General features: G+C 38.3%; 1 protein-coding gene and 1 long non-coding RNA gene across 3 annotated transcripts; both read right to left on the bottom strand.

Moving 5' to 3' along the window:
• Nucleotides 1-45,216: 45,216 nt before the first annotated feature.
• On the bottom strand, nt 45,217-201,201 carry LOC145982051 (anosmin-1-like). Its single transcript, XM_083115633.1, has 8 exons — nt 200,883-201,201; nt 90,217-90,406; nt 85,794-86,108; nt 80,692-80,897; nt 77,703-77,844; nt 63,158-63,378; nt 56,613-56,811; nt 45,217-50,959 (listed from the first exon to the last, which is right to left on the bottom strand). Exons 1-8 carry the CDS (start codon nt 201,042-201,044, stop codon nt 50,811-50,813), a joined length of 1,584 nt encoding a protein of 527 aa, XP_082971759.1. The 5' UTR covers nt 201,045-201,201; the 3' UTR covers nt 45,217-50,810.
• A 37,932-nt stretch (nt 201,202-239,133) lies between these two features.
• On the bottom strand, nt 239,134-258,902 carry LOC145982077 (uncharacterized). Of its 2 annotated transcripts, none has more exons than XR_014441020.1 (5): nt 258,831-258,902; nt 249,018-249,073; nt 247,148-247,219; nt 244,451-244,633; nt 239,134-239,233 (listed from the first exon to the last, which is right to left on the bottom strand). It is a non-coding gene; the product is annotated as an uncharacterized LOC145982077 (long non-coding RNA). The 2 variants fall into 2 exon arrangements; XR_014441019.1 differs by lacking the exon at nt 258,831-258,902 and adding an exon at nt 258,283-258,368.
• Between the last annotated feature and the right edge of the window lie 1,844 nt (nt 258,903-260,746).

The following is a 260,746-nucleotide window of genomic DNA, read 5'->3' as shown; positions in this document are numbered from 1 at the left end:
TGCCAAAATCTAATAACAGCACGTATCTTCGCAGTCGCCGGTAGACTGTATTAGAGCTGCCATCTTTCTCCTAGCACTGTCCTGAACCGACAGTCATCACAAATCAACTCTTCCCGTTTACATACGCGCGCATTGCTCAGGACACCATCGGAACTTACTTTCTGGACGCCCTCCTTATTCCTCTTAACATAATTTATAAATATGTCCTGGAAATGATCTATAAAATTACCTTCAATTATACGAAAATGACCTAAATATTTTACTCTGATATTAAAATGTAAGCTTGATATATATATATATATATATATATATATATATATATATATATGTGTGTGTGTGTGTGTGTGTGTGTGTGTGTGTGTGTGTGTGTGTGTGGTGTATGAGAGAAGAAGGAGTTACTTACTTGTTAAAATACTTGAATAATTCGACACAACTACTGGAACTAAGAAGAAAAGAATTAAGTGTTTTTGCACTTGTTTTTACAGCTGCCTGCCATGTTAAGTCTTCGATTCTTTTCTATCAATATGGTTATTTGTGATGGGCGCTGGCTTTGAATTTGACAACGTAAAAGATGAATTTTCCGGTGTACAGTTTTGGAGGTAACATGTTAAAGAGGTAACATGTAAAATATGAAAAATGAAATAAAGAATTTAAAAATACTGAAATCCGACTAAAAATTCAAATAAAAGCGTCTTATAGTCATAGAAATAAACGGAGATAGGCTAGTATTAAGTTATGTATCATCTTCCAGGTCCCGAAACTTCCGAGATCTTGTGATAAAATATTCCTCTCAGAACTTGGTAGGAAAGGGCACCCAAGTGTTGTTGATGAATTCCGATTTTCATGTAGTGTGCTGGATAGATGATACCGAAATATTCATATCACAAAATGTATAGCCGCTATGGACAAAAAGCATGGAAGAGGTGTAAGGAGTTACTCTTTCTCCAGACACCCGATGTTAACCTCTATTCCCGTTAGTACACCCTGAGCTGCATTGCGCAGGTAAAGTGTCGTCTGGATTCAAAGACAGTGCAATCCTCTGTGAGGCTTATGTTGTGACCTATCCATGTGCGTTTCATATTAATTAATTTCATCTTATCATGATTTATTAAAGAAAAGTGGCACAAAAGTGAAGTAAAATAAAGCAAATCAATCAATGAATAAGCATAGGAGATATGAACCTATAAATACAGATTCATTGTATAGGTTGGTTTCATGTGACGCCACCATTTTTGCGGCCAATTTTATTTGTCGTTTACAAGGAAATATCCAACAGGTAGCGTTCGTTACATCTGCATGAACTACACGTGGTTTTAAATCACGAATGTTTGTGTTAGTATCTCCCACTGCCTCGCTTGAATTTCGTATGCTTACAAGAACTGGTCTCAATCATGGTTGTGATTAAATCTGGAGTGGAGTCTATGTTGACTCAGCCCTCCGCACTAACACCGCAAATAATTGCGATGTGTGCCGGCCTCTGTACCGGAATGGTTATCACATCGCGTTACGACGCCAGGGTCCCCGGGTTCGAATCTCGACCTGGATATGGATGTTTGTGAATATCCATTCGTCAATTTCATTGTATCATCTTTCATCCTCATCTTCGATATTAGCCAAAAGTGGCACAAAAGCAAAGTAAAAATAAATCAATCAATCAATCTATCTATGTTTGTAAACAGCGTACATATGCCTGTAATTTCCATTCACATGTTATGTATTTCACCATATCGAAAATTTCCAAAATTTAGTTAAAATAGTAGTAGATAAAGCATTTTGGTAATTACATTCTACCTAGTGTGGCCAAAAATATTGTTACACACTATTTTGTGAATTAATTGAATATGGTTTCAGATTTTTAAATGTTCTTTTAATATGTTATACTTACATATATTGCACACAAATAGCACCAATCAGTTTTCAAAATGTACACTTTTCGCACTCACACAGGCTCGAAGTCTCCCTGGCCAGGCATCTATTGCAGCACGGATGGTCTTGATGGGAAACTCCGCCCCTGCTGCTATCAAGGAGCACTTTGAACTTTCAATTAGAGGGTGCCTCTTCTTGCAGACAATCCCCTCTAGCTCTTGGAACAGTCTGTAGTCCAATGTACTGAGATCATGGCTATCAGATGGCCAAAGTGGAGATGAAATCGAGTACACTGGGCTCCAGTCACCGTCGCATCATCCTTGCCTTATGAGTTGGGAAGAATATTTCTTAAACATCCAGGATTCATTGTGAAACATTGTTTGTTTCAACAGTCTCACGAGAGAGTCCAGGACACTTTCCACATGCAGTTTTGCACGGCTTTTAAGCCCTTTTCTAAAAAAATGAGGCCTGGTGGAACTCTCATAGCTCACCCCCCACCAAACCATGACTGAGGAGGGCTGGTGGCATCTCTGATTTTTGGGAACTTGCTCACAAACTTCTCGAGAGTTTGAAGCATACACCCTTTCATTTTGGGGATTAAAATTTTATTCAGTGGTGAAAAATTTCTTATCAGTGAAGATAATCCTGCAATGCCCATTGGCAACGTACCGCTGCAGGGGCCGTCTCGATTTCAGTTCCCTCTGCTTCTTCACTTGTGTCGTCAGGAAATTTGCAGTACTCCACCGGTAAGCTCCAATTCCAAGGTCTTCATTAAATACCCTGAACATTGATTGTTGTGAAATGTTCAGCTCCTGTGCCATTACCACTGCCATCCGGATGGAAATTCGGCGGATGCCAGCCATCACTGCTTTAATAGCCGCAGCTGTTCATACGATGTGAGGTCGATCAACTCTTGGGCGACCTTTCATGCTACCAATATCGGTGAATCTCTGGATTGTCTGATACACAAACCTTTTGCTGATCTTCGTAATTTTTTGGGGCTGGAAAATCTCAGTGAGTGACTTCCCAATCATATGCAGAGCAATTACGGCTACTCTGTTGTCATATTCGCCACACTCCATGCTAAGCACAAGAAGATACACGCTTGCTTTTTCACAGCTGAACACACAATGGTCAAAAGTGAACTTCAGCACAAGCATGGTTCATGACCCTGACTACTGGATGTACAGTCCAAACCAAAAGTTTGTAATAGTATGTATGGCCAGACTAGGTAAAATATTAAATGGATTACCTCTGAATGCTTTTATTTCATACTTCTTAAAATTTCAAATTCAAATAAATTAGAAATGGCATTTTTTATTAAAGTCAATTACATTAAAGTCATGCAAATTGTTTGTTTACTGGGCTGTTCCTTCGTTCTTTCAACAATTTATTTTTCTCTTTAATTATAACATGCTCTAAAAGCACATTCGTGAAAATCTCATTATTGATTACATCAATGCCAATACAATTTCTATTTCAAGTGAATTCGACGTATTTCCTACCGTGCTTACATAGTAGAAAGCATACGATTTATTTTCTGCTCAACAATGGAATTTCATATATATTGGTCATTATATCCCACGATCTTGATATCAAATGTTTTCGGATTATTACCAATTTCTTCAACAGAGGAAAACCAACGAGTGCGATTTAAAAGATCCATATGGAAGCAGGGAATAGCTGTTCTTCTCTTGTCATTGACTTTACTGACAGTTATATATATTGTACTCTATGCAAGCACGTCAATAGTTCTTAAAAAGAAATTGAGTGGCGCTTTCAATTTGTCACTCATTGCTGAAATAGGATGTAACATTGCTTTAGGGATACTTGTCTATGTAATATCCCTGAAGAAAACTTTATCAATTATCAGGCTTCTTAATGGAATTAGAAATATAGACATTTTCACAAAGTGCAAAGTAGAGCATCAGCTTATTAGAAGAAAGTGTTGTGCTATTAGCATTGCATTTCTTCTTTTGCTAACAACACGGAACGCATTTGACTGTAAACTGGCTCTTCATTGGGCCAAATCTGTTCAAGATGTCGGATTCATATGCATGCTCCTAAATTTCTTTCTCTCTTATGTAAATTTAATCGTAATGATTCAATTTTGCTGGTTCTGTTTCGTTGTTCATGATAGATTGAAGTCTCTCAACTGGGCAATGTACAGTACTTTCAAAGTAGTACTTCAAGGAACCTTTCTAAATGATGATGTGCATGCCATAACTGAACACGATGGTGATAACGTGATTTCAAAGAGAACTGAAAAGATAATCCTTGTGAAATCTGTAAATGATGCAAGGAAAGAACTTAGTACGCGTATTAAAAGCGGAAGAAACACACATTCTTATAACGTGAGAGAAAAACTTGACTATTCACTCCAGGAGTTTCGTGTTATGTACGATTTGTGGTGTGATGTTGTAGATGAAATGAACAACTCGTATGGATTGTGTTTGCTTCTAGACGTGGTTTACAATTTTCTCCAGCTTGTGCTCTATTCGTTCTACATCGCATACATTCTCATGTCAGACAGAATCATTGTTTTGAGTCTATACCTAGTGTCTGTGCCTACCGTATTATTTTACACCTCAAAACTTCTGCTAGTGGCAATAGTCTGTGCCCTTGTGAAGAAAGAGGTAAGTAATATCTCAATTGCAAATTTATATTGTGACTTCACATATGTTTTCTTTAACTTCCTGTCTTTATATATGATTTGAAATATATTCTCCTATCTACTCAATCGAAGAAACCCATAATAAAATAGTTCCTGATTACTCCGTTAGTTGCGGAAAATTAGTTTTCGGAAAACGCATTCAAATATAAATTAATATTGTCAAAAATTCGTAATGCTAGTTAGTACATTTTCCATCAACCCTTTCGCTTAATTACTGCCCTGTTGAACTCTATTTACAGATTTTAAATACTTGTAAAGCATATTTGTGACTTTTTTTCACACTCCTCCCTTTACGGCATTTTGTATTCCTCGTTCATAATCATTAAGTTTATCCCGTTTCCATGTCATTTCAATTCTTATACCTACTCACGATGGCCCGGATTTTGATGACATGTCATGTTTTTTTCCTTATGTAGTATGCATTGCTCTTAAGTATTAAAATCGTGAATATGAACCTTTGAATATAAAAATGTGAATTTTATTGAGCGTTTTTTCGTCCTACTTTTTTAAGTTGTATGTCACTTTTTCAGGTTTTACGTTACTTTTTCGCGTTTTACTTCTATTTCTGGTCTTTTTTGGTGTAATTGCAAAAAAAAAGTAATGTAATGGCATTACGTTTCACTCACTCATTTTTAGCCAGGAACTGACATTTATTACCTTGATGTCTGTAACAATGAAAACAAAAAATTCTACCGCCACGTGATTGTAGGAACAAAGCAACATGCCGCTCAACATTACCTACTGCAATAATTTTGAATGAGTTAAGATTTTTAGATTTTTATACTAGAAATTCACATACACCTTGAAATTTCAGTTCAAACGTTACCTTAATAAGAACTATGACGTACTGTCATACTCTGAAATATAGACATTTTAAATTAATTTTTAGGTCATTTTATTGATATGTGATTGGTTTAATTGTAGTTTAGACAATGTAGTATATGATATAAAATGCGATACTTCACATAATGTAAATTAGATTACAAGTTTAATGGAGATAGATACTTTTTATAGCACGACTGGAAATAGTTTGAACGAATACTAATATACAAAAATTACTGCTGAGTTCCACACACGAAAAATTTACTGGAACTTGAACTCTTGTACTCATCAACTATGAACAGGGGTTATGAATGCATGGTTAGGCTGCAAAAATGTTGAGAATTTGTTAGACTACTGTAGTGAATGTTGGGAAGGTTAGACAGCTGTCAGCTGTAGTAATTCATGGTATTCTTCAAGGCGCCTGAATTCCTTTGATATATTTACGGAATAAATAGTGAGTGGATGAATAGTTTTTATAGCGACTTTGATGATGCCATCATATTCTATCGGAACGACTTGTTGCGTGATTGGCTCAAAGAAAGTATTATTTATTCAATTGAACGAAACGTGTCTCCGATACATGCATAGGTGTATGGTGACAAACTCATGCTCGAGAAGGAAGCTTGAAACCAAAGTTAAGGTTTTTCTTCACATGGGAATGTCTCAGAACGGAATTTTGTTTTCGTACGATAGTAGGACGATAAATAATACGATTGATTGATTGATTGCTTTAGTGTTTTAAGTCCACTTTATGCACAAAAAGGCTAATCGGGACCGGACCTACAGTTTAAAGTGGAATCCGAACCACTATGTGCCTCAACCGGGTATCGAACCCGGGACCCTTTGATTTCAAGGCGACGACGGATAAATAGTACGAAACAGGATACATGATAAATTGTGAAAATGCATAGTATCAACTCGGGGTCTTCCAGGAATGCATTATAAGTTGCTTTTAACTCTTTTTCGCAAAAAATGTTGGGAATTCGCTGTCGGTTTATTGATTTATTTGCATGTGGTACAAAAGTGACACCCAAATGGTGTACAGTCTCAGGATATTCTGAATCTTTCTATATATATCATAGTTTTAAGATAATCACTACATTTCAAATGCTGTTGACGCTCTGGGGAAGAATTTTCCATTTATCCAGTAGTTGATCTATTGTGTACGATACAAGTTTTCTTTTCAATTTTTTTCGATTTCAAGGAGGATCTGTACAGTCTGAGGCTCCTCGTTCAAGATCATGGGTTCAAATATATTTTTTTGAGGAAGAAAGTTTGTACATCAGGGATTTCCACGATCTAGTTACACTGAGAATCTGATTTCCAGTGAAATTAATTGGTAAAATCTTAATCCATTGCCATGACAATTCAGGTCATTTTGGGGCTGCTAAAACTTTAGCTTTAATATACAAAATATTTTCTTGAAAAAACATGAAGGGCGATGTTAAGGATTATGTGAAGAATTCCGACGTATGTGAACGAACTGAACCCAATGAACATCCGTCTAAATTCAATGCTAGGTTGCATCATATAAGTCGACCGGGTGTCATGTTATTCTTAGACTTACTAGGGCCTTTCGCCTCTGGACTCAAAAACGAAAGGTTCATATTTACTGTGTTGGATGCAGCATCGCGGTATTTAGTGGCGTATCCGATCATTAATAGCAACGCTAAAACAATAGTTAATAAGGTAGTCAAAACATATTTTGTTCATCTTGGTGTTCCCAAACAAGTTGTAACTGACAATGGACCTCAGAGTTCAAGTCAAACAATTTTCAGGACGCGATGAAGTGGTGGGGAGTGCATGTGACATATACTCCATACTTCGTCTAACTTGGTGGACCGTTACCATAGTGAGTTCAATCGACTCATGAGAGATATGTGTTCATCAAGTAGCGCAAAATGGCCAGAGAGAATTGAATATGCTCTCCTTTTTTACAACAATTCTGTGTCCTCTCAGACTGGGTTTGCTCCTTCCGAATTGAGATGGAATGTTTCTAGAAAGCTAATAGACTTCCAATCGTTGATGTATAATTCGGAGGATTGCTCTTGGTACTCGAAATTGTTGATGGTCGATCTGTTGAGTTCTTCTCAAAGGCGTAGTAAGCTAAACCGAGTGAATGAAAACAAGCTCAATAGGGCTGTTATTGACCAAGGAAGTTTGGATTTCGTCAAGAACTATGCAGCTGGTAATTTAGGCGATAAAGTTATCAAGAAGTATTGCGATCTTTAATTGGGTCCGTATGTTTAGAAAACAAGAATAACTCAACGGTGATATTGCTTGATTACATGACTGGAGAAAAGCATGAGAACCACTCCATTTAGAATTGCATGGTATGAACGTGCACAAAAGAGAAATTGAAATTGTGGATACAAAAGGTCTTTGAAATGGGTATAAACGATGTAGAGGATATTAAGCCAGAAGTCTGGATCTCTTGCGGATGTTATTGGAAGTGTGGAGTCTTAGCACAGTGTTACGATGGAGCAACAAACACTGTCTAAATCTCGTATTAGTAGATAGCATGAAATGCGTGCGAGGGGCCTTTTCACTGTTTGGTATCCTGGAGCTTTGTATGTCTTCATTGAATGCTCAGTTCAAAGACATGCAGTATTTGAAGACATTTAGAATTCAGGCGACTTGAAGTTAAGGACTCTAAAAGAACTCAGCGATACAAGATGGTCCTGTTGGTCAGAAGCGGTGAACATCATAACAGAAAAATTTCCTCTGGTGATTCAAGCCCTTAAGGATCTTCAAGACAACTCAGTAGATGCCAAGGTTTTTGTTCAGGCTAAAGAACTGCTCTTCACCATCCAGTCATTTGACTTCATTCTGTGGATTCGTCTCATGAGACCCGTCCTGAATGTCATCAATACACTTAATGTCTCGTTCCAACGACTTGACACGGATATGGACAGTGCTCTAGGAGGTGTTGAAGCTCTGGAAAACACCATCCAAAACCTTGGATCAGTTGACCACTTCAAGACAATATATGAAGGTGCCATGGCTGAATGCGAGAAACATGGAATTCTTCTTTCTTCAAAACTCAAACTCCAGATCAATGTACGCTACGATGACGAAAATACCAGTACGAGGGAAGACAAATCACGAGCAACATATTTTGCTGTGCTGGATCGAGTCCTCATTGGTATGAAGGAGCGCTTCTCCAAAAGATGCCGTTCTCGCCTATAGGCCTTTTTTAGAAGTGTTGACACAGGGATCGCCGTCTGATGAGAAGATCGGAGATGTGGCCGAGTTTTGCGACGTAGACTATTCTCTTCTGGAAGGTAAAATTGCCTTCTTGAGAAACGATGCGCAGTTTTCTGAAGCTAGGACCATTCCCTTATTGGTAGAGTGTTTCAGATCTGCAGCGACAGCTGTTAGTCAACCATTAGATCATTTTTGTGCATACCAATTTCGACAGCCAGCGCAGAGACAAGTTTCTCGAAGTTGACTTCGGTGAAATCGAAAGTAAGAACCACCATGACACAAGATCGACTCGAGAAATTATTGATGATATTTGTTGAACAAAACTTGTGCAGAAATTTTAATATTTCGCATTGCGTTGATAGATTCAGATCGTACGGACCTCGTAGGTCTCCTTTGTAAACTCAACTGTTAACCTTGGTATTTTTAATATGCACAAACATTTCAGTACAAATAGAGGAAAATTAAATAAACCTTACGGCACATGGCGCCACAAGAGTAAGGTAGATTTAATATTTTTGAGTGTAAGGTGGATGGTATTATATTGGAAAGGAGGACAGAAATCAATGATCGATCATAAGTGAACTTTCGTCTTTCGGAACACATATTCAAAAAATATTGTATGTAATACCTCGTATCATGTACTAGGTTTTATTATAACAAATTCAAAAGACATTAACAATATAGAGGAATTAATTATATTATTTAATTATTAAATATTTATAATTAAATGTTAATCGTTTGGTGAGAAGCATTTAGAAATATGCCTGTATAATAGTGCTGTATATCCCATCAAGTTCTTACGTTAATTATACTGTATTACTAAACTTATGAAACTGTGTAATCGATTTTCATTCTGTAAAAGTACAAGGGGGACGCTGTTTTTCTTATCGTACTCCTTGTTCACGAATCCTGAAACCGCTAGTTCTCATACTCTTTAAAATTTCAAATTCAATTAACTTGGAAATGGCATGGCATTTTTTATTAAAGTCAATTACATTAAAGTCATGCAAATTGTTTGCTTACTGGGCTGTTCCTACATTTTTCTTTATATTTGAAAGCTCTAAAAGCACATTCGTGAATACTATTGATTATACTATATTGATTACATACGTACATGCCAATACAATTTCTACTTCAAGTGGATTCGTCGCATTTCCTACCGTGCTTACATAGTAGAAAGCATACGATTTGTTTTCTGCTAAACAATGGGATTTGATATATATTGGTCATTATATCCCACGATCTTGATATCAAATGTTTTCGGATTATTACCAATTTCCTCAACAAAGAAAAACCAACGAGTGCAATTTAAAAGATCCATATGGAAGCAGGGAATAGCTGTTCTTCTCTTGTCATTGATTTCACTGACAATTACATATATTGTACTCTATGCAAGCACGTCAAAAGTCCTTAAAAATAAATTGAGCGACACTTACAATTTGTCACTCATTGCTGAAATAGGATGTAACATTGCTTTAGGGATGCTTGTCTATGTAATATCCCTGAAGAAAACTTTTTCAATTATCAGGCTTCTTAATGGAATAAGAAACATAGACATTTTCACAAAGTGCAAAGTAGAGCATCAGCTTATTAGAAGAAAGTGTTGTGCTATTAGCATTGCATTTCTTCTTTTGCTAACAACACGGAACGCATTTGACTGTAAAGTGGTTCTTCATTGGGCAAAATCTGTTCAAGATGTCGGATTCATATGCATGCTCCTAAATTCATTTCTCGCTTATATCAATTTAATCGTGATGATTCAATTTTGCTGGTTCTGTTTTGTTGTTCATGAGAGATTGAAATCTCTCAACTGGACAATGTACAGTACTTTCAAAGTAGTACTTCAAGGAACCTTTCTAAATGATCATGTGCATGCCATAACTGAACAAGATGGTGATAAGAAGATTTCAAAGAGAACTGGAAAGATAATCCTTGTGAAATCTGTAAATGATGCAAGGAAAGAACATAGTATTAAAAGAGGAGGAAACACACATTCTTATAACGTGAGAGAAAAACTTGACTATTCAGTCCAGGAGTTTCGTGTTATGTACGATTTGTGGTGTGATGTTGTAGATGAAATGAACAACTCCTATGGATTGTGTTTGCTACTACATGTGGTTTACAATTTTGTCCAGCTTGTGCTCTATTCGTTTTACATCGCATTCATTCTCATGTCAAACAGAATCTATGTTTTGCATATATACCTAGTGGCTGTGCCTACCGTATTATTTTACGCGTCAAAACTTCTGCTGTTGGCAATAGTCTGTGCCCTTGTGAAGAAAGAGGTAAGTAATTTCTCAATTGTAAATTTATATTGTGACTTCACATGTTTTATTATTTTTTTTTTAACTTGCTGTGTTTTGAGATGATTTTGAAATATATTCTCCTTATCTTCTCAATCGAAGAAGCCCATAATAAAATAGTTCCTGATAACTCCGTTAGTTGCGGAAAATTCGTTTTGGAAAATCTGATTGAAATGTGAATTAATATTGTAAAAAAATGGTAATGCTAGTCAGTACATTTCCCGTGTGTTCTCATAAGAATCGCATCATTAAATATTTTGCGCGAAGTACGAGAAGCTGACAGGATGAAATCTCTGAGATAAACCCTTTCGCTGAATTACTGCCCTGTTGATTTCTATTTGCAGGTTTTAAAAATTTGTGGAACACTTTCGTTACTTTATTTTTCCAAACTCCTCTCTTTACGGCATTTTGGAAGTCTCGTTCAAATTTATTAAGTTCATCCCGTTTCCATGTCATTTAAATTTAAATTTATACCTAATCACCATGGCCCGGATTTCGATGACATTTCATCTTTTTTTCTTAAGTAGTATGCATTGGTCTTAAGTATTAAAATCTTGAATATGAACCTTTAAATATAAAAATGTGATTTTTATTGAGCATCTTTTCGTCGTATTTTCTATATTCTTAAGTTGTATGTCTTTTTTTCAAGTTTTACGTCACTTTTCGCGTTTTACTTCTTTTTCTGATCTTTTTTGGTGTAATTGCAAAAAAAGTAATGTAATTGCATTACGTTCCACTCACTCATTTTTAGCCAGGAACTGACATTTATCGCCATGATGTCTATAACAATGAAAACAAAAATTCTATCGCCACGTGATTGTAGGAACAAAGCAACACGCCGCTCGACATTACCTATACTCCGTCCCAACTAACTGTGAAGCAGGCAAACGAAAGCATTCTCTGCGCAAGTAGTGACGCGAGACAGCTCCATCAATGAACACGTGAGAGGAACAGAATTGCGTGGAGTGGGCGAAAACGACTGCAGTTAAAGTGGTCGTCCTCTTTGTATGACCACTTTCCATCAAAGAAAATTCCGAAAGATCAGTTTTCCCTTAACAACCATCTGTAAGGTCCACGTGGAGTCCAATAAATCGTCCCCTGAATATTTTCCCACCAATAGCATCCGTCCAAGAAATGACAACCCTTGTCAACTCCACGTGGAGTAAATTAGATGTTGTTGATTCGGTTTCTTTAGAGATTACTGAGCGCGAGGTTGAGGTTCTTTATCTTTGCTAGGTTGTGTTATTGTGTTGCGCTATTTTTTTATACATACTTATTATTACACGACTGGAAATAATTTGAACGAATACTAATATACAGAAATTACTGATGAGTTCCACACACGAACAATTTACTGGAACTTGAACTGTTGTACTCATCAAATATGAATAAGGGTTATATTTAGTCTGCAAAAATGTTGAGGATTTGTTAGACTACTCTGGTGAATGTTGGGAAGGTTAGACAGCTGTCAGCTGTAGTAATTCTTGGTGTAATATGCTCCGAGGCGCCTGAATTCCTTTGATATGTTTGCGGAATGAATAGTTCTTATAGCGACTTAGATGATGTGATCATATTCTATCGGAACGAGTTGAGGGGTCTAGTGAGAGAGAGAGAGAGAGCTATGCCACTTTGACAAGAAATGGAAATAATTGAGTTTTCTAAAGCATTGCGATGAGTCATAATTTGTATAACAAAGGGTATTTTTTTTTGCTGAACATATTGTTAGGTAAATTATTCAAAAGGAGGAAAAATATGAATTTCAATATAAAAAGCATTTATTATGAACATGCATGGTATATTGTTGTAGTATACCCATGTGGAAAAATCAATCTAGCACATCAAATACTTTGAACAAGGCTTAAATACTTTTGCCTCAGTGTAAATCATGTTCACAGGGCTACATATGATCTACATAAAGACAACTTCATATGTCTTCTGGAGGATCTTCACTGTCCATTGTTTCTGTGGATTTTAGTTTTTGGTAAACACCATGAAGAACTGGAGGAATATAAGGCATTATTGCCATGAGATCTTTTAACTTCAGGGCTGATATTAAATCTAGCACCGGTTACTGCAACACAACCTCTGCCACTCCTATTGCAGACACCATCAGTAAGTGGCATAGCTCCTTCTCTCACTCAATGCTGATGAGGACGTATTCAAGAACTCAGAAAATCTGCTGCAGAACAAGCGGGAGCTATGCCACATGGTTGTAGTTCACATGATAGATGACAGATGGTAGGAGAAGACTGAAAATGGCAAAAAATAAAATTTTCAAGATTTGTGGCATAGCTCCCTCTCTCACTAGACCCCTCAGTTGTTTGCGGGATTGGCTCAAAGAAAGTGTTATTTATTCAATTGAACGAAACTTGTCTCCCATACATGCTGCATGGTGACACATTCATGGCCGAGAAGGAAGCATGAAACCAAAGTTAAGGTTTTTCCTTACATGGGAATGTCTCGGAACGGAATTTTGTTTTTGTACGACAGTATGACAATAAACAATACGATTAATTGATTGATTGATTTGGTGTTTTAAGTCCACTTTATGCACAGAAAGGTTAATCGGGACAGGGCTTAAAGTTTAAAGTGGAATACGAACCACTATATGCCTCCTCCGGGTATTGAACCCGGGACCTCTTGATTACAAGGCGACGACGGATAAATAGTACGAAACAGGATACATGATAAATTGAGAAAATGCATAGTATCAACTCGGGGTCTTTCTAGAATGCATTATAGGTTGCTTTTAACTCTTTTTCGCAAATAATGTTTGGGAATTAGCTTTAATATACAAAATATTTTACCACGTATTCAAAAAACATGAAGGGCGATGTTAAGATTTATGTGAAGAATTGCGACGTATGTGAACGAACTAAACACAATAAACATCCGTCTAAATTCATTGCTAGGTTGCATCATATAAGTCGACCGTGTGGCACGTTATTCTTAGACTTATTAGGGCCTTTCGCCTCGGACTCAAAAGGGATAATTCGGAGGATTGCTCTTGGGACTCGAAATTGTTGATGGCCGCTGTTGAGTTCTTCTAAGAGGCGTAGTAAGCTAAATCGAGTTAATGAAAACAAACTCAATAGGGCTGTTATTGATCAAGGAAGTCTGGTTTTCGTCAAGAACTATGCACCTGGTAATTTAGGCGATAAAGTTATCAAGAAGTATTGCGATCTTTATTTGGCTCCATATCCATGTTAGGAAACAAGAATAACTCAACGGTGTTATTGCTTGATTGCATGACTGGGGAAAAGCATGAGAACCACTCTATTGACAATTGTAAGGTATGGAAGTGCACAAAAGAGAAATTAAAATTGTGGATACAAGAAGTCTTTGAAATGGGTTTAAACGAAGTAGATGATATTAAGCCAGAACTTTTAGAACTATGTAAGCAAGTGAATCCCAAAAATGACAGTGCTTAGATATATGAGTTATTATGAGTAATAGACATTAACTGGATTGCAATCCTAGAAAAGTTGCGCCAGCGGCGGACCGATGTGTCAAGTGGGTGCAAATTTGCGGTGGGCTAGCACGGCACTAGTGGTCTGTTAGGGGGTTGGAAAGCTCATGAATGAAACCATTGGGATGACCATTGCGAGCATAAAGCTCCGCCTTTCTGGTTGGAAGGTATGCACGTGTAAACTAAGTTAAGAAATATTTGGTTGTATATAGTATCATATATTAGCGTATCTTGTTTGTAAATATATGCAACTCGATACGTGGTATCTACCTACTTGTTATCTGTATGCTTGAAAGGTTGCTATACATAATAATAATAATATGTTCTGTTATAAATGTTGAACGAGTGTATAGGTTCAGTCCTTGTTGGGCGCCATTTATGACATGAGTTGTCATAAGGAAAATTATGACTAACATTTGTAATGATTGAATAATAAATAAGCAAACTTCAGTTCGTTCTTTTAAGGAACGTAACACAAAGGGAAGAGAATTCACGGAACGTGACGCTAGTTCACGAATGCAGCTAGTAATTCATGTCCATCTAGTTCAACAATTTCTCGCGAGATGTCCTTCACATGCTCTTAGGAGGTAAGAACCTTGTATTTTCTTTCAAAACAGTATTGTTTGAAATTTAACAATTTCTTTAATCTTGTTGTTTTGATTATTACATTAACGTTATGCGCGACAATAATTGATTGACTTGGTGATTGCTGAAACGCATCAAGATCCAAATTCGTAATTATGTGAAGTTGGGGATATTCTTGCCTAACTCACAGTCGTGGACGTGTTCAAAGAACACATCTTGAGAAACTTGTAAACAGGCATCTACGCTTTACTTATAAATAATGGTTGCTTGAAATCAGCTTTACAAAAGCGAAACTGAAGCGTAAATAATAGTATCTTAACACGCTACATATTGTTAAAAGATTTCGGTTTTATTTCTTGTGTGTTTGCAAGTGTACAATTTGCAGAAGTTCCGAGCAGGTTGAACAAGAGGAACGGAAACGTAAGAAACGGGATGGAGGAATGAGCTAGACAAAGGGTCTGTACGAAAAACTGGACGGCATTTGCACGAATGATGATTCGAGTTGGACAAGAAGGTAATAATGCAGTTAGCATGCAAGGACGCTACTATTACATGACGAATTGATCACTATGCTACACGGATCAGTTTGTGGTAAAATTACCTGGAATTAACGACAGGTAAAGGACGATATTAGTAAGTTGATGGACAGGCATGGTGTCTTTCTTTCTTCTCGCCATGAGTTTGTAAGTAGAAACAACTTTTTATAATAAGTGACTCCCTTTTACCGGAAACTTAGCGAGTGCAAAGTAAATCTGCCGTAGTGACGCATATAAATAATGCTAGCATTATAGTGCTTAGTTATAAAGGCGATAAACGTCAAGTATATCCGTACGACAACGTGGTCGAAAGATAATGGCCAACGACGACGCTATTTGCAAATTAAATTGCAAACTTATAAAAATCGGTTGCTGAAACGACTGAACCGGTGTGAATATTAATTCATAGATTTCTAAAGTTTGTCCAGGTATTCTGGCAAAGTTTGAAACAAGAAAGAGTTGATTTTATAGTGTTATGTGACGTCACAAATGTTCAAAATATAGACCATGATATAGTGTGTGGAATTTTTCAATCTGGATAATGCGTGCTATCCTAAGGAGTTATATTCATGAGGGACTAACACTCTTAGTATATGACTAGGTTGAATTTCGTCAGATGTCTTTTTTAATTTCATGAGAGCTTGTTATTCAATATATGGAGTATCTATGCACATAGACGTTTAACAAACTGGTATAACGTTCACACTTGTTTCTTAAAAACTTGCATTTGAAGAAATAAAGTTTCGAGCAGGAAACACTAGATTCCTGTGACTCTTACGTATTATATGCTAACGATATATATAAAAATATTTTTAAATTCAGATCTAAATGTTGCTCTTACAAGATTTTTTTGTTTACTTTTCAAGTAAACAGACAAGTAATTGTTCACTGAAGTATTAGAATTTTACCTGTATTTTCAATCCTCCAGTTAAGCTTACATTTTAGTATCTACCGTATCTTTATATCTCTATAGGCCATTAAAAATATCAGTTTTATTTTAAACTTTTAGGTAATTAATTTCATAACCCTGTTTAATAATGTACAATTTGAAATGGAGGGAAGGCTAATTGCCTCTGTATACCTTCCTGCAGACGCTCTTGAGTAGAATCTTTTCGTTATTATCCCTGTTCCATTTTACAGATTTCATGTCACAATCCGCAACTCTGCAGTGGCTATTAATCTGAAATGAAGTTTACATATAGATTTTGTTATCACCAATAATTGATTCCGTAAAGTACAAGCAAATTGTTTCCCTAAGGAGCGATCCATTAGTTCTTTTCTCCATAATTGATGTTCAACAATAACTTTTCGTTGTCGTTTTAATCATCTATGGATAGAAAGTTTTGGACGTATACGTTGTACAATTTCTACTACCAGCGATTTAACGCTTTCCTTACAACGCCTATGATCTCTTTAAACATGGAGTTTGATGTGTATTGGTCAATATATCCTACGATCATGATATCAAATGTGTTCGGTTTAATGCCAATTTCTTCCAGCGAACAAAACAAGCCAACTCGATTTAGAAAGTCCAAATGGAAGCAGGGAATATCTGCTCTTATATTGACATTTTCTTTACTGGCAGTCATATACATGACGCTCTATACCTACATAAATAACACGCTTGGAAATAATTCGGTTGGAACATATGATGTGTCACTTTTTAGTGAAATAGGAGGTGGAATTATTTTAGGAATATTTGTATACGTACTTTGCCTGCAGAAAACAAGTTCACTCATCAAACTGCTGAATGCAATTAGAAATGTAGACCTCCTCATGAGGTGCAATGCACAACATTATCTAATAAGACGCAAGTGTTTTGCACTTAACACTGCCTTTCTTCTATTAACGGTTAGAAACTTTTTCGATTTCAACATGGCTACTGAATTTGGAGAGTTTCTTCAAAGTTTTGGAATTCTATCCTTGATTCTGAGTTACTTGCTATCCTTTGTCGACTTAATGGTGATGATTCAATTTTGTTCGTTCTGTTTCGTCCTGCATGAAAGATTCAAGTCTCTCAACTGGACAATGCAGAATGCTTACAAGGTAGTCTCTCTAGAAACCTTTCTAGATGATGACGTGCCTCATACAATGGAACAAGATTGTAGTAATAGGATTTCAACAGGAAAGAACCCGGGAAAGATAATTCCTATGAAATCAGGGAATGGAACAAGTAATGAACCAAGTGTTATGAACAGAAGAAACGCACAGCTGTTAAATCTGAGACAAGAAGCTACTCCTAGACATAACTGTACAATCCAAGAGTTGCGTATTGCATACGATTTGTGGTGTGATCTTGTAGATGAACTGACAGACATTTTTGGATTGTGCATGCTATTGGTTGTGGCATACAGTTTCCTCCAGCTTGTCATACATACGTTTTACGTCGCATATATGATAATCTTGAGCAAATTCACCATGCAATCTTTGTTGATCGTGGGATTATCTGTTGTGGTGTACACATCGAAACTCTTCCTTTTGGCAACAGTCTGCGTCCTTGTTACGAAAGAGGTAAGTCATTTTCTCAACTGTAAGATTAGGACTGTATGAGTTATAAATACAATGCGCGCCCAGAAAGTATATTCCGATCAGCTGTAAAATAAAAAAAACATCAATAGTAATTTACATTTATTGCATTAGTTACAATGACTAGTTTTAGACATATTCATGATCGTTGTTCAGGCATTTGTGGTAGGGTGGAACTAAACTTTGTACGTGTCCCATATAATATGTGTCTTCCGCCAAAGGCTGGAACAGTTTTTACCGCAGTGTTGCTGTCAAAACGATGTACAGCCAAAAATCGCTTCACCTAAAGGAAAATGTAAGATCTCCCCACTTAAAAGTGGTGCAAAAGAATTCACGTGTACTCATCGGCCTTCCGTGAATTGTCTGCACCGCCGTCTGACACTCATGACGTCCTGTTGATTCACCTCACACATTTGCCGGTAGATCTTTGCCGGCGTCTGCATCTGAGCATGCCAAAATCTAATAACAGCACGTATCTTCGCAGTCGCCGGTAGACTGTACTAGAGCTGCCATCTTTCTCCTAGCACTGTCCTGAACTGACAGTCATCACAAATCAACTCTTCCCGTTTACATACGCGCGCATTGCTCAGGACACCATCGGAACTTACTTTCTGGACGCCCTCCTTATTCCTCTTAACATAATTTATAAATATGTCCTGGAAATTATCTATAAAATTACCTTCAATTATACGAAAATGACCTAAATATTTTACTCCGATATTAAAACGTAAGCTTGATATATATATATATATATATATATATATATATATATATATATATGAGAGAGAAGAAGGAGTTACTTAGTTGTTAAAATACTTGAATAATTCGACACAACTACTGGAACTAAGAAGAAAAGAATTAAGTGTTTTTGCACTTGTTTTTACAGCTGCCTGCCATGTTAAGTCTTCGATTCTTTTCTATCAATATGGTTATTTGTGATGGGCGCTGGCTTTGAATTTGACAACGTAAAAGATGAATTTTCCGGTGTACAGTTTTGGAGGTAACATGTTAAAGAGGTAACATGACAAATATGAAAAATGAAATAAAGAACTTAAAAGTACTGAAATCCGACTAAAAATTCAAATAAAAGTGTCTTATAGTCATAGAAATAAACGGAGATAGGCTAGTATTAAGTTATGTATCATCTTCCAGGTCCCGAAACTTCCGAGATCTTGTGATAAAATATTCCTCTCAGAACTTGGTAGGAAAGGGCACCCAAGTGTTGTTGATGAATTCCGATTTTCATGTAGTGGGCTGGATAGATGATACCGAAATATTCATATCACAAAATGTATAGCCGCTATGGACAAAAAGCATGGAAGAGGTGTAAGGAGTTACTCTTTCTCCAGACACCCGATGTTAACATCTATTCCCGTTAGTACACCCTGAACTGCATTGCGCAGGTAAAGTGTCGTCTGGATTCAAAGACAGTGCAATCCTCTGTGAGGCTTATGTTGTGACCTATCCATGTGCGTTTCATATCAATTACTTTCATCTAATCATGATTTATTAAAGAAAAGTGGCACAAAAGTGAAGTAAAATAAAGCAAATCAATCAATGAATAAGCATAGGAGATATGAACCTATAAATACAGATTCATTGTATAGGTTGGTTTCATGTGACGCCACCATTTTTGCGGCCAATTTTATTTGTCGTTTACAAGGAAATATCCAACACGTAGCGTTCGTTACATCTGCATGAACTACACGTGGTTTTAAATCACGAATGTTTGTGTTAGTATCTCCCACTGCCTCGCTTGAATTTTGTATGCTTACAAGAACTGGTCTCAATCATGGTTGTGATTAAATCTGGCGTGGAGTCAATGTTGACTCAACCCTCCGCACTAACACCGCAAATAATTGCGATGTGCCGACCCCTGTGGCGGAGTGGTTATCACATCGCGTTACGACGCCAGGGGTCCCGGCTTCGAATCCCGACCTGTGCATGGATGTTTGTGAATGTCCATTCGTCAATTCCATCGTATCATCATTCATCCTCATCTTCGATATTAGCCAAAAGTGGCACAAAAGCGAAGTAAAAATCAATCAATCAATCTATCGATGTTTGTAAACAGCGTACATATAGCTGTAATTTCCATTCAAATGTTATCTATTTCACCATATCGAAAATTTCCAAAATTTAGGCTATTCAAGTTAAAATAGTAGTAGATAAAGCATTTTGGTAATTACATTCTACCTAGTGTGGCCAAAAATACTGTTACACACTATTTTGTGAATATGGTTTCAGATTTTTAAATGTTCTTTTAGTATGTTACACTTACATATAATGCACACAAATAGCACAAATCAGTTTTCAAAATGTACACTTTTCGCACTCACACAGGCTCGAAGTCTCCCTGGCCAGGCATCTATTGCAGCACGGATGGTCTTGATGGGAAACTCCGCCCCTGCTGCTATCAAGGAGCACTTTGAACTTTCAATTAAAGGGTGCCTCTTCTTGCAGACGGTCCCCTCTAGCTCTTGGCACAGTTTGCAGTCCAAGTTACTGATATCATGGCTATCAGATGGCCAAAGTGGAGATGAAATCGAGTACACTGGTCTCCAGTCACCGTCGCGTCATCCTTGCCTTATGAGCTGGGGCAGAACATATCTTGAACATCCAGGATTCATTGTGAAACATTGTTTGGTTCAACAGTGTCACGAGAGAGTCCAGGACACTTCCCACATACACTTTTGCACAGCTTTTAAGCCCTTTTCTAAAAAATGAGGCCTGGTGGAACTATCATAGCTCACCCCCCACCAAACCATGACTGAGGAGGGCTGGTGCCATCTCTGATTTTTGGAAACTTGCTTACAAACTTCTCGAGAGTTTGAAGCATACACCCTTTCATTTTGGGGATTAAAATTTTATTCAGTGGTGAACAATTTCTTATCAGTGAAGATAATCCTGCAATGCCCATTGGCAACGTACCGCTGCAGGGGCCGTCTCGATTTCAGTTCCCTCTGCTTCTTCACTTGTGTCGTCAGGAAATTTCCAGTACTCCACCGGTAAGCTCCAATTCCAAGGTCTTCATTAAATACCCTGAACATTGATTGTTGTGAAATGTTCAGCTCCTGTGCCATTACCACTGCCATCCGGATGGAAATTCGGCGGATGCGAGCCATCACTGCTTTAATAGCCGCAGCTGTTCATATGATGTGAGGTCGATCAACTCTTGGGCGATCTTTCATGCTACCAATATCGGTGAATCTCTGGATTGTCTGATACACAAACCTTTTGCTGAACTTCGTAATTTTTTGGGGCTGGAAAATCTCAGTGAGTGACTTACCAATCATATGCAGAGCAATTACGGCTACTCTGTTGTCATATTCGCCACACTCCATGCTAAGCACAAGAAGATACACGCTTGCTTTTTCACAGCTGAACACACAATGGTCAAAAGTGAACTTCAGCACAAGCATGGTTTATGACCCTGACTACTGGATGTACAGTCCAAACCAAAAGTTTGTAATAGTATGTATGGCCAGACTAGGTAAAATATTAAATGGATTACCTATGAATGCTTTTATTTCATACTCCTTAAAATTTCAAATTCAAATTAATTTAATAATGGCATTTTTTATTAAATTCAATTACATTAAAGTCATGCAAATTGTTTGTTTACTGGGCTGTTCTTTCATTCTTTCAACAATTTATTTTTCTCTTTAATTATAACATGCTCTAAAAGCACATTCGTGAAAATCTCGTTATTGATTACATCAATGCCAATACAATTTCTATTTCAAGTGAATTCGACGTATTTCCTACCGTGCTTATATAGTAGAAAGCATACGATTTGTTTTCTGCTCAACAATGGAATTTGACATATATTGGTCATTATATCCCACGATCTTGATATCAAATGTTTTCGGATTATTACCAATTTCTTCAACAGAGAAAAACCAACGAGTGCAATTTAAAAGATTCATATGGAAGCAGGGAATATCTGTTATTCTCTTGTCATTGACTTTACTGACAATTATATATATTGTACTCTATGCAAGCACGTCAATAGTTCTTAAAAATAAATTGAGCGGCGCTTTCAATTTGTCACTCATTGCTCAAATAGGATGTAACATTGCTTTAGGGATACTTGTCTATGTAATATCCCTGAAGAAAACATCTTCAATTATCAGGCATCTTAATGGAATAAGAAACATAGACATTTTCACAAAGTGCAAAGTAGAGCATCAGCTTATTAGAAGAAAGTGTTGTGCTATTAGCATTGCATTTCTTCTTTTGCTAACAACACGGAACGCATTTGACTGTAAACTGGCTCTTCATTGGGCCAAATCTGTTCAAGATGTCGGATTCATATGCATGCTCCTAAATTTCTTTCTCTCTTATGTAAATTTAATCGTAATGATTCAATTTTGCTGGTTCTGTTTCGTTGTTCATGAGAGATTGAAGTCTCTCAACTGGGCAATGTACAGTACTTTCAAAGTAGTACTTCAAGGAACCTTTCTATATGATGATGTGCATGCCATAACTGAACAAGATGGTGATAATATGATTTCAAAGAGAACTGGAAAGATAATCCTTGTGAAATCTGTAAATGATGCAAGGATGGAACTTAGTACGCGTATTAAAAGAGGAAGAAACACACATTCTTATAACGTGAGAAAAAAACTTGACCATTCAGTCCAGGAGTTTCGTGTTATGTACGATTTGTGGTGTGATGTTGTAGATGAAATGAACAACTCCTATGGATTGTGTTTGCTTCTAGACGTGGTTTACAATTTCCTCCAGCTTGTGTTCTATTCGTTCTACATCGCATACATTCTCATGTCAGACGGAATCATTGTTTTCAGTCTATACCTAGTGGCTGTGCCTACCGTATTATTTTACATCTCAAAACTTCTGCTATTGGCAATAGTGTGTGCCCTTGTGAAGAAAGAGGTAAGATATTTCTGAATTGTAAATTTATATTATGACTTAAGATATGTTTTTTCTTAACACCCTGTCTTTTAGATGATTTGAAATATATTATCCTTGTCTTATCAATCAAAGAAGTCCAAAATAAAACAGCTCCTGATAACTCCATTAGTTACTCGAAAAATTTGTTTTTACAAATCTAATTGAAATGTTAATTAATATTGTCAAAAATTGGTAATGCTAGTCAGTACATTTCCCGTGTGTTCTCATAAGAATCGCATCATGGAATATTTTGCGACAGAAGTACGAGAAGCTAACAGGATGAAATCTCTGAGATCAACCCTTTCGCTCAATTACTGCCCTGTTGAATTCTATTTACAGGTCTTAAACATTTGTAAACCTTCTTTTTTTCAAACGCCTCCCTTTACGGCATTTTGGAAGCCTCGATCAAATTTATTAACTTTATCCCGTTTCCATGTCATTTTAATTCTTATACCAATTCACCATGGCTTGGATTTTTATGAAACTTCTCTTAAGTATTAAAATCGTGAATATGAACATTTGAATATAAAAATGTGAATTTTATTGAGCATCTTTTTCGTCGTATTTTCTATGTATTCTTAAGTTGTATTTCATTTTTTCAAGTTTTATGTCAGTTTTCGCGTTTTACTTCTTTTTCTGGTCTTTTGTTTTGGCGTAATTGCAAAAAAAGGAATGTAATGGCATTATGTTTCACTCACTCATTTTTAGCCAGGAACTGACATTTATCGCCTTGATGTCTGTAACAATGAAACCAAAAATTCTATCGGCACGTGATTGTAGGAACAAAGCAACATTCCGCTCGACATTACCTACTGCAATAATTTTGAATGAGTTAAGATTTTTACAGATTTTTATATTAAAAGTTCACATACACCTTGAAATTTCAGTTCTAACGTTACAGAAATAAGAGCTATGCCGTACTGTCATACCCTGAAATAAAGACAAAATTTTAAAGTAATTTTATAGATATTTTTAGGTCATCAAAATCCGGGCCCTGAGAAGGGGTTTTCAGAAAATATAATGTTTATATATGTTTCAGCATTGGATATGTTTCAAACATAAAGGAAAATGCAGATCAGTTACAAGGTTTCCCTACCACTTTCTATCTTCTTATTTTGATGTTTTCTCAGCTTGGCTATATCGGAAAATAAAAAGGGCATGGGGGAGGGGGATACTCTCAAATTTGGTAAATTACAAAGAATTACAAATGGAGTTGTTTGGCTCATGTATGTTACCTTTTCCTTTCTTAGGGTCTCGCCTTGTAATCAAGGGGTCCCGGGTTTGATACCCGGTGGAGGCACATAGTGGTTCGGATCTCACTTCAAACTGTAGATCCAGTCCCGATTACCCTTACTGTGCACAAAGTGGAGTTAAAACACCAACTTACCGTTACAAATAACAACTCTACCATTGCATAACTAAAACCTTAAAATATTCTGACTTCCGTTAAAAGCTGAGGCTGTAAATGGGCACTCAGCACACATAAGGACAAAAACAGGACAACACAGAATTATTCCGACCATAGGGCCAGTCGCCAGAGCCTCGTTTGTCTGCAAAATGCAGTCCAGGGTGTATACTTGGAAGTGAGGTTGACAATTGGGTGTACTACGTGGAAGGTCACCCCTTACACAGCACCCCCTATAAACATTGTTACCATACGTCCTCTTATCCCCAGGCATGTCCTCTTTTGAGATAATAAAACGGGCGTCCGGGTGGATTTTATTTCCAAAAACTAAAACAATAGCGCTATAAATAAACATAGCAATCCACAAAAAGCACGTTACATTTAACTTCAGCTCGAGTGCGAATACTATCATCGCTAAAATCGATACTTAAAACGCCGTCGAATATGACCGATAGATCGATATCACAAGTCGACACAAACTCTCTCGCCCGTTATGTCATATCGGACTAGAACTCGCATCTTTGAACGTGGTATCGCGTAGCGCTCAGTTTGCTTTAGGGGTGTGCAGGACAGAATTTGTTGGGTCGGGACGGGAATTTTTTTAAATCCCGACATTCGGAACGGGAAATGTTCGAAATATCCCGAAGCTCTAGAAATCTCGAATTCTACACGTCATTTTCACCTTAAGTGATTGTTTTTGCATTTCTGGAGTAAAAACTGAAAACTTCTGATAAGTTCCAGACACTTTGCAATTCAAAAACGTGGAGAATTAACGACTTTTTTAAAATGACCATTCGGTATTTCCCAACTGATAGGGATCCCGAAAAGTCTGGAAGTCATTTCCCGAAGTCGGGATCGGGACGGGAATTTTTTTTGTGTAGAGGACATATCACATCATACTATTTTGTCCACGAATTCATTACATATTATCATCCGATGATGTTGCCTATCTTGTGGCATAAAACAGAATCCATCACTGCGAAGATGAGGGACTCACATTAGAAAGATCGAGCATTTTAATCTTCTGATCGAATTTCTTGCTATGTTTTCCAATGCTCAAGAAAGGGGAAATGGTGGATCGCGTCATTGGTTTTGGGGAGATATCTGGCATGTGTATCTGACAGGACTGTCTTCCTTTTAAATTCAGTTCCCTTTGTGTCCATCTACAAATTAGAGATTCTAAAATGGTTGCAAGACTAGGCTTGGTACAGTGGGATCCATAAGTTTTACCGTGCAAATTGTCCTTCACCATGTTCATGCAGCACTTTATTTGACCCAATAGAAGCTTCAAGAATTAAAATAAAGCTCAAAACAAGCTGTTGACAACTTCTGCACAAGCATACATAAAAATCTATCGCTTAAAAACACATAGGATATAAGAGAAAAATTAATGAAAATAGTCATGGACAATTTGCAAGGTAATACTCATGGATCCCACTGTACGTAATCAGACTGCAACTCCATTGGTATGTCTCAAGAAGGATCGAGGTAAAGCATTTGATTTAAAGCACATAGATTACCAAAGTACCACACAAGACTCTTGCAGAGTTAGTCTCATCAAGTCTCGGTTATTACGGTACTCTGTCTTATACAAAATTATAGGGCGAAACAAAGACATTCAGTCATCGTGAAATGAACTAACCAATCCACGGAAACATCTAGTCAATGTTAAATTACTATGTAGCGCCTTTCGTCGGAAGTAACGATCGTACAGTTCGTGACATTCTGGCGTAATCATCAACAGCGAGTAAACACAATACTCCACAATGCATACAAACCATGAATAATACAGTCGACTGTCCTCATTTGTCATGATTCTTCCAAATATATTGATCTCTTTACTCCTGCGATGTTGAGTCGAACGTAACAGTACAGAGCTCAGTTCAACCAGCACGCTAAAAAAATGACAATCGGCAGAGCAGACCTGTTTTCATCTATATCCCCGGTGGTTTACACCACAGGACTATTTGGATTATTCCCTTGTTTCGTTGTTCGTGACAGATATCCTAGAACAGTTCAGAAATCCACAAAATTGGTTGTGTATTCGTACGTTTTGTTATTTGTGACCATAGTTTCCTGCTTGGCACGTATTATATACCTGTGCAATCATTCGTTCACCAGTGAGCATAAGATGGTTGATATGCTCGATTCTGTTGAGGAGTTATCAACCTTGGCATATGGTGCATTTATTGCTTTTCTGTCTTCAGTGCAGTCTGAAGCACAGACTATAATCCAGCAGATCAACAACTTCGACGTACAAGTGAAGATAGACAAAGATTCCAATTCGCTTGTGTTTAGAAGAAGTTTATTACTTATGACTGGTTTATTGTCGCTGCTTACTGTGTTGAACGTGTTGGATCTTGGAGTAAAATACAACTTCAATTTCAAATACTTCCTGCTTCCGTATTTTATGTCAATATACCTTGGACTGTGTGTTCTGATACAGTTCATGTCTTTCTGCTGTGCAATGAAGGAGAGATTTTTGCAGCTGAATAAAAGAATCATGCTGGCGGAAGAAAGATTGCAAGATTCCTCACAGAAAGCTTTTGTGACGGACTGTAAGATGGGTGAATATCGGAATGCTACAGGGGTATTATCGGATGCAGACACTTTTCAAGCTTTGAGATATGGCTATGATGCCTTGTGTGACACAACCGACACACTAGATTCAACTTACGGCCTTCGTATGCTAGGAATCGTTGCCCATTCTTTCTGCGAGACTGTTTTATACATATTCTTTGCTATACACAATGTAGAAAGACTCATCAGTGACGCACTGAGCACTGCAGCTTTGTGTGCTTGTTTCCTCGGACCAATTCTATTCAATGTTCTACTGACAAGTTGCAGCTCTTCTGTTCTGTCTGAGGTAAGTGATTATTAAACATGGAACTTGGGCTAGTTCGATTAAGTATAGGGTGAGGCAGTCAAGATGTAAAATGTTCCCAAGAAATAGATAGACCAAATATTAGTTATTTTTTGAGCATGAATGTACTATACATGAGTTGAAATTACTAGTGTACCTGAAAAATGTTATTTTTTTAAATATGGTATCAGTAAGTTGGCGTCCTTGGTGTTGCACACATTGCTGTAAAGGCGTATTGCAAGAACTCTGATAGTTTTGTTGGAGATCAACGCGCTTTCCGTCGAGAGTTTCCGTTACCCCGCGTGCTCCTTGCTTCCAGCAAGATTGTGCAACTAGCCACTCGCATTTCCTGGTCGTCTCATTAGCAGATTCGGCGATATTCCGTGGCCTGCCCGTTCACCCGACTTGTCGGCTCCTGACTTGAAGGGGAGTTACCTCAAATCCAAAGTATTCAAGGACAACCCTCCAAGAACCAGGGATGATTTGAAGGAGCGAATTCGGCAAGAGATCCACAACATTCCGTTGGATATGCTATGCAACGTCATGGGCGGATTTACTCTGAGACTCCGAGTCTAAACCAAGGACGCCATCTTATTGACACCATATTAAAAAAATGAACATTTTTCAGGTACACTAGTAATTTCAATTCATGTACAGTACATTCATGTTCAAAAAATAAATAATATTTGCTCTCCATTTTTTGTGAATTTTTTAAATCTTCCCGTTTGACTGCATCACCCTATATTCTGTTTTGTTTACCCAAATTTGCCACATTATATGAATGTGGGTAATTATTATTATTTGTATTAGAGGATTTATGTTTTGATTGACCCAATTTTTCGAATGTAAAAGCCCCTCTTATGCAATGTAAGAATAGTACACAAATTATGCCTACTGTAAGTTTCGGTGATGCAGAAACGATTTTCATTTGAGAGGATACAAAGTTCGAGTTTGACACGCACACAATACCGGAAATATTTACCAGTGAGTAGATGATTGAGGCGGTGTTTTAAGTCCACTTTATGCACAGAAAGGCTAATTGGGACTGGACGTACAGTTTAAAATGGGATCCGAACCACTATGTACAGTCACCAGCAATAAAATGGGACACCTATCCTGAAATGCTTGCCTCCCAGTACCAGTGACCTTGAGTGTAGAGTGGCTGCAGGTGCCACAAACACTTACTCAGGCTCTGTCCGGAAGGTACAAAGTACAGATTTGAAGTATGGCCTTGACGGAAGTGCAGTCAGCTAGTACAGTTCGAAAGAGCCAAGAACAGAAGTACGCAAGTGCACCGCTCGCAGTAAAGATGAAAGCTGACTAGGTCATTTGATTTCCGCAATCGTTGTTCATTTTTTTGAAATCACTGTGGTAGAAAGCCAGCAACACAGGTTAAGTATACGTTATGAGCCAGCAAGTTGTTGTTTCAAGTTGTTCGAATGTGTGGAAATGTATGTGTACGAACATTTGAAAATGCTGTGATTTCTATGGTGAAAAAAAAGTGCTTAAAACGCGGGGAAAGCAACTTGTCCTCAGTTTTATCTACTGATCGTATTTGGCGCTGCAGTCGAAGTGCAATTCGAAAGACTTTCACTTCCAGTCCACGACTTGAAGACCGCACTCGAAGACCATTCTCGGAGGATGCTCGCTTCAAGTACGGTCTTGCACCTTTCGGACACGGCCTCAGTTGAACTGTTACGGACTTAGGGACGTTTACCTCAACTGAACGGATTTCACTCTCTGTCCAGGGTAGGCGGCGAGTCAAGAGGTAGAGCAAATTACAATAACAAGGATTCCGAATGCGTAGACGTGTATTACTGTTATTGATACAACAGTACCCACTAATTATGCAACTTACGAGAAAAGGTAAGTAAAGATAAGAAGGTGAGCACACTAACGGAAGCAGGGAAGCAGGCTACTTATGGTTCCCGGGTCGAGCTTCGGTGATCTACTTGTGATCTCCCGTCTCCCCGTATTCTCCCCTGAGCATGGTCGTCGCCAGAAATGTTTGTTAGTAGAAATAATAACAATAATTACCATGGATATACATTTTTACAATTAAAGAAACAAATTTTTAAACATTACTATTATTGTTATTATTATTATCGTTATATCCTTGGGGAGACTTTTGAACGAATATCCAGCACAACTGCTTTTCCATTATCTTATTACATTTCATCAGGTCAGTGTACTGAAATTCATATTTATTCTATTTCGTTATTAACTTTTACATTCTAATTCAAGAAAAAGGTGTAAAAGTTAATGGAATATTTAAGTTACAAAGTTTATGTTACAGTGGTAGAATATGAATAACGTAACCTGGTTCTTGTATTTTGGGTACAATCGATTTTTTCTATCTAACGTATTTTGACTTCGGTTATTTGAACATAATATTTATCAGTTCAAAAGAACCGGCTTATCTCTCGAGCAGATTCTCAATGCTTTCAGAATCACACAGCCTTGACACCAAATTGCGCGGGAGAACTCAACTACTCATCCCGTTTCCACTTCTTGCCTTTGGAACTTACTGCCCTTCGAAATCCGGAACTTAACTTTAGCGCATGTCTTTAAGGCACAATTCAAACATTTTTTTTATTGGGCACAAATAGTTAGCACACTAGTGCAAGCTTATACGTTAGTGACAAATTGAATGCAGTCAAGTGCAAAAGCACACTGAAAACCCTTATTCACCTTAATATTTGAAATCCCTGACTACTGTCATGAATATGTGAGTGTGTGTTTTGCTGTATGCTCGTGAGTATAGGTTAAGCTTTTATTCCCGTATGTATTTTTCTCTTTTTTTGTAATTTTTCTTTGCAATTTTATATTTTTCTTTCTTTGTTTTCAATATTTACGTTTTAAATGTTCTTTTCTAATTTTCATATGCTAAAATTTCGATGTAAACATGGTTAAGTGGTAGAAAAGGCAACAAAGCCTTAACTTTGCCATTATAAACAACACGTATTAAATAAATAATTAAATAAATTGATAACTATAAAAACAACAAGCGTTCTTCTTTTTTGAAACTTGAAATGATCGATACATTTGCAGGGGAGGTTGTTGGATCTGTTCGACCCCCCCCCCCTTCCCCGACGCCCATGCCCCTGAGGCAGGTTGTTCACCCGTTAATATGTTAATAAAAATCCATATTAGAATCTTCAGAAGTCTGCCATTATTTTTATCATTATATAAAACCTTCTTATATATTTTTAACGAATTTTGCCTATTACTTCTTGAAAGGGTTAGCCAGCTTGGTTTGGGGCTGGAGGAGGGGGCATGGCCCACTCTGACCTATGCTTGATGCTGCCCCTGCTGGAAATATATCAGTTGATCGTTTTACTATGCAATTGCTCATATCTGTAAATAATCACACTTCGCTATATCTGAATATTTTAATTTAGCTGAAATTTTCACGCACTTCACGTTCTCGAATATTAAGTCTCGGTCTCGGTTTCGCCTCGATTTCAGAATCTGTCTCGTTCTCAGTGCCATCCTGATCAGTGGCGTATTTTGGAGGGTATAAAGGGCATACCTATAGTTCACATATTGGCCATGATATCGAAAAGCTATGAAATTCTTATTTCGCGTTATAGCTACTTGTAATTTTAATGTTATGTATCCACGGTTGAAATGTAATAATGAAAATATATAAATAACACATTGAGGTTTACCACTATTTGTTTTCTTCTCTTGTTTCAGGCTGAAAAGACCGGAATTTTGGTTCATAAACTGCAGAACAGAAGGCTGGAACCTGGTGTTAAAGAAGAGGTAATTATTCCTTGCTTGGCTAGTTATATTTTTCCGTAAACTGTAATCTTTAGGGTTAAAATACAGCGTTAGCCATTTACATTCGATGTATAACAGTAAAGAAAGAAGGACAAAAAATGACAACATAAACAAAAAATACTCTTGTTACTTGCGAAAGATTTGACCAACTATTTAATAATTTGAATGATACAGTTGGTCACGACATTGAAGCCAGTGCGCATGCGCTAATTTGACTGGTTACTTTGCTGTATTTTAACACCGAATATACAATCAATATTAATTGTATTCATTGAGGATTAGGGATTATAAGTGGAGAAAAGGTATTGATAACATGAAAAGTCAAGTGGCTAACGCAAATAATTACTACAGGCCCTTACCATTATGAGAGCAGAAGAAATTGTTGATATACTACTTAAGGGCACAAGGAACAGTTCCCATGTCCAGGCAGACGCGAGGAACCGAAACTTACTCCTCGTCGACGTTTGTTTCCCCGCGGCGAGCTGGCGAAAGAGAGGTCTGTGCGCTGGATGGTTGAAGGAGGGGTAGAAAGCTCAACATTTTGCTTATGGAAGCATTATTTTACTTGTTCTCTTGGGAATATCGAACTTCCCATGATGTAGAAAAACTGAAGAACAGAAAGAGAACACGTTAAAGATTTTCCTGATCGTCGGAAAAGTCGACACTTCCATTTGATGAGCCGTAACTTGAATATATTTGTCTACATGGGGTTCTGTAAATACATATTCATCATTTTATTTTACAGATCGTATCTAGCTTAATAGTCAACTTTAAAAAAACCGCTTCCACTTGCAACATGGAAGAGATTCATACTCTCTTGTACTACTGTGCAGTATAGAGTACGATTATTACGTAATTTGATAATTTGACGTCGCTTTTCTCCACTTTTAGCTAACCGCGGCGATGAAGATGATTAATGATATGATGAAATTGATGAAAGCACACTCACAAAGAACAGCTTTGCCAAAGCTTTGATTCGAACCGGGACCCCTTGCTTCGTAGCGCGCTGCGCTAACAACTCCGTCGCAGAGGTCGGCAATACGGCATTGTGAAAATAATGTAACGAAACTTTATGAAGGAATAATTTTAAGCCATGGTCGTAAATAGAAAATTCTTTGGTGAAGGTTTCATACAGTTTCTATTCACTATGCAAGCAGGTTTTATGGAACCGAATACAGGTTAAATATACCTGGGTACATACTACATGCAACACTGTGTATTTTGGGGATGGGTGGAGGTAACGTATTCCAAGCCAGAGGCTATAGATTCAAACTCTTATTAAGGGAGGATTGTAACACAGGGAATTGAGCCCTCCCCCCCACAAACTGTTGATAACGTTACTTCTTTGTAAAAAAAAGTAACTCTGTTACAGTTACAACTACGTTACAGTTCCTTAAAAAAAATGTTACTTGTAACTAGTTACTTCCAAACACTGTTTCATAACAACTTCGTGAAAACCCCATTATCTTGGCCAATTTGAACCATTTCCGAATTTCAAAATGTATCGGCTCATATTATCACTTTAGTTATTATTTCCCGATAGCTTATTGACAACCCTGTTGCCTTGTAAAGGGATCTCAGGTTCGTGTCCCCTTGGAGGATCGTTGCAAAATTGTTCGGATCCTACTTTAATCGGTAGGTCCGGGAGAGGGGGGGTGGTTATAAAACAAGGAACGAAGGAAGAATATAGAAAATATCTCAAATTTCGTTAATTTTTGGTATACTAACTAAATTTTGGCCTTCTAATCACAAATCTGTGTTTGGAAGTATCGCATTGTTTAAGGAACAACATTTTAACTAAGCTTGCCTAACCTAACCTTACCGGAAATGGTTCGTGCTGCTATCCGTGAATGGTTTGTGGGACTACCCGTGCATAATGTACTGATTAGAAGGCCAAAAGTAGTTAATATACCAAATACTAACGAAATTTGACAGATCAACTACAGATCAAATTTTTCACATTAGACAGACACTTGAAAAAAGTGGGAATATAATCAAAACGTCCATCAGCTATTCATTGATTTCATAAAAGCATATGATTCGGTCAAAAGAGATAAATTATATAATATATTAGTCGAGCTTGGAATACCTAAGAAGCTTGTTAGTATGATAAAAGTATGCACCAGTGAAACAGAAAGTAAAATTCGTGTGGGTATTAATGTGTCTGTAAGAGTTAGTCTACAGTACACCAGTGGGTTCCCAAGAAGAGTTGAGAGAGAAGTGAGACATAAGACACAAAGTGTCAACGCGAGTGACTGTATCTGAAGTACGCCGCAGGCTGCGTGTTTGCATACGTAACCGGGGGAGGCAATTTTAACAGGATTTGTAGTTTTTGTAACAGTTAATTCTGACAACCTAGAATCATGAGAATGGTAAATAACATTATTATTTCACTAATTTTCGTTCATTTATTTCTCACAACCGACAACTTCTTTTCACTTTACAAAGAGGTCTACAACGCGCCTTATCAGCTTTTTATTCAGAATTTTCCCCCAACCCGTGTGCCAGTTGACAACATTTGTATATTTTTGGAGAGCTTATGAAACGAGGAAGTTTTTTCCGTAATTTTTACGCTAAGTGTGTTACAAATTTTTTGAGTAATCCTCTTCGATTTAAACGATAATTTCCAAATTTCTTCATGACATGTGCTCCAATGACTGTTTCTTTCTGTGGGTATGGGAATTTTGGGCATGGATTTTTCTCCAGTAGTCACTCATTCGTCAGCTTTTAGCAACGTGTCGATTAAGTGTCCAGGGTGTAGTAGTTTTTTTTCACAATTAGTAGTTTTTTGGTCACAAGTCGGAATATTTCACGAAAATCTACAAACTGCAATAACTCGAAACCCATTGATTTCCGACCCCCGGTGCATAGGGTCAAATTTGTTGCAAATGTGCTCTAGTATTACCACTTTCCAGGAATAGGTCGAATTACCAATCACCCTGTATATACAAATAATATACAGTATGCTGTTTTCATTCGTCACTGCAAACTAATTTCACCAAACTAAGGGGCTGGCGGCAATGGAAAGCAGGGGCGGCGCCAGAAATTTTCGACCGGGTGGGCAGAAGCTCCATATTGATAGATTAGGGTGGGCAGTATGAATTTAAGACCATATATATGTGCATGTAAGACGTAGAGTATATGTATCCCCCTCTCTCTTGCACGCCCGATTTTCTTCTTGCTTATTTTCCCTTTCATTTCCTTGTTTTCCTCTTTATTCTTTTCTAATGTATTCTCGCAACTTGTTCCATTTTTTTTTCGCATTGTCTCTGATGGACACAATTATTTCAACGAAGTGTTTATCCATACGCAGCCATACATTCACAGTCACATTCTTTCATGCATGTTAATGTAACGAAATAAATGTGAATTAGCTTTAAGCTTGTGTTGCATCACATTTTGCCCTTCGAAAAGAAAAAGTACAGCACATACTTGATTTTATGTATTCGGCGACAATGATAGAAAGTGCGATGGTAGACAATCGTGAAGCTTCTCGTAATTTAAATGCATGTTCCTGAGCATAATATTTTCATCGTATGAGTTTTTGACTGAAAGAGTTTTCTTACTCTTTGGGGGTCACTTTTCTTAGCTTACAAGGTTTGTACAACTGACAATCTATCTGAATGTTTGCAGTAGAGGCGATTGGGTTCCAACATTTGAGGGGCAAGGGCAATATACTTTATATTTTTAGAAAAGGCTTAGCATAAAGAGGTCATAGTGCGGGGACAAAAAGTGGCAAAATGTGGAAGGGGTGCACTTTCCCTCCCGCTCTCCCTAATCGCCGCCACTGTATGTTTCGATTAAAATGAACGTCTTATTAGGAATGATTTAAAACACAGACGGAAAGCCAATTCTTTGTTCATTTTCAATGAAGTATTCCTAGGATAGTGAAAGGCTATTTTGACAAAATATCACTCATAAGTAATAAACAAGTAAGATTGAAAAATCTGTTCAGAATTGAAGAGATTATTAGCTAAGTTGATATTAGTTTTCTGAACTAAGCCAGAATAAAACTTTAATTTAAATTAAAAAGAGAGGTGCATATTATTATATAAGATGAATTATATTAAATTAAATTATAATTAGGAACAATATGACCAAATTTCCACCCCCCAATAATCTTTCCTTATATATATATGGGTTAAAAAGAATTGTTTATTATATTTTTGTTTTTATGTTTAACTAAAAATACTGGAAATAATACATAGGAAAGTTTGTGGATTTTATAAATGTTGATATTGTTAGGCAGGCAATAATAGTTTGTATAATTAGTATATTTCCTATAGATAGAGGATGTTTCATTTCTAACAATGTTACTCATGCGGGGGAAGCAATACATGTATGGTTATATGAATATATTTTTTGAGGTAACACAATTATTTAGTACACAAGGAATTCATCAAAGTTGATCACCGTATCAGGATAATTCATCTATATTTCATAGATGACTTGGGTTGTACGGCATGACCATTTTGAACACACTAGAATGTCAACCTCTGTCCTGTATATAACATACCCTGCAAACTTTATTCTTGCATCTCAATGAGTCCCTGGCGCCTGGAACCACAGTCGAAGAAATAATTTATGGGGATTTGTATTTTGAGTGTCGGCGTGTGTTTGTTTTCGCCCCTTCGTTACTTTCATCTAATCACCATTGAACCTTTTCGTCGCCATTATCCAAATTAGCAGAAAAATGACTTAAAATAACACAAATCATCCACAACTTACTCTTCCAAAAATGTAGTTTCATTAGTACATACCACTTCGAAAGTTGAGGTGGTAGTTTCTACGAATGAGACATATTGCACAATGTTCATTAGTAGATCAAGGCAGCTATTTCCGTGAACAATGACGTTGTTTTCCAAAGTCTCAAATATTTGTCTCAGGCAATACACTTTCTTAAAATGGACGTATCTTCTGTGGAGGTAAAATGACATGTTGACATAATGACATAAAATGTTGCGAGTTCTTTCTGTATATTTTTTCTCCAATGGCATAACGCTGTCGCATTATAATGAAGAGACTCCCCCCTCCTCTGGTGGAAGCACATTGCACGCTGGTTCGGACTACACGTTAAACTATAGGTTTAGTCCCGATTAGCCAATCTGAGCACAAAAGTGGGCTTAAAAACAAACTCACAAAAACGTCTTCTGAATACTTCGTGACATAACTTTTTCTTTACTTCAGCTGCATATACAGATTCTGTCGACATTTTCGGCTGATTCATGTGGCAAAATTTGTGTGTGGAACAAAGCTTTTTAAATATGATAAGTCACTCGTTAGCAATTGAATAATTCCGTAGTTTTTTCCATACATAACTGGTTTATCAAAATTTATTCAGTTCGGTATTGTTGTGATTATTGTGATTGTTTCTTATTAGTAGAACGAATATAAAGTTGACATTTCACATACCATATTGGTATTTGAAGATGACAGGTATATAAAAATTGTAATGAAATAAAGAAAGGGACACTTCTGAAATTTCAATGCGGAGCTAATTAAAACTATACTACACTGCGTAGAATACTTAAACCCGAAGGTTTATGACTGCAGCAACACAAGCCTTCCATCTGTCCCTATCCGGAGCAAGATCAATCAAATTTTTCCCATCCTTACCGACTTCCTTTAGGCGCATCTCAACGTTCCCTCCATATTCGTCTTGGGCCTTCCTACTGGTCTCTTACCATCAGGTTTCCCAACAAGAATCCTGTAAACTATTCTTTCCTCTGCCATTCGTGTCGCATGGCCTTCCAATCTAAGTCTTCTTGATTAAATTATTCTATTAATAATTAAAATGTCGAAATAATTTATTGTGCTGCTGGAGGAAGTAACGCTAAGATGTTTTTATTTGCTTATTTGGAGATTATTTCAACCATACCCAGGCCAGGATTTATATACGTATGTGGAGGCCTGGAGCTTACAGCACCAAGACCTCGCTCCAATCTCCTCTACACAGATTCTGCTAACTTCTCGCCAAGTTACATGCTGTGGTTTGTTATTATATTTTTTACCACATCCGAAGTACCTAATATTTTAATTATGTGGTACTTTTCAAAGCAGTCTCTCTCAGTGAAGGCCTGGAGCTGCAATCCTCAAGTTCACTCTAAAGTGTGATCTAATCTTGATCATACCCTGCATAATTTTGAGCCTCCTAAGCGTACAACTGCTTTTAATCATAGAAGTATTAATTTGATCACAGTTTTTTTTGTTTCAATACATCTATTAATTACTTTCACTTTCTAATGAAAAATTAGCTTTCTATGGGTTGATAATATGTGAACATTTCTAGCATAGATAATATTCACAAGTAAAATATACATGTTATGAACACCAGAATACACTTATTTATTGAGTGATTTACATATCCCCAAGCATATGTACTTATTGAATTTGATTGGGTGGGCACAGAAATTTTTGGGTGGGTGCTTGCCCACCCGTGCCCACCCCTGTCGCCGTCCCTGATGGAAAGGGTCTGAGCCTCGCCTGGCTCAGCTCTGACTTAACATTTGTCATTACTCACTACCTTGCATACAATATCATTGGGGTCAGTGGCGTCATAAGCTCCCTTTGGCCCAGTATTCCTTAAATGAAAAAAATAACATCAAGGTAGGAAAAGATGGCAAAATGAGGGCTGATTACCAAAAAGTATACGTTGTAACCCCTTCCTTTCGAAAATCCCGGGCACGGAACTGATTATGGCGTAAATAACACATCTGGCAATCCCATCCGTAATGCAACTAACAGCAAAGATAGGATTACGAGAAAAGAGAGCAAGATAATTTTCATATCCGTTTCTTGCAGAACTAACAAAATGCCTTAATATTTATTTAATGTACACTGTATTGGTGAGGCTTCCCCTCCCCTTCTCCGAGACCTTGCACTTGCTCACAAAACTGAAAAAACTGTGTGGTAAACCACAAAATTACAAATACATAACGGTTAACATTGATTGAATGAAAAACTTACATCTACAGAGGTTCTTACAGCAGGCACGGGATTTCACCTGGACACGGCCACATAGTCTCAATTCCACTTTGGTCTTGTCACCTTGGTTTCTTGTTTAAAATTAAGCACCAGACACTACACTTCCTAGATAGCACGAGAGCATGTGTCAAGCTTACTAACTTGTCGAAGTCAGCTTGATGGGGCACGATCTGTGAGCTTGTTCTTGTGTCATATTCTTCGCGAAGCGAGATTTTAGCTTGCATGGGCAAAGTGCGTTTCAACTTTAAAAGTAAACTCAATGTGATATTGATTTGCCAATGTTAACCACGAACATTCATTCTCAATATTGGTACTACCGTATCACAATACTACTTGAACACAAACGTAAACAAACCAGGCACAATTCAGAGAACGAAGGCAACCTACAGACTGCAAGGACCAAGGAGAAAGTGTTGCCAGGTTCATTTTATCAAAATATCACCACTATTATTTTTTGCATAAAGGGACATCAGGAAGGTTATCTGCATGGTGGCATTTTGAAGAGGGAACAGACCCATACCCAAGGAGTGGAGAGAGGTAGGCTCCAGAAGTCGGGCGAGGTGAATTTTTTGGCACCCCCTATTTCCACCTTCCTCCAATAAAAAACATGACCACATTTACAGTTTTAACGAAAAATAATAGTCTTTTTTACTGTTACAAAGAACACGTTTATTGCAGATTAATCTCTTAGCTTAAACTACTACAACATTTTGCAATATGCTTATTTTGTTATGCAGCAGTAACTTCACTGCAACTATTTTTAATACAAATAGTCACGCATCCGGTGAAGGTACTATAACAGACCGCCACTGGAACTTCAGAAGCCAAAATACACTAGGGAGGAAAACTTTCATTGATTTTTCATCCTCGACGTTAATAAATAAATGCTGTAAAAAGCAGCATTGCATGCTACAACGTTCAAAGAAGAATTTTTTTTGATTAATCGAAGCGACAGGAACAAATGTCACACGAAGACACAAAGAAAATAACAGGAACTAATGAAAAAGTTTGATCGACAACATCCTAAAATGACTGACGAGAAAGAATACAGGAAAATAAGGACAGGAGGAATCCTAGCGGTTTTGCATTTTTGTTTGAAGTTTCGGCAACATTTGTTTCCCTGCCTTCTAGTTTTGTTGTTTTTGGCACGATTTCCGTCTTGGTTTTTCTTGTTTTCATACTTTTCCCTTTTGCACTACTGTCGTGCTATTAGGGCATTTAACATTGTATTATATTATACGAGTTACAGTGGCGGCGATTAGGGAGGGCGAGGGGGGAAGTTGCCCCGCACTATGCTAAACCTTATCTACCAAGGGAAAGTAAACTGTCCTTGCCTCCCCCAGTTTTGGCACTTTGACCCCCTAGTTTTGGAACCCAATCGCCTCCGCTGACGAGTTATATTATACTAGAATTAGTGTAAGTAGATAGACTTCATCATTTCTATTCTATGCTTTTCTATTTATTTTGCCCTTGTCCTAAGATATTGAACAATAGAACCTGAACTCAGCAACTTTGGCTAAAATCTGCAAACGCGGTGTGAGCCATTAAAATAAAGAAGAAGAAGAAGCCCTTGTCCTAAGTGGTTTACTCAATTTATTTGTTGTACAGAGTGCTCACAAAGTGGGTCTACAGTCCTATATTTTCTACACTGCGATGGTAAGGGTTGAATACTTGATATGCAGACATACCTGATGGTTTAAGATTTCGGAACATCGGTATGGAGACCGTCATTTTCGTAGCACAGCCGAATTATGCGCAATATTCTGACGGATGTTTTACGGAGATAATGCAGGCTGAAGGCATCTTCAACAGCTGCTCGTAACTCATGCATTGTGTGATATCGGTTATTTATGACTCTTGTCATTTATGAATCCCCAGAGATGAGGTCGAGACTTCTGGTGGCCAGGCTAAGGGAGCTGGGTAATCTTCATATCCGCTTCGAATCCACTGACCAGGAAAGGGTCGTATTCAGGTAAATGACACACTTGCAACGCGAAGTGTGTTGGAACATGGTGCAGAATTAGGCTGTGCTACAAAAATGACTGTCTCCATACCAATGTTCCGGACTCTTGAAACTATCAAGTAGGTGTTCATATCAATCATTCAACCATAACCATCGTAGTGTGAAAAATAAAGAAGGGTATGCCCACTTTGTTACCACTCTGTATATTGAACCCGGTATTGCCACGGCCATCGATCTGAATACTGTTCAGAAGATGCTGCTTGGCTTGTGTTCCATTAAGCCGGTTGCAGCATGTATTGTCTTGTGTGATTTCCTGGGCAAACCAGAATCTTTATTTGTTATCCAACAATTAGAATACAACATTGGAACAAGAACATGCAATTCAGAGGCATTTTCTACAAACAATGTCTTGGGTTTCCTAGGAACGCACTCCAATTCTTCGGAACTTAAAATTTAGGTAAGATGTACAATTTTGCTTTGAAGCCAATACGCAAGCAACCATGAGTGATGTAGAAGATAATGTGTTGATAACAGATAGCAATGGACGACAGATTGTCTCCAGGATGACATGGGACATTCTGAAGGCAGCGGCAGAGCATGGAGAGCCAAGGATCTTCATCGACGATGGTGAGTGATGTCCAAAAGGACGTGATGTGGCTCATCTCAGGGACCAGGTGCACTCACAGAGTAAGTTTTTGTTGTGGTCTCTCTGCCATCTATGTGGTGGGGTTCTCCAGGTCCAGTAGCACCCAAACATGCTGTCATCTGGAGGTGGTCTCCGTAGCGTTCTTCAAGGCTCTCCGAGGGCTCCCCCTGTCACCACTACGACTACCAGAGGAGGATTACGTTCTGGAGACGCAACAAGGACAATGAGTTCAAGGAGGAGTCGTGAGTGAGCCTCGTGAGGAAGAACACACGTTGCAGTCCATACATAGGGGTGTCGCTCTGGTGGCCCTTGGGATGTGCTGCTGGTGACTCTACAAGAGCTGCACTTGAAAACTGTTGCCATCAACCTGAGTTCTCCACTGATGAGATCATCTACATTGGCGCCTTCCATCCGAATGTGTTCCTCGCGTCAGGCTAGAAGACATGAAAGCCACAAACCACTCCTGAGCATCTGTGATGGCCTGTCTCACTGCAGTGTGTCCAGCATACATTCTGAGAAATTCTGTTTTAACAGATGAATCACACAAACAAAAGCTTTATCTTAAATTATTGTGTATTCAGTAAACCATAATTTCACAGCATGAAGAGAATTCTTCAAATTTGTTAGTGCTTCCTCCTGACATTCATTTCCTTACACTCTTTTACCTTTCTTCACATACAAAGGTATTTTCCCCTCTTCAACTCCTATTCTCCTTCTCTTCTCTTGTTTTCCTCTCCCCACTTTTCTTCTCTTCCTTTGTTCTTGTACTTGTGTTTGTTATGAATAAAAACAACTGTAAATGCATATTTCTTATTATTATTGTAAGAAATTTATTATAAGCTATTCACTGCCAGTGACGTTCATAGACTGTAAATCTATGTATACACGTGTTGTCACCTGTCGACCACATTTGGTTATAGTTCCACTTATTTCCCACTACTTTGCCTTTCAGATGAGCTCAAAGTGAGCCTTCTAAATTTACTCGTTATGAAGTTGATTTCATGAAATATGTTGTACACAAGTTGTAAATTTAAAAATTTACAAATTGAATTTTGCATCGAAGTCTCCAGCTTCGAACTCTGGCCTGGGGATGGATGTTGTTTCTGTGTTTCCCTTAATCTATTTTATCTAATCGTCACTCATCATTGCAAATAGCCAAAAATGGAAGAAAAGCGACGCTAAATAACACCAATACAAATAAGTGTACAGTATGTCCATAGTAGTTCGTATCCCACTTTAACCCTAAAGAGCTAAGGTCGCTAAAGCTAAGGCGTAGCCATTTTGATGACCTTACTCTCTTGCTTTGTAGGAAGAGTTTTATTGGCAATTAAAATTGGCTAATAACAAAATTTGTTTCCGATAGTATTAGTAACAAACAAAAAAAGCTTTGACATGATTTAACGTTCATAGTTACATTTAAAACAGCAATTTGTTTGGTACTCTGCACATATTGCTTCTGCAATACATTTTTGTCGCTCTCTTTTCCTTTCATGGCTATCACAGTTTATTCAGAAGTTTGATAGACGGATGCTGTGCCATGAGTTGTCTAAAGCAGCAAAACACAATCGTTTTTTCCTTGTCAAAACAAAAAATAGATTTGGCAACTTTTGGTTAACCCCTTAAGTGGGTGTTTCGATTTTATAAATTGAGTTACAAGCAGGTTACCCGAGCTAGGTTCGGGCAGGAAAGTTTATTCCAACTTCAGATCGGGTAACGCGAATTGTTCTCGGGTATTGTTGTGTACACTATGCGGAATCCTATGCGCAGTTGTTTTTGAGATAGATAGAGAGTGCGAGAGAGAGTTTTAGAGTGTGTGTGTAGATGTACTTTCTCAGTACATCCTGAGAGAGAGAGAGAGAGAGAGAGAGAGAGAGAGAGAGAGAGAGAGAGAGAGAGAGAGAGAGAGAGAGTGTGAGTGAGAGTGTGAGTGAGAGTGTGAGTGTGAGTGTGTGTCACTTAAACCTAAAATTGAATTGAAACTACTGCCGCCCCTGTCCCAGAGGGCACATTGCTCTGGACAACGTTATAACATTATAAAATTACGTCTTGTAAATGAGAGAAAGGTGAATGAACACACAAACATTCGAGCAAACTGTACAAAACAAAATGTATTTATGTATGTACTACTGTATATCCATTTAAAGAAAATAATTCCCCGCTACGGGAACATTGACTGGATCTGAAATGCACAAAAAGCTGCCAAATTCAAATGCCCGATCACAACTCGGGCTCCCCGCTTAAGGGGTTAAAGCTAATGCTTCGTCACAACAACTTAGCTGATAAAATCAAATCAAATAATTTGTCAATTGGACAGCAATTCAACCCAAATGGTATCACTCCTTCCACAGCTCAAGGCCAATTGAACGTACCAAGGGTGCCAAGCACATCATGTGGTAAGAAAGGGTGGGGGATACCTTCTTGCATTTACATGTCGTCAATTTGATGAAGCCTTAGCTTTCTACGGTTACTACTTGTATAATAAGAAATAAGGTTTTGGCAATAATCAAGGAGAGCTTGAGCCTTCTTCCGAATGCTCATGGTGACAGTAGCCAATGAAATTATTCAAATAATTAAATCACTGCATCTAAATTTCCTGTAATATGAACAAACACATTCACATAAGGTGAAAATTTCCGTATCTGTCTACTGTGTAACTTCTTAACTTACTTTTATGGACCAATGAAATTGAAGTTTGTAAGAATATTGAAACACATGATGTAATAATGTGCACGTGACTTCATATTCTAAAATAACATTTCAATGGCAAGTGTACCACTGCTATGCATTACTGAAAAATCATGCAAAGTATTAATCATTGCTTCTCTTGTTTCAGGTTCAGATGTTCTCAGCTCAGCTACTTTACAGAAAAGTCCAGTTCACAGCCTGTGGTTTCTTCCCATTGGACTTTACATTGCTATATTCAGTAGGTATCCTGTGTTGTGTGTTGGTTAATCATAATTTCAGTTAAAACATTCAGCACTCCTGTCCCCTTTAAATAGATAGCTGATCATAAAAATAGCCAACCTCTGTTTAGGTTAGCACAGTGTGCTTTGATGATGCCAGAAGTCCCAGGTTCGAATCCCAGCTTGGGTATGGATGTTCTTTGTGAATGCCCCTTCATCATTTTATTCCATCATCACTCATCGTCGTATTCGTGATTAGCCAAAAATGGCAGAATAGCAAAATAAATTAAACTAAATCAATCAATCAGTCATCAAAATTCAAACAAGTGCTCCTGGATTACCAGTCAGGTTTATTTGATGTTAGCGTTGAATTAACCTTGCTGATAACCCAAGAATATTTGTTCGAATCACATCGCCACAAAAGCTTCAATTCCAAGAAATGTGTTTCCTGTTGTCGTAGATTAGAATTCCATTTTTCTTATCTACAAACATAGGCGACAGGAAGGAGGGGTCAGATGACCCCAAGGAAATTGGGCCCAATAATTTCAATTTTTTTTAATAGATGCATATTCATAATCTGAAATTATTTCAAATCTCTCTCAATTTCAGATTGCAGGTGCAGTGACAACATATTTGGTTATTTTGATTCAATTCCAAGTTGCAAGCAAAGATCAACAGAATTCCACTCTTCGAACAGACAGCACAACAGAGAGTTGGCTGACATCAACTAATTTAACAAAGTAATATTTTAATAATTGTATTGAGATATTTAGGACCCTGTGTATACAATTTTAAATAAGCATAAAGTATAAGGTTTGTGCTAATTTGTGTCTTATCCATACATACATGTCTACAACACTGAGTTTTCAAATTGTTGTGTGTTTTATTTATTACATAAAGTGTTGTATCAAAAGTCCATAATGAATTTAGTGTATTCACTGATGTATGTGCTGTGTAGATGTAATTTATGCATTGGGTACATTAGCTTAGAGAGATGACCAGGGTAAAATGATCACTCTAAGGTATAGTAAACCATATTGCATGTGTTTTTGTGCACATCTTAGCTATTAGATCAAAATTCAAACTATTTAGAATTAAAAAAATAATTCATACATTTGATATGATAAAACACCAACTAATTAACTCAAAAAATTCACTTTGACATAAGGGCTCTGTGATGAATCTCTTCCCTCAGAAGTGTTTCGCAACGCTAATTATACTTATTTCAAAAGTATTTAAATGTTATTAAATATTTAATATTATTTAAAATTTGAATGCTGGAGAAGCTCTGCTATAAATAACTATTTGCTTGTCTAGCCAGATGCCTACTTCGGTTGATAGTAAGAATTCATTTTAAGAAATTCCCTTTAACAAACAAGATAAAGGCATAAGAAAATCTGACAAAGAAGTGACTTCTCAATATCCACTTACATCAATAAAATAAATTAATATCTATGATTATTATTGAAAAGTCTAAAATATCTGTCTATAAGGCTTGTTTAGTGGTCAACTTTCAATCTCACCACTAAAGTTCCCAGGTCCAAATCCCAGTTTGGACACGAGTCTCCCTTCACCTTCATCCAATCCCATCACTTCATTTTCGCAATTAGCCACAAGTGGCAAAAAAACAAAACAACAAAAAATCTAAAATAAATACTAACAATCTTAATAACTAAAGTTTCTGTAATCCCTAAAAGGTTTCATTTCTGTCTTATTTCCTTATAATCTAAAAAGATAAGAGAAGATTTACTAAAAAGCACTCTTATTTATTATTAAAATATTATAGTAGACTGTTAGTACATATTCCTTCTATAACAGCCATTGAGTAAAGAACACTTAAATAGCCTCTTTTCAGGGATACAAATCACACACTTCAATAATAACTTCTAAATGCTCATCAAATGCAGTTAAGGAGACATCTGAATACATTTTGAGTGCATACACCTTATAACTTACCCACCACAAACAATTAAGATTAATTGTACAAGCACAATATTTTTGTTAAAATATCACCAAGTCGTCCAGAATCTGATAATTCCCTCCATTTATCAATTTCAACTTGACTTGTATTTCTGCTGAAAATATGTATTTTGTAACAAGACATTAGCAACTTCAATTCAATACTAATTTATAATAAACTTCAATTTTTCATTCAGATACTAGATTATCGCATTTAATTTTCACAATTGTAAACCATAAAATACACTTATCTTACTGATGTAGTTGATAAATATTGATTATTCAGCCTGTCAGAATTCTTAACGTAACGATCATAAATATTTGCTAATTTCAAAATTATATTACATTGAGAGCATAAATATTGCAATACAGGTATTACATACAATAATAATACTGCAAAATGTCCTCTAATCAAGATGGTGTGCTCAGATTCACTTCACTTGTGACTAATTTTTTATTTCCCTTTTCAATTCTGTGATTTATAATAATAAACACACTGACACACAGGTCCAATGTGTTAATGAAAAAAAATAAGAATAGCAATTGTTATGCATTATTGCTTGTTTGTACTTGCAAACCTGTCTTTTCTTCACCAATACTCAATACTCTTTTTCAACTTGGCACTGATATAAAATATTAAAGCTTAATCACTCTACCAAAAAAACTTTGTTTTATGTTAATCATGGGTGTAACTTACGGCTTAACTTTGGAGGGGCAGATTCGAAAAGTTGTCCACCCCATGACAACAGATCCCAGGACTATTTTGATAACAACATTTAACAAATGATAAAATTTACTCTTCATTTCTTTGTTCATTAGGTTCCAGGAGGTTAAGTTGTAAATTTTCATAAACCTGAAAATTTGGGGGCAGGCATGCCCCTTGCCCCTGCCAAGTTACACCTATGATGTTAATGACCTGTTCATCAAAATACAAACAAAAGAGAATATTCCTTAAAGAGACTATGAAGAATATTGATAAATTGATACAATACTACATATGTTTTACAATATAAAAGAAACATTACTTGAAATTAATTATTTAATCCACACTTTGTGCTTATCACAGCTTTCTTCAAAAATGCTTTTGAAGAAGTTTGAAGTAACTGCGAAGAAAAGAAGAAAAATAAAGCCCAAGATGGAAGCAAATGACATTGGTAGATTTCAAAACTGGACATATACTACATATGACAAAAGAAAGTAATTGAGCCAAATTTGTTTCCAAACACATACATGTTCTCTCTAAATGTACTGGTATATATTTGAACCATGTTACACACACAAATACTTCCAGTTTTTATTTTATAAATGCAAATACCTGAAATTTAACCCTTTCCAGAAGGGACTTAAGCCAGACAACTTCAAGTCGACTTGAAGATCTTGCACGTTAAGCATTCGGTGGGAGAAAGTTGATGTCATGTCTTATAGAATAAAGTGCACGGCCATTCAGATGGCTTACAGTCAGCCATCTTGCAGCCGGAGCGAGTCAAGGAAAAGTTGACTTATTTCGTCTGCACAAGATCTTGCAAGATGGCGGCATCCGTGGAGATCATTGCAGGGATGGCTATAGTTATACTTGGCGATGTCTGACAACATTCATTATATTCAAGATAAATAAATGATACTTTGAAAATGTTTAAATATTGCTTTGAAGTGTAAGAAGAGAGAAGTTCATTGTTTTATATCAAGACCACGTTCACTGAATAACTCGTCTGCTTCAGAGAATGAAGACAGTGACTTCGACGCAAGATTTGAACAATATAATCTACTTTAATGAATGCTAAGTATATATCCACAATGAGACCTAATGTGGTATTTTTTTCTATTCAGAATGAATATTTTGATTGAACTCTGAAATCGAAATTGATATGAAAATGAACTCAAAATTAATTTCAATTAATTAAATTCAATTAAGTGCATCGCCAAAGAAGATTTACCATATTTACCCTCTTTCTGAGAAAAGTAGCTACATTTTTGATTCTTTCTTAAATATATTTATTCCCCGTAATTTTCCCCTTTATAGCTTGTACACTAGTGGTTGCATTGACTAGTTTCATTCACCACAGACTGCGTGCAACTTGTTTTATCATCTGGTGATTCAGCTAATATGATCTTTAGCCAGAAGTTGGTAGTCACGTGTTTCCTCTCAGATGTATCTTGCAGTTGTCTGGCTTGCAGAATGGGGCTTTATATAAATTTTCTCACATTTATGATTTTTTTCTGTAACAATTTTTTGAAAGTAAAAAAAAAGAAGTTACATTGCATAAAAGTTACTGAAAACACATTTTGAATAGGTTATACAAAATTAATCCATGAAAATAACATAAAAACTTTCTATTACGATCAAAATCATTACAAACTGCAAAATCCAAGGTGGCATCATTGTAACAAATTTCCACAACTTGGATGTAAATTATTAAATGCTATTCTCACAAGTATAAACAAAAGCTCAACTTAATTCGACAAGAGTATAAGTAAAATTCAGCAACAAAGAAAATGTGCTGTCTAGTGTGTGGTTTCAAAGACGATGTTACAATTCATGTGCACAAAAGATGGAGTGCGATTATATCCCATCATTCATTCACAATAGAATTTTATAGCAAACAACAGGCTAGGCCTGTCACCCGTCTTATTGGACAGTAATTGTATGATGGGCTATGCCTGTCGGTCATCCGGAAAGGGTCAGTATAACAGTAATTCTTTTACAAGCCCATTAAACTTTATTTTTCTACAACTGTTGCAAGCACAAAATGATATTCCTCTGAAAGTTTCATGTAATTCAAGTATACTTATGTAAAAATGTTTGTACAAAATGTAAAAGCCTTATCTTAAAGTTATGATAATGCAAAAATTATATCTTATCACACATATAAATTAGTTATAGACTCCAATATTCTTATAGAGGAAACTACAACCTTCTGATTTTTATACTGCATCTGATCTTAGAGGTTAGATAAAAAAAAACAAAAAAACAACCTACTTGTTAATTATTTTGACACAGCCTACACCTTTACATACACTAAGTACTTATGCCTATACAAGTAAGGTGAAATGTGATTTTAATTACTATTAACCATTATTACTAAAATGATGACTAAGTTATAAAAAGGTGGGATGATTCATTGAATAAAAATTAGTTTTCTTCAAAAGGAATATGGAATATAAGGAGTAATTGTTCATACAGTCTATAGTGTAAAGTCTCTACACACACACATGCACATTCACACACATGAAAAATGAATAAATTTATGAATATGGGTAATGCCAGGCAAATTTAGTGATAAAAATAAATGATAATGAAGAAGATGATGGAAACTTCCCTTGTTTTGATGACGTAAAAACGAGAATATCAAATACATTCATTTGAAAATGTAGCTCACCCAAATATTTCATATGTCAACCACTCACACCAGGAAGTCTGGTGCCATTGTTTCTGAACGGAGCACATCACAAAAAATATACTAAAAAACAGGGTGTCCCAAATAAAAATATACACAGATCGAAGGCATACATTTGGGTTGGGTATACTTTCAAGGAATGGTGTCAGTATCAGTGAGAATCGGTACGATTATAGGTTCAAAGTGGAATCAGTTCAGCCCTAGATTAAATATTTGTTGAATTAATTAAGAATACTCTCTTGTACAGTGGTTGCTGATTACTTGAATGCACATACTTCAACTATAAAGTTAATAATTGTAAGCATAGGTCACAAACTGGCACCAAAAAAAGCATAAAAGTTACAGTGGCATGGAGACTGCCTTTATGTGTTGCTGTGTTTACCTACAAAGGCACTCACGGTCAAACAACCTATTAGGGCTACTGCTTGGGCAAGATGCAGCAACATTAAAATCCCCCTCCCCAAAGCAGCCAGCACGGAAACAGGATTTTGTCAAAATAACTGTTCTGTGCTGTGATTGGACATGGGAGATACAACGGCAGAGGAATAAACTTACACCAGACAACCCCCCCCCCTCCCCCAGCACCTTGTCTTCGAAAAAAAGAAGACCAAATGCACAACCTTCAACCACCAACCCAAGGACTGCACTGCCCTGCATGGAGCAGAACAGCAGACAACCCAACCTAGCAACCAACAATGCCAGATGGCAGAAATCGCAAATACCGCCAACTGGGAGTAAACAAAGTAGTGATGTGATACCATCTCCATCCAAGTTGTCACAACATGTGCTCATGAAGGCAGTCAAATTAAATGAACAATCAACAAATAGAGCATACAGAAATATGAAACTTTACCTACACAATATTAGTACAGTTTTGGTATTCATACTTTTACAAGTCTTACTTAAGTGTGATGACAAGAGATGCTGCATTCTCTTTACATGGAATATTTTAACTTTGAATTTTGCTTAATATTTAACAATATTGTTTTGTAATAATGGTGATTCAATGCACAATTGCATAATGTAAATGAAATGTTTTGCTAATAAATTGGTTTTAACATTCTAATTATAAATATAATTAAAATATTATTGTGCTGTCTAGAGTTAATAAGCTTAATATAAACAATGTAAACTATGAAATTACTGTAAATGAACAAAAAAATTTGTGATGCACATAGTTTGAGATATGCTTCAAAGTGCATTATTTGTGAATTTATGTAAAACTTCTTATTTATTATTTAGAGTCACAATATGTTTACAGAAGAAGGCAAGAAAGGTGAACATAAACAGGCTAACAAGAGAAAAGAACAAAGATATAAATCATAGTTATGTGTGCACACTGTGCAACTGTAAATTGTATGAAAACATTTCCTGTGTATTAAAAAAACAAAAAAAAAAAACAGAACAGACTGAGACTAACAACTTATACAGACTTACCTCATCATACTACAGGGTGGCTCCAAAAAAGCTAACCGAACACATATACAACGGTTCTACATTTTGGTTACTTTTTTTGGACCACCCCGTATTTCATTGTGATGTGCTCCATTTTATGAATTCCAAATGTAAAACAAAAGTAACACAAATAACTCACACATAATAGTACAAAATAATAAGAAAAAACTGATTCTATAAAGATGAATCACACACACATACATTATTTGTTCCATTTTGTGCCTAATTGAAAACCTACTCGCAGAAACACTACTTGCACGCACAAAAGTAAACCTTTTAATTAAAGCTTTTCCTAGTGTCATCTGCATACTTATACTCCTAAAGTACATTTAATATGTACTATACCTTTGCCTTGCTATGACACATTAGTAGAAATCTTTCTCACTCATCACCTATCTTATATCAACAACTAATTACTTTGAAACAATTTCTCACAATATAAAAGAACGATCCTCATGGTTTCACTCCACCTTGCTTAAAACATGTGCTTCATTCGACAACAGAAGATGAAATGAACAGACTTCGTAGACGTTATTGCAAGGAGTCTTATCGTTGGAAAATTTGAATAATTTCAACAAAAACGAACATTAATGAAGAAAGAGAAAGTGACGTAATGGCACTTGCATATGATGAAGCAATAGATGCAGCATGTTCCCCAAATTTAGTTTCATCATACTGATGGAATTCTTCTACATCTGTAAATATATGACAGACACAACATGCATGAAAATGGATAAAAATATGACATCGTCACATCAATGCCAAAAACCATGAATGTGCTAATCTTACTTTTGACATAATAGCATTTTAATATTCAAGGCCCTGGCAAAAATAGGTTTTAAATTTCAATAAATGTTGTCATCAGTAAAATATGTCCCTAGTTATGGCTGTTTATGAGGTCAAATAAGTTAGTGTAGGAATCTATCAACAAAAATTAGTCAAAAACTGTACTAGGTGAAAAGTCAAAATTTGCACATTTGTAGTTTTGGAATTGGTGTGAAGATATTAGTAGAATTAGAATGATATTTTTCAATGCTAAATTCAAATATGCTTTTACAAATTATGAATTATGAAATTTCTCTTTGACTATTATTCATATTGTGCACTTAGTAATATTAGAGCAACTATAATTTAGTATTCTGTAATCTAACAAGATATACAATTTCAAAAGATATTTTTAAACATATGAACATTTTCAATATGTATTTATCCATCTATAAAATGAGATTCTATCCTTCTTCAGAATATGATTGTCCAAAATATAAATATATATATATGTCCTTTATAAAAATATCCTTTAATAATTTTGTAAGATATAATCTCTAAGAAAAAACATTTATTTTGCCATTCCCCAAATGGTTAGCACTAGAGTGCTGCATGGATTTCACCAGGGTTGTTAAAGGTCCAAGAATTTGAAATAAAATCAATTCCGGTCAATTTTTTATCTGTAAAGTATTTCAATTTGGTTTAGGAACCTCTTTTTCTGGATGAATTTAAATACAGTTCAGGAACCTTTTTTCAGGCTCAATATAAATATGGTCCAGGAACCTTTTCTCTGGATGAATTTAAATACAGTCCAGGAACCTTTTTTCAGGCTCAATATAAATATGGTCCAGGAACCTTTTCTCTGGATGAATTTAAATACGGTCCAGGAACCTTTTTTCAGGCTCAATATAAATATGGTCCAGGAACCATTTCTCTGGATGAATTTAAATACAGTCCAGGAACCTTTTTTCAGGCTCAATATAAATATGGTCCAGGAACCTTTTCTCTGGATGAATTTAAATATGGTCCAGGAACCTTTTTTCAGGCTCAATATAAATATGGTCCAGGAACCATTTCTCTGGATGAATTTAAATACAGTCCTGGAACCTTTTTTCAGGCTCAATATAAATATGGTCCAGGAACCTTTTCTCTGGATGAATTTAAATACGGTCCAGGAACCTTTTTTCAGGCTCAATATAAATATGGTCCAGGAACCTTTTCTCTGGATGAATTTAAATACAGTCCAGGAACCTTTTTTCAGGCTCAATATAAATATGGTCCAGGAACCTTTTCTCTGGATGAATTTAAATACGGTCCAGGAACCTTTTTTCAGGCTCAATATAAATATGGTCCAGGAACCATTTCTCTGGATGAATTTAAATACAGTCCAGGAACCTTTTTTCAGGCTCAATATAAATATGGTCCAGGAACCTTTTCTCTGGATGAATTTAAATACGGTCCAGGAACCTTTTTTCAGGCTCAATATAAATATGGTCCAGGAACCATTTCTCTGGATGAATTTAAATACGGTCCAGGAACCTTTTTTCAGGCTCAATATAAATATGGTCCAGGAACCTTTTCTCTGGATGAATTTAAATACGGTCCAGGAACCTTTTTTCAGGCTCAATATAAATATGGTCCAGGAACCATTTCTCTGGATGAATTTAAATACAGTCCAGGAACCTTTTTTCAGGCTCAATATAAATATGGTCCAGGAACCTTTTCTCTGGATGAATTTAAATACGGTCCAGGAACCTTTTTTCAGGCTCAATATAAATATGGTCCAGGAACCATTTCTCTGGATGAATTTAAATACAGTCCAGGAACCTTTTTTCAGGCTCAATATAAATATGGTCCAGGAACCATTTCTCTGGATGAATTTAAATACGGTCCAGGAACCTTTTTTCAGGCTCAATATAAATATGGTCCAGGAACCATTTCTCTGGATGAATTTAAATACGGTCCAGGAATCTTTTTTCAGGCTCAATATAAATATGGTCCAGGAACCATTTCTCTGGATGAATTTAAATACAGTCCAGGAACCTTTTTTCAGGCTCAATATAAATATGGTCCAGGAACCTTTTCTCTGGATGAATTTAAATATGGTCCAGGAACCTTTTTTCAGGCTCAATATAAATATGGTCCAGGAACCATTTCTCTGGATGAATTTAAATACAGTCCAGGAATCTTTTTTCATGCTCAATATAAATATGGTCCAGGAACCTTTTCTCTGGATGAATTTAAATATGGTCCAGGAACCTTTTTTCAGGCTCAATATAAATATGGTCCAGGAACCATTTCTCTGGATGAATTTAAATACAGTCCAGGAACCTTTTTTCAGGCTCAATATAAATATGGTCCAGGAACCTTTTCTCTGGATGAATTTAAATACGGTCCAGGAACCTTTTTTCAGGCTCAATATAAATATGGTCCAGGAACCATTTCTCTGGATGAATTTAAATACAGTCCAGGAACCTTTTTTCAGGCTCAATATAAATATGGTCCAGGAACCTTTTCTCTGGATGAATTTAAATACGGTCCAGGAACCTTTTTTCAGGCTCAATATAAATATGGTCCAGGAACCATTTCTCTGGATGAATTTAAATACGGTCCAGGAACCTTTTTTCAGGCTCAATATAAATATGGTCCAGGAACCTTTTCTCTGGATGAATTTAAATACGGTCCAGGAACCTTTTTTCAGGCTCAATATAAATATGGTCCAGGAACCATTTCTCTGGATGAATTTAAATACAGTCCAGGAACCTTTTTTCAGGCTCAATATAAATATGGTCCAGGAACCTTTTCTCTGGATGAATTTAAATACGGTCCAGGAAACTTTTTTCAGGCTCAATATAAATATGGTCCAGGAACCATTTCTCTGGATGAATTTAAACACAGTCCAGGAACCTTTTTTCAGGCTCAATATAAATATGGTCCAGGAACCTTTTCTCTGGATGAATTTAAATACGGTCCAGGAACCTTTTTTCAGGCTCAATATAAATATGGTCCAGGAACCATTTCTCTGGATGAATTTAAATACAGTCCAGGAACCTTTTTTCAGGCTCAATATAAATATGGTCCAGGAACCTTTTCTCTGGATGAATTTAAATACAGTCCAGGAACCTTTTTTCAGGCTCAATATAAATATGGTCCAGGAACCATTTCTCTGGATGAATTTAAATACGGTCCAGGAACCTTTTTTCAGGCTCAATATAAATATGGTCCAGGAACCATTTCTCTGGATGAATTTAAATACAGTCCAGGAACCTTTTTTCAGGCTCAATATAAATATGGTCCAGGAACCTTTTCTCTGGATGAATTTAAATACGGTCCAGGAACCTTTTTTCAGGCTCAATATAAATATGGTCCAGGAACCATTTCTCTGGATGAATTTAAATACAGTCCAGGAACCTTTTTTCAGGCTCAATATAAATATGGTCCAGGAACCTTTTCTCTGAATGAATTTAAATATGGTCCAGGAATTATTTTTTCCCCCAGATCAACAATACGCAACTTGGACCAAATTTAAATTGTGCAAGGAAAATCAGGTTCTGGTCTTGTTACACAACCAGAACCCATTAGAATGCATGTGTTCATGGATCTTTAACAATTCCAGGGTTGTTAAAGGCCCAGGAATTGTAAACAAATTCCATTCCCGACCGGGATAGAAAATCAGCCTGTTTATGTTTAAAATATTTCAATTCGGTCGAGGAACCTATTTTCCGGATGAATTTAAATACGGTCTATGAAACTTTTTTCCGGATGAATTTAAATACAGTCCAGGAAACTTTTTTCCGGATCAATTTAAATACGACCCAGAAACCTTTTTTCAATGAAACAATATGCATCTTGTACAGAATTTAAATTGTGCGAGAAAAGAAGGATCCAGCCTGCAGCGGAACCCATTAGAATTTATGGGTCCTGGACCTACAACAACCCTGGATTTCACTCATGTGCCAAATAGTTCACAAGGACAACACTAAATAGTGATAGACCAATTAGTCATCTGTCAAGAGGCGAAATGTACTTAATTCCTTTGGAGAAATCGTCCAAGATAAGGACTGTCAACATGATTTGTTTTTTGTGTGCTTAGTCACCCTGCTAGGTGTATATGTGTTTCTTCATTTTAGTTTAGTTCTTCGTCTGAGGAAGACCCTGAAAGAGGGTTGAATTTTTTTTTTTATTTGATTTAGTTTATTTTACTTCGCGTTTTGTGCCTCTTGGCTAATTTGCGAAGATGGGGATGAGTGATGAAATGATGAAATTGATGAATGGACATTCACAAACAACCAAGCCTGACCGGGATTCGAACCCGGGACCCTTGGCGTCGCAGCGTGATGTGCTAACCTCAGCCACAGGGTCGGGCTGTAACAGGGTTGAAACGTTACATGTTAAGTGTTTTTATATCTTAATAAACTGCCTTGGTCAGCAACTTAGTGTTTTTTAATATGGAAACAAGACTTAATTACACGGAATTGAGAGCTTCTTTGCTTTGAGTGAAGAACGCTCGAACAGGCAAATCAGGCAGTATATACTCCAAGCCCAATAGTACATGTATAAGCGTAAATTTGTCTATGGTAGTGAGCCCCCAAATATGGTTTGTGAAGTGAAAGACAAAGTGAAATTGAAACTTAAGTGAGCATAGTCATCTTTTACATGTTAAAATGAAGTTTTGTCTATCTTACTAATACACAGTGATACATGAAAATGAAATAAATTGTTTTATGTTACGTATGTGTGTCTACGATGACTGTCACATTAAAATGATATATGATTGTACATGCTCGAGGGTGGGAGATTCAAAAGAGTATGAGCAAGCGAAAGTGGTCGCATGCAGGACTCGTCAGCACCTTGCCATTGGTGTGAGCAGTCCTGGGTTTGATTCCTGAAGGGAGACCCTGGTATTTCAGTGATGACCCAGCACCATGAGGACAATTGAAGACCAACAGCTCCAAATTATAAAAGTTTTCAGGATACACGAAAAACTGAATAAAAGAATGAAATGTCGAAGAAGTAAGGGGTATTCATGTGCAATAGCTAGAAGCAACAGTAACATACATATTGAAGTGTGCGGTCTCGATAGCAACTGCTGCACAGCACCGAGTGGCCGAACCCTGAACTATAGCCGCTGCAAGAACCAGACTGCTCCAGGAGCTGTCTACGACGATGTGCCGGCAGAAACATGCCAGACAACTCCTTTTCCATTCCTACTACGCAACAAATCTGTGGAGCTGTCTGATTCTTGCACCAGCAGATAGAACATTTTTTTCATGATAGATTACAGCAAAAAAACAATTTTGACCAAAAAGTGGAGCTGTCTGGTTCTTGCACGGGGGTCTTCAATTGGGGAGCTACTTGGAAAAGAACAAGCAGAAGGCTCTAGACTCAAAAGTCAGGAAACAGCGGCTATGGGACTCAATGCGCTGACCACGGTCACCCAACGAAAAGCCACCTGGTAGGCCCTATCTCTCAGAAGTCTGTTGCGCCAGGGAGTTTAAATTCTACTATACTCTCTCCATGTGTTCATAATTTATGGCCATTTAAATTTCTACATTCACTTGGTATAAGAGTGCATATACTTACTTGAAGTAACATACATGTTACTAAGTTTAGTCTTGTTGCAGGGAACACCCTCTTCCGTTTCATTTTTTATTTCTTCAAGAGTCGGAGTCACAAACATCAACTTGGCCTCTTGGTCTGGGTGAGCCATGACAGATGAGTCTCTTACTGTGACCCAATATTTGCAGTTGAACTTCAAACCATATAGATCATAATTTGGTTCCTGTGAAAGAAGATGGAAACACTGTTTTCATATTTATGAGAGATGTAGAGAAAGAGAAGCAGAAAAGAGAGATGGGAGAGAAAGAGGAGGATGAGAGAGGCAGAAAGTGGGGAGAGAAGGAAATGAGAGAGAGGAGGGAGAAAGAGTGAGAGGAAAAAGAGTGAGGCTTACCTCAATGCCATTCCAAAAAGACAGTAATAGGTGAAAGATGTTGGTGATGATATTTAGATATAAAATCAGAATAAAATATACACACATGTTCATAAATTAAGGATCATGTCACATCAGAGACGTGCAGCTATCTAACATGCACCAATTCGGTTTACATACACGAGATACAACTGAAAACAATAAGAAAACACAAGAAACCAACAATCATGGAGGAAAGCAATTGTAAAAATGGCAAAAAGCAAATGTAGAGCCACATGGTGATTGGTACGGTGCAGACACACACAAAGCAAATTTGAATGCTCTACAGAAATACTAATGACGAATATGGTGTGCCCTGACAGCAAAACATGGCATACAATGATGTGGCATACTACGGGTAAGAGTAATGAGCTGTTCCTGAGAAATAGAGTCCCACTCCTGCAACCATGCTGTAAGCAGTTTATAACCGATTGTTGTAAGACTTTTCCCCCAGAATGAATGAGGAGAAAGAAAACTTCAGTCCTCTCTTAAGTAATAGGCTGTTCAGGATTTTTGGCACTCAAAGAGTGCAGTCGGCGGTTAGATGTTATGGCATCTCGTCTTTGCGGTTCGTGTTCGCGCGCTCGTTGCTGGCAAAACTTGGAAAATTTGCAGTGACTCAAGCAGTTGACATTTTTGATATTTCATTACGTTGAAATGCGGAAGGGAATAGTGAGTTCGATCCCAAAAAGGAACTTGAACGGTGAACTTGCAGCCTGGAAGAAGGGAAGAGTTTCAGCGTAACCGGATCGGATCGTCGAGAGGAGGCTACTACAGACTGAAGCGGAATGATCAGGAAGTGCATTTCAGAAATTAGGAAGATACGTCAACAGTGGTTTTGTTAGTAATAAGTGAGCCTTGTTTAAGTGTCGACAGCTCTCGAGAATATGGTTTATGGCTTATTAGCGTCAGTCAGTATAAGGTAACAAGTACAGCGCTGAACTACAAAAAGCTAGCTAAAACCGTGAGTAATATTTCCAATGTGTTACATTTTTTTTTTATTTTGTGTTCATTTTATGCAAGGTTTATACATTGAAACTTCACCGAGACAATCAGGGCATTCTCTGTATATCCCTGTATCTGGATTTTCCGGTGTAAATCAGGTGAAGGAGACTTAACAAGGGCCTCCTTGCGATTGTTTAAGTAAAAATAGAATCTGAGTAATAAAAATATGTGAAAGGTAATTTTCATCTTTGCTTCACTCATTTAATTAGGTTTTGTAAAAAACTAAAAATCCCACTTGTATCTTGAACGAAAGCAGGCAAACGCATTTCGTAAGCAAAATACAACTTTAATGTTATAAGTTCTGGAGGGGGACGAGGAGCAGAATTCTGTGTGCAGACATACCAATCACTGTGTGGCTTTACATTTGCTTTTTTCCATTTTTACAATTGCTTTCTGCCACGATTGTAGGTAACTTGTATTTTCAGTTGTATCTCACATATGTAAAGCAAAATTGGTGCAGAATAGATAGTCAATGTTAGCTGTATGAGTCTAATGTCTTAATTTATGGACATTGTGCAGATAAGAGACAATTTAATAGAATAATTTACCTGTTAACTGAGTATTTTTCAGGAGCAATTTGGCTATAGTGATGTTTATTTTATTACATTAAGTATTAAATAGTATTTAAAGTAATTTGAATTGCTACAATAATAATTTGTTGTGTAAGAACCAGAGGGACATAACTCCAGTTTATCAAATTTACAGGAAAGAGGGAATAATGTATTCTTAGAAATATGTCTGACTCTTAAAATACGTGAATCAACCTTAATGCTAAGGATAAGAAGTGGAGTTATGTCGATGTGACTTCAGATTACACACATTAAACAAAAGCAAAAACTGCATTTTTGGAGTTATTTTGCTCTGGTTCTGATGCGACAATTGTTAGTGTGAGCCCGAGTATGATTACGACTCAGTCCCACTATTTCTGTCCCTATTTGGGTTCCTGAAGCATGTCATGCGGATCATGGTACATTGTGACAAAACCATAATTACTACAACAGATTATGGGTTCATTGTGGTATCTGCTGGAGAAAGCTCAAGAGTTGTGACTTCAGCTGAAACTAATGCCTAAGTATTAGCAGCTTCAACAGTGTGGAAATAATATACTGCCATACCCTCTACAATAAACCGGAGTGAAAATGCATATATACATAAACGTTATACCCAGCTAATGAGGTCAAAGATTCAGAAACTATTTAAAATTAATTGAAATAGAAATAATTTAAGGAAAAGCTACCAATCCCTGTGCCAGATCTTTGTGGACAATGATGCCAGAGTTTTCTAGGTTTTAACACTGGATAAAACGTGAAGGGTCTTTCATTACTTTTTCATTAATTTATTTCATCAGTTCATCATTGAGTAATGTAAATTCCCAGGATAGAAGAAGAAAAAAACTGAGTATGGAATGTTGGAAATGAAGGGTTTTGAAAAATTAGTTTTCTTACAAACACTTCTAGAGAAGTCAGGTAAGGTGAAGCTACCCTTTTCACATTGCAACATACAGTATCATGAAGGCATATGAGAGATGTGGAGGTACAGCCTCATACATTAACGATATTGGAATTTGTGTAGGTGATGTGTTCAGCATCACCTTTACATATCAGGGTACCCATTTTTTAAAGAATGGGTAACCTTGGAGGCTGGAGCCATTCCATGTAAGAACATTGCTTGAAAACTTCGCCAATGAAATCACCACACCAGGAATTAAACTCAGGTCCCCCGACTTGCTACCGGTTAACTGTGGCTCTCAATTCACTAACAGTACCATAGTAAATTGAAAGGAATGAGTCACTGATTGTTTAGGACAGGGATTTTCAACTAAGCTCGAGTTCAAGCGACGAAATACATGTGGTGCCCGAGGGACCTGTACAATCCTTGACTTGAAACTTAATTGTATCTTGTTGTCTATATTTGTCTATTGATATAATAAAACTGAATGAAAATAGAGTAAAATTCTGATTTTACGTTCGTCGGTTTTACATTTTTCCACTTTATACATTTCGTCTTCCTGGTATGAATACAAGAAGTTGTTAAAAATATTTAGAAGATTACATATTTACTGGAATTCTTCAGGTTTGCTATATGGTGTTGGTGGTGGAAAAGACAGTTTGTTATAATACAATAAGTGTTGGCTCATTGGCAGAGTGCATTAAGTGGGCAGATTCCAATCTCTCATCACCAAAGTTCACAGTGCATTAAGGGGCCAGATTTCAATCTCTCATCACCAAAGTTCACAGTGCATTAAGTGGCCAGATTCCAATCTCTCATCACCAAAGTTCACAGTGCATTAAGTGGCTAGATTCCAATCTCTCATCACCAAAGCTCACAGTGCATTAAGTGGCCAGATTCCAATCTCTCATCACCAAAGTTCACAGTGCATTAAGTGGCCAGATTCCAATCTCTCATCACCAAAGTTCACAGTGCATTAAGTGGCCAGATTCCAATCTCTCATCACCAAAGCTCACAGTGCATTAAGTGGCCAGATTCCAATCTCTCATCACCAAAGTTCACAGTGCATTAAGTGGCCAGATTCCAATCTCTCATCACCAAAGTTCACAGTGCATTAAGTGGCCAGATTCCAATCCCTCATCACCAAACTTCACAGTGCATTAAGTGGCCAGATTCCAATCTCTCATCAACAAAGCTCTGAGTGCATTAAGTGGCCAGATTCCAATCTCTCATCACCAAAGTTCACAGTGCATTAAGTGGCCAGATTCCAATCTCTCATCACCAAAGCTCACAGTGCATTAAATGGCCAGATTCCAATCTCTCATCACGAAAGTTCACAGTGCATTAAGTGGCCAGATTCCAATCTCTCATCACCAAAGCTCACAGTGCATTAAGTGGCCAGATTCCAATCTCTCATCACCAAAGTTCACAGTGCATTAAGTGGCCAGATTCCAATCTCTCATCACCAAAGTTCACAGTGCATTAAGTGGCCAGATTCCAATCTCTCATCACCAAAGTTCACAGTGCATTAAGTGGCCAGATTCCAATCTCTCATCACCAAAGTTCACAGTGCATTAAGTGGCCAGATTCCAATCTCTCATCACCAAAGTTCACAGTGCATTAAGTGGCCAGATTCCAATCTCTCATCACCAAAGTTCACAGGTTCGAATATTAGCATGGGTTCATGTGAATTATCACTCATCAATGTGATTAGCCAAAAGTGGTACAAAAGTAAAGGGAAATAGCAAAAATACAATACGAATAAAATTCCAACGTTTTGTCAACACTGTCAAGTTAAAAGAGTAAGGACAATATAAACAGGTGTGGAAAGTCGGGAAGTAGGCATGAACAAACCTTGCCTGATGTTGGAGGCGGGAACGATTGAGTCAGGTTTGAATATTATTAACCCTTCAATGGGTGCGTTGGTGGACTTTTGTTACCCCACAACTGTTTCCTTTGTGGTGTCTAGATATTACTGGCGCCACCCTAACATCCACTCTACTATTCTTCCATTGGAGTTTCTGTAACCAACGGAGGAAGGTGATGATCTTTTGTCTACCTTAATCTACTATGGTGAATCAAAAAGTAAGTTACACCCGACCCGTGTTCCTGTACTAAGAGAGATAAAATAATCAAAATAATCACGCTTGGTGCCAACACTGTCTGGAATGTTTTCTTCACACACCAAAAGCAGCCGTGCTTCAGCTGGTTTAGTATGCGAGTAGTCACCGTGTCAGTATGCCACGTTGTATTCAGGTGGCATCCAACATTGAGGTGTGCTTCGTCGTCTGATCTATGTGGGCACAAAGGCATAATCGGAGTGAAATCCATCGCTAAATTGTTAAGATGTATGGTGAGAATGCGATGTCATGCCCCATGATTGCAAAATGGTGCCAGATGTTTGAAGAGGGAAGATAGAACGTGAACAACGAACTGCATGTCGGGCAGCCTGCAACTGTGAACACTATCGACAACGTGGAGCATGTGAATGCAATCATTGTTCCTAAGCGCTGAGAAAAGCCATTAAAGATCGAAGGCCCGGAAGATTGAGTGATGCGGTTGTTGTTCTTCACAACAACGCTACCCCTCATACAGCCCCATACAGCTGGTGTCACACAGGATTTACTGCAGATATTCAAGTGGGAAGTGTGGTCTCAACCTCCCTATAATCCCGATTTGGCACCCTGTGATTACCACCTTTTCGGTCCTCTCAAACAAGACCTAGGGGGTCAACGTTTCGCATCAGATGAGGAAGTGCAGGAAGCAGTCTTAAAGTGGTTCAAAGAAATTGGATGGAATTTTTACACTCAAGGAATCGAAAAGCTGGTAACACAATACAAAAAGTGCTTGGAACACCTTGGTGACTATGTCGAAAAAAGTTAAATGTTCATGCATTTTCGTCCAATAATTTTTTTTTCCCTTCTAATGTGTTTTGTTTGTTTTTTACAGGGGGTGTAACTTACTTTTTGATTCACCTACGTACATACTAGAGGTGAGTTTCCAATTGTTTTCATTCTTGGGGTAACTGAGTTTCCCCATGCAGCCTCTGGGGTAAGTAAAATTTTAATGTTTAATATTATTTTTTTGGTTAATCTTGTAATTATCATTAGTGTTTTCACTGATCACTATTACAGCAATGAAGTTTCATTTTCATTTAATATTTCTATCTATTCATCATGCAATTTATCGGATAAACAACAACTTATTATTGTATGAGTGAAAATATATAAAAAATAAACATTTAGATACACATTTGTAAACTCAAAGACACAAACGAAGTATGTATATAACATATTATTGTATAAGAGAAAATAAATAAATAAAAATGTTTAAACTAAAGTATACAAATATATTATGTAAGAACAACTTATTATAGTACGAGTACAAATAAATAAAAAAGAAAAATCAACTCAAACACACAAATAAAGTATGCAAGAACCTTATTTATTTTTCAACCGTAAATAAACATATATCATAAATATGTTTAAAATCAAAGATATATATATATATATTATATAAGTACAACCATTTATCCCTCATTGTATGAGTGAAAAAAAAAATTGTATATTTGTATAATTGTATATTATAAATATAAAACAAGTCAATTTTTTAATGAAAAACGGCTGGGGTAACACAGTAACATGCCAGGCCATGTTAAAAAAAATGATGTGCCTGTCGGATGGTAAAAAAAAATTCTACTTACATCTGTGAGTGCTTGAACTCGACTGCCACTGCCTTTTGTCTCGCAAGCCCGTGACCACCAAGTAACCGTGTAGCTCCTCTTTGTGCTGTTATCCAAAGAGGTCCATGAAACATGAGCCATCAGCTGATCCCTGCTCCAGTACACATGATCTAACTGCAGACCATCGATCCGGCCTGCATGAATGGAATCGTCAGCTGCCATTTGAGATCCTATGTCAGCTACTGGACAAAGAGAACAAAAAGATTCAGCAATAGATTTAATAAACCAAAAGCCATGTTGATGAACTATTTCTATAAATTAAATTCAATATTACAAAGGGTTTTACATATTAGTTAAATCTTGTTTCACACCATGGGCCAATATTATAAGAGTAAAAGATACATCAGCACGTCATAAGGTTATACCGTATTTACTCATGTATAATGCGCACTTTTTTTCCAAAATTTTTGCTCCCAAAACTGTGGTGTGTATGCACGGAATAATTCAAACAGCCAAACTGAAACCGTACATGGTCATTCCATGATTTTGTGACACATTCATTGATTTTTCATGATTATTGTTTTAAAGCTTAAATCATGCAGTTTCTGAATATGGTAACAGTATTACATACAAGATAGTGACACTAATGTGAAATGCGGTTGAAATAACTTCATCACAAAATAAAGGAACGTTCTGATTTTTATGAAGGAAAAGATAAAAAGAAAGAAAATAATAATTAAAATGTATTACCGGCCAAATAATACTCTATATATATGGAGTGTGTAAATGCCTTAATGGAAGAAATCTTGTACTGCTAATTGCTAGTTTGAGGGTCCTGAATGTGCCTCGTATAAGTGTTACGTTCATCATGGAAAAGATATATATTTTGAAGTTTTTTTTAGAAAAAGTTAAGAAAGAATGAGCAAAACCATGTATAAAAGTTTGAAGGCCATTTCCAATATTTTTTTCATTTTGTAATTTAATGTTCTATGACACCAAGAAAAGCAGTGCCATTCAGGCGGAATTCGAGAATGCACTTTCCGTCATATGGGATGCGCATCACCGGTATTTGCTGGGCAACAAATAATAGAAAATAACTTCCTGAGCACTGCAAATCCATAATGTAATTTTGATCTCGCTGTCTACTACGAGTATTACAAAATAAATATGGTGGTTGAAGAGTGAAAGCTTTGAAATGCTAAACACAGTGGAGGGAAAGGGGGGAAGTGGTGTGGGTTAGTAACTCATGGCATACACAAGTGTTATTCTTCTCCTCTTGGTCCACATAGCAACAGGTAATTCATTGAATAGGTATGATGTCAATCACTCTTGATTGGCATAACATTAGCTTTACGACCTACAACTAAGAAAGCCATTTCTTGAAACTGGATTATACTGCGCATTATATATGACATATAATTGTTTGTCACTTTTCCCCATCAAAAACCAGGGTGCGCATTATACATGCATGCACATTATATACGCGTAAATACGGTAATTATTTTTTTCGCCAAGTTTGCTCATCTTGTTGATGGATATTAAAACAATAGAACTTACACATGGAAACTGCAGTGTTACAAAATATGAAAGTATGATAATATGAAATAATATGAAAAATATGAAAAGTTAAATGGTTATAGTTAGGGTTGCCAGATTTCTAAAATAAAAAAATGGGACATACAGACAGTTAAATTTATTTTTTATAACATTTTTAAATATATATTCGACAATCGACAATGAACAGTTCTACGTCAATATTAATATGAGGATTGAGTGGTAAATGGTAATTGGTATCCAATTAGGTTACTTATAAATTGTTATTACTTTCTTGTTGTATAAAATGATTTTGAAATTTGAATTTGTTAATTCTTTAGCTAAATATGGGACAAATGGGCATCCCGAGAACATTTTCCGGGATACCGGGATATTTCTTTAAAAAGGGGGACAATCTGGCAACCCTAGTTTTAGTACTACATGTAAAAGATGAAGGCTGTGTTGGTTTCCATGGGATTGAGGCCTGTAGTGAGGAGTGATACCGTGTACTTAGCGATATATAGGAGTACTAGCAACATACCTGCAATTTCACCCAATTTTATACGTTAGGAAAGTTCATTTCTCCATATATATATATATATATATATATAGAGCTCTCTGCAAACCACAACCATATCAAAATGTATGACACACACAGTGCCATCAGTCAAGGACTTTTGTTTTATAAGTATTTTCATGTTTCAGTCCAGGCATTTGGGCTGTAATGGGGTTAAAACAGAAAAAAAGTTTAATACCCCCTTTTCCCCCTTATAGGATGAAATTCGGAAAACCCGTTCTTAGAAGTTACTTTCATCATCAGAGGAAGATAACTTTCAAGTTTCTAGGCCCAAAGGTTTGGGCTGTGCATTGACAAGTTAGCGAGTTACAACAAACTCTTTTATATATTGTAATGATCATACTAATTGTAACACTAATCTTTATTTACTCTGTGTTATATGTAACCATTGTTATTTTATTTATGTACTTGTTCAATGTGTTAATAACTGCTTTGATAATTGTGTCATTCTGTTTAACAGTATTAACTTATAATCCTGTCGTTTTGTTAATAAGGCCCTGCATGGTCGCAAAGAATTGGTAATATTTACCTTATAATTGTGCATTAACATTTAGCACATGTTAAATATTATAATATATATTTATCCTTTCTGTCTTGAGCACATAGTTCAATCTCCTTCCATAGATGGCATTGCCTGCTCTTGCACTTTTCCACGTAGTTCACGTGAACATTGGGTGACCAGACGTCCTCTTTTATCCGGACATGTCCTCCTTTTTAGGTGTCTGTCCGGCGTCCGGGCGGATTTTTTAGAAATCGGTAAATGTCCTCCTTTTTTGGAAAGAGTTTAGCATCGACTATAGCACATGTGCTGCATCAAGAATGCAATGCTTCCACACATAACGATCATCATATCACTTGGGACGCGTTAAGTATTCGAGCAATGCTCACCTAGCATCTGGGAGTTGAACACGTTCACTCTCCCGACTGAGTCATTAGCGGAGGTGTGCGGGATCCAAAATAGCCGGTACCGAGAGCGGTAAAAAGAATTTCCCGTCCCGATCAGAGATGGCCATTTGACTTCGGCCTCGCGAGGCCCGGCCCCCGAGTTGAAGGTCGGCCTCAGTCTCCGAACTCCAACTCGGCATCTGGCCTCACACAGCCTCGCAATGGTCGTGGAGGCCGAGGCTGAGTCTGGGCCTCATAAGGCCCAGCCTCCAGAGGCTGGACATGTCTGGTCCCGATCCCAACTTCGAGGAAAGATTTCCAGACTTTTCAGGATCCCGAGCAGTCAGGAACTTTCAAATGGTCATTTTTAAAAGTGGTTAATTCTTGATGTTTTCTGCATTGTAAGTGTCTTGCCACTTCTCGGAAATTGTAAAAAAAAAAATAATAATAATAATAAAATAAAAGACGGTGACGTAAAATTCGTGATTTCCACAGCATCATTAGCAGGGTTGCTAAAGGTCCAGGAATTTTAAAATAAATTCAATTCCGGTCCCGGAGAAAAAACCAGCACACGTAAATGGGTTTTTGGACCTTAAAGAACCTTTTTATCTGTGAAGTATTTCAATTTGGTGGAACCTTTTTGCGGATGAATTTAAATATGGTCCAGGAACCTTTTTCGGGATGAATTTAAATTCGGTCGAGGAAATTTTTTCCGGAACAATTTAAATTCGGTTCAGGAACCTTTTTTCCCGGATCAATTTACATACAGTCTAGGAACCTTTTTTCAGGATCAATTAAAATACCTTTTTGCAATGAAACAATATGCAACATGGTATTAGAATTTATGGGTTCCTGGATTTTTAACAACCCTGGTCATTAGTACATATTATTCTAAGTCGTTGCTTCGCAATCTGAGACTTCAACACATGTAATCTGAGCAGTTCATTTTCGATTTATTGATATGGTTTATTTTAATTCGCTTTTCTGCCTCGTTTGGCTAATCGCAAAGATGAGGATGAGCGATGATATGATGATTTTGATGAAAGGAGACACACAAAGAACATTCATTGTCAGGCTGGGATTCGAACCCGGGACCTCTGGCATTGTGGCACGGTGTGCTAAGGACTCTGCCACAGAGGCCGGCGAGTTCATTTTAGAGTCAAATATACTCTATACAGAAATTAAAATGGACCAGGATTCTATCCCATGTATAGGAGTGCAAAGTATACCAGTCCTTATGTATGCAGACGACATAGTCATCTTGTCCGAGACAATAGAGGGTCTTCAAAGGGGCATAGATAGCATATATGAGGGGTGCATCAAATATAAAATGAAGGTAAACATTAAAAAAACAAAAATCATTGCTTTCAAAAATGGCTACATATTTAGCAGACAGGAGACAAGGACATACGGGGAGATTTAATCGAGCGGGTTAAAAACTTCACATACATGGGGGCAACACTCTCCATGACAGGGAGCTGGACACACCACATAAGGGCAAGAAAAACTAAAACAAAATTTGCAATAGAACAAGTCATAAGGACAATAAATAAGGCACCTCAAATGCCTTTCCCGGTCATTCAAAACCTCTATTCATCAATAGTATTAGGTACATTAAACTATGGAGTAGAACTGTGGGGGTTAAGGGGGGACAACACAATAATTGGCATACAAACAGAATTTTATAAGAGAGTAACGCGCGTAAGCAGAGGTACGGCCAACTGTGGGATTCTCAAGGAATTGGGCCTGAACAGAGACACGGTACAAGCAGGGATGAGGGTTGTTAAATATTGAATGCGATTGTCACAAGAGGGTCAAACTACGCTGAGGGGACAATGTTTGGAAATACAGACAAGGGAGGAAAACGTTTACAGCTGGGGTTTGGAAGTGAAAAATATTTTATATAATAGGGGAATGGGTTGGGTATGGGAAGAGGGAGGAAGGGGGAGCATCTCAAAAGAAAATCAAATCAGAGACAGGTTACTGGACAAGACAGACAAGAAATAATAGCAGACTGCCAGACAAAGACCTCAATCAGGGAACAGCTAAGAGTAAGAGAATAGGGGGAAAGTGAAATATATCCAGGTTGTGGAAAAAATGAAAGAGGCACGCTGGCATGATTCAGATTAGGGGGATGGAAACAACTAAGAAAGAGAAACGAAGCAGGGGAAACAATATGTCCTTTGTGTGATGAGGAGGAGACGGACAAGCATATCCTACTGAACTGCCCTTCTACACGTGACCTAAGGGACAAATGGATGAAAAACCTAACAGGGAGGGACGTGATAGAAGTGGTAGATGACAGAATAAAGATAAAGGAAGCGGGGCAGCAAGTGGGGAAAAACCTGGGTGAAGTAAGAGAGTGGCGGGGGAAAGCTATTAGAGAAGGTAGCGAAATGAGTGATCATCTTTATAGTGTAACTGTGTGTAAAGTAAAATGTATGCGTTTTTTGTGAGACTGCAGAAAAAGAGAAGTGGGGAGAGGAAGAAGGAAAAAAAGACCGGAAGAAGAACTGTTGGGGGAGGGGAAGAATGTGTATATAGAGAAGAAAGTAAGAGACAGCTTAAAAGAAAACTAAATGTAAGAAAATATTGTAGAATAATCAAAACTATGTAGTGCATACAGCCTATGGCTCAAACAAAAAGAAAATAAATCTAAATCTATACAGAAACGCGTAGCGAGAATTTTTATTATTAAGGCGAGGAGGGCCCCTAGGTCTTTCTCGCTGGGGCAGCTGCTGATCACTGTTGCCAACTTCGTTCTTTTGGAGCCAGATCTGGCTCTTTCGTGCACTCGTTTGACTGTGAACTGTGGCACCCGCCCTCTGCCCCACTATGATGCCACCACTGGCTCTGGCCCATAAATACCAACTTTTGCCATGAGTGTACATTTTGCACGTGATGTGATATTCGTATAGCTATAGGCTGCATCACCCACCTCTTCTTTCCTCCCCATGTATTTTTATATATAGCGATGTGGCTAAGATGAAGATGACAATTTTGTTATCCGGGAACCCTTTATTTTCGATTTTATATTAACATCATTGGATTATTGAGATGGGTGATGCCGCCAAATCTAGGTGGTGAAAACTAAGAATAAATTGCCATCACTTTAAAGCTAACGGTAATAGCAGCCCCCCCACCCCTCTGACAACTAAAATTACCCTAGTAGGCACTTTATGCAGCCTTCGTTAATCTAGCTCCTTGAAAGTCCTCTTTAGCTATATTAATGGTGAAATTTAGCTCTATTATGCACATCAGGTTTGGCAACACTGCCAGGATGGCCGTAGGAGGCAAGGAGAAATGCACTAGGCTTATGGGACCATTATTTTATTCGTTCTCTCGGGAATATCAAACATCCGATGACGTAGAAAAGTACATGGACGGAAAAAGGACACGATGAACTATGTCATAGTAGTAGGAAAAGTCGAAATTCCCATTTGATGAGCCGTAAGTTGAAGTTGATGTCCCATAAGGAATACATGGGATTCGGTAAATACTAATTCATCATATTTTTCAAAAATCGTATAAGGCTTAGTAATCAACTTAGGAAACCGCTTCCACTTGCCACATGGGGAGAAATTCATACTCTTCATTTCTGACGGAGATCTTTTAGTAGCATTGCTCATTCCGACGATATTGGAATAAATGCATGCCTGGTGCGTAATTGTCCCTCTTCGCCTTAAGTCATATTTACTTTTATGAAATAACGAAGCGAAAGTGTATTTTTTTAAATTCATCAATGATCTTGCAAGAAAATATCCAGCTTTTAAAGGATGGAAGAAACGAATATGAGGTAAAGTGTAAGGTGGCTGTCACTTTCCCCTGCTGTTGAAAGATTGCAAAAATATTCTTGGCATTACAATCATATTTCCTGACACAATCTAAACTAGCTAAAATTTAAATTCGGTTTTTGGAAATAAGTTAAAGTGAAGCTTACTTGTAACATTTGCATTCACATATGGGGATATTGCATTCTAATATCCAAGAATTGGAAAGAAGAGTAAAATTCTGTGCTTCAAACTATAGATATTCTTAGTTATGATTGTCATGTTAAACAATAGATTAGGAGGTTGCTTTCGTCGCTTAAAAGTAGGAGGAATTTATTGAAAAATCATCAGAATTATCTGTGAGTAAAGTGTTGGTAGTTTTTATTTTTATTTTGATTAAATTATGAGTAATTTCAAAATGTGTCGCCATTTTTCGTGGTGTCCTCCTTTTTATGACTTTGTCCTCCTTTTTCACCATGCTCTGTCCTCTTTTTTGAATGTGTGTATGGTCACCCTACGTGAACGACGCTAGAGGCACTACTCTGAACCAAGGCTATACGTATAACTGGTCGCGGGGCAGATTTTCTTCAGTTGGCTTTCAAGTCTGCTCACGATAAGATCTCTCTTAAAAACTGACCTGGAAGAAAAGTGCACTCCACTTAACGAGAGGCCCAAGCAGCTGAAAGAAGTGTGGTCTCCACTAAAGACCGCAAGAGCTTTCTGCACTATAAACCAGCGGTACCCCACCTGCAGATTGAGGTTTACCATTGTGTACTCCATTATTGTTAACGCTGGGCCTTAACTGAAAGGTAATTGTAAGTACAGACATTGCCATTTACTGCTTAAACCCCTCTGCAAGGTGCTGGGCTATATTAGGCTATATACGACAAGATTTGACTGTAAAATTACAGGTCAGATAAAGTACGATGGTTATCGTGAGGGTGACCTTAATAGATGCCCTTGTTCGCCAAAAGCCAACAGTTCCCTGTAAAAAGCATGCAGTTACAGAAGTCGGTGCAAGTAAAGGACTGCACTTTCCTGACGTGTGTTGGAGGGCAGCTGCAGGAGTGTTCCTGTTCCCAGTTTACGGCAGTGTTGGTATTATAATAAGCCATTCTCCCCCAATGTTTGGCAGTATATCAGCCTAGTGAGTGTAATATACTACACGGGTGTATGCTAAATTTACACCATTGACATTTGCTATTGAGTAAGTGTATCCAGCTACAGTCATTAAACGTTCTCTAACGTTAGGCAGTGTACTTTTTCCCGATCACTGAGTGAAATAGTCTCTCGTGCCACTGCCGGAGAAAAACTTAGCAAGATGGGTAAAACTTTGCAGTGTGTTTGGTGCTACTGATTGGTAGTGGTCAAGCCAGTAGGTTTGCACCGTCGCTGACGTGCTTGTGTAGGTGTAAGAGTACTCCCGGAACGTTGCAATATTAAGATAATCTTAATATGTGCCAAGGCGAGTACCATATTAACATCTTATTCTTGACATTCTCTAATGATAAGTTATAATTTTTAGGTGCATTGGCACATATAGACATTTTGCACCCTTCAGTGCATACAGGGGAAAATCCCCTTACCTAAATTCCTAACCTGAGTGTTAAAAAAGGGGTGTAAAAAAGCCCCTTGAGAAATGTTAAAAGTAGAGATTGTAAAGGGCTCTACACAGGTCATGCACAATACATTAAAAAGCTAAGGACACATTAGAAACTTTCTCAGAGATGGTCAAAAGGCCTGCTCTTCTCAAAAAGCTACAAATATTAATTAAAACAATGTCATCTTCTCCCAACATGGATGATAAATTGTTGGGAAGGTTTAAAGTGCATCTGAGGAAATTATAATTGGCACATTGAAGGAGGATGTGCTGAAGACATAAAATAATGTCATGTATACAGCATAGTGGAAGGTCCAGCCCATGCGGCAAATTATGATGTGTGAGACCACTGTATCTTATGATAACACCATTAAGCCTTGTTCCCATGATAACCAAAAACTCAATATACTGACCAAGGCAGAATTTATCTTATTTTAAAACAAACTAAAAATTAAGTTTCAACCTTCTAGCAAGGTCTTCTTCAGACTCTGTACCAAATACAAATGAAATAAGGTACAACACAGATACACAAAAATCACTCCCCTCCAGACACAAGATTATTAGAAAGTTGTTTATCTGTAACAATCCTTTCCAGGTGGTCCAGCAGGTGGCCTTCTCCTGTTAACTGTTGTTTCACCTGACAGGCGATTTAGATAAACATTTCCTTTCATCTGGAAAATGGCTGGACTCTTTATCTCAAGCTCATTTTCTTTATCCTTTCTTTCTTCATTCCTCTTCCTTCTTTTCTCCTCCTTCGCTCTTGTCCCTTCCACTCTTTCCAACACCTTCTTCTGAAAACAGGTTGAAAGAACATAGGAATGATGTAAGACTTAAGAGAGAGAGAGGAATGCAATATTTAAGCACACGAGAGAAACAGGACATGACATAGAGTGGGATGAGGCTAAGCAGATAGGAAGGGAGAAGAGAGTACTAGTGAGAAAATGGAAGAAGACCAAGGAAATAGAGACAATGAACTGGAATGGGGGAGAGAAGATAAACAAAGAATCTTGTGTCTGGAGGGGAGTGATTTTTGTGTATATATATATATCTTCCTGTTTTGTACCTTATTTCATTTGTATTTGGTACAGTCAGAAGAAGACCTTGCTAGAAGGTTGAAACGTAACATTTAGTTTATGTTTTAAAATAAAATAAATTCTGCCTTGGTCAGCATATTGAGTTTTTGACTGTATCTTATATGAAGAAGAGTTAGACTTCCTCATTATGGGAGGGACAGTACAAGGAATGCCTTTCACTACAAAGCTTGTTCCCCCCATTACTGGAATGACATTTTGGTTCATGAATATCTAGAACCTCCTGCCATTTTGTCTTGTCACTGTCATAATCCAAGACAAAAAATCAGACAACAGCATGCTAATGAAAGTAAAGCATTCTGTTTCCTGAAAATTTCCATTTCGAGTCCTGGCAACACTTCTTCTAGATGTGAGGCTGAGGTACACACCCATAGACCCAGACCACAAGTCGCTACTGCAATACTGTACCATGTATGTCAAGATTATATATAAATGACATTACTTACAGGTGAATGTGATTGCAGTACATTAACAATTATGCTCTAAAACAAAATTCAATCACCCATATTTATTCAATAAAATGTTTTACCTGTAAAAATTGCATAACCACAAAAAGTAAAAAAAAAGTGTTTTGCACTAGGGATGGCCAAACGGATCCGGATCCGAAAATTCCCCTTTGCCATTAGGGATGAAAACTTCGAAAAAGAGGAATTCGTCATAGCGGCGGAGAAAATAGTGGGAAAATTAGACGAAAAAGAAGATAAATCCAATGTCAGGGTAAAAATTCGTGACATTATAGATGAACAAATGCACCTAAGTATAAGGGAACAAGGCCCACCCGTTACCAATCATAGGGCACCAAAGGGGAAAACGGAAAGTAAGCTTAGGGGGAGTCTTCGTAATGTGAAAAAATGGGTTAAACAAAGTGACGTGTATTTGGTTAGATCGGATAAGGAAAACAAGATGGTTATTATCGGGAAAGAGGAATACCATAGTAAGTTGGAAGATAGCTTTAGAAGTAATGACTACGAAGAAATCAAAGTTAACCCCATTAATAAAATCAAACGAGAAATCAGAAAAGGCATTGAAACCAGTTTTACCTTGGGAAGCGCGGAAAAAAAGAAATTACTTAAGGGGGTTAAGGAAGGGAATATTCCTACGGCCTTTGGGATACCTAAGACCCATAAGGAGGGGATACCCCTCAGACCCATCATCCCCATGTATGCACATCCAGGGTATGGTTTAGCTAAAGAAATGATTAAGAGGATGGGAAAAATGAATATGGACACTCCGTATAGCGTCAAAAACTCTCTTATGGTCAAAGAAACTATTGAGAAACTCACCATAGGAGAACGGGACGTAATCTGTAGTTTCGACGTTATTAATCTGTACCCCAGTGTCCCCCGGGACAAAGCTGGGGATTGTTTGTATAGATGGTTGATTGACCAAAACGTTGAAATCTTGGTCGCCTGGGAGTATGTCCGGTGGTTTTTTCTCATTACGGGGTACAATTACTTCTACGTTAACGATAAAATCTTCCGACAAAAAGAAGGGTTGGCCATGGGCAATCCCATCTCTGGCCTTGTGGCCAACATCTTCATGCACTACGTCGAAAAAGCCGCTATGGAGCATGTAGGGGGGAGGGGGGAGGTAAAATATTATGGGAGATACGTAGATGACATCCTCATCATAGGGAATGAAATCAAACTTGACAGCATTTTCGACCATTTGGGGAAGCAGGACCCCAGGATTGGGTTTACTAGGGAAGATATGGCCAACGGAAAGATCCACTTTCTTGACTTGTGCCTTACTAAAACCGGACAACGGATCGTAACTGGGGTCTTCCATAAACCGTTAGCTGGAGAGCTGTACCTCCATAAGAGATCCCAACATTCAAATAGGACTAAATTAAATGTTTTTCTTAACTTTTTCATTCGCGCCGAAAGACTGTGCAATGACGTAAAAGAGAAAGAGAAAGAAGGGGAATGGATAAGGAAGGTGGGGGTAAAGAATGGGTATACTATCCGCGACCTGGAAAAAGTAGCTAGGAAAGCCAAAAGGATTGTTAGACAAGAAACATCGCAAAATGACAAAGAGGGGGAAAAAACTGAGATAGGAAACGGTGAAAAGAACACATATTTTGTCGGGATCCCGTATTTTAAGGGGGTCTCAGAGAAAATTGAAAAGTCCGTGAGGGGTTACGGAATAAAATGTGGGGTAAGAGCGCCCCGGAGTATTGAAAAGCACTTTACGTCCTATAAGAAAGGGAGGGGGGATAGACGCAATAACCCTGAAGAGCGGAAGGGAGTGTACAGGATAGTGTGTGAATGCGGAAAGGAATATGTGGGACAAACCGGGAGAAGTATGCAAGTTAGGTGGGGAGAGCATGATAAGGACGTAAAGGAGGGCATACCCAAAACAGGATTATCTGAACACATATTGGTTAACCGACATAAGATTGCTAAAAGGGAAGTTATTAGGGAGGTTAACAATAAATTGGACAGAAACGTATATGAAGCTGCCTATATATGCGCGAAAAATTGGAACAAACTTAATAGGGACGATGGGAATTTAGAAGACGGCTGGGTTAATTTCTTTAAAAAATGGGATAAAGCCGCAGTGAATAGGGACGAGATGGGCTTCCGTGTTACTCCTGAGGTTAGGAAAGCCGCCGAGGTGGAGGTCGACTTTTCCTTGGATTGGTGACTCCCGAGCCCCAGTTTGGAAGGATTGAGGAGGGGAAGTTTTCTTTCCCCAGGTACGGGCTGACACCGTGCATTCGCCTACCCCGAGCACTGGTCGGCAGTTCGCCGACTTCAGCCTTGGACGTTCTTTTGTTTTTTATAGTATTGCGCGGTTTTAGATGTGTAATTTATATTCTTTTTTAGAAAGTGTCCTTCATGCAACTTTTTAACCTAAATCCTTAACCTTCACTTTCACGACGAGGCACCATGTCAGGTGTCTGAATAACAACGTTTCAACCTGAAGAAGGAGGTAGTGTAACCTCCGAAACGTAGTACGAAAAATCTCATACTCACACACGTAAGTTGCCGATTTTTAATCTTTTAGCCTAAAGTTTATAGGTATTATGATCTTCGATTACAAAGAAATTTTTCATTAGTTAGTCCTACAAGAATTTTTTTCAAGTGTTGTTCCTAAAATACTTTGCTACGCATCGGCTAACACACTCGTGCACAAAAATAATCTTATTTGTTTAACATAAAATGTCAGAGGTGATTTTGTAAATGCCATTGAAACGAATATGTATTTATTCGAATGTATTTGAAATGAAAACACACATAAATGTGAGACATTCCATTCCAGGATGAAACCTTTAACACATATAACAAGATAGAAACGTTATACAAAAATTATACAGTTGTTCTAGTTACAGTTTTACAAATTAAAATAAAACATTATAATATATGCAGTGTTATATAATTACAAAGTGTAAGACTAACAAGGGAGGTTATCTTAGTGTCCCCCTCCGATTTCCATGAAACTTGGCAGGTGTATAGTGGGGCCCAATGGAAGAAATACGTGTTTTTTTGTTTCAGCTAAGAAACTGTTCTTGGGGCAAAACCCCCTCAAATGTCAAGATGAGGACAAATTGAAGTGAGGATCTGACCCCTGTGTCCCCCTCCGATTTCCATGATACTTGGCAGGTGTGTGTATAAACGGGCCCAAAGAAAGAAATATGTGTTTTTTTTGTTTCAGCTAAAAAACGGTTTTAGGGGAAAACCCCCTCAAATGTCAAGATGAGGACAAATTGAAGTGAGGATCTGACCCCTGTGTCCCTCCGATTTCCATGAAACTTAGCAGGTGTGTGTATAAACGGGTCCAAATGAAGAAATACGTGTTTTTTTGTTTTAGCTAAAAAACGGTTTTAGGGGGCAAAACCCCCTCAAATGTCAAGATGAGGACAAATTGAAGTGAGGATCTGACCCCTGTGTCCCCCTCCGATCTCCATGAAACTTGGCAGGTGTATAGTAAGGCCCAAAGGAAGAAATACGTGTTTTTATTTGTTTCAACTAAAAAACTGTTTTACAGGGCAAAACCCACTCAATTGTCAAGATGAGGACAAGTTGAAGTGGGGATCTGACCCCTGTGTTCCCCTCCGATTTCCATGAAACTTAGCAGGTGTGTGTATAAACGGGCCCAAATGAAGAAATACGTGTTTTTTTGTTTCGGCTAAAAATCTGTTCTAGGGGCAACCTCCCCTCTAATGTCAAGATGAGGACAAATTGAAGTGGGGATCTGACCCCTGTGTTCCCCTCCGATTTCCATGAAACGTGGCAGGTGTATAGAAGGGTCCAAAGGGAGAAATACGTGTTTTTTTGTTTCAGCTAAAAACTGTTTTAGGGGGCAAAATCCCCTCAAATGTCAAGATGAGGACAAATTGAAGTAAGGATCTGACCCCTGTGTCCCCCTTCGATTCCCATGAAATTTGACAGGTGTATAGAGAGGCCCTATGCCCCCTGTTTCTTCCTATGCCAAATTTACGTGGTTTCGGGGTCAGATCCCCACTTCAATTTCTCCTCATCTTGACACTTGAGGGGGGGGGGGGCTCTATACACCTGCCAAGTTTCATGGAAATCGGAGGGGGAGACTTAGACCTCCCTTGTAAGTATATTAATTAATTACAAATCGCGCACGCGCGCACACACACTATATATATATGTGTATGTATGTATGTATATTATATATATATGTATATTAGCAGGTAACAATATGTTATAAGCACATTCTTACTTTCCAAAGAAGCGCATGTGGGATGGCAAGACGGATCCGGATCCGAAAAATTCCGTATCCGGATCCAAAAGTACCGGATCCGGATCCAAAAGGCCCCACACTTTCTTGATCACAACCAAAGTTGGGGGTGATGTGATCAGCACCATGCCCCTGGCCACTTTTACCCACCGAAGTTTCCTCTAGGTACCCACTTTATACGATTCTGGGTGAGTGCTGGAGCCACTTGAACAGGTGGAAAAAATCCTGGTTCTCCCCCGCTGGGGATCGAACCTGGGTCTCTCACATGGTAGTCAGATTCCCTAACGACTGAGCTACCGCGGCATAACATAACCACAATATATAATAAATAATATCTCTATGTGTAAATACAACAGAAGAGATGAAGAATTTTGGGAAGTAGTAACATATCATAACTTACCATTTTCATGATGGGTTGTATTGAGGACAATGGCTGCTTTCTCGCCTTTTAATCTTTCCCTGCCAAATTGTGAGAAGGCCTGCACTTGAATGAAGTACAGGGAAGAAGGCTGGAGCTCCCTAATTAAGAAAGTAGTTGCATCCTGTAAAAAAAAAAGTGCACAAGTGTTAGAGGAAGAGTACATCAAAGAAATATACAAAATAATTTTTCTTGATATTTGCATTGCTTGCATTGTAGAATTATTTCTCTTGTAGACTATGGTTATTACAAGCACAAAAACAGAGTTTTTTGTTGTGACGTTTCAGGAGCACACATGCTCGTTTCATCACATTTATTTTTAGTTTGATTAAAGATACAGTTATAACAATGGTTAAACATTTTTAACAAAAAACAATCAGTTATACAATGGATGTTATAAATGTTACATTGTTGTAATATAGCAACTAAACTGTGAAATAAGCAGTCTGTTTTATTATTATTTCAGATAAAAAATTTTGATCACCTTTTTCTTTTTTTACATGTCTGATGAAGGAAGCGTGTGTTCTCCTGAAATACCACAATGAAAACTGTGTTTTCATGCTTGTGATAACCATAGACTACAAGAAACATAATATACAAAATACTTTTAAAAAAAATTAAAACTGAAATTACCATATATGTTTATGTGTGTGTGTAAGATTTGTACGATGGTTGGAGGACTACCTTCCTATGATCTACAATATGCTACCCTGAAGACAGAGAGAATGCGTATTTGAAATATTCATAAAACAGATATAGTAGTTAAAAAGTCCAAATCATTCATCATGAATCAACCACCAGTGCTAAGACTTTTATGTCTCAAATAGACCTATTTTTGCTAGCATTATATTTTTCTTGATTGAAGGCCTGATTTGGGGGTAACTCATAAAAAGAGTAACTTCTTTTTTAAAAAAAGATAAGAGTTTAAGTTGGGCTAATTTCAGTTGTAATATCGCAAATAGATCCATCTTTCTCTGTAAATGACCATTTTCATTAAAACATTTAAGTATTTGTATTTCTTTTTATTTAGCATCGCATTTCTGCCACTTTTAACTAATCGCAATGATGAGTGATGATTAGATGAAATTAATGAATGGACAGTCATGAAGAACACCCAAGTCCAGGCTGGGACCTGAAGCTGAGAACTTCTATGTAAATTATACAATTCTGTGGGGGGATTCAAATTTGGTACACCTAAAGAAAGAAGTGTTTTCATATTTTCGCCCGTTGCAAACCGATTAACCTTTAAACAGCCAATGGGTCATATATGGCCCATACAAAGTATAGAAGAAAGCAGCCAATGGGTCATATATGACCCATGGTGCCGATTACAACATTCACGTGCTTTTAGGACCTTCATACTTGTATGTGAGGTTGTAAACGCTGACAGATGTTGAGATAAGACTTTGAAATGTCATGTGGAAGAAACCTCTCTAATATGCAAATTAGCTATTTTTAGCCAAAATGCAGGATTGTACATATTGAGTCATATTTCAGCCTGTATGTGGACTAGGGACTTGAAACAAGTTTCACTTTGTTGCAAAAGGTCTACTCTTTGAAAACAATGCAAACGTTTGCGCCCTTTTTCCAAAATAACGGGAGAAAAGGGGGCGAACGCCAGATTTTTTCATTGAAATTTGGGGACTTGGCCCCTCCCAACCCCGTTTTTCTCACTTGGGCTTTCTGAATTGTACACGGTCGCGTGCTCCGATGTTTTTGCTTTCAAACAAAAGTTATCCGAAGTAGATTGCTCAAATAGTCTCAGAGATATAATGTTTTTCTGAAATAAGTGTAAAAATTTAAAAATCGCGTGCAAAGGCCACGGCGAGAGAGGGGTTACTTTTGAAAACACCAATTATAATTATATTGAATTAAAATAGTATTAATTAAAATATTCAAATTAATTATTATAATATTTTTATTACATGAATAGGTAAAACGACGGTACTATAATAGTGATATAACAGCACATATTCATTATCTAACTTACGTAAAGGTAAGGTCAGTAAGATTTGTGAAAAACAATGCCGTGGCAAGGAAATTAATGTCAAATAGATAAAGAATTGAATATTTATTGAATATCAAAAAAGGATGTTAGATCCAGTTGTCAAAAAGTAAAGCTCCTGGTAATATTTTATGCATATTATTATAAGTATAAATCTTATTTGATATTGTCATTGAAAGTCAAATGATCATTGCCTTCCAATAAGTTCAGCAGAAATAAATGACCCTCGATTAAATAACAAGTATATTCTCATTATTTAATTTTAGTTATTTTATTATTTCAATTTTTTAATTATAGTGCTTAGTAAGTATTTCGGGGGGGACCCCCTGGACCCTCCCCCTAAATATGTCATTGTGTCTCTGAGGCTAAAATATCATTACCTATTACAAGCTGGATGTAAAGGGGCCAAGACGAAGATGGAGAGATAACGTTGAGATGGACCTAAAGGAAATCGCTAAGGATAGAAAAGATTGGATTTATCTTAACCAGGATAGGGACAGGTGGAAGCTTGTGTTGCTGCAGCCATAAACCTTCAGGTTTAAGAAGGCTAGAGAGTTAGTTAGGTAGTTTTAGTGGCTGTAAACGGGCAACAGGAGGACAGACACAGGGCAACACAGCCCTTGGAGCATTACACTGGCCTTAAATCCAGACACCAGATCCTTGTTCGTCTGCAACATTGTAGTTGCTAGGGTGCACTAGGTGGAATTGAGGTTGGGTGCCTTACCCTTACACCACAATTGTCAATAGATTATTGCTATAGATAGAGATATCATCTCGATGAACCACTCCCAGCAGCTCCTCAAAATTACACCACTTACACAGAAAGTAAATTACTAAATATAATCATTCCTGCATGCATAACTGATATAATTTGCATCAGACCTCATGGGATAATGTATCACTCAATTTAAAATAACATATACACATCTATGTTATGAAACAAAATAGTACATGAAAAAATATAACCTTTGGCACAAGTTGATGTTGCACCAACACAGACGTCACAGATGAACCAGCTCCTTGCAGACGGATGCTCCAAAATATTTTATATCGCTGCACTGGCAGATCAGATTGGGCAGGTGGGTCCCAGTGGACCTCAGCTTGCAGGGACCCATTGTCCCAATAAACAGGGCCAACAGCTAAATTCTGTGGTTGACCTGGTGGTCGAGGTGCTGCAGAGATATAAAGTTACACATAAAAATAAAATGGAATATACCATACAAAGTTAATGCTAACCATTACTTAAAAAGATAATAGACCCTTAAGTAACGATATCATCAAACAATTATAATTAATCTAAACACAAATTAAATAAGATATATTACGACAGTATTATACTCCCAAGTCTGGACAGTGTCTAAGTAAAAAGAACAAATTTATTTCTCTTTGTGATGAAGAACCACTTTCTTATTTCTGCAATGTTAAGTGAAGATTTATCATAAACTAGACGGTACCTTCAATCACGGAACTGAGGGCTGAGCTGATACCAATACTTGTACCGATTCCCACCAATACTTGAAAATAGTAACAATTAAAAGTTGTGTAAAATATTAATTAATATTAGTTTGGTGAGTATTTCATTCCAATTATAATTAACAATTTATCAGAACTTCGCTATTAATATTTAAATACTACATCAGAATATAAAAAATAGCTACCTGATATGTAATTGCAAAATACAGTTTTTCACATAATGCTGGTATAAAATCAATGGAAATTTGAATTTTACATAACTTTCAGGATAATTTGACTCTGGAAAAGTGTCGTACGGCATTTTTGTAGACCCTGCAAATGGTCAAACTACTGAAAGTATCGGCTGGAATTGATACTTTTAGATGCTGATAGATACATTGGCTTTGGTATCGGCTCAGCCCTACACAAATAAATTACTTTATCAAATATTATATTTTCTTTCCCATTTTTGTAGTTTGTGTGTGTGTGTGTGTATTAGGGATGGACTGATATGAAAGTTTGGCCAATACCAACAAAGTACTGATATAAGATTTACCGATCCGATATAGAAATCCAAATGGTCCCTTGAAGATTGTGAATAGTTCTTTGATCTCCTTAACACATTAACTGCGGCAGAGCTATATATACTCTCTAAAAATGGGCCCTTTTTGCAGAGCATCTATATATAGATGGTATTTCAAAATTTATAGTACTTGTATTGTAGCAAGTATTTTTTAGAGACACCACTTTTATATGCTTTTAGTAGTCTATGTGGGCTACTGGCTATACAACAATCCATTGTTGATGATTTGTTTGTTCCTGAAAAATATTTTCTTGCAATATGGACTTAGAGCTATGGTGGTCTAGTTGGTACGGTGTCTGACTGCCATGCGGAAGACCTGGATTCGATTCCTGCAGTGGGTGTTCTAAGATCGGAATTTTACCAACCTTGTCCATGCATAAAGTGGCTCTGGGGCTCACCCAGCCTCAAATAAATGGATACCTGGGGGTAACCCAGGAGGATAAAGGCAGCCAGAGCATGGTGCTGATAACATCACCTCCAATTTAGCCGAGATTGACTCTCTGCAGTATAAGCACCTTGCACCTTTCACTTTGTAGAGGTGACAAAAGGCACACACCAGTCAAACAATCTATTTACTACTTTAATGAAAATGTGGTCCACGATTTCTTCTTTTATGTTCTTTTTTATTCTAAATACAGTGTTATTGATAAAATGTGTAAGTAGCACTGAGTTTTAGACTGTTTGTTCAATAGAATATTCAACTGGTGTATGCATTCTGTTTCCGTAATGTGCACCTGCACCCTAAGAGTTGGTGACTCTGCCACAGTGAAGAGATGGGTAGCAGAATTTAAGCAGGGAAGAGTGAGTGTGGAAGATGACCCTTGCCCAGGCAGGCCAGTGGAGATGATGACACAAGAAAATGTAGAGAAAGTGCACAAGATTATTCTTGCAGACAGGCGTGTGACTGTGCGATATATTGCAGAAGAACTGAAGATGTCCAAATGAACAGTGGAGCGCATTATGCTTCTCTGGTGAGGCAATTACGAGGTGTTTTGAAGACTAAGCGACACGGAAAGTTCTCTAAAGGGGTGATTCTGCATCAGGACAATGCACATGTTCACACATCGCTTGTTGCGATGGTAACCATCCATGATTGTGGGTTTGAATTGTTGGAACATCCCCCTTATTCACCCACTCTTGCTCAATCAGACTTTCATCTCTTCACTAACCTGAAAAAAGCTTTGGGCAGTGTGCACTATCAGTGTGATGATGACATCATCAGTGCTGTGGGTGAATATTTTGCAAACCTTGAGGAAAGCTTTTATGAGACCAGAAGCGTTATAACGGAAAATCACGCCTTACAGATTAACAAATCTGATTAAAATAATTATAGATTAAATTATTCCAATTAAGAAACTTATTCAGTATAATTCCACACTTAATACTAGTAAAACTAAGGTAATGTGCAAGTGGATGATGTTTAATGTTGCATTTGGCCACGACAAATCGTTTGGGAAACAGCATTTGTATATGTTCTTATGGACTTAATACTAGTAAAACTAAGGCAATGTGCAAGTGGATGATGTTTAATGTTGCATTTGGCCACGACAAATCGTTTGGGAAACAGCATTTGTATATGTTCTTATGGACATTAACGGAAAAAAGGAACTTTTGATCTAGTGGACCGATTGAGCAGAAATTCAAGACCATGGTAAAACACATTCTAAAAGTCAAGATTCCGAAGTTTAATAAAAATCGAGTGAAGGATAAGGCCGTAATTGAGGATCAAAAATCACAGAAGATAACAAAAGGACGCTTGAGAAGATAGCATTCACGCTGAGCTGTCCCACTTTCCGTGCTGATAGACAATGAACGGGTCAATCACCTAATCTCTTCAAGGGTGCATTTCATCAATACAGGGGTAGACGGCGGATGACAAGTTTTTCTGGAGGGAAAGTAGAAAAGCACTTAAGCATAGAGGCTAGACATGGAAGTCCTCGCGCGAAGCTGAAGGAAAAGACAGTGCTAGTTGAATATTCGTTCGGATCACATCCGCGCTAGTTGATTTCGCAAAAGAGTCTTTGTTAGTTTTCGACACGTTGAGCAGCCACATCATGGGTGAGTAGATCGCTACAGAGCCGCAAGGGGTTTTTCCCCCTTCCGATCGCGCCTACGTCTGCGACAAAATTCCATCTGTCGTCGCGAGAATTTGATTACCGCCGTGATAAATTATAGCCTGATAATTACATAACATCTTAGAAACGCCGCCCGAACTATTTAAAGCTAACCGCCGCATTCGTAACCCTGTGAACTCTGATTTGAATGTGTGAGAGATCGTGAACTGTTGAGATGCTGAACCATTGTTGAAGTGCCAAACCATTGTTGAGATGTCGATCCATTGTTGAGATGTCGATCCATTGTTGAGATGCTGAACCATTGTTGAGGTGCCGATCCATTGTTGATGTGCCAATCCATTGTTGAGATGTCGATCCAGTGTTGAGATGCTGAACCATTGTTGATGTGCCAATCCATTGTTGAGATGTCGAACCATTGTTGATGTGCCAATCCATTGTTGAACTGCCGATCCATTGTTGAGATGCTGAACCATTGTTGAAGCGAACGGAAGATCCTTGCTTCAACGAAGATTACTCCAGAGAAAGGAAGAATGAAAGGAATATGGGTTGACAATGGTACGTTAAGTTCTGGAAGCGAAAGTGATTCCGTTAATCGAGTGTCCATCTGAGATGTCATCCCAGGTAGCAATGACCCAAGTCCAGCCGTAAGGTAAGAGAAGCATTTTTATGAACGTCGGAGATCGATCCAGAATATCGGCGCGTGATTGGATTACACAATATTCCGTAGCCAAATTGACATAAACATTATCTACTTCGCATACTAACATTTCGCCGTAATTATTGATTTGTGAACTGAGAAAGTAATTTTTTAATTGATCCAAACCCTTATTCATTTGAGTATAATTATCAGTCCTAAAATCACATTGCTTTGAAGAAAGGTTCTTACCACTGTAGTTAAATGAAAGCCAAAAAAGGATATTATTCCAGGAAAATAAAAGTATTTGTAGTAGGATTAGTATTGTGTTATCTGCCGATGAATGTGTGAGTGAGTGTGTGGTTTGTACGTAAGAGGGCAGCTTGTATAATGTGAATTGATTTATTTAATTATATAGATTTCAAACCTAATTTCTTGTGTTACGTAATTTACAGGATTGAATAATGTAACTGTATAAACAAAGTTACCTCGCTTTAAAGGTCCAACTGCATAAACACGATCCCTGAGACTATATTTATTATGATATTATTATATTCCTTATGGCTTGAGTGCAGTTATACTTGACATTATTGAACTAATTAATTAGTGTGCATTTTAAAATTGCTTACCACTGAACCCGTCGGTTTTTACAGCGTTGGCAAAAGTGTGTGGACCTGCAGGGAGACTACGTAGAAAAATAGGTTGCTATTGTGGTCCCATCCTGTTCCCTTCTAGGTTAGGCTCGCTACTTATGGGACACCCCTCATACTACGAGACCTTTCAATTCGGGCACAGCATACGTATAACGTTTAGACATGGGAGACTATGTAAACAGCATGGCAACAAATGTGGAATTAACTATGAACATTGCAGAAATTAAATATAATTATTCAGAGTTACAAATGTTGAGAAACTGTCAGGTGTACTTTGCACTTTTCTTTACAATTAATAACAATTGCCTTCAAGTATAAAGCATAATATATTGAATATTCTCGTGACTGATGGAAATTATGTAGTACTTTGTTTCCCAATTGAGATGTGTCTTTTGTCTACATTTTATCTTTTCCTAATAGTTTATGTTTGAAAGAGGCTGAGAGAATTTTTGTTGTAAACAGGTATGTTTTCAGATAGAAATGAACAAACATGGTTGAAAGTTGGCATTTAAAAAAACTGTGTTGTAAATGAACTTCTAGTAAACTAGAAACCAATGTAATCTATGTATGTAGACAATACAGTACATGTAAACTTATAGTCTACACATCACTGTTAACCCTGCGTATATATTAATATATAAAAGAAATAAAAAATGTATAAACTTACTTACTGACAGGCAAAGTAAATGGCTTTGAAGGCTCAGAAAATCCTTTAGTTCCATTCCTGTTGACGGCTGCAACCCTGAATTCGTACCAGTGCCCTGGCCTTAAATGATTTTTCAGCAAAGCATGGTGTTCGTGAGTTTTATGGAAAGACTCCCATTCCGTAACCCTCACACTTGTATAGTGACGTCCGATGTTATGTCTCTCCTCCAGAAGATAAAGGACATCACCAACAGGTTTCGTATGGCACAACCAGGATATGTTCACGAGCCTCCCTCGGCGTTTTTCTGTTACAGTGATATTCGTCGGAACAGTCGGAAGACCTTGAATGTTAAAAGTAAAGAACATATTATTAAAAACTGCAATTACCAAAATATATTCAAATCAAATCTTTGAATAATAAATAGGACCGAGCCGATACTGATAGCGATGTATCGGTATCGGAAAGTATCGGTTGGAATTCATATATCGATATCAGCCGATACTTTTCTGTCATATTGGTCTTTCGCAGAGCGTAATTATCCTGAAAATTAAGCAAAATTCAAACTTCCTTTTTCATTTCACACCAATCTTTATTGCAAATTTATTTTGCAATTACATAATGTCTATTTTAATATTCTGATGTATTCTTGAATATTCTAAAGCAAATTTCTTGGTAAATTGATGCATACAATTGGAGAAGAATACTTACACACCAATATTGATCAATATTTTGAACAAATTTTAATTATTGCAACTTTCAAGTATCGGTATCTGTGGAAATCAGTAATAATTCTGCATCAGTATCAGTTCAGCCCTAATAATAAATATATTCATAAAATGTTAAATCCAACAACATAAGTTTGTGATGTTATCATTAATGACTGCACACAATCAATACATATCTCGCATAATGAATTTCTCAAAAAAATAAAACCAAGTCAAGTTTTATCTTGGACAAGGCCTTCTTGACTTTATGGTTGTAATGGCATCATCATGTAATTGAGGGGCCCTTGGTTCCATGGGCATCGCCAGAAACTTTTTCAGGGGGAAGGGGGTTGGGCAAATGGTAAAAGTTGAATAGTAGAAATATAATAAGTATTATTACCACGGTTGTAAATGTTATTATACAATAATAAATACTATAAACTAACAAAAATAAATTTTATTATATAAATGGGGAGACTTGATCCATCAAACGAGTAAATACCACCACAACTATTTTCCATTATTTCTTTTGCATTTTATGAAGGTAGTATCTGAAATGCATTCTGATATTAACTTTTGCATGTCTCGTTCAAGAAAAAGCTTTAAATGTTAGGGGGATTTTATTTATATAAAGTTTGTTGTGTGACCTGTCACCTACAACTGTAATTCTTAGTTTTGAAAACTGTAGAGCCATTTGTTCTTTGGATGAAATGGTACAATATAACCGTGTTCCTGTATTTTTCACTCAATGTTTTCCATCCAATGCATTTTTACTTTGATTATTCTGTTTGAATACCAACAAAATGAACTTTATTTCTGTTCTTAACAATAAGAGTAAAAAACTTTGGCTTTCTTGTATCTTTAAATGAATGATGGTAATTCCCAGGAGGGTCCACCGACCTATTCGACCCCTTCCCGATGCCCATGCTTGGTTCAATTTCCAGTGCCGGCAGATTGCACAGTGGTTTGAATTCAAGTTCAAACTGTAGGTCCAATCCCTATTAGCCTACCTGCATAAAGTAGACTTGACTGTATCTTGGGCAAGGTATTTACTTATGCAAGAACTAAAAAAAAGTAAAAAAGTAAAGTGCTCCCCTGTGCTTAGCACCATGCCAGGAAGGCATATAGGGGGTGTGGGGGTAACACCCCACACTTTCTTGAAGCAGTCGTGAGTGGGGGTGATGTGATCAGCATCACGCCCCTGACCACCACTACCCCCCAGGGTTTCCCCCAGGTACCCATGTCATTCGACGCTGGGTGGGCGCTGGGGCCACTTCCAACGTTAGAAAAGTTCCCGGATTTGAACCGGCCGGAGATCAAACCCGGGACCTAGTCAGACACGTTACAGACTGAGCCAAAAAGGCCACTATAATTAAGTAATTCAAATCTGCTAATTAATAATTAAAATACAGATAAAAGGTGTAATCAATATATTAAGTATGAACATGTTGTTGATAACCTTCTTTTAAAACAAGATATGGAACACCTTCCTAAACATTTGAATAGTTAATCCTAATCCACTAAAAGATCACTTCAAACAATTATTCATTATACCAAATAATTTGTTAATGTTATCAACCACCATAGTTCTAGAAAATGTCTAGAAAATAAAAATGTGGCTGTTGTGGCCAATTCTGGAACTAAAGTTCAGCATTGAGAAACTGTTTGAAGCATGTAACATAGATACTTTGCATTTACAATGGACAGGATATAGCACAATGGAGTAACTAGGTGAAAATAGTTTCTATAGAAGTCTTGTTCTAAGAACGCCGAAGTTTATTATAATTTGTAAAAAAGAAAAATAGTGAGGAACTGTAAATTGTGTACTGAAGTACTAAAACTTAGTACTGTGGATATGATTGATCTTTATTATAAATTTTTGTCTTAGAATTCATAAACAAATGTAAACCATACTGATATTTTTAATAATCTCATCAAAGGGGTTAAAAACGCTTGAGCTGTAATTTAAAAAATACAGTTTTGATTATATTGTGTGTAGAGTTTACATTACACTTGTCAATATTGTTCAAAAAATGAAACACAGAGAACCCAATACCATATTATTAGTCCAGATGAACTGGCCAAACTGTTCCACATTCTAACAATTTGTTTAATAATCAATATCCCTGTATATCATCTAAATCATTATCATCAAACTCAATCTAGCAGTACCAATATATAGTGGAAAAGTGAATATATATCTAGTTACAGAAAAATTTAATAGTCATGGACGTCTGGAAGGAGAGTCAAGGGGGAGAATGAATGGCCACCTAAAAAGAATATATTTTATACATAATTTCATTTCAGTCACAGTAATTTATGTGACTAAAGCAGTGTTCTTTGAGTAGGCATCGCTTTCACGGGGAAAAATATGCCTCCTTTGCGCCTCCTGGAAGAAAAATACCTTGCTTGCCCTCCCTGGAAAACATCCTGTGGACGTCCATGCTAATAGTTATATCTACATATTTAAACATACATAAGAATTAAACATGGTACATTTTTGTATTTACAGCTGATGCAAATTATAATGTAAACTTTTGTTAACAAACTCAAAACATTGATTGATTGATTGAGTTGGTGTTTTAAGTCCACTTTATGCACAGTAAGGCTAATCGGGACTGGACCTACAGTTTAAAGTGGGAGCCGAACCACTATTTGCCCCATGGGGTATTGACCCTGGGACCTCTTGATTACAAGGCGATGTCCCTACCACTACACCATCGGGGAGACCAAACTCAAAACAATCTTGAGTTATTTTAAACTAGAAAGGCACACAATTTTAATTTGCTCTACAAGTAGGTTTGGCTGGAGAACTTCGATGTTTCTGATCTTTAAACATAAAACGATATTCTAACAAACAAGGAAGAGTCGTTTCCTATGAGAAATGTAAGATGGTTTTTCTAAAATATGTGATATCATTGATTTAAAAATATTTCACATATATTTGTTATGCAATATCCATTCAAGAATCTTTAAAGCTACATGTAACTTTTTCAAAAGTTACTTTGTCACCCTGTGGGTTCAAACACAGACCCTTTGAAGCTTCATTTGACTAATAAAAAATAATAACTTTCTCCCACCTGTGAACTTGAACACACAACATATTCATTTTAAAACCAGTCGCTCGGGCACTTACATATGAAATACTATATTTCGAGTAATTCATCACTGGTGTGTAGTATTTTTGTTCTGTCTTCTTCAGATGTGCTTGTTTCCTAAACTGCTATAATTTATTACTTTGTATGACTCATTATTTAGACAAAACCTCCAGAAAGCATGGGTGTACCCTGATTTATTCCAGGGGGGAAAACTAAACCTTTTTTCCAGGGTGTAAACAACAGTTTCTCAGAGAGGGCAAGGTGTATATTTAAACTTCAAAATTGTGCCAATGATTTATTTTTAATTATTAATTACTTTCCAACGTAAAAATAACACCATGAGCCAAATAAAAATTTTCGCCACTCGTTTTCCAGGACAATAAAAGTATCCCCCATTGCCCCCTGGTGGATACATACACTATGTGGCCCCAAAAATATCTCAGGTGGGGGTTGGGTATTTGATCTTAAGTTTTTCATATTTTATTAGCTCACACCACAACCATCAACCAAGCATTTAATTTCTGAACATATAGTATGTACAATTATGGAAATTAATAATGTAGGATTCTATAGCTGTTCTTAAGAACTTGAGTCTTAATTCTTTAAAGTTAATCAATCACTATGAAGCAAATATCTCAGAATTTACCTATGACTTGTTCCAGGCTTTGAGCTTGCTGGCACGTCACCCCACAGCTATGTCTGCAGCATTTGTGTGTGGCTGGACATTCCATATCCTTATCACATGCGACAATGCACGCAGAAGCAAATGAAGACGTGACAGCATCCGGACAATGTCCTGGGTTATCATAATCCTCACTAAGGCAAACGTTAAGGCACTGGAAAAAAGGAAAACATGATCATTTTTATATACAGTTTAAATGAAATTTAATTTTCTTAATAATTTCATACTTTATTAAGATTACACCTATCTTCATGAACATTTTAACTGCTTAAAAATCAAAGCAAGGTAAGAATAGCTGAAAAATGTCAAGATATTGGTATCACCATTTTTTTTTTTGTTGTGTTAGGCCATTGGCATAAAATTGAATTATTATTATAAACAAATAATAAAAAAACTTCGTTTTATTGGCAATTTATTATTATTATTATACAAATGGGGAAACTTTCTGATCACTGTACATCAGGTATATATAACGTCGTTCGGAAAGTAAGTTCCATCATGCAAAAAATGAAAAATATAAATAGTAATATCACGACCTTTATAGGGATGAGAATATATACATGGTACAACATTCACACATAATCGCCATAAGAATTCAAGCACGCATCATAGCGAGATACCAAGTTCGTTATACCCCTATCATAGAACGTTTCCGCCTGAATGGAGAACCATTGGGAAACTGCACGTTTCAGTTCTTCGTCAGTACCATAATGTTTTCCAGCAAGGAATGCCTTAAGGTGGAGGAACAAATGAAAATCAGATGGGGCAAGATCAGGACTGTAAGGGGGGTGTGGTAGTTTTTCCCAATGGAAGGTCGTCAGGAGTTCCTGAGTTGCATTTGCCACATGCGGACGAGCATTGTCGTGGAGGAGAATGACACCCCGACTGAGCATGCCACGTCGTTTGTTTTGGATTGCACGACGAAGGTTTTGAAGTGTCACACAATAGGTTTCAGCATTGATGTGCTGTCCACGCTCCATAAATTCCAAAAGCAATACTTCATGCCTATCCCAAAACACAGTGCACATGATTTTTTTGTTTGTAAGCTTTGGTTTTGGTTGCGTTTTCCACGGTGACGCGGAGTGCCTCCACTCCATGGTGCTTCGTTTCTGTTCTGGGGTTTCATGCAAAACCCATGTCTCGTCTCCAGTCACAATCCGATCCAACAACTCTTCCCCCTCCTCACTATACCGTTTCAAAAACTCTAATGCACTTCCCATTCTTTCCTTTTTGGCATTTTCGGAGAGCTGGTGAGGGACCCAACGGTTACACAATTTGCGAAATTTCAAATTCACTGTCACAATTTCATACAGCACAGTTCTGGAGATTTGTGGAAACTCTAATGACAGCTCAGACAAAGTGAATCGTCTGTTCTCCCCAATCTGCTCTTCCACTAAACGAACCAAATTGGGATTCACAACAGATGGTCGACCACTTCGTTCTGCATCATGAACACTAACCTGTCCACCACGAAACTGTCTCACCCATCTTCTTACCATTGAAGCACTCATTATTCCTTCTCCATACACCTCACAAATCTGACGGTGGATCTCCGCAGCTGGAACATTACGTGCATCCAGAAAACGGATCACAGATCGCACCTCACGTGTGGCGGGAGTTTGGATTGTCTGAAACATAACAACAACGCACTACGCACTACTATCCTGACCAACCTGCCTCAGACTGACGTCTGCACTTCATCAAGGTTGTCGCTACACAAGGCGCATGCGCATTCACACTGCCCCGCTTGCAGCGCCACGGTATTCATCAGTAGAACTTACTTTACGAACGACGTAATATAATACAAGGTGTCTACACCAAAATGCAGTTTAAAAATAGTAAATCTTTCTCGTTCCAGGTCTGACTTGTCCGTTGGGTGCAGAAGGACTTAAAGTTGCTGCCTAAATTTTTTCAATGTGTGGCGTGCATCGCTGTTGGTGTAGTTGTCCATCGAAACCAAAATGGCGTCAGTGCAGGAGAAGGCACAAACTGTGCTTGGGTACGCGGAGTTTAAATCCATTGTAATGGTGCAAAGGCAGTTTCGTTGTGTTTACAAGAAAGCAGCACCAGATGCCAAGAGGATAAAATCATGGCACAGACAGTTTCTGGACACTGGCAGCATTCTGAAGCGGCATGGAAGGGGTCGGCACGTCTCCGAAGAACAAGTTGAGAATGTCCGCCAAGCGTTCCAGCGAAGTCCACGCAAATCAATTCGTCACGCTTCACGAGAACTTCAGATGCCACGTGCAACTCTGTTCATAAGGTCCTCAGAAAGTGGTTGCATCTGTATGCATACAAGATGCGGATTCTGCAGGCCATCAAGCTTGATGACAAGCAACAACGATATGACTTTGCATGTGACATGCTTAACCAAATCGACCGGAATCCTGCCTTCTTGTCAAGTGTAATGTTTTCTGATGAGGCCACATTCCATGTCTCTTGTACTGTGAATAAGCATAACGTTAGAATTTGGGGGTCAGAGAATCCACACAGTATCAGGGAAAAGGTGTGAGATAGCCCGAAAGTGAACGTTTGGTGTGGCCTCATGTGCGACAAGATCATTGGACCGTTCTTCTTTGCTGACTGTCACAGGAACGACGTACCTAGACATGCTGGAGTTGTTTTGTTTACCCCAGGTTGAAGACCTGCAACCAAACCTTTGGTTTCAGCAAGATGGTGCTCCACCTCACTGGTCGCTGGATGTTCAGAAAACTCTAAATGAAACATTTCCAGGATGCCGGATTGGACGAGATGGACCTGTGCATTGGCCTCCATGTTCTCCGGACATCACACCATTAGATTTTTTTCTCTGGGGCTACGTGAAGGACAGGGTGGGAGTTCGCCACTGCAGTGCGGGACCTTGAAGATCTCCGTACTTGGATTGTGGAAGTGATTGGTACCATCCATCCGGACATGTAGCAGCGGACCTGGATGGAAGTTGAATATAGACTAAACATTCTTCGTGTCACCGCAGGGGCTCATGTGGAAGTGTTTTATTTGTTGTTGTAATTTTTTTTAGAAAACTTAACTTGACATACAACTTATTTTTGTGAAAAATTAATTAATTTCATTTCATTTTGTATATGGAGCCAATTATAAAAAGTGCATTTCAGTGTGGACACCCTGTGTGTGTATATATATACATCTGGAATGTATGAATAGGTAGCATAGTAATTTAAAATTGGTTTAGGTACATTTTTCAAATATCCTACCGAAGCCTCAAACAAGAGACCTAGAGGCTCGGACACAGCGTCTCATCTTGTCCTTATGTTACATTCATCTGCCTTGTTCTCAGTCTTTTTTTTTTTGACAAGTATCTGTGGGTCTGGTCTCATTCCTCCTGTTTCATATTACTAATGGCCATCTCGGTCTCATCTTGGATGACAGAGAACATTCTAGTCTATGCACAGTCTCTACACCCTACATCGAAAAAGTCTGCGAGGTTTCTCAGATAAACTGACAAAAAGAACTACTGAATATTAAATGTGACACATATCAGGAGTATTTCAACCTGCCAGTTCGTTATCTTGCTATTCCAGAATATCAAACCATTTGTTTTTAATGAATTTAGACACACTTAGCAACACATTATAGACCATAAAGAAGGGGTGGCATACCGATTCTCATAATTGACGCTTTCATTATTCCAAGTTTAAAACAGAGTCCGTTATGTTGGACCATAGAAATACCTGCAAACAATTTATCTGACAAAATTAGATGACAATTTCAATACATTTATTTATGCCTCCATATAATTTTCATAGCCTGTTAGAGAAGTAAAAATGACACAATTACATGTTTTGTGAAAATTGCAACAAGTAGATAACATAGAAAGAATACTTTAAGAATGACCTGAAAAATGAACTGTAGCCATTAATAGCAAGTTATTTTCTGTGGTTTTATGTAAGTGAAAATACAAATTGGATGGCAGCAGCTGTGAGTCACCAAGACGACAGTATATGAACCTTTTGTTTACCAGCTATATATAAATAGATACCTCTAGGTATACCCCTTGTTTACCAGCTATCTATATATAGATACCTCGACAAGGTCGTAGTTTTTACGTCATAATGTCGCTATTTTTCGCTGGAATGGCGATTTTCTTCTTTTATATTATTGTTAACACATATACTGCACCATAAAGACTCTTTCCCCCATAAAAAGGCCGGAAAATGGCGGCTTCATTTGAAACTGAGTTAGTGGCGCATAGACATGTCGTTTGGAGGGCTACAAATCGTGTTCTATTGCTCATATGATAATAGCGCAATTTTTTTCTTGTTCCAAACATGCCTGCGATCATTTCCATGTATATTTTGACATTGTCCTGTACTTTGTTGTCCAGGGGCGGAGGGGGGATGGGGATTTTTTCTTGAGAAATTTTGGAATTTTCCGGTTCCTCCCCTCCCCCCGCATCCATATATACACTCAATGTGCATAAATTGTATGTAGTCCGAATCTATGGTTCATTCCGCGTATAACAGTACTTGATTCATCCGTCTAGGGTAATTAGCCTCCAATATACAGGTGTTTCAAGGTAACTCTGCAATCCGAGCCTTGAGTCAGTGGCGCACAGACATGTCGTTTGGAGGGCTACAAATCGTGTTCTATTGCTCATATGATAATAGCGCAATTTTTTTCTTGTTCCAAACATGCCTGCGATCATTTCCATGTATATTTTGACATTGTCCTGTACTTTGTTGTCCAGGGGCGGAGGGGGGATGGGGATTTTTCTTGAGAAATTTTGGAATTTTCCGGTTCCTCCCCTCCCCCCGCATCCATATATACACTCAATGTGCATAAATTGTATGTAGTCCGAATCTATGGTTCATTCCGCGTATAACAGTACTTGATTCATCCGTCTAGGGTAATTAGCCTCCAATATACAGGTGTTTCAAGGTAACTCTGCAATCCGAGCCTTGAGTCAGTGGCGCACAGACATGTCGTTTGGAGGGCTACAAATCGTGTTCTATTGCTCATATGATAATAGCGCAATTTTTTTCTTGTTCCAAACATGCCTGCGATCATTTCCATGTATATTTTGACATTGTCCTGTACTTTGTTGTCCAGGGGCGGAGGGGGGATGGGGATTTTTTCTTGAGAAATTTTGGAATTTTCCGGTTCCTCCCCTCCCCCCGCATCCATATATACACTCAATGTGCATAAATTGTATGTAGTCCGAATCTATGGTTCATTCCGCGTATAACAGTACTTGATTCATCCGTCTAGGGTAATTAGCCTCCAATATACAGGTGTTTCAAGGTAACTCTGCAATCCGAGCCTTGAGTCAGTGGCGCACAGACATGTCGTTTGGAGGGCTACAAATCGTGTTCTATTGCTCATATGATAATAGCGCAATTTTTTTCTTGTTCCAAACATGCCTGCGATCATTTCCATGTATATTTTGACATTGTCCTGTACTTTGTTGTCCAGGGGGCGGAGGGGGGATGGGGATTTTTTCTTGAGAAATTTTGGAATTTTCCGGTTCCTCCCCTCCCCCCGCATCCATATATACACTCAATGTGCATACATTGTATGTAGTCCGAATCTATGGTTCATTCCGCGTATAACAGTACTTGATTCATCCGTCTAGGGTAATTAGCCTCCAATATACAGGTGTTTCAAGGTAACTCTGCAATCCGAGCCTTGAGTCAGTGGCGCACAGACATGTCGTTTGGAGGGCTACAAATCGTGTTCTATTGCTCATATGATAATAGCGCAATTTTTTTCTTGTTCCAAACATGCCTGCGATCATTTCCATGTATATTTTGACATTGTCCTGTACTTTGTTGTCCAGGGGCGGAGGGGGGATGGGGATTTTTTCTTGAGAAATTTTGGAATTTTCCGGTTCCTCCCCTCCCCCCGCATCCATATATACACTCAATGTGCATAAATTGTATGTAGTCCGAATCTATGGTTCATTCCGCGTATAACAGTACTTGATTCATCCGTCTAGGGTAATTAGCCTCCAATATACAGGTGTTTCAAGGTAACTCTGCAATCCGAGCCTTGAGTCAGTGGCGCACAGACATGTCGTTTGGAGGGCTACAAATCGTGTTCTATTGCTCATATGATAATAGCGCAATTTTTTTCTTGTTCCAAACATGCCTGCGATCATTTCCATGTATATTTTGACATTGTCCTGTACTTTGTTGTCCAGGGGCGGAGGGGGGATGGGGATTTTTTCTTGAGAAATTTTGGAATTTTCCGGTTCCTCCCCTCCCCCCGCATCCATATATACACTCAATGTGCATAAATTGTATGTAGTCCGAATCTATGGTTCATTCCGCGTATAACAGTACTTGATTCATCCGTCTAGGGTAATTAGCCTCCAATATACAGGTGTTTCAAGGTAACTCTGCAATCCGAGCCTTGAGTCAGTGGCGCACAGACATGTCGTTTGGAGGGCTACAAATCGTGTTCTATTGCTCATATGATAATAGCGCAATTTTTTTCTTGTTCCAAACATGCCTGCGATCATTTCCATGTATATTTTGACATTGTCCTGTACTTTGTTGTCCAGGGGCGGAGGGGGGATGGGGCATTTTTCTTCAGAAATTTTGGAATTTTCCGGTTCCTCCCCTCCCCCGCATCCTGTTATACACTCGATGTGCATAAATTTTATATAGTCCGATTTTATGGTTTATTCCGCGTATAACGGTACTTGATTCGTCCGTCTAGGGCAATTAGCTTCGGACCTACAGTCGTTTCAAGGTAACTGCGAATTTTGCTGAATGGCTCAGTGGCGTACAGACATATCGTTTTGGGGAACAAGTCGTGTTGTATTGTTCATATCATAATAGTGCAATTATTTTCTTGTTCCAGACATGCCATCGACCATTTCCATGTGTATTTTGACAATGTCCTGTACTTTGTTGTCCAGGGGCGGAGGGGCATTTTTTCTGAGATTTTGAAATTTTCCGGTTCCTCCCCTTCATCCGCATCCTTATATACACTAAAGGTACATAAATTGTATGTAGTCCGAATCTATGGTTCATTCCGCGTATAACGATATATCATTCGTCTGTCTAGGGCAATTAGCCTTCGATCTACAGTCATCTAAATGAAACTCTGCATTTTGCTTAAAATTGGCCCGGTAGCAAGGAGCTTACCTGGAAAAATGGGCTTTGTAAACAAAAGGTGAATGGATAATGGCAAAAAAAAAAGAGGAGCGATTTTACAATACCGGACTCTTCCACAATTTCTTTCATATTTCGCATACTCAATAATTTAGGCCTCCTAATCACGAATCTGCAGTTAAAATTTGGCGCTCACGTGTAGAACTTGCAAAATAAGCGGGTCCGTGATCGCAAACCGACACCCTCGATTTCTCACGAAAACCATGACGTCATGTATGACTTCATATGGATTGACCCTATACTAACTAAATTTGGCCTTCTAATCACGAATCTGTTGTTAAAATGCCGCGGACACGTCTGGCAATCGTGAAAAAAGCTGATGTACCTTGAATATATATATATATATATATTTAAAAAAAAAAGCTTTTTCGCTTTGTTTTGCGAACAAAATTTTAACTATGCTTACCGAACCTAACCTAGCAGGAAATGGTTCGTGGGGCTATCCGTGAATGGTTTTTGGGGCTACCCGTGAATTTTTACACGAGTCCGCGGATTTTAACAACAGATTCGTGATTAGAAGGCCAAATTTAGTTAGTATACCAAATATTAACGGAATTAGAGACATTCTCTATATTCTTCATTCATACCAATAATAATAATAATAGGGACGCATCCCCTTGGCAGAATGGATTTCCATGTAAGAAGGTGCATTTCCTGTTTCCACATATTTGAATCTAGCAATAAGTGAACCATCGAAAAAACAAAAAGGTTTGATTTTTGCTGAGCATGTATGTATCCTATGTTGTCCCTACAAGTTAGCCACCCTATTTCTAATTTAATCAACATGATAAAATAGATAGAAGATATCCATACCTGGTTTTGTAGTTGAACTCAGGACTCTGGATTCAGCAGTGCATTACGATAATCTACTAAGGTAAACAATGTAGTCACAGACTTTGAGGTTGGGAACTTACCCCATTAAGTTCTGTGCTCAAGGTAAAACTGCATAAACAAACTAATTAGTTAGGCCCACGACTATTATTTCTGATGACACTCTTCGTGGAATCTGCTTTCAGTGAAGTTCCAACATGACTCATTTACGGATTATTAGTCAAATCCTAGAACATAACGCATCACCAACTGTCACTTTTTGTACTATTTTTCTTACATGCTCTTGTGTCTTGGCGTACCATTCACAAGTTCATTAAACTTACCTAAGTGCCACTTACAAATGCACGTTCTTCCAGTGTTGCTACGGTCACGTGACCAAAACAAAACTGCAGGCGAGCAGTTGGACAAGGAAGTGCATGAATCATTCTCCCGCAAGCAAAGTTAGTTTCTTAAGTTTGCTGCTGTCGGCGCCACTGTCGTAATGTAATGCGAAGTGACGTTTGGCCAACGCCAGGGCAGCAGTTTTCAAATAATCCTCTCCTATCGAAAAACAGCTGTGATATCTCAAAATCTGAAAAATTACATATTCTTAGAATCCCTTCTGGAGCATTCATGTGAAACTTGGTGTGGTTTGCTTGCTTTCGCTGTCTAGATATTCTCAATAGGTTCGTGGTTTATTTAATTGCATTAAACTCGGGCCTCCCAGATGGCGTAGTGGTAGCGTGATTACAAATCAAGGGGTCCCGGGTTCGATACCCGTGGAGGCAATAGTGGTGCGGATTCCACTTTAAACTGTAGGTCCAGTCCCGATTAGCCTTACTGTTCATAAAGTGGATTTAAAACACCAAATCAATAAATTGTATTAAACTATTGAGAATTTAGAGACAGTAGTGAAAGCAAACCGCACGAAGATTGACATGAATGCCCCAGCAGTAATTCTAAGGATGTCATTTTTCAGATATTGGAATATCAAAGCGGATTTTCGATAGGAGAGGAAACTTCGAAAACTGGCTCGCTCGCTAGCATCGGTTCTTGATTGATTGATTTGGTTTATTTTACTTCACATTTCTACCACTTTTGGCTAATCGCGAATATGATTGATTGATTGACTTGCTTTATTTTACTTCGCTTCTTGTGCCACTTTTGGCTAATTTGCGAAGATGTGGATGAGTGATGATATGATGAAATTAATGAATGGACACTCACAAATATCCATGCCCAGGCCAGGATTCGAACCCGGGACCCCTACAAAGAACACCCATGCCCAGACCGGGATATTAAATTTATATAAATTTGTATAAAACCGAGTTTGGCTATAATATTTATGCTATAGCTGCACAACATAAGTTGCGGAACAAAAGCAACATCGACTCCTTCACGTAATCCTAGATGGCAACTGCGAGAGCCAAGTACACTCTCCAGACATGTTCTAACAGGATGTGTGCGTATGTGCAACGGGCAATGTTTGACTAACTGTTTAGTCAGCTATTAAAAGAAGAGAACTGAAGATATCCTTGTGGCGGGCGCGACAAGCTGACTCATAGTGTGTAAATGAAGAAGTGTACATAAGCAGACTCTCTTCTGTGTACAGGCGGAACTGTTTGGCTTTGCATTTTAGACTATGCCTCGCATTCATTTCTTTTCCTTTATGTGGGTAGCAGCAATAATGTGAGTCCACGCATCTAAGTGTAGACTATGTGGTACACAGACAGTGCAATCTGTAAACAACATTGCAAGAAAGTGGGCATAACAATGGGAGTTTAAAATTCTGCATTTCCAAGAGAACAACTCTGAAACAAAGCTATCATATTTTCAGAGCGACAAATCGAGATTTTATTATTATTATTATTATTAGAATCTGAAGGAGGGGTAGGTAGGGTAAATGGGATCATGGCAGAGAGATAAAATTGCCCGATCACAACCAGGGTTGTTAAAGGTCCTGGAATTTAAATAAATTCAATTCCGGTCCGGGAGAGAAAATCAGCAAGCGTAAAGGGGTTCTGGACCGTAAAGAATCTTTTTATCTTTAAAGTATTTCAATGCGGTCCAGGAACCTTTTTTCCGGATCAATTTAGATACGGTCCAGGTTCGGTATTGAAATGAAACAATACGCAACTTGGGCCGAATTTAAATTGTGCGAGAAAAACGGTTCCGCTCCTGTAGAATAGAACCCATTAGAATTTACGAGTTCCTGGACTCGCAACTGTACTCCAATGTTGCTACCATCTTAAGCAATCCACTAACCTCGAATTAAGACACTGCATCAGAGTATACTTTTCCAAAGAAATAAACTTAATGTTACGACGAAAATATTTATTTTAATGGTTCTGCCACTTTTGGCTAATCGCGAAGATGGAGATGAGTGATGATATGATTTAATTGATGAACGGACACTCACAAAGAACACACATGCCCACGCCGGGATTCAAATCCATGGAAAAAGAAAGATTGATTGATTCATTGAGTTGGTGTTTTAAGTCCACTCTATGCACATTAAGGCTAATCGGGACTGGACCTACAGTTTAAAGTGGGATCTGAACCACTGTGTGCCTCCACCGGGTATCGAACCCGGGACCCCTTGATTACAAGGCGAACTAGATATCGAACCCGGAGAAAAAGAAAGAGCATGCTTGAATGTGTGTGCTAAAAATTATACATTTTCACATTGCCAAAAGTGCACAAAATTGCGATGCTAAAGAAAAATGCCTTACCCTCAATTTTACATGCCAAAAAAATCGTGCCTCTGTATGTCTGTTTTAGGAAAATGATAGCGCCGGTGGCAACACTGCGTTTTGAACAGCCTGGGCCGTTGCTGCTTGGCAAGTCTGAGCGAATTTAGAATGGGGGTAAAAATTGCAGTGTTTTCCATTACCCCATACGACTGGTTCTGAACGTTTACGACTTTGGTTGCTATGAGTGAAGTCCTTGTGATTTTCAGCTACTGAGCCTCCAGACACGCTTGCAGCAGAAGAAAAACAACAGAGGAAAAAGACGAAGGTGGGCGAAGAAAACCACGTTTGCCTTGTTAGCGCTCACAGGTTCTCCAGGCGTTGGTCTTTACTGCTGTACAGAACGATAATGTTCCACCCGCGTCGAAACATGTCGAGATATGATCGCTGCCAACTCTTTTGAGCTTCAAACAAATAGGATCTTCTAACGATAAGATCTGTGGAAATTTAATCATTTATTTAGAGGGGGACGAGAGTTGAGTGAATGGTTTGCGTTTGCAGTGGCGGGAGAATGGTTTTGATTTGGGGACAGTGGAAGGAGAAGAAACGAATATGTCGATTGGTTTGATGGTTGGATGGATCAAGCCAGGGCTCGAAATTAACCGCAGACCGGAACGGCGTTCCGGCTCGTGAATATCTGGAACCTTCCCGTTCCGTCTCGTCAGAAATGGCATGGTTTTATTTTTTTTGCTACATATTTCACTTCATTTTGTTTTCAGTGTTAAATTGTTAATACTCTTTAATAGTACACCGGTCTCCGTGGAGGAGTGGTTAGCACAGCGTGCTACGACGCCAGAGGTTCCGGGCTCCAATCCCAGCATGGGCGTTCTTTGTGATTGATTCTTCATCAATTTCATCTTATGATCATTCATCCTCATCTTCGCAAAAGTGTTAGAAAAGCGAAGTAAAATAAACCAAATCAATTGTAAATCATGTCGTCTACGTTGCCGTTATATTCTGTGTCTTGTGGTTCTCTTTTTACTTTTTATTTCTTAATTATTATTATTATTTGTCGTGTCTTGTGGATTTAGTTGTTGACAGATATATCCTACTGCACAAGATCTTTACACAAATTCGGATTTTTTAATTTTTTCAGAGTTGGTAAGGTCCAGGAATTTAAAATAAATTCAATTCCGGTCCAGGAGAGAAAATCAGGAAGCGTAAATGTGTTCCGGACCGTAAATAAACTTTCATCTGTAAAGTATTTCAATTCGGTCCAGGAACCTCTCTTCCGGATGAATTTGGATGAATTTATATACAGTCCAGGAACCTTTCTCTGAATGAATTTTCAGGAACTTTTTTTTTTTCAGGATCAATTTAAATACGGTCCAGGAATTTTTTTTCCCGAATCAGTTTAAAAAGGGTCCAAGTTTCGTATTACAATGAAACAATACGCAACTTATATCTAATTCTAAATTGTTCGAGAAAAAATGTTCCGGTCCTACTGAAGAACCCAATAGAATATATGGATTCTTGGACCTTTCACAGCCCTGCATTTTATGATCGCTGATTTTTCTTACACTTATCAGATGCATTGTTGACGTTCTAAATCCAGTCTTTGATCATGTGCAAAATAACGTGGAAATACCTTTCACTTGAACAAATTGATTCTTTTAATAAGCATTATTAAGACAAAGTATTGAGAATATGTACATATAATTTAAAAAATGATCCCCAGTTAGGCGAGCTGCCTACCATTCCACAATATTAGTGTTCATTTTTTTGGTATTATTAGATGTTTGTGTAAATATTTTAATTTTTACTATTATTAATTGTAATACAATGCGTTATTTCGCTAGCCGTTAATTTCGTAGACAGAGACAAAATAACAATAATATTATTAATTATAATAATTAATAATATTATCTAACATCCTTTCAACAAGACTAACCCCATATGCTAATAAAATTATAGGTGATTATCAATGTGGATTTAAACGTAACAGATCAACTACAGATCAAATTTTTCACATTAGACAGATACTTGAGAAAAAGTGGGAATATAATCAAAGTGTCCATCAGCTATTCATTGATTTCAAAAAAGCATATGACTCGGTCAAAAGAGATAAATTATATAATATATTAGTCGAGTTTGGAATACCTAAGAAGCTTGTTAGTATGATAAAAGTATGCACCAGTGAAACAAAAAGTAAAATGCGTGTGGGTATTAATGTGTCTGAAAAATTTACAATTCATGATGGGTTAAAACAAGGAGATGCATTATCTCCATTGCTCTTTAATTTTGCCTTAGAATATGCTGTTAGGAATGTAAAAGAAACTAACGAAGGACTGAAATTAAACGGTGCGACTCAGTTGTTAGCATATGCAGATGATGTAGATTTATTAGGGGATGATATAAATACAATCAAGAATAATGCTAAAATATTTTTCAAAACTGCTAAAGAGATAGGTTTGGAAGTTAACAAAGAGAAAACTAAATATATGCGTACAGGCCGAAACCAAGTGTTAGGTAATAATCAAAATCTAATTATTGATAAAAACTCGTTTGAACCAGTTTCCAAATTCAAATACTTAGGAGTAATATTAACAAATGAAAATTATATTAAAGAGGAAATAAAAAGTAGGCTTAATTCAGGAAATGCATGTTACTTCTCTCTTCATAAACTTTTGTCTCCTCGCTTAATATCTAAGAAACTAAAAGTTAAATATACAAAACAGTAATTTTGCCTGTAGTATTATATGGGTGTGAATCTTGGTCCCTTACATTGAAAGAGGAACATAAATTGAGAGTATTTGAAAATAAGATCCTTAGGAAAATATTTGGACCTAAAAGGGATGAGGAGACAGGTAAGTGGAGAAGGTTACATAATTTAGAACTACATAATTTATATTCATGTCCAGATATTATTAGAATGATTAAATCAAGAAGACTTAGGTAGGCAGGCCATGTGGTACGAATGGGAGAGGAAAGAGGAATTTACAGGATTCTTGTTGCGAAGCCTGATGGTAAGAGACCTGTAGGAAGGCCAAGATGGAGGGATAACGTTGAGATGGACCTAAAGGAAATCGGTAGGGATGGAAAAGACTATATAGATCTTGCTCAGGATAGGGACAGATGGAAGGTCTTTGTTGCTGCAGCCATGAGCCTTCGGGTTTAAGAAGGCTAGAGAGTTAGTTAGTTAGTTAGAGAGAAAAAAGAAAAAGGCAATATCAAAAAGTAAAGCGTTCAGTTTCGTGAAAATCTCCATTTTGAGTCCTGGATCAAAGTGAAGCAAAACGGGACGACTGCCCCCCACCCCCCTTTATTTCGAAACGGTAAACAAAAACAGCGTTTCAAAAATCGACATGAGAATGAGACAAGACGAGACTTTGAACTTTCCGACACGGTGAAGGAGCTTTCAGACCGAAGCGACAAGCGACGACGCGCAAGGAGATTTCACATCTCGCTTGAGGATTTCACCAATAGAACGTAGACTTGCGACTTGCGAGGCATGTCATGCCGATACGGTGTGAAACGTTCCTGTTGATTGGTTCGTTCCAAAGCGACATGTGTCTCGTGTCTCTTGGTTGGGTTTACGTCAAATTTATACACAGAAAGGCTAATCGGAACGAGACCTACAGTTCAAAGTGGGATCCGAACCACTGTGGAATGTACCTCCACCGAGTATCAAAACCCTTGATTATTAAAATTAATTTGGCTTGGGACAATCAATAACTTTTCATTATCGACTAGAATTATTGAAATATCACAGTAAAGTTAATTTAATGTTAACTGTTGTCATAAGAATTTTGTTATTTCGTAATGTTTTTACAAAGTTGATAAAATTAACCGCATTTTGTTTTCTTTTTTTGCCATTCCCTCTTCATTTTAATTCATTCAATCAATGCTAGTATTTTTATGTTTCTCTATCAATAATAATAATAATTAAAAGTAAATTTCGTGAAAATATTTCAGCCTAAGTGCTGACGCACCCATAATTTGATCAATCGATCAACTTAACTAGTCTAATTCTAGGTCCTTAGCCTTACTGTGCATAAAGTGGACTTAAAACACTAAATCAACAACAACAACAACAACAATCTAATTCTAGGTCCAAATTCCGAAACAGAAATCCTGGATCCCTTACCCGAAACCTGATCCTAGAATCGATATTCGAAACCAGATTCCTAGAAAAATATCCGAAAACCGAATCCTGGGTCAAGTAAAGAAAATATTTGTGTTTGTGGCTCGCCAAACGCAGAATCAGTGGCGCGCGCAGCATATGTCCGTCATATTATACGGGGCTCAGCCCCTCAACATAACTAAAATATTCTTACCTGGCTGTAGAAGGGCACTCAGCACATGTAAGGACAAAACACGGGACAACAAACACAGTCCAACAGAGGATTATACTGCCAGTAGGTCCAGACGGCAGAGCCTTGTTAGCCTGCAAAATGCAGCCCAGGGTGTACTACGTGGAAGTGAGGTTGACATTTGGGTGTACTACGTGGAAAGGCTTACACCCCAATCTTTGATTGGAATTCTGAAGTCAATTCCTAGAAAACATAGGGGAGTGAGGTAGTGTTCCACACATTCTCGATCTCTGCTATATAAATGCAAATGTAGCTCAAAATTATCACAGAAGCAAGGACGTATTTAGGGGGTGCAGGGGCTCCGGATCCCTCCTCGAAAGACTTACCCAAGTACTAAAATAAAATAATGAAAATACTTTTCATCATAATACTGTACTCGATTGTACTACAATCGATGGCTATTTATTTCCTATGAACTTGGAAGGCAAGGGTTATTTTTATATTTATTTATTATTATTATATTTGGATCATACTGCTTTGAAGGACAGTACAAAAGAAGATTTATGCACACTACTAAATATTAATCAGGAACTTTACTTTTCAACTGGATCTAACATTCGATAAATATTCAATTCTTTATCTATTTGACATTAATTTTCTTGTCTTTGTACAATTATGGCGAACTTCAGTACACGCAACCTAGATAATAAATATATATTATATCTAACTATATTTTAAATTTTTATACCATATTTTTACGTGTTCATGTGATAATAAAAATGCAATATTAATAAATTTACCTATTTGAATTAATATTTAATTTAATTATAAATTAATAATTTGAATTTCAACATTTATATTAGTGCTGTTGTTATTATTATTGGTGAGACCCTTGGTTCGGACCCCTCACGAAATATATTTCTAGATACGTGCCTGCACAGAAGGTGTTGGGAGTGTGCCGATAGATTACTATTTTAGTGGGATCTGCCTTCTAATGATTACGTACTGTCGACTCAGCTCCTACCTTCTTACAAAAGAAACAAAAGACGATAAACAAAATTTAAAAAATGAACGAAACGCACGCCAGGTATGTTCTGAGTGCAACATTCCTATTCCTTAGAATTAGCGCCCGAAGCAGCGGCTGCTACCACAAGGCCCAAACTATGCAAGAGGACACGTCAGTTGTTTGGCTACATATTTCGTCCGCAATTACGAGGTTGCTAGCACCTGGGGACACGCGACACCAGCAGTTCAATTCCGAACCGCGATGGCCTTTCTATCTCATGGCAGTGTTGCAAACCATTAAGAACTAACTAAATCCAGGGAAATTCGGCTGGAATGATGCACGCCCTTGCACATTTTTGAAACATTAAAATTCTATCGAGTTGTACACGGAAATCCTGGATTTGCACTGTGACGTCTCGGCCATTATGAACTCGCCTTAAATTCTCAACCTACTAGTGCCGACATAACTAACTAAACTAACTAACTCTCTAGCCTTCTTAAACCCGAAGGTTTATGGCTGCAGCAACACAGGCCTTCCATCTGTCCCTATCTTGAGCAATATCTATATACTCTTTTCCATCCCTACCGATTTCCTTTAGGTCCATCTCAACGTTGTCCCTCCATCTTCGACTTGGCCTTCCTACAGGTCTCTTACCATCAGGTTTCCCTACAAGAATCCTGTAAACTCTTCTTTCCTCTCCCATTCGTGCCACATGGCCTACCCACCTAAGTATTCTTGATTTAATAATTCTAATAGTATCTGGACATGAATACAAATTATGTAGTTCTAAATTATGTAACGTTCTCCACTCACCTGTCTCCTCAACCCTTTTAGGTCCAAATATTTTCCTAAGGATCTTATTTTCAAATACTCTCAATTTATGTTCCTCTTTCAATGTAAGGGACCAAGTTTCACACCCATATAATACTACAGGCAAGATTACTGTTTTGTATATTTTAACTTTAGTTTCTTATATATTAAACGAGAAGACAAAAGTTTGGGAAGAGAGAAGTAACATGCATTTCCTGAATTAAGCATGCTTTTTATTTCCTCTTTAATATCATTTTCATTTGTTAGTATTACTCCTAAGTATTTGAATTTCGAAACTGGTTCAAACGAGTTGATATCAATAATTAGATTTTGATTATTACCTAACACTTGGTTTCGGCCTGTAAGCATATATTTAGTTTTCTCTTTGTTAACTTCCAAACCTATCTCTTTAGCAGTTTTGAAAAATATTTTAGCATTATTCTTGATTGTATTTATATCATCCCCTAATAAATCTACATCATCTGCATATGCTAACAACTGAGTCGCACCGTTTAATTTCAGTCCTTCTTTAGTTTCTTTTACCTTCCTTACAGCATATTCTAAGGCAAAATTAAAGAGCAATGGAGATAATGCATCTCCTTGTTTTAACCCATCATCAATTCTAAATTTGTGAGACACATTAATAACTAGAGCCGACCTCCGTAGCGGAATTGTTAGCACAGCGCGCTATGACGGCAAGGGTTCCGGATTCAATTCCCAGCCGGGGCATGTGGATTCTTTGTAGTCAGTCCCTTTATCAATTACATCACTCACCTTCATCATTAGCCAAAAGTGGCAGAAAGCGATGATAAATAACGAAAATTAATGAACCTAGGAGAAATGAAATGAATCAAGTCCTAATTATTTTACTTTCTAAATATTTTTAAAATAATAAAATACGTACAGGTATAATAATGTTTGTAGTGACCAATTAGTAAGTTTAAAGTAGATATTTATTTCTTGAAATGTATTCATGTAGTTTCATCGCCACTATATGATAGTTGATACAAATAGCTATAGTTTGCATCTTTTTCGTACGACAAATGATACATTATATCAAGGATCAGTCGAAAATAATTCATAACATTAAGGATTAAATCGAGACAAGACAACATTTAGAGGTCATAAAGGATCACAGCTTTTCTTGATGACTTTTCTTTTTTTGCTGAACACCTCGATTTGACCGTACGAACACTCGCAAAATTCAAATTTCTATCTTGAATGTGTATGCAACCACGCAACACAAGTTCACAACTGTCACCAGTGGAGTAACGATGCAATGTATGACTTATATGAAAACAATGAGGTAGATATGCGTTTGGCATATCTGAAAAAAAGTTGTACAGTAAATTTGTTTGAAGCAATTTTTTCATTATCGTCTCGAACGAAACCAAGAATCTCAGATATTAAGCAAGGGCGTTGGGAGGAGGGTCGAACGGGTCGATGGACCCCCTGGAATTTGACACTGTTCATTTACAAGAAAGCCGAAAGTTTGTTACTCTTATTGTTAAGAACAAAGAGATGGTTCATTTAGCTAATATTCGAACAGAATAATCAAAGTAAAAAATCATTGGATCGAAAACATTGAGTGAAAAACAAAGAACAAATGATTCCACAGTTTTCAAAATTCTATTACAGTTGTAGGTGAGAGGTCACACAACAAACTTTATAGAAACTAACATTTAAAGACTTTTCTTAAACGAGACGTGCGAAAGTTAATATCAAAATACATTCAGATATTAACTGGATAAAATGCAAACGAAATAATGGAAAACAGTTATGCTGGTATTCACTCGTTTGGTGGATCAAGACTCCCCATTTATATAATAATAATAATAATAATAATTATTATTATTATTTCGACTAAAATTTATTTTTGTTAGTTTATAATATTTATTATTGTGTAACAACATTTATAACCGTGGTAATAATACTTATTATTTATCTACTATTCAACTTTTACTATTTGGACAACCCCCCTGCAAAAATTTCTGGCGACGCCTATGATATTAAGCCTCCGTCTCGGATTTTACGAAGTTTGTGTCGTTCTCGGTGTCAATACAATTTTTACAAGCACATCTCGTCTCGTCTCGAAATGTGAAACGAGACCGACACTTGTCTACTCTCGGTAAGATCTTTACGTAACATCTCCTCCTTGCTACATTCTTTTGCCACACAATTTCAACTAACATTATTTTCGATAAAGACATAACATACTGATATTACCCGATACTTCCTTGGAATTCCATATAATACACGGGCAAAGATCGCATGTGAAAACATTTGAGCTGAAGGTAACTTATCCACTCATAGGATGGAAACACCGCTTCTTATTAAGCCTAAGGAATGCTGTTAAAGAGAAACGATTAAGTTTTCGTGTGACGTAAATCTCAACAAGTATGGTCATCATCAGTGTTCGAAAAATTTTCTTCAAAGCTAGGCGCCAGCTCTGAAAATCAGGCGCCAGGAAACTGCCTACTAGCAATTGTGCATACTATAGAGTGTTTCAAAAGTCACACAACCCAAACTTTGAAAATGTATATCACGAAAACCGTAAGAGGTATTTACACACGTTTTCTGCATTAACCTAATCATGTATGTTATCACTGGGTTAATAAATTTATGTTAGCATGTAACCAAATAAAAGCAATTACATTATTTTAAAAAAAATATTGTTAATTTGCTGAAAACATCTGAGAATTGATTTTCAACAATATATACCAACGTAGAAAATTTCAGCGAAAAATGCAGCTTCGACCAGGACTCGACCACGGGTCTCTGATATACTGTGCCATTGCTCTAATCACTGAACTACCGAGCCGGCCTGGCATTGCCTGATTTTTCGTTGTCGCTGTTTTACTTGCGTGGAATCTTCTCTGCCAGTGCTACCGCAACGGGATCTGTTGCCTTTGAAACACAGTAGATTTCGACGTTGCCTGGTTCCTCCCAGCGTAGAAATGTTAATTACTGAAGATCAGGCACACACAGGAAATGTACTACGTAGAAATTTTCAGCGAAAAATGCATTAACATCTCTACGCTGGGAGGAACCAGGCAATATGGAAGTCTGCTGTGTTTCAAAACCCTGCCTTGTATTAGTGAAGCTCCCGTCTCTGAAATCTTAAAGAAGAGTAGCGGTAAAGAAAAAGGGGGAGGGGAGAGGCTACCTTACACACCACTGGGGTCGGATTTTTTTAAAAGTTTTTCCAGCATATTTTCTCACTGAAACATTCCAGATATGTGAATAAGTAAACACTATATTGTCAACATCCTCATATACTAAATGTAAATAGTTATACATTGTAATATTACTTTATGTGAAGTTTGCAAACTTGCCCAACATACAGAATTAGTTGCTACAGGATCTCTCCAATTGTGATAATCCCCTAGAAATTACATCATGATCCCATTATAAACATATCAAAAATACCAGATGCTAGATACTGACAAATACAGTCAGCTATTATTCTCAGCGTCGTCGTCGCCTTGTAATCAAGGGTTCCGGGTTCCATTGTAGAGGCACATTGCACAGTAGTTCGGATCCCACTTTCAACTGTAGGTCCAGCCCCGATTAGCTTATCTGTGTATAAAGTAGGCTTAAAAGAGCAACTCAACACTAATAAGTTACTTTATTTGTAATGTTACTTGAAAAAATCTTGTCTCCTACGAACTATTAATATATTTTCCTAAAGAGAGTGACATTTTAAAACACAAAACGGGCGAGACAAACATTAAAAGGAGTCGCTGTCCTGAAATATTATGTTGTTACATTAATCCCTTTTCTAATCCTTAGTCATGGTAGGCGCTTCATACATACAGGGTTTTCCAATAAGAACGATATGATTTTACAATGAAATAAATTAAAAACTATTTCAGATACAACCAAACCTTTTTATATTATTTTGAAGCATAGTTTATTATATTATGTTTTGAATAACACATCATTTAAGTGTCCACCTCGACTTCGTGCACACGAGTGAATTCATTTAACCCAATTTTCGATACTTTGTGCAATAACTCGGGCCTAATGTCACGAATGCAACGTTCGATGTTCAATCTTAATGCTTCAAAGGATCGTGATCTGTTTGCATTAGATTTCAAATAACCCCCCCCCAAAAAAAAATAATTAAAGGAGTTAAATCACAACTTCTTGGAGGCCAACTAACAGTCGCATTTCTTCAAATTAACCTTTCACCAAATTATTCTTGCAATACGTCGATAGTGGAACAACACCGTCTTGTTGGAACAACATGTCTTCCAAATCAATTTCATCTAAATTTGACCACAAAAGATCTGTTAACATCAATCGGTACCGCGCACCAGTCACTGTAACAGCATATCCTACCTCGTTTTCGAAAATAAAAAAATGGTCCGATGATGCCACCATGCCATAAACCACACCATACAGTGACCTTTTGCGGATGCAAGGGCTTCTCGTGAATCTCTTGTGGATTTTTTTCACACCAAAAACGACAATTTTGTTTGTTAACATATCCACTTAACCAGAAATGAGCTTCATCTGATAAGATAATTTTTTGCCCAAAATTATGATCCGTTTCAAGTTCAATAGAACGTCTATTTTCATATTTTTTTTTTGGATAATAACCAAACGATCTTGAAGCGTGTATTTAGCCATGATGAATTGTCACAGTATACTAAACAAAAATGACAACTAGTGACAGTTATAACATTTGAAGCATAGTTGCCAGTTCATTTCAAAATCCTTTCATTCTTATTGGAAAACCCTTTATAAATATGTATTATCTTTTCGTATACCTTGCCACATACCTCCAGGTGTACCTTGCTACTATTATCTAATAGCAATCATACACTACTTCAATGTTCGCTTTGAAAATGCATCAACAAATGAATTAATACTCCTAAATCTTTAAATAACAGATTTTCGTGTCTTCTCTGTAGGAGAGCAGTGGTGAATTATACGAAAATCCTCTTCTCAATAGAAGTGATTCATTCATGATTTCGTTGTGTAAATTTTTCTTAGGTTTTCTTTTTGGTTATATTATTTTCAAGTCATCACTTTACAGGTGCCATTTGAATCGACACGAACACACATGCATGATAGACATTCAAGTCGAGTATGCAGACAGAATTTGAACCCCACAAAATGGGTGCGTTCGAAAAATGTCTCGCAGAGAACACAACTTCCATGCGAAAAAGATGATTACTATTCCAGACGCAAGATGTCCTGTCGATCGCTGCCTGATGCTCGATATTTATGTGGCTGGTTTTTCGAAGCCTCCAGTTAAAGAAATTACAAATACACGTCAAACCAGGTTCTGTGTGGTTGTGTTTTGCTTAGGAAGCTGTTGAATTTGCTAACACGCAAGTTAGGAAAGAAAACACCACATTTTTTAAGTAATGTGTTATTTACTAGCCATTTATTTGGTAAGAAACTGTTTCGGTTTGGTGTAAACATTGTGATTTTCTAGGAAAAAAAGAACCACGTTATTAGTTGTAAATACGTCCGTGTTTACTACTGTTTTTAAGTTAAGTATAATGCAAAGACTGGACAGTTGCTTGGTTTTGAGTTGACAAAAAAACTGCTGCCTTATTTACTAGATGCCGTGACTTGGCGTCCTTCCCAATAATTTTCGAACTGTCCAATCTTTTTCGTTCCTTTTAAGCTGACGAGACCGCCAATGCCTTCTGCTTGAAAAACAACATTTTTGCATTGGTGTAGGTCCTTTCAAAACATGATTTCGTGTTGTTTTTCATACTGTTTCGGAATGCTGACGGGAATGGAAATTAATATCCATTTTTGAAAACTGAATTATTTCAGAGATAAATACATGGGTAAAGTAGAATAATATTTGCAGGATATTATATTTTTCGTTTCTTAAATATTGAATTTAAGAATGTTTTCAAAAATATAATAGCGTTGAGGATTTACTTTATGTTCATTCAGCCACCACGGTTTTTATTTCAATATTTCCAAGAGATAGTTAACCAATTTAGTAACACCCATGACAACATATTTCCTTCAATTTCTCTAACAAGGTTTTATTTTAGTTCATGTGAGTTTGGCTGCAGGAAGTTATGGTATGTACAGTTGGATCCATGAGTATTACCGTGCAAATTGTCCATTACCATGTTTGTGTACTTTATTTGACCCAATAAGAGCTTCAAGAATTAAAAGAAAACTCAAAACAAGCTGTTGACAACTTTTGCACCAGCATACATAAAAATCCATCGCTTAAAAACACACAGGATGTAAGAGAAAAATTAATGAAAATAGTCATGTACAGTTTGCACGGTAATACTAATGGATCCCACTGTACTACTTCTGTTTCTGTTACGGGAAAGAAAAGTAAGTCATACTAAATTAAACAGTTCAAAAATGGAGGGAAAATATAACACCCGTGACAAATGGATTGGCTCTGCTGTAACCTTCAGTTTCAACAACGCGTATCTCAGTTCCTATTACGAGTTTGTTGCTTTCAGTTCCACTGTGGAAAACAACACTACATATAACAGCACAAACAAAGAGCAAGAATATTCAAAATACTTATTAGTACGCCATTCAGTAGTGGCGCCATCTTTTCAAGTCCAAGATCTATAGTCTAAATACAAAAAATCCTTTTCAATTATAAGCCAAGTATTTTTTTTAAAAAAAAAAAAAAACATAGCATGCCCGTTCTTTGTGACCATTTTTGAAAGCATTCTTTATCCCAGTGCACACCACGAAATCCGGGCCTGACATGTAATATAAAGCTGATACACCATTACCTGGGAGCAATTTTTAATTCATTTTGGGGCAAACAGGATCAACAACTATTGCAAATGTAAGATATGTCGGCGAAGTACCTGTATATAGCTTCTTCCATCTTCATTTTATGACCTTTTTATGGCTCTCTCTAACGCGTTTCTTCTAATTTATCTACTTGGTGCAAGGTAGATGACATATACGATCTTGCACTAATGCATTCGTGGTGCAGCGTTGAACTACAGGACCTTTTCTTTCAGTAAAGATACAATGTTAACGTGTCGTTTTACTCTTTTTCTGCACTTAGTATATCTTCGATAATTAGTATAATGAACCGAAAGTTACGACACTGTGCAACAATGTAACTATTGAACAATGAGACTTCGCAGCGACGATAAAAGCAAGCTGTGGAGGCGACATCGTGAATGAAAATCCGGCTCTCTTTTCATTTACTTAAGGTTACTAAAGTTTAAACAGTGTTGCCATAGAGGGTTGTCAAAAAAGAGCTAAACTTACTTTCCAGTTTGGTTATTATATGGCACTTTTCTGCGTACCTCTACGAGTTATCGTGGTTGAACGAACAGTTCACAAACGTGTTACTAGTTGTATATCCACTGTCTGATGCCCATGCAACGCATCACAGAGGACCCACAAAACGATCCACAAATACGCCACTTGGTGTGAGGGTCTGCGGAATGTATTTGCATGTCTACACTTGGCTCGCAGGATAATTTTCGGGAAATCGCAACTAAAAACTGCTTTAAAGCAAGGATAGATAGAATAAATATGTTTTGGTGTTCCTTTCTAATTGAGTTTGTTTGTTCACGAGTTTTAAGTCCACTTTGTGCACAGAAAGGCTAATCGAGACTGGACATACAGTTTAAAGTGCAATCCGAACCACTCCGTGCCTCAGCGGGTATGGAATCCGGTATCCTTTGATTGCAAGGCGACGACGTTACCACTACGCCATCGGGAGTTCCTCTATCTCATGAACCAACTGATATTGTAAAGTCCGCGCGTTTACTTCGTTAACGTCCAATTACTGAAGGAAGCCGCCGCCACGAAAGTGGGTGGGGTTAAACAGCGGGCGAGTTGTTTTCGTCCAATCACACACAACCTTCAGCCAATGGGCGCAGCTGTCATACTGCTCGTCTACTCCACGTAGCGTCTCAGCCACACTGCGGATACGCTCTTACCGTAGTGTCAATTTGTTGTTTGCAACTTCAATGTGGAGATCGTGACTCATTTTTTCTCCTTTCGCCGCTGGAGAGTAGATGTGGCAACACTGTGCGTTGAAAGTGATTGTTGAAGCTGCTGAGCGCGCTCCGTGGACTCCAAAGCCAGCCCGTCGTTAACGAAGCTAGCGCGTCGACTATACCAAAAACATGTCCAATGTGAGATCCATACTTAATTTGGAGTTCCATAATATGTGTGACATCGCATTACAGTGTGTGATGATGTCACTTGTGATTGTCGAAGAAATCACAACACTGACATATCTCGTACGGGCATAATTATAACAGCCTCGTCATAGATAAAGAGTTTGGATTGAATATATATATATATACACACTCATCGTCGTAACTAAACGTCTAATGTACAGGGTCAACGAAGTTAGTAATGAGGTCTGTTTTATACAGCGTATATTGATACACATGTAGATTGAATTGTATCATCTGCAAATATGATGTATAGGGTCAACGAAGTTAGTAATGAGGTCTGTTTTATACAGCGTATATTGATACACATGTAGATTGAATTGTATCATCTGCAAATATGATGTATAGGGTCAACGAAGTTAGTAATGAGGTCTGTTTTATACAGCGTATATTGATACACATGTAGATGGAATTGTATCATCTGCAAATATGATGTATAAGAAACAAACTGCCGGAGTACTAATTGAGGTGAGTATGTACCCCCTTCATAGGTTTTCTCCGAATAGTTGGTTTTTGGAATTTTTTTCTGGATGCCTGATTGGTGCGGTGTTTTGATATGTTGGAGGCGTGTGTCTGCAATAGGCCAAAATGGCATTCTGGCTGTATATGAAAAGATGGTAAACAAATAAACATTAGAATCCTACGTTTATTATTTTATTGTGTGTTCCTACGTTTACAATCTTATTGATTAGTTACGAAAATAAAAATGTAAAACACATGTATGCTAAGAAGTATATAAAACATTAATTTTCATATATTTTTCCATTTATTGAAAAAAGTTAAAAAAGTTTGTAATTTTGGAATTTTTATTGTAAATCCTCAGAGTTTCTAGTGAGAAGGGTGTGCCTGCATAGCCTGACACAGTTTCTTGATGTCTTGTTGTACATCTGAAACTTTCAAGCGGAGATTCGGCTCCAAAATAAGTCTATTTCGGTACTTGTTTTTTAGGTACACCATAGATGAAAAACCACTCTCCGAGCTGATTGCGTACCCCTTTCAAGTAGCTCATGTACCCCTAGGGGTACGCGTACCACAGTTTGAGAACCACTGTTTTTAGACATTTAAGTGTTGCATGTTTTTTTCCCTCTGGTTTTTCTAAAATCATGATCTAAAGGAAACTGTAATTAAGTCATTGTCAAATGAATCGTTTATTTCAGAAACCCCGTAGGTACGTTAGGAACGCCGTTACACGATTGATTTCTGCATCCAACGACGCGTCTTGGCAAGAGCTATATGAAACTGTACAAGCATAGTTTTCGCCAGAATGGGGGTTCTGAAATAAACGACCCAATTACCTTGACTTATTGTAGGCTTCTAAAATCAACAGCTACTCTAGTATACAAAATCCTATGGTATAATTATATATTGCATTCTATATACAGTAAAACCTCGTTAATCCGGACTAATGGGGGGATAAGTTGACTGGTTTAACGAAAGTCCGGATTAACTGAAATAACCTAAAAGAACATTAGAAAATGCATTAAAACTCCGTTTATAGCAACAAAACACGTTTATTATGCAGTGGCGTAGCGTTATAGTACGCCCGTACGCCCGGCGTTCCCAGATTTAAAATTTCAAAAATGCGTAAATGCTGTGAATATAAAGTAAAACTTGACTAATTTCATATATGTTTGACCTTCATGGCATTATAATAGATATTTTTCGCGATCCGCTTGCAACGCTCCACTCTCAACACTCGTTCTAGCATCTGTTTTCAATGCCTTTCCTGACCGGACGCAGAGCAGGTTCGGCGTAAAATACACTATATTCCTTGCTGCCTTTCTGGAGGGAAAGCTTCGATGTCTACAGCACGCGCGTAAATGCTCTCTCATACGCCAGCGTACAGAGCAGCAGAGGTCTACCGTGATTGGTTCATGTGACCCTTCCTGCCTTCTGAAGCAGACGACAGCAGTAGAATTCCTACCTAGTTCTTCGCGCTCATGCAACTCGTGCTATGTGATGCTACAATACGCAATATTGACTGACGTAACTTTACCAATCTCAAATATACCACTTCTTAATGACCACTGCATTGTATAATTTATCGCACGAACAGCGATGTGCATTACAAACTACAAGATCAACACAGTTTTTGTCAAATAAGTTGGTGAAGTCCTCGTGGTAGAAATTCAGCCTGTGGCTGCTCTACCACTTAACCCGCAAAACTATTTTTTTTATTGTTATTATTTTTTCGTTATTATCTAACTGCTTAATATTGTGTCAATGAAAATGTTTACCATTTATTTGAAAACTCTTAACATCGAATTGTCTCTGGACAAAATTATTTTAAAATGTTTATCAGCATTCTCAAGATGTAATAAACAGTGGTCTGAATTACTAATCGGCACTGTTACGTCAGTAGAGTGTACGATTTCATATTCGCAATTAACCAAAAGTGGTAGAAAAGCGAAGTAAAATAAACCAAATCAATCAATAGTTGGATCATCCACAACAATGACGTCTACTGTTGTGCAGAGGCGCTTGTGATTCAGGTAGGTTTTTATTGACTTGCGTCATGCAGAAAGGTATAAAAAAGTTATAAAACATCAGAGTTCAAAACATTTGTGGCATAGTGAGGCATCTAATTTTCTAGCTAAAACATGCATGGATGATGTTTTATTGAAAACCCAGCTGACATCAGGCAAATAAGCAATACCTTTGGCAACTAATACCATAAGTAAATTATTAAGCAAGAAAGGGCCGACCCTTCCTTCGGACTTTGCGTTCCCACCCGAAATGTCCATGCTACGCCACTGTTATTATGGTGCATTTAAAGAGCATAGGCCTAAGTACACTATATAGTACAGTAAAATGTAAAGCAATACAATGAAACACAATAGAGTCCGTTGCGGAGCAATAGGCTATGACGAATGCGATTGTTGACTTCTACCCACATTTAAAACTTTGCATCTTTTTTTTTTCCTTTTGCCTGTCCGGATAAAGCGAAGTCCGGATTAACGAGGATTTACTCTATTTACAAGTTACATTTTAGAGTATATTTATGCATAATATGCAATAAAAGTAACACTGTATTTTCATTCCGAATGTATAATATTTGCCTTAGCATTGATTACATGTGATGATTCGTACCGTTCTGTAACACGAGGGAATTTTTGTGAACAAGAGGGATTTGGGAAGAAATTTGTGAACAAAATGAGTTACTATCACTGACGCGACGGTGTAAATGCAGGTCGGCGTCTAGTCCTAAGCAAATCAGGACAAATCTTACCTAATGAAGCCGACGATGTGCGTCATGGAAGGGAAGAAAAAACAAATTGTTATTCAAGCGACGGACTTTTCACGAACAGACAAATAACTTTAAACGTAAACGACATAAAACGTCTGTACAGAAGACCGCGTTTTGTACAGCTAGCATCTGTGTCCAGCTGGCTAGAGTAACACACTACGAAGCCAGCAGACCTAGGTTTGAACCCTAGGTCAATTATGTGCATTAGATTCGCTAAGTTGGTCATGTATATTATATCAGTGGATCGTTCTTCCTCATCGCCACGATTGACCTAGACAGGCACAAAAGAGACATAAATACAGTCCAGCCAAGGAAGACGAAACTACCTGGAAAGGACGAGGGGAAGCAGGAAGAGGCACTCGCCAAAATATATATACACCCTTTGATATTTCGCTTGTGTTTATTACCGCTTGCTGCATTGTGCATGTGATTCGTGGTGGCTCTTACAATTCGTAAGAAACCGTTTTGAAGTGGAATAAAGGAAATTGGAACGTTTTGGTCCCTGTCGTACATTCTACAAAGCACTCTCGTTGTACCAGAAAATATCATAAACAGGGCCGGGTTAAGACGAAATTGGGCCTCATGCTTGAAATCTTCGGTGAACAATAAACACAACGACGTTATAGTTACGTCACAGCGCAAAGAATAATAGTAACTGTATAATAAGTAACGCTGTGTCTAGGCGTCCGAAATTGGGGCTCCAAATTTCATTCTAAGATTTATTTTCAAGTTAATATAGCAAAAGAAAACTGTTCAGCTTTCGGAAAATTCTCGTCTGTTTTCATCTGGGCATATTTCAGGAATGGGCCTAATCCTGCATCATCAATAGCACTCGCCTTAATCCGGCCCTGATCACAAACCATTTAGTTACTATATTTATATTTATAATACTATGTACAATAATACTATTATTAGTGAATACTATCCTGATTAATGCTTTATATAGAGATCAATTTAATTCAATGATCTAAAATAAAGTAACTGGTTTACAAAGAAGTTTATCTACTAATGTGACATGAAGAATACTTTCCTGATATGTTCTGTTTGCTGATATAGTATATGGATGGGTTTAATTTCTTTCTGAACCCTTACAGAATTCCCAAACAACTCTCTATGTATTTTCGCGGCGATGTTACTACGTTTGAAACTTCATTGTTGTTTACACAGCAGACGATTTTCAAGGAACCCGCTTCCTGTCCAAAGTGCCGCCACCACTATTTAGCCACTGAACACGTCCAGTTGGCGCATGCGCACTTCCGTCCATGGTCTCGGCTAAGGCAGTCAGACAGTAAAACAAAAGTGAGAAAAGTATGTTTGTAAAGTTATGAATATGAATGACATGAGAACACGAATTTATAGGCAGCAAGAGATATAAGGGAGGTACAGCAGTCAGCTCACCAGAAGATCCCCAAACGAGGGGGACGGGGTGCGGGGGTAAAGGGAAGGACCGGTCCATTTGCAGATTTTAGGGATAGCAGTAAGTCTTCCGCTGCGGTCAAGTGTCCTTTTGATAGGAGTTGATTTGCGTCAATCACTCAGGGTGCACTCCCCCAACCCTAATAGAGGAGGCGGCTGTCGCTACGTCACTCCACTTCCGTTGAGGATCATCTCCTGAGCGGTGAGCTGTACGTGGCGTAGTTCTTGTAGATAAGTATGGATAGGGAAGGCGGGAAAATACTACTGGCAAGAAAAATAGGGTGAGAGAAACTGTTCTACGGTTCGTTACTTAAGTTTGTTTGAAGCTGTGTGTGTATCCTTCGTTATTATCAATCAACATTTCGTAAGTGCCCATTGCCTTTATTTGGTGTGTCTCCGAGTGTCCATTTCTGTCACTTACTGTGCCTATATATCCTTCACTAAGTGTGTGTATTACCTTCGCTGAGCGCTTCTGTCTCTTTCTTCACTTGGTGTGCATATTTTCTTCTCGGTGCGTCTCTATTTCCACCATTGGTGTTTGTGTCTTTTTCTTTAACTTGATTGATTAGTTGTTTTTTCATTTATTCCCTTTCACTTAAGGGTGACCACTTGGTGTGTCTGTGTCTATTTCCTTCGCTTGGATTCTCTCTATTTTCTTCACTTGTGTGTCTTGTCTGTTTCCTTAACTTAGTGTGTCCTTGTCCATTTCTTTCACTTCATGCGTTTTTAATTGCCAATTTTGTACACTAAATGTTCTTCTCGGCCTTCCTTCTAGTATTATCTCAGTTACTATTTAAAGTACCTTAATTTCTTTCAGGTTCCCTAGTTCTGTCCTGAAGCTTCTCCGATTATGTTAACTTATACTACACCACGGCCATGAAATTAGGCGGGTGGCAGAAGTTCGCGCTGTTGCCACGTCGGAGCACAACCACGTGTGTTCGGAGGTTGAAGAGAATGAAAGATCTCGTTGTAGATATGGCTTGATTGATTGAATTGTTGTTTTAAGTCTACTTTATGCGCAGAAAGGCTAATCGGGACTGGATCTACAGTTTAAAGTGGAATCCGAACCATCATGTGCCTCCACCGGTTATCGAACCCAGGACCCCTAGATCACAAGGCGACAACGCTGCCACTGCGCAATCGTGAAGGCCTGGTTGTAGATGTGGGACTTCATTTCCGAGGCCTGTAACGAACTTTTAATTCACACGATCACCAGCTCTGTATTGAATGCAACTCGAAAGTGCCCCGGAGAGATGCGGTTTGCGCTCGAACTAGGCAACGCAGCAAGGTTGCCACACAGTGCGCGGGAACCAGACTTTTGTCCCGCTCTCGCTTTGCATTACCATAAGTAGTTGTATTTACGGTGGGATTAGCGCGAGAAAGGAAGAGCTCTTCTCCAGCAGTTTTGCTATACTTAAAACAAGCTCAACATGGCCATATGAGTTTTTTGCTCAAGTGTGGAACTCTGCATAATTCAAGATTTTTGTAAAAAATGCCCTCGGGAATTTTTCAGAAAGGAAGAGCTCTTCTCATGCAGATTTGATATACTTAAAACTTGCTCAACATGTTCATATGAGCTTTTTGTTCAAGTGTAGCACCTGCTTAACCCAAGAGTTTTGTAAAAATGCTCTTCGGAAAGTATCAACCCCCCCCCCCATCAAGCAGATTTGCTAATATTTACAAAAATTGCATCAGCCAGATTTTTGTCCATAAACTTGTATCCATACCCACCTATACATATTTACTTCAGGTTTAAGTTCAATTGGAAACCAGGTTCCCCTCTAGTCTAGCCATAACCTTGTTATGTATTGATTTTTGCTTTCCGAGTTGTGCGTAAACAATTGCCCGAGCGAACAAACATGCTTCCATGTTTTTATAATCTTTTGATCAGTCCCATGTTTCGGCCAACAATAAATCATTCTTGCCTGGGAGTTGTATGCCAACAGATATAATCTTTATTGTGTTTTTTCAGAGAGTTATTCATCATCAAAGAGTAATTGCCTTCTTTCTATATGCCTGAGTGATTATATCTGTTGATATTACCTGCACTGTGCCTTTTCTGAGGGAAATTACATGTCATTTGTCATGGAACTCAAAGAGAAATTATTATCTACACGCTACCCCTTTCAGGGAACTATCCATTATATTGAGGAAATTCTTGGATATTGGCTTCATGGATATTGTCATACAAACTGAATTGCAGCTTTGGTCTTGTCGCAATACTATAAGTTCAAGTCTGTAACTTACAGAATAATTACTGCAATATTTCTGTATTTAAGCTTTTGGCTGTGTTATTTGGGTAGGTAATATATTCTGCCACGAGCAGAGGTACTATAAAATTTGGGTAAGTAATATATTTCCTGACAGCAAAGTGTTGCTTTGTAATCAAGGGCCTCTGTGTTTGAATCGGGCTTCTAGAATTGCACCGTGACTCTTTCATTTCTTACATCATAAACATATGATTTTTCACCTATGAGAATGACGCTACAAATGGTATCATCGGGTAATGCCTCGTGGAATTCACAGATAATTTTAATGTTCGTCCTGTCATTCACCACAACTTGTTTCCTTTTTGAAGTGTTAATTACAAACATGGGTCTCTGTATTTTGAATTCATCTGGAGTGTAATACATATCCGTATTGCCCGTAGTGACCCTCTTGAAAGCCGAAAAAGCCTCATATAATTTGAGGAAATCATCCTTGGAAATGTCTAAATTGTAATTTTCTCTAGGAAAAACCTCATTTCTGCCATTTTTAAGATATATGTTCTTGATGTTGCAGTTATCAAATTTGCTTGAATTTTTTTCCTGATTATTGTGTCTTCCAGTCTGAAACAATACCACCACAAAATCAGGCATGTCGTATTGTATGCTGGAAAATGAATTTGTGGCATCAAATTCATAATAAGTACCAGTGGCAACCTTCTGTACGCATTGATATGTATAAAATTGCAGAGGAATGTGTGGATTTTTTAGGATATCAGCTTTGTATTTAAGAGCATAGCTGGCCTCATATTCAACAACTGGGATTCTTAGCTCCATAGTCTGAATAATGCATTTGCCTGCATCTGGTAGGGTATTGGGCAGAGCTTCCCCTGTAGGGTTTATTGCACTGTACCTCATCAAAGCATTATTATCATTTGCAGCTCTTCTAAATGTAATTCTTAACCCACCCTTCCACATAATTTCTTTGTAATCCGAGAAGAATCCTGGCAACAGGCGCATGGGGAACAGCACTGTGTGGCTCTTGGATAATATCTTATCACCAGCCTCAAATCCACCTATTTGATAGTATGAAGCCTCGGTTTTGGATAATTTTAGTGTGGCCAAAGCTGTGGAGGTAATGCCGGGATAATCTACTCTGTTTATAACAACGCCATGTTTTCTGATCTCAATTTCAGAGAACAGATGCGGCACAAAATTGTCTACCAATCTTATATTTGTATTTGCCGGATAATCTGTTCCATCGAGCTTTACAACATCAAATTTGATGTATAGATCTGCTCTGTGGGGGTGTATAAAGCCGTCCCCTACATCAAGATCAACCTCTATTTCAGTGTTGGGTTGATTTAAATTTGCAAATGTCCTCCTGTTTGGAGGGAATGATTGTAGCTCATAACTCTCAATATTTTCCATTGTATGTATTTTTATTTAAATGTTAATCTCTATGATTGCAGTTGTTGTGGCTCCAGCAAAATCAACTAATTCTTCTTTTTCATTAGTGACCATCAATTCAATGTAATCTATTCTATTATGGCACACAGGAAAATATAATGTTGGGGATGGATTGTAGATGATGGGCTCCATGAATTCGGAATTAGGTTTGAATGTTGCAATGATGCCGGTTTGTTTGTGAGTGCCTATGCCATTTGATTTGGTGATCATACCCTCGGCCACATTACAGTGAATATTCAGAGTCTCTATGGCTAAGAATTTGGGTATATTCATAGCAGTGTGTTTGATGGCCGCTTCAAGTTTTGTGTTGTTCTCAAAGCCTAACAGCTCTCCTATAGTAGCCAGATCCACTGTCTCCGTGGCAGATACAATCTCTACTCTGTGAGTGACAGAATTTTGACTTAACACTATACCTCTGGGTAATTGAGCATTTAGAGTGGATAGATTATACTGCCCTGGAGTGATGACAATTTTTTGATCCCCTACTGCAATTGTATTGTTGTGGTGCGTAATATTAGGTATCAAGTACATGCCGTAAAATGCTCTGAGAGCTATTGTTTTGGGATACACTATATCATCATGCAATTTGAGTTTCAATATTGAATTTTGGCTCGTGAGATGGAAAACCCCCATGATGTTTCAGATACCACAAGGCTTTTTGAAAATCTTCAATTGATGGTTTATTTATTTGAGACATATATCTGAGAACAGATAAACACAGATGTCCGCAATTAACATCTTTGAAGTTTTGAACACGGGCATTATTGTAATAAAGATTAGCTGAATTTAGATATTTTACTAAATTTTCAGGTGGAACACCTCCAAATGAATCAAACACAAATGCCTCATTGTTTAAATATTTAAGATAACAGATCCAGTGAGTGCCCTGATTTTTGTACTTATCCAAATTAACAATGCCACACTCTTTGTTGAGTGGTTGTTCTGGTAAAGAATCAGACATGTACACACCTCTAAAATTTTTGATGCCCAGTGGCTTGATTAAAGCTTCAATATCTTGGTTTGTAAGCGGCTCTTGTTTTTTTTAAACTTATTCATGGCTCTCTTAACACCTTTGCCTTTTTTCTCCATGGCCAGGTTATGGCGCTTCTGCTCATCTAATTCTGCCATATTTTTCTTGGCTTCTATTACTGTTTTTGCTATGGCAGCTGATCCCCCGGCCAAGCTCCCCACAGCCCCGAGAGCAGCTAAGATGGCAGGGATAGTAAATATGAAACCCCCCACATGTGATTTTTTCCTGGATTGTTGTAATTTTTTTAATTGGGGGGTACTAAGCAACAATTTCATACCATGCCCCTTGGCAATACAAGAGCTTTTTTTCTTGCGCTGCTTTTTGGTTAAAAGACTGTCAATAGTTTTAAGAGATTTGAGACCTGCATAAGGTATTTGATACATAACACCCTTGGCCTTCATTCTAGGTTTATTATATACATATTCACAGCCCCCACCCCAGTTTTTGTTTGGTGCTCATAGCTATGGTGGTTCCCAATGCTGCTATTTTTTCACTCAAAGAAGCATCTTTGCTTACAAATCTACCAAATGCAACCTCTTCTAATTTCTTGTCTGCAACATGTCTCTTGTCAAGATCAGAATCTGTGTTGTATGCTATGTCATGGTCTCTACAAGCAGCATCTAGGGGATTAACACCAGGATCACCTCTGTTTAATCTATGGTCTAATTTTGTACCTGGACCACAATACTGATAGCCTGGAATGTGTAGTTCAAATGGCAGCTTGTTTATAATGTCATTAACCAACCCCCGACCCTCAGAAATATTCCAAAATTTAGGTGGTAGAGTATTAATAATTTTTATGAGATATCCAATCCCCTTAGGGTCATTCACTATAAAATTAGACAATTTGGTGCTTATCATGTCCATAATTCCAACCTTTTCATTGTAAAAATTGTGGTTCCCAGCATTTTCCTCCCCAGCTATCACCAGCAACCTATCCACAAGTTTCCTGACATCATCAACCCACACAAATTCTTTAGGCAGGGTGTTGTATTGTTTGATTCCACTGCCAGTCTTGATCTGTGACCATATGGGCTTGATTAAATTATTGTATTTTGCTCCACTGCTAGACTTGACTCTTTTTTGTGTGGGATCATTGTTCTGGTATAGAGCATCTGATTTTATTAATATTTCTTTGTAATAATCATAATCTTGATCTGTATAGCTGCCAGGCCTTTTCCTAGTCATCAGTTCCCACAATCCAGGTGTTCCGGGGTACTTAACAAAAGCACCTTTTTCTCCGAGACGAGATTCTGAATAAACAATCAGATCATCCCCCATAAAAGTTACTCTGAAATTACCAATTCTGTGTATGATACTACCATCAAGCTCTGTGTCAGCATATAAACCAAACACCTCATCTTTGTTGTCTTTAGGTGTGGTTAAATATTTTTGAGCAAGAAGACCCAATTCAATAGGATCCTGAGTAGCTTCAATTCTTCTAGGAGCAACAGGACTAGGTGTATGAATACTGGAAAGTGGGGTGAATGGATAATCTAATATGTTCCTAGCAGCTACAGGTACAAGCTCTGTGATCAAATTTTGATTCTGCTCTGTAACAGTTTTGATATTCTTACCTAAATTATTAATAGCATCAATTACAGGCTGTTCTGTTTGTTTGTGTTTTTCATAAATTCCACGGTTCTCTGATTTCCATCCCTTAAATCTTTTTACAAGATAATCTCTTAACTTAAGATCATCAATGATTGGCCTTTTCATGGTTGTTTATATACGTCTCTACGTCTAGAAAATCGTTGATTTTATTTCTGTATTTGCCACTATTGGGTGTTCTTGTCATATCAATTGTGACAAACCCATAACTGTCCTGATTCCAGCACCTACTGCAAAACTTGGAAAAATCATTGTAGCTCAAGTCACCACCTACATATTCATCATGTATGTGTTTGAGGTTGGTATGATCTTGATGAAACACACATATAAAATTGCTGTTGTCTCGGATCAGTTGCTTGGGTATTTTTGAAAAAGTCTGTGCTAGGTAGAAGCAATCAATGTTTTTGTGCCGGCCCTGTGTAAAGAAATTTCTAACCTTGTTTTGATTATCCAGTATAATATCATCAAACACAACAACAGAATTATCGAGACATTCGTGAAGTGGCTTAACATCTGGTTCAAAAGTGGCAATATCCAATCCATCATATAGCTTCATCAGCTGCTGATATTTTAATTGTTCCAAGCTCTTAGAGAAGACATACAAGTGCCTGTTTTTCCAGTCTAACCAGTTGGGTGCCAATAAAAAATTATCAACCATTAGTGTAGTTTTACCACAAGCAGATGGTCCAACAATAAGACACCTAATATTATCAGGCAGCAAGTTGCCATTTCTCTTATTCTGTTGTTCAGGTTCTGGCAGCCTTTTTATAACATCCCAGGTGCTCATATTATTATTTTGTCTGCATCGATCCAGCTGTTTTCCGGATGACCCAGCCATTTGACAAATAACTTGTTGCCTTTTCTGCGGATTATTTTTTCTATGAGATATGTGTCAGGCTGTTTAGTTTTGCTGAGCTCTTGTTCATAGAACCGGCCTTTGAGAATTTCTCCTCGGTGATCTTTTATTATATATGTGTTAAGGGTCCCGGGTTTAACTTGAACCACTGTAAATAATTCGGTGCTCCAGTTTCTTGTAAAGCCTCTCTTGAATAAGTGCTTATATTTGCTGATTCTTACTTGATCGCCCACCCTGTATTTGGCCCTTCTTGTTGTTGGCTGGTATCTAGGATAATAAACAGTCCTGATCAATTTTTGCTCATCAGATGAAGTTACTTCAGAGGGTTTCATGTTGATTGTGGAATGGACAGAGTTGTTATATTTATGTAGAAGTTCCGGAAGAATATTAATCCATTTATAATTACCTTGAAGTGTAAATTGTTTATACATAAGATTTTTTAGGGTTTTGTTGAATCTCTCTACAATTGAGGCCTTGAGATCACTGTAACTCGAATAATGTTTTATTGACCGGCTTTTAATAAATTGTTGGAATACAGAATTATAAAATTCTTTGCCATTATCTGTTTGCAAATAGCGCGGGGATCTTCCTGAATGATTGATGATTGTCCTGATGGCTTCTGTAACACTTTTTCCAGTCTTGGATTTGAGTGGCACAGCCCAGGCAAATTTTGAAAATGTGTCTATGACAGTGAGTAGATACTTGTAGCCCTTGTTGATTTTGTCTAAGTTTTTCAACTGCCCACTTGCCAACTCAATCAAGTCGCTCTGCCATAAATCATCTATGCCTTTTGTGACTACTGGGAGTCTCTTAAAATTATGTCTGGCCTGTCTGTGTAATTCATCAACAATAATTTGTCTAGACATAATATGAAAACAAGAATATTGCAACTATAGGGTGTTCAGCAGCTGATACTGCAGGATTTTCTAAATATAATTTGTCCCCTATTTGTATTTTAAATTCCAAAGTGCCATCATCTTCAGCATAGGCTGTTTCTAATGTATTGGGGTCTGTAAAATCCTCTAACTCTACACTGGTGATTTTTGGTTTGTTGTCAGCATTTGTTATTGATAAGGTGGGGTAGTGGTGTGCCTGTGGTTGAAGCCAATATTTGATCTTGATTGGTCTCAGTGTGCCCCCAACAAAAAACTGGTAATAAAATTGTGCAGGGGACAGCATATATATTTTGCCACCTGGTGTAAATGGTGAATCATATTCTTTGTTGGGGATGCTGTACAATTCAAGAATTACTGTATGTTTTGGATTCTCGATTATGCCGGTTATTTCCTTTTCTGCTGTAAGCAATCTGCTTGTTACAGATTCAAGGTGCTCATTGATGGTCCTAACAACATCATCATGGCCTGGCTTGATCTTTATGTCCACAGCAAGTCTCTTGTATTGTTGCACAATCTCTTGAAGCTGGGTGGCAAAAACAGACAAAGCATTTGCTTGATTGGATTCCATGGTCCCTAGCTGTTGCTTGATATTAGCTACAATTTGTTGCAAATTTTCAACAACTGCCAATTTTGAATTTTGAGCAGTAAGATCATGGACCTGTCTTCTGATATCCTCAAACAGGGCATGCAGTTCATTAGTATGTTGATTAGTTGGAAGAGTGGCAACTGTCTGAGTGAGATTTTTGATCTCTGCTTGGATATTCTTGATATCTTCTGATTTCAATATCCTATTCACTGCCCTCTTAATATTTTTAAGTTCCTGTGATGTGGGAAGATTTGAAACAGTATTCTGCAAAGATTCAAGTGCCAATTTTACATTGTTTAATTCAGATGCATCAGCCACATTTTGCATAGCATTTTGGAGCAGGGCTATATCTGCCTGAGTGGGTGTTGATTGTTGTAAAATTTCAAGTTTTGTTTGGATATCATCTATCAAGTGATGAAAATGAGATAGTTCAGATTCGGTGTTGAGGTTTTCAAGCTTTGTGATTTGTTGCTGGACACTGACAAGGGTATCTACAATCCCAGGCAATCGGGATTCTAGTACATTTGCCAAATCATTTTGCACTGCTGCTATTGTACCTTCAAGATAGGTTATGGAACTTTGAATTTTTCCAAAATCTTCATATGTTTCAAGTTGCAGCTTAATATTTGCTACACTACGAGTTATTGCATTCAAAGCATCAGAAGATGGCAAGTTGTTCATAAAATTTTCAAGTGTCTCAATTTTTTCTTTAACCTCGGCTATGGCATTGTTCAGAGGGTCTAGATTAGGTATCTGGAGTGACTGAATCTGTTCTTTTAGAGTGGAAATCACTAGATCAAAATCTTCTTGTGATTTTATGCTTTTGACAATTGTTTGGAGCTGTGTCTGGACATTATTTATCTGCTCTTCCAATTGCTGTTTCAATTGCTCAGAGTTGGTAGCCTGGGTCTTAAATTTGGCTTGAAGAGCTGCTACAGCTTCTTCTAAACTTTGAAAATTATCTAATGTGGCCAAATCAGTATATTTCTGAAGCAACAATTTGAGTTCTGAGTCAATTTTAAGAAGAGGGTCCATGCATTGTGATTGTAAATTTGTAATTTCTAATTGAAGACTGGCATTGAGTGTGGTCTGTAAAGCTTGTAAATCACTTCTTAATTTCTTGACTCTGACATCAAGCATCAGAATCTCATCACTGTGATCTTCATGCCTTGTATGGCCAAATATATCATTAGGCATTTTTGTTTTAGTGGTTATTTATTATAGAGTATCTGATTCTTAATTCTATAAAAAAGGGTATAAGCTTGTCATAAGATCCAGGGACCTCAATATATAAGCAGTCACCAGCAGAAACAGTATATACAGTGCCAGAAACCATGTTTGAGTGCTTAATTCTATAAATATTTCTCCCTACTGAAATTTTGACATCACCCTCAGGGGTTGTAATAAATTGCAATTGACCACCTACAGGTAATTGGTAATGATTTAAATTATTGTTAAATATGTACAATGTTTTGCCTGTTTCTTCATCAACATCTGTAAGTATGCTGTTCAGATGAATAATTAACAAGCCACTCAGTTTAGATATCATATCAGAAGAGGGTTGTGGTGTTGGCAGCTCCATAATAGCCTGTTTTTTGAACCCAAATAAGTTCATAGGCATGTTTATTTATTTCAAATCATGCTCTGTAATTGGGCATTGATCCCCATTTTTCAAATCACAATGCCCCCATGGTAGAGTATGTATGCCACATGACAAAATGCATCTCTTATCATCATGTGGGTCCAGGGCCACTTTTCTTACAATATTTGAAGTCAATAAGTGATCCACACTCTGAATTCTATTTTCTGATGTTTTGATTGAATTCTGGGATTTGATGCAATTTTCATAATCTTCAAATTGGAGATCTTTTTCAACAGTTACTTTGCCAATGCCCTTGGCCTTTTTGGCAACAGCGCCACTACATGTTTCAAAGGTGTACATCTTGGCACTTAACCCAGCAAATTTCACAATAACATCACTACATGTCTCATCTTTTAACTTCCCAGGCACCTTTTTGTTGTGGGGTTGAATTATTGTATGTTCACTAGTATCAAAGTATTGAAACAATTCAGGCTGTGACATATCTTGATAAACATCTTCTGTTTGAATATCAAGAATAAAACTATCCGTGTCCATGTACAATAATTTTACACGATCACCATAAAAAGGTTTCAGCACATCATAATAGAGCTTTAACATATGTAATTTGGACGATTCCAATATCACAGCCCCTTCATAAATAGGTTTATCAAACTTGATCTTTGTTTTCTTCATGTTGAAAAGTGCCATATTTTCATCATAAATTCTTCTGTAATTGAAATTAGGCTTTGCAACCAATTTTTTGCTCAGGCTGGGGTCAGTAATTATTTTAACATCGGTATGTTTTCTGACATTTTCAATTGTTTTGCCATACACTGAATTCACCATCAATTTAAACAAGCTCTTATCAAATTGGCTCTTTGCAGATGTTCGAAGCTCTGTGTTTGTATCAATGTATGACTTCAACCATGTTGAGTGCCTGAACCTCAAAACTTTGCCAACTTTGGTCACTTGAACACCATGTTTCATCAGGAACTGGAGGTTTTTGTAATATATGACATAGCCTTGTTTCGGCTCCAGAGTCATCATGAGCTTCTTCTGTTTAGAGCCAGGTGAGCACTGAACCTCGGAAATTGGGGGCAGATCAGAAAATTTATTGTGCAAATCATCAGGAATTATCAGATCAACCGCTAAGATGAGGCCATAGTCACTGTCATCAAAGTCTTGAAGATCCTCAATATTGAAATCTTCAACCCATTCAAGCCCTGCATATGGCAGTTTTTGCATCATGGCATGACCATAGAGGCTGTTGGCATCCACATACAGTATATAATTTGATGGCCGTGCTGGATCATAATCAGGAATATATTTGTTATTTGCTCTGGCATATCTCTGAGAACATTGCACCATCCCTCCTCTTATACATTTCTCCATAAACAGATACATATCTTGATCGTGGATCAGATCCAATTGCATTTTAGTGTTCAAAAACGTTGCGGCCCATGCTAGGCCCGGGGCACTGTAAAAATATACTGGGTCCAGTTTATAATTTTTCATGGAAGATTTTCTGAATGCCTGCAATATATCAGCTAAGAGGGTGACATCAAGTTTCAAATATGCCATGTGATAATCACCAAATGTCTTGCATTTTAAATTGTTCCACATCAACTGGGCATGGTGATAATCTTCATCACTGATTCCAGATCCTCTGATTCTGCTGTAAAACGCTTCTTGTGGTGGCAGGGAACACTCATCAAATTTAGAAAAATCTGTAACATAGTCATATGGATATACACCCTTCCGCCTAATTAACTTCAGGTCCTGATTTGGAAACTTGGCACGTGTGATTTTGAATTGATCATCAGGTAATTGAGTAGCCAGTGTAGGCAGGCCAGCAGGTAAAAATCTGTAAGAATCAAGAAATCTTATGTGAATAGGAACACCATTAACTTTAATTATCTTGCTAATAGATATATATATTTCTCATCATTTTCAGCTAAAATATTTAAATTCTGCTTGTCAAACCCCTCGTATCTGATCAGATGATGAAAATCATAATTGGATGCTCCATGGCAAAATATGGGGACAAATTTTGGTCTCTGGATCTTAATATTGCAGCTATTACACAGGGCCTGTTTATATCGACCATCTGTATGAGAATGGTGATGAACCTTGATATTTGTATCTGAAAATTCACAATCACATACCGGGCATTTTTCTGCATTGTTGAAATCTTCAATCTGTTCCTCTGTTAAAGGCAACATGGGCTTTGATATTAATAAGATGTTAGATGCTATGTCACGGCACACATTTTCTATTATATATGCAAATATTTTGATGGCATTTGGTCCCATGTATAAGTATGGCTCACTAGCTACACCATCCCGTACAACCACATAACAAAAGCTGGAAGGTTCATGTTGCTGGTATGGTGTAATTGCAGATTCTTCTGGATCTGGGCTACAGAATGCAAGAGGTTTGAGGTTCGATTCAAAATCACAGACAATATATGCTGGGTGTTCCAACAAGGCTTCAAACTTTTTGAATTTGCAATTTTCACTTGGTTTGGGCATCACCATATGAACAGGTTTATGATTGCCACAGTATTTCAGATGCTCATTTAACTTATTTTTTGCAATTTCTGCACTCTCTTCCCGAACCCCTTTCACCATTTTTTGACCATCAAATTCAGTTAAGCATCTTCTGCACAACTTGAATATTTTTTTATATTTGTCTAGTTGTGTTCTCACTAAAGCTTCAAGATTATGTATCAGAGTATAATGGTGTGTATCATCCCCTTCAATTAAGAGCAGATCAATCGGAATAGCAGATTCATCATCAATTGTACTGATTCTAAGAGGTGCTATCGGGCAATTGCCAGTGGAACAAATAAATACATTAATAGATAATTGCTTGCCATTGATGTGCCTGGCCTTTTTTTCAAATTTATCAATATTCTGAACAGACATTGGATATTCCAAACCCTCCATTGCATCGTCAAAATCATGTTCATGTTGCTTGTAATAAGTTATTCTCTGAGGATCCCTTGAAACTGGATACAAAGCAGCTAATATACACCACAAAAAGCATTTCGCGTCATTATTTTTTATATTGACCACGGCTTTTTTGTTTTTGATATTAGCAGGTAATGGCAGATATGTAGAACCTTTTAATGGGCTGAATTCAGAAATATTAACATATAACTTGTGCGGAGAGCCGCATAGGGTCCATCCAGACTCTTTTGCTGCAAAGTCAGAGTGTTTAGTGTTCAGTTGATCTATCAACCTGCTTATTATTTTGTCCGAATTTGCGTTTGAATAAACCGGTACAGTTTCTGTTATGTGGGGCTGTGTAAATTTTGTGCCATTTGGCTTCTTATATTGTACAAACAATTTAAGAGAGAGCTTATAAGAGCCATTTTGTGCATTTAGAATTGCCTGGAGATCAGAATTTTTACTGTTCAAAAAATTCTTAATGTCACATCTTGGTTCTGATACAAACCGGTGATCTCTTAATTGGCCATTAAAACTGCTACGGATAGGTTCATAGCGTGGCTGCTTTGCAGGTCCAGCATTAACAGGTGTTTCGTGTCTTCTTTTCAGACCAGATGTAGATGGTTGTGCAGAGCAAGTATCTTTATGTTTATATGTGAAATATTCCATGTTATATTTTCTATTGCATTTGGGGCAAATTTTTGTGGGAGTTCTGTATTTGTCCGGGTTACAAATTTTTTGGTGTCTGGCCCAATTAGAGCTGGATATATTCTTATTGCATTGATTGCAATATTTTTGATTTGGCATTTTTGTTGTTGTTTATTATATACAATTTTCTGGGATTCAATTCAAAACTTTATACTAGATAAAAATATCAGTTGGGTTCAGCACTGTGCTTTGTATGTGTGTGTACGTATGTATGTGTGTATACGCTTAATATTTTTGGCTTTGGTATTTATATAAAATTTCCTGGGATTCAAATCTAATCTCTATGGATTAATATTAATCTTATGACAGGTTGTAAAACCAATAGCTTTCATTCACACTGACTCTAAATATGAGTGGATTACAACAAATATCAGATTTTATTGTTCAATTAAACCAAACAGGCCGGTAAGTATGAGAAGCACTGTAAAAACACATCTGCTTTCCTCAGCCACTCTCACAATACTGGGTGATGCAATACTCGGGAATTTCTGTAAATACTGGCGCTGAGGAGAACATGCAAAACAAAAATCAATACTACCGTCTCGGGAATTGTACACATTGCCACAGAGGGGGAAACATGCAAACACAGAGCAATTCTAGAGGGGCTCTGCATATTGCATTGTTTTAATATTGGATAAGCAAATTGAACCTGGTTTCCAATTGAACTTAAACCTGAAGTAAATATGTATAGGTGTGTATGGATACAAGTTTATGGACAAAAATCTGGCTGATGCAATTTTTGTAAATATTAGCAAATCTGCTTGATGGGGGGGAGGGTTGATACTTTCCGAAGAGCATTTTTACAAAACTCTTGGGTTAAGCAGGTGCTACACTTGAACAAAAAACTCATATGAACATGTTGAGCAAGTTTTAAGTATATCAAATCTGCATGAGAAGAGCTCTTCCTTTCTGAAAAATTCCCGAGGGCATTTTTTACAAAAATCTTGAATTATGCAGAGTTCCACACTTGAGCAAAAAACTCATATGGCCATGTTGAGCTTGTTTTAAGTATAGCAAAACTGCTGGAGAAGAGCTCTTCCTTTCTCGCGCTAATCCCACCGTAAATACAACTACTACCATATGTGGCACCAGCGCAATTCTGCCCAGCCGCCAATTTCCATGGCCGTGCGTTTAGTTTCTTATATTACTACCACCCTAACTGCATTTAGCTTCTAAATGATTTGCCTTTACAACTCGCCTAAGAACCAGGGTTCGTCACTTGAAAAAAAAAAAAAAAAACATTGTAAAACCCAATGGGGTTTTTCATTAACTTTGGTATTTATATTTCAATGATTTCTGAAATGAAGGAATGTTATAGAGGTGTATACTAATGAAGATTATATTTTAGATTCTTAGAATGAGATCACGACTGCCATTATAACTCGAGATTAATTTTGCTATCTAAAATTCACAATACTTCTAATATTGAAAGGAAGTAGAACGAAATATCAGAGCTCAGTTCACCAATACAAACGTTTCATCTATATTAAGAAATTACAACCTTGGTGACAATGAAGTTCGACCAGAAAGGAATACGTGATTAAATGCACAGAGGCATAGGCGGTGGAATGGGTGACCCGCAGAAGTGACGCATGTGTGTAAGAGAAGGCGTGTGAGCAGGCAAGAATCGTGATCCCAGCATGTTGCACCCAAGGTCACGTAAAGAACGAAAACGGGGAACAATACGCGTGACATTGAACTTCGACCAGGCACCAGACCCATACGGCAAATTCCAGATAGTGGCGCATTCGACGGAAGCATGACGTCACGGACACGATAAGGGAGTCCGCCGTATATAAGCGCGTGCTGTGCACCGAGGAACCGCAGTGCATCACCACCATGGCCAGGGGCAAACCTATTGACAACACCGTGAGGAGAAGAGTGGTGGAGTTGCAACGGGATGGACTCAGTGAACGGGAAATAGGGCGCCAACTGAACTTACCCAAGTCAACCGTCCATTGAATCATCGAACACCACCAAAATACGGGTACTACAGAGCCAGGTAAGGCAACCGGTCGAAAACGCCTGCTGAGCGTGCGTGACCTACGGATATTTAGGCGCTATATCCAGACCAACAAATATGTTTCTGTGGCCGAATTACGACTGTGGACTCGAGAACGCTTTCCCATTGAAGTGTCAACCAGAACCATTCGCCGTTACCTACAGCGATGCGGTTACCGAGTGTACAAGGTGAAACGTAAACCCTTCCTTTCCATGTTGAACAAAGGCAATCGACTACGGTGGGCACGAATGTACCGGGGATGGACATTTCGGCAGTGGAACAGGGTTTTGTGGACGGACGAATCCATTTTCAATGTTGTGTACGGGAAAATACGGAAAACAGTTATTTGTCGGAAGGAGGAACAGAATGAAGCAAAATGTTATGCACGTCGGGTACAGAAACCTGCGTCAGTGATGGTATGGGGATGCATGACGGCATCTGGGGTTGGCCCACTACACGTCTGTGAGGGCATTGGGAATGCACACGCCTATACACGCATACTGGAGCGGCATCTTCCCACAGTGCGAAGGCACCTGTTCCACAGGCGGCGTCTCATCTTTCAACACGACAATGCCAGGCCTCATACAGCGCGGCTGACAAGAGAATGGTTGACTCGCCATCACGTGCGAACTCTGCCATGGCCACCATCGAGTCCCGACCTCTCGCCCATTGAGAATGTGTGGCGTGTTCTTAAGCGACGTGTGCAACAGAGGGGACCCACGACAGTGGCTGCTCTTATCGCCTGCATGCAGGAGGAATGGCACCGCATCGATGTGGAATACCTTGAACGACTCGTCCGCAGCATGCCCCGATGCATTGCCACAGTTATTCGCCGACGGTGGCGGCGTCACACCATGGTAAACAGGATCCCCTCTAACAGTGGTCGAACTTCAATGTCACGTGTAGATGGACGAAAATGTTTTATTTTGTGTGGACACCATACATTGCTGCGTTGCAGCGGAAATTTATGTTTTCCTTTGTTCCATGTAGCCTGCTGAATAAAATATGTTCAGCATATGCATGTGTTCTCCTTCTTTCACAACGCACTCCTATATTTGTAAATGGTCGAACTTCATTGTCACTAAGGTTGTATATAGGCCTATATTAAGCTGTAGATTCTGCAGACACTTTAGAAAAAAGATGCCAATATGTATGTTGAACAGCAACGTATTTACGTTTGCTCAATATGGAATACATTCGTTACTGCAGTTTGTATACCAGATAGCATAGAATTACATGATTACTACATTATTACAATAACACAACTATTACGTAACAGCGTATTTCTTGAAAAAAATCTACTATCGGTGAATACTATGTATACTACTATCTATGCTATCGTTATTTTATTATGCTTGTGACTGAAGATAATAGTACACACTGATCTCTTGATGCTTCTGACAAAAGTTGTAATGTATCCATTTTTAATACAACATTTGCTAATATCAATTCAAACACAAACTTGCTATCCCCAGAGGCACAGAGGTAACCAGGAAATCGTAAGAGAATAAAGGATAAAAAATAAACATTTCTATGGTTTAGAAGTTTGTTGTGGTCTGGTAGTTGGTGTGCCAGGCGGCGAAGTGTAGTGGGTAGGTTGAGCGGCAATTACAAATGTGAATTATATTACATGTATTCACATTTTATTTATAAAAGCTTGACAAAACCCGAAAAAAACAACAATTAAATAAATTTAAAAAAACGATTAAACCCACCTGGGCCCAGGTGGGTTCGGTTATTTTTTTTTTTTTTAAAAAAACGGTTTTTTTTCAAACCCTGCTAAGAACACATTTCCCTTATTTAGAGTATCTGTACCTGGATATGTGTTTCCATTTCATTTAGTAAGTTGTGTTTCTCTCGTCTGGTGGTTTCACATATATTTCCCCTTCTCTAACTCCATTCTCGCTTTTCTTAAAGCATTTTAAGTGTCTATGCACTTCTTCAAAGTACCCGTTTATCTTAATGCTATCACATGTGACCATTATACCTTTTTTTGTGCCTTCTAGGTCTCTATTTTGCAGTTTCGGATTGTAATAAATTAGGTTGCTCGATTCTGTTTTCTCATATTATCACCATATATTCTCCTGCTGACAGGTGACTAAATTACCAGAATGCTATTTAAACATCAAAATGTACAATTCAAATAATCAAGTGTTGACACGTTAATGTAGTTACATGAAACGTTTCAACTCCCGATGCAATAAACATGTAGGGAAAGGAAAGCAAATGGTTATGCAGCTCGGACTTCTTTCATCAAGTCACTCAGTGGAAGATTGATACAACTCAGAGGTTCTCCGTCGGTCCTAATCACCTATGCGATGGCGCTTCGATAATGTAGATCCCATCAAAACAACGCAATAAAATGTCCAGCGAAAGTAAAGTTCTCTAGATGTGCTCGTGGTGATACTATCTAAACATCTAAGTTGCTATGGCAACCAAGTCTAAACGATTTTCAAATATATAAGGAGTGTGGCGAAAAAATGTACATTTATAGCGTACGGACAGCTCTGCTTCGTTTGTTATGTTTTCCCTTGTGAACGCACATTCTGGAACAAGCTCAAACTTATCGATAGCTAAATAATTTTAAGACTAATTCATAGCATAATGGTTGACATATGAGTTGAAATTATTAAGCATAGGATCTGGATGTAGTGATTAAAGGCAGCAAACTTCAGCTGATTGTAGAGTAGGCAAGGATGCGCAGAGAAATGTGCTGTGGCTTCCTGCGCCTGCGCAGAAGAACGGGACGCACTGAGTGGGCTGTTACGTCAGAGAGAAGATGCGCAGTAGTTTCCTAATGGTCTGCTCTAGTTTCTACGATAACAATAGCTGCACGACAGACGGATACCGACACATAAAAGTTCTTCCTTTTATCTTTGCTAAGAAGACAAGTACTTATACTTTTAGAGATAAATTCTGTAACGAGGTTGGCACCTCTGATTTCCGCCATGTTGGCATTTCGATTTTGTAATACGCACTGAATTGTATGCAGATTGTGTTAATAAACAGCTTGAAGGTCTTATCGCCTCCTGCGATCTGTGTAACAACAATGGACACGAAATGAAGAAAGGCAGGTCCCAATTTGTTTGATAGAAACAATGGAATCGTTCGTCGAGGTTTACATACAATGCACAACCTTTGACAATATTAATGGATTTATTGTCGGATAACCTGTTTCCAATGGGAAGAACTGATGGGAATCTGTTGAATATAATTGTGTACATGTTCTCGTACGGGCAGGAAGAGGGCCGCAGAAACAGTGTGACAAGAAACAGTATCAGTATCGAAGTGATTTGAGAATGTAATGCACATGTATTCTTATTTGGTATAACACTGCAGTGGTCGCGCGAAAAAAAAAGTCCCGTCATTGGTCGCGCGGATCACTATTGTGATCCATAGAAAATTATACTTTTTACACGTTATTTGTCTAAATTTCTCTGGTTTTATAGCAAGAATGTCCTTTTTGAAATATTATTAGTCCAGTTAACAAAATATAATAAGTTATTTCACTCAACACATTACAGTAGAGAGGAAATTCTAAATCTAGTGCATTACATTTGGATGTGACGAAACCAAACAAAAATACATATCTTAGAATCTTACTTTTGTTATTTTATTTCCCAAATATGTTTGCCGGCCCCCGTGGCGGAGTGGTTAGCACATCGTGCTACGACGCCAGGGGTCCCGGGTTCTAATCCTGGCATGGATGTTTGTTATAGCTCTTTTTCCAGTCTTATGGCGGGCGCTCTATGTGCTGCCAAGAGAAGGAATGGGGAAGCAACCAATCCTGCGCTATAAGAAACGCAGCAGCCTGTTTAACGAGGTGAACGTAGTAGTTCTTCCCCTCGACGTCGTATCTCTCTCGCGGCGCCACCGCTGTTGCCTGGTTAGTCTGCTGCGTATTCCCCCTCCCCACTTTTCTTGCCAGCATATAGAGCGTCCGCCGTAAGAGTAGAAAATACCTATAGTGTCCATTATCACTCATCCACATCTTCGCAAATTAGCCAAAGGTGGCACAAGAAACGAAGTAAAATAAAGCAAATCAATCAAAATAAGTTTTTGGTGTTGTGGGTACATCCACTTCATATATTTATAACATATTTTAGAAATACGTACTTATATACCGTGCGTCCATTTCGATCTGCAGCCGAGAGGTCGGGAGAAGCGTGGCGGGCGGCGCTGACGGAGATGCCGACATTTGCGGCCTGTAATGCCCGCTTATTTTTATAGACATATGCAGACATTTATATAAATATTGCAAAACGAGCACTAACCTGTGTTATAACACGCAAAAGTTCTTCTGTAATTCATCCAAGTTCTGCTCTTATATACACAAATAAATACGCTATAGAAACGATGTTAAGAGCCACAGATAATAAAGCATTTTAATCATAGTTTTGACCAGTAACGTCCTGTTTAAGTTTATATCCTTGAAAGAGTTTTGTGGCCATGGGAATCGTTTGGAGGTTTCGAATGTGCAACACTGTATCAGGATTACACTGCAGACGAAACCGATAAAAGTGAATGGTTTTCGTGAGCTTCCTTGCAATCCGAAATATCCGAGCTCGAGTTTTTTGTTCCTTCGCGACTAGATGAAGACAGAGTTGTAAATATAGTGGCGAGCAATATAAACCAAGAGCGTGTTAATTTCGTACTGTGCGCAAGAGTGTTATTCTTGGTTACTTGCAGTTACTTGTTTGTGTTATTGTAGTGTGTATGTGTGACGTGTCAGTGAGACGATTGGAATGCCAGCCGCAAGATTCACGTTAGAACAAAGATTTTTTATGTATGACACGTACGTGAAAACAAACTCGTGTCGAGACGTGTGTAGGTAATTTGTACAGAAATTCCCATGCGTTTCAACTCCACACAGAGATACGGTTAGACATCTTGTCCTTAAATTACGAGAAACTGTATCGTTAAATTTTAAAACACCTAAGCAAAAACGACGGATTCTAACCGAAGCAAAACTCGATGATATTGGTGCAGCGTTAGAACGTTCTCCAAACAAACCTCTACGCCGTGTTTCACAAGAGGTGGGCGTGTCAAAATCATCGGCACATAGTCACTAAGCTACTAAAATTAAAACCATACTCTTATAACACAGGTTAGTGCTCGTTTTGCAATATTTATATAAATGTCTGCATATGTCCATAAAAATAAGCGGGCATTTCAGGCCGCAAATGTCGGCATCTCCGTCAGCGCCGCCCGCCACGCTTCTCCCGATCTCTCGGCTGCAGATCGAAATGGACGCACGGTACTATATGTAGAAATACTACGTACCCGAAAATACTCCCGTCAATGGTCGCGTGGATCACTATTGTGCTCCACTGAAATATGAGCTCTAATAAAAAGTGAACAATGGATATATTTCAAATAACGGCTGAATGAACATAGTCCCTGGACTGTTCCAGGAAGGTAGACTGGGAGCGAATGTCAAAATTGTTGTCAAACTGCAGTAGCACATGAAAATATAAGAGTGGATCACTCTTGTGATCCGTTTGACCACTGAGAAATTGACGTTTGGTTGGAGCAGTTCCTACGTCTACTTCAATCGACACTTGGTGTTTTCGAAATGCGCGATAAAAAACTGACATTTCTGTTCAATATTTTTTCCAGGCAATTTAGTGAGTTATAGGGTCTGGTTTAAGTTTAACCCTCTGGTTTAAGTTTAACCCTTAAGTCTGGTTTAGACATTTCACTGCCATGGTTCCCATATGCTGGCGCACAGGTTATGCCCAACATGTGGGGCATTCCAGCCAGCGTTCGGTGTGACATTTCAGACACAAAATGTAAGGTTCTAGACATGAGATTAGTTTCAAATAGTCATAATGAGCTGATTTAATAGAATTATAAAGTATTTTGTCGTGTATGATAACAACTGAAAACAACATGAGTATGATGGCTTAGCCTGAGTGTATGAAAAGCATTAACGAAAATGTGTTACGGTGTGACGCTTTAAAAATTAAGCAAAATTTGACTTCATTTGTCTGTGAAGCATATTGGCTACATATGCTAATAGTTTTTGTTGGTGAAATATGCAAACTATATCCACCCACAAACATTTAAACCTTCATGCAATTAAAGACACTAATAATTTTCTGATTAATTAATTTTGCTATTTATATGGAGTAGGATCACTTTTCGTGAAATACCACACTTGCTCTATATTTATTTACAAACACAGCCGGATCCAGATTTCTTTCCGGGGGGTTTTCAGAATATGCATAAATATATAAGCATATCAAATGATGTAACATTGATTGATTGATTGATTTAGTTTATTTTACTTCGCGTTTTGTGCCTCTTGGCTAATTTGCGAAGATGAGGATGAGTGATGAAAGGATGAAATTGATGAATGGACATTCACAAACAACCAAGCCCGACCGGGATTCGAACCCGGGACCCTTGGCGTCGCAGCGCGATGTGCTAACCGCTCGGCCACAGGGTCGGGCGATGTAACATTGGAAATATAATGTGTATATTTTATACATATTAAATGTTGACATCAGCTGTTACCATACAGATATTATATACCTATTGCGAGATGTGTGAAAAAAATTTTGACAAACTCTGCTTTAGGTCTAAAAGTGCTGCCAATAGTTTTTAGTGCGAAGGGCTGTGCCTAGTGCTTTACATCTTCTGTATGACGAAAGGTTGTTGATAAAAGTTTTAAGGCAAGTGTATGCGTGTGCGTGTGGAGGGGGGAGATATAGAGGAAGATAAAGGCTAAATTGTAAAAAAAAATAGTTTTTCACACTATACAAAAAACTAATACTATACCCTGTCCCAGTTAACTGTGGGGCAGGGCTACGCATAGCAGCAGAGGAGGGAAATTGAATGGGCAAAGCCAGGTAACTACAGTCGCCTCTCCCCCTCCATTATGGAATCCCATTCCTCTCACTGTCCATTGGTGGAGCAGTTTCGCGTTACTACTTGCAGAGAGACTTGTTCTTGTTCGCCTGCTCCACAGATAACTGGAACAGGGTATAGGTACAGTCACGGACACTGCTGGGTTGTAATGATTCCACTGAAAGTCAATGTGTTAATTACAAGCCAGCAGTGTCCATGACTGTACAAGACACACATCCCTAAATTGTATGGAACATCCCCTATTTTATCTCGAAATTATATTTTTCCGCACATGGAGAAATGAAGGGGGAGGAGGGGCTGTCAGCCATCTTCCTTGAATACGTCCTTGATCAGACTGCTAGTTTTTTTTTTCTTTAGATTTCAAGGTAGAGCAACGACAAGAAAACCAGTGAAACGCGTCTCAACAATTAATATTCAAACTTTACAATGACAACCTAATTCAACATTACAATCTTCAACGAAGACGCATCTGGTATGACCCTGACCCCTATGTCCGTTACAAAGAACTTGAAGCTTACACCATTTATTTCTTTAAAAAGCGTTGACGGCCACCTCCTGTGCAAGACAAAACAATACACGTGAAAACAAAAACGACATTCAGCATCAAGGTCAACAAAGCAATTGGTTAACCGCACACAATCGTATTCATATCAAAAACATCATTATTATCTGTCACTCACACATTGTGCAATTTTCAGGCTGCCTAGGCGCTGTTTCGCAGGATTTTGAGGAGGCGCAAATCAATTTTTCTTACATACTGATATGAAAATTTCCTGTTTATAGTTATGGACTTACCACATGCGTTCTCATCATCGCAGGACTTGTATTCCATTGCACTTACCTGAAAAAAAGAAGAAATTTAACATCAAGTAGAGTAAAATGTGTTAATGTACAGTGGAATCCATGAGTATTACCGTGAAAACTGCCCATCACCATGTTCGTACACTTTATTTGACCCAATAAGGGCTCAAAACAAGCTGTTGACAACTTCTGCATCAGCATACATAAAAATCCATAGCTTTTTGCACGGTAATACTCATGGATCCCACTGTACAGTGTGTCTCAGAAGTAGATATTACCCTTAGATATGTATGACATATTTATATATTATAACATATGTATTTATAAATTTACATGATATACTTGCGAGCGAACCAAATCAACAAGAAGTAGTTACCATGACAACAGCAACATAAAAAATAAAAAAATTGAATTACGCCCAGGCCGGAATTCGAACCCTGGAGCCTTGTCGTCGTACCGCGCTGTGATAACCACTCCGCCACAGAAGTCATTAAAATTTAAAAAGAGATGACCTTCAACCACAAGTAAAGTATGAAAATAGAGGGTTCACAAGATCTGGAGCCTTGTAATAAAGATTGTGTAGTCAGCACTATCCATCCTGTAGGTGTAAGATGCTCAGTGATCCCCAGACCCGCTTATACTGCGACATAAACGGAAAACTAATGCCTCAGATATCGAACCAGGGGCTCTGTCCGAAAGGTCCGGAAGTGACGTCACCTAGTGCAGTTCGAAAGCGCCAAGTAAACGAGCAATCGAGGCCATAGCGCGCAGCACGCGAGATTGTAGTCTTCTTTACTAGACTTCTGCACTCGTTGTTCATTTATTTGAAATCGTGGAAGTCGAAAGTCAACCAGGGATGCGTCAAGTATCTGAGCGAAGCTCGCTCTGCAAGATTTTCGCTCGTTGAGCAGACAGATCATCTACTTGACGCTATGTGCTCATCAGCGTCTTTGAATAATCTGTGTTCAATGTGGCTTCGTCGAGTGGACAAGATTTCAGTGTTTGAAAAGCTTTTAATTATGGAAAGACTTGATGTGGACAAAAGTATCGAAATTTCCATTTTCACCCCTGCACAACTTTCCAAAACTACAGTGTATATTTGGAATAAATATTTTCATTTTAATACAATTACAAAAACTGGAATATTATATTGCCTTCTGTTGTTTGAACTTCCTCTGCAATTACGCTATATCGCACGCTGTTAATCATAAATATTTCCTCATTGGCCGTCAAACCGCTATCCTCGCACAGTTTTCTTCTTCTAAAACTTTGCCTCACGAGATCGAAACATATTCTATGGCTCCAACCTGTGGTGAGCAAGGTTCAAGTTCGCTCAGCAATCAAGTGAGCAGCGCTCACCGAGCAATGCTTATTGGGCCGTCAAGTAGCTAAGCAATTACGCTGAGCACTCAGATACTTAACGCACCCCTGATATTGGAAGTAGTTCTTCTAGTGTGTGGAAATGTAAGTATAAAGCTTGACGTCCACTGAGACGCGGAAACAGACCCGTTTCCGGCGTCTCCATGGGCGATAACTCTTAAGATAACCTGCAGACTTCTGGCACGGAAATTCCCACTTCGGTTCCGAGAGTTCCCTGTAGTGGGCGTTACACCATTTGATTTTAATAGAAACAGACAACAGAAGTTCTGTTGTTTTCTGTTGCCGCGTTTCTCAACGTCTAAAAAATGCTATGTGATTTCTACGGCGAAAAAGACCTCCCGATGACGCAGACTTGTAATCAAGGAGTCCCGGGTTCGGTACCCGGTGGGGGGAACATAGTGGTTCGGATCTCACTTAAACTGTCGATCCAGTCCCGATTAGCCTTACTGTGCATAGAGTGGACTTAAAACACCAAATTAACCAACCAACCAATTCTACGGCGAAAAACAATGTATAAAACGCGAAAAAACAAAGTATAAAACGCGGGAAAAAACAAAGTATAAAACGCGGGGAAAACAATGTTCAAAACGCGGGAATAACAATGTTCAAAACGCGGGAAGAACAATGTTTAAAACGCGGGAAAAACAATGTATAAAACGCGGGAAGAACAATGTATAAAACGCGGGAAAAAGAATGTATAAAACGCGGGGAAAACAATGTATAAAACGCGGGAAAAACAATGTATAAAATGCGGGGAAAACAATGTATAAAACGCGGGAAGAACAATGTTTAAAACGCGGGGAAAACAATGTTCAAAACGCGGGAGAAACAATGTATAAAACGCGGGAATAACAATGTCTAAAATGTGGGAAAACAATGTATAAAACGCGGGGAAAATAATGTATAAAACGCGGGAAAAACAATGTATAAAACGCGGGAAAAACAATGTTCAAAACGCCGGAAAAACAAAGTTTAAAACGTAGGAAAAACAATGTTTATAACGCGGGGAAAACAATGTATGAAACGCGGAAAAAACAATGTATAAAACGCGGGGAAAACAATGTATAAAACGCGGGGAAAACAATGTTCAAAACGCGGGAAGAATAATGTTTAAAACGCCGGGAAAAAAGTTTAAAACGCGGGGAAAATAATATTTAAAATGCGGGAAGAACAATGTTTAAAACGTGGGAAGAATAATGTTTAAAACGCGAAAAGAATAATGTTTAAAACGCGGGAAAAACAATGTTTAAAACGCGGGAAAAGAAATATTAAAAAGGCGGGGAAAACAATGTGTTCTTAGTTTTATTTACCGATCATATTTGGCGCTGCAATCGAAGTTCAATTCGAAAGATTTCCGCTCCCAGTGTAAGACTTCGAGACTGAACTGCGAGACCGTTCTCAAAGGGTGTTCGTTTCAAGTACGGTCTTGCACGTTTCGGACACGGCCAGAGTGTTTTGCCTGCTACCCCTTTATCAATTGGACCACCGTGAAAATTAATTTGAAGAATTCCTTCCCTCAGTCCATTCAATCGAGTCACGACTAGTCTAGACGCAGTTGACACTAAAATTCGATTCAAAGTGAATGAGAACGAGGAAAGTGAAAAATAAAAAAGAGAGAAATAGAAGAGGAAAAAAAAGAACAGACAAGCAGGTTCTGTCCTGTTCTCTTACCCTGTGTTGTTTTGGCGGGGTCACTGATCTTGCTGTGCAGTGCCATCAGACGATGGTTATTGGTACTACGGTGTCAGCGTGACCCTGGCTTATTGAGAAGAGGTGAATGTTTCCTCGTGGGAAAGAAAGCGACGTATGTGTGCGTTCGCAGTGTTGCCAACCTCGATTCTCTAACGAAAAAAACCTCGCTGAAAGCGAAAAGAGTGTCTTTTCAACAATAAATGATTTAGTTTTTTGTTTAAATTTTTGTTATTTTTGCGTAGCTTTTCTGCCAGTTTTGGCTAATCGCGCTGATGAGGACGACTGATGATATGATGAAATTGATGAAGGGACACTTACAAAAAAAACAATGCCCAGTCCGGAATTGGAACCTGGAAACCTACTGTCGTAACGTGAGAAAGAAAAAATAACTTGTAATTTTCTTATTTCCCGTCGTTTTTCTGCCCTTCATATAATTAATAGTAGAATGGCAGAAAAATATTAATAAATAGCGCTTATTATTACAAAATAACACCTATTATTAAAATAGATATATTTTATCGCCAATTAAACGTTTTTGTGTTTGATTTGATATTTTGTTAGCGTCGGATGTCTTCCACTTTTGGCTAATCCCGACGATGAGAATTAGTGATATAATGATATTCATGAAGGGAAACTGACAAGGAACATACATGACCAGGCCGTGATTCGAACCCGGAACCCCTGCATTATTGTATCCTTCGGGCACACCAGATAAGTGAATATCCGGCCCTGAAGTTTACATTCTGTGACCTCACATAGAAATTAAACTTTTGGAATTTTTGTACCCCATGGAAGCATTTATTCCTTGGATTAAATGGTAGAATATTGAGGAGGGGGGAGTTTTGACCTGGTTCATGCACGTATATTGAATACTTTGAGCTTAAAGTCCCGGACAAACTTAAACTATGACTTCCAGCAAGAAAGAGAGACAGAGAAAGGAAGAAAGAGAAAAAGGAAGAACCAGAGAAAGGAAGGAGATAGAAAGAATGAACCAGAGAAAGGAAGAAGGAGAGAGAAAGGACGAACCAGAGAAAGGAAGAAAAGAAGAATGAGAGAGAAAGGAAGAACCAGAGAAAGGAAGAAAGGAAGGAGAGAGAAAGGAAGAACCAGAGAATGCAAGAAGGAGAGAGAAAGGGAGAAGGAGAGAGAAAGGAAGAACCTAAGAAAGGAAGAAGGAGAGAGAAAGGAAGAACCAGAGAAACGCAGAAAGAAAGAAGAGAGAAAGGAAGAACGAGAGAAACGCAGAAAGAAAGGAGAGAAAGGAAGAAAGAGAGAAAGGAAGAAGGAGATAAAGGAAGAACGAGAGAAACGCAGAAAGGAGAGAGAAAGGAAGAACCATAGAAAGAAAGGAGAAAGAAAGGAAGAAGGAGAGAAAGGAAGAAGGATAGAGAAAGGAATAACCTAAGAAAGGAAGAAGAAGAGAAAGGAAGAACAAGAGAAACGCAGAAAGAAAGGGGAGAGAAAGGAAGAAACAGAGAAAGGAAGAACCTAAGAAAAGAAGAAGGAGAGAGAAAAGAAGAACCAGAGAAAGTAAGGAAAGCGAAAAAAGAGAGTAACATGCGAAGGAAGAAAAATAAACTATGAAGAAAGAGAGAAAGGTAGGAAAAAGAAACAGAGAGCAAAATACAGTATCCAGGAAAGTAAGAAAATGAAACAAAGAAAGAAGAGAGAAACGGTGAAAGGAAGAAAATTAGAAGCAGTGAAAGGAAAATAGAGTAACAGGTAAAGGAAGGAAAGGAAACATAGACGGAAAGAGAATGAAAAACATAAAGGGGAAAATGACAGACACAAAGAAAGAAAGAAAGAAAGAGAAAAAGAAAGATAGAGAAACAGAAACAAAAGAAAAAGAGAAACGAAGTAAGGGAAAAAGAGACTCAGAAGGGAAGAAAGAGAAACCAAGAAAACATAAGAGGGGGAGAGAGAGAAAGAAAAATAAACGGGGAAGTATGAAAGACACAAAGAAAGGAAGAAAGATAAAGAAACAGAAAGCTGAAGAGAGAGAGAGAGAGACAGAAAGAAAAAGGAAAGAATGAGAGAGACCAAGAGAGGAGGAAGTGTAACGAGTGCACTCACGTTCCCCGAAATGACGTGTCAATCATACCCCGGCGCGGGGCCAAACGTCGTTATGTGTACGGGAAAACGGTCGTGACTCACGGTCCAGTTATCAAGTTCGGTACTGAGACGGTCGTTTATTGTCATACTATTGCGAGGCGGAGATTAATACCTTGGAAAGTTACACTGTTTTGTTTACCTTCGATATGTAGATTCGAACAATCATAAAACACTAATAGCATAATATCTGGTACCTGAAAAACGTCAAATAACAACACTGACGAACGGTAAAAAAGTGAATATATATTGTAACAACAAAAATTATTGCAATCAACAACTGTTTACAAAGCCTCCTCACTCTCATAACATTCACTCTATCTCTCTTTCACACACATGAGGTATTTTTACATGTGAAGTATGGATACAAATCATGGATCTCATTAACATATCATTCCTTTTAATTTTTAAACCTTTATGTGAATTTAGGGCATTTGTCTGCCAGCTCCTGTGCTCTTTTAAATTAACTTGAGTGCCAGCCCTCGGAAAGCGGTTAACTAAGACAATTGGGTCGGCGTGGTTATATCTTTCGTTCCAATGAACGTATGCATCCAGTCGTAAGGACGACATTATACAAGTTTCTCGGACGGGGGTATTACGCACAAGCCTCTCTCGTCCAATGAGAACAACTACACAATTACATAGGGATGCAAAAACTTAATTGGCTCCAGCTGCCGGAATACACTAATCAATCGTCGGCGCGAGCAAAAATTACTTTAAAAACCACTATGCAACAAATAATACTATTTCACGCACACGACCTTGCAATAAAAACAACTACGCTTTCCACAATTAAAAAAGGGACTCATCAGTCAACCATTGACAAATTAAATGGCGCGACGGGGCGGTCGGTTACACAAAAAAATGGAGCACACTTTGACAATTTACACTAAATATTAAAGAAATGAAATGGAGCTTCTAACGCTGAATGCAGACAATTAAATTAGAACATCTGAACATGAAATTACCCTTTTTTATAACAATACCAAAAATTATCAGACGCGGGGATTAGTTTCGGGGTTTCCTGAGTGACTTTGCTAATAAGTGAGACTTCGGCGTTAACTGTACGGTGTTGATACTAACGACGCACGTTTACACGTACATGAGACCCTCTGAAGTATACTGTACCAGACTCTGCTACATGGCGTGGTCATTCATCTCTCCTGGACGCGGGACTTGCACACGGTTCCTTTGTGGCGAAATTGTCCTCCGAGGTCGATCGCGACGAAGAATAATTGCGACGATCTGGTGTACTTGCACCTCCTTAGTACTTCGGGCGTTCCTCTTGCCACTAGCGTCGGATGTACGTGGTCACGCGCCGGTCAGGAATCTCTCCAGTGTCGGGCATCAATTGGACGTCGATCTGCAATCATCTCTCTCTGGTGCCGGGCTTCGTTTGGGCGTCGTTCTGGTATCATCCTTCCCTCTCTTTCTCTGGTAACTAGCTTCGGTTGGAACGTCGATCTGGAAACGTCCTTCGGGCTTTGGTTGGGACGTCGATCTGAAATCATCCCTCTCTGGAAACGTCCTTCGGGCTTTGGTTGGGACGTCGATCTGAAAGCGTCCTTCGGGCTTTGGTTGGGACGTCGATCTGAAAGCGTCCTTCGGGCTTTGGGCAGTGTTTGGTTTCGGCGTCGTCTGACTGGCTTCGGCGTCGTTGCAGGCGTCAGGGAAGCGACGCCCCCCTTCTCTATCTTCTTTAGCCCTCCATCCTTATGTAGTCCACGCTTGGCAAAAACAAATCACCGCGTAATCTTCACCAAAATAAGGCGCACACTGGTAACTCCCTATCCGCAAGTCGCTCACAGTACGTAAGGAAACGAAGTTCACGGACACAAAACAATAATCACGCGAGAGTGTAGCGCGGAGATGCTCTCTCTATGAAATCCGGGCAAAAACTGTCTTTGGGATGGTAGCACCGCCTATATATAAGAGATTCGAATTCTTCCGTTGAACAGGACGCTCTAGTGGCTTGGCTTCGCTTTCTCAGGGGATGGAAATGACCTCTGTCCATTGTCTTGAAAAGGCGCGGTCGGCGACGCGTCCTGGATCCTTGCAGAGTTATGCTCCAGCTGGTTCTCCTGGTCATCCGTGAACATGGGTTCGAACGCCTGCTGCGACTCGAGCCCGGTAGCGGCGAAAATAATCTTTCCTTATCTCCGCGTTGGTGCAAATATGTCATGTTCTAGGCGGCGGCTGTCACTCAAGAAAAACTCGTCCCCAACCCCCGACGTCTGGCTCGGATACAAGTTTATTCACAAAATAAGATCAAACCTCACACTTTCTTGTTTGTGCATAAAATGAATCAATAAACAAAAAATAATTTATATCGAACTGCGTTTCACATGTCACTAGATACCGTGACAGAAGGATAGAGAAAAAGAGAATTGAAGAAAGTGAAACGGAGAAAGAAAAACAGAGAAACAAAGGAAAAAGAAACACGCAGAAAGAAAGAGAGAGAGAGAGAGGAAGACATACACATGCCTATGGAGACGCTTGGAAATTTCTTTGAGCTGACATCAATGATGGAAGCAGTGGCGCAACCACAGGGGTGGCAGAGGTGCATTGCCCCCACCCAACTTTAGACGGAAGTCAAATCTAGGGGGGCCAACGGGGCAAACATTGACTTCCAAGGTCACCTGAAGGGGGGCAGAGAGGGGCAATTGCCCCAACGACGGGAGTCGGCCCTGGACGCCGAACGATCTAAATGAAATAAGTTGTAAAAGAAAGAATGCCATGGCGCTCCGTGAAATTATTCACGCCCTATTAAATCAATATTGTTTTCAATTTACAAGAAGTTGGATCTAAAAATTGTCTTCCTCGCTTCGCTCGCAATGTACAGTATGATTGTTTTCTGTAATGCATTATAAATTGCCACAGAGAAATACGACTTCTCTTCATTGATTTTGTCTCAAATGCATGAACAATTGTTTGGAGAAAAAGAGCGTGCACATTTGAGACAATTTATATAGGTTTTGCTCTTGGTTTATTATTAGGTGAACGATTTTGATTGATTGATTGATTGATTTGTTGTCTTAAGTCCACTTTATGCACAGTAAGGCTAATCGGGACTGGACCTACAGTTTAAAGTGGGATCCGAACCACTTGTGCCTCCACCCGGGACCCCTTGATTTATGAGGTGAATGAATTGATTATGTATTTAATTCATATATATGTTGTATTTCTATGTAGTAAACAAACTTCGAATACGTATACAATTTTGTGTTCGCGTGTTGCATATGTATTTTCTTATTTTACGTCGCTCCATGTTGCATATGTGTAAAACGAATGTTGTACATGAAAGATATGCATGTTATACTGTATGTACAAAACGAATTACATTCGGAATGTATTTATCATGCATTTTTTGCCATTTAATAATACAGTTTGTGTGCTTGTTTTCCATTATTAGTTAATGTGAAATTTAGTGTTTTGTAAAAATATTTCAAATCGTTTGTTCCAACCAAATGCTTCGGTACCGACATCTACCCCCCTTTTGCGTAATGTACGAGGATAATAATGTATTTTATACTACTACAACAAATAATAATAACAATAAAAGCAACAACAAAACAATAATGCCATTATTATTACTATTGGTACGATTATCCAGGTACTTGCCCCCCCCAGCCAAAAATTCGTCGTTGCGCATCTGGATGGAAGAAAATTTAGTACTGTATCACCGATGACAGAAATTGGGATCGCTCAAAGGAAAATTTCGCTAGATCTACCAACACTGACGTGTGCGAAGGAATGAACGTCCAGGCGGCAAAGACAAGTCAAAGTGGACGCTTTATTGAGCAGTCAAAGCATCCTGGCACCAAGAGAGGGAGAGAGAGAGAGAAAGAGAGAGTGGTAATGTGGGAAGAGGAGAATGACTAAGATGTTTCGTACTAATGTTTCCAAGAAGGCGACTGGCGCGTCTTCAACTACATAAGGTGACGTCACAGGTCAAGGGCGTGTGCGTGGTTCCTAGCGTGAGGACAACCGAATTTCCCCAGCGCTGATGTTCCCGACTCTACAATGAAACGATTCCATTCTGAGTACGTGCGTGTACCGCAGCTATACTGATAGCAAACCCAAGTGGCGGTAGACCTACTTTTTGTTGCATAACACTATCTGTCCACCACCAATCGAATTAGGAGGTGTGTGCCTCACTCGCGAAGAAAACGCTGTAGTGGTAACATCGCTCTACCGCTACAACGTTGCCAAGCGTACGTCTATTTTGTCTGTTGATTTAATTGTTTGTACAGTGTTGGGGTGTTTTGTGTACTAATTTTCCGTGCTTTGTGTACTATTGTACAACTTTTATCCACGAAGGGACATGCAAGATACGCGTATTTTTCCATGGGGCATATTACCCCGATAATAGTGTTGCCCCCTCAAAAAAAAACTTGAATTTGAAATTAATGTAAATTACTATGACTGAAATCAAACTATACGTGTGAAATATATACTTTTAGGTTGACATTCGTTTTTGAAGAGGGAGGTGTGGTCATCCTTGCCACACTCCCTTCTAGACGTCCCATGCCCCTACATTATTATACAGAGCATTCCCCGACTTTCGCTACGAGACTCGGCTGCAAGCGGCCCGGCATCAGCGCTTGTCTTTCCCGGTGAACTTGTCCGCGACATTCGCTTATATTAAACCTCGTAAAAAAGTTTAGAGTAACAGGGTCAGTTCTGAATAAAAGTGGAAAGAAAATGGGGAAATAAAGTATACAAAGACAATCCGCAAACCATCCGTGAGTTAAAAGAGAGTATTGTACGAAAAATCGGGAGAATTACAGTAGACGAACTTGCACGTGTAAATGCCAATTTCCTTCGGAGATGCCAGGAATGTGTTGCAGCAGAGGGACATCATTTTCAACACCTTCTGTAGTCAAGGTTAGTACACAATATGAAAACTGTAATTTTAATAGCCGACTCTAGCGACTGTCGCTGACCCGTTCACCGGGAAAGATAAGCTCAGATGCCGGGCAGCTTGCCGCCGAGTGTAGTAGCGAATGTCAGGGAATGCTCTGCACTTTCACCACAGACAAAGACCTTTGTCTGTGCTTTCACCTAGAAATTTAGTATAGAGGTATCTTATGGCTGTTATTAAACGATATTATTGGAGAAAATGAAGTATTTCAAGCCGATGAAAATTCAAAGCAACTACGGGGGAAGGGCTGTACAGTGGTGCAACCACAAGGGAGCAGAGGAGCATTGCCTTATCCCAGCCTTGGACGGAAATCAATTCTAGGGGGGCAAACATTGAAGTAAGAGAAAGCTGGAATAGCAGAAATTAAGAGTAGCAGGACAATAGGATACTCAAGATGGAATTAGCTTTGACGTCTTTCTTGCATTATTTCTTCCAGACGGCTAGGAGCACCTGCAGGGGGGGGGGCACAGAGGGGCAATTGCCCCCTCGACTTCAAATTTTATACAAATAAAAATACATTTCGTAAAATTTTCTTACTCGCTTCGCTCGCAATATCTGCTTTTCTTAGTCTTTTCAAGTTCACAGCCGTAGCTACGAGGTGGCGGGAGCAGTGTTGCCACAATATGAGGACACAATTTCCCTTTCCAAGGGGCAAAACTTCCCTTTTTGGACCAATTTTTCCCTTCACCTAAGCAAATCATTCAATAATAATAGTAAGTATTATTAGTGGTAGTAACAGCAGCTGTAATTATTATTATTATTAGTGGTAGTGGAAGCAGTAGTAGTAGTATTTCCGTTGGTCTATGTCCGTGTGAATTTAAAATGTTAAATTTTTCACATACTTTGATTTGATTTTGATTTGATTTAGTTTATTTTACTTCGCGTTTTGTGCCTCTTGGCTAATTTGCGAAGATGGGGATGAGTGATGAAATTGATGAATGGACATTCACAAACAACCAAGCCCGACCGGGATTCGAACCCGGGACCCTTGGCGTCGCAGCGCGATGTGCTAACCACTCGGCCACAGGGTCGGGCTTTTTCACATACATGTCACTCTAATCGCTTCCTGATCAGATGTCCCAGGTTTGGATCCTGGTAAGGAATCCATTTAATAGTTAATCTTCATCGTTACTATTATCCGACGGTGCAGAAAAGCGATGTACTTAACAGAAATATAAATAGATACAGGCTATATTCAAGGGAGCAGAAAAATGAACAGAAAAAATGAAAGTGGAACATAACATTAACTGTGATAATGCAGTCAGATGTCTTAAAATTTCCCTGAAATTGAGGTATTCTTAATCGAAATTCCCTTTTCCCTCTTGGCTAAAATTTCGGTCCGAATTTCACTGCAAAAAGGAAATTTCCCTTCATGTGGCAACACTGGGAGGGAGTTGTCCCTGGACGCCAAACATCTGAATGAGAAAAATTGTAAAAGAGAATGCCATGGCGTCCCGTGAAATCTTTTGCGCCATATTAAATAAACACTGTGTTCAATTTGCAAAAATTTGGATCGAAAAATTGTCTTGCTCGCTTCGCTCGCAATTTGTTTTCTGTAATGCATTGAACATTTCCAGAGAGAGGTAAGAACAATGAAGTACTTCAGACAGTTGCTGCTATAACAGTTTGGTTTGGAGGAAAAGGAGCGCGCACATTTCAGAAACAATTTATATCATTTTTGCTGTTGGTTTGTTATGGGGCGGATGAATTGATTATGTAAAGTATTAATATAATATGTTAATACAGTGTGTCCGAGAAAAAATATACCAATAAAGAATTTAATTAACTCAACAATCGTTAACGATAGAAATGTCAAATAACGTTTATTTGGAAGAGGGAAGAAAGGATTTTTTAAAACCAAAGAACAAGAAAAGAAATTCACCTTAGTAGATCTCAATGTGTGCTCCTTTGGTGGTGCGACAAACATCAAGGCGGTACTCAACCTCCATCCAAGTGTTCTTCAACATTTGATGAGTGACGGAGCCACATGCATCGATAATTCTTTCACGGAGATCATTGAGATCTTGCACAGGTGTTTGGTAAACCATAGTCTTCACATAACCGCAAAGGAAAAAGTCCAAAAGGGGCCAAGTCTGGTGACCGTGGTGGCCATTTAATGGGTCCACCTCTCCCAATCCAATTACCAGCGAAATTGTTATTAAGGAAGTTAGTAACACAACGGGCATAATGTGGGGGGGGGGGCATCCTGCTGAAACATGTACCCATGAGGTATACGAGGTACAGCATACTGTTGCAACATTTGCAGGTAACTTGCACCTGTAACTGTAGCTTCCTCATAGAAAAGGGCCCAATTACATAATCTCGTGTCAAACCACACCACACATTCAACTTTGGACTGTCGCGTTCATGTTCAACAACTGCATGGGGATTCTGCTCACCCCATATTCTACAGTTATGCCTATGCACTTTTCCGGAAATGTGAAAGGTAGCCTCATCTGAAAATGTTACGCGTGTCAGGAATTCATTGTCATCATCATTGCGTGATAGCACTTCACTAGCATAATCAAACCTAGCGGGTATATCACTGCACTTTAGTTTCTGAACAAGCTGTAACTTGTAGGCTCTAAGCCTTAACCTTTTATGTACGATATCATGCACAGTAGAACGTGGAATTTGAAGTTGAGGACTAGCACGTCTCACAGATTTACGCGGGTTTCTCTGGAAAGCTTCCTGAACTGCAACGACTTTATCCTCGCTCACACGCTTCCGACCACTACCTTTCTTCCTCAACAAAGACCCTGTTTCCAGCAATTGTTTATGCCATTTAACAATGTAATGACGTTCTGGTGCTTCCTGTCCATATTGTTGCCGGAATCTTCTTTGTACCATTACAGGAGACTTCAATTCTGCAAACCAAAAGCAGCACTCAACTTTCTGACGAACAGTAAACGGCGCCATTGTACAGACTACTCACGAACAAAGCCGCGCATGCGCTTAATTATGTTACGATTTTTTCCCTTCTGGTGGTAAAAAAAAATCCTTTCTTCCCTCTTCTAAATAAACGTTATTTGACATTTCTATCGTTAACGATTGTTGAGTTATTTAAATTCTTTATTGGTATATTTTTTCTCGGACACACTGCATATATATATATATATATATATATATATATATATATATATATATATATATATATATATATATATACCCATCAATTTGTGAAGCAAGCAAACGAAAACAAGTATATGCGCAAGTAGTGGCTGGAAAGGGCGTGACTAGTGAACGCGTGAGAGGGGAAGTGAGTGCATGGGGGGGAAAACGCGGCTGCGGCTACAAGCCGTTTGCAGCAGCGTGCACTGTTCGCTCCGCGCACTCGCTTATTTGAGAAATAAACAGAATTATCACTCTCTGATTGGCTTTTGCTTGCTTTCAAATTATGCAACGGATTGCATTCTCAAATGTTATATCATGAGCCATTTATTTTATGACTTTCATTTTCGCATTCGATGTACGTTCGTTACCCGACATTGTCTAGAAGTGGATAAAATGATATAAGCTAATTTTGTCATTCATACCAATTAGTTTGTGTTTCTTTTAAGTCCACTTTATGCACAGTAAAGCTAATCGGGACTGGACCTACAGTTTAAAGTAGCATCTGAACCACTGTGTGCCTCCACCGGGTATCGAACCCGGGACCCATACCAATTAGTGAAATAATGAAAATATAGTATTTTAAATTATATGTTAGTGTGTATTACAAATTTTAATTATACACATAGTCTTTTAAAAGCACAGGATTATGAAAAACAGGTGTATGAGTTTCATGAATTACACAACATCCTGTCAAATGTAATATTTTATTATTACAGTAACCATAATTCATGTGCATTGCAAGTTATAATTTCAGCATTATTTTCTCCTAGCAATTTTCATACAAATGTTCTACATTTTTCTTGTATTCCATTGTAGTCACTTTTGCCTTCATGATTACTTTTCGTGTTCCTTTATACTTTACAGAATAATAGTGAAGGTTTTTGTGGCATATTTGTACGCAGATTTTTCTATCTTGTACTGCGTCGATAGACCATAGTACTAACTTCTTATCAATGTATATATTCAAATTCCGATTCTGCAACACGTATGCGCATGCGCAAGAACGTTACGAGTTTTCTTCCGCTGACAAATGCTTTCGGTTCTGCATGAAGATAACGAATATGGCAGAATGCGTCATTTCAGCTCGGACGTGAGTGCAAAGCTGTAAACAGATATCGGTTACACAAAGAAGATCCGTGAGTTACGTCGTCAGTATGGCGCAGTACTGTATATGAAATGCTATTCGTTCCGGAAATTCTTCAACGCAACCAATCCGGATATGAGTAATGCCTTCATGTGTGGCCGAGTTAGAAGAGACGCATTGAACTCATACGTGTCCGTGGGGATTGGCGGTTTTATATTTCAGAAGGTTGGATTTAACCTTCATTTGTTGCTACAACCACTAATAGGGAAGAGGGGGGGGGGTAATTGTGCGCTTTTAGCCGTCCTCCTGCTTCCCACGCCGGACCCTGTGGCCGAGTGTTTGTCCCGGGTTCGAATCCCGCTCGGGCTTGGTTGTTTGTGAATATCCATTCATCAATTTCATCACTCATCCCCATCTTCGCAAATTAGCCAAGAGGCACAAAACGCGAAGTAAAAACTAAATCAATCAATTCTACTTCCCACCTTCCCCCAATAAAAAACGTGACCATGTTAAATATTTGCGGTTTGAATGACGAAAAATAATAGCTTTATTTTAAAAATAGTTTGTGTTACTGTTAAAGAACAAGTTTATTGTAGGTATTTTTTATTTAATACCTCCGTAAGGAGATCAAAATAGCGGTAAGCTCTTAGCTTAAATTGATACGTGATTTTGCAATATGCAGCACATTCATTTTGATCCTATTTCGAGACTTTTTTATTCTTCTTCAGTAAAAATCTGAGCATTTCTGCAATTTTCTCTCATTTTGATCACAATTCGTGTCTTTGTCGTTCATTTTTCAGCAACAATATCACCTTTTCTGCAATTGCAGTAATTTCAATTAATTCTTCTCAACAATGAATCCGACTTTTTAAAATACGTAATTTATTCGTCACATCAACAAGTAACTTTTGCTAACAGCACAAGTATAGTATTACAAAAAATTGTCGATAATTTTGAAAATGACGTATACAAATGAATATTTGGTTAGAAAATTAATGTTGAGTTGAGTTGGTGTTTTAAGTCCACTTTATGCACAGTAAGGCTAATCGGGACTGGACCTACAGTTTAAAGTGGGATCCGAACCACTTGTGCCTTCACCGGGTATCGAACCCGGGACCCCTTGATTACAAGGCAATGACGCTACCACTGCGCCATGGGGGAGGCCAGAAAATTAATGTTTGGCTGTTATATATATATATATATATACATATTAAAATTTCTTACGATCTATTGAAATTTTGTTTTTAACGATTGTACCAAATCAGTATTTTTCAGAAATTTTGAAACATTTTAAGATTTTTGGAAAGTACTTCAGAATTTTTCGATAGCGCTGACATGGGTTGAACTAAATGTGGCTTTTAAGGATTAAAAGCGCTGAAATCCAAGCCGGGATTAAGTTACATAATGACATTGCGGTCTCTACTGAACAGACGAGAAGTGTCTCTCCTCATCTCACAGTCCTCAGTGCCTCCTGAAATCCCAGACATTCTTTTTCCTCTTTCTCTCAATGGCCTGCAAGGAATGACAAGTCGGACCACACAGTCGGACTAGCTGGTATTGAGTCATGTGTTGCCATTAGCACCTCTTGCAAAGCAAGTACAGGGCGTTGCCAGCCGAGAAGCTGCTAGCCTGTTTGACGCCTCCTCTGTGGTCCTGTTTCTGATAAGCAAATTAAGCAGACTCTGGAACAACGGGCTTCATTTAGAGTGAAGCTGTGTAACGCTACTCAACGTTTTTCTTCGCGATTTGCTGATACAGCAAACCTTGAATATCTAAGATAGTGTTTTTTTTATGATCCAACATCTCGATTTGAATTATTCGATCTGGTAACAGTGCAAAGAAAATCTATATAAACCTGGTGCGAACACATTTTTGAATTCATTTAGAGAGAAGCCATGTAACGCTACTTAACCCTTTTTTCACGATTTGCTGGTACAGCAAACATTGAAATCTTAATATAGTGTTTCTTTGTCATACAAGGTTCAATTTGAATGATTCGATCTGGTAACACTGCAAAGAAAATCTATATAAACCTGGCGCAAAACACATTTTTGACTTCATTTAGAGTGAAGCTGTGTAACACTACTCAACGTTTTTCTTCACAATTTGGTGATACAGCAAAGTTTGAATTCCTAAGATAGTGTTTTTCTTGTCATCCAACATCTTCATTTAATGATTTGATCAGGTAACACTGTAAAATATTTTTCTGGTGAGTTGTCTGTGGAATGAAAAAAAAATGAAAGCACTAAAGTGTCAGTTTGCAATTGCTAATAACATATGTATAATACTGAAATAACTTTAAGGTATATAATGCATAGTGCTCTCAACTTTGGTGCTGGTGGCCTTGGGTTCGATTCCTGATGGAAGCCTCAAAATGTCGGCGTTGACTCAGCACCTTTAGAGCAATAGGTAGCTACTTGAAAAGAACAAGCTGAGCGCGTTAAGTAGTCAACCTTTGATTTCACTACGGAAGCTCACGGGTTCGAACTCCCGGCCTGGGCATGGATGTTCTTCATTAGTATTCCATCATCATTACAATTGATATTTTGTTAAGTACTGTCGTTTTCTGGCACTTTTGGCTAATCGCGACGACACGGATGAAATTAATTATTACGTATCTTCAAGTCTGTTTAACTCCTCACGTCGTGAGCGAAAGAGAATGGTACTCAGCAGTCATGGTAAACAAAACATCCTGTTTCACCTTAATAAAATGTTTATTCTTCTTGAACTCACTTAACCACAATTTACAAACTTACACACTCCAATATTGCTCTAGTTATTTTCATTCAACCGTTATCGTGTTGCTATGCTGTTTTTAGCTTGTTGCTAAATCTCTCACTTTGTTAAATTATGTTGCTAAGTTGACAGATATAGGTTAGTCTATTTGTCCATCTAATAATAGTTGCCTGTGACAGCTTAAATATTTGACAAATTAAAGAAACGAAGTGAATAACAAAGAACTATAGTGTAATGTCCAAGGTATTACATAATGAAGGGACACTGACAAATAACACACATGTCCAGGGAAGGATTGGAACCCTGGAACTTTGGTGGTGTCCGATAGTCGACCAATTAACGAACTCGGCCACCGGGTCCCAAAATCGGATCCGACGTTACTTACCCTTATTCGTGAGAACAGTGGCGGCGCCAGGATTAATCATCTAGGGGTGCTGAGCGGGTGCGGAATGAAATTTTGGGGTTGCGATGTTGAAAATGAAGAAAAACATAAAATACGCATGCAACCTTTAGCCACTACATCATATACCAATCAACGTTTAGTAGGCATCTAGGATAATATGCCAATGAAACTGAAGAATACTAGTGACTTGCTTCATTTTGCTTGATTTTAGCACAACGCCTTGTTTGGAAATTTGAAGGGAACAGCTTGTTCTAACATGCGGAGAGTTTTGTTCCAGACTGAGGTAAGAACGTTATTTCGCCGGGGGTGGGAGCATGGGAGGAATACCCCCCCCCCTTATGGTGTTAACCTAACACTCTTTCAGTTTGAAGTTCATTTCAATGCTCAATACCTGACATTTGGAGCTCAATGTGACGATATGACATAAAATGACACTGTAAAAGTTATGGTACTATTATAGTATAACGGAAACACCTATAAATAATATATTTCGCACTTTTTTACATTGCTAACATACTATTTTGGAATGCGGAACATTTCCTAAGGAGAAATAATGCATTTCTAACTAAGATAATGTCTATTTCTTACATTTCCGAGTACTTACTGTTACTTGTTATTTCCATTCTGTAACACATTATGGCGGGCGATAGCGTACTGGTTCAAGGCGCGTTGTGCGAGTGTTTTGTCGATTTATGCAGTGTTGCAACCTCGTTCACCGGAAAATACCTACTTTCGTGCCCGGATTTAAAATTATGCTAATACGTCGCAAACCATTGACGTTAGCCTCACAAACCATTGACGTTAGCCCCGCAAACCATTGACGTTAGCCCCGCAAACCATTGACGTTAGCCCCGCAAACCATTGACGTTAGCCCCGCAAACCATTGACGTTAGCCCCAAAAACCATTTTCCGTAAGGTTAAGTTAGGTTAGGCAAGCATAGTTAAAAATAATAAAAACAAAATTAAAAATACTCGACAAGTCATGTTCTAGTGAAAACACGGCGAGGCTGAAACACTGACTATGCGGTTGCGTCATCTTAACACACGGAACATTGTGCTCTCGTGCAGAAAGCAAATGGCGGCAGCAGAAACAGCGTGTCGGACAGAGATTTTCGCAGAAAACAACATGTTTTCGCATTAAAATGGATCAAAACTACATCCACGAACTTCCACAACGCTACCGAAAATGATTTCCGTAAGTACTTTCTCCTGTAAATTTGAAGAAATCCGTTTCCCTTATACTATAATGTTACCAAAGTTATTTTCTCCGGGTGAACATAGGTGAGAAACAATAACTCCATGTCGCTCAGAGTAGAGTAAAGAAAGCCAGATGACAGGAGGTGTCTACTTTTCATCACACAAGGAAACATCCATTTTAGTTTCAATATTCGGAGGCCTCGTGCAGCATTTCGAGTCACTTCACGCGCGAAGAAGAAGAATCCATCAGCAAAACCATCCGTGCCTCTCCCGCCTTGTTTCAACACGGAACACACACACGTAATATTTCACCGCCACTTGTGGGGCTTCTGAAGGTCACGACCTCTTCAGTGTTTTCGTTCGGGTATCACTCCAGACAGGAGAAGGGTTGCTTCGGCGTTTTTTCAAGCTCAAGGTGGCTGCAGTGAAAGTGCTAATTGAAAGGTAAGCGGAGTAGTATTTGTTTCTTCTTCAACGTCGCCTCTCGTCGACTTGTCGCAACTTGTTCAGTCCCATAGGACAACTCAGTTATTAGTACATATTGTGAAAATTGGAAAGAGGGCAAAGTTGTTGGAAATATGTGGGTTTCAATCTAAAATGCTTGAATTTTCAACGTATAGATGACGCGTTTACTTGGTTAACGTCCAAGATCTGAAGCCAGTGGGCGCAGCTGTCATTCTGCTCATCTCAGTCACATGACTGCGGATACACTGTTGCCGTACTTTGCAACTTCAATGTGGAGACCGTGGGAAAGCAGAGGGACAAGCTGGCGTAGAGTAGATGTGTGGCAACACTGTGGGTTGAATGTGATTGTTGCAGCTGGTGGGCGCGCTCCGTGGACTTCAAAGCCAGCCGGTCGTTAACGTAGCTAGCGCGTCGACTATAGCATGCAACGTTCAGGCCTGGTACGGGCATCAACGATAAACGAAAATGCCATGTTGCCACATGCTTCGTCCGGAATACCGTTCGCAATCACAATACCGTATCAGCGTAGAGCGTCAATACTTGAAAATTCAAGCACTTTCAACTTATTTCCAATAGTCCCGCACCGTGGTCTAAAGCTTGACCCCATTGAGACCCGGAGAAACGCAACCGACCTTTAATTCTGGCACGGAATTTCGCGCGTTTCCCTGTACTGGGCGTTACTCCATTTGATTTCAATAGAAGCAGACAAGAGAAGTTTATCCGCGTCTTAGTGGGCGTTAAGCTCAAGGCGTCATGCTTTGGGCTTCGGCTACGGGACGCGCGCAGGTTCGAGTCTCCTATGGGAAAGATGGCTCGGTCATACAAACCTACAGCAACTCGGGGTTCGTCGTGCTGACCACACGTCATCCCCATGACCGGTTGGATGATCTCCCACTCGGCACTAACAACGGAATTGTCCTATGGGTCTGAACTTTTGAATCACCCTGTATTTCGAAATTCGAGACTTGCCCTCAGCGCGACGAGAACGGGGCAGGAATTTACAGATCGAGACGAGAGAGAGAATCTGCCATCTTCTCGATTCCAAACCTAGTACAGAAACATTTTTGCCTAAGAAAAGAGTGCTGCACATCTGTAACAAATATTCCCTTACATTCAACAGTTGAGGTATTGGTACGATACCTTGGGCAAAAGCCCCTGACGCACCTTTTATTGCCGGACCCAGAGACAGAGAGAGAAATAGTCACCTGAAACATCAACTGCCACATAGGAAAACTAATGTCTACATCAGTGCAGGAGGCTGGAGGGGCCACAAGTGCTGTGGGTGGGCCATCCGTTGTGACATCCAGCCATCCTGTGTGGTCCTAAATCTATGGAATCCCGACATGTCCCCCACAGCGAACAAGGTTCCGGGGTCCAGTATGCATGGAGGATAATTACATTTCCTGATCTCTCTTCTGGTTCCCCTTCCACTAACGTAACTCTTGCCATGACTTTTGAATGTTCTTTGTTGCGTCTGAAAGCTACACAGCTCACTCTGCGCTGTCAAAAATAATGTTATTTAGAGAAACAAAAGCAAGTTAGTTTATGTTTCAAACTTATTTTATTAGTTTTAAGAATGTTTAGAACGACGATAGTAAACATAGTTAACAAAAAAAGTATAATAATGAAGCTAAAGCAAGTATTCAACAAGAAAGCAGTTTTATCAAGAAGCTAAGAAAAGTCTGCAACAATAAAAAAGTTTAATCAAAAAGCTAAGAAAAATTATAATCAAGAAAGCAGTCTTACCACGAAGCTAAGAAAAGTTTGCAACAAGAAAACAGTTTTGTGAAGAAACTAGGAAAAGTTTGCAACAAGAAAGCGTTTTAATCAAGAAGCTAAGCAAAAAAAGAAAGCAGTTTTATCACGAAGTTAAGAAAAGTTTTCAACAAGAAAACGGTTTAATCATGAAGCTAAGGACAGTTGTTGAAAACTTTTCTTAGCTTCTTGGTTAAACTGTTTTCTTGTTCTATTCTTTTCTTAGCTTCTTTATGAAACTTTTTTTTTTTAAATATGTTTAGAACCTCGATTCTAAACACTACTAAAACAAATAGGTCAGGAAGACGGAAATGGTGAACTGTTGTTCGTAATTCACAACTTCAACAAATGCTAATTTAATTTAACCCTTGACTGGTGTGGATTATAGTCGCGCTAGTAGTGTGGTGCGGGTCCAAATGACCCAGGGTTTCTTTCCTTTATTTTGAGAGTATATGATCAAATAATTATAAAATTGAATGTTTATTGATTACATTAATGTTAATTAAGTATACAAAACATATTTCTGCTTAAAATTCTTCACACTAAAATGTTCAAAAAATTATCAACTATTATTTACCATATTTTTCTTGTTTAAAGAGACTGATATTTTTGTTCAAAGTTGTGAACTCACTAATGTTCAAGATAATTGTTCAGTATATGGAATTAAGAAAACAAACATGAATAAAAACACTGACATTCATACATTGTTTATGAATTAAAAGTTATTTTTTTTCTGCATCAATTAACTTGGGTCACAGTACGTGCAAAATCTCACAGTGCATTTGCTACACACAGGCCTTTTGCACTTCTTACAAGCTCAGAAACATCACTTTCAATTTCCACATTATCATCCGACTATTCATTTTCAATCAAACAACGTGTAGCGTCTAAATCGTTGGCCAAATTTTTGTTCACGTTTCGCGTCATAGCACCAAACCCCACACAAAATGCTAACGTAAACGATGTGGTGTGGGCCAGATTGACCCGAACTCGCTACTATACGAAAACAATCAACTGCACGTGTCAGGCGACAACTCCTGTCAATGTACACTGCAAAGATAAACAGCTACTGAGAACCAGAGTCCTCTACCGGGAAACTCATAAACTCTAGAAACGGAAATTCACGCTCGACAGCATTTTGACCCTTACCACACCAGTTAAGGGTTAAAGGTTGGATTTGCGAAATAAGTTTTTGCAGAGCAAAGAAATTGCTCAAACAATAACAATTCGCGAAAATAGAATGCAAAATATAATTTGAATGCTCGAGTATTTAATTTATGTTAATAATAACGAAAAGAATACAGTGAATTTCCATATATCCTGTTTTCCTATTCATCACTTGAAATTCAGCACTACCCCCCTCTCCTTACAAAAAGCACACTGGATAAAATCGCTCTAACAGGGATGACACTTTACCACTACCAGGAATGCTTGGATGAAAGACATTTCCGGCACCCTCATCTCCCTGTCAATTCCTATCCTGTATGATCATGAAGATGAAATGAGCCTTAGTCTGCAACACTGAGTGCAGGAGACAGGCAGAGCCATTTGGTGATGTATACATTAAAGTCACCTGGTGGCATTTTCCCCAAGAGAGACTTCAAAGAGGAAAAGAAGAAGAAGAAACAGTGAAGGTTTCGCAATAATATGCCTTCTCCAAACACTTAGTATATTACGTCACCTTGCGAGATTTAGCACTGTACATTTATTGCTCCGTGGAACAGAAGCATATGTGTCCGAACGAATGCTATAAAGCTTCCACCTTGTATTCAACAGATGATCCTCAAAAACACATATGCGCCAACCATCCTTCTTGCGAAACGCTTGTCTATTTTTAAGTTACAAAAAAAAGGGAAGACCCACGAGTCAATGGTGGAAAAGATGACGAGATGGGCAATTTGCATGATCTGGCAACACTAGCTTGTGGTCCGCGCGTCGCCATTTTCCTCGTGGCTTTTAAACTTCCGTTTTCTTCTTTGCTCTAGTTTGTGTGTCTTTACCAGTCCAGGAAACTGCACTAAACTGCAAGACAACGTCTTCACTTCAAATTGTAAAACACTTTTTTTTTCTTCTTCTTCTATCTAACCTAACCTCAAACTAATGACGTCACGTCAGCCAATCGGATTGCTTAAAACTGTTGTGGCAGCAATCACTACCCAAATACAAAGACAAAATACAAAATGTTTCAAAACTCTCGCAAAACATTGATGAGATTTTTACACCGATTTATCTGCATTACGATGCCCTATCCATTTCGATATTTTTAAATGCACTTCGTTCCTACTAATTGATTTTATTATATCACGGTTCCAACTCATACTGATAAAATATATTCCCTGTTTTTTTCAGGCAATTTATTCTGTGACACTTATAAGCCAAGCGTCAGGTTAACCTTGCAGCAGGTTTTCGCATATGTAGATCCAAACGTGCGCGCAAGAATATAGTTCCACTGAGACGGGTTCTATTCCGACACAACTGCATACTTGCAAGAAAACAGTTATTTAATTTGTAAAATACAGACAAAATAATACATCCATTAGCAGGTGTGGACTTGATCGGTTGCAATCACTGTGCAGACGAACTTGGATCCGCAGATTCGCCAACTGGAGTTTGTATTGAGCTGAGGAATCCCTGAAGCCCAAGTGCGAGTCGAGCAAGACTGAATACGTTGCAGAGCGCGTGGAATCCGTGATACCAGTGTTGCACATCCCACTATTTTAACCCTATGTTTATTGTGATTAATAATCGTGCTATACAGCGGCGAGAATGGCTGAATCAAGCAAGGTCTCCTGTTCAGCGAGTGTTATTGTGGGCTTCATCCGAAGGGAAAAGCTCTTCAAATCAAGCAAGTTGTTTAAAATGCATAATCCTCCTTACGGAAACAAGATCAAAGTAATACAGGGCGTGAGGTGATTTGCCGTCAATGGGCGCACGAACTGTATCCCGGGTGTTGAATGATTTGCGGTTTGAGTTTAGGAAGAGGAAACGATTGTTTGTTGTTTGACTACAAAAGAATGTCCCCGGTATTAAAAGATATCCCCGTGAGAAGAAACATGTTTATTATTTGGACCAGACGTGCTTTAACTCTGGGAGGGGCGTGGGCGTTATATTGATTTTTTAAAAATATATATATCACCATGCAAAACCACCGCCAGGGCTGAAGAAACCGACGAGAAAGGGAGAGGGGAAGGGGGAGGCTTATTGTTTCACTAACTGACGGCAATGACGTCTTTGTTGAAGGCGCATATATTTACTGTTCCGTGCAAGGAAAGGGATGGATGATTAGCAAGAAATGGACAGACCAAGATTTGAATCCTGGTTTAGTGAAGTGATTCATAAATTGTAACCAGAATAATAGCAGCAGACAATGCACCTGATTGTATATATCCACAATAACAAATCATACTTTTTTTTTTTGCTGGTATAACTTGAAGTGCGTGTGTCTTACAGTAACAAAGGTTTTCATAAACGTATTTTTTTATAAACCAAAAACAATAATTTGTCATTAAATTCAATAGGGCCTGTCGTTGTTTACTTATATCTTTGTTTATTTTTATTTTTGCGTGCTCGAAATATACACACATGCTCATGGGCGACAGGAAGGGGGGGCAAGGGGGCCGTTCCCTCCCTGGAAAATGAAAGTCAACCAAAAATTATGTATTTCACACATATAATTTCATTTTAGCCACAATAATATGTGTTAATTATTGCATTAACACAATAAATTCAAATTTAAGCAATGTTATTAGGGAACTACACTCTTTTGGGAGAAATGTGACTTGTTTGTCCCCCTGGGAAAAATACTCTCATGTTTCGAAGATATTTTTTCGCATTTATATTAAGTAATGACACATTTTTTAAAATAATTTATGCGCCGAAAGTACTTCTAAAATGTTATGTTTCTGGAGACAAAAAGAAACACAAATATATTCCGCTTGACATGCATGCGGGTTTTGATGTGTTGTGCGGTTGGCAATACTGTGGATTTTCTCAGTGTCTGCGATGTAAGCAGCTCGGCGGTTGAGGCAAGACTGGCACGGAAGATTCTGTGCTCAGTTCCCGCGCGGATTGATACATAAAACCTGCTGCAAGGTTAACCTGACGCTTGGCTTAGTAACATGCTAAAAACTGTGTTCCGGATAATTATGTAATTGCATGTGTTTTATTTCATGCCAAGTAGTGCCTATGAAAGTACTTATATTTACATATTTTACTCCATTAGTTCATATATTTACATATTTCCTAACATTTTCTTATTTAATACATATTTCTATTATTTTTAAACATATTAGTGCTGTATATTCACAGCGGAATGCACGACTCGGAATGGAATACATTAATTTAGACAAGAAATGAGCATAGTAAACCTACGTACCTTTGTAACATCACAGAGGATTACGAACTGCTAGTGCCATCTACGAAGTGTCTTTCGAACTATTTACTGACAAACCGGAAACTCCGACGCCTTGGAAACTGAGTACACAACAGAAGATTTGTACACATTTAAATATGCACCAAATTACTGCATGAGGAGTGTCCATTAGTCATTTAGTACAAAATCTTCTTGCGCGATAACAGGAAAAGTTTGATGTTTGAGAAAATCATGAGGTGGGCTGATTTAAAATGAATGCATCTGACGGTAACAATCCCCCTTACATTAAAAAAAAAAGTTCTTGATTTTGATGGGGTAAAAATTATACCAAAATACGGGAATAGTTCTTAATGATTCCGTACACCCCACCATGTCAGATATTTCCTCATCTGGAGTATAAAGAAGAATACAGTTATTATTAGTATTAGTAAAGGCAATGACCTCCTGCGCATTGCAGCATGCTAGGCTCATAAGTGGGGGTAGAGTTCCACACATTGTCCATCTCGACCATAGGTCCTTCCAGCACACATCTCCAAGGGACGTCCACAATGTCCAATTCAGATCCATGGATATTGTGGGTGTCCATAAGACGTCCTATGGATGTCCCGTTCTGGATATCCAGAATGGGATACCCATAGGACGTCTATGGGATATCCCATCCTGGATATCCATAGCACGTCCCGTCCTGGATATTCATGGGATATGTGGTATTACGTCCACGTGTTATCACAAATTTGACATAAATGTTTTGATATCCGTGTAAAGAAGATTCATTCATAGTATCTAGTGTCAATTATGTTAGCACTCAAACTCTGTTATTCAGTAATAAATCGTAAATTAAAAACATCTCCCACAGGAATTGCGTTGCCCGTAGGCCCATTCAGTGCCGACTTCAGCGCTTAAACATTTTCATTCGGATATTCACCGATGGATTCAGCGATGAATCCATCAGATTCCACCTCTTCCACCAGAAACAGGGGCTGGTGCAAGCGGTGGATTTTAGGAATTGTGGGTAATTGTAGTCAGCTAACGATGAGCTACAATGGCGTCGATGAGAACATATGAAAGTGAATTACGGGCCGGAAATCTACAGAATAAATGTGTGTGTTCTGCCACTGCAGAATAAATCTTCCTCTTCCTTCGTACTATCCTTAGTTGTTCTTTTAAATTCATTCAACAACGGTGTTTCCATAAAAACCGAAGCAACAGCAGAAACTGTAGAGAAAAGAGCAACTGTAGCTTCCATTTTGAAACAATTTGTGATGAGAATTCGAACGTAATTGGTGGAATAGGCGATGACGTCAACTGAAGCTTCAGCGCTGAAAAACCGAAGGTACTGTATCTCTTTTCAGCGAGTCACGCATGCGCGCCAAGCAGGTGAAAGTTTCCATGAGGCTTTCTTTGTGTCTCGTCTCCAACACAACGGCAGTTTTCAAAAGGATATTGCATTGTGTGTTAGTGAAGAATAAGCGCTGGTTACTATGCTTATGCGTGTGGATACAAAGTACTTTTCGGATGTGTAGATACGTGTATATGTCAATTTGTGTGCGTAAGTGTGTGCGTGTGTGTGTGTGAGTGAGTGAGAGAAACAAAGAGAGACAGTGGAGTGCTTGTTATAAGCATATGTGTACTCGAGGTCTTCGATTTGTGTAAATCTAGTCTAGGAATGTTATTTTCGTCTCCAAAGTATGTGTGAAAAATATCAGCATAATGTCCAGATTAGGTACAATTTTAGTCCAGAATATATCCTTATCCACAATGAAATAAAAACGTCCAGAAAATCACGTGAACTCATGTCCGAAACATGTGCAAAAGTCATCCATATAATGTCCAAAACACATCCAAAAATGATCCACAGGATGTCCAAAACATTTTCAAATATGATCCCCAGAATGTCCAAAACACATCCAGAAATGATCCACAGAGAGTCCAAAACACGTATTTCCTGGATATCTTATGGACGTCCCCTGGACGGACATATGGATATCCAGGGGACATCCTACGGATGTCTACTGGACATTCCGGGACATCCTATGGATATCCAGAATTTCGGCATGGATATCCAGAGGACGTCCATTAGACGTCTCCTGGATATGTGTGTGCTGTATGGGGGAGGGGGGGTGCGAGATCCCGAAAAGTCGGGACCGTGATCGGGAAAAAATTTCTCCACCCGATCCCTACTTCGGAAAATGACTTCCCGACATTTCGGGATCCCGAGCAGTTAGGAAATCCCGAATGGTCATTTTAAAAAGTCGTTAATTCTCGACGTTTCCTGCATTGTAAGTGTCTGGAACTTATCGGAAATTGTTAGTTATTACTCCAGAAATGCAAAACCAATCACTTAGGGTGAAAACGACGTGTAGAATCCGAGATATAGCTACAGAGCTTCGGAAAATTTCGAACATTTCTTGTACAGTGTCTCTCAATAGTTTTAGGACGACATTTTAAACTAGGGAACCCAACTTACCCAAGGCGTTGTTGGGTCGCGTGTAGAATTAGCCTAAATTTCAGGGTTGCCACATGCACAATAGATATTTACACAAAGAAAAAGAAGTGAGAGGAAACGTAAAGCGACAAAAGAGAGGAGAAGAGGGAAAGCGAAAGGAGAAGAGGAAAAGTAAAGGAGGGAAGAAATAGAGGACACAAGTGGATAGGAGAAGTAATGAGGACAAAGGAAGAACATGCGAGGAGATATGAGAAAAATCGAGCGAAAAGGAGAGAGAAGAGGAGTTTGGAGAGGAGAGTAGGAAACTAGAAGAGAAGAGCGGAGAATAGAGTAAAAGAGATAAAAACAGAATCACGAAAAGAAGAGAAGAGTGCAATGAAGTTGGAAATCTAAGACAGGAGGGGGATAAGAGGAGTGGAGAAGTTGGGATGGAGACATGAGGCGAGAAAAGGAGGGAAGGCAATATGAGATAAAAGCAGAGAAGGAGGGGAGAGAAGAAGGAGAGAAGAGAAGAGGTATTGCAGAAAATACCGTTTCGCCGTCAAAAATTGGTGCATTGATCAAATTATCGACATGAAACTTTCAATAACATTTTAAAATGTATTGGAGAATGTATTAGATTGGTGCGAAATTTGTTTTGACTGAGTTCAGAACAAGATAGAATCTTCCATGTAAGATCTTTGATTTTATCTGTGATTATACCACTAAAAACATGAATGTAATTTTAATATTTATAAAAATTATCCAATTTTCTCCACTTCTCGGTTCGTTGAAATGGAGATTTTGTTATTTAATATTTCTCCTCCCCCATCGTTAGTTCCGAACTGAATCATTCCGTTTCACACGGCGTGGACAATGAACACAATTTGATATATCTAAAGTCTCGTCTAGTCTCGTCTCGTGGGCAGCATTATCGCCCACAGGTGGCAGGCCATACGTAATGAAACCGATTTTGCGCATGCGTAAGAGGCACATCTCCTGGCTAGGGAATGTCCTAGAAGACGCTTCCCGAAAGTCCTCAGTAGCGTCGCGGCAGCGAAGAAACATGGCGGCTCTTACTCCATCTCCCGCCGCGTGCGAGGTTCGTTCGGTGATCAAGTTCTTGAACGCACAAAACATACAGCCGATCGAAATTCATCGTCAGCTGTGCCAGGTGTATGTGCCAGACGTCATGAGCAAGCAAACGGTGCATCGTTGGTGCAGGACATTTACTGAAGGTAGGCAAAATGTGCATGACGACGAGCGCTGTGGCTAGGCGCACTGCAGCCCTTCTGGACAGGTTCGGTTGGGAGGTGTTCGATCATTCATCCTACAGCCTGGATCTCGCTCCCAGTGATTACCACCTGTTCTTGCACCTGAAAAAGTTCCTGTCCGGTCAACATTTTTCCAGCGACGAAGAGGTTCAGACGGCTGTCACACAGTGGTTCGGTGCACAGGAGGTGGACTTCTACGACGCAGGTATACAGAAGTTGGTCCCACACTATGACAACTGCCTGAATTCCGGCGGGAATTATGTTGACAAGTAATTGAACAAGTGCTGCATCTGTGGCAATAAATCATTGAATGCAATAATGTTTCCTTTTTGTGCACGACCCCAGGGAAACTTTACTTTCTGGATGCGTCTAATATTTGTACCCTATAAAATCAATATTGATTTCAGTCTGCAAAAAAAATCAATCTAAAAATTTTCTTGCTCGCTTCGCTCAATATAATGCATTGTAAATCATTATCAGAGAGAGAAATAAGACTTCACTTCATTGATTTTGTCTTGAATGCATAAACAATAGTTTTGAGGAAAGGGAGCGTGCACATTTTGAGAGACAATTTATGTAATGTTTGCTGTTGGTTTATTATGAGATGGATGAATTGATTGTGTAATGTATTTAAATAATATATATATTATATATATATATATATATGTATTAAAGAAACTTTGAATAAGTACACTATTTAGTGTTGACATGTTGGATAAGTATTTTTTTATTATTTTACGTCGCTCCATGTGCATTTGTGAAACATACGTATATCGTGCATGTACATGTTAATCTAAAAAAAAATATATATTCGGAATGCAACTATGTAACATTTTCTGTCTTCCAAAAATATATTGTGTGCTTGTTTTCCATTATTAATGTGAAATTGAACCTGTTGAAAAAATAATGAAAATAGTTTGTTCGAACACAAATGCTTTAGCATCCCTTCTTTGCGTAATTTACGAGGCGAGGAAAATAACGTTTTTGACACCACTACCACCATTACTACTACTACTACTAATAATAATAACATTATTATTATTATTATTATTATTATTAGTAGTAGTAGTAGTAGTAATAGTAGTATTGGTACGTTTATCCTGGTATTTGCCCCCCCCCCCCCCGACAAAAATTTGTGATTGCGGCTCTGGAAACACACCTACTCTATGTGATCAAAAGTATCCGGACACACCGCAAAACGTGTGTTTATCATAGAGGGTGACACAGTACTGCCATCTACCGCGTGGAACACATAGTCAGCGAACTCAGTAGTCTGCAGACAGTGTGAGACAGCAGTATGTTAAGGTCTAAGGAACTCACAGCGTGGTCAGTTGGTTGGGTGCCACTTGCGTAGGAAGTCTGTGTGTGAGATTTCCACCCTCCTAAACATCCCTCTGTCCACTGTTTCCGATGTTATAGTGAAGGGATGGATGTGTACAACCCAAAAGCGTTCAGGCCAACCTTCCATGTTGACCTCCAGAGACCATCGAGTGTTGAAGAGGGTCGTACAGCATTATCGTCAATCATCCATCGCCACCAACACACAGGAATTCCGAACTGCACCAGGATCTACTCCAAGCACCATTACTGTTTGGCGCAAGGTGCGGCAACTTAGTTTCCATGGCCGAGCAGCTGCCCATAAGTCAAACATCACACACACAAATGTCAAACGCCGCCTCGTGTGGTGCAAGGAGCGTCGAAACTGGACCATAGAACAGTGGAAAACCGTTGTGTGGAGTGATGAATCACAGTACACAATGTGGCGATCGTGGCGAATGCCTGGTGAACGACATCTACCAGCCTGTGTAGTGCCGACAGTGAAATTCGGGGGTGGCGAGGTTACAGTGTGGTCATGTTTCTCCTGGAGGGGGCTTGGCCCCCTTGTTGCTTATCATGGCAATGTCACGGCACAAGCTTACGTTGACATTTTAACAGCTTTCATGCTGCCTACCGTCGAAGACAGTTCGGGGATGACCATTGTGTCTTTCAACACGACCGAGCACCCGTCCATACTGCAGGGCTTGTGGGGGAGTGGTTTGACGACAACAACGTCCCGCTAATGGACTGGCCTGCTCAGAGTCCTGATTTAAATCCCATAGAACATCTCTGGGATGTTTTGGAATGCCGACTTCGTGCTAGATCACACCGATCCACATCAATATCTCTCTCATTTTGGCGCTCTGCGAGGAATGGGCTGCCATTCCTCAGGAAACCTTCCGGCACCTGATTGAAAGTATGGCTGTGAGAGTGAACGCTCTCATCAAAGCTAAGGCGGGTGGGCCAACACTGTATTGACTGCTGCCAGTGTTCCCGATGGAAGGTTGCCCAAACTTGTACTTTATTTTTAGGTGGGTGTCCGGATACTTGTGATCACATAGAGTACATGAATGATCCGATCCACTCTGACAAAAAAAAAAATCTGCAAACGAACATGCATAGTAGTGTTTTCACCATCACAATAAAAAAAGGAGCCTGGCAACCCTGCTCGACTTTGCTAATTAAAAACGGTTGATTGGAATGTTACTATTATCCGTCGCAAATTGCCCGCTGAAGAACAGGGGAGGAAATGATTGCATCGTCGCTCATGGCGAGAAGACGAACAACATGTAGCGTGCTTCTTTTATGGTGTTGGTGGGGAATACCATTCATTTCCCCTCTTGCCTTGTCTGCAGGAGTTCTTTGTTCGGGTGATGGGAATCGTGACGCGATTGGATGTGAAAAGGATATTTAGCGATCGTTTGTGCTGCCATCTGCATAAGATTGGATCCTTTCTGAATCAACGGTTTCGTGCGCACGGGTAGGTGGCTGCATGCATCTCGGCAGTGTTGCCAACGGTAGTGATACAAACCTAAACATAATGTATTTGTCAGGGTTGTTATACGTTCAGGAATTGTAAATGAATTCAGTTCCGGTCCGGGAGAGAAAATCAGAAAGCGTAAATGGGTTCTGGATCCATAAATTAAGACACCATTAAGCCTTGTTTCCATGATATGAAAAACTCAATATGCTGACCAAGCCAGAAATTTATTATATTTTAAAACATAAACTAAACGTAACGTTTTAACATTCTAGCAGGGTCTTCTTCAGACTCTGTACCAAGCACAAATTAAACAGAGTACAAAACAGGAAGATATATATCACAAAATCACTCCCCTCCAGACACAAGATTATTAGAAAGTTGTTTTTTCTTCTTGGACATTCCAGCAGGTGGCCTTACCTTGTCAACTGTACTTTCACCTGACAGGCGATTTAGCTAAACATTTCCTATCATCTGGAAAGTGGTTGGACTCTTTCCACGCTCGTTTTCCTTTCTTTCTTCATTCCTCTTTCATCTTCTCTCCTCTTTCGCTCTTGTCCTTTCCACTCTGTCTAACACTCTCTTCCATTCTCTGTTTATCTTCAGTCCCCCATTCCAGTTCATTGTCTTCTTCTTATTTCTTCTCTATTTCCTTGGCCTCCTTCCATTTTCTCACTAGCATTCTCTTCTCCCTTCCTATCTGCTTAGCCTCATCCCGCTCTATGTCACATCCTGTTTCTCTCGTGTGTTTAAATATTGCATTTCTCTCTCTCTTAAGTCGTACATCATCCCTATGTTGTTTCAACCTGTCTTTCAGCCTTGGTCAGCATATTGAGTTTTTCATAATTAAGAGAATATGGAAATAAAACCCTTTGAAAAATCTTTGGACCTAAAAGTGATGAGGAGACAGGTGAGTGGAGAAGGTTACATAATTTAGAACTACATAATTTGTATTCATATCCAGATATTATTAGAATAATTAAATCAAGAAGAGTAAGGTGGGCAGGCCATGTGGCACGAATGGGAGAGGAAAGAGGAGTTGACAGGATTCTTGTTGGGAAACCTGATGGTAAGAGACGTGTAGGAAGACCAAGATGAAGATGGAGGGACAACGTTGAGATGGACCTAAAGGAAATCGGTAAGGATGGAAAAGATTGGATTGATCTTGCCCAGGACAGGGACAGATGGAAGGCTTGTGTTGCTGCAGCCATAAACCTTCGGATTTAAGAAGGCTAGAGAGTTAGTTAGTTAATATTTCAATTCTGTCCCGGCACCTTTTTTCTGGATCAATTTATTAAATAAGGTCCAAGTTCGGTATTCAAAATGACACAACTTTTCTGACACTTTTGGCTAATCGCGACGATGGGGATGAGTGATGATACGATGAAATTGGCGAAGGGAGACTAAAAAACCATCCATACCCAGGTCGGAATTCGAGCCCGGGATCAGTATCGGCTGTGATAATTACTTCGTCACGGATATCGGCTATTCCACATTAGTATTTGGTAGGTTTACCAGACATTTTCTAAAAATGGAGGTTTTTTGAATTAAAAACAATTTAATTTATTCTGTATAAATGGAGTTTTTTTTTAAAATTAAAAACGATTTAATGTCATCTGTATGTGCTATTTAAAATTTGCATTGGAGGAAATTCGGATTTTTCTATTACACTCGCAAAGAGAATCATCATCCATAAGAAATAGAACATGTTGTATTTTTTATGTCGGGCGGATACATCCTAATCCTAAAACTCCAAGTAGGGGGAGAGGGTTCCCTCAAACCCACTATTATTTCTTCCTAGAAAAGTGACTTATCTTGACACTTACTTCCTGGCAAACAAGTACAATAAACACAGGCTCCACCCCAAAATTTTCCGCAATACCCCTGTATCATTTTTCACAGAGGTCATTTTGGCACTAATTTAACTTTACCCCCCCTCAAACACCTTACACACCCCACCTGGAAAATCATGGGAACATCATCATCTGCACCTGACAATACAAGGACGTTAGTCACTGCTGGGTGCACCTGGGTAGAAGGGTGTTTCTTGGATCCAAATTAACCTCACTGGTTGGCAACAATGCATGGGAAATCTCCGACAGAAAGAAGGCGAGATAGAAGATGCAAAACAGGGTTCTTTTTTTCCCCCAGACTGGAACACCGATATAAGAAACGTGACTGGGTGCTTCGGATAATGTAAATATACGCAAAATATGACACCAGATGGAAGCACGGGCGGTTTAACTACAATGACGGGAGTTAACTGACCATCACGTTGATGCAGCTTCGGTGACGGAACGGATTGAGGGGCTGGCTCACGTTCTACCAGCCAAAGGTTCTGGATTCGAGTCTACGCTTAGGTTTCTCTATGAGTGTAGTCTATATTTCATTCAAATCATTCACCCATCGGCTTCCCGATGGCTCCCGGTAATTCACAACGCAGTTAACAGAAAGATATGTAAACATTTAGCATGCTGCATAAAGACCCGAATCTTGATTGATGGATTCTTTCATTTTGCTTCACAAATCCCACAGAGGATTATAGTGGCTTCAAGTCCAGACGCCGGAGCCTCGTCAGTCTGCAAAATGCCTTAATCATTATTCGGAAAGTTACTTCTTAAAAGAAACCGAGTTACAGTTACTTGGATCAAAAAGTAACTGAGTTAGAGTTTCTTGGATAAAAAAGTAACCAGTGGCGGATTAAAGACGTTCTCTCGGAGGGGGCGGACAGCTATTACTGCGCCCCCTCCCCCGAACTTTCGGCGTCCAGCACACAAACTACAGTCCTAACATAAGTCATAAAATCAGTGTCGTAACTAAAATGTTATGCATGATAAATGTATTTCGAATATAATTATATTTTTACATGTAACATATACCATGTGTCCAATTCCTTGCGAGGCCGAGAGATCTGGAGGAGTGTTGAGGGCGGCGCTAGCGAAAATGCCGACATTTTCTACCAGTAACTTCCCTACTACAGCTTGGAACTTGATAAAAGTAAGGAAAGGAGGCATTGCGAGCGAAGCGAGCAAGTAAATTTTACAAAATGTCCTTTTATGTGCATAATATTTGACATCGAAAGGGACAATTGTCCCTCAGTGTCCCCCTGAAGGTGCCCTTGTCTGTCAATATTTGCCCCCCCCCCCTAGAATTGATTTTTTTCAACATTGACGTTGCACCACTTATGTAACATGGAGCTACGTGAAATATAAAATACACACGCAACATGTGTAAGCTAAATGACATAATTTTTTTTCCCTCAAAAGTGCAGTCTCCCTATCTTCCAAACAATTGTTCATGCATTTTAGACAAAATCAATAAAGAGAAGTCTTACTTCTTTCTCTGGTAAATTACAATGTGTTACAGAAAAGAAAATACACTGCGAGCGAAGCGAGGAAGAAAATTTGTACATCCATTTTCTTGCAAACTGAAAACAATAGGGCGCAAATAGTTCCACGGGGTGCCATGGAATTCTCTCTTTTACAACTTTATTCATTTAGATTGTTCGGCACCCAGGGCTGACTCCCGTCACCCCCTAGCTACGGTTCTGAAAGTGATGAGACTAAGAAAAGTAGGTATTGCGAGTGAAGCGAGCAAGAACATTTTACGAAATGTTTTTTCATTGCATGAAATTTGAAACCGGGAGGGTAATTGCCCTCTACAGGTGCCCTTGGCCGTCCATGTTTGCCTCCCTAGAATTGATTCCCGTCCAAGGTTGGGGGGAGGGAAGCAATGCCCTCTGCCTCCCCTGTGGTTACGCCACTGTGTAGCACACCAATCATTCTAAGTTGTTTAACTTCAATAAAATAAAGACTAATAGATTTCTCAAAAATCAAAATATCTTGATTTTTGATTCCAATAGGTGTAGCTAACTGTCGTGAACAGTGGAGCAGTTTAACCTATGTCTTGCCATAATGTTTGATACATTTTGTTCCAACTTTGTGAATTGATCAATAAATAACTAAATAACTAACTCCCTAGCCTTCTTAAACCCGATCAATAAATAAATAAATAAATAAAAACAGCTTGTGAGAGGCGCAGGAGAAGAATGATCGCCCCCTCAAGCCTTTAATTCGCCCTTGCAGCAAGCTACTAAGATAGTTGTAGTTCGCTTAAATGTTTTCCTTGTCACCCTAGTAGCGCTGGGGTATATGTCAGCTGTTCTTTCTCCCTGGCTATGGCCTTTCCACAATGACTGTGCATGAAAATATGAGTGAGAAGGCAGAGGTGGCGGGAATATTTTCTAGATCCTCAGTGAAGGGATGGTCACCTCACGACTCCTTTGATCCACCCTAGTACCTTCATCTTAAGTTCATTTTGTGCTTATCTTTCGTTGCCCCTCCTTCTTCCTTCATCATCCTTACCTTTACTCGACCCCTCTACGCCTCTTATCTGTCGTCTCCCTCTAATCTTTTGTCGGCTGCCATCTTTCATCGCACCCATCCTTCTTAATTCTTATCTTTGTTCGCCCCCTGTCTCGCGTTGCACCCTTATAATTCGTCACCCCTATCTTTCATCATTCTTATCTTTGTTCGCCCCCTTATCATTCGTCGCCCCTATCTTTCGTCATTCTTATCTTTGTTCGCCCAGTTATCATTCGTCGCCCCTATCTTTCGTCATTCTTATCTTTGTCGCCCCTTATCATTCGTCGCCTCCTATCTCTCGTCATCCTTATCTTTGTTCGCCCCCTTATCATTCGTCGCCCCTATCTTTCGTCATTCTTATCTTTGTTCGCCCCTTATCATTCGTTGCCTCTTATCTCTCGTCATTCTTATCTTTGTTTGCCCCCCCCCCCCGTCTCTCGTCGCCCCTATTTTAGCCACTCGTTACACTCGCCGTTAAGCTTGCTGCTCCCCACAATGGTAGTTCTTCGTAAAATACCACAATATTTGCCATATTGAAGAAATAAAATGAGATCCTTAAGGGTCTGTCGCTCCTCTATCCCTCTTTTTTTCCACTCTTGTATGTTTCTTAATTGACACTACGTGTGATATATTTCATTCCAACTGCGTACATTATTTATCAATATGTATAAAAAATAATATAGGTCCTTGGTGGAAGTCGCCCACGACGCCCCCTCAAAGGCCTCGGAGGGGGCGACTTTAATCCGCCCTTGAAAGTAACTGAGCTACAGTTACTTTACTTCTTCTTCCCCTTCGTGCTGTTAGGCGTCGGGGTCCTTCAGCCATCTGCTAAAACTCTTCCTATCTTGTGCCATTCTCTTAACTTCCATTAGTGCCTTTCCTCTTTTAGTAACCATCTTTGACAGGTATTGCTCCCATTCTATCCGAGGTCTTCCTCTTCCTCTCCTTCCTTCTGGTCTCGCTTCCATTACTTGTTTCGGTTTTCTTTCTTCTCCCATTCTCATGACATGGCCGTACCAGCCCAGTGTTCTTCTCTCTATTATCTCTTCAATTGATTCTACTTGTAGCTGTTCCCTGATTTTAGTGTTCCAGATTCTATCTCGTCTGGTTTTTACTACGACTCTTCTGAGGTATTTCATCTCTGTTGCTGTTAACCTACTTTTATGCTTATTTTGGAGCGTTAAGCTTTCTATGCCATACAGCATTGTTGGTATAATTATGGTTTTGTAAATCCTTAATTTAGTATTTTCTTGTACCTCCTTTTTTCCTACTATTGTATTACTTATTTGGTAATATATTTTATTTGTTTTTGAACCCTGCTATTTATTTCTTCTTCTACTTTTCCATCGGCTGTTATTATTGTTCCCAAATATTCATATCTATTCACTTGTTCTAGCTGTTCTCCTTGCCATTTTATTTCCAATCTCTCTTCATTTCCATGCTTTGATATATGCATTACTTTAATCTTCTTTGGGTTCACTATCATTTCTCTATCTTGTATTGAGCTGGTCCGTTCTATTACTGTATTTTGTAGTTCCTGTTTTGTTGATGTTATTAATGCTATGTCATCAGCATACAGAAGTGATTGTACATAAACTGGTTTCAGTTTCCTATTTCCAACCTTACATTTTCGTGTTCTTCTTCTACATTGTTTGTGTATTTGATCCATTAGTATTACAAATAGTAAGGGACTGAGGCTATCTCCTTGTTTAACTCCTTTGTTCATGTTAAATTCTTTTAATTTCTCCTATTTTCACTATTCCGAGGCTCCTATTTTTTGTAACGCTGACCATAGTTGCTGTCGTGGTACTGGAGTTACAGTTACTTGGATCACAAAGTAACTGAGTTAGAGATATTTGGATCAAAAAGTAACTGAGTTACAGTTACTTGGATCACAAAGTAACTGAGTCAGAGTTACAAAGATAAAAAAGTAACTGAGTTAGAGTTACTTGGATCAAAAAATAACCGAGTAACAGTTACTTGGATCACAAAGTAACTGAGAGTTACTTGGATCAAAAAGTAACAGAGTTGCAGTTACTTGGATCACAATGTAACTGAGTTAGAGTTACTTGGATCAAAAAGTAACTGAGTTAGAGTTACTTGGATCAAAAAGTAACAGCGTTGCAGTTACTTGGATCAAAAAGTAATTGAGTTACAGTAACTTGGATCAAAAACTGAGTTCATATAATAGTTACTTGGATCAAAACGTAACTACATTACAGTGAGAGTTACTCATTTTGAAAAATAACTCAGTTGCAGTCAGCACATGAAAAGTAACTCTAGTCTACTTTTGCAGTTACTCTCTGCTGGAAATTTTCTTGCAAACAAATTTCACACAACTAATGATCGTTAATCGTAATAAAATAACTATAGATTTTCAATTAGAACTGACGAATTGCAATAAAGCATGGATGTTCCAAACATAGGACGCAAGAAAGCCTAAATTCCTTGCTTTAGTACATTTCACTTAAGCATCCAGAGAAGACACATATAGTTGCCACGTTTTGATCTCACCTCACTTTACAAAATTTCAAGTTAACAATTTAAGTGTTGTAAAGTAACTGTTGACAACGTTACTTTTAAAAGTAGCTTGTTAAGAGTTAGATTTCCTCAAACAGTAACTGTGACTCGTAACTGGTTACAAGTTAATAAACGCACGGCCGGCCATGAAATTAGGCGGGTGGCAGTAGTTCGCACTGTTGCCACGTCAGAGCACAACCCCGTGTGTTAGGTGGTTTAAGAGAATGAAAGAATTATTTAATGAAAGATCTCGTTGTAGAGTTGGTCTTTGTAATCCATGCGATACAAACTGACAGTATTTACTCGAAAGGTGAGAGAGAGGTCGGTCTGACGCTCGAACTAGGCAACGCAGCCCGGTTGACGTTGCCACATAGTGCGCGGGAACCAGCGGCTCTTGTCCCATTCTCGCTTTTCTTTTCCCATATGTGACACCAGCGCAATTGTGCCCAGCAGCCTATTTTCATGGTCGTGCGTATAGTTACTTCTAAACAGTGGTCATGCCCAGAGGTGCCCAACCCCCCAACCCCAAGGCCCATGACGCACTCACCCCCAAAAAAGGTAGAACATCCCCTCCCCGTTTATTCCGAATTAATTACTCAAATTATTTTTGTCAGACAAAATTTGCGGAAAGATATAATACCGGAGGTGAAACCACGAATTTTTGTCTGGAGGGCAAATACCAGGATAAACGTACCAATAATAATAATAACATTAATAATGGACTTATTATTATTCTCATAAATTACGCAAAAAGGGGGCAGAAGTCTGTGCTAAACCATTTGTTTGGAACAAACGATTTGAAATATTTTTTTAACACCCTCAATTTCATATTAGCTAATAATGGAAATCAAGCACAGAAACTGTGTTTTTGAATGGCAGAAAATTAATAATAAATGCATACCGAAGATTCATGTGTAACATCTATGTACAACATATGTTTCACACATATGCAACATGGAGCGACATAAAATAAGAAAATAAAAATGCAACAAGCTAACACTAAATTGTGTACGTATTCAAAGATTATTCAATACAAATAGGCTATACAACACATATTATTTAAATACAGTACATTACAGAAAACAAGCAGATTGCGAGCGAAGCGATCAAGAAAATTTTTAGATCCAATTTTTGCAATTGAAAACAATATTGATATAACAGGGCGCAAATAATTTCACTGGATGCCATGGCATTGTCAACTTTTTTTAAAATCATTCGGCGCCCATGGCCGACTCCCGTCGCCCCTAGCTACAGCACGAGAAAAGCAGGTAATGCGATCCAAGGAAGCAAGAAAATTTTACAAAATGAATTTTTATTTGCATAAAATTTGAAATCGAAGGGGGTAATTGCTCCTATGTGCCCCCCCCCCCTGCAGGTGCCCTTGGCCGTCAATGTTTATCCCCTCTTGCTACCCTAGAAATGACTTCCGTCGAAGGTTGAGGGGGCAATGACCCCCTGCCCCAATGTGGTTGCGCCACTGTATAATACAGACATATTTAAGCAATATAAGTTTACTTTAGATACTTTAGGCTCACTGCCATTGTTAGTCAACCTTATTCTACACAGTTTCTCTGCTCTACTAACCTTGCATTAATGCGAATACCACGTCCCCCCTCCATCCAAACCGATTCTAAAGGCATAAGAGGTGGTGTTTCATTTCAACCCTGTCGCCGCGATCACCCACAGGTAGGTAGAAAAACTATACATAATAACCAAAACTAAAAATCAATAACAAGTTAATCAAATGATACGACCCCCCCCCCCTCATTTTTGTGTGAAGATATATAGAATTGGTATAAAATTTTGTCCCCCAAAAAAATTCCCATGATGCAGGCGCGTCATGAAACCCCCCTGTGAGCACCCCATGCCACATACCGGTTGGGATCCCACTTTAAACTGTAGGTCCAGTCCCAATTAGCCTATATGTGCATAAAAGTGGACTTAAAACACAATTCAAACAAAAACAAACCAAACACTGTTTCACTAGATTCACCACCGGCTCTGCAGGCAGTGGCGTGCCCGAGGAGGGGATGGTGGGGATCAGAATTTCTATAAAAAGAACGTCGAAAGAGGAAAAGATGGCAAAATTAAGGCGGACTACTAAAAATAGTATGTACACCCTTTCAAAAATCCTGGGCACGCCATTGTCAGCGCATGTGCAAAATGCAAGGCTAGGCTCCTGGTAAGGCTCGGAGCATTGTCAACAACTCCCCTCCCCTCAACTCTCATACATGCAGCTTGATGCACCTCCAATAGCGTCTGCGGAAAGTCTGGACCCCAGAGAAGCGTTGAGTAATAACATGTTGGTGCCTCGGCGCATGCATTCGCCTCGGGGGGAAAATGCCTGACCATGGATTTTTCGAACCTGATGACCTTCAAGGCATGCTCGTTTGTCGCGGATCTTAGGCACTGCGGTTTTTTTTCGTCTTTTTTTTTCAAAATAAAATTTCCCTCGTAAAGAACAATAATTCCCACTTCCATACTAAAAAATCCCTCTTACATATAAAATAATCCCTCTTCCATATAAAAAATCCCTCTAATCATCTACAACAGTCTATTCTAAACATTCGTGAGCTCACGGCCTGGTAAATTTGTTTTTGAAAGTCGATGCACCTATCCCAACAATTTTACTCGTAAATAGTTTATTAATTTGTTTAACTTTATACGTTAATTAATATTTATCCTTGAAATTTAATATTAATAAAAAAAAATTATGGTACAACAGGGAAGATAAAAATCACGATTTTTATTTAAAAAAAACATTTTTGTTGATATTTTTAAAAAACATGCATAAAATTGCTTGCATCGTTTTTGGCACCATGCACATAGATATATGTTTTTTTTTATAGAAAGGCTTTTTCTAGTAAACGGCCCTGTAAAATATTTGAACAGTTTGATTAAAGCAAATAAAAAAAAATATATGTAAACATACAATTTTCTGTTTGTGATACTGTAACTACTATGGAAATGTTATTTTTTTTAGTATGTTAATGAAACTATACTAATTTCAGTAACTTTTCTTCCAATGAAACTAAAACATTCTGGATGTACTCTATAATTGTTAAAATATTAACTTAAATACAGTAAAACCTGTCTTTCCCCGAACATGATGGTTCCGAGCAAAATTTTCCGTCTTTAGTTTTCCTTCTTATACAAGGTTGACTTTAAATACAGTATAGAGCGCTGCAGGAAATAATGGAAAGACAAATTTACATTTCGCATTACTTATAATGTAGAGTACTAATGCATGTACGTACATGAATAAAAATGCGATACATTCATCAATTTCATCATATCATCACTGATCCCCATCTTCGCAAATTATCCAAAAGTGGCACAAAAAGCGAAGTAAAATGGACACTCACAACATCCATGCCCATGCCAGGATTCGAACTCGGGATCCCTGGCGTCGTAACGCGATGTGCATAGAGGGAAAGAGAAAGATTGAACGATGGAATAAGAGAGGTGAAGAAAGATTGAGATAAAAAGAAGAATAAGAAAGAAACAAAGAGAGATAACAAGACAAATAGAAACATGACGAAAGAACAGAGGAGAAATAGACAAAGAAAGGTGGAGAAAGAAGGTAAGAGATGAAAGAAAGAAACGAAATCATAACAGCTATAGTATTGTAGCGCATTCTTTGATATCGACAATGTTAGAGTACAACACACATAAATTTGCCGTTGCGTAGATACCAATTTTCGTTTCGTCTCCCTCTCTCTTAGTATCACGTGTTCTACCCTGCTCGAAAACCTTCGCTATTGTTGCCATATTGTCATTCCATTCGTGGACACACACGCGCAAACATAATTGAAAACAATTGAATAGCGCTCCAGCTCGCGGTTCACACCGTTCGGCAGGGAAGGTAATGTGGCAATATAGCACGGCGTAGTGGTTGCTTCTTTTATGCAGTGCATGTTCATTGGCTAGCTAGTAACTAGTGTTGCCAACTGTAATGATGAAGCACTATTTCTGTCACGGAAGGGGAAAGGCAGGTAAAATGACGATGAGTTTTGTTGGATTGGAAGCACCATATTTTTATTTTATACTAAGAATTTTACCGGCTTGACGTTGTGTGCGTGTATTGCGTGTGTGTATGTGAAAGTGTGTGTTTGTTAATGAACGTTAAATTCCATAATGCCTCCAGTTCTGTCAAAGATGAAATCAAAAACCTTGCATAGCCAAGCTCGGGAAATTCTAAGCAACGTGCACGAGTTCATGAAGGAGGAAGCCAGTGAAGGTGTTAGCATCCCAATACAGCATTTTGGCAAGGGAGCAGCGGCTGCGACTGGAGTTCCTGAACGAACAATCAGGGCTATCATGAACGAAAGACAATCTCTTGAGATGTCAGAAGGTCCCTCCACATCATTCCACACTCCCGGGAAAGAACGACAAAGACCAGCGACCAAATCGTTAGTGGACGCTTTCGATGAAAACGTTATCCGTAGGCGCATATACGACTACGCTCTGCGTGAAAATGAAGTGCCGACATTGAAAAAATTGCATGTCAAATTACAGGCGGACATACATTTTGCGGGAAGTCAAGAGAGTTTGCGACGTTTGCTGCGAAAGATGGGATTTAGGTGGAGGAAGAGGAGGCTGTCATTTTTGCTGCTTAATGAGATGCATATTGTTTTCTGTGTTAAAATTGCCATGCTTTGATGGGTGACCAAGTTCATAGCAGGGCCGGCGGAAGGGGAGGGCGAACCGTGCCACCGGCCAGGGCGGCAAAATTTGAAGAGAAAAAAAAAATAAGCCTATTGAAAACTGTGGTCGAGCGAGATATTCTTTTGCGCTTAATAGTAGTGAAATAGCATAAGAAGTCTCATTATTTATTTTACATTTTGATGTTTTACTTAGGAATATATTGATTTTCAATTTCCCGTTGCTGCGTAATGGCCCGGGGGGGGGGGGGGGTCGAAATGGAGCGGCATCTACCGCCACCGCCAAGGGAGGCAAAATGACTAGCGCCAGCCCTGGTTCATAGCAAAAGAAAAAGCCGCGCAGCTTATCGTCTAGTGGCAGTATATGTACTTTTTATTGTTGTGGAAGCCGGCATCGTTTGTAAATGTAGAACAAAGGCAACCGACTTTCGCCGATCACAGAGAGAAAATAATAATACTGCTTGATGAGGAGTGTTGTGGTCCAATTGTCGCGGTTTAACACGTTGGCCTGTTATCTGCCGTTGCAGTTCCGTACCAGTGTATACGGGTTTTGGGAGTGAACAGTTAGAACGCCACCAGTGCATTAATGCAATGAAAAATAATATTTTTTTTTTATTTTGTTTGAAATCACTCAAATAAGGAATCGTATGAAGAAGTCTTCTTTGCAGCATTTTTGGTAATTTTACGTATGTGTTAGTTCATATTTTGCGAATTTTTAGTCCATATGTATGTAGCTACATACAAAGCCACTTGTTAGTACATATTAATCCTAGTCCTGGTATAATGCATGACGTTTAAAACTCAACGTTAGATAGACCTGAATTCTCTAATTTCCTTGTTGTACGTAACAGCTGTGCATCGGCGCACTGCAGCGATTTTTCTATCTGCTCCATTAGCAACACTGCTTCTTTAGTTCTGTCGCGCATCGCACGGCAGAAATATCTGTGCTGGACTCTACCGATAAGCGAGTGGCAACAGAGGCGTGTTCCACTTACAGTATTGTATTGTTTTCTTGCGAGCGAAAAAAATAAAGGAAGAAATTTCCGTCTTACTAAGAATAAAAACATCTCGTTGGTCTTTAAATGGTGTTCCGTTTCCGCGTTAAAGGAGGTTTCCGTCTTAAGCAGGTCATTTTCAGGTATAAAATCGGTCCGTTCTGGGGACCTTTTTTTTTCCGTATTTACAGGTTTCCTTCTTATAGAGGTTCCGGGATATGCAGTTTTTACTGTATTTTCATAGTCTTTGTAGCTGAATTTTGGAGATTTTTTTAATGATAGTTCGAAAAATGTCAGCTACCATGTTCATTTACAGTTGAATGATATTGACACTATTTATGGTTTAACATGATTAGTATTTTGTATATTTTTCTACACAAAATGTTTGCTATTTTTGACCATAAAATTATTCAATTTTAAATCAAGAGAAATCCTGTGTTTACATTTCCTTTCGTATAAGCTTCAGACCATCTGTACATATATTTTATTTCCTTTATTTTCTATCTTAGAACCTAATAATCACCATTAAATGATTATGAGAGTAATGTACTTTCACCAAAAGTGTTTCTGATATCTACAAAATCCTTATGTACATTATTCTGTAAATAACTCACTTAGTGATTTTTTTTCATAAAAATCACCTGATTTGAATCAATCCACTGTGTGGTAAAATCATAGAGAGTATTCGTTCATGTCTAACCTTGTTCCATTTCGGACACGGAACCATTCCAATTATTCAGAATATTTCCACTTCGATATATTTGATAATGAAAATTGGGCGCGCAAACTAAATTGACCGTAGTGCCCGTTTGTCAACGTACAAATTTCGAGGTGAGAAGCAACGCCCCCCCCCCCCCATAGGTTACATCATTTCATCGCTCACCAGTACTGTCACAAAAGCATTTTCTGTTATCGCAATCGAAACCCGCCATACTGCCGGAACACAAAGTGGGGGGACAACTGCCCCATTGCCCACCAAATCGCCACCACTGCTCAGAGACAATCAAATCTAAAAAATTTGCAAAAATCCAAGATATGCTATTTATTTTTGGCCAAATTGAAATTGACACTAATTTAATCTAATAAAAATTAAGGAAGAAAAATTTAAAAATACAAAATTCTAAAGAAGTTAATTGATTCGCTTTATTTTACTTCGCTTTTTGTGCCACTTTTGGCTAATTTGCGAAGATGGGGATGAGTGATGAAATTGATGAATGGACACTCACAAACATTCATGCCCAGGCCAGGATTCGAACTAACATACAACAGAAATTCTCCAAAATGCGAATCCATGCATGCCTATATACTGCAATACATCATCAAAAGATTCAATGTCGTTGATTTTACCTGGACAGATTGTAAAGAAAACTGATGCCAAAAGAGTTTAATTCCAGATTTTCTACGCAATGTGATGAGTAAAACCGCTTAAAATTGTATAATACAATGCTGAATAACCCTATCTAGAGATTTATGGATTCACATTTGTGAAAATTTCAGTCCTTTCTCGGAAACTTGCATAATTATAATACATCTGAGAGATAACTACCCCTTAACACTTTAGATATTTTTCACAATGAATGCCACCAACTTGCCAATACAGTCGCTAATTTTCCAAGTGTGCATCACTGCAACATTTCAGAATTTTTGGTTTCATGTTCCGCATTAGTGACGTCACCAGGCAATTGACGAAATTTTCAGGTGGATTCTACTACGGAAGAACTAAGATCTCCCCTCCCTCTTTCTGTTTCTCCCTCATCCTCAGTTCTTCTCTTTCTTTCTTTAATCCTTTTCTTGTTTACCCATGCATTTACCCTTGTCGTTCTCCCTCTTCCTGTTTCTTTTTCTATAACACTTCTTTCTTCCTCTGATAATCTCTTTCTTTTCCTTTCTCTGGTCAACTCATTATTATATTTCTTCTTCTTCTGATTACCTCTCTATTTCTCTCTCCTTAACCTTCTTTATCTGATCATCTCAATCACTTTTCCTTCATTCTTCCTCGGATCATATCCTCCTTTCTTCTTCCGACTACCTCACTCTTCCTCTGTGATCTCTTCTTGCTTTCTCTGATCATTTCTTTCTTCCTCTGACCTCTCATCTTATTTTGTCTGATATCATTCTTTCTCTTCTGTCTTCCTCTGGTCTCCCTTCTTGCTTTCTCTGATCAAATAATTACTTCCCTCCTCCTTCTTCTTCCTATCTCTCTCTTCTTGCTTTCTGTGAACATGTCATTCTTTCTTTTTTCTTCTTCTGATCTCTCTTCTTGCTTTCTCTGATCATATTACACTGCCCTCCAGAAATTAAGCAACAACAAGAAAATGTGAGGTAAAAGAGAAAACAGTTGGAGAAAAGAGAAGATGAGTGGTGGGCACGCTGAAAGAAAGCAACGAATGCGTTAGGGATCGTATCCCTTATTAGTGTCAGACAACGGTAACTTTCGTTACAAATAAAATATGTACACCCTCCGTTCTTGTGTTTCGTTCTATTGGATGATCACCACTTGTTGCTTAATTTATGGAGAGCAGTGTATTATTTCTGTTCTTGCTATCTCTGATTATATCAGTCTTCTTCCTTCCTCAGACCTCTCTTCTTGCTATATCATTCTCTCTCCTTCTTTGTTCTTCTGAACTCTTTTCTTGCTTTCTTTGATAAAATCATTATTTCTCTATTTCTTCTTCTGATCTCTCTTCTTGCTTTCTCTGATCATATCAGTCTTCTTAATTCACTTCTCTTATTGCTTTCTCTGCTTTTTCTTCTGAACTCTCTTCTTGCTTTCTCTGATCACATCATTATTTCTCTGCTTCCTTCCCCATGATCTCTTTTTTGGTTTTTCTGTGATCATATCATTCATTTATCTTTTCTCTTCCTCTGATCTCTCTTCTTGCTTTCTTCATATTTCTTCTCTTTCCCGCAAATTAGGCAACACTTCTCTGGCAAACTGGAAACAGTGAAATTCACTCAGGAATTTAGGTAAAAGGCAAATTTCATTACAAATATCGAAACTGCATTGGAAATTGAAGATATTCTGCTCACATAAAGTCTCAATGAATGTAGTGCGAAAAAACTTGATCTTTTTTCTTGTAACTCATATCCGAAATATGATTAAATATTTTAAGTTTGAGTTTTGGGTAAATAATTTGTGTGTGATTTGATTTATTTTACTTCACCTTTTGTGCCACTTTTGGCTAATTTGCGAAGATGGGGATGAGTGATGATATGATGAAACTGATGAATGGACACTCACAAATATCCATGCCCAGGCTAGGATTCGAACCCGGGACCCCTGGCGTCGCAGCGCGATGTGCTAACCACTCGCCACAGGGGCCGGCTGGGTAAATAATTATTTAACTTTTAAAATTTTGTAATAATTCAGCAAGCATAGAACTAAGCTTAGTGCAAATTTAGACATTTCGAATATTTCTCGCAAAATGTACAATCTAATATCAAGTATATTCATTACCCTGGCAGTAACAATGCTACTGCTTCAGCAATAATAATAATCGATAAGGTTTTGTGGCCGCCATTTCAGTTCTTAGATAAAGGGAAAATTTTGGACGAGAAAGGGAAATTGCAGCGTCTCGTTGTGGCAACACTGACTTGGAAAGATAGAACAGCAGACATTGTGGCAGGGTATGGCGGGAACACGAAGAAGCGGTAGGTTAGTCCCAATTAGAATAAAAAAGAAATAATAACAAAAAAAAAGACGTCCCGTCAGTTTTTGGTATTCGGAGATTTAGTCCGAGGATGTTACATGTCTGAATTCTCAATTAGGTACTCGGCATTTTTGTTTGACAGCTGGAATTTCCCTTTTTTTCCCCTGCGGGAGGGAGGGAGGGTGGTCTTGTTTTGCCAAGGCGGCCAACCGTCGCGTTAGAAGTTTCGCTGTCCGTGTGCGCGACCTTCAAACCCGTTTACATTTATTTCTGTCTACTTCACTGCTTCTGAAGTTCACCGCCAGAGCAACACGTTACTTTCTTTCATAATAGGAGTGTTTAGAAGTAACGAAAGTAGCAGTAAATCTTCAAGTAACGAATGACTGAATGAATAGTTAAGTTTTTGCACGTTTCAAGTTTGGGAAGAAAATGAATAAAACTTTCATTTCGTATAATTATGCACATTTGCTACGAGCAAACAATTTGTGTTAATTATTCAACTGGTTGTTTACCTTTGAATCTCCAGTTCCGTGAGCGAGTTAACTAGTGAGCCTACCAAGTGTCTAAAGCCTGAACAAAAGGGTTTGCGATTGGTGCTGGGTTGAGATGACTCACCGGCTCGCTTGTTGATTGGGAGGTTTGAGACTTGCGACTCGCTTCCAGGCTACAAATGCATAACACCCAAGGATGTTACTCTACCTCTAAATTTTCATGTTTAAACTTATGAACGTTATTACAACGTTTTAAAATTGATGTTATTTAAGATGCGGATTTTTAAAGCACTAAAAACTTATAACATGATGAAAGTAGGAGCTTAAAAAGACACTAAAAATAAAAATTGCGAAAAAACAAAGAGTGAATATGAACTTTTCATTGATTTTCTTAGTTACACACTTATTGACTTGAAGCTTTTGTATTGTACTGTATTTTTCTAATATTTTTGTCGCTTCTCTGTTACTTTTCGCTACTCGCATCGATGAATTATGGTAAGATGAAATTAATGAAAGACACACAAAACAAGATATAGCTTTCTATAGAGTACTGTGGTGAGAACCAAATTACACTCTAATAAATATGCAACTGAACTGCAACCAAAAGTGGCGTAACACGCTAATTATTTTAACACAACACCTAATCGGGTATTCGAAGCCTCCATACTTGGTGCATTTTGACCGGAAAGACACCAAAGATGGTGCTAAACAATGCCTTAACACCAAAACGAATGTCCTTTTACCACCACTTTTGGTTGAAACTGCATTTTTTTTATGTAGCGAAAGAAAGCGTGAAGAGGATATGTATGCCAAGAGGCTTTTCGGCAAGCAAAATAGGCACTAAGTATAAAAATAGGCATTTATAGGGACTATAAGAAACGTTGGCAGACTAGAAACAAGACACAAATTTAATAAAGGCTACTGATGAAGATACTGCTACTACTGTAAATGAATTTAGTGGCAAATAGGCAAAAATCCCTAAGTAACTAAGTTACTTTAAAAATTATAGTAATAGTTATGTTTGGTAGCGAGTCTACCACGACAACAGTTTCAAAATTGAGACCATATAATCGTCTGAGACTTATCAAGACGAAATTAACAACAATATAGTTGCTATATCTCTTCACTTTTCCCCCCTCTTTTAGACTGATCGTGGCAAAAAGAAGTTTTCTAAGCTTACTTTATGCACAGGTAGGTTAATCGGGACTTGAACCTACAGTTTAAAGTGGGATCCGAAGCAGTGAGCAATGTGACTCCGCCGGGAATCGGACACGGGAACCCTTGATTACAAGGCAGCGCCGGTAGTCATTACGCTATTCACTTGTTCCTAAGACTGTCGTGTCACTAGCAAAATGATCGCCCTCAACAAGACCTATTAAAAAGAAAGGGACAAGTAATATCAAGACGGAACAAAATGGATGTTGTAGGCAGATAACATCAGGAGCTCCACATCGGCTGATGATAATCTGCAAGCGAAAGCAACAGTTGGCACCACTGAGATTACTTGGTAACTCTTTTTCTCCCGCCCTTTCTTGCCTGGAGAGGCCGACAATGATAAGTGTTTGTGGGATGTTAAATGGTTGGAGGAGCGTGAAGATGGGGATTATTTCCTCACTTCTGTCTCGGTCCACTCCTTTTCCACATCCCGTACAAGATGCACGCTGCACATGGGCATTTCCAGCGAAAGCAGGGTTGCCGCTCTCAGATTTATTTTCGTGGTGAAAGGTATAACCAGGTAGCGTGAATCTGTGAGGTTACCTGCTATCTAAGACATGATTCGTGTTCTTTGTAGGGCACGCTGTTAATAGAACGGTAAGATAACCTTGAAATAATGATTACTGATCTTTTAATATAAGAAGTTGGGCCACACAGTACACAAATAGGGAAATCTGAACTGTGCATAAACAGGTAATTATTTGTGGTAGACTGTAGTAAACGGTGTCCGGGTGTGATTCGAGTAATTATTTTACTCCGCTTTGCTAACACTTTCCGCTAATCGAGAAGACGTGTGATTACATGATGTAGGGACACTCTCAAAGAACACCCATGCTCAGGCCAGGATTCAAACCCGGGACTCCCAGTAAAAAGTTATCCGATTACAATTTATATGAACACCAGGTTTGATATCTTGTTCAATACCCGAATCCCGAATCACAGAACCTATATCCGAATCTCCAATCGTGGATCTGATATCCACGAATTCGATACCCAAATCTCAGAATCTGGAACTGATATCCTATTCCCGGATGAGACACCCACCCTTCATTGTCCGATTTTGATTATTAAAATTTTTGGTTATTTAACGTCGCTTTTCTTCCAATTTTGGCTAATCGCGTCAATGAGGATGAGTGGTAATATGTGTATGCGCAAAGAACACGCCTGCCGAGCCCGGGATTCGAACGTGGGACCCCTGGCGTCGTAGCGTGTTGTACTAACCACTCCGCCACGGCTTTTCATTGTCCGAATCCATTAACTTTCCTTGCCTGCCAATTTTTATTGTCCGAGGCGGTGCTAGTTCGTATTTAGAGAGGTGTAAGTGTAATTTAGATTCAAAATTATCACTTACTCAGCCATTGTTAAACTTTTTAAGGGGGGATGAGGAAATTGGAGGTGTTGGGGAACGAGTGTGGATAAATCACTGGGTCTGACAACTTGCAACAGTCGAAATTTTCGTGAACAAGATAAATGATACAGAAATAAGCCAGTTACTATTACAAAAAACATACGTTGTATGCTTACATAAGCTATTAGTTAGGTATAGTTGGTGGATTTTACTTCGCCTTTTGTGTCACTTTGGCTAATTTGCGAAGATGGGGATGAACGATGATATTGATGAATGAACACTCACAATCATACATGCCCAGGCCAGGATTCGAACCCAGGATCCCTGGCGTCGTAGCGCGATGTACTAACCACTCCGACACGGGGGCCGGCTATAGTTGGTGCAGTGTTTTACTACAAACATTCATTAATTTTTACATATTGTGTCGTGTGGGACAAATTGATAAAATATTTTATTCAAGAGTTCAAATTTCAGAAAGAATTATATGAATGTGAGATTGTATAAATCAAGCTGCATTTAACATTGCTTATGCTTCATCTATAATTTACATTATTTACGTACACCATTTAGAGTATAAAAAAATGTAAACTACATGTACGTACGTACTTACTTTGTGAGAACTTACACTTCACAGCACATTTCTGGTAACTTTCCATTGCCTGTGGCTAGAAGTTGTGCATAAAAACAATAAAAGATCCAACGCGAAAATCTCCATAACAGCTATGTAAAGCAAGGACAATATACAGCAGTGATTTACCAAGCATTGGAAGATTCAAACAGGCGAGGAAAGGACAGCAGGGACGTAAACCGTAGTGGAATTATCACAGCAATCACGCCCACTCGCTAGATGGCGTTAGTGTGTTTACGAGTCGAGTGTCTTTTTTTCTTTTTACACTGTCGGTGTTCGTGCAGGAAAAGAAACAGGTTCCACACGAAATTTTTCGCCAAACGACCACAGCCGTGCAAACGAGAATTTACGATACTGGCCAGTGACGAAGAGGACAATTAATGTCAGGGGTTTTCATGAATGAAAACCGCAGTTCGCTGATCACAAGAGGCTGGGGGGGAGAGTCTCATATATCGAGGAGATATTTCGCCGATGCAATGGTCCAAGTCCCCATTCAGAATTTGACAATGAAAAACATCGAAAGAATGGAACGTTAAAGATTTACGAATTAAATAGCAGCCAGATGACGTGGCCAACGCAAACATTCACAAAGCGGCATGGCAATCTGTCCTAGACCTGGGACAACCTGTTTTGACTTCACATTTAGGCGTATATTTATTTACTTTGTATTGGCAGTTTCTTAAAAATGCATTATTAAACTGTTAGGTTAAAAGAGTGGCACACACACACACTTGGAATAATTCTTCTTGTACTGTACGTACAGGTACACCCAACAGCGAAAGAATCAGTAGGCAAATGATACACCACCATTTTCATTCGGTCTGTATTACACATTGTGCTGCCAATCAATTGAAATACTGCTGTCAATAAGCTTCGAACATAGTTTCAGTCCTTAAAACAACACACAATGTAGAATAGAAGAGTAATTAAAATAGCGGTGGACAATTTGCCTACCATTATCTTTGCCGTTGACTGTACAGGCAGTGGTGGCGATTAAAGGGGAGCAGTTGCACCCACTTTTCGCCACTTTTGCCCCCGCCCTATGGTAAACCTTATCTAGAAAGGGAAATAAAATGTCCTTGCCCCCTCTCCCCCCCCCCCCAGTTTTGGCACCTTGCCCTGCGGGTTTTGGAACCCAATCGACGGTGCAGGTCAATTGTTCACCTTACGATTTTTTTTAATGTGCAAGTATTAGCAAGCAAATTGTCCACCCCCATGCTTATTCCCTTTGTTTGAAACAAAAAAGTCAAACAAGCTGGCGAAAACCTCTGTACTACCAGCATTTAAATTAATGTATCTATTTCAATTCATGAATCTCAGATTGCGTCAGGAAAATTAATGATGATCCGGATGGCGTATTGGTAACGTTGTCGCCTTGTAATTAAGTGTTCCTGGATTCGGATACCACTTTAAATTGTAGGGCCAGTCCCGATTATCTTTTCTCTGCATAAAGTGGGCTGAAAACTAAAAAACCTCAAACAAAATGATTGAACGCTGACGGTGAACGTTAATCTTTGATTTGTAATATTTAAATATTTATATGCCTCACTGTACAGTCGATTACTTTATAGTGGTCATCATGTTTATTCACTTTCGTTTACGCAATGAGAATTTCAAGAATTGAAACGAAATAAACTTCTGACAACAAATGCACCAGCATACAGGATGTAAGAGAAAAATTAATGGGAATAGTCAGGGACAATTTGACGAGTAATACGTGTGCACCCTACTGTACCATCAATTGACACAACAAAGTAGCTCTGGCATCGACGTATAATAAGACTCGTACCGTATAGGTTTCGTCCCTTTCTTGCTTATTTATTGAGAATAGTATAGTTCTGATCAGTGACGGCGACTGGGTTCCAAAACCAGGAGGGCAAGGTGCCAAAACTAGGGGGGGGGGACAGTTTACTTTCCTTTGTTAGATAAGGTTTAGCATAGTGCGGGGGCAAAGGTGGCGCCCCTGTAATCTGATGGCAAAATTTCGCCCAAACATTGAACTTTCGACCTACATACAAGAAACACACGAAACGAATCCACACAACTCACAGAGATAATATGCGAACACAACATTACACAAGTAGTGAAATTCGATCACATCTTGATGATGATTAGTCGACTCATGTTTTCGTCCCAAGGGTTCCACGTTCGAGTCTCGATGTGGGCTTGAGTTGCCCCTTAACTCCGTTCATCAACTTCATCCAATCGCCATTCATCCTCATCGTCGCGATTAGACAAAAGAGGTAGAAGAGGGACGCAAAATAAAAGAAAAACATGTTTTGAGCAAGAGGAGAAAGGTGGGGGTTCAAATCCCACATGTAGTGCCTTTCAAATTCGCATGACAAAACATGAAAAAATAGAAATTTAGTCGCTACCTTAGTATTATACGGACTACCTCCAATTAGTACGCTATACGTACCTATACGACGCACGCTTTTAGAAGCGATATCGGGCGGGGCCACGCAGAGGGTGTGCGTGGCGATCAGCCAATGGCAGGAGTGCAACGTTGTACAGTTATGAGACTGCGGCGCGGAAGTTAAAAGCCGTGTTCTGTATTTTTCTTGCGCGCAAAAAGTTTTCATAAAATTCGCCACATTAAGGTTCATCATAAGATGGGGAAATACATTTTGAACCTGACTGTCCAAGTCCCATGAATTTCCGTCGCCGACAGCCGGAGTTATCGTTCCTTGAAGAAACAAGGGAAACATCACCTTTCCATTTCCTTTCCATCCACTTTCTGATGTTTCTGTTTTTTTTCGTTGCCACCGTGTTGACGCAGCTGAGTTGTTGTGTCTAAGGAAAACCGTGGGTGTTGAATTCGCCTCGATATAAACAATGACCCTTCATTGTTCTGGGCGTTCTCGAACGTTTAAAAAGTCTGAGTTCAGCATTTTCGTACCAAGGCCGATGTAAACTTATTCGCTTATCGTTCACTCGTGCGCCACAAAGAACAGTTTGTGAAAAAAATAAATACGGCCCTTTCGTGCAATAGTGTGTGTTCCGTGTGTTATTTTTATTTTAAATAATGCCACTCTCAAAACCTAGCACCAGTAGTACAGGCACCAAGGGTGCAAAATCTAATCATTAACCTCCAGGAGAGTGACTCGGAAATGAGTGAAATCAGTGACACGGAGACCGAGGAAGACGACGAGAGCGGTGATGAATAAATACCTTCAAGCTTCCTTCAGGTATGGGTTTCTCGTATATGCTACAGTGATATGATATTATAATCCTGTGTAGAAATATTCACTATATTATTTCACTGTACTCATTCATACTTTGTATGCATTACACAAAAATAGTTAAATATTGGATACAGCATTCTTTCCCTTCCGCTTGCAGTTAGTTTGGCAACAGCCTGGTAGCACTGGCTGGGTATTGGCCGAACTCATGTTCCTTCTAAAAGCGTGCGCCGTATAACCTAATCTAACCTCCATATCTAATTTAGACGCTATAAGAACCTAACCTTACCCATTATGGTAAATTTCTCGTATCGGACAAACGGATTTCTTCAAATTTACAGGAGAGATTACTTACCGAATGCAGTTTCTTTATACTTGAGGAAGTTCGGAGAAGTGTTTTCTCGCATCGTTCATTGAATTTTGCCGGTAAATCATCTATTTTTTGATATAAATGTGTGACCGATGCACGAAAGCTCTTGCATCCATTTACTTCCAGGTGGATGTAGCCTGTGTGTGATGACGTAATCCCGGTCAGTGTTTCCAAACTTGTGTTTTTGTAACTGAAGAAGGTACGTTTCCGCAAATGGTTTGTGGGGCTATGTGTCAATGGTTTGTGGGGCTATGTGTCAATGGTTCGTGGGGCTATGTGTTAATGGTTCGTGGAACTATGCGAGAATGGTGTGTGGGGCTAAGCATATTTTTTTCGAAACCATTTTTTAACTATTGTAACCTATACGTGACCCTACCTAACCTAACCTTACCGGAAATGGTTCGTGGGGATATGCGAGAATGGTGTGTGGGGCTAAGCATATTTTTTTCGAAACCATTTTTTAACTATTGTAACCTATACGTGACCCTACCTAACCTAACCTTACCGGAAATGGTTCGTGGGGCTATGTATGAATGGTTCGTGGGGCTATGCGTCAATGGTTTGTGGGACTACGTAGGTATTTTTGGGTGCAGTGGGGTGGAAACACTGCATGCCGAGTATGGTAGTGAAACTGTGACCGCCATTTTTCGTGTTATCGAAGGCAAAAAGAAACGAAGAAAACTTACTCGATTTGTCGCAAATAGAGCTTACTTCCGTTAAATAAGCGAAATGCCACCTTCAGCAATGTTTCTCAATGCAGAATACGTAAGTACGAATATTCAAATTAAATGAACTAGCAAATTTCAGCCGTTTGTCCGATACGAGAAATTTACCCTAATTATATATGGAGGTTAGGTTAGGTACGTATATGTAGTCCGTATAATACCACCTAGCCACTAAAACGGACTCTAGAAGAAATCTCAGCCTTCATTTTGTAACATGCTTAAACACAACTCCACGATAGGTTTCGTGAACAAAAAAAAATTTAAAGTGTGTTTCCTGGAAAGCAAACGAAGATAAAACAATTGAAACCTCGTTAACATCAATACCGAAAATATTGTCTGGGCACGCACCTCATTTTGGGCGCCCGAATCACAATATTTAAAAAATAACTATTATCAATATGCAAAAGCATAGTGCCGAATTAACGTCAGAACTTCTGGGAATATTTAGTACCCCTCTTCTGTATCTTTTCCTGGTGACGCTACTTCCCCTCCCCCGATGGAAGATAATTGCTACTCCCACTATAGTTTCAACTGTCATGATCAACTTCTCAATTAGTTGAAACGCGACGTATACATTATCAGTGAACGTCATGTGCGAAAAAGAAATGAATATGTCTTTACGAAATTTCTTCCGGAATTAGAGCAACTGTATAATTGCTATAATTGTTTTGGAAAATGCGCTATGAACACACTCGTGCGGTTGAAGGCAGTTGTAATTCTATTTAACATGATCGATACATAGTACAGAATGTGTTATTAGTACTACTGTCCTACTATTCATATCGAAAGGTTGTCTTCTAAGATGGGACATGTTAATGTCGTCTTTCATGACATCAGAAGAGAGAACGGAACTGTATAAAAGAACTGTAGAGAATGATAGACGCTAAAGTTGCCCATTCAGCCACAGAGAAAAAGAGAGAAAGAGGATGAGAAATAATGAAGAAAGAGGGCGGGAGAGAGACAGGAAAGGGGTGAAAGGAAGAGAAATCATTTTTGTTTTCTAATTTTACGTCGCTTTTTTCTTCTACATTTGGTTAATAGCGACGGTGATAAATTAAGATTAGATGAAATTGCTTAAGGAACACTCAATGGAACACCCAGGACTCGAACCCGAGACCGTCGTTCGCCACATCGTTGAGTCGGCATGCGGCTGGGTAAGGTAAATATTCACGAGAAAGGAGAGAGGGGGGAAGGAAGGGAAACAAAAATCAAGCGGGAGAAAGATATATAAATTAGGTAAATGGTCAAGAATAGAGAAACTAATACTGAACTAAGAAAATCGAAAACGAGAAATAGGATAAAAGAAAAGGAGTGATAAGAGTTGCAAATAAAAGGGAAGAATAAGTAGCCAATTTTTCAGGGGGGTGAAGCCCCTTGATCCGCCCAGCGAGCGCCCATGATACCTATTAATTCTTACAGCTGTCTACTTGCATGGGATTTCTCACTGCGATGCAAGCTGGCTGAAATGGCGGGAAAGAAGATATGCTCCAACGTTATCACTGCACAAGTTGCAACACGATGCAAGCTGCAACGAACCTAAAAAGCAAAAAACAAAAAAAAAAACCAACTTGAATGCATATTTTGAGCTTACCGCTTCTTTGTCTTCAGATTTACGCCTCCAGCACTTCGCTTCGCACCTCAAAAGGTTCAAATCTAGCTTCCTCACGTTCTCTACGACAGCGGTCGACGAAAAACCACACACGTTTATGCAGCACAAAACACAAAGAATGACAACCCGCATGATTCCTTTCATACCAGCGGGAAGGGGAATTGGCAAGAACACTTATTATATCTTCTTCCTCACATGCCTTCTTGTTTTCTTCTGTTTTATACCTGCCCTACTCAACTCGGTGTTCAGGATTGAGCATGTTTTTAAATCGCTACTGTGAATGCATTTCGGCAGGAGCGCCTCTGCTGCCATCTGTCGTTCGAGATTCACACTATGAGGGGCTGGTTTCGCCGTGGTGACGTTCACTCGATGCGGTAGATCGGCCTGTCGCTGTTCCTGACAGGGGCGGCGCCAGAAATTTTCGGCCGGGTGGGCAGAAGCTCCATATTGATAGATTAGGGTGGCAGTATAAATTTAAGGGAGAATTCACACCGAAGAGGCACCCGACATGCTTGATTGATTAATTTGGTGTTTTAAGTTCACTTTATGCACAGTAAGGCTAATCGGGACTGGACCTACAGTTTAAAGTGGGATCCGAACCACTATGTGCCTCCACCGGCTATCGAACCCGGGACACCTTGATTATAAGGCGACGACGCTACTACTGCGCCATCGGGGAGGCACGACGCGACATGCGACACGAGTCGCTTGGAAGCGAACCCTCAGTAATCAATGCAATCTTTCGAACCGAAGAGACGCGTCAAGATGCACGTGTCGCATGTCGCTTACGTACCTCTCGGACTGTGCCGTTTCTCAATATCGTGCATTGTGTCGCTTTAGTTTCTTGTTCGCCTTTGCGCAGTGAATGCTTGACTCAAACGAGCTATATTTGGACTTTAGAAGAGCACCCACCCAGTCTGCTAACTGACGTCATTATTTCAATTCATTGTCATCACAATGGATTACCAGTAGATATGCCCTAGTTGGCGCTGGACTGGCTACCAATTTGCTAGTTTTCACCTCACACGATACTTATCAGCGTACTTGTCGATAGACCTTTGTTCCCATACGAGGGAAGTTGTAATGGCGGCCGTGTGAGATGTAAACAATGTATCATTCACATTTTTAAAAGCCGATAACTATTCAACCGAGAGGAATAACGTTTCGTATAAAACGTTATTAGGTACAAAACAATGGCGCTGCTAAAATACATACTTTACAACGTTTACTGTACACGTATCGAAGAATATTTCAGTTGTTTCAAATGTAAACACCGTGCACTCAGCATAGATGGTGTAACTCAACGCGCCTTTCATGCTGTATACATTGCTGGACTAACACTTCGAAACCAAAGACAAAAGCGCTCCTTTGCACACTCACAGATTATCTTCACATAGCGAAACTTTGCTCTAATTGGCTGTTCCACAGAATCCAGTCGAGGAAAGCAAGTAGCAATTAGAACATGACCTATTCCTCCAAACCAGTCAAGCAGTCAGCCAGGCGGCCATGATTGCTACCTAGAAAGTTAGTTCAGCGCCAACTAGAGCATTCCTACTAGAAATCCGTTCCGTGTGATAGGGGCTTAATACAGACCGAATTAAAATGGTGGAGGACAATTCGCATACTGTTTCTTTCGCTGTTGGGTGTACAATGTTTTAACAATATTTTAAGATTGAAACACAACTTTCATTTCGCTTTATTAAGTTTTTTGATGTAGTTATGGGCTGTAATTTGCCTTCAACATCGTGTAAAGAGGCCGTGTTTTCGCCATTTACGACGTGACTGTTTTTATTTTAAAAGGCCAGCATATGGAGGCACTTTAGTCCAAAATAGATCAGTCAACATGATAAAGTAATCTAGTGCATTGTTTCTCAACAGCCGGGCCGCGACCCGATACCGGGCCCTCGTATGAACTATACTAAGCTGCGAAAGATTCTGTTGAAAATGGTTGACAACTATAATAATCCCAATATCATATTTGAGTTGTGAATTTTCGTTCTTTAAGTCCATTTTATGCACAAATATACTTACCAGGACTCGACCTACAGTTTAAAGTGGGACCCGCGCCATAATGTGGCTCCACCGGTTATCGAACCCGGCATCACTTAATTACAAGGAGACGACATTACTACTTCGTCATTATTATTTTTATATTTCTCAACAATCGTAATTAAACTATTATTCATATTACTCTTTATGATTATGCTAGAATTTATTTATCAATATATAATTTCATAGGTACATGTTAATTCATGCATAGCATCTTCAATACTGTAAAGGTATTTACGAGGAAAATTCTTAGGTTAAGGGCTTTGACTAAAAAATACCGGGACATGGTTTCACGAAGATTGAGAACCATTTCTCTAGTGTTTAGGTCTTTGCTTAATCGAGGCTGGAAAGTATAGCGTTCATAGCTTGAGGTCAGTGCATATTATATCTCAGCTTTCTCATGTACAACATGCCTCTACCGAATTTCAATAACTTGCACAAATTTTACAATGCGATTTAGATGTAACAATGTCTCTTGTTACGTTTTTTTCGGGTGATTAATAAACTGATTAATGCAATTATATCGGCATTATCATGCGAACTGAGCAAAGAAACAAGTGTTGCTTGCTGCGTGTCGCGTGCATCTAGTCTCTTCGGCATGGTTGGCAAAATTTGTGATTTTTTTAAAAGAAACAAAACAAAGTTCTCCTTGTTTTGAACATGTTTAGTGTTTTAAACAGGAACAGAAAAAAACATGTTTTAAACAAATAAAACGTTTAAAACATAATGCCAAGAAGACTTATTTTCTAAGAATAATGGTTCTAAAAAGAATCTGTTAATCATCCAAGGATGGACTGTGTTCCTATTATAAAGTAAATTCTTGACTATAGTGCGCGTCAAATCTCCTGCATATGGCGATAGCCAATAGCAGCGCACTGCGGCGGTGCCATGTCGAAATCTCACACGGAAAAGAGACAGCGTGGTTGAGCGAAACGCTTTGTCACGGAGAGCACGGAACATTAGATAATATAACATATAATAAACTTAATGGGAGAAAAAAACATACCTGATTATGCCAGAGGGACTGCCAGGAGCTCCTCGTCACTCCAACAACTGCCGTCGTTGTCCTCGTCGTCACTGACCGCACTACTTTCGCCCTCTGTGTCATTGTCCTTCAAATTTATTATAATTGGGTCCAAAATTTCATCCCGACATATCTCCTTTACAAAATCGTTTTCCTGTAATTGTTGTGCGTGTTTAACACAAGCGGCCCATTGTTCTTGTGTTACATTGTCAAGTTCTTCGTTAACAAGTCTTTCAACGTCCATAATTTTGAATGTACTGTTTCTATTGGCAACCTGACGCTTTACTTGAGCCCACACAAGCTCAATTGCATTATACTGACAATGGAATGGCGGCAGTCGTATAATCTGATGCCCCCTTTCATTAGCAAGTTGATCGAGCTCATATATTTTGTCCTGATTTTTAAACGGCAGAACACGTTGTAATAATTCTGCTTTAGTTTCTGTTTGTGAAAAATGTATTCCGCGTTGCTGTAACCATTGTTGAATGTCAGTTTTGCGAGTAGAGGTGTTCGGAATTTTGTTAACTATTACGGAATGATAACTTGCATTATCCATAATAATTATGCTTCCTTCTTCCAAGTAATTAATGAACCTGTTCAGAAACCAGTCTTTAAATGTATAAGCTGTCATTTCATTGTGATAATCTGATGTCAATTTTGATCGAAATACCCACTTACTCTCTGGTAAGAATCCCGTTTTCGCTGAACCTACATGACACACGATAAGACGGCTACCTTTCCCTACGGGTACCTTTAACCCACCATTTCTTGAGGTATCTTGCCAAATACTTTTTAATGTGTGGTTTTGATTTACCCAAGTCTCATCAAGGTAAAAGATTGGTCTCGAATCACCAGACACTCGAATTTCGTGCATTGTACGAAGGAATTTTACCCTTGACGTAACAATGTCACTTCTCTCCATCAGAAATTTACGACCGTCGTTGGTTTTCCTGTACTTAAAGCCTAATTGTTTCAATATTCTCAAGGTGGAAGTTGTAGAGCCTTTGTAAGATATTTTGTCCCGTAAAGAGTACGTTATCTTTTTGGCAGTAGGAAATTCGCCACGATCGTAAAATTCAAAGACGGTTCTACGAACTACGTCTTTTTCAAAGTCATCTAAGTTTGTCGTTCTTTTCGGTACGTTAATGTGCTTTCTAGGTGATTGAAACATTGGAGCAGGCCCCGATCCACATTGTTTTGCCCCCGAACATATCCGAGAAACGGTAGCTTGATTCACACCACACGCTTGAGCTGTTAGAGCCTGGCACTTCTTAAAGTCAATTTTACTTCTCTCTTCTTCACTCGAACATTTTTTAAAAAAATTGTACACCTGAAAAATCACCTGTCGTGCCTGGCTTCGTACAACACTGTGCTTTTTCTCTCTTCTCTCGCTACCACTACCACTTGGTTTACTCAATGACATGCTGCAAACACCCACTAAACACACGGAAAAAAACTATCAGTGGCGGTATCCTCTTCGTCAACTTCCTCTACCATCACCGGGAACGAATGTACCCTGTTCCCCTCGCTAATCGGAAAGTTTCGGAATGCAGCAGGAACGAAGGGAGAGCAAAAACGATACAATGCAAATACGTTTATAATAACATTGCTTCTACAGAAGGAACGGTATAAGCTACAATCACGCTTGTTTTTCGTACATACTCGCAAATTCATTATCTTTCAATATGTTGAACTATTGACACTTGAAATAATCTATTTATATCCGAGCGCCAGGTACACGATTCAGTAGCGAGGTGAAACAGGTTCTGAACTAGGCAACGCCGCACGTCTGTGATTCGCTGGTGCTGTTCAGCCTTTCAAGGCCATATGCAGGAGATTTGACGCGCACTCTAACTTCTTAAACTACAAAAATATGTTAGTCTTAAATCTCGCATGTAGGCTGTTCGAGAAGCTTCAAATAACCCACAGTTTCCAGACCCACTGAGTCTACGTGGTAGCTATTCTATCTTTTTCTTTTTAATATATCTTATCGTAAATGACACTGACATTACCAACAATGTGCACATTTTGCAGCGTGTTAAGTGAGGAACAAAACGGTTTAATTCATGTAGTATTCAATTTTTAAAATATTTTAAACACCTGTTAAAAAAAACAGCCAAGTGTTTTAAACGTGACCCACGGGTATTCACCACGACGATATATTTCCTTGTTAATTCAATATAATTTTCAGCCACTGAACAGGTCTCTATGCACAATAAACAGAATAACACGCACTGGATGAAAGGCATAGTTATAAAACACGCAAATAACCACAAACTATCAAACATCAAGTATCAAAATGTGTTTTAAACAAGTCTGAAAAAAACACCTTTAAAACACTTTGATTTAAACGTTTTAAACCTTTGTGAAAAAACAAAGCCATGTGTTTTAAACGTTTAAAACACTTTTGTTTTAAACATGCCAACCCTGCTCTTCGGTTTGAATGTCGCGTGTCGCTTCGGTGTGAAACTCTCATGTCTCGTGTCTCTTCGTATTCTCCCTAAGACGTAAGACGTATATGTATCCCTATCTGTCTTACACTCCCGATATTTTACTTGCTTCTTTTCCCCTTCCTTTTCTTGTTTTCCTCTTCATTCTTTTCTAATCTATTCACGCAACTTGTTCCATTTCCTTTCGGGTTGCCTCTGATGGACACAATTACTTCAACGAAGTGTTTATCCATGCGCAGCCATACATTCACAGTCACAATCTTTCATGCATGTTAATAATATAATGGAATAAATGTGTCTAAGCTTGTGTTGCATCACATTTTGCCTTTCGAGATTATATATAAGGCACATATTTGATTGTATGTATTCGGCGACAGTGATAGAAAGTGCGATGGTAGAAAATCGTGCTGCTTCTCGGAATTTAAATGCATGTTCCTGAGCATAGCATTTTCATCGTATGAGTTTTTGACTGAAAAAGCTCTCTTACTCTTTGGGGGTCACCTTTCTTAGCTTACAAGGTTTGTACAACTGACAAAAGTAGAAGAGCTTAGGGGATTCTACGGACAAGTTCGTTTGATACCATAGCCTATTTCGGCTAAAATTAAGCTATATTTTCATATCTTCTGGTGGATTTAGATAATTCATTGTTGTAGCAAATTGTCTAATCATGCTATGAATTCTAAAATCCTCGTAACATGATGATTAACATTCTTGAATATCTAGCTTGGGAATATTCTACTCCCAGTGTCATGTGACTGTTTGAGAGTGTATTTATATACATATTAGTATGCTTCTCCTCTTTCTCTTTTTCCTCCTCTCTTGTATATGTTATAAGCTCATGAATTTTCTGACCATGCCCACTTCTGGCAAAAAATATAATAATTTTAAAAAAATAATTTTTTTAAAAAAATTTCAAAATAATTTACTATTTTTGATACACTTAGGCATAAACTTGTGTCTCCAGCAAAATCTATATATAATAACCAATACCCCAAATAATTTACTATTCTTGATATACTTAAGCAAAGATTAGTTTCTATTCAATTTTTAAAAGTATTTGTGCTAAATATTATCTCCAAGTGAGATTGAAATATTGACACCCTCTAAAGTTGTAATATATCCAGAAATATTTATATATAAATACCAAATAAAATCAATGGCTAAAACTGAATGTCCCAAATGTGGTAAATTCATATCCAAAACAAATTTGTCAAAACACTTGGCAATATGTACTGGTCAACCAAAAAATCCTAAATTATCAACCCAAACCTGTCCCTATTGTAGAAATCATATTAGCATACCTAATATGAGAAGACATAAGAAGAGTTGTGAATTTCCACCATCAACCAGCCAGACTAATCCAAGAAAAAGAAAAGCAGATATAGATCCAGCTAATGGTCCTGAACCAAAACAAAGTAGATTTTTGACTACACCTATTGAAACAGCTTTTGGTGGTCGTCTCAATGATTACTCTTTTGAATCAGAGCCACACTGTGATATCAAAAATTTCTTCAAGAACATAAAATCTTCAATAATAGAACTCCTGAGAAATGAACTTAAAAATAAATCTATTAAGTTTAATACTACTCTATCCTCTGAATATGAGAAACCTGATGAAACACGTCATATACATCACCATTGTTCCAATACTCAGCCTCTATATTTGAGTGATATAGATAATTTGGAACAAATCTATGCCCAGCTTATGGACACATTGCTTACAAAATATGAGGAATTTGAGGCCAAATGATCTGGTTGGAAATTATGTGGACTCCCACATAAACTAAAACTGAAAATAATTCAATTCTCACCTCTCTCTGCTTCTACTTATGTTCTTCTTCCAGTAGATATTCAGAACAAGAAAGCAGTGGTCAACATAAAAAATAAAGATAAGTGTTTTCTGTGGTGTGTCTTGGCAAAACTTTACCCAGTTGATAGGAAAGACAATCCAGAGCTAGATCATCATTATATACAGTATGAGACAAAGTTTAAGCATGCTATGTCAGGTACCCAGTATCCAGTAATCTGATATAACAAAATTTGAAAAACAGGCAAAATAATTTTTCTTGGCAATTAATGTGTATGCCTATACAGAAAATAATTTTGTATATCCTCTCAAAATAAGTAATATTAATAATAATAATGCTATTGTTATCAATTTGTTACTTATTTCAGATGATAAGTATTTCCATTACTGTCTAATTCGTAATCTTTCTCGTCTGGTTAGAAGTCAAGTAACTAAACATCATGGGGAAATCAAGGTTTGTCATAGGTGTTTGACCATATTTGATAATAAAGATCCACAGAAATATGTCAAATTCAATAATCCAGAAATTGCTAACAAGAAACATAAAGAATACAATCAATACTGTTGTGAGAACAAGCCTGTGCGTATAATTATGCCCAAACCAAAAGAAGTTGAGAAATTCAAACTACACAAGGCCTTGCTGGTGCATCCAGCTATAATAATAGCAGATTTTGAGGCATTGCTCAAACCATTCAACTATTCAGATCCTGATCGTGAAATATCTTCTACTACACCTTATCAGCTCCATGACATCTGTAGTTATGGTTACATAGTTGTGTGGCGAAATTCATTAAAATCTAATAAGCCTTATGTATACAGAGCACCTAATGCTGTCCAACATGTTTTCCAAAAAATAAAATAAAAAGTAAGATAAATTGGTATGGTAATATCTGTGTCAAAACCAAGAGTACCATTGTCTGCTACTGAAGAGCAATTATATGATGCTACTGAGATTTGCCCACAGTGTAATTAATGTTTTACAAATGAATATAAGAAAATTCATCATCATGGCCATTTCACAGGAGAAAATCTTGGAACGTTATGCAATAATTGCACTCTCAAAGTACAGAGAAACAAATTTGTCCCTATATCCTTCCATAATGGCAGTGGTTAAGATTTCCACCATTTGGTTAAACATCTCAGTTATGATAAAGAAAATATAGAAGTACTAGCAGAACATCAAGAGAGATATATCAGTCTCAGCAAAACAGTGAAGATTCCTGGTGGTGGCACTATTAAGATGAGATTTCTAGACTCTATGAGATTTCTCTCTGCTGGCCTGGATGCTCTTGCCAACAAATTATCTGATGATCAGTTCCAAATTACAACTAATAGTTTTCCTGGATTAGGCATAGAACATATTAGACAAAAATTGGTCTATCCATATGAATATGTAACTGACCATACTAAGTTTAATGATGAATCTTTTCCTCCTCTCAAGGAGTTTAATCAAAGGGGGTTCGATTAGTCTTAGCTAAACAAAAACTTAACTCGGAGAAAAGAATATTAAAGATAAAGATTACCATCATGCACAACTAATGTGGAAGAAATTAGGGTGTAAGACACTGGGAAACTACCATGATGCTTATCTAAAGTTAGATGTGACAATTCTTGCTGACGTATTCCAAGCTTTTAGAAAATTGTCTATCAATATCTACAAATTGGACCCTGCACATTTTTAGTCTCCCAGGGTTAGCTTGGTCACCTATGTTGCTAAAAACAAAAATTGAGCTGGAGCTGATTTTAGATGTGGATATGTTTCTTTTTATAGAAATAGCTGTGGGGGCATAGTACAATGCACACAAAGATATGCAAGAGCCAACAATACACATATGACAAAAGAATATAATCCAAATGAACCATCTAGCTATATATTCTGTTGATGTGAATAATTTGTATGCTTATTCAATGATGCAGAAACTCCCCTATGGTGGTTTTGAGTGGATAAATCCTACATCAATAGACATACAAAATTTTGATGATACTAAGTACTCCCTCTGTCCCATAATTATAGTCCGGTATACCAAAATTGTGACTTTTAATTTGTTCTTTTGGATACTTGATCGGCCAATTTGTACTGATCCTTGAGTAATAACGTTGTATGACTCATTCCCGTGATTAATTTTCTTCTTCTGTATACACCAATGTCACAGTTTGCCTATCGGACAATTATTATAAGACAACAAACAAAAGTGTACCGGACAATAATTATGGGACAGAGGGAGTATGTTCTTTGGCTGATTTGCCACCAGCTTCTGAGTTTAAGTATCCACCTGAATCAAAACAGAAGAAGCTTCTGATGACTAAAGAGAGATATGTCATACACTATAAGAATCTCCAATTTTTAATAGAGAAAAAGGTTCATATAGTGCAAATTCGAAGAGTCCTCAGATTCAAGCATTCAGAATAGTTGAGGCCTTATATTGAAACTAACACAAGACACAGAACACTTGCTACTTCAGATTTAGATAAGGATTTCTATAAATTAATGAATAATGCTGTCTATGGTAAGACCATGGAGAATATTAGGAAGCATGTAGATGTAAGACTAGTCTCTGATCCAAAAAAGTGTAATAAATTAGGGGCAGATACAAAATTTAAATTAAGAACAATATATCATGAAGATTTGTCACTTTTTCAAATGGAGAAGCCATAGTTCAAATTGAACAAACCTATCTATGTGGGAGCTGCAATTCTCGATATGTCTAAGCTCCACATGTTGCAACTTCACTATGATACAATGAAGCCTTTTTATAAAAATGACCTTTCTCTTATGTATATGGACACAGATAATTTTATATATCATATCAAAACAACTAATCTGTATGAAGATATAAAATATCCTAAGTTGTTTGATTATTTTGATACATCTTCATACCCTCCTAGTTTTGATATTCCTTCCAACAATAAAAAAGTGCCTGGCAAACTAAAAGATGAAAAAAGTAATGATATTATTAAGGAATTTATTGGATTACAAGCAAAGATGTATGCAATTAGATCAAAGAGAGACATTATTAAAAAAACCAAGGGAGTAGGTAGAACCATAGTAGAGAATAAACTCTCCTTTGATGATTATTATAACTGTCTCAAAACTAATTCTCCCAAACTGAGGGAGGAGAACAGAATCCAAAGTATTGATCATATATTAACTACAAATAAAATTAAAAAAATGTCCTGGATTCAGAGGATGACAAGAGACAGATTCTCTCATGTGAAATACATAGATTACCATGGGGTCACTATTGCCTAGGAGATGACAACCAATGTAATATTTGATAATAAAATAACCATGAATCTGATTGGGTTTAGAAAACAAGCTATGGAAGTGCCTGTTCAGATAGTCCCACCAAATCTCACTAATCTCTTGTCTAAACTAAATGGACCACTAATTATCCACTTGAACAGTATCCTAACAGAATATAATGATGATACTGGTAAAATATTCTATATTTTTAATAATAATCTAAATTATTACAAATTCCCCATTGGTGGGAAACTTCAATTTACTATAAATCCTGAGAACAAAGGTGAGATAAAAATATTTACTTGGAGTGATATCTATCGTATTAAATATGATAAGATGAATACTATCACCACATGATATATCTGCAAATGATTGTCAGTATATAGAGTTGCTGGGAGATTATGATAAACTTATACCTCTGATTTTGGAGTTGAAAATCACTTATCCTATAATAAATAACCATTACCAAAATGCCTAATGGTATGTTTGGTCATACAAAACACAATGATCACAGTGATGAAATTCTTGTACTTGATATGTCAAAAAATTACGTACTGATCTACGAACATTACAGGAAACTCTCAACTCTAGTCTCCAATCTGAGATAGCTAGCCTCCAGTCTCAGTGTCTGGATCCTATTCTCAAAATTGATGCTGAACTCAGATCCTTACTGCAAAAATACACTAATTTGGCCTCAATGGACAATCTTCAAAACTTAGAAGAGTGTAGGCAAATTAAAAAATGAGGTTGAGAAATTCAGACAAGCTCAGACTACTAATGTAAAACAACTGAAACAACAATTAAATATTCAAACAACAGTATTCGTACAGAACTACAAGCAATCATATAAAGTATCAGAACTCAAGGAGATTATGATAGTATAATTGCTGATTTGCATGAGCAGTTTCAATCCTTTGAGATTCCTACATTGGAAAATATAAAAATTGAACTACAAACAGATGAGCTGCACACTGCTATAACTGAAGTGCAAGCCAAACTTCAAATATTGGAAGATATTATAAATAATCACCCGTCCTCCAGTGAACTTAATGCCATTGCTCATAATGTTACTAACATCAAACTCCAGCTTGAGACTTACGAGGATTTTGGGAAACTTCCAAGTACCATAGCCCACATTGAGGATAGTTTGGCAACTATGAAAAATGAATTAATGAGTGTCCAGGAAATACTGGAATCAAAATTACGTGGCATTACTGAAACTCTGAGTATATTCCAACAACAACTTACTAAGCTGGAAAATCTGAACACTGAATCTGAATTATCTCATTTTCATCATTTGATAGATGACATACAAAACAAATTAGACACACTTCAACAATCAACACCTACACAAAATGACATAATACAACTCCAAAATGCCTTAAGTACTGAAGCTGATGCTACTGAATTAGATGCTGTGAAAGAAGTTCTGACGACACTCCAGAATACTGTAGCTAGCTTACCTACTTCTCAGGAACTAACCGCTGTGAAAAGAGCAGTAAATAGAATACTCAAATCTGAAGAAATCAAAAATATTCAGGTGGAAATTGCACAAATTCAAGAAATTATTGCCACTTTGCTCACCAACAAAATTGTCAGAGAACTTCACTCATTATTTATAGAAATCAGAAGCCAAGTACATGATCTCTCTAGGCAAACCTCCAAATTGAGGCTTGTGGAGAGTTTACAGCAAATTATTTCAAATATTAAGCTTCAAATTGGGACTATAGAAACAAATCAAGAATCAGCCTTATTAAGTTGCACCACACAGCTTCATGATTTAAAAGAACAAATTAAACAACTGTATGTTGATGTGAAAATCAAACCCAGCTATGATGAGATTGTTCGTACTATAGGGGAACACTTGGAACCACTGCTGAGCAAATTGGATGAAGCAGAATCTAGTCAGTTATTTTCTGTTGAGATTTTCAGACTTCACAGTATTCCAAATGCTAGAGGGCACTGAACATATGTTAAGGCTCGTAATATTTACAAATTATATCCTTACTCAGACTCATGAATTTTTCCTCAATGGTACTATTCAATTTCTGAAGTTAGGATATTTGAAAAAAGGAAAACAATCTGGGGTGTCACTTTTCACTATACAAAAAAGAGATGGTGTGTTCAGAGCACTTCAAATACCAATAGCATCTTGGGATAAATATAAATATAAAATACATGAAGATAAACAACTGTCTGTTTTTGATGTTGAAACCGGTGACCAATTATTATTTGAAGTTAAACAATTGTACCCTGAGGATAATCCCTTTTATGTAATCTTCCCTTACCACACACAATGTCTAGACAAGATATAGTTAATGAACTACACAGACCAGCTCTTCGTAACTACAAACGACTATCTGTGGTAACAAAAGGAAATGATGAGATATGGCAGGCAGATTTGATTGAAATGAACACAGGAAATTTGAAAAATCTGAATAAGATAAATCATGGTTTTAAGTATTTGCTTACTGTAATAGATACTTTTAATAAATATACTTGGGCTGTTCCTTTGAAATCTAAAACAGGAGCTTGTGTCACTGAGGCCTTTAAGTCTATTTTTGAACAAGGCAGAATACCTCGTCACCTACAGACAGACAGAGGAAACTAATTTTACAATTCCACATTCACCAAATTAATGGTCCAGCATGATATTAGACATTATTCCACATACAGTGATTTGAAAGCTAGTATAATTGAGAGATTCAACAGGACATTAAAAAACAGTTTAGTTTGCAGGGTAACTATAGGTGGGTAAGAATTTTATCTGATCTTCTTCATAATACAATAACTCTATACATAGAACCATATGTAGGAAGCCTGCTGAAGTGACTAAATCTGACAAATTACAATTGATTTCTACTGTTTACTGTTCTAAATATCAACACACAACCAAGAAACCTAAGTACAAAATAGGAGATCAAGTGAGAGTTAGTAAATTCAAACACAAATTTGAAAAGGGTTTTACTAAAAATTGGATTACAGAGTTGTTCACTGTAGTTGAATTCTTACCAGGGAACAGGCATACATATATAATAAAAGACAATTGCAATGAAATATTGAAAGGATGATTTTATGAAGAGCAACTAAGCAAAACTGAATACCCAGATACGTATCTTATTTAGAAAGTATTACGTAGTATGGACCGTAGTCCTTAAGATGGAAATCTTCCACTGCATGCTTACTTCAAGGTTCGTATGCATTAAACAAGCCAGTTTAATGTGCATAGTAGAAGAAAGTTATTAGTGAAATGGTTGGGACTTCCAGAAAAAAGCTGGATTACCACAGACCAAGTAATTCTATGACAACAACATGGAATGTAGTAAGACGTTTGCCTGATTACTAGAAACTAGAAAGAAAAATGGCAAGCTGCTCCCTGACAATCTCAGATGCCTCATTGTAGGTCCATCTGGTTGTGGAAAAACTACACAACTTGTAGATAATTTTCTGCTTGCTCCCAATTGGTTAGACTGGAAGAACAGACATATGTTTTCTCAAAAAGTTTGGAGCAACTAAAGTACCAGCAGCTGATGAAACTGTATGAGGGACTGGGCATAGATACCTTTCAATCAGAAATAAAACTACTTGACAATTGTTATGAAAACTCAGTTGTAGTCTTTGATGATGCAATTTTAGAAAATGAAAATGAAGTATGTAATTTTTTTACTCAGGATCGTCAGAGGGTAATAGACTGTTTTTATCTGGGTCAGACTTATTCTAAGATTCCCAAACAGTTACTTCATGATAATCAAATCTAGTTTGTCTGTTTCGTCAGGATCACACTAATCTCAAACATATAATGACTATGTAGGAGGAGATTTAAACTAGAGTCAATTTTCAAAATTCTGCTCTTCCTGCTGGAAAAAAGATGATTTTGGATTTGCTACAATTGATATGAATCATATACCAAACAATGGAAAATATAGAAACAAAATTAACAATTTTATAAATGTTGAGTCGTCATAAGATACGTTGTGACATTATATATAACCTATAAACAAAAATGACAAAACATAAAATTGAAGACAATCTGAAATTACGTGACTATCTGGCTAAAAGATTTAAAGGCTGGAAATCTGAGAATAGAGGATACTATGAACAACACAAGCGTCAGGATCAACCAAGCTATCAGTGGTCTTGGTAGAGAAATTAAGGGTGTCACAAAACATAATAAGAATCTCATGAATGAGCTAGTGCCTCTTGCTGCTAGAAATTATTCAGATTTTCCTCATACACCACTATCAAGTATCCATACTCCTCTCGTACTCCAACGACCACCTACTAAGGCCATAGGAGATTCAGAAAAAAATTGAATTGGGTCCCTTGGCAAGAGATTACCTGAGTATTGGGAAATTTGACAAAGATGAAGTGTTTGGATTATATCCAACCATGGAGCCTAATGAGGGAGTAGTTTGGAAAATTGGAAAATCTAGAGATACATTTCAAGATGACGTAAAAGTCAATTTTGGTGGAGCAAATAGCTGGTCTAGATATCCTGGCCCTGTCGGAGTGTGGGAACTTGGAACACCAAGAAACATCCTAGAGATAATGCAGATGAAGATTACCAGAATTACTCAGAAATTTTAATACTGTCTGATGCTCTATACCAAAAGTGGAGACAAATACAAAAATCTGATTAAACCTATATGGAACCAACTCAAATCTGGTAGTGGCATTAAACACTACAATACTCTACCCAAAGAGTTTGTGTGGGTGGATGATGTGAGAAAACTCATAGATAGATTGTTGGTCATAGCAGGAGTGGAAAATGCTGGCAATAATAATTTCTATAATGAAAAAATAGGCATTGTGGATATGATTAGTGCTAAACTAGCCAATTTTATTGTAAATGACAGTAAAGGCATAGGATACTTAATTAAAATTATTAATACTCTACCTCCCAAATTCTGGAAGGGGCAGGGTTTAGTTAAGGACATTATTAACAAACTTTCTTTAGAAATGCACTTACCTGGTTACAAATACTGTGTTCCAGGGACTAAACTAGAACAGAGACTGGCGAAAGGAGACAGGAATTAAACCTTTGGACACAGGTTGCAAAGACCATGACATTGTCTACAATACTCACAATGACCTTAGTGCTAGTCATAAGGCTGATCAAAAATTGGAGCAAGTAGCATTTGGAAGACTAATCAGCAAAGATGCTTTATTAGGTGAGAAAATAGCAGCATTGGGTACAACCATTGTCATGAATACAAAACAAAAATTAGGGTGGGGACTATAATCCTAAATATATATATATAAATACCCATTATGATGAAACCTAAAAGTATTGTATACTAAGCAGATCTAAAATCTCTAGGATCCTTGGACAGTCTCCCCACCAAAAATCAACAGGAGAAGAAAAAAATTTGTTTGAGTAAGGGTCATGGAAGGAAATTAACTCTTAATACACCTCAGTTGAAAAGATTGCAGACTTCCAGTAAAAAGAAACACACTGGTGGTCTCATATTCAGTATTCCAGCTATTTCAGCAGCTCTAGGTGCTGTGGGGAGTCTAGCAGGAGGTAGTGCAGCTATAGCAAAAACAGTAATTGACACAAAGAAGAACAAAGCTGAACTAGAAGAGCATAAACGTCATAATTTGGCAATGGAGAAGAAAGGCAAGAGTATTAATGCTTTGAGAAAATATATAAAAAAGTATTATTATCCAACTATGATAATGAAATTTGATTAAGTTACTGAGAATTAAACACTTCAAAGGTGTTTTCATGTCAGATTCTCTACCTATTAAGAGACCATATAAAAAAAAGAGTGTGGTGTAGTCAATTTGGATAGTTCAAAAATCAAGGCACACACTGGATCTGTTATTACAAACAAGCTAACATAGCTTTGGTTTTTTATTATTTTGGTGGCATGCCTCCATTGGGTTTAGTCAGTTATCTCAATACTCGTAATCTCTATTATAGTGACGAGTGTATCCAATGTTTTGAGGATGTAAATTGTAGCTACCTGTGTGTTTCAATGCTGGCCTTCTTATCTCAAATAAATATACCATCAATTGAAGATTTTCAGAAAGCATTGTGGCACCTGAAGCATCATGGGAGTATTCCATCTCACTAGTGAGACTTCAATACTAAAACTTAGCTTACACAATGATATTATCTATCCTAAATCTATAGCTCTACGTACTTTCTACAGTATGTATCTTATTCCTAATATCACAGAACACAATAATAGGGTTGCAGTAGGAAATGAAAAAAAATATTATTACTCCTGGTCAATATAATCTATCAACATTACAAGCTCATCTGCCTAGAGGTGTGTTACTATCACAAAACTCTGTTACACATAGAGTGGAATTACTTTCTGCAACTGAAACAGCTGATCTGGGTACACTTGTTAAACTACTAGGTTTTGAGAATAATACAAAACTAGGCCTGCCATCAAACACATAGGTGACAATATTCCTAAATTCTTGGCCATAGAGACTTTGAATATTCATTGTAATTTAGCAGAAGGAATGATTACTTGTTCTGATGGCAGCATAGGTAGTCACAAACAAACTGGAATCATAGCAATTTTCAAACCAAATTCTGAGGTCATGGAGCATATCATCTACACACCCTCCTCACCAATCTATTTTCCAGTATCCCACAATTGTATAGACCACATAGAGTAAGTAGTAACCAACGAAAAAGGTGAAGTAGTAGATTTTGCAGGTGCCTCCACAACAGCAATCATAGAAATTAATATATAAAATAACCATTAACATGGAGCATATTGAAAGTTATGAATTACAATCTTTTCCTCACAATCATCGTACATTTGCTAATCTCAATGAACCCATTCGTGAAATTGAATTTGACGTGTACGTGCGTGACAGTTTTGTACATCCTCACAGGGCTGAATTGTATATTAAATTTGAAGTAGTAAAAAATGAAAATAATGAAGCATTTCCCCTTGGTGCAAACATAAAACTAGTAGATAATTTTGTACAAAACTTGTTCTCTCAAGTAGAAATTCGAAAACATGGTACTGTGATAGATAGAGTAGACTATCCTGGTATTACTTCCACTGCCATAGGAACACTTAAATTTTCCAAAGTAGATGCAACATATTACCATCAGGAACCAAAATTCTGACAAAAACCACACAGTGCTGTTCCCCATGCGTCTGCTGCCAGGTTTTTTCTCAGACTACAAGGACATCATATGGAAAGGTGGTTTGAGAATTACTTTTCATAGGGCAACCAATGATGATAATGCTCTTGTGTGTTACAGTACCTTAAATGCAGATGGTACAACACTTCTCAACACCCTACCTGAAGCAGCCAAGTGTATTATGAAGAGCATGGAGCTAAGAATACCAGTAGTAGAATACGAAACTAATTATGCTCTCAAATACAAAGCAAATATTCTGAAAAATCTACAAGTTCCTATTGAATTTTACACTTACCATTTTTTCATAAAATTAGCCTCTGGTGGACATTACGAATTTGATGCTACTAATCAATTCAGTAGTATACAGTATGATATGCCAGATTTTGTAATTGTACTGGTCCAGACTGGGAGAGAAAACACACAAGAAAAAGATTCCACCAAATTTGATAATTGCAAGATTAAAAATATTTATATTAAAAATGGACGTAATGAGATTTTCCCTCGTGAAAATTATAATCTGGACATAGCACAAAATGACTACCTCAAATTATATGAGGCTTACACTGCTTACAAAAGAGTAACTGAAGGAAACATAGATGTATACTATACTTCCAGTGAATTCAAGGCACACAGACCAATGTTTGTCATCAACACATCAAAAAGAAAACAAGTGATAGTCAATGATAGAACAAATATCAAAATTGTATGTGAATTCCATGAGCCTCTGCCTGACAACACTTTATGTAGTGCTATTCTTATTGCAGAGAAGATTTTTGTTTATGATGTGCAGAATGAGAGAGTCACAGAACAATTTTAGTTGATATTACTAGACCACAATACCACTGTCTGATCTGAACTTTTAACTCAGTTCTAACAATACTACAGGATACATTAAAAATAATATTTATTTTTCTTAATACTAAATAGTCAAAGTACATATAAAATTTATAAGCAAAGCAGTGTGTCTCAAAATAACTAGTAATCAGGTAGTCAGTAGTTTTCATATCTACAAAAAAAACTATCTTGGCACCATTCTCAAACAAGACTAACCACCTGGCAGTAGAGTTGTTTGAAGCATAAGTGAAAAATACACTCTCAACCAATCAACAGGGGGGTCACGTGACACTGGGAGTAGAATATTCCCAAGCTAGATATTCAAGAATGTTAATCATCATGGTATGAGGATTTTAGAATTTGTAGCATGATTAGACAATTTGCTACAGCAATGAATTAGCTAAATCCACCAAAAGATATGAAAATATAGCTTAATTTTAGCCCAAATAGGCTATGGTATCAAACAGACTTGTCTGCAGAATGCCCTAACTCTTCTACTGACAAATCTATCTGAATGTTTGCAGTAGGGGCGATTGGGTGCCAACATTTGAGGGGCAAGGGCAATACTTTATTTTAGTAGAAAAGGCTTAGCATAAAGAGGTCATAGTGCGGGGGTAAAAAGTGGCAAAATGTGCCGGGGGTACTGCATCCCCCATCCCCGCTCCGCCTAATCGCCGCCACTGAATGTTTGCATTAAAATGAACATCTTATTAGGAATGATTTAAAACATACATGAAAAATCAATTCTTTGTTCATTGTCCATGAAGTATTCCTAGGCTAATGAAAGGCTATTTTGACAAAACATCACTCATAAGTAATAAACAAGTAAGATTGAGAAATCTGTTCAGAACTGAAGAGATTATTAGCTAAGTTGCTATTCGTTTGCTGAACTAAGTCATGTTACTTATGTGGGAGAAGCAATACACATATGGTCACATGAACATATTTTTTGAGGTAACAAAATTATTTAGGACACAAGGAATTCATCGAAGTTGATCACCGAACCAGCATCTATTTTTCATAGATGACTTGGGTTGTATGGCATGACCATTTCGAACACACTAGAATGCCAACCTCTGTCCCATACAGGATACCTTGCAAACTTTATTCTTGCAGGGCAACGAGTCCCTGGCACCTGGCACCACAGTCGAAGTAATCATTTATGGGGGTTTGTATTTTGAGTGTCTGCGTGTGTTTGTTTTTGCCCCTTCGTCACTTTCATCTAATCACCATTGAACCTTATCATGGTCATTATCAAAATTAGCAAAAATGACTTAAAATAAAACAAATCATCCACACTTACCCTTTAAAAATTGAAGTTTGATTAGTACATACAAAAGCTGAGATGGTAGTTTCTACTAATGAGACATATTGCACAGTGTTCATTAGTAGATCAAGGCACCTAATTCTGTGAACAATGACGTTGTTTCCCAAAAGTCTCAAATATTTGTCTCAGGCAATACACCCTCTTAACATGTACGCATCTTCTGTGGTGGTGAAATGACACGTTTGTTGCGAGTTCTTTCTGTATATTTTTTCTCCAATGGCATAATGCTGTCGCATTATAATTAAGAGGTCCTGTGTTCGAATCCCCCCTTCTCTGGTGCAAGCACAATGCACACTGGTTCAGACTACACGTTAAACTGTAGGGTTGATTCCGATTAGCCTATCTGAGCATAAAAGTGGGCTTAAAAACAAATCCACAAAAACGTCTTCTGGATACTTCGTGACATACCTTTTTTCTTCACTTCAGCTACATCTACAGATTCTGTCGACATTTTCGGTTGATTCATGTGGCAAAAATTATGTGTCGAACAAGGATTTCTAAGTAAGTAAGAGCTAATTAAACCTATACTACTCTCTCTAGCATACTTAAACCCAAAGGTTTATGGCTGCAGCAACACAAGCCTTCCACCTGTCCCTATCCTGAGTAAGAGCTATCCACTCATTTTCATCCTTACCGATTTCCTTCAGGTCCATCTCAACGTTATAACCCACCATATTCGTCTTGGCCTTCCTACTAGTCCCTACCATCAGGTTTCCCAACAAGAATCCTGTAAACTATTCTTACCTCTGCCATTGGTGTCACATTGCCTTCCCATCTAAGTCTTCTTAATTAAATTATTCTAATAATAATAAAAAAGTTGAAATAATATATTGTGTTGCTAGAGGAAGTAACACTAAGCTGATGTTTTTATTTATTTATTTGGAGATTATTTTAACCATACCCAGGCCGGAATTTATATATACGTATGTGGAGGCCCAGAGTTTACAGCACCAAGACCTCACTCCAATCCCCTCTACACAGTTTCAGTTATAACTTCTCGCCAAGTTACATGGTGTGGTTTGTTATTATAGTTTTACCACATCCGAAGTACCTAATATTTTAATTATGTGGTTCTTTTCAAAGCCGTCTTTCCCAGTGAAGGCCTGGAGCTGCAGTCCTCAAGTTCACTCTAAATTCTGATCTAATCTTGATCATACCCTGCATAATTTTGAGCCTTCTAAGCCTACTAGCTGCATTTAATCAAAGAAGTATTAATTTGATCACAGTTTTTTGTTTCAATTGCTCTAGTAATTACTTTCACTTATGGGATGATAATATGTGAACATTTCTAGCATAGATAATATTCACAAGTAAAATATACATGTTATGAAACACCAGAATACACTTATTTATTGAGTCATTCACATATCCCCAAGTATATGAACTTCTTGAATTTGATGGGTAATCGGGTGGGCACAGGAATTTTTGGGTAGGCGCTTGTCCACCCATGCCCACCCTTGTCATCGTCCCTGGTTCCTGAAGACATTAGGACTATTTTCTTCTTTCGTAATTAAGAGCGTACCGACGAGGGGGCCGATGGGGCATCGGCCATTTCAAATTCTATGGAAAAAATACAGAAAAATTCAGGAAATATATAAGAATGTTGTACCTTTCGAAGTACTTCATATTCCCACTCTTTTAGAGTATAATACTACATGTCTAGTTACATATTGTTCATTTTATGTTGCTTTTCTACATCTTCTGTTAATGGCGAACTTATAAAATTTGTGATGAAACAAACACAGATTCATATCTAAGACCGTTATGCATTACGATAATGTATTTAAAAAAAAGAAAAAAGCATTAGCTACCACGTGGACTGAGTGGAGCCTGGTAACTGTGTTGAAGCTTCTCGAACAGCCTACATGCGAGATTTATTTAAGACTAACATATATAGGTATTTTAAGAAGTTACTCAAGCGTTTACTTTTATACAACTAGGAACACATCCCTTCCTTGAATGATTAACAGATTCCTTATTAATTATTATTCTTAGAAAATAAGTCTCCTTGGCATTGTGTTTTAAACATTATTTGTTTAAAACTTTTTTTTTCATGTTTAAAACATTTAAAACATGTTCAAAACAAAAAAGAGTGTTTCTTGTTTCTTTTTAAAAAAACAAATTTTGCCAACCCTGCTTATACATACATTTCCACACATTAGAAGAATTACAACCAACAACTTATACTTTCTACCTCCGCGACATTTCCACACATTAGAAGAATTACAACCAACAACTTATACTTTCTACCTCCGCGATTTCAAACAAATGAACAACAAGTCCACAGTCACATGACCAAGCCTGCAACTTAGCGTGCTATGCCCTGTGGTCTTGATACCTTGTGAACGTGACACTTTCGAACTGTACTAGGCGACCATACTTGAAGTCTGTACTTGTACACTTCTCCAAATGCCGCCCTGAAAGATTTCTAAGTCCAGAAATGGTCAATTTGTCAACATACCTCTTGACCACCAGCAGAGAGTAGCCAACTTGACTGGAGATCATTCTACTATGCGAGAAATCCTGTGGTGAAAGATTTACATTCCTGTTTATAACATGTGACGTTTTTTTCTACGCATTTGTATTTTCGCGTAGAAAAACGTCACAATTTCTCATTTCCTTCGTACGCTTTGCGTCTTGTTTGTTTCCCTGGATTATAATTTATCACGCTAGAGGTCTCCACCGACCCCTCGCTCCGTGCTCACTGCCCGAGCAAAAAAGCAACAGCAGTTCCAATCCTGTAATCATCGCGATAAGAACGACGTGACTTTGCGTCACGAGTGTGGAGAGAATTTTACGTGCGCCGCATGGTTAAGTGTGCAAGTTGCCTCGCTGGCGAGACTTAACCCAATTTTGAATTCTTCTCTTTTTTTTTGCGCGCACAAAGAATTAGTTTTCTCTCTCCACAAGCATTGGACTTGATATCGCGAAGCAGTTTTATGGAAGGGTGCGTTTGACGAATGTACCAAGGTGCTCACTGCCCAGTTTGATTTGGGCATTCTCTCCAGTAACACGAATTAGTATCCATGTTGGTGATTGAACACGAATCCAGAGATGTTCCTATGTGTGACCCCAATATCATGAAGACGAGACGTGAAGGAAGCCACAACTTGTAGTGTCTTGCCGTACCTGGTTGTGAGAGATTGCTGTTTGGTACTCTATGCGAAATCAAATGGAGGTATGTACTGTGTTGTTTTTCTCCCTCTTTTTGATTGCAAAAAGAATGCAAGTTCGCGCACTGTGATGGGTTGGAATATGTTTAATTTAACCGGATCGAAAATATAAAGAAAGAGTGTATTAGGACTAAACGACGAATCGACGAAAAGGACTAATCGCTTCAAATCATTATTACAGCACTTCGTCACACCCCTAGTGTCAAACTATCTTTTGGATTGCACGTTAATAGTAACGCAAATGAACTTGCGGCGTTCTTCGCCATAATTGCAAGCGTAGACCCTGGCGTACGCGAGCTATTTGCTATTTATAATTGCGATTTTTCTAAAAAAATGTAAAAATAAGACGCACACGGGGACTGGCACCAATAAATAAGTAATTTACTGGGAGCATCAAACGTTATAGAAATTATAAGATTGTTTATTGCCAAAAGAAATAGAAATGATACGTAATATAAGAGGTTAACATATCGATAAATTGTAATGTTCAAAATTCTTTGATATGTTCAGAATTATAACCAGCATTAAGTAATGAGGTTCAATTGGAACTGGTGGGCGTATTAGCATTCGCTGGAACTTTGTAATTTTTGCGTAAAACGCATGTATATAATCACTGCCACGTCTAATGACAAGACAAAGAATGACAGTCAGAAATTGTTAATGTTGTAGTTCGAAGGAAGTTCAAAAAAAGGATACGTAAAATTAGAATTGTACGTCATAAAACTATCCTTTTTATATTGTTGTTATTGGGGAAATTTACTGTTTCTTGTTCATGATTGGATATAAATAAATTTGTTATTCAAAAGTATTTTTCGAAACTTTCATACAATTCTGTGCCTCTCCTTTTGTTAATAAACTTTGCGTAAAGTAAAACACTATAAAGTAACGAATCTATTATTGATACCAAAAAAAGAACTAGTGTTGAAGCATATAGTAGACGATGTAGTTTGTTGCATGTAGTTATTATGTGTTAATGTGATAATTTTTCTGAATTGCAGCAGTGTAATTTTCCACGATATTTTGTGATCATTTATGTTTGCCTACAATTCCTCTCTTGATTGGTAAATGGGGAACAATTAATCCTCGTGTTATATTTGTTCGCACGATAATAGGCATTGGCTCTCTTTTGAGACTGAGGGGGTAGCCCTAAAGGCTGGCCGTAACCTTCAAAAATTTCGAATTTGTATCTGTTGGTTGTTGCTTTACTTTAAGCTTGTGCATAAATAGATCCCGGACCTTTTTCACGCTTCCCTTGAGATTAATTTGTTCTATTTCTTCATGCACACAACCAGCAGGTTACAAATTTCCTGGTACCAGAGCAGGTTTTATTAATCAATACACCTCAAATTTTACAATTTTTTTTTCCCTTGCTTACCTTTTGATACTATAGGTATTACGATCCTTCCGCTCCATAACTTTTGTTCAACCCCCCCTTTTTTTTTGGGTCTTTAACAATTTTTTTTTGACAGCCATACACCCCCCCCCTTCCTTTTTTGTACGTCTAGATATTTTTTTTTGTCATTATGCCGCCACCAGAGTTAAACGACTTTAATGATTTAGTAACATTCCAACAAGAACAACCCCCCCCCTTTTGTTTTACCACCACCTCCCTCTCTCACGGGTCCGCATTTTGTACATCCACCTCAGGTTACAGCTCAGGTACCGTTGGCGCAACCTACAGGGGCTTTAACCTCAAATGTCCCCACCATGCCTTCTTCTCCCTTGCCTGTTAGGACTGCTGCGACCGTAATGGCCCCTTCCTCACACAGTTCGGCGTCATCTTCCCACCCAAACGGTGATACGCATATTCTTCATAAAATTATGCTGAAGAACTTAGACACTCGTGTGAACGCCCTACCCATGTGTGACGGTCGTAATCATATTGCTTTATTTACCTTTATGTTGGCTCTCCAACGCCTTGTAACCTCTCATCAATACCCTTTAGTTTGGTTACTTCACAATGCTATTCGCCGTACCGAAGGGGTCCTACAGACTCTTTGGGCTACAGCTCTTGCATCTTCAATGTCCTGGTCACATATGAAATCTTACATATGGCGCCATTCGGTCCCTATGTCTCTATATAACACCTTAGTTAATGACTACGTCACTCGTCCCCAACGCGAGGGGGAGACTCTCCACCTTTACGTGTCGGACGTGCATGATTCGGCGGAGGCCTTGGCATTGGGCTGGGATGCAAATATTTTGGTCACGTTTATTTTACAACACCTAAACAATACATCCACAAATTGTTTATTATTTCAATCCCGCCCTCAGTCTATGTCCGAATTGGTAACTCTGGCCCACTCTATTACCCCCTTAGAGATGCAAAATGCATACTCCCAACGTCAATAAAGTCGGATTGACCGGCATGTGGATTTGCCACTGCATAGAGCTACCACCCGAGATCAGAGTTCACGACGTTCTTCACGTCCATTACAGTCCTTTTATTGTAATTTTTGTCATCGAGCTGGACATTCTGATTCACATTGTCGACGGCGCCCTCCTTCTGCCCAACATACATCTTATGAATCTGCTCGCCGCAGATAATACAGTGTATTGTGTATACTTGACACAGGATTGATTTTTTTTTCTCCCTTTATTGTGTATTGTGCTATTGCAAATCTAGCAACAATTAAGAGTATTTATTCGCTAACATTTAATGGTGTATACACATTTTTATTCATTGAATTATGTATTGTGGGTTTAGTGTCATGTTTTGGTATCATATATCATTTGAATTTTGCCTTTTAATTACATACAAGAGTTGATTCTCCATTTCATTGCCTAGCATGTATTACAGTATATTTTTGCCTGTATTTTTGATATGTAATTTGTGATGGAAGTTACCTTTGTAATTGATGCTCCTAATTATTTATTTTATTCCCCTCCAATAGGTTTTCCTCCCCTCTTTCCTATCCCTTTTTTTACTCTTCTATTTCTTCTTCTTTTCTAATTCTCTTTTTTTTTTATTTTGCATGTTTTATCGAGGAAACTTATGTGTCGAGTGTGCCATCCTGGAAATTCCTTTATTTGTGCATCATATATTGCTATCTCGGACTACACTTGGTATAGTTGCAACGCCTTCTGTATTGTTAGTCAACTAAACAAAAAAAGTTTTTCTCGCCGCACAATATTACATATGGACCTTTTTTTGTATACCATTGTTATTTATATCAGGTATTTCTATGCTTAGTGTATGGTGAAATTGTGTGCTTCAAATTCAGGTAAATGTTTCCCCTCTTTCTCCTTTTTTGGCTATAGTATTCTAACCATTATAAGAGGGTTAAATTAATTTTCGTTTCATATTGTTCATAAAGTCATTTGATTGCAATCAATTCATCATTTTCATGCCTCATTTTTTTTACATGATTAATGCTTGTTATATTATTATTGCATTATTTACCCTGTGTAAATTATTTATATAAGTGTATAGTCAGGGTAAAGATTCTATTCTACTCTTTAAATTATGGTTTTGTATGCCACTATATATATATATTTATTGTTACTGAGTTGTCCATTGTCATATATGATACATGTGGTAAATTCTATCTTAGTGTTTTTCTTAATTGGGTCTTTTTATAGACCATCTATTATTATTTTAGAGGTATCCTTGATGCTCTCAGAAGGTGGTATTTGCATGTGAGTGTAAGTTATGTGCCCTTTTTTCTAAATTTTGAATTCTTCATTGTACTATACTTGGTGCCCTTTTTTTCTTTTGCCACAAGGGGGAGTTTGTGACGTTTTTTTCTACGCATTTGTATTTTCGCGTAGAAAAACGTCACAATTTCTCATTTCCTTCGTACGCTTTGCGTCTTGTTTGTTTCCCTGGATTATAATTTATCACGCTAGAGGTCTCCACCGACCCCTCGCTCCGTGCTCACTGCCCGAGCAAAAAAGCAACAGCAGTTCCAATCCTGTAATCATCGCGATAAGAACGACGTGACTTTGCGTCACGAGTGTGGAGAGAATTTTACGTGCGCCGCATGGTTAAGTGTGCAAGTTGCCTTGCTGGCGAGACTTAACCCAATTTTGAATTCTTCTCTTTTTTTTTGCGCGCACAAAGAATTAGTTTTCTCTCTCCACAAGCATTGGACTTGATATCGCGAAGCAGTTTTATGGAAGGGTGCGTTTGACGAATGTACCAAGGTGCTCACTGCCCAGTTTGATTTGGGCATTCTCTCCAGTAACACGAATTAGTATCCATGTTGGTGATTGAACACGAATCCAGAGATGTTCCTATGTGTGACCCCAATATCATGAAGACGAGACGTGAAGGAAGCCACGACTTGTAGTGTCTTGCCGTACCTGGTTGTGAGAGATTGCTGTTTGGTACTCTATGCGAAATCAAATGGAGGTATGTACTGTGTTGTTTTTCTCCCTCTTTTTGATTGCAAAAAGAATGCAAGTTCGCGCACTGTGATGGGTTGGAATATGTTTAATTTAACCGGATCGAAAATATAAAGAAAGAGTGTATTAGGACTAAACGACGAATCGACGAAAAGGACTAATCGCTTCAAATCATTATTACAGCACTTCGTCACACCCCTAGTGTCAAACTATCTTTTGGATTGCACGTTAATAGTAACGCAAATGAACTTGCGGCGTTCTTCGCCATAATTGCAAGCGTAGACCCTGGCGTACGCGAGCTATTTGCTATTTATAATTGCGATTTTTCTAAAAAATGTAAAAATAAGATGCACACGGGGACTGGCACCAATAAATAAGTAATTTACTGGGAGCATCAAACGTTATAGAAATTATAAGATTGTTTATTGCCAAAAGAAATAGAAATGATACGTAATATAAGAGGTTAACATATCGATAAATTGTAATGTTCAAAATTCTTTGATATGTTCAGAATTATAACCAGCATTAAGTAATGAGGTTCAATTGGAACTGGTGGGCGTATTAGCATTCGCTGGAACTTTGTAATTTTTGCGTAAAACGCATGTATATAATCACTGCCACGTCTAATGACAAGACAAAGAATGACAGTCAGAAATTGTTAATGTTGTAGTTCGAAGGAAGTTCAAAAAAAGGATACGTAAAATTAGAATTGTACGTCATAAAACTATCCTTTTTATATTGTTGTTGTTGGAGAAATTTACTGTTTCTTGTTCATGATTGGATATAAATAAATTTGTTATTCAAAAGTATTTTTCGAAACTTTCATACAATTCTGTGCCTCTCCTTTTGTTAATAAACTTTGCGTAAAGTAAAACACTAAAGTAACGAATCTATTATTGATACCAAAAAAAGAACTAGTGTTGAAGCATATAGTAGACGATGTAGTTTGTTGCATGTAGTTATTATGTGTTAATGTGATAATTTTTCTGAATTGCAGCAGTGTAATTTTCCACGATATTTTGTGATCATTTATGTTTGCCTACAATTCCTCTCTTGATTGGTAAATGGGGAACAATTAATCCTCGTGTTATATTTGTTCGCACGATAATAGGCATTGGCTCTCTTTTGAGACTGAGGGGGTAGCCCTAAAGGCTGGCCGTAACCTTCAAAAATTTCGAATTTGTATCTGTTGGTTGTTGCTTTACTTTAAGCTTGTGCATAAATAGATCCCGGACCTTTTTCACGCTTCCCTTGAGATTAATTTGTTCTATTTCTTCATGCACACAACCAGCAGGTTACAAACATGAAGTCAGAAATATATTTGCCAAACATATTAATAGAGAACAAAACGAAAAACTCAAATATGAAGAATAATTTAAGAGAATACTTGCGATTCGGCATGTTAAAATTGGAATCAGAGAAACTGTTGTGAGGTTGGAAACACTGCACTCGCTCGTGGTCAACCTGGAGGAAATCGCTGTCAAGTTTGAACACAAAAAGGCATAATTACGAATAGTTTATGCAAATGAAATATACCAACACCTTGCAAAGTACTGTGCATTGAGCGGAAATTAATAATTCTCGCAATTTGCAGCGAAAATGTGTTCGTCGCATAAAAAAGTAGTAGCTTGCGCAATCATTTTTTCCTTTTATTTATTTATTTATTTGTAAGTATGGCATTCAGATTGAGTATGGAGTTTAGAAATTAAGTGAAATAATTTTGTTTCAGTGTTTTTTCAAAAATAAATTAGTCTAAACCGAGCCTTACATTGTATTGCTTGCTAGTTCTCATGCAGCCAGCATGACGCTAAGCAAATATTTGATTAAATGGTAAATAAAAACAGACCACGAAAGAATGCTTAAAAAAAGTTGGAAGCCACCATTGGCCATTAACAAGGAAACCTAGTTCTCGATGCGCAAGGGCTATTAAGATTCAGACATTTCTTCTCATGAAGACTTTTTCCTGCATCTTTGGCCTTGAACACGATTGAAAGCACCTTTGGCCAGAGTTGTGAAGATGACAAATCGATTTCGTTGACTAGCTGCAAACAAGTTACTCTCCTGTGGAATAGTGTTGCTATTGGTACATACGTACATGGTGGTCCACAATTTGGCAAATCGGTGTCACTCAACTATCAGCCATTTTCAAAATACACAGTTATTTAGTATTTGTCAATTTGTCGCATGTCCACGGTTGGCAAAGAAGTTATTGACACAAACAGTCGTATCTTGAGTTACGCCTCTTTGTGATGAACATTTTCCAGCACAAACTGAGATACGTTACCTGGCCCCTTGTTTGTAAAGACCAATTTTCTCAATGGAAAGTTAATATTTTTGACGTTGACAGAATTTTTGGACATATTGTTGCAAGTAAAAGGTTTTAACTTTGTCACAAATCAAAAATGAAAATACCAAAAGGCTCTACGTTCATAAACAGTGTTACTTATGTACATTATTCACAGTCTATTTATGACATATATTTCTATACTTAGTTAGCTCTAGTAATTTGTTACTAGAAAAAGAAGCAAGATGGATATTTGAGGTTAAAGGCAAAATGGTAGGTGTCAAGAATGTATCTACAAAAGACTTATTTTTTTCTAGTGAACAGACTTTAAAACAATTACTCAATTTCAAATGTATTGGGAGCCAGATCAAAAGTAGCATACAGGAATCGTGATTGCTATTGACAGGAAACAACGAAATTCCTCATCTGGCAGCAAGGTGGGTTGATCTAAATCAGGTTGATTTAACTTGCAGTTACTTCTGAAACTTTTCAAAGAGTAATACATGCACACACGCACATGTATTTGTTATGATAGACTTTCAGAAACATAATTGATAAGTAATTTAGATTTTAAAACCTTGAGAACAGATTAATCCACACTGATCAAAATTTTCAACAAATTTAAACATCTGGATGTTTTATTAATGTATCTTCTACCCATGTTGCATTCATGCACTTTCAGAGATATAACATTTTGAATTAAAAGGTGAGTATAGTTTTTGTTGGATTTACGTATTTTGAAAGTCATTTCTTAAGTTCCATATGTAAAATATGTTTTGTAATTTACCTCATTCAAAATACATTCGGTGGAAGCAACCACCAGAATGACTGATAGTAATGGAAATATGGTTGAGAAGAGGAAGTCAGTGATGCATATGGATGCACAATCACTGATTTGCTTGAAGTCGACAATGAGAAAAAATATTGTCAATAACTTGGCAAATATTGCCCACCATAAACACAAATGGATCCAAGAGAGGATCCAACTTTAAACTGTAAAAATAAATTAATTTGAATTTAAATGATAAAAAAGTCAGTACGGCGTCTGATTACCAAAAATGACATCAAATTTGGTGAAATCCGGGCCTTAACGAACCACTGTGTATATATGTACTGTTTGACCAGCAATCCGAGAGCTCCACTTGGCAAAGTGCCAAGAAAAAGGGGAAGTTTGTGAGAGGTAGGCAGGCGGGAGAATGCAGGGTTGCACGTTGAACAGTGTTACCAATCTGCGAGGGTGCTTATCCACCAGAACGTAAGTATCGAAAACGGAGGGACATGCACAGAAGTAAAGAATTGTGACACGGACTTGTTTTGTATCACAATCATGTCGTTTGTCCTTCTTACAATTTAAAATAGAAGGATAGTAGGGTAAAGAATTGCAGTTTCACTTATACAAGGTATTTTTTTCCAGTGGGGCAAACAAGGAACATTTTCTCCCAAAATAGTGCAGTTCCATAAAAAAACATTGCTTAAATTTGAATTTATGGTGATCATGCAATAATTAACACATATTATTGTGGCTAAAATGAAATTATATGTGTGAAATACATAATATTTTGGTTGACTTTCCTTTTTCATGCCCCTCCCTTTCCCCCCTTCCAGACCCCCATGGTGGTGGCCCGAAACCAGATACGGGTCCGGTCGGCTTCCTCTGAGGTCTGAGCACTTCCAATATCTTGGGTCAATATTCTCCGGTTGGCAACATTGCTTTCTTTCCCCACGTGACACTCCCACTGCTCGCGTTTCAGAGAAGCGCCTCCGCAAACTCCCCCAATTTACGACTGGACTCGGCTACTTCGGTCATGCGCAGAAAACTCGAGAGTTCTCGGATCGCTGGTCAAACAGTACATACTCATCGGACAGTGGAAAAATTCAGAATCTTTGCTAGCTTAGTAGCATCCTCGGTGTGAGAAGAAAGAGACGGAACCGGAAGTTGGGGCCCTGCAGAGTTACCAGGTCCCAATCGAAGAAGAAGCGGTGCGTATAACGAAAAAAACATTGTTTCGTCACCAGGCTCGTCGAAAACTGTGAGTGGGTGGGATGAGTTGGGTTGGGAGGGAGGGATGGGATGGGTTGAAAGGGAGGGTGGGGTGAGGTGGGGATGTTACTGGGTGCCCTTGTTCAGGCCAGGTGGAGTGGTTCCACTCGTGGCCGATATATAGGCCCTCTCCCATATTTTGCGAACAGAGGTGTTGGCTATTTAGTGTAGGAGATGGATGATCGCTACCCGGAAGCATTCGTTGAAACAGATGTTGTTGTGGTTGGTGTGGATGGCGACAGTGAAGTCCAGTTTGTGGGTGGAGGAGCAGTGGTTATTGATGCGGAGGTTGAGGGCCATTGATGTTGTACCCCTGTAACAATCAACACAGATGTAGGTGAGGATGTAGATCAGGTTTGAGGCATGGTAGGTCCCCATTGGGAACAAGGGTACATTTGCCAGTGGCTGTGTGCACCTGGAGGGTGTGAGAGGTAATGAGGATGGGGCAGGTTTTGCACCTAGGATGGTTGCATTTATGATCCTGATCCCCACAGCGGCAGGTGAGTTCACCCTTCACCCTAAGGGCACCTGCCACTCATCCAACCTGATTTACAGCCTCATCTGCCAAATCTGCGGCAACTTCTACGTAGGTGAAACCTCCACCCCCCTGAACATAAGGATCAATAATCACAGTTCCTCCACCCAAAACTCAGATTTCCCAGTTGCCATCCATACCAACAGCCATAACACCACCTTTAATAACGGTTTCCGTGTTGCCATCATCCATCTTTTACCCCCCCCCCCCCCACCACTCTGACATGTCTTTCTCCAGGCGATGGGAAAGGGCCTATATAGCAGGCATGCATGCCACTATACCCCCCGGACTCAACCTAGCCAACCAGTAACCTTGTTCCTCTCCTCCCCGAAACTACCAACACACCTTGCAGTTAACACTGGTGAAAGTACTTTTGTTTCCTATCAACTATTTCTGGCAACACTGACTGTAGAGACCCTATGGTCAGTATTCTGTGCTTTTACTCTATGTGACACCGATCTATCTTTCCTCTCCGTTGAAAATGCGACAGATGTTGCGAAATATCGAACTATTTCTCTTCGTGTGGTAAGTGTTTACTGTCTCCTTCATCATTTGTATATATCCATCCTTCTGGCACCTTGCGGCACGAATGGGAGAGGAAAGAAGAGTTTACAGGATTCTTGATGGGTTACCTGATGGTAAGAGACCTGTAGGAAGGGCAAGATGAAGGGAGGGATAACGTTGAGATGCACCTAAAGCAAATCTGTAAGATTGGAAAATATTGGATTGATGTTGCCCAGGATAAGGACAGATGGAAGGCTTTTGTTGCTGCAGCCATAAACTTTCTGGTTTAAGAAAGCTAGAGAGTTAGTTAATTAGTTAAATGTTGTCAAGGTGAAAATCTGTCGATTTTTGTGTCTGAGAATTTTTGGTTGAAGAAAATACATACATACGTACTTCATATAATGTTTGAATTGTTATTTTAAGTCCACTTTATGCACAGACAAGCTAATCGGCACTGGGCCTACAGTTGAAAGTAGGGTCCGAACCACTGTACAATGTGCTTCAACCGGGTATCAAACATGGGAGGCACATGACAAAGGTAATGAGTGTGCATCTGTGTATTTGTGTCAATATTCCAAGCTGTTACTGATGCAGTGTTTACTTATTCTAGCACCACGGATGGTAACAAGATGGTTTTGATTCTTCCTTTTTTTTATTTTCATAATTTTGTCGCTGATTATCTATTTTTCTTTTTCTTAAATTTGTTTTTTAGTTATAAAAATGTTTCAATGAAGTAAAGAAATAAAGAAAATATAGAAGGAAAGATAGAAGGTAGGAAAGAGGAAAAAGGAAGAATCAAAACTACCCTGAGACTAGGGATGTGCCGAAGCCGATTACAGATGTTTGAAAATTGGCAGAAATTGACATATCGGCATCAGTATCGAAATCAGCAAAAATCCGATATTTAAACCGGTACAGAGTATACTAGAGTTTTATCTTCTAACAAGTTTTATATTCTAGTTTTGTAAGAGTTATTGAAAATTTGGTTATGATTCGTCATTATTGTAGAGTTTTTGTAATAAAATTATTGCAAACTTTCATTCAGAGGATCAACCTAACTCAAAATCGGTAATAAAACAGCACACTGCTCAACCAGGATCTGCTGTTGTATTGGAAATTCAAAAATGAGTATTCAAACCTGAAGCAAGTGCTGAGAGAATACTTGGGCATACCTGCTGCATCAGTATTCAGTGATATAATGTTCAGTGTTGCTGAACAGATTTGCGATAAGAGAAGAAGTAGGTTACTTCCTGAAGTGCTCCAAATCTTGTATTTCTGAAGTTGAATCTGGCAGAACAGGAATTCATTTTGCATTTCAAAGAACTGCTTGTGTACTAATGTTAAATCTCTAGGTTCACATAACCTTTTGTAGATGCAAATGTACATTCGCATCTCTTGAGAATATATATGTACATACATATGATATGCAATAGAAATGCACATAGCAAATTTATTTTTGTCATGCAGAAAATAACATCCCATTTCTGTTTAATAATCTTATGTATCGGAATCGGTTAAATATTGGCATCGGTATCAGTTCCAAAAATTATCGGTGAGTACATCGGCATCAGTAAATTTTCAGCTTCGTCACATCCCTACCTGAGACCATCCAACATTCTTGTTTATCATCTGAAGAAGACTGTTGAAACACTAGAAATTTTGTGTGTAATAAATAATATGTACCAGTAACAGTGATGATAGTAAGTGAAAATGAATCACTTATATTATTTAAAAAAATTCAATGTCCCTAGTGGTAAATAAGAAGTGGATCTGGTACTCTGTCATGCTCCACCTTGTCTTATTATCAGCATGTTTAGCTCAAGTCGTCTTTCTCATTCAAATGTTCCTCGATAACACTGAAGAAACTATGGTTCCTTATGTTGACGTTATTCGTGAGGTGTCCACTGTTTCCGTTGTAATTTGAACTTCACTTTAGTCCTTCAGACGAGTGAAAGAAGTACCAGAAATCCCAAACCGTGTGTACCTTAGATACTAAGCTAGAAGTTACCACAGACACACACTCGCGTGACTTCTCTAAAGGCATTGCTAACCATAAGATGCTTTTTGGGGATAGGACCAAACTTCGATGTATTATGGCTCGGATACATTGCAGTGACATACTTTGAATCTTGTGGTTGCAATTCAGTTCTCGACCTTCTGTTTTGCTGTTGAAGGAGATGTTCAGAACTGAAGAAGAAACTGTCTCAGTGCCTGCAGGCCTTCAACGAACAAGCTAAAGGCAATCTATCCACGAATCCAAGAGTTGAAGTATCTACTCGTACTTATACTGTTGGAAATGGAACTGAGGTAAAGTGAGATAGGTGGCCAACATCTAAAAGTTAACGTAAAAAATTGACAACAATGACTAAAGTTCACTTAATACATTGAACCATCCAATTTAACACTAATATAATTTTTCTACTTACATTTCCATTTCTGGATGAATTCTTATGATTTAATGGCCCACTCTTCTTGGCAGATTTCTTCTATTGAAGACAAAAAAAATAAGTTCAAAATTAAAAGTATGCCATTTGATTTATATGGACACAAATACAGGGTGATGAGGAGCCAACTGACACTTTTCAAATTTGAAAACTGCACCTGCGCAATAGCTTGTCATGGTTGGCAGGAAGGGGAACAGTAAAGAAGATGCTATTTTGTATAGTCAAGTTCCAACGGATCGTTGGAAAATGCAACGTGTTACCTGTGTTATTATGAAACAAAGTCTGTGACAGGAGTGCAGCGTGTCTTTAGAGCACATGGGACATGTACCATCTCAGAGTACCATATTGGCTTGGGAGAAGAAGTTTGAAGAAACTTACGACTGTTAAAACTAAAACAAGCCACTGTTGAAGTTTCGGCTATTGATAAGCATCTACGGATGTGCATGCATGGCAACTTTCAGACACCTTAGCAACAGCGTTGATGTAAACGGAGGCCATCTGCTGATGCAGTTTTTTTTTAAAATAAGCTTGTAATTTGTAAACAATTAATATCATACGTGAATGTATTTATGGACAGGTGCACTTATTTTTCCCTGTTTCCATATATTATCTATGACCATTTGAAATGTGTCAGTCTGCTTTGCAGCACCCTGTAGATTACTTAGTACCTAACACATCACACAAGAGAAATTAAGTCTTATCAAACTTAATGCAACGTGTAAACTTACACAGTACATTAATGTACATTTAATGTACATTATTTAATGTACATTAGTGAATCAACTTTCACTTGGAAGTGATATTTGCCATTTCGCACCCTACAATAAATGTGTCAAACTTTCACAATCAATAACATATACAGGGTGTTCATAAAGTCTCGGTACCATTACAATAAAAACATAGCTCGGAAACTACATGCAATAGAACAATGCTGTTGATTGCAAAATGAGCTGCAACTCTCATAGCAGAAAGGGAGGAGGAAGTCACTTCAAGGCATTATTCGAATAAGATTATGTATATGAAGAAATTTTCAGGCCAAAAAATGAAGACGAAGACTGTTGCAAAGTTGACTGGGGAAAACATCACATACAGAAATGTTCACTGTACATACACATGTTTCTCAGCATTTTTACAAATGCTATTATGATTGATTGATTGATTTGCTTTATTATACTTCGCTTCTTGTGCCACTTTTGGCTAATTTGTGAAGGAGGCACACCCATGCCCAGGCTGGGATTCGAACCTGTGACCTCTGGCATCGTAGCATGATGTGCTAACCACTCTGCCATGGGGGGCGGCAAAGAAATATGTACCTAGTCTTACCATAAATACTGTCACAAAGTTTTAAGTAAATTGAGACAAAATGCTGAGAGATATTTTAATATCCTAATAACATTACTGAAATGGATGCATGACAAATCAAAATCACAAATCAATATTCAAAAAGGCCACCCTTAGCACGCACACATTCCGTAAGTCTTTGTGGCCATGCATCAATTGAATTACGCAACACATTGACTGGAAAATGAGCACCTGCCTTCAGAAGAGACCGACCGCTTTAAACTTTCAATATTGGGATGTCTCTTCTTGCAAGCCATCTCCTGAAGCTTGGACCACAATTTGTAGTCCAGAGGGTATAGGTCCGGACTTGCAGAAGGCCAATCTGAAGTGGAAAAGAAATCTGGAACATTTGCTATGAGGGCACACTCCATTTCTGTGAAAAAGGGGTAAAAACATCAGCCAAAGTGTACCAGCAGACAGTGCTTGAGAGACTAGTCAAGAATGTCAACAACACTCTCTTCCATGGTCAGAACTGGAGCTTCCAGTAGGATTCAGCCCCAACATATGGTGCCTGAACAACACAGCAGTGGCTGGAGGCAAATGCACCAGACTTAATTTGAACTTCGGATTGGCCTTCTGCAAGTCCGGACCTATGCCCTTTGGACTACAAATTGTGGTCCAAGCTTCATGAAATGGCTTGCAAGAAGAGACATCCCAATATTGAAAGTTTAAAGCGGTCGGTCTCTTCTGAAGGCAGGTGCTCATTTTCCAGTCAATGTGTTGCGTAATTCAATTGATGCATGGCCACAAAGACTTACGGAATGTGTGCGTGCTAAGGGTGGCCTTTTTGAATATTGATTTGTGATTTTGATTTGTCATGCATCCATTTCAGTAATGTTATTAGGATATTAAAATATCTCTCAGCATTTTGTCTCAATTTACTTAAAACTTTGTGACAGTATTTATGGTAAGACTAGGTACTATTATGTGTGCGACTGAAGTGCCGATACAAAACATAACATGTCAGAAGAATAAACCTTTTCCTCCACCTGCACACGTAACTGAAAACAGAGGGGAGAGAAATATTCTTACTTTCTGTGATGCCTTTGTAAAAAATGCAAGAAAATCATGGCCGAAACAATCAACATTGACACTCCCCCTCTACAGGTTTGCTGGCAGAAAAAGAGGGAGAAGTCACTCAGTCAACGGAACACTTTCTTTTTGGCAAATATTATAACATCAGCATACTTAGGAAAACGTATGAAGTGGGTAACAGGATTACAATGCATGTAAGATCGAAGTAAATTTTGCAGAAACTCATTAAGCAGGTTGACAATCTTTATTTGTTCTATGTGGCTTTGATAATCTGTTAACAGTTTCCCTTTCTTATGAAGTGTCCCAGAGAACAAAGAACACATTTTAAATTAAAGCAGTTAACAGAAGTTGTCAGCTACAAGCCCAATAATTGCTCATACACTTCCAGGCGTCACACGTCTGTATTTTGGAACATTTCTGTGATCTAATCTCGCATTTCACATATGGCACTGGTGACGTATAGACAAGGTGGCACATTCATCGATGAAAGAGCTTGACCTGCCATGCACATTGACAAAGAATGAAAGTCCAGTGGGCATTTCAGGCTGCTCCCCCACTTCGGATTAAAGGGTGCATCCTATTAACAAGGTTTTTCTGTATAAAGGATATATGTACTACTCGCAAATTATAATATCCAGAATACTTACTGATAGAGGTTTGTTGCTGTCATCGCTGTCGCTTTCAGAGTCCTTCTCCAGTTTCCTCTTTGTAGCTGGAGGTAGTGGTGGGGATTTCTAGAGCTAGAGTCAGATGAGCTAGAATCTTCACATGGCCCTGTAAAAAAAGGCCTAATTACAGTCTGCAAAATTATCACATTTCAATTAACCTGAATTAAATAATGTTTATAAAACATAAGTTACCTCACAATTGTTTGTGGGCTGTATTGTACAGGGTGATTCACTCGATCTCTGCCCTTGATTATTGCTTATAAAAATCAAACTATTGGTCATAATGTAAGGAAATTTGCTATGGGCATACCTTCTTGTGTGAGAAACATGTTTATATCACTGAGATGACACCATAGCCTCCAGTTGCTTGTCGGCATCTGGACGATTCTGCTGTTAAATTTGGGGTCTGAAACCTCCTGCAAAATCTTTCATTCAATATTTGATGAAGAAAATTGGAAACAAAAACATTGTTGAATGTATATGAAGAAGGACGTCTAAAACTGCCAGAAGCAACAGTGCAGGAAGTGAAAAACAGATTGCTGGCCTCACCAAAGAAGTCGTTGCTTAGACTGTCACAAAAAATCAGTTTCCATATGCACGTCAACGAGCTGCCAAAAAAGCAAAGCTGTATGCATATTGTGTTACCGATGTAGCAATTGTGTAACGACCCTGCGTGGTCGCCATATTATTTAAAATATTTTGTTAACAAGGTTTGGTTAGAGAAAGCATGCTAAATGCCCTGCGAGGCTTATACATTCAGTTCTCTTTTGTCTAATCTTATGCACAGTAATTGTTGCTTAATTTGTAACTTGTATTGTTGAATCTCTTTGTCTTGTGCATAGATTGTAAATTCTTTCAATCTATAGAACAAATAAATTCTTTCCTGTAATGTGTTTAGTTTAGCACACATGTGTTAAGATTGTATCGCCACATGCTAGTGGTTTTTACAATGCAAACCATGATATTTCATGACACATGAGTTGCAACTCGTAATTTGAAGGGAGTTTGCAATGCTGCAGCCAGCTTAGTTCCAATCTTCTCCACCCGCCTCGGTGCTGCCACTAGACAATATATAAGCGATGCAGCGAGGCCCGGAGATCAGTCGACTGCTAGATGCAGACTGCGAAAGACCTGGTTCCCAGATCTAAGGTGGATGCCTCCCCGACCAGGTTCCAATAGCTAAACATCTAGAACGAAGGAAGGAGGAAAAGAAGAGAAGCAGATAACCTACCACCAGGTCTGCCCAATACGAGCTTGGACGGCTTCCCTTAGGTCTTGCAGCCTAAGCCCAAGCCTCCTGGGTGCTCCGAGACCTATCCTTTGTACCTCACCATCTCTTGCTACTGCCTGGACATACCAACGGACCTGTCCATTCCTTTGCAGTAGTCCGAGTGACCCTGCGGCATCCTTTGTTCCCAACAAGCCCCCAGCTTGCAATTGCTTGGACAAACTTCGCGGGCTCACACCCATCCCACGCAATTGACTTGGGCACTTTCAAATGTTGTCCCCAGTTGGCGTGGCACGTGACTACTACAAAGGTGACTATTGGTTACATGCACAAATTGATGCCCCTAAATTAAATAAGGTCCATAACAACCCCCAGGCACCTCACTGCGAGGAATAAATGAATGGTCCCTGTCCTCAATTATCTTCTAGACCTTCAGAGCAGTGATGACAGTGTAAGTGTGCTAAACAGGTAATTTACTGGTGTGAGTAAAGATTAATAAAGTTTTACTGGTGGACCTTTTACCTTTCTTTGCTAAACCCTGCAAGCCCTGAGATACTTTGAGTAATGTATACAGCTGGTTACAAGTTAGTGTATATGGGTGCACTTTTGCATCGCCTACTGGTGTAGTGTGAAACGTGTAGTGTTTAGCACGGAGGTGGAACGTTGCAATTGTAACCTCCTGACAAAGTGAAAACAGTCAATTAAGAGACCACTTCCAACACTCGCAGTGATATCACCATGCATCTCATACACCAAGATATGCTCGTAGCAAATTTCATTACATTATGACCAATACTTTGACTTTTATAAGTGAAAATCAGGAACCGAGAGAGAGTGAAACACCCCATAAAAACAAAATTTAGTGTTTTTCATAATACAGCGGAACCTAATTTTTTAGTTTTCCTGGGGACCATGTAAAAAAACAATACAGGGTAGTTAATGAAAAGATTTTCTCGGGCATCAGATGAGAGTGATGTTAGCTCTCGAAACCTTGGAATCTTTTCCACAACTCACCTGATATATAGCTCGAGAACCTTTTCATCATTCATCACCAGGAGAGTTTCAAGACTTATTTCAAATACAGGGAAGTGTAAAATTTGGGAAAATTTTATAGCATTTTGCTCTATTGGAGCCATAAAAATTGAATATATTATGCTGAAAAATGCAAAATCGGGATTCACCATAATCAGCCAAGAATACATAGGATAAACACAGTGCCTTTTTCGGTCGAGTCCCCTGCGGAACGGCAGCTAGCTCGGTGGGAAGTAAGAAGGCATCTCCTGGCATTTAGACTCACAATTGTATGCTGATATGCCACTGGACGCATCAGTGCTTAATTATCCAGATAGCTGGTGTCCAATTTGCACGTGTTTGTTAAGTGTTAAGGTGTTAACAAGTGTTTTAGATTGTTTTGTTTTAGTTTACACTTTTCTGCAGTCCAATAATGCCACGCTAACCATACAATTTCAAACAATGCATTTCTATGAACGACTTACGTCTTTACGATTATTCTTGTAGAGAAGTTAAAATACTTTTTGCATCAGAATTCAAAGATGTTCCTGTTTCACACAGTGACTATTCAGATACTTGTGAACAAATTTAGGTAATCAGGGTCTGTTCTCGATATGAAGCAAAGGGTAAAAATGGCACGTGCTTAATGAGGAGAAACGTTGAAGTACGATCAAAAATCTTGCTCAAGAAACAGACATTTTCATGACATCTGCATGGCAAGCTACCAAGCTTTCAAACCTGCAGCCATAGATTAGAAGAATTGTAAGAAAATATCAGGAGGGAAATTGAAGCAATTTCGGAAGAGGAACTGATACGTCTTAGTGAAAATTTCCTTTAAAAAATGCTGTAAATATGTGAATGGAGGAGAACATCATTTCCAACACCACCTGTAACAAGGTACATGCTCATTTTAATTTAACTTCTTTCATTACATAACTAGGGGCTCCAGTTACGCAGATATTGCATCCTGTTTGCCCGCAGATGCAATCTTCTTTTCCGCACCTTGATAGTGCAAATAACTAGGGTTGGGCTCATACCACCTTGAACTGATATCAATAATGAACAACAAAATTGTAACAATTCAAGTTGTTACAAATACTAATATTAGTACGCAAGTATTCTACTCAAATTATAAATATCAAGTTTCAGAATAATACATTATAAATTGCACAGAAGTGCAGCATAGCATTTTCGCAAACACGACAAAAAGAACAAATTGACAGGTAAGTGTAATCTGGTATTGACACCAGTGGTATTAGATGACCCCGATACATCAGGGTTAGACCAGCGTTACATATAACTATCAGCGTTAGATTAGCCTTACATATAACTAAGCCCCAAAACTAAACTGCTCGCCATTAAAAATGCAACACCCAGAAGGAGCAATCGGAATCGGACGAAATGTGCACAGTGTGTAGAGGAGAGGTGCAGAAGGAAATGATTAGGTGTTCAAGGCCGTCATGCGTCATGTGCGCCTGCCACGCCATCTGGTAAGTGGTACCTGTAGCAGGTCAGATAGATGCAGAAGAGCAGTGAAAGTGCATGGTCGTGAGTGTAGTGTGTTAAAACCGGTCAGCAATGCCACGTCGTCGAATACGGCAGCGATTCCAGCAGGTTTCCCAGTTCGATCGCGGCCGAATTGTTGCATACCGTGAATGCGGATTATCCTACCATGAGATCCGTACCCGTGTAGGACGGAATGCATCCACAGTGATCCATGTATGGGACCAGTGGGTCCAGGAAGGCACTGTAGAGCGATGTAGAGGTTCACAACGTCCACGTCGGACGACGGAACGAGAGGACAGACATCTGATACGCATGACCCTTACAGACAGAACGGCCACGTCAACGAGGATTGCGCATGAAGTACGGGATGTTTTACAACGTCCAGTGTCCCCACGAACCGTGCTTCGTCGTTTGGCAAACTGGGGAATTTTTTCCCGGCACCCACTGTTGCGGATTCCTCTGACAGTAGAGCATAGGCGTTTGCGTCTGAGATGGTGCCAAGACCGTCGTGCATGGATGGCGGAGTGGAATGCTGTAGTGTTCTCTGATGAATCCCGCTTCTGTATACAACATCATGATGGACGTACACGCATGTGGCGGCACCGTGGCACTAGGCTTCATGACGCCTGCATCATGCATCATCACACAGGGCCTTCATTGGGTATCATGGTATGGAGTGCCATCGCCATAGGTGTTCGTTCGCGTCTCGTACGCATTCAAGGGACATTGAACAGCCAACAGTACATCACAAAGGTTCTCACCCCTGTTGCTGTCCCATTAATCCATGCACTGCATAATGCCACTTTTCAACAGGATAACGCGCGCCCCCATGTAGCAAGGAATGTCCTCGCATTTATGGATGCTAACCACGTGCCCCTGCTTCCTTGGCCAGCACGTTCGCCGGATATGTCGCTAATTGAACATGTCTGGTCCATGGTGGGTCGCCGGCTGGCCCAACTCAGGTTTCCGGCACATAATGTTGAAGACCTCTGGCACCGTGTGGAAGCCGCTTGGGACGCCATACCGCAAGCAGACATCGATAGACTCATTCTGTCCATGCCTCGCCGTGTTGCAGCAGTTATTGCCGCCCGTGGAGGCTGTACACGCTACTAGCTCCTTGGGGTTATGCAACCATGTTCTACGTGTCACATGTCACACCACCGAGCTCTAACTGTAATCATTTTCTTATCTTATTATGAACTACATATTTGCCAAGTTTCGTGTTTCTATCTCATTTCCTTCTGGATGTTGCAATTTTAATGGCGAGCAGTGTATATTCACATGCAGCTGAAAAGACCTATCTCTATTAGCACTGACATTTATATACACACCCATGGAAATAAAGCAAACAAATTGACCATTCCTAAGTGGACAGTGTTAGTCTAGTTTTTGGTACAATTGGGGCACTAATGGTCCAATTTCAATATATATATTTTTTTTTGGTAAATGAAAACTTAAGATTCTGTCGTCTATATTTAAGGTTATCTTAGGTTTTTCAATATGAGCAATTATTAATTAGCATTTCATAGTTTAATAAAAAAAAAGACCCTTCATATTGTGGGTATTACTACTGCTCACCTGCTTGCATTGTCGACAACAAAGGTTTGTATCCATGGTCACTTGTTGATTCACTGCTTGAATCCTGTCCTTTATTTCCTTTTGGCTTCCCCACCTGTTCCTATGAACTTCCAGCTGATGTAGCATGGCCGTTCTGCAAATTGGACTTCTGGTAGGCAGCAGGAACATCTACATCACTAGAATCTGGAAACAAAACAAGCATAAATCACTTAAGCATTCATAAACATATCTAAAAACAAAGAAACTTAAGTTTTGAATATACATGGTGTTTCAATAAGAATCATCCGATTTCAAAATGCTATATATTTTTTATTTATCAAACCAGGAACTTGGAATTGCTTTTAAAATACACAGCTATACATAAATTTTTACATAACAAATGTTCATAAGTGCTCAATGTGACCCCTTTGGATGTTCGGGATGTGTCCATACGGTACGAGAGTTCGTCCCATACAGATGCGAGCATGTCTGGAGTAACTGTTGCTGTGATCTGATTTTGCAGTTCATCCACAGTAGTCGGATTTGGAGGCACATAAACCGTGTCTTTAATGAACCTCCACAAGAAAAAAATACACAGTGAGGTCAGCCAACCTAGGCGGCCTTGCATGTAATTCCTCATCATTTTGACCCCTACAGCCTATCCATTGTTGAGAAAGTGTGTTGTTCAGGAATCTTCGAACATCCCGTTGCCAATACTGTGAAGCTCCATCCTGTTGAAAAATGAAGTCATTTGAATCAAGCTGTAACTGTGGGAAAAGCCAGTTCTCAAGCATTTCCAAGTACGACATTCCTGACAGTGTCAGACAAAAAAGAAGTACGGGCCATACACCTTTTTTTGAGAATAGGCGCAAAAAGCATTAAGTTTAGGAGAATCTCTTTCATGCTGGACAACTTCATGTGGCTGCACTAAACCCCAGATTCTCACATTGTGACAGTTCACCTTCCTGCTTAGATAAAAAGTTGCCTCATCACTGAATACCAGTCGTGACAGAAAATGTTCGTCCTCTGCTTCCTGCTGAGGATAAAATTTACACAGCGTATCTTGTCACCATTGCAGAGGGCCTGCAGTAGTTGAATCTTATAAGGTTTAAACATCAGACGTCATCGCAATACACACCACAAAGTGGTAGGGGAAATCGCCAGTTCTGTACTCACTCGACGAGGACTTTTTCGGACTGCGAACAAAGCTTTGTCGAATGCGCTCTACATGTGTTTTGTGAGAAACACAAGGATAGCCTGTTGATTTCCCTTTGCACAGACAACCTGTGTCTTTGAACTGTTTGTGCCAACGTCGAATACACTGTGCGGTAGGAGGTTCAACACCATACTGTCGCCAAAATTCATGCTGCACTGTTGTAACAGATTCACACGCTTCAAAGCGCAGTACACAGAACGCTTTTTGTTGCGATGTTGCCATCTTGCTTGAATCTGATGGGAGCGCAGGGGGGAGCATGCTACTGCTACCTGCCAGCAATCATGTGAAACTCACAAATATCCTCTTTCTAACAGTACATTGTTCGATGTGTTTTAGCAAACTCCTACTGAGTTAAATGACTTCGAAAGCGGATGATTCTTCTTGAAACACAGTGTGTATATATACAGGGTGAGTCAGAAATATGGCTACACATTTGAAGTAAATTAAGTGTGTTACTGTATAATGTAGAGGGGAAATTGTGAATGATATATTAAACTTGAAACTTCATTTTTTCAATTCAGCTGAGAGTCAAATAACCAAGCTTACGCCATCAGCCAAGATGATGCTGAACATGCAGCAGCAAGTTCAGATACTAGAATGATCATGAGCCGTTTGTACAAAACAGCAATTCTATGAAAGCAGCAGTTTTAGCCAATTTTCCAGTCGAAGGCAACAATATTACATTAAAATCACGTCTCGTCAGTCTCCTAGCCTCAAGATTATTCTGGTATGCAATTGTTCTGCAAGTCCAGCACCATCTTGACTAATGACTTAAGCTTGGCCACGTGACTTAAATGAAAATATGAAACTTCAAGTCAAATATATCATTAATTATCTCTCTCTCCAATGTACAGTAACACCACATTTACTTCAAATGTGTAGCCATATTTCTGACTCACCATGTATACAAATATTCAACAAAACTGATTCTGATGATTCTCAGTAAATTATTTTCAGCTCTTTACAAAAATTCGTAGCAATACAATTACAAAAACATGATATACAGTGTGTCACACTAGGACTCATTCATGCTCCTCTTTAATTTCTTTCAATACTCAGAGCATAAACACCATCTTAATTTTTCATTTAGAGGTTAAAAGGCCATATAGCATAAAAAAAAATACCCTCCATAGTGTGGGTATTAGTACTGTTCACCTGTTTGGGCTGTCAACGAACACCTCTTGACGAAAATTTGATAACATTACTATTACATATTCATAATTTCTTTATCCTGCCATTGATAATAATAACTATTAATTGTGTTAAAGGTATGAAAAATAAAGTATAAAATAGATGATTATACACAAAACAATTATGAAATTATACATTCATTGCGAAAAATTGAAATATGTTGCAAAAAGACGAAAATTGGTAAAATATGCATCATCAAATTAATATATTTTAAACACCGTCTGAAAAGTTGTTTTAAACACTTACGCTTTAAAAATACCAACCTTGTCATAATTTTTGGCTTAATTGCCTATTGATAGTACACTACTTACCTGATGTGTCAGTTGTTGATGCCTTCTTCAACACCAGTGTGCCTTTGGATAACTCCTTTTTTAATCAAAGGACTGGAAGAAAAATTGCAACATTAAAAAAAAAAAAAAATATTCAAAGTAGCTATTAAAATAAAAAAAATCCAGGAAAATAATATGTTTTAAGCAGACAATCTTCATAAGCATAGCTGAAATTTGGGTCGTATAGGTTGACATGAAATGTTCAGCAATTCCTTTGGTTTTACATCATAGAGTATAACAATACACAGCTGAAAGACATTACAAATACTAAATCCACTTTCTACAAATAAAGCCTAAATCTGTGTGGTTAATAAGTCCTATACCAATTTGGACCAGTTCCTCAGGTGTGCCTAGACATACCATAACCTCCAGTGCACAGGAGCCTCCCCAGAGAGCACCCTTTCACCCATGTGCTTTTCAAATTTGCCGCGAGGTACTAAAAAGCAAAACTGATGATTTTTTTTTCAGAATTACATTACTTAATGAAAGAGAAACATACAATGCACCTTCAAATAATGAAAGTTAAATAAAAAAATCAAACTAATACACAAAATGTTACAACTACAAGTTTGGTACAACTGTGTACTTTAGTACAAAAAATGTTTCTATGCTTGTAACAACTGTAGGCTGCATAGGCATGTGCACTTGGGGGGGAGGGGGGGATGTCCGCAGATTTTTTCAACAGAGGGACAAGCAAGGTATTTTCCCATGGGGTATAATAGTGTTATAATAATAAAAATCAACACTTGAATTTGAAATTATCGCATTAATGTAAATTAATCAAATTATACATGTGAAATATATACTTTTAGCTTGACATTCGATTTCTAAGAGGGAGGTGTGATGATCCTTGCTCCCCCTTCCAGACGTCCATGTTCCTACATTATTATACTTTCACCTAGGAACTTAGAGTAGAGGAATCTTATCGTTGTTATTAAACAATATTATACTCTTAAAGAAAATAAAGTATACTCAAGCCGATTAAAGTTCAAAGCAACTACGGAGGAAGAAGGTGCAGTGGCGCAAACACAGGAGGGGGGGGAGGCAATGAGCATTACCTCCCCCAACCTTGGAAATAAATCAATTCTAGGAGGCCAGGGGGGCAAACATTGAGGTAAAAGAAAGCAAGACTATACGAGAAGTAGAATTTAAGAGTAGCAGGACAAAAGGGTACTCAAGATGGAATTTCTTGCATTATTTTTTCCAGATGGCCAAGAGTACCTGCAGGGTGGCACAATGGGACATTGCCCCCCCTCGATATCAAATTTTATACAAATAAAAATTCATTTCGTAACGTTTGCAGTATCTGTTTTTCTTAGTCTTGTCAAGTTCAGAGCTGTAGCTAGAAGGTGGCGAGAGTTGACCCTGGGCACCGAACGATCTAAATGAAGAAAATTGTAAAAGAGATACCCATGATGCCCCATGATTTTTTTTGTGCCATATTAAATCAATATTTTTTTTCAGTTTGCAAAAATTTGGATCTAAAAATTTTCTTGCTCATTTCGCTCACAATTTTCTTGTTTCCTGTAATGCATTGTAAATTGCCAGAGAGAAAAAGTTATGAGTACTAAGTAACTCAGACTCATGCTGCTAAACAGTTTCGTCTTAAATGCATAAATGCAATTGGTTGGAGGGAAAAAAGCACGGCACATTTCAGAGATTATTTATTTATTTATTCGTTATGGTGCCTCTATGTTGCTGCATATATATACCCATGAATGCAATGAAACTAATCAGTGAGATAAAATTAGGTTTTTCTTTCCCGACTGAACATTCATCAAGCTTTTGTCCCCCTAATTACAGCGTCTGCGCACACCTATGGTAGGCTAAGAAAAATAATAGTACAACTTACTGGTTGGACTGATTTATCATGGCAACAAGAGTTGGCCAGCCTTCTGGAAGTGGGGGCTGAAAGAAAAAGCAAAATATCAAAAAACATGAAATCAAATACCACAGGAATTATCTGATTCCTTAATTCTAAATTACTCATTGTTAGAGTTGGAAGTGGTAGGAAAAAACCGGCTTCTTTGGGAAAAAAATGAAGTTTTTCCGTGGCTTTTCATTTTTTTGCCCAAACTTTTCCAAATCAATGAAAATACATTACTTGGTGGCATTTTTCTTTTTTCACAGCTTTCATTTAGATCTCTATTGTAAAAAGGCACTTTTATCTAAATTGAAAATACAATTTTCAACTTGGAATTCATAACTAGAACACAAGCTGTAATGCAAAAATGCCGACTTTTTTGAATGGGTGTTTTTTCCCCAAATGTTAAATTAAATTCATATTTCAGTAGGATTATAAAATATATCTACATAGTATAAAATACTCGCTTAACTAGAGTAGTTTTAAAGATAACCCCATAAATTTAGTAAAATATGTACATGATGGAACAAAAGTTGCAATACATAGGAAAATAAAATTTTGTTTAAGTTTCCATATTTATTTATTTCTTAACATGTTATTTTCTAATGTGTGTAAGAAATGTATTGCAAACCAATGGTAACCACGTAGAGCATATTATATGAATACATTGTCTCTTATCACAACATATTTATTTTTATGTATTGCAACTTTTGGTCCACAGAGACCATCAATACAAATCGAAAATTTTTGCAAGCAACACCACAGTTGTCTCTTATCCACGTTTGTTTTCACTTCATAGAAAAACTTTTTTACATCTTAGAAACTCTTCCCCCATACTGAATGCTAATGTACAGCACAATTTTCTAGTTTAACAGGAACCTACATATAATACAGGGTGAGTCAAAAGTCTCTGACCACCCTTTATAAAATGAAAGGAAGTGTAGATTGCAGCAATTGGTCATGGTAGTAATATGTTAGGCCTAGGGGGGAAACTTTTTGGGGCATGTCTTGACAACGTCCACCATCTTGGATCCACCTTCATTTCTTTAAATGGCATGTGGGGTATGGTTTTGGGCTAGAATTTCACCAGGAATTCAGTGGTGAAGTCAGATTTATGAAAACTTTAATGATAAGGAAGTTATGGGCATATGAAAGTGATAATTACGTATAATTTGCAGGTGATGGACCATGCCATTGACCAAGGCCGAACGAATCCAGATAATCAAGCTGGGAGGGGGGGGGGAGGGGCAGAAGTGCCCTTGCTGTAGCTCGTTATTTCAACGAATGGAACCCACTGTCGCATGTTACAGTGTCCCAATTGCTGACCAGATTCGAAGATAGCGGTACAGTCCAGGACAGGCCACGATCTGGTAGGCCTAGAACTGCCACTGACAAAGGAACAGCTACGGCAGTGTCAGCATCGTTTGCCAAGTCTCCACAGTGCAGCACACGTCGAATGTCTGTGCAATGTGGTGTCAGCCAGAGTTCCATTTGCAGGGTGTTAAAGATGGTTAAGTGGCACCCGTACAAGCTACAGCTCCAGCACCATCTCTCTGAGTACGACCCAGATAGGATAATGCAGTTTTGTGAATGGGCTGTGGAGCAAATTTGCCAGGACCCACACTTTGCACTGCATATTTTTATGTGAATGGGGAAGTGAATAAACAGAACATGTTGTATTGGTCCTCCGAGAACCAGTTGTGGAGAGATCCGAGCAATATGGTTGGTGCTGAAAAGGTTATGGTGTGCTGGGATCTGGGGGACATGTATCATTCGCCCATTCTTCATTCATAACAATTTGAATGCAGAGGGCTACTTGCAGGTCTTACAAGAACACATTTTTCCATCAGTTTTGACAGAGGATGGCAGCTTCCCCTCAAATTTTCAGCACGATCGGGCAGCACCTCATTATGGGCAACAGGTTCGTTACTATCTGGACCTCCATAGATTGGTCGACGTGTGCCAGTGGAATGGCCCCCCCCAATCACCAGATTTGACCCCACTTGATTTTTAATAGAAGCTAATAGTATGACATGATTTTCAATGTTTGAATTTGTTATATGAACATGTCCATGAAGCAAGAAAGAAAATACTCCTTTACCTTTTGAAAATCTAGTATTAAATCCCTTCCTTGTTCAGTAAAATATATTTGTATTCTGGCTTTCCAGTACATCATGTATAATTTGGTTAAATGGCCACCAAACTTGGTCACGGAGAACTAGTGATGTATTTTGGCTGCTTGTTGCAGTGGTTCTCAACTTTTGTGAGACAACAGCCCAGTAAATTTACTTCTTACAAGTCGATGCCCTGATCCTAACCATTTCACTCATAACTACACTTCTGATCTTTAAAGATTATATGGAAATTAATATACCCCCTTAATTAATATTAATATATCAACTATGGCATAATCATGAGATAAATACCTAGTGTGTTGATAATTATCTTCATCAACAAAATTACATGGTTTTCACTTCCATTTTTCCGCCCACATTCCCTTTTCTCCTTTTTAAAAACAATTTCTTTCTGGTCCTTTTATTAACTAGTTTTTCATCCTACATTCCCTTTTTAAGAAACATCTTCCTTAGAACGTTTTATTGACAAGATATCAAATATTTTGTGCAACTGTATTTTCCCTAAACAAAACATTCAATAATTGTCTATTTGGTGCAGCTTAGAGGAACAAAGAACAAGGGCCTTCTACCCTACCTTCCCTCTATGAGTGTTGGGACATTGGAGATTGTTGCAACAATGCGATCTGGGCCTAAGCAGTAAGAAACGCATTGTAAGAGGCATGCCTGTAGAGTTGAAAGTGTACTTATCTGCAAGATTTAGACTTTTATTGTAAAGTCTTTTAGGATAGTTTTAACTTAACTATGTGACAGTGACGACAGTATTGAGTGTCAATGAAATGGTGAAGCCTATAAGTGGCAGCAAGCATTGAAATGGAATAAGTTGTTTCAAGGAAGATCTCATCGAAATGGATGGTAAGATTAATCACTGTACTTTAAAAAAAAGGAAATTAACTTATTTTAATTAATATGTATCGGTAATTAATATGTCAAAAAGAGATACAAGAAATTTAATGTATCTCTTTTCATACATGAATGTTCATTTAAAATAATATTTTTAGTGGAGTGTAAAAATAAAAGATAGTCCTTTTTTGGGCAATAATTTTCCCCTTTTTGACCTTTTTAGAGTAAAATGTTTCCCTTTAAAATCCAAAGCACTCTGCCTCCACTGAGGATTGAACCTCAGACCTTTTCTCATTACAAGGCAACAAGAGGCCCACTCATGATTATAAAAGGAGCCTTCTATAAAAAAGCCGGCATTTCTCCAACAACAGTACTTGCAATTTGTTCTCTGATGATTTACAGGCTAAATTAAATCTTAATGCCTGATGAAGTAGCTAACAATCTTGTTAAGTATAGAGACTGAAGCAACACATGACAGTGGGGGTGTCACATTGAAGTGACAAGGGCCCCCTTCAGTCTGTTTAAGCAAACATCCACCATGCGTGGATGCACAAACAAGACCGAGGGGGGACACGATGTGCACCATTGAAGGAGCTTTCAGACTGAAGTCACAGATAACAAGCGACACAGGCTCCTTCAGTAAGGCAAAACATTCACTGTTCATGCAAGAACAACAGACCGAAGTGACACAATGCACGCCATTGAGGAAATAGTGTAGTCCGGGCAAAATGCAAGTGACATGTTTAGCTCCTTGTTGCACTTAGGATCAAAAGGTAGAATGGATTATTGAGCGTCTGCTTCCAAGTGACATGTGTCACTTGTTGTTTCGGTCTGAAAATTCCCTGAGAAAACGGTACAGGCCAAGTGACAAGCGACACTTGTAGCTGGTGCTGCTTTGGTACGAAAGGTTGCATTTACTTCTAAGCATTGGTTTCCAAGAGCCATGTGCCGCTTCTGTGTCAAAGCTCAGTTAAACACGATATATATACACATTCACGTAATGCGTATACTTCTGCATATGTATTGTGAACAATAAAGATTTTTAATTGTTCCAAAACATCGAATATTTTGATATTAATGTTTGTTTCAGATTTTATGACAATATTTAAATTGAGACACAAACATGTAATTTGTTTTAAGTCCATTGTGCACTGTCACTGGCATGAGTGTCTTGAATGAGACGTGCCTATTATGCCCACCAAGTGTATTTTGTCTCCAATTTACATTACATTTATTTTTTTATGAACAAAAGTAATACAGAAAGACCCAAGTTCTGTTTGTTTTGTTCAGATTTCATCATGCTACAAATGCAAGTTTTGCATGGTTCGATTTCGATTTACGTCAGTTAACACATACTGCAGAGTTTTAGCGATTGCTTAAGATTTTGTTTAAAATATGCTTTCCTCGTTAGGTTAGGCAAGTCAGGTTTGGTTCTCTTAGCATTAAAATAAAGTCCCTAAATGCATTCTACTAAGGTTCTGATTTACTCCTACAATCATTCCCACTAGTCTACAATACTTACTGTCGCTTGTCAACGGAAAATATACGGGCACGTCGCCTGATACTGACCGCATGAGCACGTGAACACTCATGTATATGTTTTAAATTACGTACATATTACACATGCACATATATTTATTCGAAAAAATACTTTGTTTAATGTACGAGTATATAAATACAATTTACTCTGACATGACTTCTTTCACGTCTGATAACTATTGTAAATAGTTGGTAACACTGACTCCCTTGGTGTTCAACGGAGGGCTTTGAACTCAATTGCTGTGCATGTTGCATAAAACTGACTGCTAAGGGGCTTTTGGCCACTATTCCCCAAACACGTTCACTTCACTGTGCGAACCTGATGTAAGCGGCAATACTTCTTACATTTGGCACCAGAGTGCAGCATATACAAGGCATGTCTAGGGGTACTCAAAAAGGTCTGTGCTATATACTTGAAAACTTTAGCAAGAAGTCACTAAACCTGGCAGATTTTAAGCAAATGAGAGCGCATGTCGGGTGTGTGTTCTTTAGTCACTTATTTGGGCAAATCAGCAAGTAGTCTTGTTCGCAATAGGGGAGAGTGGGGGAGAAAGAAACATGAAAAATTAACATAACCAACAATTTAAATTTCTAGTATTGGTAATTTTTTCTTGCATAGTTAGTAACCCAATGTAGCCAGTTAAATAATGAGCTCCATTCTGCAATAAAAAGAGCACACAAAAATTATAAAATACCCAATAGGGGTAATAAGAAACAAGCTGTGTATTTTAATGCATTCTATCTATTAAACTGACTGGAGTAATAGATACACTCAACATGTATATCTTATTTACCCATAAAATTTTGGTGCATAATTTTTTTTAAAATATTTTTTACTACAAAGGAATGAAAATGCAATAAAAGAAATGTAGTGCGAAAGTTTTTATGCAGCTCTATATTTTCAAAGCAAAATCAACTGACAACTTCAATATTTCCAATAGGTTTTATGGTAAATGAACAAAGACTAAACAAGAAGATCATATTTGTGATTTTATAATGTCCATTTTCTTCTCTGCTTACAGTGTTTTGATTCGAAATAGGTCTGAGTGGCTTAAAGTAAATGGTCTGTTTGCATTTAAAGATATAGGGCCACACAAGATAAAGTCTTTATGTCCACTTTGTATGTCGTCATAAGAAGGCCAATTAAAAGTACCCACAGATTCAATGAGAAACTTGATTATGCAGCTGTCTTCTTGAACTTTAGTAACTCGTCCCACATACCAGCTGATGTCATAGTAAATGGCACATAGTATCGTTCTGGCATAATAGTATCTGTTTCACTATCTTCTTGATCTTCATGAGATGACTACTGCTTGCCATGATGAGAAATCAAACTGTTATTGCCCAAAGCAAGGGGTAATAGGCATCAGTATCTTATTACCCCATTTGCTTTTCATATTTGGGGTAATAAGATACAGATACATGACAATAATCACTCTATTTTTGTGACAGAAAATTAACCAAATACACCTTTTGTCCACAGAATCACGTAAAGAATATCAAGAATGTGTTCTAAGTATTTAAAAAAAGGTAAAGTTCTCTCCATGTACTTAGCACCATGCCATGAAGGCGTATAGGGGGGTAACGCCTCACATTTTCTTGATCCGGTCGTGAGTGGGGTGATGTGATCAGCATCACGCCCCTCAATGCCTTTATCCCCCAGGTACCCACAACATTCGATGGGAGGGTGCCGTATTTACTATAGAAAATAATATATGTGTGAAAATGCTACTATCCCATGGAAAAGTTTCACACAAGCATAAACAAATGATGGAATAATCTTAAACATAACCACAATCTTCTTGATTATTATTTTTATAGTGGTAGACAATTAATGGGGCTAGCTTGTGAATTTTTGTCCACTTTTTACTTTTTTTTTTAAAAAAAAAAAAGTTTCTTATTACCCCTGTTTCTCATTCCCCCACTCTCCCCTAGATGCATTTAAAAAGTATATAAATATATCTAAAAGAGAAATGTTACAGTTTATATTTTTTTCACTGCACAGTACTTGCTATTTATCAATTCAACCGAATGCATTGATGGGCAAAGGACACATCCTGGGCATTTGTTACCATTTGCACATATACAAGCGACTTGCTTCGAAAAGACTGTCTCTGGAACGATTTGTTTCGTGCAATGTATAACATCAAGGATGGTAAATGTGTTAATGATGACGATGAATAGATGTTACTGTACACTTTAAATCAGTGATTCCCAAAGTGTGCATGGCGGGAAGATGGAATGCAATGTAAAAATTAACTGATACTTCAATCATAAGCATTGCAACCGAGTTATTGTGGGCAGGGGCATTCTGTATAATACCCAAATAATTTGCATACACATAATACATTTTTTCTGGACTCTTGGAAGAACGTGTCATCCTCCCCTCTGTCCCGTTAATGATGCACGTGCTTTCAAGGCTGAATGAATGTCGTTGGTTAACATATGATCCGTGTAATAAAAAGTAGATTGCGAAGTATGTTAGTCTTGCGTTGTACATACCTGAGATTGCATGTTATACTAATTACTTTGGACTAGCCATTACTAATAATGGTACTACTTTCGTATAGGTGTAGGTGAAACACCTATAAATCATTTATTTCACACTTTTTTACATTGCTAACGTACTACTCTGCATTGCAGAACATTTCTTTAGGTGTAATAATGAATTTCTGTAACATACATTATGGCGATAGCGTACTGGTTCATCGCGCATTGAGAGAGAGTTTTGTCGATTTATGCAGTGTTGCAACTCGATAAGTAACAACCATGCGAAACACAAAATATCCGATTTAAATGTGTCTCCGATATAACAAACTGTTACAATCCGTTTCCGCTATACGAAAGTGTTACCCTAATTATAAATAACATAATTAAAAGGATGTTAGCTGCATAAAAAAATTGGTAACAGTATGGTATAGTAAAAACACATTTATTCAAATTTACAGGAGAAACTACTTACAGAACTGAGTTTCTGTAGGCTTTTGGAAGCTCGTGGAAGTATTTTCCCCCTTGTTCAACTTATTTGGCTGGTAAATCATGTATTTTTCGACATTAATGTATCTCCAATGCACGATAGCTCTTGCCACCATTGCTGTCGACTATGTGAATCAAATGTTCCGTGTGTTCGATTATGCAACCCCCTGTTAGTGTAGCAACCATGCGGTAGTTTCACAAGATGACACGGGAGCGTTTCTTTTTTTTTCTAATTTAATTTTCTATGTTTGCCTAACCTAACTGAACCTAACCTAACCTTCCGTGAATGGTTTGTGGATCAATATTCGCTTAAAAACCTTCTGTGAATAGTTTGTGCGACATTTTTCGGTTAATAAGATTGGAAACAAGGTGACGTGTGAGCATTTTCTTTCCAATTTAAGTTTCTATGTTTGCCTAGCCTAACTTAACCTAACCTAACCTTCTGTGAATAGTTTGTGCGGCATTTTTCGGTTAATAAGTTTGGAAACACTGCATATCAGCTGACGATAGACAACGTGAGTCAAGACTTGCCCGCCATATTGTGTGTAACGAAAGCGAATTATCAACGAATAATAAATGGCCCAAGTTCCTTTTGTTTTATTGCGATTTCATCATGCTACAAATGCAATTTTTACGTGATTTGATTTCAATGTACGTCTGTTAACACATACTGCGGAGTTTTAGCGATTACTTAAGAAGGTTTTGTTCAATATATGCTTTTGTGGTTAGGTTAGGCAGGTTACGTTTGGTTCCCTTAGCATTAAAATAAAGTCCCTAAATGCATTATACTAAGGTTCCGATTTACTTCTACATTTATTCCCACGTTTATACGATATTTACTGTCGCTTGTCGACGGAGAATATCTTGTCCATGAGAAGTGTATAAGGTAATTTTCAAGTTTTTTTTTTTTTTTTCAACATAAATAACTTCTTTTAGAGTACAAACAGTGCTCGTTACTTTAAGGAAGGTTCAAATTTCATGTGACAATGATTGCCAAAATTCTACGATAATTAGTCTTTGTGCTAGAGATATCATAAAACAATCGGAACCGTTACCCAATAAATACTTGTAATGTGAAAAATTACGCTTTTTTCAGTGAAAAAAGCAAAATCCCACGTTCAAAAATGTTCCGCTATGCATAACAGGTAAGTAGAAATGTAAATAATTAGGAAATAAACGAGTGAAATGTGTTTTCACTATACCATACTGTTACCAACAAAGGTAATTTTTAAGTTGATTTTCTCAACATATATAACTTTTGGTCCCGGGTTCGATACCCGGTGGAGGTACAAGTGGTTCGGATCCCACTTTAAACTGTAGGTCCAGTCCCGATTAGCCTTACTGTGCATAAAGTGGACTTAAAACACCAAATCAATCAATCAATCATATATAACTTTTTTTTTCGAATTCAAACAGTGCATTTTTTTAAAGGAAGGTCCAAATTTCGTGTGGCAATTATTTCCAAAATTCAACGTCTTTCTGCTAGGAGAATTTGCAAAAATCATAAAACAATCGGAACCGTTACCGCCTGCAAGCCTCCCTTCCCCGCCTCGGTAAGCTAGCATCAAAAACAACAATGCAATATTTTTTTTTAGCTAGTTGTAAAATATGTCATTACAAACCTGTAAACCCAAAACGATAACTTCAAGTGAAATAGGTTAGTTGTAATTGGACATTCAGGTAACCTGAAAACTTTCGTTTTTTTTTTTTTTAAGCCAGCTTTTTATCGAAAAAAACGTCTATTCAAAAAGGAAATGACTTACCGCTCCTGTTCTACGTGCGACCATTCTAGAAAGTACTTTGTTTTCTCCTTTCAAATGGGAAACAATAAATGAATTCACTATTCGCTTAATATAAATTTTGTACTTGTCTACTGCTCGGTGTTCAGCACAGATTTATTTATTTACATTTTACTTGGGTCCAGCGTTGCCAACCCCTCAGCTACGAAAAGTGCTGCTCGAACTGTGAAATTATGCTAGAACGCTAGGGCATTATTATTATTAACAATATATTTTATTACTATTTTCAGATGTTATATTGTATCCCACCCTAAGATCTATTTATTTTAAGTCGCTTCTTTTGCCTTAGGAACTCTGGGAGTAAGTACGACAATGAGGGTGACTATAATTCACAAATATCTTTTATATCATTCATATACTACTGCATTTATTGCGTTATATGGATGGACCTATTAACCAATTACCACCTCCACACACTTTTGTGCTAGTGTTTTACAACTTTCAATGCATTTCTATGCAAACTAACAACATTTCCGAATAAAAATGGAAAGGAAAGGGAAAAAGGTACTCACCAAACGAACAAATAAAAACCGCCTCTTTCCCACTCCTTTCTATATTTCTGAGCATACGACTCCCATTTCTGGATTAAACCCCCACGGTCTTTTTCTTTTCTTTTCACAGTTATACTTCCAAATACATTTTACAAAAAAATTAATTAAAAATCAGGGAAAATACACAAAGACGCACGCACAAGGAATTAAAATCATACACAGCTTTTTTCGCTGCAGGAGACGGCTTCCGAAATGGTGCCGACCGAACCAAACCTGACACAAGTTGAAGACAAAGATGGCCAAAATTTACTGACAAAGGAGGTGGGCACATGAGCTTTATTCGTCAATCCAACTTTCTATTAAACATTCCTCGCGAAAATACAGGCACCGCAAATAGCTGACCCTTGTGTCGGTGCTGAGAAAGGACAAACTCTTCGATTTTATGGCAGGAAGATGCGGAAGAGATGAAAGGCGTTGGTGGGGGATGGGATTCCTGGGCCGGTTTCCTCTCTTTGTTGGAAACATGTCCACTCCTGAAATAGAGATGTGCAGTTACTTTTATTTTTACTTCTTCAGAGCACTTTCCTTTGAGTTCAATATCTACCGACGGTTGCAGAATATGCTAGATTTGGCTGTTATGCCAGACACAGGGTGCTAGGTGCCACAGACGGTTAAATAATGCTAGGTTTTACACTATTATGCTAGGGTTAGCATCGCTGCTTGGGTCTTAGTCTTCTTTGTTTGGCACACACCGCCTATTAGCGATTTCCTGCCAGAGGTCCTAATTGGTAGCAGTTCATTTTTCTCAAAGAACACCTATACTTTAGTAACACTCTTCTTTTTTTGATACCATGTCTCTAAAGACTAAACACGTGCGTGTTTTGTTGTGTGAAAGTTTGTTTACATTTCAAATCTGTGTTTGTTTACGTTACGATTTTGTGTTTCAGTGCAAAGTAGGGGTGGCCAGATCCGGATCCTGGCGCATCCTAAAATTTTTCGGATCCGGAATTTTCAGATCCGGATCCGGATCCGCGGATCCGGAATTTTCAGATCCGGATCCGGATCCAGAACTTTTGGATCCGGATCCGGAATTTTCGGATCCGGATCCGTTTTGCCATCCCACATGCGCTTCTTTGGAAAGTAAGAATGTGCTTATAACATATTGTTACCTGCTAATATACATATATATATAATATACATACACACATATATATATATATATATAGTGTGTGTGCTCGCGTGCGCGGTTTGTAATTAATTAATACACTTACTTACTAGGGAGGTCTAAGTCTCCCCCTCCGATTTCCATGAAACTTGGCAGGTGTATAGAGCCCACCCCCCTCAAATGTCAAGATGAGGAGAAATTGAAGTCCCCGAAACCACGTAAATATGGCATAGGAAGAAACAGGGGGCATACGGCCTCTCTATACACCTGTCAAATTTCATGGGAATCGGAGGGGGACACAGGGGTCAGATGATTCCCACGGCAATTTGTCCTAATCTTGACATTTGAGGCGGGTTTTGCCCCCTAAAACAGTATTTTAGCCGAAACAAAAAAACACGTATTTCTTCCTTTGGGCCCCTCTATACACCTGCGAAGTTTCATGAAAATCGGAGGGGAACACAGGGGTCAGATCCTTACTTCAATTTGTCCTCATCTTGACATTTGAGGGGATTTTGCCCCCTGAAACAGTTTTTAGCTCAAACAAAAAAACACGTAATTCTTCCTTCGGGCCCCTCTATACACCTGCCACGTTTCATGGAAATCGGAGGGGAACTCAGGGGTCAGATCCCCACTTCAATTTGTCCTCATCTTGACATTTGAGAGGAGGTTGCCCTCTAAAACAAATTTTTTTCCGAAACAAAAAAACACGTATTTCTTCTGCCAAGTTTCATGGAAATCTGAGGGGGACACAGGGATCAGATCCCCACTTCAA

The sequence above is a fragment of the Lepisma saccharinum genome, chromosome 30 (assembly GCF_977018435.1).
Source record: "Lepisma saccharinum chromosome 30, izLepSacc3.1, whole genome shotgun sequence".
Lineage (NCBI taxonomy): Eukaryota > Metazoa > Arthropoda > Insecta > Zygentoma > Lepismatidae > Lepisma > Lepisma saccharinum.
This window is presented reverse-complemented; position numbering and strand designations above follow the sequence as displayed.

What these genes read in the sequence shown, in the direction of transcription:
- LOC145982051 (XM_083115633.1), bottom strand. Translation starts at nt 201,044, where the DNA reads ATGAAAGGAATCATGCGGGTTGTCATTCTTTGTGTTTTGTGCTGCATA. An exon ending in AATCTGAAGACAAAGAAGCG is followed by an intron (nt 90,407 to 200,882) that starts GTAAGCTCAAAA and finishes CCTTTTTTCCAG; the next exon opens with TGCCTTAACGTTTGCCTTAG. An exon ending in GCCATTTACTTTGCCTGTCA is followed by an intron (nt 80,898 to 85,793) that starts GTAAGTAAGTTT and finishes ATATCTCTGCAG; the next exon opens with CACCTCGACCACCAGGTCAA.